Below are 259,909 nucleotides of genomic sequence, written 5' to 3'. Positions count from 1 at the left end.
GAGCCAACAGGCAGGGTTAGGGGATTTACTTTACTCAAAAGTAAATCCCATTGATTTCAACTGCTAAGGTGACCTGCTGCCCCTTGGTCTGTGCTTGGACTCGTAGGGTGGCCAGATGACCGGAAAACCCTGGAGACCTCTGGTAAAAGGAAGCATCTCATCCCTTAGCCCCTCCCTGTACCGATCTGGCCTTCTGTTGGGCCTGTGCGATCATGCCGGCCAAATAAAGGCCTTGATCAGCATAGGGGTGGGGCTAGAAGGACATGTTCTGGAAACAAAACCCAAGCCACTACTGTCTCTTCATCCGGGCTTCTTCTGGGCCATCCCAATGATATTGGCCCAGAAGAAACCTGGGTGTATGATGGGACTGGAGAGGGGCTGGAGAGGCCCGTTTCCAGAAGCGCCAGAATGGGTCTCTCCCAATGCAGGATCAGGCAGCACAGGCAGAGAGAGCAGCCTCTCCTGGGCAGCGTCAGGGAGTGGGGTGAGTGAGAGGCTGATTTCAAACGCTCCTTAGTAGCTTTCTCTTTCTTTTTCCACATCCAACACACAAACACCGTGTCTGTCTCCCCCTTCCCTTTTGCTTTCAGGACTTTTTATTTTGTTTTACTCTTCCTTTGCAACCAAAATAAAATGAAATTTAAACTCCTCGGGAGTTGCTCTCCTCTCTCTCACCTCTTTCTGTCTTTTTCTTCTATTCCCCCCCTCTTTCTCCATTTTCTTCCCTCTCTTTTCTTCTTCTTAAAAACAAACACCATCTCTTCCCCTTCCCAAAAGATAATCTAATCTATTTTTTTGCTTCCTTTATAATGGAAGCCACAAACCTTCTCCCCCTCCTTTCTCCTCTACTGAAATGGAGGTTGATGAGTATACAAGAAACTGCCAATATAGGCATGTGGGGGTTGGGGTTGGGGGGAATGCTGCACCTTAATGGAGAGATTCTCCCCAAACTGCAGAGATCATGACTAATCAATCACTTTCAGGGGGACACACACACAAAGAGTTATCCCAGTTAAAGTACTTTAGCTAGATCTTTCACTTCCTTCCCCCCTCCCTTCACTCCTGCTTCCCTTTTATTATTTTTTTATTTTTATAAAAAGAGGAGGTAGTCAATATGAAGGTAATGCTCTGATCACAATTTTCCTTTTAGACCTGTCCAAAACACACATTCCTATCCCCCTCCCCCTTTGGCAGAAAAGGCAGCTCTTTCCCCCTGTGAGGAACACCTTTGCTGGTAAATCTCATCCATATATTATTATTTTTTCCTGCAGCACACAAAGAGTCTTGAAACGTGATTCCCTGATACCCTCTTAATTCTTTTTACCTCCCCCCCACCCTGCATTACTTTTCCTCCTATTATTTTCTTCAAAATTATGCCATCATCAACAAGGCTCCCCATTTGTGGTTCCCTCTGATAATGCAGTGAAGTGCTGCATCCAAGGGTTCCTATCGAATCATTTGGGAAGCTAAAAGGCTTGTCCTTCCAGAAGCTGGGACAAGGGGGCTGGGCTGGGGGCTGCCCATTAGAGAGATGCTGCTTATCCCACCCCTACCATCCCCCCCCCCAAAGAAGCAAGAAACAATAAGAAAAGAACCCTTTTGATTTAATTTGATTTTTGGGTTTTGTTTTTTTAATTCAAAAGCATTAAGCTGAACATGGATGCTTAAAGGATGAATATATATATATATATATATATATATATATATATATATATATATATTCCCCCCCTCGCTCAAATAGCAGTTTGTCCTTAGGATTTTAACTTTCCTCTTCCTTCCTTAAACTAAGTTTTAGCCAGAGGTAAGGTTCTGAATGCTTGCTCATTTGTGGATCTGTGTATGAGCTGGGACATTTTTGGGTTTTGCTTGTTATTTTTAAATACATATATTTCATTCTTGAAAGATCTCAAAAACTCCCCCTGATGGAAGCAAAAGGGTGGGGGGGTTTTGCTTTGAAAATCTCCCTAAGTTAAGTGTAGTCTTACCAAGTCCCTTACTCCAATCCCATTCAAAAAAGACACAAATTGAATCTTGGCATTCTCTCACTTTATTAATTCATTGAATGTCTCACTTGTTCTTGCCCAAGCACTGGCTGTAAGAAAAATTGTGAGTAAGGGGCACGCCTGTTTTTTTGGGAACAGAAGGAAAGGGGAAACACTTTGAAAAAGAATGTTTGTTTCTGTCTGGAATGGGAGTTATTAATATTCTTTTGCAAATGTAAACTGAGGGTAAATGGTGATAACAATAAGTGGCAGCAATATGTACACATAGTTTGAACCCTTGAATTAAATCTCATTGAACTCTGTGGGACTTAATTCTGAGTAAATATGCATGGCCTGGGCTGCACAACATCACTCCAGGTTCTTTGAAGGGAGGGTGGAATTTTAAGAACATAAGAAGAGCCATGCTGGATCAGACCAAGGGTCCATCTAGTCCAGCACTGTATTCACACAGTGGCCAAGCAGGATATGGTGTAAGAGCATACTTTACAACTGCCTTGCCACAGTAGTTCACTGGCAAGTCTCCCATTAAGGTATTTCCATTGGCATTCTACTGATGAAAATTTTGACCAGCAAAATATCTCAACCTATGCCAATATGAGCAAGATTTCCTAAAACCTTTGCTGGGTCATCATACTTGGGATCAGGAATTTTGAGCCATGAAGGAAACTCTTTCCCAACATTGTTTTTAGCCATCCTCTGTGGTATGTGGTTTGGCTCGCTTGCTTGAGTTATTTGTGCCTACTTGCTCTGTAGGGCAAAGGAAAAAGTGGGTCTCAGCTGGTGCTTTTTTTAAAAAATAATGCTTTTTGACCCATAGACCTTCCTCTTCAATTTGCTTTGATATAATTGGCTTGATGTATATTTTATAACAATTGCTGATAATTGTTCATCCTTCTTAAAAAAATAACACGGTTGTCATTATTATTATAATTATTATTATTATCTGTTTTCTTGCTTGTGGTGGTTTTTCTCAATGAATATGACAGACTTTGCCAAGTCATGCTGTCTTTTACTGATTCATAAATTTCCTGACTATTAAACATGTTTTAAGAATGATTGCTTTCTGGATGTTGGTGTGGATGTATTTTGGTAGGCCTAATTTCTGGAGGTTTTCTGTAAAAAAAATAAAAATGGATGTAATGCTGGTGACTGATGTGACTAATGGAATAATTGTAACTTTTTCCTTTTACCATAGTTCTTTAATTTCCATAGCCAGTGCTGTATATTTGTCTGTCTTTTCCTCTTCCTTTCCTGCAACTTTTTTGTCATTAGGTATTGCAGTGTCAATGAGGTAGATGTGTTTTTTTTGTTTATGACCATTATGTCTGGTTGACTGTAAAGGATTGTCTTGTCCCAGAATTGTTCTGTCCCAGCAAGATAATATATGAGTGCATAGTGTGCCTTGGCTTGACGTGTTTGAGTGTGTCTGGATCTCCTAGGCTCTGAAAGCATCTTTCTGGAGAGCACCTGCCGGTTGCATGATCCACGAGGCCAGGTTCTGGTGAGTGCATAGTTGTTTTTGACAGGAGGGGCTAGCACTTGCTAGAATAAGGTGAACAAATGTGAAGAGGCTGCAATCCTATATTCATTTATCTAGGAGTATGTTTTATTGAAATCAGCGGAAGTTATTTCTGAGGATTCTTTCGGCAGATTTCTTTGGGTCTCTGGTTGGGATTTCTGTTCCCTGCACACTGAGGGAACAGTATAAATTCAGGAGATATTTGGATAAAAGGAGGGAAAGATCCTTGTCTAGCATTGTGATAATGGGCATCCGTTCTGGCCTTTCTTTGTATTGCTACTGACCATGGTCTTGTTTACATGGCTAATGAACCAGGGGTATAATGACAAACTTTAGATTAGTTTCTCATTAATAAACCAGAAGTTGAAACAAGCTAAGTGGTGCTAGTGAGAAAAGCTACAAAAGTAGGCGTGAGTGAAGTTTATTTCAGATACATTGAATGTCTCACTTGTTCTTTATTTCAGTGATTTTAACATTAAGATGTTGTGTAGAACAGGTTTGTCTTAATTGTGTGCTGTAAAATCAGACATGTGACCAAGGCCATGTTCGGGTGGGCATGTTCCCTTGGGGCTGGACATGCTGGTGGGCACACCCCCTTGGGGGCCGACCATGATGTCCTCCTTTTTGGTTTCCAAAATATGGTCACCCTATCTCTGAATCCCTGCTAGAAATGGATGCTCTGATCATAAAGACAACACACTAAGCCATAGTTAGGCTGCTAACCCAGTTGCAGTAAATGGTTAGTGAACACGTTTAAACCATGGTTATGTAGCCACCATGGTTAGGAATGGTTTACATAACACGCTAAGTTCACATGATATGCTGCTTAACCACCATGGCTTAGCGTGTCCATCTGAACCATGTCAAAGAGTCTTAGAGAGTGGCAGTAAAAAAAAGGCTTGAAGTATAGATCATAGAATCATAGAATAGTAGAGTTGGAAGTGTCAGGGCGGAAAATTTATCTCCAGAAAGACAAGCCCTGGAAGAAAACTGGACTTGGCACAGAGTTTCACAGCAGGCATTAGTCATCAGTGCTGGAACGGTAAAGGTGGAAGATAAGGAAAGAATTTCTCGCATCATCACTTAATTGAATTATTGGATGATGAAACTGTGTCATAATACTGTGTGTGAAATGTACATATGAAATGTTTTTCCTGCTGGTCGTTGATGGTCGTGGTGTGTATGTCTTTCATTGTTAAAGGATCTTGTATAGGAACGTTAATATTATATGCCTCAGTAAACTCTATTGCTAAAGAATCCACTTGTGTGTATTTGTTTATGAGGAAGGCACTCAGTCAGCCGTTCAGGGAGCCAAACGCTGGAACGCTGCTGCTTAAGCTCTGCTAAGTACACGACAGGAATGGGCCTATAAGGTCAAGATACGTTTGTGGCAGATTGGGATGGATGAAACTCCCAATTTTAGCTGTTCTCAGTTTCTCACTTTTCCTGTCTTAGGTACAGTTCATCCTGAACTTTGAGAATTTTCCCAATCTTAAATTTGGTTCACCCCAAACATTGAGATTAAAAATAAAATAGAATTGATGAACATTCATTTGCATTTCTTGTGCACAATTCTCCCAGTACAAGCACATTTTCTATGCAGCTTGGCCAAACGTTCACTTTTTTTTTCAAGTAGTTTTCCCAATATAATGGATTTAAAACATTATTTTCAATAATATATGCATTTTTGTGAGCACTTTCTCCTAATATATTCATTTTTGTAGGTGTGTATGAATGAATTTTTGTAGGTGTGTATGAGTGTATTTCAGCCGCAGCCCAGTATAACAAAACAATAAAAACATATCAATAAAATGCATAAAATCCTTGTATTAAACACAACAGTCCCAACCAAAATCTAAAATGCTATTGTTCAATAATACCATTCGAGCATTTTTGAATGCATTGTTTGATTGGGGAACCCCATTGCAAAATCAGGAGAAATGTAAATTTCAAAGGTTAAGTGAGTTTCAGTTTGCATATTGGTTGGAAAGTGTGAAGAAAATTATAACAACAACAAGAATTTATATAGTGCTTTCTAATGCAGTGCTGTATATGAGATAAAATAGGTCAGGACTTTACAAAAATGGAACAACCAGCCAACTCTCTCTATTCGAAAAGAATTCAAACCTTTCTTAAACACCTCCAAATGCTCTGTCAAGTGCTATTTTACTGAAGATAGTCCTCAATTTGAAGGTCCCTCAGAGGACAGTCCTCTATTTAATGTCCCTTCCTCTAGAGGGGCTGCTCAGTCTGGTTTGGGGTCAGCAATTTTCTCCCTCACCCATTTCACCCCTGTATGAATGGAGGTCTGATAACTTCCACCACCTCACAGGATTGTACGTAAGGAAAGTGGGATTACATTGGAGAGAAAACCCAGTGATTAGACTTATTGCAGCTACAAGGGCCTTCCAAAAACTCGCAATCTAAGGGCAAAACTAGCCATGACATCATTCACACAATGAGCAACTGGACGAGTTATGAAGGGTGTTTATTCATTGATTTACAGACTGACCTCACAAAGCAGTTCACATGAAATTATTAAAACAAGAAAATAAAAAAAAATCCAATAAAAAACAAACAAGATAGACCAACAACTGTTTGTGTTGGAGGAGGTCATTCTGTTTCTTCTCCTGTCATGGCAAGAAGGGAGTCTGCATGCCACCCTCCAATGGATCATGGGAACTGGGGCAGGTCTACAGTGCCCACGAAACCCCCTTATAACGACCATCCCCTCTGACGTTCATTCACTGCCGGACCCATCCATGGCCATTCTCTTGCGAGTAAAGTTCTTCTGTGTCTTGATAGAATCAGGAATCATAGCATCGTAAACCAGGAAGGGGCCGTTGAGGCCAACCCCCTGCTTAATGCAGGAATGCGGTTTCAAACATCCATGACAGACAGATGCCCAGTCTCTGCTTGAATACTTTCAGTGACGAAGAGCCCAGAATTGTCCGATGGCTGTGACCATTAAGGATGTTTTCCTGAAGTTCAACTGAAGTCTGCCTTCTTCTAAGTTAAGCCTGTTATTTCTTGTCTTGGATGAGAAAAGGACAGGTTGCAGCCCTCTTCTGCAGTACAACCATTTAGATGCTTAGAAAGTGCCATCATATCCACCTTCAGGAGGCTAAATATTACCTGTTCATTCCATCTTTCCTTGTAGTACTGAGGTTACAGTCCCTGATCCACTTTGTTGTCCTTCTTTGAGCTCATTCCAATTTATCTCAAGCCTTCTTCAAGTGTGGTGTCAAATCTGGACACAGTTACTAAAGTGAAGTCTGACTTGCGCAGAGGAGAATGGAACTTCTATTGATATAATCAAAAATCATTATTGCACTTTTTGCAGAGGATTTGGAATTGCTGGATCACCAGCATCCCGAACTTAAGCACAAACTAGAACGTAGTTTACCACTGAAATCTATACTTTTCCAAAGTTTGTGATGGGTGTACGTGCATCAAAATATGTGTATTTCAAAAATATACAAAAATGTCTTTATTCATTGGAAAGTTGCCTTTTAAAATGCATATATTTGTACAAGAATAAAAATGCACATGTTTTTATGAGCATTAAATAGCATGGGTTTTTTTTAAGGGCATAAAACATACAATTTTTTCATGCAGATTTTTAAAAATCTGATGCAGATATGAGAAGGAACAAACTTAAACATAATAGATAGATACATTTTATTTGTCTATGGCACAAAGGCTGTTACAACCACAACAATAAAACAAGATGTCTCTCTGACAGCCAAAATTCTTACAAACTCAGAGGGAGAGAATTCATTAAAAGAACCAAACTGAGAGAAAAGGCTGCGATTTGGGGCTTTGCTAGACCTGCCGGATAATCCGGCAAGGAGGAGGGGCAATGGCGTGCTACAGCTAGCGCACGCTGTCGCTGTCTTCTACATGTAACATGCAACGGGGCAAGGGGAAGCCCCGTCGCATCGGCCATTTTTTTTGCCTTAAAGGAGCCATGTGCGCCGGAGCACCGCCGGAGTAGGTAAGTGGTTTTTTTTACAAAAATAAAGGGCTCCCCCTGCCCTGATTCCCCCCCGCCTGCTCGCTCGTCCTCCCCCCGTCCGCCAGGCCTGTCCCCATCCCCGATCTTCTCCCCCCCTTGCCAGGCCCGATGCCCGTGTCCGTCCTTCTTCCCCCTTGCCATCCCCGATGCCCGTGTCCGTCCTTCTTTCCCCCCTTGCCATCCCCGATGCCCGTGTCCGTCCTTCTTTCCCCTCCTTGCAAGGCCCAATGCCTGTGTCTGTCCTTCTTTCCCCCCCTTGCCATCCCCGATGCCCGCTCTTCCCCCGCCCGCCCCCATCCGCCGCTTGCCAGGCCCAATGCCCGTCCTTCTCCCCCCCTCTCTCCTGCTGGGTCCGGCCTTCCCCCATGGCCCCTAACTCCTCCCCGGGATCCCCCCCACTGTGCCCAGTCCATGGCTTCTCCCGGCTACTCGTGAGTAAGTGAGCAGCCGCAAAAAGCCACGGACCCTGCTAGACTTTCCGCAGCCCCGAAAACCGGGCCATAAGCGAATCCGCTTATGCTAGGTTAAGGCAGGTTTTAGCGCGGCCTGACCCCGGATTCCCCTGTGCGTCATCTGGATGCACAGGAGGGAAACGGGGTCTCAAACCGCGCTAATGCCTGGTCTAGCAACGGCCTTGAAAAAATGATACAGACCCTAGTAGCAATAAAAACAGAAAATTATAGCAGGTAGTCAGTCCCCTCTGCAGTCTACAACTGATGTCTTTGGGAAATTTTGGTGGATTTTTTGAGCTGCTGCAGCAATCGCTTCTCTATGTTAGTATGTGAGAGTTTATCCCAAAGGCGATTTCTATAAATTAAATCGAATGCAGAGGTAAAGTCCACATACAAGCTTCCTTTTGGTTGGCTCAAACAGTTGTGGATCAGATGTCTGAGCACAAAACATTGGTCAATTGTGCTCCTCCCTTGGAGAAACCCTGCTTGCTCCTTAGCCAGGACAGCATTTTCCTCTGCCCAAGATTGAAGCTTATTCAGTAGGAACCTTTCATACACTTTTGATGCTATGTCCAAAAGGCTTATTGGCCTATAATAAATAGACTAAATAAATAAATAAATAAATAAATAAATAAGAACCCAGCTGACAGGTTCACCCATTCCTGTGCTTCAGTGTCTGCTCACCTGTGCAGGCAATACACAAGGGGAGAGGTGACTGACAGGTGATGAACTGCTAGACTCGACCCATTTAAGACTATCCAATCTAAGGGAAGGACAGAACCTGGGAGGGGCAATTTCGCCCAAGATGACAGTTGAGCTCTAGAGCGGGGGAAGGTATGCTTTAAGGTGAATTCCTGCATTGAGCAGGGGGTTGGATTCGATGGCCTTACAGGCCCCTTCCAACTCTACTATTCTATGATTCTATGGTATGCCTTTCCAAATGTTGTTGGACAGCTACTCCCATCAGCCCTAGTCAGCAAAAGCCAATGGTGAGGGATGATGGGAATTAAAAGTCCTCCAACATCTAGAAAGCCACATGTTCCCCACCCCTGCACTCAAACATCTGTTGTACCCTGTGGGCTCCCAATTATGGTCAGGAGAGGACAGCAACTAACTTGCAAGCAATAGTTGCACCAAAATTCTTTATCTTCCCGTAACATTACACGGGCACATGCACAAGTGAGTAAAAACCCATATTTTATTTATAAAAAGCATTGTTACTATGCCTTTAAGACTCACAAAGGGCTCTCACGGCACCTTGCAATCATAAAAAATATATTATTTTAAAAATTTATTTAAATTTATTTTATTTTTACCCCAACTTTCTACCCCCCCCAAAAAAAACAGCACTCAAGATTGCTAGAATCATAGCTTCTTACTATTTAGTTGCTTTTCCTTTGGAAATTATTGTTGTCTCTTACCGAACTCCATGGATATTAATTTAGTGCTAGTTCATAATTATTATTCTTGGAAAAGAGAGAGACCTTTGTTCTATATCAATTAATGATTGACTTTATATAACAAGAAATCACATTCCATGTAACGTATACATCAGACAATAATGGAATGGCTGTTCTTATTAGCTGTGTAATACTCGGTGAGTCTGCTGCTGAACACGGAAGGAAATATGATGTGAAGAAAGCCAAACTGATGGATGCATGCAAGCCTTGGTTCTTACACAAATAAACTGTGATATGACAACTGGCAATATTGACAGGAACAAGGAATGGGAGAGGCAGGGGAACCTATGTGTCAGAATGACTAATGGCTGACATGAATTTATTAAAAAGAAAGCATGTTGAACTAACTTAGCTTCCTTGGATAAAGTGACTGGTTTAGTAAGCAAGGGAAATACAATGGAAAATGATAGTTTTACTTTTGGTCTAGTTTCACATGAGATTTTCCAAGAAAAGCTTGACCAATGTGAACTAGAAAGAATTATTGTAAGGTAGATTCACAACTGCAAGAAAGCCCAATGAATATTAAAAGGAACTGGTGGAGAGACTGCAGGGGTCACTCCTTGTATGGTGCAGTTCAATACTGCCTGGTTCAAGGCCCCGAGGATCCTAGTCTGAATATATTCAGCCCTGTTCTTGTAAGATGTACCTCTGCTCATTAGTCTTTCATCATAGAGAATGATCCCTGTGGGCAATGAAGAGAAATCCCTCACAGCAACACAATAAAGAATTTAACTCAGTGTGCTTATTCCTGACTGAATTTTTTTATCCTCAGCAGAAAACCTCAGGGAGAGTATCAAGCTATCCCCCTAATGCACCATAACATTTATTTGTCACATACATGTCCCATCCTTTCTCTGAAGAGCTCAGAGTGGGAGGTTTGTCCATTTTTATATTCAACGTTCGTGCTGGTCTAAGACTAGCCCAGAATTATAGCTGAGAGGGTATTTGATCTCAGGCCACCCCAGTCTAAGTCCAACTCTGTCTACTTCGTAATGTTGGTTTTTATATGAGGTCTTTATTATGGACTTGTCATGTCATTAGTAACTATAGGAGCAAACAGAAAAGGCAGACAATCAGAAAACCTGAAAAACCCCTGATCAAATCTCATAAACAAATCTCATTATCAAATCTCTGGTTTAGGTACCAGCACATCACATGCCATCCACCAGCATATTTCCTTTGTCCATCTTAATAAAGAAATGATCAACTATCTGGATGAAAACAAAGACTTTCCCTAGGCACAAAGCCGGGGACTCTCCGTTCTTCTCCTCTTGGGGCTTTTCAAGATCCTAACTTTACATAAAGAGCTTTTCTTTTCCTGCTTTGCCATTACCTGACCTCTAAATGGCAGTTAAAATAGTGGAATAGCACAAATACTCACATAGGAAAATTTTATTTTTTTCGCCATCAGAAATAATACCCCATTTTTCCTGCTTTAAAAAATCTGGGAAAGCCCTCTTAAAAAACAGAAGCGAAACTGGAGGGTCACGATGTCATGTAAAAACAACAGCTGTAAACATCCATGAGCAAGGAATCACCAGTGCACAATAAATGCCTCTTGTAGAAAAGCTCTCAGTTGTTATAGTCAGATTCTTCCCACTTCTAGAGGACAGAGTGGTTGTTTCAGACCAGTATTTTGACTTGCTTACACATCTCCGTTCAGCTAGGAAGATCATTGGGTGGCCTTGGGCAAGTCACTATCTAGCTCAAAGAGAAGTGAGGAGATAAAAAAGGATAGCCAAAGTGTGCTATATTAAAGTCCTTTGAGGGAGAGTTATACAAACACAATCAATCAATAAATAACATCTCTTAGCATCACTGAGAAAGGAAGATAGCGTACATCACAGGGTTTATATGCTTAGTTACTGCTGCAACCAGAGCTACAGCTTTGTCTTTGCTGAATGACCTCTACTTCAAAAATAAAGCCAAAGAATTAGCCGGCAGTACTGTGACAAATGCAGTTCTTCTTTCATAAAAACACTCCCATTTAATATTCTCATATTAAAACATCCCATTCTGTAATACACCATTTGCAGAGAAAAATAATTTACCTTTAATTCACTAGCAAGGCATGAATTACTTAGTTCATCAAGGCCAGGGACACAAATAATTGTTTCAGGAGAGGACTACCCAGGGAGAAGGGTTGATTTTATACAGATTATGAAGAGAGTCTGGCCTCTGTCTATGTCCTTGCCTCAAATTGTGTGATTCCAAAGTACAGAAACAGTACCAAGAAAGCAAATTAGGGTGGCATTTAAAGACAAAATCTTATAAAATCATCCAATTACCACATCAAACAAGTTATCTGAGTCCATGAAGCAAGTAGCTTAATCTATAGAGCTATGGAAACAGATGTGGGAGCTATGATCCTAACATGCTTTGTTTCTTATCTTTCAGAATGCCAGGAAAAAGCAAGAGCAATAAGTCCGTAGAATTCCTGGGTATCACTAGACGTTACCCTTGTTTCTGAAGATGGTTTCAACTGGATGAGAAAACAAAGCAATTGGAGCAGCAATATAAAATATTAACTTTTTTTTTTTTAAGATGAAACAGAGACCAGCTGAAATGTTACATTACTTATTTACTGGAAGTCTAACCAGAATGTTCCCTATTGCCACAATAAAAACTGTGCTGTCCGCTTGCTGAACGTACTTGAGAGGCATCTGTCTCTGAAGGAGCACATTTTTCTCTATTGAAGCTAAATATTTTGTACAAGTACAGTAAATAAAAAAAAAGGCCAGAATGCATCAAAGCTTTAAAGGGTTGCTTCTCCTGAGCTATAATGTTTATTTATTTATTATCCTTTTATAGTAAAGATTAATAATGCAGTTCTTACATCACAACAGAGCACAGGAAATAACAGAAGTCATATGACATGTACTTCATTTCTTATTGTAACCATTGTATTGTTCATGCCAAAAAAAACCAAAAAGTAGACTATATTTTCAACACATATGTCACCTTTTTCTATTCATTTTCTAAGTTTGTGGTAAATGACACACAGGAGATCCTGGGAGCAGGCAGGGACAACCCCGGGATGATCCCTGGATAAACCTTAGGTCTAGCTAAGGCCTTAGTCTTCAAGGTGCCACAGAACTTTGAGCTGTTTTTAATTTCATACAGGTTTCTGTGGCATTAAGGTCTCTCCTGGCACTATTCCTCCCTCCCCATTTGCAGTATTGACAAGATTGGTAGCTAAGATTGGTAGGTGGGGTGGGGGACCAGTTTTTCCACATGCTGGAATTGGAAGAACAAATTGGCTATTTTTTGTTCTCAAAAATCTTGCTAGAGTACCTCAGGCATAGTCTCTCTGAGCATGTGTAAAACACACTTTCTTTGAGCAGAACAAGCTTTTAAACTCATGCAAATATACAAAGACCCAATTATATAGTGTTCTATGTTTTAACCTTCTGAGAGGAAACAGCTTTAAAGAGTGAAGGAGAACATGTGCCTTTGAGCATGGATAACATACCCCCACCCAGCCCTCTTGTACAAAGTAAAAAGAAAGTAAATAACAAACACGCACAAACTTTCCCCAACTGCCTTACACCCTTCTGCTCTGGCTACTGGCCAAGAGAATGAAATTCTGGCTGACATTGCTGCTCTCTCTCTCTCTCTCTCTGCTTTTGATAGGCCAGCCCAATAGTATATGATTTTTATTTTTAAATGTCAATAGGGAGAAAATAAATTCCAAATTTGGCTGATGTATTATGCAATTGAAATTTCCAAATGGCAGAATTTGGAAAGAATGTCATATCCAGATAGATCTGTTATCTTTTCTGGATTCGTTTCCCACTAGAAAAGCTCTAATAACAGGGCTTAACTTAAAGATATGGAAAAGGTGCTCCTTTATTGTGCCACCTCGCACTGTTTTGAGTTTTTATAAATCTTCTTTAGCTTACAGGAAATCAGACATTGTTTTTAAATAATTTCCTTTCCAATTTGTGCTTAATAAATATCTTTTCCATAGCCAGGGAACTGGCTATGGAAAATAGTTCCCTACCTGGGAACTGTTGCCTTATATATCCTTGACCCATATTTAATTAAAAATTATTATTATTATTATTATTATTATTATTATTATTATTATTATTAGTATTAGTAAGCATTGCCTTACATAACATTGTCCACGTGACAAAAGCTTGTTTTAAAAATGTACTGGATTAGCTGCTATGGATTCCCGAAAGATGACACAATGGTAATAAGAAGAGATTATTCTTTGGTAGGAAGGATTTGAGCTGGATTTTAAGAGACCTTTCAGTGGATTTTTAGTACTTGACTTTTAGGACTAAAGCTTGGTGCCTTTAGAAGGCATCTTTACAACCTTAAATGTTGTTTTAGCTGAACAACAGTACGAGAGCCTGAAATTATCTAGTGTACTGGAATCAATATCAAGCAATATTTCTCTTTGAAAGAAATTTAATCTGACAGAAAGGAGTAAGAGCAATGTAAGGAAACTGAGACCCTAGCTAAAGAGCTGGATATAGAAATTTCCTGTAAAGCAGTACAAATTAGTTGATGTCACTAGAGCAAGAAACCCATAGTGACAGAATAAAATGTTATCTAGGTTCCAGAATACTTTATTATCACCACCGTAGGTCACCAAGCTTCACAAGCTATATCCATCAACTTTGATAGCAATTTATAAGCTAACAATGGGAGCTGGAGAGTGAAGTGCTTTAATGCAGTAGCCATTTTTAGAGACACCTGGGTTCAAACATGGTTTAGGACATAAATAAAGCAGAATTGCTGATCTCAGCCTGCTCTCTAGTGGACATTGATACATAAAACTGGCACAGAAACAGGAATATGCAAGCAGAAGAATCCTAAAACTGAATGCCAAACTAGGTTTGAAGAAAGAGCACCTGGGATTTTAAAATCACTTCTAGGCACAGTAATACTTTTTATGATTTGATCCATATTAGTCCACTTCATCTTGGGTTTCAGTCAGAACCAGGCAGTCCTCTAAAGGAGCTGGACCCAACCCCCCAAAAAGAATCCCTTTAGAGTTCTGACTGCTTCTGACTGAAACCCAGAGCGAATTTATAGCCCCACTGATATAGGAGCCACCAGCCTCCACTGGGGAGCAGGGAATGAAGCAATATACCTCAGCCTTAAATAGCTGAAGAGCATTCCAGTGTTATCTAAAAGCAGGCTAGATTTAAAACAATGGCAAGATGATTTGGAAAGCTGCAACCAATGGTTGAATCTCTGTGTCCATAATATTCCAAAACTGGTAGAGGGCCTTTTTAGCCAGATGTTTTTATAATGTCTTACCTGATTTAAATTTCACTTCTGATTTTGAATGGGCTCACAGAGCCCTGGCACCTAGGCAACCAGGCACATCTCACCATTTTGGGACATTTTATTTATTTATTTAGCACTATCAATGTACATGGTGCTGTACAGAGTAAAAGAATAAAACAGCAACACCCTGCCACATAGGCTTACATTCTAATAAAATCATAATAAAACAATAAGAGGGGGAAGAGAACGCACCAAATAGGCACATGGGACAATAAAACTAACAGTGTGAAAGTAAGAACAAAGTCAAGTTCTAACTGCTGTAGAAAAAAGAAAAGTTTTCAATTGAGCTTTAAAAACAGTAATTCAACTGGTGACCTGCAAATGCTCTGGAAGAGAATTCCAGGCATAAGGGGCAGCGAGAGAAAATGAACAAAGCCAAGCAAGAGAAGTAGAGACCCTTGGGCGGGTAAGTAACATAGCATTCCATGAGTGAAGAGCACATAGCAATAGGATTTGCATGCCTCCCAGTTCAAGAAATAATTTTGCATGAATTCTATGCACTGGAGACTTTTGAATATAAGGGCGAGTGGGCCTTGATTTTTCAGGATTTGAACCCCTTCATAGAGAATCTTGATGCGGCAAGAATTAATTATCAATAGAGTTTCGCATTACCAGTAATATCTCAGGATGGAACGACATGCTCCATCATTATACAGTGAGAAGGTAGAAGGTTGCTTTTCTTGCAGTGCAATCCTGCACATGTCTACTCAGAAGTAAGCTTCATTGAGTTCCATGGGACTTACTCTTTGATAAGAGTATGTAGGATTGCAGCCTAAACGGAGTGAGAACTGTAGCAAAATAAGGTTTTGAGTTGAAAGGTGATGAGAACACAACTAGTTATTTGAGTGAGCCATAATAATAATAATAATAATAATAATAATAATAATAATAATAATAATAATAATGATGATGAAAAAAAAATCAAAAAATTATTCCTACTGGGGTCCACCAAGATCTCATCTACATTGTTTATTTATTACATTTGTATACTGCCCATCAGCCAAAGCTCTCTGGGCAGTGCACAATTGAAATCCGTAACTTGCAACATCAAAATAATTAGGCGATATGGCTGTGGGATATTTGTAAGATTACCTCGTGTGTGTTTCTTGTCATTGTTTTCATTCTTGTACCTGTTCACTGTTTACTTTTGAATAACTGTTGTACGCTGTTCAGTTATGCTTTGTATGCAAATTAAGATTAAGCAGCTGTGAAGGGAGCAATCGGAGCTGGAGAGACACTCCCACGCCGTGTTTCACTGGGGCAAGTAGAGGAAGACATTTAGGCTTAGAGTACTTGCTGATGGCTATCTCTATCAGTTGGACACTTTTATGTTATCTGTTTTGTTGTATTGTTTGATTATGATTTGTATTTTCTTTAAACAAATCAGGAGAATATACATCAGAAGGCAGGAAACGGCTTATGTTTATTTATTTGCCTACACTGTGTCTTTTTGGTCCCAGGAGAAGACTTTCTTATTTTCCAGGGCACTTGAATCTTTCAGCTGTTTTTCAATCTGTTATGGTTGTATTTTTAAGTCTTCATACTGCAGTTGTTTTTTACTTTGCTTTTATACTGATGTTTAAAGATTTTTAAAGTTTTATATTATGTTTTATCATGCTGTGTTTTAGGATTTTAATTGTTGTGAACCACCCTGAGAGCTTTGGCTCTTGGGCATAATAGAAATGTAATATGACACTTTCTTAGATAAGCTCAGAGGATTTCAGTTGCATAGATTTCTACATACTATGAATGTAAGCAGATGGAGAACATAACACTATATTCACTAAGATACAATTAAATACATGTCTAAAGGGAGAGAAAATCCTACAACTCCCAGCATTCCCCAGCCAGCTGCCTGGGGGATGCTGGGAGTTGTAGGATTTTTTTTCCTGTCTAAATCTCCATAAGATTGTGCCCTTAAGGTGAGAAGGCTAAGCAATAGTGGTTGTCGAGCACCATTAAAAATAGTCAGCCATCTATAACTCCCAAGCTAGCTCTACTTTCTGTCTTTTATGACACTAATAAGAATTTACTTCCTAAAGAACTGGTTGTGTTTATGCTTGTTGCGGCTAGCCTAGAGATAGCTAGAAAGTGGAAAGACGCTACTGAACTTATTCTGGATTTGTGGAATCAGCAACTTTGGAATATTGCACTTCCAGAGAAACTGACACAGCACATTTACCTGTCTACAGGAAAAGCAGAGGCATGCAACATGGTGTTGTTTTATTTCATTTGCTAACAAAAATAGAACTCGTTTGAGGCCACAAAACACTCAGGGACTGCTGTGGAAAGATTTTAATACTAAACCAACTTTTAGTATTAAAGAGTTAGAAGCTTTGGAGCAAATTCTTAATAAGCTTCGACTATCTAATTACATTGATATTCTATGTCCTCTTTTTATATTAATAAAATATTATTTTGTTTGATTATATATTAAAAGAGAGACATTCCACTGAAAAGCAGAAGCGACAAAATAAAAGCTGGAAAAGTGGGGTGGGTGGGATGGCTGAAATCCACAAAACATAATTACATCTGTGAAGCTATGGACCTCACAACTTTCAATTCTTTCTCTTGTCAAGGGGATAGGGACTCTTGTGCAAGGCCAAACAGACTCCAAAGACCATGGCCAGGTATATATGTTTTGTCACAACTGTACAACCTCTGACATGATCGGCCAATGCGGCTCCACATTCCACTTAATAATGCTACATGGCACAGTGTTCTGGACCAGCTTGTCCCACTGGTATAATGCCACAAATAGTTATATAGTATGGCAATGCTTGGCTCCCCCATGTCAAATACAACTTAAAAAGAATTTGATGCATGCATTTAAATTTCAACCTGCGATATTGGCTGAGGCAATTTACCAAGAAAGTATCAGTTTTTGCAGCTTGTCAGTTTCTGACCTGACGATGAAAGATTATATATCTGGAAACGAGATACAGATTATATGAGAACAACTATGGCTTATGTGAGCTCATGCTTTTAGCCTTGAAGCCTGAAGCTGAAAAGAATATTAATAAAGCCATATGTCTTTTTGCTAATTGTCCAATAAAAAAAGATCTGCTAATGTAAGACAATTTTTGATGGATGTCATGTTCTATTGCCAGCTGGCACCAACCGTAATCCTTAAAAAAAAATATTTTCTTCCTCCTTTCTTTTGAAAATTCCCCAGCAATAATGATCTACAAAAAGAAAGAAGATGGATGTGCTGCTACAAACTGAAATGAATGGGAGAAGGAGAAAGTATTTGATGAGAGTCTTGTGCTTTTCTAAAATGAGTTTTCGCATCAGAATTCTTTAAAAGCCTTATAAAGTAAAAGAAATTGCAGCATATGAAAAAATAAGATACAATGTAATATATATTAATATAAAAGACTTACGAAATTTGAGATATGAAAAAGCAATCTATAGCTTTAAGACAGCAAAACTGTCTAATGACGATGTGAAATAGCAAGCACTTTGGTCATTTTCTATATTTTTGCAGTGTAGGCAACTTTTTGTCTTCTAACAGAGATATAAAGCAGTAGGGCTAATTGTTAATGTCAGGATTAGCTTTTTAATTAAGATTTTTTAAAAAACCTGACCGTTCTCTTCAACAAAAATATCTTGATCACGGAGGCCAGAGAGGAATGGTAAATGGTTATAGACTTAGTATGCATCAACAAATGCAATGCAGCCAAGAGCTGCTATTATTGACTGTGATATGTGGTGAAAGTGGAAAGAAATGGACAGTTCCAGAGGACAAGCAAAGTATCGCAGCATTCTAATGTTAGACATCAGCCTTTCCCAACCCAGTGCCTCTAGAAGTTTTGTGGCTGGACTCCTATCAGTCCCAACTCACATGCTCAAAGGTCAGGATTCAGGAATGCTGGAAGCTGTAGTCCAAAATATCTGGAGGGCACCAGGTTGGGGAAGGCTGATCTACATGAATCACTGAGATTACAGTTCAAGTGAAACATTGTGGGAGTTCTGTAAAACCATGTAATCCATTTTCATCACCGTAGCTAATAGGCAGGCTATAAAGCAAGGTGGACAGGTTGCTGGGTATTATAAAGCGAAAACATCTGGTCAGCATGGGAAAAGATTAAGGAAACTGAAAACCCGGGACCAGGAAAAGAAACAGGATTTCAGGAGAAGCCAAGATGTAACCAATCAACCAGCAAAAAAGTATTCATGAACGTTGCAAAAGTAGTGAAATTTAACTCTGAATCTGCAGTTTGGCTCTTCCGTGTAGCACAGCCTTTCCACTTCAGACTGCGGAGGGGAGGTTGCATACTTTCACGTCTCCCTTCATCACACTGATCGCCCATAGAAAGCTGGCATGTCAGGGTTCTAGCCTGCTAAAATCAGTGGAGGCTGGTGGCTCCAATGTCAGTGGGGTGGTGAATCCGTTATGGGTTTCAGTCAGAAGCACTCAGAACTCTAAAAGAGTTATAGCTCCTTTAGAGGCTGAGTGGTTCTGACTGAAACCCAGAGCGGATTCACCACCCCACTGACAACGGAGCCCCCATTGGCCGAAGTGGATCAAACTGCAATGTCAAAAGTAGCTTACGTAGAATCATAGAATCAAAGAGTTGCAAGGGACCTTGGAGGTTCAGTAGTCCAACCTTCTGCTTAGTGTGGGATGCAAGTACAGCATCCCTGACAAATATCTGATCAGCCTCTGCTTAAATACTTCTAGAAAAGAAGAAGTCATTAATTCCCCAGGCAGTCTTTTACACTTGTCTGTACTTGGACAACAGCGGCCCAAACTAAACATCTGTTAAACATTCTCTACTCTCCTGTAAGCACATGCAGCCCAGATTTACATTGGGATTGTGGTGTTCTGGGAAAGGATGATTTAAGCTTTCCCTCCTCCACCCATTTCCCACAGAATTAAACCATCACTCTATGGGGATGGGTGGGGATGTTTTAAAAAAGTCTCTATTGACACCATTTTTCTTTTTGTACCTTCCACTGCAAGGCGGGTGGAATTTTGTGAAAACAAAATGGGGGGGGGGGAAGCTTAAATCCTCCTCTCCTGGAGTGCCACAGTCCCAATCCACATCAGGGACAGGTGAGTAGGGTTAGCTTGCATGCATAGCTCCGCTATAGGCTTTTCCACATGAAGCTTAACCCACCATTTTATTGAGGCTTCTATTTCCAGATTCTTTGCAGGATTAATATTGGTTCCTTTGCACATTGTTTTTTCTGTGAGGCTTTTCTCTTCCTTTCTTTTGTTCCATTACACAAGCACTAGGTGGTTCAGTGGTATAGCAGAATTGCTTAATTACATTAGGCTTTATCCTGTCATTCATAAATAATACCAGACTTTCATTAGAAAAAAAAGGGTTGCAAACCATGGAAGGGCCCTGGAGGATGACAACGTCGTGTAAAGAATCCACAAACTACCATAAGTGAGGAACCATGAGTACACAATAAATGCCTTGTGTCGAAATGCTTTATATGTGCTTTAATATATGTTTAATTTGGCCCATAGACTATAAAGTATGCGACTGCACTACCATGTATTCCAATGTTGATGCACTGGAAGCCAGAATCATGAAAATTCCAGGTGAATATCTAACAATTAAATCACATTCTAACCTATATGGATGAAAAAGGGTAAGGCCGAGCATAAGAAATGGCCAGTTAAAATATCAGTAGATCATACATATCTATTAGTCTGCTATTAAAGTTGAAAGCTGGCATTTGCTGAGATCTGAGAATAGTTTTGTATATTTGCTGGTTTTACAAATAGTCTGCTTCATGCCCTAAAACCATAATTGTAAAAAAAAAAGTTTCATCTGTGATGCCTGTAATAAAAATGAATACGATTTGAAATAACATCTGACAATATTTTTCTTTTTTCTGTATGGAGAAAAATCAATAATCCTGAGAAGCAATCAACCATTAAAAAACAAATTGCGTATAAAGATACATGCTGTTTCAGTTGGCTATAATGGTACATTGTAATAAGAAAGATCAGAATCTATGTGCAGCCGCCTTAGGCATCCATTGTTGAGACCTAGGGCAAAATTGCAAATCAAATTGTACTAATGTGGTGCTAGAGTGAAAATGTTTAACATGCTTCATCCTCCTGCTGTTCTTCTTACATTGAACTCTGAGGCAGTGGCTAATGGTTCAAACTTTCAAATGATGTATACACTTAACCAATTTTCCATGTTGTCCTTGCACTGATGGACAAATGGTATATTCCATAGACTGCTTCCCATTGGTCTCTTCTATGGGAAGAGAAATTCTCCTGTTTCTGGCAGTCAGTAGAGCTGAACCAGCTCATCGCTGCTGGGTGAGAGAAAATCAGCAAGCAAGGAATACCACTTGACAAGCTGAATTTGGATTTTGAAATACAATTTCCATCACGCATATAAAGCATCATTTTCCCATTTGGTCCACTGAGGTATATACATCAAGAAAACAGAGCCACTACACTTTAGGTAGGCTCAACCTTTTGTCTAGGACAGCCTTCCCTCTCCTGGTGCTTTCCAGATGTGCTGGCCATAGTGGCTGGGGATGATGGGGATTGTAGTTTGACTCATGTGGAGACCACTAGATTGGGGAAGGCTGTTCTAAGCAGATGGTGCTCTGGGTGAGTCCATATTACTAAGGGCCAAAGTAAACATGCCATCAATTGTGCGGCTGCATTTAATTTGAATGTTTTTATTATGTGAACAGCAGCTTCAGGACCATAGGTCCTAGTGTTATGAGGGAGAGAAAAAAACCTCTCTTTATCCGCTTTTTCCACACCATGGATAATGTTACACAACTCTATCATGTCCCCTACACCCCCACCTTATTCAACTTTTTTCTAAGCTAAAGAGCTTTGCATTAATAAGTATAGGTATACTTTGCCCTTCCTCACTTTTCTGACCATCTCCACTCTACCTTTTGTGATTTGCACGATCACGAAGAGGGACAAAAGCCATGGTGGCTTATTTCCTTCATCTCTCACATGCTGGTTGCATGCCAGGGGGATTTGCATAATTACCCATGGGCTATTGTAGGGTTCTGGATGGCAGGTTCACGCAACACATCAAGATGTGCCACAGAAGGTAATTATGCAAATCCCCCCAGCACATGCACGGGGGTGGGGTGGGGAAATAAGCCACCATGGCTTATTTCCCCTCCGAGATAGTGCAAACTGAGCCTTAGCCTCTGCACATTTCTTCAGGAACCTAGTATCCTCTCCCACTTTTCTGCCTCTTTGCCCAAGATAGTGGCAACTATCTTTACCCATGTTGCTGTCATGGTGGGCTAGGATGCTGGAAAGATGGAAGAAGTGCTTACTCTTCATACTCAGTTTTCTTTTCAGCTAATTTTTGGGCAAATAACTGTTACAGATGGGAGTTTTGCACATATCGTGAGATACCTGGAATTTGATACTGCTCTGGAATTTTCATTACAGCTGGAGAGTGTATTCATACTAATTCTAAACTCAGTGTTTCAATGCTTATCTGTGCCCAAGAGGCTAGGCATAGACAAATGAATGAGGGCTCAGGGGAAAGTATGGATTATGGAGATTGGCAAGAAAAAATATATACAGCAGAGTGAGTGCCCAGTAGAATCATAAAATCATAGAATAGTAGAGTTGGAAGGGGCCTATAAGGCCATCGAGTTCAACCCCCTGTTCAGTGCAGGAATCCAGTAACGAATGTGCAATAAAACACTTGTATGATGAAGCTCTAGGAGAAATCCTGTCCCCACCCAATAGGCATTAAGTCCAAGATAGGATTGTGCTATAAGATTTAACATTTTGCTGATATCACATTTTATTATTTTTCTCCCCTCCCCTTCATTTTTAATTAGTAGGACATTTACATAAAAACAGGGTCTTTGTTTCTTAGGAGCTCATCTGTTACTGAACTTGTCAGAAGCAGAATGTTATATTTTCAGGTGAGTAATAAGCAGAAGGAACAGATGTGCTCTTAAGAAACAAAGATCTTTTGAATGCAAATCTCCTTCTAATAAAAGCAGGTGAAGATAAAAAAAAACAATCCAGAAAATACACACTAGAGAAAGTAATGGCAAACTTCTTCATTTTTTAAAAAGACAGTGGTGTCTCACTAGAACAATCACAATTCAGAGTGCTAAAATTTAAAACAGAAAATAAAACATAAAAATGCAATATAAAGAAGAAAGACACATGCGACTCTGGAGAGAGATGAAGTAGGTAAGATGATGGCTTTTATTGGGCCAACTCCCACTGGTGAGAATAAACTTTTTATTAAAAAACAAATAAACCACAAAAACAGACCCTGAAGAAGAGCTCTGTGAAACTTAAAAACTGGTACAGATGCTGGCTCAATAAAATATATTCACTCTAGCGGATTAGATTAAAAGAAGGGAGAAATATGCCAAATATTCTGGGTTGCCAAACTTTTCTAATCCATGACACACTCTCCTTTGATTGTAATCATGCAGATTCTGATAAGACCATTAGAAGTACTGCTAGATCAGACCAAGGGTCCATGTAGTCCAGCATTTGGTTCAAATAGTGGCCAACGAGCTGTTGACCAAGAACACACAAGCAGGACACCTTCATGATGGCAACCATTCTCACGAAGAAGCAGGTTAGAGACTTGCACAAGGAGTCAGGAGATTTGGATTCAAATCCCTTCTCTTCCTGATGCTCAGTGGGGGCCAAAATGGACATTACTTTAGATTTGTATCTATCAGCTACTTAAAAAAACAAAACCCTCTAGAATAGGCACAGGAAGCTGATCTGGATAGAGGAGCTTTTAAGATCTGGATTGAGGGTCCTGCATCTACTCAAGAATAAAAATTAAAGGAGATGTAGCTACTAGATACAAATTTAAAGTAATCTACACCATGCAGGATACGACATTTTGAAAGCAGTTTGAAAACTGTATATGGAGTGCGACTTGGGCGCCACTACTGTTATAAACCCTTTTAAAGCAGTAGCGTAGATCCTGCCTTAGTCACCATCTATAAGGGTGCTTGTGAAGACAAAAGGGGGAGGAGAAGAGGCCTGAACACTTTCATGAGCTCCTTGGAGTAATGATGTGGAAAACTATACTTAACTCTTCATACATAGATCATGACTATTACTTCACATGGCATACGTTTCCTATATGTAAAGCACTTCTTCCTGAACCTGTGTTCCCAGAGATTATATCCAGCTGCTGATTGAGTAAGCTCAAATAAGTAGATAGGCAGCAGGTCAGCTACCATCATAGTCTGAAGGTGCACGATGCAAACCTTGCTGAAGCTAAGCAAGGCAGGATCTACGCTACTGCTTATAACGGTTTATAATGGCTATGAAAACTGTTCAGGCCCAGGACACATTACATATACTGTTTTCATAACATTTTAAAAGTGTTATATCCTGCTTGGTGTAGATCGGGCCCAAGTCTAGATCCAATCAGTACCTGAATGTGAATCCCATGTGCATTGCCTTGAGTTCCATGATAGTAGAAAGGCAAGATATAAATGAAACAAGTCAATGATCAGAAATGAACTGGTGGAGAAGAGCAGAATTCTGGTCCCAGCTGATCAGTTCTGGGTTCTAGTTCACAGGGCTGGCTCCAAGTTTGAGGGGCCCACAGCAAAGTTCCTACCAGGTTGGGCTTCATGTTGTTGGGCCCACCTGGCAAGCTTCCATGGCAGCAGCAGAACTCTGATGAGCACTAAAAAGCTCCCAGTGGGTGTCTGGGAGCTGCTATTTTAATTTCCTACAATGCCCAGTGTAGCATCCCTTCATGGCATTGTAGGGAATTATAAAGGCATCTCCTTCTAGACCCAGACACCTAGCACATTTAAATAATTATCCCTCTTTAAAGGGCAGGCATAATCAGTGGTTTTAAGATGTTTTTAGAATGTTTTTAGGATGTTTTTTTAGGAAGTTTCTAACAATGTTTAATTGTTGTAAACCGCCCAGAGAGCTTCGGCTGTGAGGCGGTATATAAATGTAATAAATAAATAAATAAATAAATAAATGTATATTGTGTTTTGATTCAGCTTTATGTATTTTATAGTTTGTTGTTCTTCCCTGCCTCAATCAGAATGGAGAGGTAGGCAAGAAATATTTTTTGTTATAATTAAATTATTATTATTATTATTATTATTATTATTATTATTATTATTATTATTATTATTATTATTATTTCTGTGCTGGGCCCAGCAGTTGCCTGAGGAAGCCACATGCTGATATTGGGTCTGCTAGACTAGAAGGACCTCACAAAGTGGAACCACTTGGGAGCATCCTGTCATGTCCCCTTGTTCTGAAGATTCACACTACCCTGAGGAGGACTCAGATTCTGATGGGTCACAAGTAACCCCACTTCAGGGGGAGCTCTCAGCACTTCCTTCTATACTTTCTCAGGCAGAGGATGGTGCTCTCCCATGATCTTACTCTGAGGATTACTTCCTTGAAGCTTCTCCTGTCCCTCAGCCATGACATTGCAAAAACTGTCATTGGCCCTTCAAGAATTGCAATCAGCATTCAACAGGGGTGGAGACACTGAAAGACCAAGCTTTGCCAACATTCTTAGGCCTAAGTTGACTGCAGACCTTTGCTGGGACAATAACTCTCTTCATGGGAGAATACTCCAGTCAGCAAATCATGCAGTGTGCTCTCCAAGGTCCTGCCTTGACTCCTGCCTTGCTTAAATGAGACCCACAACTGACAGTGAATGCTGTTGTACCGACCGTTTCCCCTGGGCCTCACACATAGCCAGGACACAGACCTAAGAATGCCCACAACATCCCTCAGTTTCACCTCATTATAGGCAGTAGAAATATCTGAAAGCATCAATAGCACACATTTGCACTTATCTATATCTGACAGAGATAGTTGCCCCAGTGCCACAAGATCAACACAATGGCCACACAGAGAGCCTGACTGACATGTTTGATAGGATCTTAATGCACCTGAAGCTTGAGAGCAATTGCTCAGAATCTCTGTGAGCTGAACACTAGTTGTGTGAATGAACTCATCCCTACAACTTATTCTACTCACATCTTTCAAACTGTTGGTAATATGTAGCTCTTTCTGGGCTTAACTATCAGTTCCCCTGGATGGCACAGGAGCAGACTGAGTATGTGACTCAAAAAGTAAAATTTGTTCACACCTATGAACAGATAATATCAACACTAATAAAAACAGGAAACAGAGTCCCACTTGGCATGGCTTTATTCTGTGGAAAAGACAAACATTTGCACATGGCAAGTCACAAATGGCTAAAAGCTCTAAAGAGAACTTCATAAGCCATCTGCTAGTTGCCTAATGAGGCCAGTAACTATCATTGTTTACAGTCGAACACTGGGGGTCATGGGTTTTTATTGTAATGAAAGAGTCAATGCATCACTGCAGAAGCAAAAAGAGTACTCATTCTTGCAGAAGGCTAATTATAAATACAATAAAAGAACAAATTACCCTCCAAAAAATCTGCTCAGGTCTACAGAGGAATTGAATTTGGAAGGCAAGATGCAAAATCATGAAGCATTATTTTGTTTTCCATTGGTCTCAAGTCTAGTTCTGATGACACAAAGGAAATTACAGTTTTTTCCCCCTATTACAAATTGGCAAGGTTTATTTCCTTCTAAATCTCAGAACCTCTGATGTCATTTAGATATGTTATATTTCTAGGGTTTTCATATGAAAAGGAGGACAAGGCTGCTGTATCTTTAACAGTTGCATAGAAAAGGGAATTTCAGCAGGTGTCATTTGTATATATGGAGAACCTGGTGAAATTCCCTCTTCATCACAACAGTTAAAGCTGCAGGAGCTGTACTAGAGTGAACAGATTTAAAAGAGGGCAGGGCTCGTGCAGCTTTAACTGTTGTGATGAAGAGGAAATTTCACCAGGTTCTCCATATATACAGAGTGCCCCAAAAGTAGGTATACAGTATAGTTTATTTGCATTTTATTACATTGTTTATTACATTTACATTTGTTTAACACTGTTTAATCTCATAAGTGCTCAAAATGTATTCCATCAATGTTGCAACATTCCTCGAACCTGTCCAGAACACTGTGACACACAGTACGACACAAATTCCGGTCCACATCAATGTCCACAAATGCTTCTCTTTTAATTCATTCACTGTCTGGGGATTCCTCTCAAAAACCTTATTCTTTACTACACCCCCAAAAAGAAGTCCATTGGTGTTAAGTCGGGTGAACGTGGCGGCCATTCAATGTTGCCACGTCGTCCAATCCAATACTGTGGGAAGGTGTTGTTAAGATAGTTGCAGCTTTAACTGTTGTGATGAAGAGGGAATTTCACCAGGTGCCGCATGCATACAAATGACACCTGCTGCAATTCCCTTTTCAATACAACTGTTAAAGATACAGGAGCCCTGTCCTCCTTTTCATATGGTCACCATAATATTTCAAATCTAGATTTTTTTGCTTGCACCATAGCTCTGATGTAGACTCAGATCTTCCACCTGCTCAAATCTTTCCCTCTTCACTTCAATGTCAAAGACAGCTCCAGTTATATGATTTGCCCTGAGCATTGTCGCAAATGAGGCTTCGTACTTGCCAGAAGCACCACATGTGCATTAGAGTGCATACAGAGCTCTGCTCTGGGCTATAGATTTGTTATTCTTCCACTTTTCTGTTGCCTACATGTTGTTCTGCAGAAAGAAGTTACTAGAAATAATGAGAAATGTATAATATACAAACTCCATTTTATAAAATGCAAATATTTAATATATACATTTTAATCACCACAAGTTAATAATAATCACCGCACAATTCAAACTCAAAATCTAAAGACCCATAAAAGGAAGTCAATATAACATGGAAAATACAGGATTCTACAGGTTGCCAATTAACTTGGACCATTTCAGGAGATCTTCTTCAAAAGACAATTTGAATTCAGAATTTCAGCAATCTAATACAACATACAAGAACCGTAAAAGTCCTGCAAATTCCCAGTGCTGGCTAATCTGAATTACTTCTCAGAAGTTCACAAAATATATTCTGTGATTAAAACATTTCAAAATCCTGAGAATAGAAAGATTTCACAAGGGACATTATTTTCAGATGTAAATTTACATTGTGAGAGCCAGAATACTGAAGGAAGCAACACTCCATCTCATCAACTGGAACTCATAACATAACATAACAATTGTCACAACATACTGTATTGGGATTGGGAGTTAGTCTGGATTACCTCTTGGGGTTCCTTCCAACTCAGTGATTCTTAATTCTATGACAGCCTTCTCCAAACTGGTGTAATCCAGATATGTCATACTACAACTCCCATCATTCTCAATCAGCATGGCAATTGGCATGCAGGCTGATGATGGGAGTTGTGATCCAACACATCTGGAGGGCAGCAGATTTATGTGAACAGGTTTTCTATCGGTGTAGGTTGCTTTAGGCATATCGGGTCAGAGCCTTGGACTTGTACATAGTCCTGCCAAAGTTGCTGAGTACCATCTTCTGCTTTGGAGATTAGCTGAAGGCATTCAATAGATGACTTTAACAATGGCCAAAGACTATTGTGGAAGTGGGGACCCATTTTGGAGACTAGAACGTCTTTTCTTTCTTCACCTTTCCCCTCCTATGGCTGGGAATAATGTCATCAAGCTGTGTGTGTAAAAGGATAGAAAGCCTGTTTTGAAGGCAGACTAAGGTCTGAGTGAGAGAGGTTTTTTATGTGTGTGTGGGGGAGGGGGCGCACTCTGTAAAGCATCTTAAAGTGCTGGCTTCTTTCCTGAAAAAACTGATGTGGAGAAGTGGATTTGGGGGCATCTGTCAAAGTATTTAGCTGTGAACCTTCACCTATGCTCTACCTGTATATTTGTAAATAAATGCAAATATGATAAAATAGCATAAGACTCCTGTGACCTCATTCCAAAGGAGACTAGTCCTGGGGGCTGTCTAAACACACAGGAAGCCCCGAGGTGGGTGCACGGTGCTGCTGCGTTGATTATACAATGCAGCAGTCACCCCCAAGCTTTCTGGCAAAGTTGCAGAGAAAAAAAGTCAGGAACTTACCCTGACTTTTTTCGGTGGAGCAAAACTACTACAGTGTATCCGCTGTCTATCCTTGCTGTGGAATTGCAGCGGAGGTGTGGCCAGGCAGATGGCAACCCATACAGATCCAATCTAGTTATTATATTACCAAAGTAGAAGCCAATCACCACAACTGGATTCCATTTCTTGTTGCAAATAATGGCTTGTTGTCTCTTTCTTTCTCTCACTCTCCTCCTGCCTATTTAATTGTTTTCTCTATAAAATGCATGAGACAATGCTTATTTACCTAAATTACCAGGAAATGTTCGGGGATGTACTTACTTACCTAAATTATAGGAGTCATTCAAGGATTAATTAGTTAATTAATGTTTACAAACTGTTCTAAACGGGGGGAAATGTAGTCAGTAAGTGTCAATTATTAAATCACAGGTTTATCTGGCTATACAACTGAACCTCTAATAAAGTAAGTTACATAATAGTTACAGGTTTGAAAAGCCACTCTTACTGTCTAAAAGATATAAAGGTTTTAATTAGAACAGTTTGGAAAGTGCTTTGCAGGAGAGAAAAAACACCACTAAATATTATTAAAGGTTTTCCCTAATGAAAACAATAACAAAATATAAACTCTCGGGAAACAACTATTACTTTGGGATCTATTACCTAAGGGGTTATCCAGCAGGAATATTAACTGTATTTGACAAGCTTTTCCTGAAAATAATTATATTTGTCAAATAAATGGTGAAAACCAAAAGCTATATGTACTATAAATGCTATAATTTTAAGCAATGTTCAGAAGCAGCAGCAGATTAAAGAGCCATTCCTATTCAAGAAAAATTAAATCTGGTGCACCTTAAAACATTCTGGATAATGCTATGAAAGGAAATTTTCAACATATATTATTTAGGCATTGTAATATATGTTAATGCCTGAATAGTTAAGCTTGCAGTGGAAATATAATGGAGAATAAAAGAAGGCCTGATACAGTCCACTACAAGCATAGCAACAACACACAGAGGGCTCCATCACACCAGTGTTTCATTGTACTCTCGTCAGGCCTGGTTTGCCATTTTGTAGCATGGTACTCACATGACATCATGCCTGCCTTGCATGATGTCAACCTGCCCCTTCCCCTCCATTTTCTGTGTTTTCTTAGAGCAGGGAAAGTCCAGTTTATTACCTCCATGCAGGATTAAAATGCCCTTCCGCTCCGTTTATTGCTGTCCTTGCACTATTTCCTTTGTTAGGGGGGTGCTTTGAAGGGAGGTCTTGCTGATAAAAGAGGAGGGTGTGGCAGTTCTCCTCCTCCAGCACACCTTGTCAAACAGGCTTGTGCTGACTCAGTTGAACGGACTTTTGCTGCTCCAACCCCACTCTCATTGCCTGCAGAAACGGCACTCAGTCAATGAAACATTAAATCGGTAAAACGCTAGAAAACAAAGCTAGAAACAATGAACTGGAGGGGGAAGGAGAAGGGGCGGGGTGGAGTGGGAAAGCAAACAACTGAAAGGAGATTTCACCATTACAGTGGTGATACCATAAACACATGTGAAAGGGACCATTAGCTTGACGTGCTAATGAAACAGGGGTAGAAATCGCAGAGACAAACTGGGGGAGGGGGGTAAATAGGTGTGATGGAGTCCAAAGGATTCCCTTCCCCCTGTCTATGTGTGCACACAAGTGCAAGAACAGGGAGGACTAAGGCTATCTAGGATGAATGGTAAGCCTGTGCATTCCTCCCATATCCTCTCACCTCAGCCGAAGTGCTGGGCTGGGATATGCGAATCCTGCTCAAACTTCCCATTCAACCTGAAGGCTCATAGTTCAGTGCTCAAATTACCAGGGGTGGGGACTTGTAGATGTGAACTGGCCTGCTTACTTTTTGTGATGACCTCCTTAGCTACTATTTTTAGAAGGATATTGAGGGCCGTGGTTCAGCTAAAATTGGGGGAGTCAGGGAGAGGGCTTTGTGAATTTCACAAGCTCCACTCACCACCCTTTCTCCCATACCACCTCAAATTACAGAGCTGGAAATTAAGAACGCTTGCGATCACCAGGAGTGGATTTTTGTGTGAAAGGTCTGTGCACTCAGCCCAAGTCTGGTATTCAAAACCAATTTCTTGGGTTGTATCCAATAATGCCATTCTTCCAGGGGAAGGGAAATGGCTGGCAGAATGGATTTCCCGTCCCCTCTGCAAACCCCGCCCCCCCCCAATCTGCTCTGGAGGATTGGAGGATCCTCCAGAGCAGATTTGAGGGGCATGCAGGGGGCTGTAGAGAGAGGACAGGATGGATAAGTCCCATTGCGCAAGTGGACATCCCACTTTGTAAGTGCACTTCTGCTTGGGTGACTGTTGGATCCAACTCCTGGGCTCAGAATTCTTTAATTGTAAGTATATGAATTTTGCACCTGGCTCTGGTTGGTGGATCTCAGGGTTCTAATGAAACAACAACAACAACAACAACCTACATACTTTCCTTCCTTTCCTTTCACAGCAAAGCAATCTATTGAAGGTACACCTTGTGAGAAAGTCTAAGAGGCAAACCCCCCACTTTTAAACATTTTTTGAAGACTTTTTGTTTAAAACTGTTTAAAACATTTATTAATTGGCATCTTAATGCTGTATTTAATTGCTGGTTTTTTATATGTTATAAAGATGCTTTGATACTTGTTTTTATCCTTATAGTGATTTATTCTGCTGATATTGTTTAACTGCAGCTGTTATAATATTGTTTTTATATTTTATATGTATTAGGGCTTTATAGATGATGGTTTCATAGATTGTAATGTGTCATAATTACATTTTATCTTTTAATATGTTGTGAGGCACTTTGGGTTAAAGCTGAAAGGAAGAATACAAAAATAAAGAAAATAAACTGGACATTTAAATCTGTGTATGTATACATGTATGTATATGTATGAGCAAGTGAATAAGTAAAGTCCCCTTCTTGCGTTACTCATATGAAGGATGCTCCATGATTGAAGGGGCAGGAGGACTGCACGTCTGGCCCCATCATCACATGGCTTCTTTGTCTCTGATGTCCATGCAATGAGCATTGAACATGGTAATCTGCAAAGGGGAAGCCTTCATGTGTAGACCTCTACTGGTTTGGGAACCCTCTGTGATTGCCATTCCCGATTCCTTGGAGACCTACATGCATTGATGTCAGGGATGGAGGAGCTGCATAATGCGGGGACTGGGGCCAATAGCACAGTCTTTTCAATTTGCACAAGTAAAATGTGTCACTAATATGAGTTGGGTATCACAATTTGAACTATACTTTTCATATAAAATCAACATTACGGTTCAAAGCATCCACTCACTTATACCAAGTTGCATTTTATTTGTCCACGTCTATAAAAGGTGAGGAGAGTTCTTACGTTCTTTTGTAAAAGGTGACGTTGCTCAGGTGGAGATTATATTTTCTTCCAATGCAGTTTTACCACCATGTGGCAGTATAACAAGAAAAGGACAAATGAGTTTGTAAGCGAGTCGCTTGCACTGTTACAAAGTTTCAGTGAACTGTTTCTAAATCAACAATTCATTTAAGAGAATTTGTTATTGAATTTCATAAATATCTGAGGCTTCAAACAAATTACTTTTTGTTGCTTAAATATGCCATTTTTAACAAGCCAGAGGTTGATTGTTTAAGCCAAGTAGAGCCAGACGTTAAGGACAGTGGTATCACAGAAAATATGGAGTGGGGGGAATGCTAGTAGTTCAACAGTAGAGTTCATGTTTGCATGTTGAAGGTCCCTGGTTCAAATCTCTGGCAACTCTGGTTGAAAAAGACCAGGTAGATGGCCTGCAAAAAGACTCCCTCCAACATTTATTATTGTATTGAACCTAGATCCATATATTTCTCCAATTTGGCAAACGGGTCATTAGTAATGACTGGTCTTCATGTGTAAGATTCTGGCTGAGATTTGTGTTTGTATCTGGGCTGATATTTGAAGCTTGAAATCAGAAGTCTACAAACTGGGATGGGGTGAAGATTTTTCATTAAGTCATACCCAATGTTTTTGGGTTGTTGGGCACATTTAGAATTCTGAGAGAGTGTCACGAATGCTCTCACAAAATGTGTGCCAGGGTGGGCATGGCCAATCATAAAACACCTATTACCATGAAGACAAACTGATGGGGATTAAAAAAAATGTAATTTGCTCAAGAACCTGAATACATGACAAAGGTGGGACTGAACTCCAAAACACAAAACCACTCACCTGAACCTATTGGTTTCTGCACCAGTACACATTTCACAGAGGGCAAACTGAAGAAGCTCAAAGACAAGTAACTTGGAGAAGAAATTGAGTACAAGACAGAAATGCCAAATCATATATTTGCTCCCACAGACCACAAGAAAATACCCATTTCATAGAAGGCAAACAAGTGACACTTTTTAGAGAAACACACATAGGCAAAATGCATGTGCGCACACACACACACGCCAAACATACATTTACAAGCCAAAGCATACAAGCCAGCTAACACTCAGCACATAAAACAAAACAAAACAAAATATAGTAACACACACACAGTAAACCATCCCCCTTACTCCCTGCCATTCCTTCTAGCTCCCTCAGGCCCTCCCCAGAAGGATTCCCACCCCAAACCTTTGGGATGCTCCACTAACTTACCTTTTTCTTTTTTGGGGGTGACAGGGCCTGCTTCAATATGAAGTGTCGGAGTAGCACCATTTTCATTTTCTAAGAATGCCGCTGAGGCACACATGAGCTCCAGAGACATTCTTAGAAATAAAAAATGATACTGAAGACTAGTGCATCACTTTGCAGCATGGCAGCCCTCAAGGTTTTTAAAATACATTTAAAAAAAATCAGGAGGGGCAGGGAGGCTGGCAGACACATGGGAGATGTCTGTGGACAACAAAAATGATGAATCTTCCTCTCTCCCAGCATCTGTCTCCTTGGTTCCTTCTGCAGAACCAGATCACAGGACAAATGTATCCGCATCTCCTAGAGATGAACTCAACTGCATCATAATTAGCCTTGTAACTGGTAAGTGGATCTGTCCTAGAGTTTTATTTATTTATTTATTTATTACATTTATATACTGCCCACACAGCTGAAGCTCTCTGGGTGGTTTACAAAAAGGTCCTTTATTATTTTACACCAGCAGTAGGTAGAAGGTAAGTCGCCAGATATTTTGGACTCTCAGCATTCCTAACTATTGGTTATGTTGGCAGGGGCTTATGTGAGTTAAAGTCCAAAAGATCTGGAGATCTACCTTCTACCCACCCCTGTTCTACAAAGGTCAGAACAATGTTTCCTTACTTCAGGAGAGCACCAGCCCTGTGTCCCATGTGTGGAGAAATGTAGTAATCTGCCCATTGTAAAAAAATAAAAATAAATTAATTGCATGTGAGATTATAGATGAGACAAAGAAAAGGTGTCTGCCCCTTCCATGTGTTTATTTGACTGCCTTCTGTGGCCTAGCAACAAGGAAAGGAAAAAGTCTAACAGATGGGTCAGAAAGCCTCACAGTATGGGTCAGGATAATGCCTGTATGTGCTTTAATCCAGTCTGTCTGAGACCCTCACACATGTCTATACATTCTTTCATTGGGTTTCCAAATAGCTAACGTTAAACAGATAAATACAGTCATATGAAGCAATAGTTGTTGTGGTGTTTTTTTTAAAAAATCAATTATAGCGTATAAGACTGTTATAACATTACATAGATAGAAGATAGTAATCCAGTTTGTATTATTACCAGTAATATCTGTGGTAGTTGCAGAGACTTTAAAAGCTATATATTCCACAAAACTACCAATTCATCCATCAATTTGCTTTAGAAATTGTGTTCCTTAGCAATCTTCCAGGCCACTGTAGCCAGGCACCATTTCCCTATTTCTAGTGAACTGTGTGGGGCTGTCTTCCCGGCACTGAGCTGGCGCTGCTCTGCTGCCAAACCCCATGGTTTCGCTGGTGTGGCGTGGTGGCAAGTTATCCAGACAGACGGAGGCAAAGTGGGCTTTCGGGGGCCATTAGGCTTGCTGGGCACACCTCCTCTCCAATTTCATGCATCAACATCAGAAACAAACAAGAGCCAAGACACAGTGAAACAGAAAGAAGAGCAAAAAAAGAGGGGGGGGGGAAGAATCTACTGTAGACCTAACATCACTCCAGCCTGGGGGTTTGGGTGGGTGGGTGGGTGGGGAAAATCAGATGCCTTGCTTGCAAACTTTCAGGGGAGTTTTTAGGGCGGAGATGTGAGGATAGCCCCTCTGGAGCTTCCAGTGGCCAATAGGTGGTCACATTCCACCCAGGAATGTCCCCCGGAGCAGTGCCCGAGTGAGGACAGATGGGGAAGAGCTGACCTCGCTCAAGCAGGAAAAGTTGGGGGTAAATCCCTGACTTTTCTGCTCTGCATCTTCAGCTCTTTGCCCTGGGGTGGCTCCGAATCGGTGGCTGCATCATACAACCCATGCAGTGCAGAGGCGGAACCACCTCGGGGCGAAGACAACATATAGCCAGCCCCTGTGTCACAGTCCTTGCTAATTATAACTCCTTTTTAAAGCTATACCATCAAATTGATGAGGCAAAATTCTCATGCTGAGCAAACATGAGCAAAAATTTACTTTCAACTTTTATTACGCATCCTATACCCTAATTATACACTGGGGAACAGCCACCATAGCCTATACTTCAGGTGTAGGCAACCTGGAGTCCTCCAGATGATCTGGACTTAAATTCCCATTTGCCCCAGCCAGCAGGTCAATGATTAAGAATTATGGGAGTTATAGTCCAAAACATCTCAAAGGCACTGGTCAACTACCACTGCTAATATGGTCAGCTCAGGAGAAGAGGGGCAAAACACACAACCAGAAAATGGAGCAAAAACAACAGAAATACACCCGACATTGGAAACAACATTGGAGCCAATGGATGCTTTTCTGTCTCTCTCATTTTTTAAAAAAAACCCCACTCCACCATAGGAGTAGTGGTGTAGAATTTTGGAATGAAAAAAAAAGGGGGGGCAAAGGTTTAAACTTCCCATCTGGAGAGTTGCAATCCTGATCCACACTGGAGTAAAACACACACCAAAACCCTACCTTGCATAGCTTCACTATACATGATTATGATAAGTCTGGCCCTGAGCTTAGCTAGGAGGAAGAGAGAAATCATCTCACTCACCTTTTGCACTTGTGGCTAAAAAAAGCCATGTGAGGGCAAAAGAGAGGTAGTTCCCAGCCTTCAATGAAAACCCCATAGTGCAGTTTCCTATCTACTGAGCCACAGCATCAGGCAAGAATCAGATACATCACAGGGCATTTGTCTTTTCCTGCTACCCCTTGCCTCAACATTCAGGGCCAAACTAAACATCTGTTAAAGCACACACAGTGGAACTATGTGTGCTAGTTTTCTCTCCTCTCCTCTCCTCTCCTCTCCTCTAAGCACACATGGCCCTGATTCAGATTGGGACCATGGCATTCCAGAGAGGAGGATTTAAGCTTTTACTCACTGCAGGAGGTGCATATGCCTCTGGAACAGCTTATATTTGAAATGCAGGAGATCCCAGATCTGAATCCAGCACACAACCTCACATTGTCCTGTCTGACCAGGATGAGTCCTCCCTGTATGAATATCCCAACATTATGGTCCAAATACCCTGTGGGATCTCCTGATTCCAGTGCTAACCGAGATATCTCAAACCTCTCAGAAGAAGCTATACCAGGCCCATCTGCAGCAGAGGACCTGAAGAGAAGGGTCCTCTTTGCATCTTTCTTCTCTTCTAATGTGTTCTTTCAGAAAGTTTCTTTATTCTATGAACAACTTACAGAGCAATCCTATGGTCCTGGGACAGCATCCCAGGGTCAATAGGATGTGCCGGATTCTCCTGTAGACACTGCTATGACCTGAGGGGCGATCTGAGATTGGGCTGTTTCCCCTCATAGCCCCTGTGGAAAGCACCACAGTCATTGCTCTGCTAAGGTCACAACAGCAACCTTGGAGGACTTCAGAGAGGTCAAAAGGAGGGGTGAACGGTGGGAGGGGAGGGGAAAGGAAAGGTCAGGATCCACAGAAACCTATGCCTATATTGCCATTCCTGCCCACAATTGGAAGATGAAGAAATTGGAAGATGCCCGTGTATGAAATTGATTTATGTAGGGAGATCAGTGCACAACAATCACCACACAAACTTTGACAGAAAAAGGCTTTAATCCAATGGCATGATTGGAAGTCTTTTGTCTGCTGCAGCGTTCATCTGCCTCCACAGCTGTTGTAACATTACACATTGTAATCCTCCGCCTGTTCTGCTGTTGAGGACTTTTCTTTTCTTGGATCATTCTTTGTCTGGTTCCTCCTACTTGACCTCACTGCCATGGGTGACCCTACCAGGAGTACATGACTCCTGATGGCATCTCTCACAGGGCTCATTGGGACATGCAAGCCCACTCACCACTTCAAGGGGTTCAAAGGCCCATCTAGCTGAAAACTGTATTTTAAACAGCAATGTGAGGCTAAGTTGCCCTCCCACCTTGCCTGACTCTTGCCAGCCAGGTATAGGAGAGACAGAGAGCTCTGAGATCTGCTCTCTTAGACAGTCATATGCTTACTAGTACTGGGGAAATCTCTGTATGATAAATTCCAATCCAGAGGGCTTGAGGTTCCATATAGCAAATGTATGTAACAGAAAACTGAAGTACAGACTAAGGGCTCATCTATACCAAGCAGGATATTCCACTATGAAAGCAGTATGAAAGTGGTATATAAAAGGCAGGAGCCACACTACTGCTTTATAGTGGGATTGAAGTGCACTGCAGGATCTACACTACTGCTTTATATTGGTACTGAAGTGCACTGACAACTGTTGGGGTCCATGACACATCTACACCAAGCAGGATATAACACTACAAAAGTGGTATTAAAGCAGTATATGGTATGTGTCATTGGGCCCCAACAGTTGTCAGTGCACTTCAATACTGCTATAAAGCAGTAGTGTGGATCCTGCCTTTTATATACCACTTTCATACCGCTTCCATAGTGGAATATCCTGCTTGGTGAAGTTGAGCCCCAATTACTTGCACTGACTGATTGTCTTTTATGTATGTTGGTGAGAGGTGGTTCTCCAAACACATCTAATGTAGTGCATCCTCCAGTCTGCAGTTATATACAATTAAAAAAGCAAGTCCCTTTCCAGCTTTGCTTTAAGTTCAGCCCTAACAGAAAACCTTGCTAGAAAAGATTTGTTTTAACTTCTATTGGGACAAATGTTTCCTTTGGGGATTCTCAGCCAGACCTATTTTTCATTACAAATACACCAAGTGGGATGAAATATAATTGTGGCCTGTTAGGCTACCTTTCAGTCTGTTACTTTACACATGGATCTTGTTAGTACCGTAATAAGTAACAAAAAGGTTCTTCTTACTCAAATGTGGAAGTTGTTTTGTCTCATAGGACTAGCATAATTAATGACAGGGAAAGAAGCAAAGTAATGTAGATGTACTACATTACTGTAGGTAATGTAGGTATCTGTACTAACGCTGCATTGTAGATTTGGTAGATCATGTCCATAGTTGTAAAGGCTATTTATATTAGAATGTGAATTAGTTGAATAAGAGGCTACTCTCTCTCTAGAATAAATTGCTCCGTTTTTACATTATTAAGTTCTACACTAGAGCCAAATTAATATCTGGCAGCTGGGTTCAGAAGAATTTAATCTTGACTTCTCCCAGTGTACATACTGCTGAATCTTTATAATAAAAAATGATTTGATAAAATTAAAATCAGTTTGTGCAGTTGGGTCCATATGCATTTGGTCACTGCACAAAACCTATGGAATAACATAAGATATGGGTGGAAAATCTCTGGCTTATGGGCCAAATGCAGATCTCCAGATTCTCCATCCAGATCAGTTCTCCTGAAACTGGTGCCCTCCAGATGCATTTGGACCTCAACTCTCATAATTCCCAGCCAGCATGGCCATTGGAGGACACCAGGTTGGGGATTTCAACTAAGGTAATTCAGACACATTTTCCACATAATGTTAAACACATACTGTTCAATGTTTTTATTTTCTTTTTAATAAAAGCACAACCCTGAACACGATCATGCTGTTAATACCTGCTTCACTGGTATTTACTAGGTCTGGTGGTTCCCAACTAGACATAGGGTTCATCTACACCAAGCAGGATATTCCACTATGAAAGCGGTATGAAAGTGGTATATAAAAGGCAGGAGCCACACTACTGCTTTATAGCGGTATTCAAGTGTAATGACAACTGTTTGGGCCCAAGACACATACCACACACCATTTTCATAGTGTTATATCCTGCTTGGTGTAGATGTGTCATGGGGCCCAACAGTTGTCAGTGCATTTCAGTACCACTATAAAGAAGTAGTTTAGATCCTGCCTTTTATATACCACTTTCATACAGCTTTCATAGTGGAATATCCTGCTTGGTGTAGATGAGCCCAGTGACTCCTAGGATGACCAAATGCAGTAGAAGATAGGACTTTGAGGTAGAAGAAAGAATTTTACTAGGTACAGCTTGTCAGGTAATTGGCTGGATTATTATATTTGGTGGGCCCTTATTGCCTGGGACTATTGGCAGACTCGTGGTGCAGACAAGATTTTGTGGAAATATTGATTACAAGAACCAGTGGTTTCAAATGGAGGATATAAACAAAATGCAGAAAATATGGTAATTTTATAAAGAAATTAAAGCCAGCCCCAGTACAAATTGTTAATGGATCCCACTGTTTACTTTATCATTTGTGAAGACTGTTCTTTGCCCAAATGCCAAACTTTGGAGGGAGAGGGTCCCATGCTTATCATTTTGAAAGCATGAAGTCTCTGTTACCACAAAGGTAGCTGATTTCTGCAGTTCTGGTGGACTTTGTGGGTATACATGAATATATTCATTTGTAAATTAAAAGAGAAATAAAAAATTTAAACCAAAAGAAGTCCCCAAAGGACCAGATCTTATGGGACATTGCAGGGAGTTGGTTTATGAAATATTCCTTTTAACTAATCATCGAATTACGTAAGAGCTGTGTTGGTTTAGAAAGGATCAAAGGCCTTTCTGTTCCAGCATTCTGTTCCCATAGTGGCCAACAAGATGCATATAGGAAGCCCACAAGCAGGACATGAGGGCAATAGCACCATTGCACTCTGCTCATGTTCCCCAGCAAGTGGTATTCAGAGCAATGGAGGCTGATGGCTCCGATGTCGGTGAGATGGTTCAGTCAGAACTCTAAAGGAGCTATCCAAGATTATGAATCTTTTGGGGGTTGCGTTCAGCACCTTGGATAGCTCATTTAAACCTTCTGACTGATTCTGACTGAAATCCAGAATGGATTCACCACCCCACTGACACTGGAGCCACCAACCTCCATTGATTGAGAGACATACTGCCTCTGATACTAGAGGTAATACAGAGCCATATCATTGTTTAAAATGACCTCTTTTAAAATTAATTATGGCTGTCTTGGATATTTTGGATATGGACAGTGGATTTGATAAGAATTGAGGGTACCTTTTCCAAAGAATTTCACAATACTTATGTGTTGGACATCACTTTCCACTTACTATCAGCAAATCCATGGTTGAGCAAGTCTATGCTTGTTTACTTGAAAGAAATTCCCATTGTTTTCAGTGGGGCTTACTCCCAGGAAAGTGTGCATAGGATTGCAGCCTCAGGCCTTAGCTAGACCTAAGGTTTATCCCGGGGTCATCCCGGGGTCATCCCTGTGCATCTAAATGACACACAGGGGATCCCGGGAACAGGCAGGGACAACCCTGGGACGACCCCAGGATAAACCTTAGGTCTAGCTAAGGCCTCAGTCTCCAGTACTGAATTCCAGCTGTTTGTTTACAGTGCTATACTAGCTTTATCTCCCATTACAGGTATTAAAATCTGTGCTGGGCAAATTACTTTGTTCTTTTACTACAATACACCTGCAAGTCTCTCCCCCAGGGCTGGCCCAGGACTTTTGGCTGCCTGAGGCAAAGAACAGGATGCCTTCTCTCCTATTCCATGTACCAAAGCCACTGGGCTGGCAGTTGATGGGACAGTGTCCTCCACTATACCTGAAGAGAGCAAGCTAGCTTGGGTTGCACAGGGCAGGCTGCAGAGCACACAGTTCTTCCATGTAATACCTTCTTGCCACCTCCCAGCATCTGCTGCCTGAGGTGACAGCCTCACTCTGCCTAATGGTAGAGGTAGCCATCTAGCCTTGCAGTCCCCTGGCTAAAAACAAAACAAAACAAAACAGAAACACATTGTGAAAAAAAATGGCCTTCACTTTCTGGTCCTGGGAAGTGAGCACAACATTATTGGATGTTGAAGTGATGTCTGAGAGTACTCACATGACTTAAAAGTGGAAAGTGGCAGAATAGTTGTTTTAAAAAGGATAGTGTTGTTTTTATGTTCCTGATAGTTTTAAATTTTGTATACTTGTTTTTAATGTTCACTGTTTTTAATTTCTGTAAACCGCCCAGAAAGCCTTCGGCTATGGGGCGGTATATAAATGTAATAAATAAATAAATAAATAAATAAATAATACTGAAGTTAACTGGAACTACTCTGGAATGCTTCCTTTGTGGATTGTGGTCTTTATACTTCATTTTCAAAAGGTTGCTTTTGCACTTTGGGAATTTTCAGAACTCCCTTTTCCCTTTTGGTGCTGACATAGTTGTTGGTATTTTAAGTCACTTGCCTCCAGTTCTCTTTTCTTCTTTTCCTTTGATATCTTACTCTTCATGCCCACACCCTTTCTTCACTCTCCTGGTCTCTCTCCCCCCCTCCCTCTTTTCTGCCTCTCCCAGAGCGGTCTCCTACGATGATGGCTCTTCCACTCTTTATTTCTCTCCTGCCGCAGCGGTGGCGGCACAGGCAGGGTTAAGGCTCAGGAATGCACCAGCGAGGAATGTGCATGCAGATGAGATGGATGCTAATCTCATGCTAATGAGCGGCGGCTGCTGCTCGGGGCTGAGCCGGGTTCCCCCCGCCCCCCCCGGATCGGAACCTAGACAGCGCCTCGCCTTAGCCTGGACCCCCTGACCTGCCGCCGCCGCCGCCGCCACGGAATAGGGGCAGAAGGCGGAGGCTCTAATTCAGACATGGTGGACTGAAACTCAGGAGAGTTTCCTGGCCGATTGCAAGAGTCTGCCTCCCTCCCTCCACCCACCCAGGGCTCCTGGGGAAGGAGGGGGGGCGTCTTTCGCTCCTTCCCGCTTTCCTCCTTTCTTTCTTGTTTTCTGTCCCCATGGAGGAGCTGCCCCCCGCCCTCAACCATGCCTAGGAAAGTGGGGAATGGGCAGCTGCCCTTACCCGATGGCTGGGAGGAGGCGAGGGATTACGATGGGAAAGTCTTCTACATCGATCACAACACCAAGCAGACCAGCTGGATCGACCCCCGAGACAGGTGGGTAGAGACCCCCAACCACACGAAAACCCTCGGGAGGAAGGGGAGGGGGTGGGGGCCGAAGCATAGAGCCAGGGGGCCACTTGGCATCAGCCACGCTTGTTGTCCTAACTTTAGTAGGAGGTTTTTTTTTCCGCCTCTCTGCACCCCACCCCCAGGGGGGCGTGTAGGGAGAGTCTCTTACAGTTACATAATCATAATCTACAAGGAATAAAGGAGGAATCCCCCCCCCCCCCACACACACACACCAGCATGATCCTGGAAGGAGATGAGGGCACTTTCGAAGTGCACGTTTGTGTATTTCTGGCATGTGTTCTCTGGCGAGGGGTGTGTGTTGGAGACAGAGAGTGAAAGTCACTCTGCAGGCTGGGAAAGGAGAGTTGTGAGGAATAGCAAGAACTCTGGGAATGCATGTTTGTTGTGACCCGAAGCAAAATCCCACCCTCTCCCCGGACTTCAGGCAGGCGGTGGGCTTGGAATTCCCTCCACCCAGATAATGGCTTGCCTTTAGAACTGAAATCGGCTCAGGTTCTCATCTTAAAAAGGAAACGAAGCGTAAACTTCACACGCAACTTTTATAATATTTTTTAGATTAGGCTGCGGGGTTTTGTTTTTTGTTTTTAAAGAATGGTTTAAATTGCAATGGATTTCTGTGGCTTTTAAGGAACTGTGTAAAGTTTTTTTTTTACACCGCTTTCGGTCTAACATCAACGAAGTAAAAAATAAATGCTGGGGGGAACAGGAAGCTTAAAACTACGGGTAAAAAGGGTGAGAGGTTTGGCTAGTTTGTGTTTGACTTCGTTCTCCAAGCGCAAAAACTCTTCCGAACAGTCTCAGGAATGAGCCAAATAAAACAACACCAGGCAGTTTGCTCAAGTCTGTTTTGGGAACTGCAGGTTTGGCATGTAGCAGGTTCGAACTTTTCTTTCTTCTGAAACTTTGAATTATAAAGAAAAAAGGAAACAAACTACTGTGTACCGTCTTGTTCAGAGCCCCAGATTTGTGGTCCCTTTTCCAGCCCACCCTTCTCCAAGGTGGAGCCCTCAGTTCTATTGAGGAGGCTGGGGGAAGTTTCCACAGGCCTCGTACTTGAATTTTTAGAAGTAGGCCTCAACTGAGTGCTTTCATCTCTTCCCAGTTTATAAAATGCTCCCTGCCTTTGGTAGTCCTTTCAACTAGAGATTCTGTAAAATAAAGAGGGGAAAAGGCTAGACCTGTTTAATGAGAAGACATTTCATAACTCATTTTAGGAGACCTGAGTTTCTATTTAATTGGATCCATTGCAATCAAGTAATAATGGTAATCTAAGATGTTAAATTTTTCAAATTAAAATTATATTGGAACAACCGTTTTCTTCCTTTAACTGTATAAATTCTCTCTCTTTCTCTCTCTCTCTCTCTCTCTCTTAGTTCTCAGACTTCAGTGTTTGTCTTTATTAATCCCACCAACAATCCAGTTATCTCAAACTAATAAGAGGCATTATAAATTTATGGCACAAACCGTGCTGAATTATTCATTAAGGGCTTGGCTTATATTTCCTAGCTGAAATAAGAAAGTGTAGCTGTAGCGTCTCCTTTTAGTGTCAGAGCTATGGTGCTTGCATGGTGCTCTGTGTCAGGGGTGCTTCAGTGATAAGCATGTTACTGGAATGTAATTGTATTTAAACTGTTGGTATAACCTTATTTTATTTTATGTGTACTTTGAAATATTTGCCTTAAATAGAATGTAAATGCTGATAAAGTGATGGATTTCACAGGATTCGCTCATTTACTCATTTCTCAATATACTTGGCAATTTAGCTTAAAATGGTAAAAAAATTGAAACTGTTGAAACTGTTTGTTTTCTTTCATTTTAAATTATGTTTACAAATAGATTATTCAAGCACTACATATTTCTGTAAAGAAAATATTAGTGTGTATTGCTGTAGATTCAAATTAAATATTCTTGTTGATTTGCATTTTAGCTACATACTGATTTGTTAGGTTGACTTGTCCAGAAAATGTGGCTAGTATTCATCCTATATATCAGGTTTTTCTCTTCTACTAACCAGAGTTTCAGGTAGAACTTTACAATTAAGTGTTTCTCTATCATATTAAGAAAATGAGCTGCAGTTTGTATCTTGTATCACACGAGATTTGGAGTGACTATTGTCTTTCAGTTTTCATTAATTTTCTAATTTCTGGAGAGAAGACTTGAGACATTTTCAGCCCTGAGCTTGACTGTATTTTCTTTCACAGGAGTTAATGAAGTGAAGTCCTTGTTAAACAGTGTAGGAGACAGTGTTTGGAGTAACTCTATTAATGCTTGTCAATCTCTTTACTTACTGTTACAAAACAAACAGAAAGAGGAATGTTGCACTTGGTACTTGAGATAATCCATAATTAATATATCGGACTCTGATATGAGAAAGAATTATGTGCACAAAGGGGAAAAGGCAGGTAATGCACATCCTGTTAATTCAATTCAATATATATCCAGGATTTGATCCTTACTCTCATACAGTGCATGGTCCATCTTGTAAAAGGTGAGCATCACATCTTGATCCTATGCTTGGAATTAAGTATCTTTCAATTCAATGTGTGGATTACTTCAAGAAAGTGTGCATAGGATTGCAGCATGTAGTTTGATCCTATGGTTGTTTACTCAGAAGTAAGAAACACTGTATTCAGTGGGTCTTACTCATAGGTAAGTATGTATCAGATTGTAGCCCAGTTATTTCAGTGGAGTTTATTTCCTAGTAAATGTGCTTCAGAGTGCAGTTGTATGGTTTGACTTTATGAGCTGTTGTGCTGGCATATCAGCATGAATCAAGCATGACAACACATTATTATTATTATTATTATTGAAATTATTGTTATGCTGTAGCTTTCTGATTCATCTTTAAAATGAGACTTCATAAATTAAAATCCATCCACTAGCTACGGAGATATTAATGTTTTAGTGAATTTTGATGGCATCATCAAAACTACACACCATACCCTGTAGAGTGACACCATGGAAATTATTTATCTAAAAGTAGTTTCTGATCAAATAAAACCAACCACATATTTCTTTCAAAAATTCTGCCACAGCGCATCATTTTTTAAACATATGCTCCTGGACTAATAAGGATGAGAGATGGGGCAATAACTTGGTAGTAGAACACTTACTTTGCATGCAGAAGGATCACATGATACACTGTTCGTACAACACAATAAGCCATGGTACTTAAGCTTTTTGAGCTAAACATGTGTGAACCATTCCTAGCCATGGTGGCTGTATAACCATGTTTTAAACACACTAGCCATTTGCTGCAAAAGGGTTAGCAGCATAATCATGGCTTAGCATGTCATCTGAAGAGGCCCACTAAGTCATGGTTCACACGACACTCTAAGCCATAACGTTTAGCTCAAAATGCTTAACGACTGTGGCTTAGTGTGTTGTCTGAACAGGGTTAGTGTCACACATACTAGGCTAGCTGGACCAATGGTCTGACTCCGTATAAGGCAGCTTCCTATGTTAGGAATAGTCCACCACAAATTCAGGAGCAGTCAACTGTGAGGCAGGTGATGATCCCTTTTGTGAAACACAATGCCTTTTATACTATTGTAACATGTATACAATGCAATTCTCTGCATGCTTATTTGGAGGTCCTATTGTATGCAAGGGAGCTTGCTCTATAGTAAGCATCCTAGCATAGGATGCTACTTTCATTGTCACAGCAGCATAAACCTCTGTTTATGACACTGCAGGTAAAACATGTTAGGATTGAAGTACCTGGACTCTGTGTGCTCTCTTTCATTCTTACACACACACACACACACACCCCAGTGGTAATGGTTAAGATATGCTGTAAGTATGTATAGGCTTTAAAAGAAAGAATTGATGCAATCAATTCTTTGACCTTTTATTCTATTGTTTTTGAATTACCATCTTAAAGATAACAAGTATCATCTCCCTCAGCCAAGGTAGAAAAATGTATGTCATGCTGGATTGTGTAGGGTGAAGTTGTTTTTATTGTTTGGAAATCAGTCCTTGTTAGGAGGCAAGAATTTACACTAAAATTAGAATATGTTATTATTTCCCTGGTATTTCAGATCCCATGAAATTTGACAGAGGAACATACCTATTCCACCCAGATGTTAAGGTCCCCAAGAATGTTCTTGAAACCACATCATGCAATTTGTTATGAAGTTGTGAACCAAATCCTAATAACTTGTGCTAGTAAAGGTACTACCATACTGTGGCTTTGGGGATTTCTTCTGTTTTGAACAGATTATCATATCTACTATGATTTTTGAAGGATATTAATGTAATAAAAATGAGTGTAGTGAACAAAAGGTAATCAGTCTGGTTCCTCCTATGGTGAAGATTCAGTTATTCTCTCTTTCCAATCCTCTCTTTCCCTTCTTTCTATAGAATATGGTTTTAGTACAAATGGAAATTTCAACTGTTGACATGGGATTTGGCTTACTTACCCTTATATGATTCATCATATAAGAGAAACTATTTGCTGGAAGTAAAATATTATGCAAGGTCAACAATAGGTGCTTATGGGCTATTGATGAAATATATATCCACGTTTACCACATGTATACCAATTATGTATCTCAAATAGATTAACTGTCTTGTTTGGCTGTCACAGTGGAACATTGTTCTGACATCTGAGGAAAAGAAAGTGGGCTGTTTTGTTAGACTCATCTTAATTGTAATTTTTTAAAAAGCTTTCTTTAGCAAACATGGACAGTAACAATCAAAACATCATTTAAATGAGGAAGGGTTATAGAAATTAGAGTACATAGACAGGTTTCAAATGTCAATATCTAATGGATGTTTGTATAAACATAAGATTTAAATAGTTAAGAATGGTGTAACTTTATAGTCATCAATGGGGAGCGGTGGTAAAAGTTAGGAATATATTGTAAAGTCTCTGTGTTTGTTTTCTAACAATAGCATGGTACACAGCTGTAAACACCTAATAATGAACAGTGTAAGGCATCTATGGGGACATGTCTCTGTAGTGTTCTTAGCATTGCTCTATGTGGTACAATATTAAACAAAATTGTATCGCATTCTAAGTATGCAGGTCCCATCCTGTAGCTGTTGCCACTCCTATCTGTATATTTTAATCTTTGAAGTATTCCTGTATTCTTCTGTCCATATAGCAATATCAGGGCACTTATTATAACCCACAATGAATAGAGCTTCTAGTTTTACTCCTCACAGTAAATGAGGAGTAAATGGATGAAAGTACATAGTTAAAATTGCAGGGTTAAGTACTAATGCACTATGATAATGTTAGGCAGCATAATTATTAAAATAATAACTGCTGCGTTGCAGTGAAGTTTCCTCTCGGGTATAGTAATGGGTGACTCCTTTTATGTTTAAAACACACGGAAAGATCCAGCCAGTGTTAAACTTCAAAGCACTATTGATTTCAGTGGGAGAGTTAATCACATGCTTAAGTGGCCTATTGAAGAATCATATATTTCATAGAATCATAGAATAGTAGAGTTGGAAGAGAATTATAAGGCCATTGAATCCACACACCCCCTCCTGAATGCAGGGATACACCTTAAAGCATACCTGAAAGATGGCTCTCTAGGTAATTGGTTCCATTGTCATACTGCTCTAACAGTCAGGAAGTTTTTCCTGAAGTCCAGCTGGCATCTGGTTTCCTGTAACTTGAGCCCATTATGCCGTGTCCTGCACTCTGGGAGGATCGAGAAGAGATCCTGGCCCTCCTCTGTGTGACAACCTTTCAAGTACTTAAAGAGTGCTAACATATCTCCCCTCAGTCTTCTCTTCTCCAGGCTAAACATGCCCGGTTCTTTTAGTCTCTCTTCATAGGGCTTTGTTTCCAGACCCCTGTTCATCCTCGTTGCCCTCCTCTGAACACGCTCCAGCTTGTCTGCATCCTTCTTGAAGTGTGGTGCCCAGAACTGGACACAATACTCAAGATGAGGCCTAATCAGTGCCCAATAGAGGGGAACCAGTGCCTTGCACGATTTGGAAGCTATACTTCAATTTCATTGATTTCGCTTCATTAAATAAAATTGCACATTTATTTATTTATTTATTTGCCTTTTATTTAAATTGTTACCCGCTGCATATTCTGAACAATGATAGTGTAACTTCTTCATTGGAACAGAAGTCTGACCAGAATAGGCTGAAAGGAAGGGGGAAAGGAACTTTAAAGAATGTAAAAAGAGTTGAGTTGAGAGACTCTTGGAGAAGATCTGGGGGGTGGGGGAAATCTATTGGATGTGAGGTAGAAGAAATAAAAGCTGAAGAAGAGTCAAGAAAGGCAGGAAACAGGAAGCTTTAAAAACAGGAGAAATTGGTTAATCAGCAGACAACTTGGGACGAACATCTTAAGTATGCTGCAGATTTAACTGAATTAAATAAAAGACAATGTTTTTGTTTTTGGAGTCAAAGAATCTCACATAGGGAAGGCTTGGATGGTAACACTATGTAACTTGTGGAGTTGACAGAAATTTTGTTAATTGTACCAGTTTGATTATAGGCATCAAAAATCCGCTTATTAGCTTGCTAGGGCAAATTCCCCCAGCCCTCCGGTGAACAGTACTGCATGGATCTATATCAGTACCTTGGCGATCTCATTACCATTGCAGTTTTTGAGCATGTAAGGTAGCTTTTCCCATGCAGGCTGTCAAAGATAGGAATTGCAGTCCAACAGAACTGGAAGGCATTAGGTTGAGGAAGGAACAGCAGGAGATTCTTCCAAGTGGCTGAAGAGACTTCCAGTTGTCTTATGCTTCTATATGCTGCACAAATTAGAAATGGCCCTAGTTCTGTCCATGTCAGAAGTCATGGAGGAGGGGATTGATGCTGACTACAAATAATGGGCCAGTTCATACAACTGAGTGCAGCGCATGTGGGCAGCCAATTTCAATATTCATCGCCCGACTGTGGCTTGTCATGTCACGTGACTCTCGAGTCTGAGGGTTATGCAAGGGTTAAACAACCCTTCCATAACTTAACAACAAACCATAGGTTATGGAAAGGTTGTTTAATCCAGTTCCCACAGGTTAAAGAAGCATTGAATATGCAATTACCACCCAGCATGTGCCACAGCCCACCATGGCTTTAATAAGCCATGGTGGCCCATTTTGATCATGTGGGTCAGTGACTAGCTAAGAAGCCAACCAACCTTCATGGATTATTATTTGGTTATTTATAGTACGATAGAATACCTCTAAAAATTATTGTATATTTGTATATAAGAAAATATAATAGTTCTAGTAAACCAGTGTATTCAGATGTCACATTGTGTTCACAGGACATTTGCATTATATTTTATTTATTTATATTTATTTAAGTATTTTTATGCCGCCATTCAGCCAAAAAAGGCTCTCATGGCGGCTTACAAAAGTATTTCTTGACAGTCCCTGCCCACAGGCTTACAATCTAAAAGACATGACACAAAAGGAAAGGGGATTGGGAGGGAGGAGGAGGAGGGGGGAAGGAAAGCAAACTCAGGCACTACAATCTTAGTTGGAAAGTTCAGCAGTTACAGTTGGTAGCAGGAGGGAGGGGGCTCTCAGCTGGAGCTGGAGATATTTTGCATTTTCCTCTTCCCTTTGAAACTGGGTATGAGAGTCATCCTTGTAATTGAACTTGAAATGTAACAAGTGCCACAAATTTCATTCTGATAATTCAGTGTTCAACAGTTATTGCATTAAAAACAAGACAAAGTGCTAAATGGGGTAGCTGAACCAAAGGTCTTGTTTTGCTCAGCCAATAAGCTTAATTTGTTGTGTTTCTTAGGGAGCAATCCTGTGGGCCCTAGACAGCATCTGAGGAGCCATAACATAGTTCAGATCCCCAAATCCAAGGTTGGAGTCAGCACTCTGACCTCAGAGAGAAGGAGAAGAGGGTGTTTTGATGGGTAGGAAAGAGGGGGGACCAGAGAGGTCAGGTTATCACTGTTAGAATCTCTGGTCTGTAGTAACTCTGATGTAGATTTAAATCTGTACATGCAGGTTAACCTGTGCTATACTGCAGATAATAGGCTCCAATGAGGTTCTGTTTTTTATCTGGTTTTGCCTCAACAGAATCAGATACTTGGCTCTGGTGAGTGGACTTCAGACTTCTAATAAACGAAATAGATCCCGTAAGCCTTAAGTTTGACCCTGCTTGATATAAAAGACTGGATACTTTCCCAGGCTATTAAGTTTTCCAACCCTGATATGGTGTATACTGAACATCAGTACAAATACTCCAGGTGTGAGAGACCTACAACACAACACTATGCCAGTTAGTTCCAAATGTATAATAATTAGAGGTACAATTGTGCCAATTGGTTTACAATTATAAACAGTCAGTCAGGATTTCAAAACATCTATGTCAGTTGTGCTGGTCTATTTCAAAACATTTATTTATTTATTTACAATATTTATATACCGCTCAATATCTAAAACAGATTCCGAAGCATTGAACATATGTATAAACAGCAAAAAGAAAGAAGATTAAAAAGCAAATTAAAATTGTTCAATTTAAAACAAAGGAACCAGAAAAACAGTGGCTAGTCAGTTGAGGAAGGCTTCTTGAAATAGCGTTTTCAGGAGATGCTGGAAGCAGCCTACTGTTGGCGCCTACCTGACCTCCAGGGGCAGAGAGTTCCACAGAGAAGGGGCCACTATTCTAAAGGCTCTTCTCCTGGTGGATTCCAATTGGGCTTAAAGTCTACTCCTGTAGACCTAACATTTTTGGTAACAATTTACAATAACTGATAACGTTGCAAAATAATAATTACACTTCATGAATGGACAATTTCTTACAGTGGTATACTGGTCAAGGTAAAGGCAAACTAGCTTAAGGGTGACTGGTCTTGAGAGTATCTACACACTTTGGAAAGGTTGAGGTGAAAAAATCAGAGGGATTACCTCATCCTTAACTTTATAGAGTCGAAACAGACTCAACTGTTTTGAAATAGACTAGCATAACTGATACAGTTGTTTTGAAATCCTGGCTGACTGTTTATAATTGTAAAGCAATTGGCACAATTTTTGTAAATTATTATTATACATTTTATAACTAATTGGCCTAGTGCTGTAGGTTTCTCACACCAGGACTGTTTGTATTAATGTTGTTATTGGGGAACTTGTCATTTTTGCTTTGTATAGTAAACTGAATGTAAACAATATGGTGGATTCCAGGGTACACTATAGAATGTCTGTGTTTTTACCCAGAATGATAAAGAACCCTGGTGTTGCTCATCCATGTTGAAAATCAAAGCAACACTTTAAAATTTGCTGTAGGAATCATGACATTAAGTATAGAATGCACAAGAGGGTCTTATTTTACCTGTGGTTTTAAGCCTGCAATCATTACATTTGCTTAGTAGTAAATCTTGTCAATTTAACCTGGTATTAATTGTGGGTAAACAGGCATGATATCGAGCTGCATATCTTTTGAATATAGTGAGTTATGTTTTCTTAAGCTGTACCTGAAATCCTAGGAGCTAGAAATGTTGTATGTTTATGTTCTAAGGTATCTGAACCACCTAGGAGACAAACAGGTGGATGTTCTCTACATTGAACATCCATGGATTAGGAAATTGTCAAGTTTGACTTCTCTGCCATGCCGAGACTTAAGGTGTCTATTTTTCCCCCAAATAGAGGACTGTTAGCATGTAATAAGTGCTATGGAAGAATAACTTCTTACAATGCAGAGTGGCATGTGTAATAGACTTGACTGGTGTTGAAAAAACAGTGAAGTAGTTTTTATAACTAAGAGGTAACCATAGAACACAGTCTTGAAGAGGGAGTGTACTGTATTTTTCATTTGAGATACTTATGGTATGAAACTTCCTTGTTGAAAGCAAACATGCCATTTAGTACAGTGATTTCAGTCATCCGTCTTTGTTAAAGGGGAAATCCATAATTCTGTATATTGTACATTAATAATTAAGGTTGGGTTAGCTCACATTAAAGACATTTTACTTTACAATGTCATCATGTACTACTTACGTGATTAAAAACCTACAATACCACTATAATGTAATTTAGCTAGCTTTAGTAAAAATTATCTAGTGTATGTTCTTGATATTTCTAGTTCTTAAGACTTAATAGTTTAAAGGCACAATCCTATGCATGTTTAAACACAAAAGGTCCCACAGCTGGCAACATTCCCCAGCCAGCATCAGAAATTCTGGGGAGTTGTAGAACTTCTTTCAGTCTAAACATGCACAGGATTGCCCCCAAAGTGTTGGTCAGTGCCTGTGCCTGGTGAAAATCTCAGAAGTGGGGCTGAATGGAGATTTCTAGTGGTAAAGGAATGGAGCTGCAGTTCCCTGCACAGTTCTTTAACCATTCCCGTGATGAGCAGAACAAAGTACATGAATTAAAATAATGCAAATTTGCATAATCTATGCAAATTTGTAAAAAGAAATCAGTGTTCAGTGGCTCAGAATATCATTTCATCTTAGAATAATTTTGTAGCTCTGATTACATCATGGGATGTTATGAAAATAGGTCTTTGAGAAATTGCCATAAATCTTACGTTGGGGTGATTTTCCCCTTGTTTTGTTGTTTCACAAAATTATATAACTGTCATTTACATTTTATTTCAGTCTGTGAATATTAGTTGTGTGTGCCCTAAACTCTGTACCATTTAAGAATGCCTAAGGCCTCATGTTCTTTTCCAGTGTACTTCATTCCATATTTAGGCATCACAATAACTTATAATGAGATAAGAACCTTAAATTCACTTATGTATGCCTTAATTTGTTTAAATGACCAAGGACTTAATCAGACTGAAATGAATTCACTGTCAGGAAGAGTCCCAGGGTAATTAAGGACGATTTCTTCATCTTGATTTAAATTTCTGGGCAACCTGATGATACCAGGTTTTGTGGAATTGGAAGAATTTGATAATTCACAAGTAACATGCACAAGTTACTTAAGAAGATTAAATAAAATGAGCAAAGATGCATGGCTAACACATCCTTGAATTTCCTGCCAACGTAAATAAGCTTGAGATGAAGCTATTGATTTAGGAACTGTGAATTAACCTCTGGTATTTCTAATCATGTAAACAGGTTGATGGTTGAAAATAGCCATTAAGTCCATTATCAATCTTCTCAGTGCAATTGCCTCTTAATGGAGGTATATTGAGAAGATCTGGATAGCTATATTACTCGCTTAATAATTATTAGTTTGCTTCAAAGAGTAGACCATATGACTTGAGGAAGACCTTTTTCCCTTCTGCATTGGGATCACTGATGTGTACAAAATAAACTGTTAATACAGCCATGGTTGTTAGAGCGAACAAAGGAATGCTATGGAGATTAATAATCATCTGACATGTTTTGTAAAACATTCCTAAAATAGTATTCAGATGATTAGAGGCTTTATGGGGCACAACAAAGAGAAGTGAGGCATTAACCCTTTACAGTTAGGCTTCTGTAGCTTACTGTTGTGGCAACTGAGATAATACTATAGTTGTTGTTGTTATTCAGTAAGGGCATAGTCTTGTGGTTAAGACTGAAAAAAGCCTAACAACTCCTAGCTAGTTGGGGAATGTTGGGAGTTACAGGACTTTTTTTCTGTCTAAACAATAATATGCATAGGATTGCACCCTAAAGTTTTTTTTCTTGGAATGTGTGCTATTGTATTTATCATTTGAAACAATATTTTTACACTCCTTGCTCTCTTTACTTATAATTGGAAGCAGGGAAGTCCTGAAGGTTTTCTGTAGCTGTCACTAAAAATGTATTCATTTAATATTTAATATTTTAAGTTTTATCCTGCCTTCCCTCCAAGGAGCTCAACATCGTTCTTTTTGCTACCCATTTTATCCTTACAATCACCCTGTGAGGTAGGTTAGGCTGAGAGAGAGAGTGACTGTCCTAAGGTCTTCTAGTGAGTTTCCTGGCTGAGTGTAAATTTCAACCTGGGTTTCTCCAGATGTAGTCAAATACTATAACTACAAAATATATATGTGGGCCAGTCATAAATGTGCTTAAATGTGTATTAGATTGTAAGCCTATGCGGCAGGGTCTTGCTATTTACTGTTTTACTCTGTACAGCACCATGTACATTGATGGTGCTATATAAATAAATAATAATAATAATAATAATGTATTGTAAATCAGTTTCTCCATGAATTAATGCTCATATTGTGAAAGTTGGTTTACTTTTTGAGAAGCAGGTTTTTATGGCAGTTTAGATTCAAAGATGCTGCATGTTCCTTAAGACAATGCCCTTTATTTCTTAATACCATGATGCCCTAGAACATACATCTTGATTTTACCTTAACTCTCCAGTTCAATATTGGTCTTAAATCAAGCTTCATAGTTTAAAACATTCTTAATTGTCTGTTATTTGCTCTTTATGTGGAAAGAAACAAATATAATTCAGAACTGTTACTTAAGATGAAGTGAATTTGAGACATTGCGCCACTCATAGTCCTTTATAATTCAACAACTACATTTTAATAGAGAAAAAAATAAAGTGTTTCACTATAAAACTAACACTGGAGTGGTTTCTGGTCAGCCAAGACTAACAGTTGCTAACCCAGTCTAATATTAAAAATTGTAATATTAAAGTCTCTCTTATGAAACCAGGAAGCTGCTAGCCCTATGTTCACTGGGTAGTTTGAGAATTTCTGTAAGAGCTGCCCTTCCAATACTCTGGGAAGAAGTTGAGCTGGTTTCAGGAACTTTAATAGTGGCTACATTTCTACACCTAGACATTTCTACTAGTCATTTCTACATAAGGCAGGCTTCTGGTTCTTTAACAGGAGTTATCCCTGAACTGACAGGAATTGTAAACTTGAGGGCAACTTAAGAACCTTTAAGATTGCTGAAAATTCTAGTTGCTCACTAATCAGATTGCTCTGTTATAAGTCATCTCAGAAGTTGTGCAAAAGGTCTTGTGTTGCTATCCAGAATTACATGTCTCAAATTTTCTCTTCCCATGGCAGCAGTGTTTGATGGCTGAACGTGTTCAGTGTTAGGCTGCAGGCAATAGTCTCTGGACCGGTGTGCATGATCAAGCAGCCCACCGTGGCTTAAATGGTACATTGGGCGCGGGGCATTTTAAATATTCAAGTCACAACCACAACTTGTCATGTTGCCCAAAGCCAGTGCTGTTGTGTTGTTGCCTCATGTGAACCCAACAAGTTGTCATTATACCACCATGCTCAGACTGATGCTCTAACTAAGTCCATGAGCAAGCTATTATCTAGTTTTTCTTCCATGGAAAACCTGTTGAATTATTACTAATGAAAGGAAACATTAAGGACACAATCCTATGCATGTTTAGACAGAAAAGTATCCAAAACTCCTAGCTTTCACCACCATAGCTGGCTGGGAAATGCTGGGATTTGAAGAACTTTTTTCTGTCTAAATGTGCATAGGATTGCTCCTAAAATCATTTAACATTGTTCCCATAAGAGTCAATTTAGCATATAACTTTTTTGTGCTCATTTTGCATTTGCCAAATTGTACTTCAGGGTGGCATATCAGTTGCCCCACTGCAGTTGCATAAGCCACCGTAGCTTATTTTCACGTCCCAGGTGCACACTCCATAATTACCCTCGCTGAGCGGGTTTGTCATGTCATCCAAACTCAGCGAGGGTGGGGGTTGAGTGGGTTTACAAACCATCCAGAACACATGGCTTGTTGTGGGGGTGGTGTGTAACCTAGCCTCACCACCCAGTCTTGCCAAGTTTGGATGACACGACAACGTCCCTAGTGAGTGTAATGACACAGTGCGTGATCAGCATGCATGGGATGGGGCGGGGGGGGGGGGGGACTGCAGTGGCTTATTTTCCTTCCCTGAGTCTGGTCAGAGTGATACTCACCTGCTGCTACACAAAACTTTTGTCTCACTCAGCTCTGACTTTGTCTAGTTGGGGTTGTTATAGATAACTTCTATTTCATATTCTAGTTCACATGTTACAATAATGTGCCAGTGCACATGGCCCTCAGTGGGAGTGGCCTAACAAACCACCAACCTTCCATGCATTGCATGCAAACCAGGAATTCTGGTTTGTCCCCTGAGAATCCAGAGAAAGAAACTGTGGGTTCTTGCAGCAGGAACAATCAGGTAGGATACACCAGCACACTGCCTCAATCATGATAAACCATTAAAAAAAAAATGGGTTAACTATGTGTAGCCATACAGTTAGCTATTACATGCGAGTTTCATGAATAAAGCTTCTACTGAACTGGCAGAGTAGTGAAATGCCATTAACTGAGTGCACATCTGCAATAGAATGTATTAACGGAATTGGATTTGTCTTGATTTTCTAGTTATTAACGTATGCGTTTGTACATGGTTTTATAAGCATGTATTTTTTCCATCTGCCATCTCCTTTATTTCCCCCCAGGTTTGGCTTATTCGGATATATGGAGTTTGTGTGTTTCTATTTGCTACTTGATAGGCTCGTTGGCAGAACTGCTGTGATGGCCATGGTGACAAAAGGGGTTACATCCTGTTTGTTCTGCCCCAGCTGGTGAACATGTTGATTGTTGTATTAACTCTTAGTCTTTCCATCTAGAATTACTTTAATTTTCCCTCTCTAGATCTTACAGCAACTGATCAGGCTTTACAGTCTTCTACCACACATTGATTGCTTGGGCCTATGAAGAATTTTTAATCCTTTATATGCCAGTTTTTCCTCAGAAGTAAAGCCTTTCTTGGGCCTGGTTCTTTGCCATCCTGAGTTATTGTCTGGAAAGCTTGGCCTTTCATTGTCTTTTCACCTTTTCCATACTATTTCTTTTAGGTCAACCAGTTCGTCTTCCACCCATATGTCTTCCACAATTAAGTATTGATCCTCTGCATTTGTTAATTCTAACTCCAGATATTTGTGCTCCCTTCTTCCCCTATATAGCTATAAAATATTTCAGGGTTGGGCCCAGCAAGGAATATACTCAAAAGTGGGTGGAGAAGAAAATCTGCCCTGTATTCCTTTTCCATATTTGAAGCTCGCTCTCCAATTGTCCTGAATGGGTGTCAGCCTGGAATAAGAACACTCCACTTGGGGGTGGGAATACATCGCAACGTTTTGTTGCAGATCCCACTTGTGTTTTATTTTGGACATAAACGAAGCCTTCCATTCATAAGTAATCGATGCCACTGCAGATTGGTAGTGATAATAGTAAGCATCTGACATCCTGATAGAGCCTGCTTCATAAGTCTCCACTTCTAGAGCCAAGGAAGTTGTTCTGAAGCCAAGCATTTCGCACAAGCCCCATGAATTTTAGCTCTTGATGGGAAAACTGCCAGCTAAATTAGTTAAATGCTGGGCTGCAAGTCCAGTTGAATGCAATGGTTTTGTTTCGTTTCTAGACCTTAGACTCCTGACTAACTTTGCTTGTCTTGACTACAGCACTTCTTTTGTCCTTTGGACTGCAGATTTGTACATTGCAAACTTGCTGCCTTTAATAGTCAGTCTTGATTTTTTTTAAGGAATTGAAATGTTTCTTTAATGCGATTATTCAAAAGATCAGTGATCTGAAGGGGATTTTCTTTCTCTGACAGAGGCTTTTAATATATTTTCTCATGAGTCTTGTAACACTTTCTATAGGAAAAAAGATTGATTCAAGGGTGTTCTTTTTTTTTTGAAACTCAGTCCTTTTTTAAAAAAAATGTATGAAAGACTAGCAGTTATGATATGAAGAAATAGTTCTGTGACATTCATTTGTATCTCTTGAGTTTGTATGATAAATTACAAGTTCAGCATAAATTGACTTCCACAGACAGAATATTTCATGCTTCATTTGTACGGAATCTGTCTTGAAACTGGAATGCTTTTCATTGCATTTTTCTGTGGAGATTTTAATTTTTTTTGCAATTAAGAATGATGGAGATTTAAATGTTAAGGGTGCAATGTGTAGCCTAATGATCTGCATTACCATTTCAAGAAAAGTGTTGCTACTATTTTAAAATAACTTGTATAGTCAAATTTCACCTTATGCTCCTCCATATATATCAATTATTGTTTTATATAAGATATTTCAGCCTTCCCCAACCTGGTGCTCTCTAGATGTTTAGGACACAACTCCAAGAATTCCAGACCATTGGCCATGTTGGCTGGGTCTGATGGGAATTGAAATTGAAAACATCTGGAGGTGAGCGGGTTGGAGAAGGCTGATATATTAAGATAATATTTGTTGTATGGCAGAAGACAGAATTCGTGTATAAGCGACATTACTGTGTTGTTTGTACTATGACAACTTCCATGAGTTAATTACCAACCAAATTCTAAAATAATGTAGCTATTTTAGTAGCTACATTAAGGGAATGGGACATGGAAGAGGCATTTCTTCCATGAGACCACATTACGCCAGTCCTTTTCCAGCTTCGTTGGCTGCCAGTCCAGGTCCGGGCCCGATTCAAAGTGCTGGTATTAACATTTAAAGCCCTAAATGGCTTGGGGCCAGGTTATCTGAAGGAACGCCTCCTCCCATATGTACCTGCCCGGACCCTAAGGTCATCCTCAGGGGTCCTTCTCCGTGAGCCCCTGCCAAAGGAAGTGAGGCAGGTGGCTACCAGGAGGAGGGCCTTCTCTGCTGTGGCACCCCGGCTGTGGAATGAGCTCCCTAAGGAGGCTCGCTTGGCACCTACATTATATGCTTTTAGATGACCTTTTTATTCTCCCAGTATTTTAAGTCTATAAATAAATTTTAACTTGGTGTTTTAAATTTGTAATTTTGCATTGCTGCTGTTTTTATGTGGTTGAGTTTTTATATTGTATTTTATATTATGGTTTTATACTGTTGTTTTATACTTCGAATGTTTTTAATTTTTGTGAACCGCCCAGAGAGCTCCGGCTATTGGGCGGTATAGAAATGTAATAAATAAATAAATAAAAAAATAAAATTCCTGGACAGCAAAGAGTCATTTTACCATTCAGTGCTTTGGGGTAGCAGTAGATGGAGGGACTTCCAGCTGAAGAGAGCAACAATGCAAGAGGGTGTCTTGTTCACCTCCCCCCCCCCCCCCAATTTAGGACTATGTCCTCCTCATCGGCAGCAATGCATTGGGCTTTTATTGATTTCCCAATAAGATTTGATTTTTGCGTCCAAAACACAGTGTAAATATAGTATAGCAGATAAAGAGTCTTTTATATACTATTAGAAGTATCACTTACTGTGGTATAAATAACGAAGTGCACTGTGGCACTTTAAAGACAAACAGGTTTCTTATGGTGTAAACTTTTATGGACTTGAGCCAGCTTCTTTCAAAGTGAGGAGATAAATATGAAGCTATAGTGCAATGCAATAGTTCCCTTGAAGAATGAGATATCAGAATGGAAATTGCTGTGCACACTTAGAACAATGTTCTGTACTTTGGGCTTGAGGGTTTAGCATGACTCCCCACACCCATTTTCAATCGTGTAAAATGTGATCTCCATTAAAGACTGAAAGGTGGTATAAAAGTTCATGTGCATGACACCATCTTACATTTCCATTATGAGTCCAGCTCAACCACTATAGCTGTATTCAAGTGAAATTTAGAGATGCGGAACAGACTGTAATGCAATGTCTGAAGTGAGGTTTCTCGAATACTGTGCTTTATAACTAAATCAGATGAGCATATAAGTACAACATTTGATACACATGTTCAGGGGACAATTTTACATTTCATGTTCAAATATCAGCTTTTTCCCTGGACCAGTTTTCAGAATGGGGGGAGGAAAATGCAAAAGTCAGTGCAATGTGATGTCTCCCTTGAAAGACCATGACATTGGAATAAAAGTCAGCATGTACATTCCAAACACCATGTTTCAGATTCAAAACTGCACCTCAGTTCCCACACCTGATTTTGGGAAGACCAAAACCAATGTAAATTCAATACCTACATAGTCCCCACAATCAGTTTTAAAGTGGGGTGAGGATAAGAATGTAAATATAAAATATATTAGATTTAAGTGTATGCTTTCAGTATTGAAAAGGTTGGTGTGCCCGTACAGGACAGAATTATAAATTTTATGTTCATAACCAAGCTCAACTTCCACATCACTTTTCAAGAAAGCCAGGTGGGAGTGAGGCCTCTTCAGTTGTATGGTTTTAGTAATCTATTTGGTATGGGAATTAAACTGGTTGCAAGGGATTGTTGTCCCTCCACAGATATTGCTTCATAAGTGTGTAAACGCCGTGAACATAAGAGTATAGGTTGGAATTAAATGGCACTAGCCATATGATTAGGATGACATGAGATTCTCCTAAATTGGGTTTTATGGTTTGTGAGAGACATGTGTCTAAAACTATCTAGGGGTTGAAAACCTTGTTTTGGTGATGGTTGGGAGAAGAATTGCTAGTTCCTGGCAGCAGGAGAAGGTCCTACCCCCTGCCATTCCTACCGTTACTGTGCTTAATCTGCATTGGCAGGCAAACTTTACCAAGATCACCCTCCTGCAGAGCATTTCTGAGAAAAATGCCAACATTTTGAACTTTTATTGGGCTCAATTAATTTGTCTGTCAGAATGCCAGCTCTGGGCAAGGATTGTTTTATAATTTGTGGGGAGGGGTTATTTCCCCTTCTGTTCTGCTTCCTGTCTGAGATGCATCTGCAGTTTGTTTCATGCAGTTTGCGTGGAAAGAACAATCCCTTGTTAAGTTGAAGTTCTGCCTTTTTGTAGAGTAGAATGAAACATTCCTTGGATAGACCAAACAATATTTTCCTCAAACTTTTCTTTCCACAGGCAGGCAGGATGACATAAAAAGGAAGAAAGTGTAAAAGAAAATGTGGTGTCTAGTATGATGGAAGGCTCAACCTAGTGAATCATAGCGGTTTGATTAAAAGGAAAAGAGCTATTGAAATGTAGGGGTCTCTAACTCAGAAACCTGTCTTCTGGCCAGACCTGCTAAGACAGATGGTGGTGAGTGGCTCTTAAAGCAATAGTGATCTGGTGAGCAGTACATATACAAATTCTCCCACTTCTGGCTTCTTCAGACAAATCATGGAAGAGGCTATTTAGACCATTGAGTCTAACCTCTTGCTCAGTGCAGGAATCCAGGTTAAAGCATTCCTGACAGATGGCTGTCCAATCTTTGCCTTCCTGTAACATAAGCCCATAATTTCGGATTTTACAGTATTGGGTGATAGGAACACATTGTGGACCTCTTCTGTGTGACAACCTGTAGGTATGACAAAAGTGCTGTCATATCCCCCCCATCAGTCCTCTCTTCTAAAGGCTAAGCATATCCATTTCTTTTGATCTTTCCTCCTAGGACTTAGTTTCTAGTCCCCTTATAATTTTTGTTGTCTTTCTCTGAACTCATTCCAATTTAAGTGAATTCTTCATGTATAGCATCCAGAACTATTTTCTTCAAATAGAAAATATTATAGACATCTTATTGTAAACAAAGTATTGAAGAGTATTTTCTTTAGATAATTTATTAATTACTTCTAAGTTGTGACTAACACCCTAAGCCCATGCATGCTACAAATACTCGCCATGGGGCTTCCTCCCCAGTAAGTGTGTGTATAATGGCAATGTTAGTCTCAGTAAATGTAACCAACTGCTCTTTGTGAACATGTTTTTGAGAAGATTCTGTATTTTGACCTTGATTGCAGCTAAACTGTAATTTAGGTAGCAATCCTAGACCCATTTACTTGGACGTACATCTCACTGAATTCTACAACAGCTTTTCTTTTTAAAAAATCATAGAAACATAGAATCATAGAATAGTAGAGTTGGAAGGGGCCCACAAGGCCATCGAGTCCAACCCCCTGCTCAATGCAGGAATCCACCCAAAAGCATACCTGATAGATGTTTGTCAAGCTGCCTCTTGAATGCCTCTAGTGTGGGAGAGCCCACAACCTCTCTAAGTAACTGGTTCTATTGTCGTACTGCTCTAACAGTCAGGAAGTTTTTCCTGATGTCCAGCTGGTGTCTGGCTTCCTGTAACTTGAGCCCGTTATTCCGTGTCCTGCACTCTGGGATGATCGAGAAGAGATCCTGGCCCTCCTCTGTGTGACAACCTTTTAAGTATTTGAAGAGTGCTATCATGTCTCCCCTCAATCTTCTTTTCTCCAGGCTAAACATGCCCAGTTGTTTCAGTCTCTCTTCATAGGGCTTTGTTTCCAGACCCCTGATTATCCTGGTTGCCCTCCTCTGAACACGCTCCAGCTTGTCTGCATCTTTCTTGAAATGTGGTGCCCAGAACTGGGTGCAATACTCTAGATGAGGCCTAACCAGGGCCGGATAGAGAGGAACCAGTACCTCGTGTGATTTGGAAGCTATACTTCTATTAATGTAGCCCAAAATAGCATTTGCCTTTCTTGCAGCCATATCGCACTGTTGGCTTCAGCTTGTGATCTACAACAATTCCAAGATCCTTCTCGTTTGAAGTATTGCTGAGCCAAGTATCCCCCATCTTGTAACTGTGCCTTTGGTTTCTATTTCCTAAATGTAGAACTTGGCATTTATCCCTATTAAATTTCATTCTGTTGTTTTCAGACCAGTACTCCAGCCTATCAAGATCACTTTGAAGTTTGTTTCTGTCTTCCAGGGTATTAGCCATCCCACCAAATTTTGTGTCATCTGCAAATTTGATCAGCGTTCCCTGCACCTCCTTGTCCAAATCATTAATAAAAATGTTGAAGAGCACTGGGCCCAGGACTGAGCCCTGCGGTACCCCACTCGTTGCCTCTCCCCAGTTTGAGAAGGTTCCATTGATAAGTACTCTTTGAGTCCGATTCTGTAGCCAACTCTGAATCCACCTAATAGTTGTTCCATCTAGCCCACTTTTAGCTAGTTTGTTAATCAGAATATCATGGGGCACTTTGTTAAAAGCTTTGCTGATGTCAAGATATATGTTGTCCACAGCATTCCCACAGTCCACAAGGGAGGTTACCCAATCAAAAAATGAGATCAAATTAGTCTGGCAGGATTTGTTCCTTACAAATCCATGTTGGCTTCTAGTAATCACTGCATTGATTTCAAGGTGTTTACAGATTGACTTCTTTATCATCTGCTCCAAAATTTTCCCAGGGATGGATGTCAGACTGACTGGTCTGTAGTTCCCAGGTTCCTACTTTTTGCCCTTTTTGAAAATAGGGACAACGTTAGCCCTCCTCCAGTCATCCGGCACCTCACCCGTCTTCCATGATTTTGCAAAGATAATAGATAGTGGTTCTGAGAGTTCTTCTGTTAGCTCCTTCATTACTCTAGGATGTAGTTCATTGGGCCCTGGAGATTTGAACTCATTCAAAGAAATTAGGTGTTCCTTGACCATTTGTTTATTAATCTCAAACTGCAATCCTGCCCCGTCAACTTGTGCTTTGCTTTTTGTAGGGTGTGTGTGTCATATGCTTTTGGGAGAAGACTGAGCCAAAGTAGGAATTGAGCACTTCAGCTTTTTCTTTGTCATCTGTTATCAATTTGCCATCTTCATTAAGCAGTTCAACCACCATTTCTTTCCTGTCTTTTACTACTCACGTATTTGAAGAAAGCCTTTTTATTGCTTTTAGCATCCCTCGCTAATCTCAGCTCATTCACATTTTTAGCCTTCCTGATGCCATTTCGGCACTTCTGTGCTACCTGTCTGTACTCTTCTTTTGTAGCCTGACCTTCCTTCCACTTCCTATACATATCCTTTTTAGTTTTCAGGTCATTTCTAAGCTTTTTGTGGAGCCACATTAGTTTCTTCTGTGTCTTCTATCTTTTTTCCTTGTTGGAATTTTTGTAATTATGCCTTAAAAATTCCTTTTTTAAATACTCCCACCCATCTTGCACTCCTTTCCTCATTAGGGTCACTTGCCATGGGACCTTACTTCTCATAGTTCTGAGTTTATTAAAACCAGCTTTCCTAAAATCCAGAGTATGTATATGGCTACATTCAGCTTTTGCTTCCTTTATAATCAAGAATTCAAGTATGGCGTAGTCACTTTCCCCCAGAGTTCCTGTAACTGCAACTAAGTCATCCCTATTGGTCAATATCAAGTCAAGGATTGCTGATCCTCTAGTTCCTTCCTCTACTTTCTGTAGGAGGAAGTTATCACCCACACATGTCAGGAATTTCTTGGAAGAGCCGCTATCTACACTTTTAAATAAATTAAATTCAGGGGACCTTGCCAGAGTCACAGCCTTGTGTGGGGCAGAGCGGTAAAGCAGCAGTTTCTGCAGCTGAAACTCTCCCCATGGCCTGAGTTCGATCCCAGCGGAAGCTGGTTTCAGGCAGCCAGCTTGGGTTGACTCAGTCTTCCATCCTCCCGAGGTCGGTAAAATGAGTACCCCCAGGTAATAATGGCCAGGGAAGGCAACGGCAAACTACCCCGCTATAAGGTCTGCTAAGAAAACGTCAGTGAAAGCTGGCGTCCCTCCAAGAGTAAGTAATGACTCAGTGCTTGCACATTCCTTTCTTTCCTTGCCAGAGTCACCCCCACTCCCCCAAATTTGGCAAGGCTAACTTTCTGAGTGTTGTAAACATTTTGAGCAATAATCTTAGTCTTAATGTTTGAAATGACTTGGGTTATTTTTTCTGACTTTCCTGTGTTACCAAGAAAAATCTAGAAATAAGTAGTTGGGAGGCATACAACAGCTCTCTTTAGAGTTATTAAGGGAATGCATATGTTTCAGTTAATCACATTTTGAGTACACACAGGGTAATATTTTGATATTTACTTACACAAAATATACAGGAATTCTATTCCTAAGTGTATATATAATCTGCTCTGTCCGTATCAAAGAATCTGTTGCTTTTATGTTAAGTAACAGAAGAAATGCTAGTAGTTAATGACTGGGTTCGGACGACATGATAACCCACCATTAAATAGTCAATGGTGGGTTAATGTGTCATGTGTTGGGACTTTTTCACACCACTGTTAGTTATTGGGCCAAAATAAACAGTGCAAAAAACCAATGCTGTGCAGAGTTGATTAGTTGAACAACCGTTGGTTATCGTGTCATGTGTCAGGTACCATTGACTATTTCGTTGCACACAGTTTGTTATTTTTGGTGACTACAGAGTCTCCTGGCAAGAACGACAAAAGTGGTGGCTGTCTCTGTAGTCCAACCGACAGAACTCACAATGGCTGATGGGATACCGGTGGGAGGACCGAGTGGAGGAGAGAGGGAGGGGGATGTGTCAGTCAAACACATCATTGATTAATAGTCAACTTCAAGTTGGCTTTATCCACAGCACGGTTGCTTATAATAGTGTGGGGACTACCCCCTCGATAATCAACCAAGGAGTTGACTATTAACCCATCATTGACTATTGTGTTGTCCGAACACAGCTAATGTAACTGAATTCTTATTCTCTTATTATATGAAACCCACCCTTTCTTAACTCGTCACAAACATAAGGGAGCTTATTAAGAAGGTTAAAATACATTTGTATTAACTTTTTATTACTGAATCTCTAGCAAGTTATAATTTCCTGGAAAGAGTAGGTGTGTTTGTATGTAGGCATTTTTCTCTTATCAGTTCAGACCATAACACTGAAACTTGGTTTTGTTTTAAATTAGTTATATTTGCTAAGCACAGCTACTGTAGTGCAAATATATAACCAAACCTGTTTCTCCATTACTAACATAGGTATGCCCTGCTGCTGTGGCGTTGTTTATCCTGACCATTCTGAGAGTTCCTGGATGTTATGCCAAACAATTTTGTCCTTCTCTTTTCAACAAGTTGTTTCCTCAAATTATTTATTAATTATATTTACATTTTCTTTTTTCATGGGGATCAACCTTGCCCACTCCCCCTAGCTTCAGCATTGTTGCAGTAACAAGTGTTCCTAGATTACTCACTGGTCTCCTCACCACCTGAATACTTCATTAACTGCTAACTCAATGCAGTCATTCACAAAGTATCACCATTGGAAATTACATGGATTTACCCTTTGCCTTTAGGATCCTACATAATCCCAGCACCGCAAGGTAGATTTTCTACTGATAGGAGCAAAAAAAAACCCCAGTAATACATTTTATTACTGACCTGCGGAAATGAGATTTAATTCCATTCAGAGTTATTGACAAATAATAATAATAATAATAATAATAATAATAATAATAATAATAATAATAATTTACATTTGTATAAATTTTAAACCACAAAAACATACAGAAACAAACCCAGGCTAATTACATATTGCTAAATGCCTGGGAGAATTGAAAAGTCTTAAAAGAGAATAGCAGTAACTGGGTCATTCTTTCGCTAGTGATCTGTTGTTACAATGCTAGCTTTGTTAAATTTGTTGAAGTGTTTGACAGGGATTTTCTGAGGGTGTGAAGGAAGGAAATGGCCACAGAACATTTAGATGTTTCCTGTTACATAAATGCTACATGCTTCTAGGTCTTTAAGCCTCATTGTGCTTGAGGACTGAATTAATATTGCAGCTCAAATGCCCCTGCTGAAGAGCTCTACAATCAACCATTTAAAACACGATAATATAGTGCTACATAAAAAAAATAAGACAATTTAGTTAATCTTTCCTTTTGTTCTGGAAATTTTAAACATGATTTTTCAGTGAATTCTTTAGATCAGTATTTCCATTAGTGGAAAACTTGATCCCATAGGAGTGTGTAGGTATCTGGTAAGTTACATGTGGAATTTCGCATAGCTTGGCCTTCAAATGTGAGAAAATTGACAAATGTTGATAAATGCTAATAATTCTTCACAGTTTGGGAGTTCAGTGGGAAAATTCTGAGACTTACTGATAAATTTCAACACGTGAAATGCCTTTAGCTAATGGGCAGTTTTACCCTGATTCCCATGACTTATTGGGAGACGTTGGTATTTACAAAATATAGACGTGGATAAATACAACAACATGCTTCAGTTTTACACATCAGTTTCAGATTTACTAGAGAATTTTAAGAATTTCCAAAAGTCTTCAGTTATTGTGCACATCTTCCTAAATTATTGATCGCTCATAGTAGTAGTTCTTAGTTTTATCAGTAAATTCCATCCAGGTCCCCCCATCATCTTCTCCCCAAAGGATTAAAAAAAAAGAAGAAAAGGAACACTTGCCCAGATTACATAAGACTAGAGGAGAAACAAGCCTGGACTTAATCCTGAGGGTAACCCAGAAACCACAGTCATTTACCATCCAAATAGCCACTGCTGCTATAAAGGGGAAAAGTCATTTTTGGAAAGAAAGAACATGGAGAAAGTTGCAGGGGGAAAGAATTTTGTCAGCAAGAGCCTCAATATTAAAGCCCCCCTAACAAAGGCCAACTAATGAACTGGAAGGGAGATGGCAAGGAGTGAGCTGCAGCAGCACAAGACGATAACCCCTCTCTTTCCCCCTTTACTCTGGATTACAGTATCAACGCCAGGTTTGGGGAGGCCTTAAATAAGTTCCCTTCAATACCTCCCTCAAGTGGGCCCACCTCCTTTTGGCAAATGACACAACAGCCAATTTGCTTGCTGTCTTTCTCTGGGTAATTTGTAACCACTGTGATATAAGAAGAGTCCTAAAAAATCAGACTAAAGAAAACCTAACTCAGCATTTTCTTTCCAACAGTGTGTCCCTAGTTCTTTTTCTAAAAAAGGAGAAAGCCTATGTGTTTGGGCTTTAAAGACAGGAGTAATAGTGAATGGGAGAAATCAACAAGTTTTGATCCCCATTAAAACTGGAAGCCTAAGCATGAGCTACAGAGGAGGCTTGGTCCTAAACCCAGGAAGAGCTAAGACAGCAAATCAGGAAGAAAGACAAGACAATATATACATTAAGCCTGCCACTACTTTCTTAAACTAGGATGAGAAGGTCTATTCTTCAAGCTCTGATTCATGTTGGGCTAGACTCTTCTGAACTACAAGCCAAAGTGCAACAGCCCAAGAAGAAGGCAATGCAGAGAAGGAAAAAATCTGTTTCCCCCAGGATCAATTTGGGTTCAACGGGGAATTAATTCCTTCTTGGCTCCAATTCAGACAAACAGTTAAGACTAATCTGGCTGGTTCACGCATAGCAAGAAACAGGTCACTGTTAATTTAAATAGAGGCTAGGGCATTCCTTCAACTAGATTTGACAAGATCCAGTGGAAAGGGAGATTGTCTTGTTTTCATTGAATTAAGCCCATCTGTTTGGAGGTTAAGCAACTTATTCCATACATACACCAATTACTATTATATGAATGGAATCTTAAAAGATTAAGGAGAGGAGAAATGATCACAGATCTCCATTGCCTCATCTAATTTGGCCCTAAGGGTGCAACCAGAAATACACGTCTGTGATTCTTTCTTTGTTCATTTAAAGAGATTTCAATTTGTAAAGAGAAACATTTGCATGGGAGCAAGGGACTTCTTAACCTTTACAGTAAAGCACCTTTTCTACCCCCCTCCTCAAAAATCCCCCTATCAACCTGGTTGTTTTCTTCATGCAGGAGAAAGTTTGATTTCATAAAATATATTTTTTTAATCTACAAATGGAATAGATTGTCCCTTAGGACTGCACTCCCCTTAGAAGGAAGCCTTCCATCTTGGAGGCTTTAGTGTATCCAATGCCCTACCAGACTCCTGCAGGCAGGTAGAGAAGAGTGACAGAGGCAATCCTATTACAATATTTTCCTCTAGATAGACCTCTGAGCCCTTCTAGAGATGGCGCGCTGCCAGGGCTGAAGAGGCATAGAATTTCTTGTATCCTGGCCTCTCTACTCATCCCCACCCACCAGAAGCCCCCTTATCTCTCCTGAGGAGCAATCTTGGGAGGCATCCGGTGCAGTTCTTTCCATGGTGGCTACAAAGGGACGGGATTGTGTCTACGACATTGAGAGGGTGATTCTGAACGATCCTATGTTCCCTGGGATGCTCTACCAGGCTCTCTCTGTGTCTGTCAGTTATTCTCAAGCTGAACATCCAGGGAAGGGCCTGGATTATTTTAGAAGGGGCAGATCCAACAGGCACCCTTTGTAGCTATGGTAAGGAATCAACTTGTTGAACAGCATTCTGGAGAAAGCAATATGAGAGGTCATGACCATTCCTTCCTGTTGCACTATATCCCCACCAGCCCATTCATACACACTAACAGTTTGCAACTGGCCCCTGGGTCATTTTTGCACATATCTCACCTCCTTCCCCATCTCACCTTCCTGCCCTCACCTGGTGACCAGAGCTTGGAGGTGTGCAAATTAATTTATCAGTGGAGATTCTGATGGTCCCAGAGGAAATGGGGACTACTAGACTGGATTTTTCTCACCTCCCAAACGCTAGCAACCCAGGTTGAATGGCCAGGGAGGGGAATATTTCTGCTCACCATCCACCAGAATGGTGTCTTCCTCCATACCTGGGACTAGGAAATTGGGTGCTTCTCCATGAGAACATCTCCTCTTGAGATGCAGCAAGCCAAGCTCATGTTGGCAACACAGTCTTCCTCCATGTCCAGCAAGGTTTTCAGCCAGCTCTGTCTAGCCTTCAGACAACCAAAGGCAGTGCAGTCTCCAGGTTTTGAGGGCCCTTGGGCAAGACACCCTCAATGGGCGTGCTCCTTTGGTGAATCTACCTCTCCTACACCGTTTTCACCAGCTGCTATTGCTCCTCATCCTCTTTCTCATAATTGCCACTACTTGCTTTGTTGCTTGACAAACAGGGAAACCAGGGTGCAAGTAGGCAGTAGCATCCACTGCTACTTCTCAGCACCACTGTTGTCTGGGCCTGCGTGAGAGGCAGGTGAACAAACAGGTTGCAGTGGTGAAAAGGAGAAGCAGTTCCAGGGGACTTTTGTTAGCGGGGTCTTGCTGGGGTGTGGGCCCTTGGTGCCCAGCCACATCTGGACAGGCTGGTCCTCTCCAAAGGCCCTCTTTAACAGAAGCCAACTACTGGGTACTCTGGATGATTCTCCCGTCTTTTCCATCTTTTTTTTTTAATTGGGAATTCTGCTTTAAACTGATTCACAATACAGACTATATGAGTTGTCTCAAAAGTAAGTCCCATTGAGTTCAGTGAGACTTACTCCCCTGATAAGTGTGTATAGAATTGCAGCCTAACTAATAAATAAAAATGAATATTACCCTATATCAGCGAATGTGTTTTAAGAACACTGAGAAGTATAGGCAAATAATTTCATAGTTTAGAAAATCATCTTAAAAATAGTACTTTGCACAAAATGACTGCAGGCCTGAGCATGTACAAATGTTTTATTAAAATCTATGGAATTGATAATACTGTAAGAAACAGCATTTCAGTAACTTAAAATGCCTCCCAGCATAATGGCCTCTTTATAATTCTGCTACTTCAGAGTTGGAAAGCTCAAAGGTCACATCATTTGGTTTATAGCTGCAGAATGATCCCTACACAGGGTATGGCTATCAGAAATTCCTAGCATTCCATTTGTCTAATATTTAGGCCTTGTGTGCTCATACAGAGCAGAGTACAATGCCAAAAGAACATGCAGTAAAACTGTCATGGCAAGAACTAAAAAAAAAGTGTGATTCCCAGCAAAATACTTTTCCCCCACTTTGAACCAAGTGCTATAGTTTAACCACTTTTGTGGTTTAGTAGTCTCAGATGTGAGTTTGACTTTTGTATGTATGTGTCTAATTAACTTTCAGTTATGCCAACTGGCAGAAATATGTAGCAGAACGTTTAGTTAAACTCAGGAGCGTATTTTCTCAAGGGGAGATGGCTACAGACAAATGGAACAGAAGTCAAAATCTGAGTCTGAGTCCCATGCTACCCAACCCCCAAAAGTAACCTTGCTTGCTTTCAGTAGCCAGTATTTACATCTGCTTAGCACCTGTGTAAGGACAGAGATAGATGCTGATTTAATGGCCTCCCAGCACTCTTTCATTTTTATGATTGAAATAAGAAATACAAAGCAGTAATATTGTAACTCAACTTCAGAGGTCGAAAGAGTTGACCCCTTTTTAATTTGGGACTTGCAAAATAATGTGCAAGTAAAGAATTGTAATTCGTATTTATTGAACAAATTTGGCAAACTGTAATGAAAAACCTGACTTGGATCATACTGACAGATGTAAATGTAAAATTAAAATATTGAAGATTTAACTTCATGAGACGAACTTAATATCTCTGCCCCCGTCTATACGGAGGCACTTTGGTGCCAGGAGGCGCCTTGCACCTGCATTTGCCTTTCTTCCCAGCAACTGCACGGGAAGGAAGGCAAGTGCGAATTTTCCTGCCTGGCGCCTCTGGTAAGTTCTTTTTAAAAAGAACCGGGAGGGGGGGAGGAAAGGAACAGGGCTATCCCTCCCCTTTTTTTAAATTTAAACAGCCCAATCTGTGGAGCTCCGCATATTCAGATAGGCGATTGCCTGGTCCTCCCAAATTTATATTTGTTTCTGCGGAGCTCCACAGTTTTAGAACATAAATAAAAAAGGGGGGGGAGGAATGGCACTGTTCCTCTCCTCCCCCACCGGCAGTTTTTATGGTTGTTGTTTTTAAATGCTTTTTTACAGCTGTGGAGCTGCCTCTGCTGCCAAAAAATCGGGATAAATACCCGACTTTTTTGGAGTGGATTTTCCAGGGTTTACTCCTGGATGGCTTCATATTTGCGGCTGCGTCATCTGTCTGAAAATTCTGAAGTGCGCATTTACGGTGGTGTAAACCGCCATATGGAGAACCCCTCTGTCTTTATGTTCTTTTCCCTGCTCCTCCCTCATTATGCCTCTCTTTTCCCCTCCTGTTTCCGAAAACTGGGAGCAACCCACAGATACTTTCTCTATGCCACATCTATACAGGTTAAAGATGGAAGAAGCTTAATTTCTGCCAATGCCTCATCAGAACTCAGTCAAAGCAACTGTGAGCTTGTGCAGAGGGCTCTCCTCTAACCGCTGAATAACTGCAGTCTCCTGCTTGCCCCGTCCACTTAGGAGCAGGTTTATTTATTTATTTATTGCATTTCTATACCGCCCAATAGCCGAAGCTCTCTGGGCGGTTGCCACTGAATACCTGCTTAGGAAGGATTTTCAGAATTATTGATTTATTTGTGATAGTTATATACCACTAAATATAATAAAATCCCTAAGTAGTTCGAAGAGTTGAGTCACAATTCTTTACCTTTACCCAAACCGCGCCCCCTCCCCACGCACATCCTTCTGGTTTCCTCTCCTCCTCTTCTTCCTTTACCTCACTCTAGCAGCACAAAAGAATCCCCTTTCAAACTTATCAGCACAGTAGAGTGAGGCACTGTTTGAATATTGAAAAATTGGATTTACCCTATGGCTTGTGTAACATTAATTGTGCCTTTGATATTTTTCAGGAGAGTTATTCATTTTGCTTATGTTCACCAATAAAAGGGAAGTAACTGCTAGGGCCAGCGGAAGCCACAAATGTAGTTATTTCACTGCAGGGTGGGAATGAGCAATAAATTCTCCAAACTATTGTTGCTTTTAATGAATAACCTTCTTTTCCCATGAGAAATGCATTGTCTGAAATACCTTGCTGCGTAATGAATTATGATATTTACTTAGTAGCCAATTCTATATAATGTTGGGAAAACGCATTAAGGATAACCCCATGTTGACATGCATAGTTAACCTTAAAAATCAAATTATAGAGTTTCTTTTTTTTTCTTAGGCAAAGGATGATTTCTGAAATTAAGCAAGAATGGTAGCAAAGAATGTTTTCATTAACGAGGTTGAAATACTTTGTCTTGACTGAGTGTCCTCCATGTAAATTGGTCCTTTGGGGCCAATTTGCTGCAAAATGTTTTGATCAATTGGGTCACATTTTTCTCACTAGGTCTAAAATATGATTCTGATGTTAATCAGAACTGTCCTCCTTGGCTTATAAACTGTGGATAGGGAACTAAGGCCTTGCCTCTTTATGCCTCTTAACCTGACCCCTGCAATTCCAATCAGACACCTATTAATTGCCCATCTTTTCATTGTCTGTCACCAACCATATTTTACTTTACAGTGTTAGCTGGTTGTATGGCTTAAGAAGTGAGCGAGGTGGAAAAAGTAGCATTAGAATTAAGGAATGTCTCTTTTTTCCCCTGTCCCCCATAGCAGCTTCCTTTTATGAACTAATTTGTGCAGGTTCCGACCAAGGTTGTGCTGATGCAGAAGATGGGAAAGATTTATATTATTGAACACACATGTAGTATGTAGTATTGAATGGGCCAATTCAATACTACATGTACAACAACATGATAACCAATGATGGGCTAAATAACCTACTCTGCAGACTGTGGGCTATTTTAGTCAAATAAGTCATCATGGGTTAAAAAAACCTCTGCACAGATGACACAATAACCCATGATGGGTTAAACAAGCCACCATGGCTTATTTAACCCATCATCGGTTATCGTGACATCTGAACCCAGTCACCCGTAGGCTTTTTTTCAAGCTGAATTGCCAAGCGTGGGAGACGTTCAGGGCATCATAGCACACAAGAACGCCCACTTCACCCTCCTGCATGTGGCACCAATGGAAGCTTTAAAAAACAGCCTAATTGCTGTCTGGGCATGGGACAAGGAAGGCAGGCTGTGGGCCAGGTAGGGAGGTCACGTCGGCCACATTTGATCAGTGAGCTGGAGGTTCCCCACTGGTTCAAAGAACTCAGGGCAGCCTACGTGGTTTCTTCTTTTATTCTTGCCACATCCCTGTGAGGTAGGTTAAGTTGAGACATTATGATTGACTCCAAATCACCCAAAAGCTTTGTTGTAGGGTAGGAATCTCTTTGGCACTTCTCAAATGAAACCTGTCCATTGCGCCATACCTGGTGGTTATGCCTTAACTCTTAAAGAGATTAGGAGTATGCACTCCTGCTTTGTAAGTGTAAAATGGATTGGTGGACCACAAACATACCAGTCAAAAATAATAATTCACCATATGCCTCTCCTTATACTATTAAAGGTAGGTGGTTTGAATTACCTCCAAAAATGTTGTTGTCCAGCTTTGCCCATCTAGCAAAGTCTCCCCTTCATCTGCCCTGTGTCTTACCACAAGTTCTACCCAGCTAGGCAGTTCTGGTCTGTCTCACACAGTGTCCCTGCTCCCTCTATGATTCCTGAATCTAAGAATGGTTAGCAAATTTAATTGCAAGTAAATTAAATGTGTGTTTGTTTCGTTCAAAGAAATCTTCTCTGTTCACTTGTGTCAAAATCCTCAACTTTAAAATCATCCATGGAAGTATGCCTACTTATACCTAACTGGCTCCACAGAGAGGAATGACTACATTAATCCCTAGGTTGTAAAGCTTCAGCGGGAGATTGTGTTCCGTAATAATGCATAAGTAAGCCTGATATCCTGGCTGAAGCTATTCAAGCATTCCGAAAATTGGTTCTTGTACAAATCAAAGATCCATCTTGACCCATATTTTCGGTATAAGAACCAGCCTCCAGAAAGACTCCTTCAGAGACTAGCAATTGCTTTCTCTACCCTGTGACCCATAACTCAGGGTGACCTAGTTGTGCACAACTAATTGCTCAGAGTGTTTGTAAAGCTTCTTTCAGAGACTGGACCTTATTGCACTTTAGAGGGAATTCAAACCCTAAGAGAGAATGCAGCAGGATAGCAAAGAAGAATTCTGCTTGCCAGAGGTGTTCAGTCATATTCTCCATTCTTAGACATCTATCCCAAGGCAACCCATCTACTTAGATAAACAAGTGTGCTTGCATTGTACTTCCGTAGTGATGATGTATGCAGATTTTATCTCTACTTAGGAAGAAGCATAATGTGTGTCTAGCTCTGATTTGAGAATATTGTGGGGCAATCCTAGATGGTGAGAGCTCTATATAATACATGAGGATTTGTAGGGACATCAGTGATGTCTCTACCTTGAGCAATAATTGATATTTCTGACAAATATTCAAATGGAATATCAAACAGAAAGGAGCAATGGTATTGCTAAATAGTGGGGTAGAAACCAATGGGATGATCATACACCCTTTCTGCTTTGGAGAGATAGGATGACTCTGAACAAATAGGCCATACTTCTGATTAACAGGCTTGTGCGTACTCTGCCATAACAATTTTACATTCTGTATACATTTTGCCCCCTGTTGTAGATGATGCAAATTTAAGTCCTCCTATCTGCTTTGAAATCTTCACAAGTTATAACTCACACACCTGTATACTTATATTCAAAGCCATGACGGCTGGAAAGGTACTTTTTAAAAAAGCCATGAGATTCTCAGGATATTGAATTTATGTCAAGTATAAAATGTGATACTTTCTCCATCTTATTTCCTCATGTATCATTTGAAGTACTGATAACTTACCCAGGTGTGGATGTACAGCCTGCACTGGATGAGGTTGCACTTCACTTGAAGAACCAGATTTGTAGCTTGACCCAGCTTTGCACCTGTATTCTTAGGTAGTGGCTGTGGCTTTGTGCTATTTCAGGTAGTGTTCCAGCTACACCCTTTTCTGGAGAAAAGATGGCCACAGTTATGCAGCCACACACTCAGTGTTTGCATGCTGTAGTCACACTTCAGCTTGCGTAAAATTTAGCTGCTGATATTATCTGGCTTTAAGTTTGTGGATCATTATTCCCATGTTGTTTGAGTTGCACTGGCTTCCGTTTGGTTTCCAGGCATAACTTGAGGCTCATCTACAGCAAGCAGGGTAGTCTATTATGAAAGCGGTATATAAAAGGCAGGAGCCACACTACTACTTTATAGCAGTATTGAAGTGCTTTGACAACTGTTGGGACCCATGACACATACCATATACTGCTTTCATACCACTTTCATAGTGTAATATCCTGCTTGGTGTAGATGAGCCCTTAGTGTGCTGGTTTTCTAGAAAGCCCTAAGTGGCTTGCAACCAAGCTGTTTGAAGGGCCATTTTCCCCACCCACCACGTTCATTGTCATATGCTTTGGTTCGTATCCCTTTGCCGTTGGAGGCTCAGTTGGCTGGGACAGTAGGAAGTCTTCTCAGTAGCAATGCCAAAGATAGTGGAAAGTTCTCTCTCAGGAAGCCCTGTTGGCTCCTCTCTCTTCTTGGCTTCAGATGGATAGCTCAGATACTCCTGTTTGCCAGGTGTTTGGGTTGTCTTAATTATTTTAGTTTTTCTTCGGTTAATATGGATTGTGTTACTGTTGGTTCAATTTTTGCTGTTATTCATTGTGTTTTATTTGCATGTTGTTTTTGTTTGTTGAAAGGTACTTGAGATTAAAAAAAAAAAGAAGAAGAATTTTCCCTTTCAATTTTCCAGTTGTATGGTTGGTGATACAGGCTCACTATTTCTCATTATTCCCTCCCCAGCCTGAATGACAGCTATTAAATTCTGTGTTGTGAGTTAAATGACATGTGTTAAGTTTGACCCTGTGTCTCTAAACACTTTTAGCCCTCACGAGTTCAGGTGAATGCCTGAGCAGGGATATATAGAGGATCTCTACCCCAGGGCTTGTTGTGGGACTATTATTCATCATGTAAGGTATTTTACGGGAACTTCAGAAAACGTTGTGGGCCTCCAGTCATGTTCCCACACCTTCCCCCTGCTTCTCCCGTGTTATTTCTGAATAGGGAAGATGTGTTCTTGTTGTTTGTTTTTGTTTTAATTTGAGCCATGCCATTAAACCACCATTGCCTTTTCGTGTAGTTCTGTCATTGTGCAACAATCCATTTTGTGTGGGCGATTCTTGGGGGCGTGTTTATGATGATGTTACCAGTGACAATGACTGGGTGGGAGTGGCCCCTCACCCTGCTGCACCTGCGCCCTTTTGCCTCTTCACCATTGTTCTACTAGTTGGCCTGCAGAACACAACACGGGGCCCTCCATAAGCGCGGTATAGCGGCATTGCAGTAATACAGCATGGCTGAGACTGCTGAGACCACAGTGAGCCACCAGAATTACCCAAGTCCTGCACCAAACAGAACGACCGGCATGACAGTATTCTGGAGGCCTACAGACCACCATTACCTGAGTAGCCCTATAATGAGAGCTAAAGTTTCTGGGGTGGTTGGGTTCCAGACTGTCTGTATTGTGTTGCTCTGGCGATAACAAAGCAGCAAAAGGGACAGGTACTACGGAGGTAATTCTGTGATTAATTCTGTGATGCCAGATGTAAAGGTTTTTCGTACTACATTATTGAACATTATGAAAGGCGCCCCCCAGCCATTGAAAGACACAACGTGGAAAATAGCAAGATAAAACCTTACTGTGTACAGAGACCATGCTTGAACAGGAATAAGAAACAACAGAAACAGTGATGTGATAAACTAGTTGTGTGGAGAAGCCCATAGTTAGACAAATGATGTGATAGGCAAAAATATTTTTAAAAAACCTTTAAAGGACCTTTATGAACAGCTCTGTCTGTTTCCTATGATCATAGCTCTGTTAAGTCTCTGGCATAAATAATGCAAATTATGCAAACTGACATGCAATTGTTGTAAAGATCCAGAAGTGCTGTTACATCTAATGTTCATATTCTCAAGGCTCAAATCAAGTTGACTGAAAAGGCAATTCAAGCTTAAAGGGATTAAAAATTGGGAAAAACAATGTCCATCCACTCTGTTTTGTTTTTAACACTGGCCAGTTATATATCTTTGAAAATGCAAAACAGGGAATTAAGGTGATGACTGCCCCCTGTTACCTGTTCCCATCATGTGATATTCAGAGCCATATGAGCTCCATACGTGGAATTTTCATTTATCTGTCATGGCTAATGTCTATTAATTGACAAATTAATGGAGGACAGGCCTAATCCTTTTAAAAAGCCATTTAAATCATTGGCTATCATCCCACCTTGTAATAATGAATTCCATAAGATAATTATACACTGTGTATTTTTGTCAGTCTTGAATCTACTGTTAATCTGTTTGGGTGATTCCAAGGGCTAATGTTATATGGGAAGAGGAGAACAAAATCTGCCTTTCCCACCCCCACTAAGTCTGCTGGAAAATCATCACTCACTGTAATGTCTTTGATTTCCAATTAAAACAACTTGAAATTTTGTGTTTCTTTTCTAATGCTTGAGCCCTGCTATTTGGTAGTTCCTTTTCTTTTGTACCTTGCTCTGGTGATGCCTTAATAGAATATTTTGGTGTCAAACAAGAGAAGGGCATACAATTGCTGATCTAAAGTTTCATTTTAAAAGCATATACCGGAGCCTTGCTTAAATTGCCAGCATATGTTTTCCTGTTTGCTTTTTACGTTACTGCATTTTTAAACCCACATGGGTTTTATGATTGGAGAGCAACTGGGCATTAGATGATTGTTAACTTCATATTTTGTTCATTTGTTCTTCCCAATTAATAGGGCCAAACCTCAACCAAATAGACTTTTATCCTGCTTGGGCTATTAGCCATGCTGTTCCCTGACCTGTTTGGACTATCAGGCATGCTGTTCTTTGACCTCCTAACTGTAGTAATAATTGGGAACAAAGGAAGGATTTAACATTTTAGAGCTTCCTTGTGCAAAACAAGGTGAGAAAATGCTGAAGCTGATCATACGCTTCTTCTCGGAGTGTTCATCCTAATTAAAGTTGCTTCACACTGTTACAGAGAACCCTAGGAGGTAAAACAAAAGTATAGTACCACTGCTTGCTTTCATTCAGAAGACTTTTGAATGTCAGAGAAGCTTCTCTGCAATCTTATCCTATAATCTTTATCTAGCCTTCTCATAAGGGAGAACATACTCAAATGATTAAAATCCCACCTAGGTGGGCTTGTGCACATATTTTGTTGTTGTATATGTTCTGATAATGAGCATTATTTACTTGCTTATTTTATTTCATTCCCATAGGGCCCCCCCTTCAACTTGTTTCCACCTATTTATTTATTTTAGTCTCATCAGTTAACATGAGACTTTGCAGAGTAATGTAAGGAAAACCACAGGTTCCTTTTTGGATGAACTTGCAACCTGCGTTTCAACACTTCAGAGTTACAAGAAGATAACATAGACCCAGTTCAAATGGCAAGCTCACCGAGTAATTTATTTTGTTTAACTATGGATTGCTTGGTTGTCTGTAGTAAGGAATGCACAATGAAGGGCTTTTTCTTTTTTCTTTTCCTGTAATGGATTTTATTGTGTGGTAAAATTTGGGGGCCTTATCAAGTGGTAAGGTTTTTCCAGATTAGGGCACAATCCTATGCATGATTAGACAGAAAAAAGTCCTACAACTCGCAACATTCCTCAGCCAGCCAAGCAAGAGGGAATCTACACGTCGGTGTGAGGGCGCTTGCATGCGCCCCCACAACGACTGTGTAGACGGAGAAAGAAGAGACAGAGGAGGAGGCGGTGGCTGGGGAACCGGCCGCGTCCTTGCCGCTGCCTCCTCCCCGCCGGCCTCCTGCTGCCGGGGTAAGAGCCACCTGGGTCAGAGAGCTCGGCTTCCGCTTCCGCCGAGCTCTCCAACCTGGGTGGCTCTTACCCCGGCAGCAGGAGGCCAGCGGGGAGGCGGCGGCAAGGACGTGGCTGGTTCCCCAACCGCCTCCTCCTCCGCCTCTTCCTCTGTCTCTTCTTTCTCTGTCTACACAGTAGTTGTGGGGGCGCACTGGGGGCGCATGCAAGCACCCTCACAATGACGTGTAGATTCCCTCCTAGAGAGTCTCACAGCTAGAATTGTCTTTCAAGGACTAGATGGGCTACAAGGCCCCTTCCAACTATGATTCTAAGTGATTCTAAACATATTGTGGGTACTTCCCCTTTATTACTAAACATGTGTACAGGGGAGCAATATAGCTTGGAGTAGCTGGATTTTCAATATCAGTACTGAAAGATGATTATCTGAGTGAAAAGTTAATAGCTCACAGTATTACTGATGTGACAGACCAACTCCGCAGGAATTCTCAGCGTGTTAAGTTGCAAGTGGAGAAGGAAGCATGGAATAAAGACATGAACACCAGAGTTTGGGGTAAACTAGGGTCTCTTTATTTAAACAACAAGGGATATTCAACCTCTCCTGGATCTGCATGTGAAAAGTGTGGGAATCTATATGTCCTTACCTCAGGCGACTTGCCTGGTATTGTGGGCGAGCCACTCTCATAAGCCAGGAGTCAGGTAAACCTGACCCCTCTCTTATATGATGCTTTGAGAGTGTGGGGAGACCACCTCATGTCATCCCCACTCAAAGCCATAGAACTCTGAGTAGTTGAGGCAGGAGGATCTCTAAAAGCATACCATATCCTGGCACAGGAGCCATAAAACTCGTGAGGAGCAGGAGCTCCGGACATGCCTATCACTGAAAGGTGCCAGAGTGGTCACCATCCCTTCTGCTATATCAAATTCCTGCACATCCTGCCACCAGAGGGCACCAAGTCTACCCCCACCAATTCTAGAAAAAATCCAGCAAACCCACATCCAAATCCTGCAGGAAAATATTGATCCCTGCATCAGAGAGGTGAACTCCATCTGCCCTATAAAGATCTCCTCTGGAAGGCAAAATGTCTGGGTGTGGAATGGCCCAACCTTGTAGAGCCTGCCGAATCTGCCTGCTCACTTTCGTGACGGCCCTATTTAAGCTACGGACATCCCATCCTTTGCGCCACTGGTGCCGAGGCAGTATGTTTGACCATACAATCTAGTACCCGGCCAATGTCTCCATATTGTTTCAAAGTTTGCCCTAGCCTGCATAATTAGGGCCTTCCCTTTCAGAAGCCCAAGATCATTGCCCCCCAGGTGAAGAACTAGAACCTGCAGCAGGCCAAGAACCACGTCAGTGTAAAACAATGCCTGGAGGAGACCACCCCAGTGCATTGCTCTCCAACCAGCCCACTGGACAGAGGCACCACCTCCAAACTTCCCCAAATTTTGGTCACCAGAAGTTGTTGGATTAGAATCCCCATCATTACCAGCCAGTAACCAAGATGTGAGCTGTAGTCCAAGATTAGCTCAGGTCCCTAAGTTGGTAAAGGCTGTGGTAAGGAAAGGTGTCTGGTGAGGGGCCCCAAGAGTTCATTTGGCAGGAGGAATAAAGGGAAGACTCATGTGCATTAATTACTAGAAACCATTTTATTATCTGGCATCTAATTCTCAAACCAAGCAGTATTCCACAAGGGAGGCTATTTAAACAGGAGCTTTTATGGCAAAGTTTGAAGAATGAAGTTGTGTTTTACCTTTGGCTCTGTTCACTCATTTAATTTCTGGAGAGACGCCTCAAGGTTGAAAGACAGTTGTGCTTCTCCCCTGTTCCCTTTCCAGACACAAAAGGTATCAAACCAACTGTGCTGTAGTGTATTCCTTTGAACACGGGATCTGTGCATGCCATCCCCAGATTGAAAAGGGAGACAGACTGTGCGGTCAGGGAGGGCAGCATCCAGGTAAACACGGTACAATGTTGTTAATTGTCTTTTCCCCTACGTGGTAAAGAGGAAGGAGAGAAGTGTAAAAGCTCAAGACTCTTACTGGGTTGAGATTTCTTCCTGGAAAGTAATAAGTGAATCTTTTGTCTGTTTTTGTTACATTCCCCTTGTATGACTTGCTTCTAGTTACCTTATCTTTCTAATGTCAAAAAAACAGATAACCATTGAAATAATAAATTGTGCCCAAAGGCAATTTACACTCAATATTTTCTGGATGCTTTCAACTCTACTTCCTACACACAGCAGAATCAAATTGAAATTCCAATAGTCGGCTGTGGATAAAATACATGCCTCCGCAATGTAAAGCCTTTTCTTTTTTATTTGAAACAAGCATCCTTATTATTTGGCAGTGTGCTTTAGGAACCAGAGTACTTACGTCAACAGCAAAAACACCTCCTAAAGGCAGTTACTTTACAGTCTCATTTGCCACTCTTGCCTCCTTTTTTCAGCAGATGAATATATTGGGTGGCATATTCCCTTCTCATGTCAAAACATTTGCACCAGTGTAACTCATAACCTGCAAAGAATAGCTGTGCTATATAACTGGTATGCAATAGTAATTCTTGAGTGTGTGGCTGGGGGGGGGGCTTGAAAAACAAGAGTTAACATCAGTGGCAGGGACCCTTGCTTTAACCTTGGTCTGTCTTCATCTGCAAACAATTTTTAAGCATTAGTGTGTGTGTGTGTGTGTTTGTGTTTGTGGGGAGGGATGTTTGAACATTTAAAAGTGCAACCAGTGTACATGGAAGCCAATGGCACATGAGGCTTCTGCATGTAATTCGGTGTTTAATTTAGTCTTGACCCATCATGGTAATGCTTGCTATATCCCTCTTGCTCATGTATACCTCATAGGACATGCAATGGCATTTGCTGTGGTATTTTGGAGACTGTGGAATAAAAAGCAGGAAAGCAGTATATGGAATGTATAGCGTGCCCCAATAATTATCACTACTTCAATACTGTTATAAAGCAGTGGTGTAGATCTAGCTGAGATCTGTGGAGTCACTTTTTGCTGCAAAAGGAGGTTGCAGTGGGGTTGACTGGAAATCCAGACCAGCCTTGGCTCTACCTCTGGTCGAGAGTATTAACAATGGACTACATTGCAGGGCTGCTGTAAGCTACTTTCTCCCAGCACAATCCTCCAACCAGGGCATAACAGTGAGTTGTTATATACTACTCCTCTTAGACCATCCTGCAATGATAACTTTGCAGGGTTGATGTTACCTATTTTCTTAGCTTCAGCCGAACCTACAATAGGGGTCTCATACATCTAGACAGACAATGAGATGGTTCCCTCTATCCTTTTAATATCTGTGTCACTTCCTCCACCCTTCTTTCCAGGACACTGATTCTATTCCTCCTCCTCCCCTCTGCTTTTCTGTCCCTCCACTCTGAATAGTAAGTCAGTATTCCATGTCCATTGAGCATGCTCAGCTGTCATTGGTCTACTTGGTACTTCTGAAAACCTTGGAGTTACCCATAATCTGCCAATACACACCCACCCCTTGTGCATTAGTTCAAGTGCTCTCAGTTGAAGATTGTTTTTGTTGTTGTTAATTACATTTCTATACCACCCCATAGCCAAAACTCTCTGGGCAGTTTACAAAAGATGAGAAGAGGGACTTACTCCTAGGTAAACATGCATAGACCTGTAAATCTCCAATCCTAATCTGATTTAGAAGTAAGATCCACTGAAATCAGTTAAACCTCTTAGTCAGTATAATAAGGAGCCTGAGAATTGCCCTACCGGATTGGAACAAGGGCAGTTTAATCCAGAAATTCTGTTTCAACTAGCATCCAGCGGGATGCTTCTAGAAGTTTATAAACAGATTAAGGAATTGGTGGATATTCTGTTGTTTCCCTTCAGAATCTAGAAGGTTTAATTTAACTACCATCACTAACTGCCATGGACCAACCTATATTCTACAAACATTTCTTCTACTGCTGCTCCTGCTGACCGTTGCGACTTAACATACTTGAATTCCATAAAAATCTTCCTTTTGTCAGACTTCAATCCAAATGTCAGTGCAGAATCACACTGTGAAACTAAGGCCATGGCTAGACCAGGCCTATTATTTATTATTATTATATCCCGGGATTATCCAAATGACACACAGGGGATCCTGGGAGCAGGCAGGGATGACACCTCTATTTGCCTGGGATAATCCTTAGGTCTAGCTAAGGCCTAAATGTTTGGATTTCAGATACTGGCACTTAATTTTTTTGCGAGTGCTGGTGGTAACCCACAAATATACTTAATTAGACTCATTTGACTAATTAGACTAAGCACGTGAGGCATCCCTTATATGTTCCTAGAGTTGAGCATGTTTGTACAGAGCTTTACTGAATCAGAAATACTGCTCCTGTTTGCACACAGTCAAACGTGCTTCCTAAATAATTTGTGTTTATTGATATATCTACGAAACTTTGTAGCAGTCTTTTAGGATTTGGCTCCAGCTTGCTCATGAATCTGAAGTACACAATCCAGCTTGCATTTCTATCTTGAACTTCATTCAGTGATCCAAAGCAAGCATGTTACTTATTAATTGAGACTGCTTAAATTAGTTCCCTTCTGCAAGATCTGATAACAAGTACTATGCAAGTGTATAAAAATAGAGTTGGGACAGATTGAATGTTGAATACTTCATAAAGTTGGTTAAAGAGATGAATTCCTTTAAAGCTCCCCTGTCAAGAATTGGTTATATATTAAATTGTGATCAGACTCTTCCTTCTATGACTTTTCTACATGAGGCTTTTAACCCGCCACTTAACCAAGGCTTCTGCTTCTGGATTCTTTGTGATATTAAGATTGGTTCCTTTACAGATATTTTTTTTGTCAGGGAGGGTTCTTTCTCTGCCTTTTTATATGTTCCATTAAACAACCATTAGGTGGCAGTGTGGTATATGGAATTGCAGAAATGCAATAGGGTTTCATGGCACCATTTCTTGTTAGGAAAACAACCATTCTTGTTAGGAAAAGAAATGTGTGCAAAGAATGGGAGTGGCTTTGGAAGATGGCAACGTCATGGAAAGGACCCGTGAACTACCTTGACTGAGAGATCACAAACACACAATAAATGCCTCATTTAGAAAGGCTCTTAGATGATGTGTGGATTCTGTCTCTAAATTAATGGCTTTCTATACTGGAAATGCTTAATTTTTTCCAATGACAGTTGAACATTGTCAATTGATTGGCTTCCCCACTTTTGCTTACCTAATCAGCTCCATTCTGTTTTTCAACTGAAAGGTCACCTCACACAGTATAAAATTCTTGCATGGAATACACTTGTGTTTAGAAATTAAGAGTAAGTGTTGAGAGAAGTGTTCAGACCAGTTCACTATTTTATCTACGTACTGATATCATATAATGGTCTCCATTGCATCACATTGTGCACTTTAGAATATCGCTGTTGTAAAGAGTCCAGTAATAAATTTTGACATGAATAATGCTCAAAACCGCTATCACAATCACTAGCCTAAGTGCCTTCTGAATGTAAAGTCCTGATCTGAAGTCTGATTTCTTTTTAAGAGAACTGATTTTGAACTATGTTTGCTGAACTATCTTTGAGAAAATTTGGCTCAGGAAACCATTATTTCCTTCTACAAGAATAAGATATGGCATCCTGAGCCTAATTTTGGTATAGTGACACTTCCCTCTCCTCTTTTACGCTCAGGAGGAAGAAATCAAAATTTTCTGCTTTTGTTAAACTAACCATCATGACCGAACTTTGAGTTTTGGAAGCAGGAATAGATCCCAAAGGGTGAAGGGGAGCAATTGTATTGTATTGTGTTGTTTGATTATGAATATTGATAAATTACAAATGTTAACAGTTGAGCAAATTTATGTAATTTTTCTTTCTTCTTGATTGATTGTTTTAACGTGAAGTTGATGTATTTTAATTTGTGTTAATAAAAAAAAACTTTAAAAACAAAACAAAACCTGGCCCCAAGTGCTTTAGGGCTTTAACTTGTTAATATTAGCACTTTGAATTGGGCCTGTATCTGGACTGGCAGCCAGTGAAACTGGAAAAGTACTGGCATAATGTGGTCTCATTGGCCAGTCCTCTTTAACAATCTTGTTGCTCTGTTTTGGACCAGCTGAAGTTTCTGGACCGTTTCAAAGGCAACCCCATGTTTAATGCATTGCAGTAATCCAGATGAGAGGTTACCAGAGCATGGATAACTGTAGCTAGGTTATCTCTGTCCAAATAAGGGCATAGTTGATATATCAGCCTAAGCTGATAAAAGATACTCCTTGCCACCAAGTCCACCTGTGCCTCAAGTGACAGTTTTGGATCCAAGAGCACCCTCAAACTATGAACCTAATCCTTTAGGGGGAGTGCAACCCCCTCCAGAACAGGTTGAGCATCACCTAGACGGACAGACGAACCAACCACTAGCAATACCTATCTCTTGTCTGCATTGAGTCTGTTTGTTGGCCCCCATCCAGACCATTTCCAAGTCCAGACACTGATTCAGAACAGCCTCTACCTCACCTGGGTTTGATGAAAAGGAGCGGTAGAACTGGGTATTATCCGCATATTGGTGACATCTCAGTCCACATCTCCGGATAACCTCTCATGTAGATGTTGAACAGCATAGGGGATAAAATAGAGCCCTGTGGAACTCCATAACCTAGGTGCCACGGCACAGAGCAATAATTCCGCTTCTGGAATCAGCCATCCAAGTAGGAGCAGAACCACTGTAATGCAGTGCCTCCAACTCCCAGCGCAGGCAAATTATCTGGAAGGATACTGTGGTCTATGATATTGAAAGCCGCTGAGAGATCCAGGAGAAACAACAGGGTTACGCTCCCTCTGTCCCTCACTCAGCAAAGCTCATCCCACACGGTGACCAAGGCAGTTTCCATTCCAAAACTAGGCCTGAAGCCTGATTGGAATGGATCTAGATTAATCCATTTCATTCAAGAGTGCCTGGAGTTGTCCTGCAACCACCTGCTCAAACACCTTGCCCAGGAAAGAGATATTAGCCACCAGCCTATAATTGTTAACATCCTCTAGGTCTAGGTTAAGCTTTTTCAAGAGTGGCCTGATTACTACCTCTTTCAAAGGGCACCACTTCCTCTCTCAGGGAGTAATTTAAAATCTCCTGGACCCAGCCAGGATTTTAAATACCCTCTTTATTTGATGTAAGGCCCAGAGAGGAAACTGAGAGGCTTATGTCCTCACTGCTAGCTCCTCTTCCTGGTCATCTGGGTCATTGGTTGCAGCTGGATCTCCTCTGACTTCTTCTTCCTCCCAAGTAGACCCTTCTTCCTGAGGAGAGTCCATGCAGCCAAAAGTGTGCTCCTATGCTGACTCTGGGCTTCCCACTAGGTCTCATGTTGTACTTGAGACTTGGGCAGCAGGCAACTAACTTTTGTGGACTTATTTACAAGGCTTCAGTGTATATCTCTGAAACATGACTGGGGTGGTTGGGTAGAGAGTAGCATTTCTATGGAAGTCACTCTTCGAAATAAAATAAATCTATCTGTCAACATGTAGTGTTTATATCCAAGGTTATCTAGAATGAATTCTGCAAATAGGCCCTGTGCTTCAGAGTCACAATGCTTATTTCTTTGGGAGAGCTGCCCGTGTGGCTCTCTGGAACCTGATTCCTAAATATATGCACTGAGTTTAGTGACACAGTACTGGCATAGTAGCCAGTGTGCTCTGTATCAGTGGTTTGCCAGCATAACCCTGAGCCCTTTCTAATGTGTTATTGGTCGGAGCAAGGGACCAAGGATCAACTCACTAACTGTCCTATCTCAGTCAGTGCACTGTGAAAGATGATGTGCCTTTCCTTTCGTGGTGTATTGTCTGTGCTGGATTATCAGTAAGGCAGCTCTTCTACTTTTCCCTAGAATTTTTTTCATAATTTATTTTATTTATTACATTTCTAATCTCTATTCAATAACTAATGTTCTCTGGGTGGATTACAAACAGTTAAAAGACTAAAATGCCATCGAAACACACTACAAATATTATCAGAATAAAGCATCAACATCCATTTCCCACACTCCTCCTGCTCTAAAACAACAAACAGCACAGGAATCGATAAAGTGGCCATAGAAACCTGTGGTGAAAAACCCTCATGTGCTCTCACTCCGCATTAAATCAGCGGTGTATATTGTGCCCTGGATACAGCATCCATTTGGCCTTTGCCAAGTGGCAAGGTAGCGACTCTTGGTGGAAAAAACTGATCTAATAATTAATTTTGCTGTAGGACACAGTATGATTTACATTTCTCAGAGCAAATGTAAAAACGGACTATTTAGTTTAGAAGAAAAATGCATGAAGAATATTCATGCATTAGTATTAACCTAAATGGCATAGAAACTATCTGCTGAAGGAGAAAGGGAAGTCCTGTTTCACATACTAGTGAGTGAGGGGAAAAATATTTTCCTCCAACTCTGCATACTGGTTATCACTGTATAGTCCTCTCTCTTTTGTGTCCCTGCAAACTATATTTTGTTGTCAACTAAGAAACCCATCCTATTAATTTATTATTTATTGCATTTTCGCCAAATTTTTGTTCAAGTTCATGGTGGCGTATATGATTCCTCTGCCACCGATTTTATCCTCAGAACAATGCTATGAGGTAGGTTAGGCTGAGAGTTGATAACAAGGTCACCTCATGGCTGAATGGGGATTGAATTTCAGGACCTGCCTACTCTCTAGCCTAGCACTCTAATTCCTACACCGCCCTGGCTCTACTTTAACAGCATTCTGTTCACACAATGGCCAACCAGATGTCGACCAGGAATCCACAAGCAGGATACGGGTGCAACAGCATCCTCCTGCCCATGTTCCCTAGCAGCTGGTATGTATATAGGCTTATTCCCTCTGATACTGGCCAGAGCTTAGTAGTAGGGGAAGGGCTGAATCCTATTTGATATGGCTCAGTCTCCAGTTGTGGGTCCATATCATGACAGATCATGGAATTTGATGCTAGACATTCTATCAGCCAGGGGAACATATAGCTGCAAGTATTTATTGGATGTTTGGGGTAATTTACCACTGCAGTCGATTGTCAAGAATGCTAAAATAGGGTAATCTTGGAGTTTGTCATCTTGGTTGTAAAGGCTCAAGCTAGATGTAACTGGTGGCAGACCGATTTGTTCAAACCTGGCTCTGCCCTAATCTCACATAAAATGGGGAGGGGTCCAATTTTTAGAGCAAAAGAGGTGAAACATCCTTCTCTTCCCACCACTTCCCTTCCCATGGCCGAGCCTTCCCTAACATGGTGCCCTCCAGATGTGTTGCACTGCAATTCCAAGCCGTGCCAGATCCAGGTTTTGGAAGGCCCTTGGGAAAGACACCCTCAATGGGCACTCTTCCTCAGTAAGCCTACCTTCTCACTGCCATTGTCACCAGCTGCCATTGCTCCTCATCCTTCTTCATGGCTACTACTTGCTTGCTTGAAAGACAGAGAGCTAATAAATAGGGAGGCAGTGGCACTTACTACTCCTTCTTTTCACCACCGCTGTTGTCTGGGTGAGAGTGAGGGGCAGGTGAACAAGCTGGCTGTAAATGTGAAGAGCAGCAACAACTCCAGGGAGCTGTCACCAGTAGGCCCCCCTGCTAGGATTAGTGTCCCTGGCAGATGTCCAACCATGCTTACCCTCGAAGCTGGCCCTGACTACCATAATTCCCAGTCAGCAGGGCCAGTACACCTGGGGGCAACACATTGGGGAAGGTTGCCAAAGCTTCTTCCCCAGGTGCTTTTCTCACAGCAGAGTTGTGAGAACTCTGGTTTTGGAACTCAGCAGAAGATAAAAGTGCTGGAGGAGGGGGCAGGTAGGCAGACTGCGGAGAGGTGAGCTGCAGGTAAAGGGAATGTTTAGCACCCATTTCCCATACTCCACTTACTATAAAAATGGGACACACCTAACTCCACTTTATATATGTTAGGGACAGATCTGGGATTGAACAAATGGGTCTGCCTCCATCACATCTAGTTTGGCCATAATTAAAAACATATATTGAAGATTTCCTTAATTCTGATGGGAAATATTAGCCTTTTTTTTAACCATCTCATCCTTGTCAATGTTTCTTAGCTATTTCTCACTTACTCTTTGAAAGCAGAGATATTGAACAGGCTTAAAGTGACACTTCTGAATTAATTTGCTTAATTTTCTGGATGTGTATGTCTACAAAAAATTCCATAATCTTAATTCAATTACTTTCTGATTTTGTTTTTAGGTTAACAAAGCCATTATCCTTTGCAGACTGTGTTGGAGATGAGCTACCATGGGGATGGGAAGCCGCATATGATCCTCAGATTGGTGTCTACTATATCGACCACATAAACCGTAAGTGTTTTCTTTAAGTGCTGTATTGATTATATAAGAAGGCTTAGCCAGATTAGATGCTGTTGTTAGACTTTTAACAAGGACTCAAAGAGGAAAGATTTCTTATGAGACAGTTGCAGCTCCCCACAGCAATTCTCTTAGTTTATTTTCTTAGGAAAAGTACTAATGTCTACCACTACTACTCCCCGCCTGCTCCCCAGGGAACACACTTCATTTTTTATATTGCTCTCACATCCTGTCTGTCAAGGAGACTTGAAATGAGGTTCTCAAAATGGAGTCCATCATTTTACAGGATTGTCTATTAACCTTAAATCTGCATGTTACTAATTCCAAACATTAGGTTTTTCGGTATAAGCAAACTTAAGGAATAACCGCCCCCAACTTTGCCAAAAGTTAACATTCCAGTTTGTCTCAACAATCTGCTGTTTTATCAGACTGTTGAAAGCCAGAGCCAAAAGTCCAGGAGATGCTGAAACACACACCAATTAATATATCCATAAGAAACTGCATTTAAATTCAATATCATTCCCTCTATTTCCAATGCTTAGGCTGTGAGTGCTGTTGCATACAGAGCCAAAGCAGCAGCAATCACACAAAAGAGGGAAGGCAGTGGCAAATATGGGGGAACCCCAGGATTTATAGAATTAGGGGGGAAATATTTAGGTAAAAAATCCTAAAAATAGTCCAGTGAGGATTGAATGTGCTTTGTGGCGATGGAATACTGATAGAATGTTGGGGGGGGGGGAATGTGGGGGGAGGAGGAATGGAATTCAGTTGCTGGAAACAATTGAACAGCAGCACTCAACACACCAATATTTTGTTGTGTGGTCTGCTTGCTATCATATATTCATAATTGCTTTGATGTTTGGTTTCCAAATCAGGGGATCTTCAAAGAGAAGGTGAGTAAGGGCAGACAGGCTTCCTTGAAAACTGGTTTCTTCACAGCTTTCAGTCTTCCTCTGCAATGTACAGCCACAGGAGAATATTGGGAATGTTCTAGGATGGATACTCCGTTTACAGGGGACTGTGATCAGACTCAGTAGGTTCAGTCAGCACTCCTTGTGACTTGTCTGTCTGACCTAGAACATCACCCAGAATCCTTTGTAATTAGGAGGGGTTTCTCAATTGATCAGTTGAGAGCTTCAAATCCAGATGTGGTACACTCAAATTAAGCCATTTCTGACTGTAGAAAAGGTCCTCTGAATGTAAGACCTCTGGAAAGCCCCTGATTTAATGACAGACAAGGGTTCAGTAAAGAATAGAAAACTCAGCCAATCCCTTCTAAAGGAGGGAATACAACCTGGGATCAAACAGATGCTGCCATTTAAGTGAAAAACAGTATGTAATATAATTTAAAGCAATTCAGAAATAAAAATGTAATGCTTCAGATCGCAACAACTAGACAGAGTGTTTAATTATGATCAAGTGTATCCCTTCTAACTTGAGACATACAAGTACACTCAAGCATTGTAAAGTTGAGGCAATTGCTTACTACTTCCCCATCAATTTAAGCATTTCTATTATATATTACTTATTAAAATATTGTGATCAGCTCAATCTTGGATTGTGATCAACTCAAACTTTTAAAGAGCAAGCCCATGTTCTCTCCTATGCCGTGTCAGCTCTTGCTGGCAGGGCCAAAGTTGATAAGGAGATGTGTAGGTGGAAGAAAAACAATTGCCTCCGATTGCTGGCAACAAGGGGGAAATTTTAGTATGTCTGAGTGTTTTCCTAGATCAATGGGGTGGTTGGGAGCTGCTGGGCTTAGGACTCCTTGGATCCTTGGCCTCTCCTTCCCCCCCCATCAGAATGCCCCCGACATGCCCATTTCCAACTTAGTAGAGAGAGCCACCACAGCAACCTCTGTGGTCCCCAGGAAGAGTCAAATGAGGGCTCTGTTGTGGGAACACTTTTCAGAGGCTGGAGCTCTATCTACAGCCTTTGACGGCTTTTCCCATACAATCTTGTGGTCCCTGGGATCCTGGCTATGGACCACAGGATAAAGTTATTTAGGCTGCATTCAGATGACACAGTAGTCAACCCTGTGTTAATCGTCCACTCCACAGATGACTATTAGTTGTCCATGGAGTAGACTATTAACACAGGGTTGACCATTGCTCTCCCCAGTGCCCCGCTTTCCATATTGGGATGCCACGGAGAAAGATTTAGGAGAGCCACCCGCCCCTTCAGCACAAAAAATGTTTCAGGGAAATAACCAACCATGGCGTGGAAAAGGCTCAACAGACGATGCAATAGTCAACAGTTGACTATTTAATCAACCGTTGACTATTGTGTCATCTGAACCCAGTCTCAGAGTCATTTAATGCTGTAAATTTTGGGAGAGTAGCTCTATAAGGTTTTAAGTAGCAAAAAAGCAAAAGGAAAAAGGAAAGTGTGTGTGTGTGTGTGTGTGTGTGTAGGAAGATGTGAGGATTGTGTATGTTTCATTGGTGTACATTTACCCTGGCTATAGAGGGAGCAAAACCATCCCCCCCCCAAAAACACACTATTCTGCATAGTTTGTGAAATGGTTTGCACATGTATTTGTATAGGATTTTCCACAAATTTTGATTGCATATAGGAAGATTACATCTGATGGCATGAGCACCATTTTTCTTATATGCACATTGACTAAACTAATGCAAAGTATGTTTAGCACGGGCTATCTGCTAACAGTAGGGTCTCGCCTATGAAAGCTCATATCAAAATGAAATTGGTCTCCAAGGGACCACAACAATTTTTGTCTGTTTAAAAGAATGCACCAGCAGAAAAAGGCTAATTACTTGCGTGAGTTATGGTAAAAATATTTCTAATCTAATTGACCCTGATAAATATTGGAAGGTGGCTTACTAAGCAGTAATGGTTCATTTAAAGAGGATGCTGTGGATGAAAGGTGCTGCAAAGCAGCTAGAGATTATTGCCCCATGGATCAGAGCTGACCCTAGAAATAAGATTAAAATGGTATTAAACCAGAGTGCATAAAAACATCCTATTTTGTATAGTACTAAAAGTCTTTACAGGACCAAAATTACAGATTTCAAGTTTCAAACAAGATATAGGCTACGCCTATAGCAAAGATATAGTAAACAGCTTGTTATGAATTTGGTTGCACTGCAAGATTTTTCAGAACACAAGAAAATACCAATATTTGTAGTGAACCTCACCTGCTGTGGGTTTTTGAGGGGGGAGGCGTAAATGTGTTTTGTGGAGGGTTGTGGAATTGGGTGTGCTTTTGTTTAGTTAAACTGGTTTTTCCTCATTGTTTGAGACTGAGGAATGAGGCACTTAATGCTCTCTTGGTGGTATAGTAATCCTTGTTGACGTAGCAATATTGGTGAAACTTTTCAGGAGGGCAGTAGACATCAGGTATGTTGGGTATAAGAGCTGGTGTTCTGAAGAGAGCTTTCTTTGTTTGAATTACTGGAAGGTAAGCTGCCTGTGATAAGGGTCAGAGGCAGGTCATTTGTCTTACATGCTAAAGTTGAGATTATAACTTTTAATTCACCTGACTGGAATGCAGCAGTCGGATAATTGTGAACTGCAGCCACAGGAGTTTACCAAAAGTTTCATTAACTTTCAACTGTAGAAATGGTAATTTGAGGGTGGGGCTGTTTGTATACATTATCAGCTTTGCAGAAATGTAGATGATGTATTAACAAACTGCATGACCTGACTTTGTACAGTTTCAAATAAAGTTTCCTCCTTCTGCTTGTGAGGTTATTTGGTTGGTTGGTTTTTGGACATCGGCATTTTGCTTTGTAACACAAATTAAATGTCTTGCAAGGCCGTCGTGCCAAGTGTTGTTTTATGGACTATGAGAGGATAATGTTGCACATCAAGCTCTTCTGTGTGACCTGCATTCTTTTGCGAGAGGTGGTGTGGTACAGTGGCTAAGGCTGTGAGCTTTGAACCGTAACATCTCTTGCTCAAATGTTGCCTCAGCTATTAATTCACTAGGAAGTCTTAATCAAGTTACTATTAGATTCAGCCGCAGTCTTCAACTGTGGATGATAACACTGACTTGCCTCACAGGCCAATATTTAAAAGCTGGATTTTATATTTTCAAAAATGAAGGCTCTAATTGTCTTCTATTTCCTTCTTCTGCCAAACAGTTTTTTGTAACATTTTACCTGATGAAGGTATCTCGATACCTAGCATATTTTTGGCATCTTTATATTAGCCTAAAAAAGGTGTTAACACCACTATTCCCCAATCTGGTACCCCCCCAGATGTTTTGGACTACAATTCCCAGCATTCTTGACCATTGGCCATGCTGGCTGGGGCCCAGGTTGAGGGAGGCTGTATTATTACACCGTATGGATTTTGGAATTTTTCTTATGGCCAACATGGCTGCCTTTGTTTTCTGCCTCACAAGGTGCTTGTAAGGATTTCTGGGATAGTCTCTGAGAGTTCAACAGCCTAAAATACTATATCTATATCAATATCTATATAGGCTAAGTATTACTGATACAGTCATAAGGATCTCAAACTATGGTTTTAAAATCTTATTTTTCTAGCCCTCCTGCAGAGCTGATTTTCAAGATGTGATGACAGCTGGGCTTGATCTGCTACCTCCTTTTTTCTTTTTGGTATATAGCTTGATTGTCACAGTTCAGTGAATAGGAGTTGCATATCAGCACTACTGCTTCTGTAGTGCCCAATCTGCATTGCGGACTCAGGATCAGAAAGTAACACCAATTAGGAACCAGCAGCCTTGGTTTGTTTTTGCTTTTAAAATGCTCAAAATATGAAAGTTTTTGAAAAGTTTGACGTTAATTATTCCAGAATGATAATACTACTATAGAAAGAAGGTGGCGTGTCTTCCAACAATATATTCTTCGCACAACAGAAGCAATTGCTGTTATTTTGCTGAGATCTTTTATCCGGACTATTGACAAAAATGGTGGGGAGCATTCTCTCTGTGTGTAAACATAGGTGTGCATATGTGTGTGTGTGTGTGTGTGTACTGTTGATATTCTCGAACTTGTGAAAAAAGTGGCACAGTCACTGTCCATTATTAATTAATTAATATTTGTGCTTCACTTCTGGTTCTAGAAGTGAGTTCATTTGAAGTGAATATTGACAGTTAATATCTTGCATCTTATCTAGTATACAAGAAGGGCTTTGATAAGCTGTTTGTGCAATCAAAACTTAGTGTCCCATTTCAGCTAGGTGAGGAACTATTAAGCTAAGCAAGGTCTACCCCTTGGAGCTATTGTATTACCACTGACCAGTCAGGGACTGGTGTTTTTTTTTATAGAGGGCCTATGGCTCCCCCTCTTCCTGGAGCTGTTCAGGGGCCAGGAACCAGAGCACATGTGAGGCTTGCCTACCCTTCTTCCAGAGTAGACTCAGTGGATAGGAGGCCTACAGCTGTTAGGTGCTGTGTCGCCAAACCTGTGTTGGGCCAGTGCCCATTATCAACATTACTTCTGAGGTTTCAGAGGGAATGATGAGAGGGTGAGTCTCTATCTAAAATTATTTCTAGGTCACCTTTAAGGTAGAACCCTCTCAAGGTGTCAAGCACCCTCTCAAGTCTAGAGCTGCTTTGAGTGTCCTAACAAAGGGAAGTGGGAGGCCCAAAATTAGAGCCCCCTTGGGTGGGGTGTCTTTGGAGGAAGCAGCCCCTGGTTGTGCTTCAAGGGGTATGGAATCCCAGGGGACCACCACAGCATCTTTTTCAGCGGAAGCCCCATCAGGATTCAGGGCTGAGTCTTGGTGAGTCCTGGCACTACAGAATCCAATGCTAGATTTGTACTTTGAGGATCCTTTTTTAAACACAAAAATGAGCTGGACCAAATCCCAAGACTTACCTAAACAAAGCAGTCATGTTACTCTTAGAAACTATACAGAGTTTATCCTAGTAGGCAAAAGCTGGTTTTGATTACTCAAAGAAAAGAGACTCCTAAAAATCTGACACAAGGATAAATACAGTTGTTCAAGAGCAAGTAAAAACATAGGGTTGTCCTAAAATGTATCAGTCCTCTTAGAAAAAGATATCTTCTTATAACAGCATGATTTGGAATCTGATAAAAATCTTCTATGGTTCTTACAAACTTCAGTGTTGGAATGTTTATGTATATGAAATATTGGCTACAATCTAGAACTGGTAGCTGATGTAAGCTAGGGTGACCATATGAAAAGGAGGACAGGGCTCCTGTATCTTTAACAGTTGCATAGAAAAGGGAATTTCAGCAGGTGTCATTTGTACATATGGAGAACCTGGTGAAATTCTCTCTTCTTCTCAGCAGTTAAAGGTGCAGGAGCTATACTAGAGTGACCAGATTTAAAAGAGGGCTGGGCACCTGCAGCTTTAACTGTTGTGATGAAGAGGAAATTTCCCCAGGTTCCCCATATATACAAATGACTCCTGCTGAAATTTCCTTTTCAGTACAACTGTTAAAGATACAAGAGCCCTGTCCTCCTTTTCATACAGTCACCCTACGTAAGCATCTTGCCAATTATGTTCTGAAAAGTTGTGTAATTGCATCATTTGCGGCTATTTCAGCCATATGTTAACATATTTGTTATCCATACCTACCATTATTTTTATTTATTTATTTATTACATTTATTAGGGTGACCATATGAAAAGGAGGACAAGGTTCCTGTATCTTTAACAGCTGAATAACAAAGCGAATTTCAGCAGGTGTTATTTGTATGCATGCAGCACCTGGTGAAATTCCCTTTTTATCACAACAGTTAAAGATACAGGAGCAGTGCCCTCTTTTGTATCTGGTCAAGAGGGCAAGGCTCCTGCAGCTTTAACTGTTGTGATGGAGAGGGAATTTTACTAGGTGCAACATGCATACAAATGACACCTGCTGAAATTTGCTTTATTACTCAACTGTTAAAGATACAGGAACCCTGTCCTCCTTTTCATATGGTCACCCTACATTTATATCCCACCTTTTTTCCTCCAAGGAACCCAAGGCAGCATACATAATCCTCCTCTTCTCCATTTTATCCTCACAACAACAACCCTGTGAGGTAGGCTGGGAGTCTGTGACTGACCCAAAGTCACCCAGTGAGTTTCCATGTTCAAGTGGGGACTAGAATCCGAATCTCCCGGCTCCCAGTCCAACACTTTAGCCACCATGCCACACTGTGTTGCTCCTTCAGGTTTCTGGCAAAATTTCAGTCCTGCTTCAAGAGTATGGAGGGCAGATGATAGATGGAAATAGTATTGTGCATATACAAGTCTTGGCTTGAGATCTTGGCACATAAATGGTTCTTTTCCTAAAATGTTCACATCATGTTGGCAATTTGTATGTTTCTGTCAATTGTTATTGTTGATTACTTCCTTTTACTTATGAATTGTTCCCTCATAGGGTTCTCAAAGGCAATAGAAAAAATAGATATGTCTCATGTCTTGCTCCGAGTCAAGGGAACAGACTGTTCTCTGGTACCTGGGAGATTCAGGTGACATTTAATTTGGTGGTACATGCTGACAAGGACAGGGTTATTTGCCCATGGGCCCATATCTCCTTGATGTGTATCAGTGCTGGCTGTACTGTTGATGGTACAAGTCCTGGTAGCATTGGGACTGGAGTTGTATGGAGCACTGGAATAGGAAGCATTTGCTGCTGGAAACATTTAGGCCAGGTAATGAAGAATCAATCGGTTGCCTGGAGGAGGAGAAAGATGCAGTCATGCTGATGCCTGAAAAAGTAATTCTGTTGTTTTATCCTCTCATTTTGAAGCTTCAAGGAGCACCAATGTGATGACCAGGTAGCTTCTAATTCAATTTTTGATAGATCCTGAAATTGTCTCAGAAAGGGCAGGCTGTGTTTTGGGGATTCACGTGTTGTTCTTGAATATATCAGTGTTGTAGTGTGGAAAAGCCAAAACCCCTAAAGGAATCTGCATTGACAATCCCTATGCATGTTTAGACAGGAAAAACTCCCACAACTCTCAGCATTCCAAGGACTTTTTCTGTCTAAATATGCATAAGATTGCGCCCTTAGTCTTTATTCAACTGAAGGTTAATAGTTCCTTTGTACAGGATGTTGACAAATACACACACACACACACACACACACACACACACACACATACACCTCACATCGCCCTCAGAATCAGTCAGCCTCAGGAAGGGACACCACCTGAGGAGATCAACTGCTTTCAGAAATGCCAAATTCACTGACCTGATGACCTGAAGAGCACTTGGCATATGGCACAATCATTTCCTGATGTTGTCAAAATTTGGGTGAAATTTAATGTCCTGATCCTGTGGCACCATTCTTGGTTAAGTAAGTAACCTTGCAAGGCCATTTGCTACATTCTCACCTAGCAAGGCCTACTCTAAAATACAACAGCAAGTATACTAAATTTAGAAATCTTCCTTTGCATGCTGCTGGCAATATGGAAGGTAAATAACAGATTGCTAACCAGAGCTTCAGGAGGTGGTGTAAAATTATGGTGCCCTAGTCTTTACAGTGTGAATTGTAATGATTTGCAATCAAAAATATGTTGTTGAAAGGATGCATGGCTCTAATCTTTAGTGTTGATGAAAGCATGCCACCTTTTATAAGATGTTGATTAGGTGGCAGAACATGCTATCGATAATCCTGTAAATCCCTTTTGGCTAGACTGAGATTCAACCCTACACTCTTGGTTTTGGATTTGATCTTGATTTTATGGAAGTATAGTCATAGGAGGAGGAGGTACTAGCTTTCCTCCTTAAGTAGACAGCTTTTTAAAAGAGGAAACCATAAGTGCAGTTTCCACATATTTGACAATAAGGTAGACAATTCTAAATGAAAGTCTTATTAAATAAAATCGCCTGCTGACTTAAGAACCCTTGAATTTTGCATCAAACATGTAGCACAGGCTTTGATTATATTTATTATCAGTAGTAGTAGTACATTTTATTTTCTCACAGAATAGCCTAAAACTTGGAAAATCCCGTGGTTTGCTAACATTTATTGTTTTGTTCAAACATAACACAAATTAAGTCACTAGTTCCTGTGTTCTCTAACTTTGGAGAAAACCCCATTAAATGTAGTGCCACTTAGTTGTAAGTAAATATCCAAGGGATTGTAAGTCCATTCCTGTGACCATCATAGAAGAGGGAAAACTTCATGCTGTTTACTAGGGGTTACCAACTCATGATAATTGGTAGAATAATAAGCTATCCTTTTCAGACTTGGCCTCCGATCCAGAATTCACTCTTTGATTTCCTTTTATTTTCTGACCTCAATAATGAAACTCACCCTCATGCAACAGCAGCCATTGGCCCCTGCTGTTCTCCCCTCCTTCACAAGTCCTAATGGTATAGAGTGTTGTGAGTAAAACAAACAAACAAACAAACAAAGTAAGCTAATGTGCAGCAAGGAAGGAAGATGAGGCTTAATCATCCCCATCGAGAGTCCTAAATCAAAAGACTTGCAATAAAAAAAAGATGTTGTTGAACGGATGCCTGGCTCTAATCTTTAGTGCGGATGAAAGCATGTCACCTTCTATAAGATGAGAGAGGCCTAAATCCTGATGCATGGCAATTCTAGCAAATTTGTATCATGAAGAACATTAAGACATGCTTTTTTTCTCCCTCTCTCAAAATACTAGAACCCGGGGTCATCCCATAAAGCTGATTGGTGGGAGATTCAGGACAAATAAAAGGAAGTACTTCTTCACATAGCACATAGTTAAAATATGGAACTCACTACCACAAGATGTAGTGATGGCCACCAATTTGGATGGCTTTAAAAGGGGGCTAGATAAATTCCTGGAGGCAAAGGCTATCACTGGCTACTAGCCCTGATGGTTGTGTGCTATCTCCAGTATTCAAGGCAATAAGCCTGTGTGCACCAGTTGCTGGGGAACATGGTTGGAAGGGTGCTGTTGCACCATGTCCTGCTTGTTCATCCCTGGCCGAAGGCTGTGTGAACAGAGTGCTGGACTAGATAGACCCTTGGTCTGATCCAGCATCAGGGCACTTCTTATGTTCTTATGTTTTGTACTTGACTCTGAATTCAAGAAAAGAGTAGTTTCTTTTTCAGATTATTGTTGTTAATATTTATACCACACTGGCCTCAGTTTTCTCTAAAATCCCTAGTCTGTGATGCTAAACTTTGGAGAAGAATTGCTCTATTCTGAATTGTTAAGTGTTGGGGCTTGCTGGTACTATCTTGCATTCCGTTATTACACTTGTGAGAAAGACCACAAACATTCAGAGAAGAGCAACAGCACTCTGCTTGAAGAACTGAGGTGTAGTCTGCACATGCCTCAGAATGACGTGGGGGAATAGATGTCAGACCATAGGTGGGGATGTCATATACCAGGAGGGTGCTGTTGCACTTATGTCCTCCTTGTGGCCTTCTCACACTGGTTGGCAACTGTGTGAACCACATGCTGGACCTACAGTAGATAGGCCTTTGGTCTGATTCATCATGGCTCTTCTTATGTTCTTATAATTCCATTTCTGAATGCCCCCTTTATGCAAAAGCATAAATAGAAAGCTAGAACAGCAGGGAGTGGACTAGGCGATATGCTAGTTTGTTAGTTTTTACTTGTGAGGAAGGTAAAAAAAAAAAAATTGTGGGGGAATATTTTTTTTTAATGTCTGACTTACTGGCATAGGCCATTCTACCATCTTATTCACTTGCTTCCACACACTAGGCATTTACTGTGGAATAATCATGATGGCTGGTGGGGCAAAGAGTAGGACAGCTAACAGTAGGTGGAGCCAAAAGGGTCACTGTAGGCGGAGACTTCTAAATCTAGTTTTCTCCCCATACTCCTCCCTTGTAAAGACCTTAAGTACACTTAAGCAATGCGTTGCAATGACATCATCTCACTAAACTGAATATTGTCTTACCGTTGTTCAGAAGGGTTGGGTGCTGTCGCACATGGGTTTGTATGGGAGAACAGCTGTGTAGCCTCCACCATTGAGCCATTCAGATCTTCCAGTTAGACATCCCACTCCTTGGACAAGAAGTTTTGCCCCATTGCCTTCAGAAGCATAGCTTGCCAGTGTTTGAGACACAGCTTGTCTGCAAAACTCGTTCTTTGAAAAAGGTGTTTGGAGCAGCACACTGAGTTCTATCCTGAGAGAAAAGCTGTGTGCCCCCCCACCGCCCCTTACAGCCAGCCCGATCCTTACAGCCATATTGCACTCCAAGGCTGCAATCCTGTGCTCATTCACATGAGCGTATTTGAACAAAGTGAGATATACTGTATTTCTGAGTGAAACAGATAGGATTGCTATTTATTTATTGCATTTTATATCACCCAATAGCTGAAGCTTTGGGGGACCCCCCAAAATCTTTGGGGGACTCCCCAAAACAGCCCAGTGAGGACTGAGGATGTGCAGTAGGCATGGAATATTATGTTGGTTGGTTGTTGGGGCAGTGGGAGGGGAAGCCAGGGGTTGGGAGAGGGGATGGAATATGTTAACCTGGAAAAGGGCGTGCCTGACTTGCTAAAACATCCTCAGGTATTTGGATTCCAAAGTCAGTCAAGTCACAGTCTCTGAGCTAGTTTGCACATAAGGAGGAGCCACTGTGGATGAATTTCCTCATGGGGCTTCTCATTGCGGCGGTGGCTGCCATTTTAAATATTTATGCCACGAGGGTGTATGTTGCCATGTCTTCTTATTTCATGTGAACCCAGTGAGGGTGGGTTGTTGGGGTGGTTGACAAGCTACCCAGAACCCATGGGGTGTTTTAGGGTTTGGGTGGCTTGTTAACCACTCGCAACAACCCACCCTTACTGGGTTTGCAAGAAAAAAGAAGCTACAGTGCATCCCCACAAATATTCAAAATGGCAGCCACCACTGTGATAAGAAGCCCCACAGGGAAGTTCACCTACAGTGGCTTCTCATGATGTGCAAACCAGGCATCAGACTCACACACACTCACTGATTCCCTTTTTGTACTCAGTCCTTATGGATGCTCACTTTCACTCTTTAAAGGGCTGTGTCCTGATTGGCTCCAGGACGAATATAAAACCACACTTATCAATCTAGCAAAGAGGTTCTAATTTCTTCCCCACAAACAATACAGAAGCAACTGTGTATGCTCATGTCAATTGGACAAACACCCTCTCCATCCATAGTGATGGTCCGATCCTAAATAGCCATATTATTTTCACTCACTTTTATGGGACATCTTTATTATATCATGAGCAAAGCACTGTCCTTCCATCTTTCCCCTTATGTGTTTTCTTCAAAAATTCTTGACTGTTTAAAAATGAGTCTCCTCAGATGTAAACCCATTGTGCAGCTGCTCAATATTTTTATTTATTTATTTTTTGCTGCTTATGGCCTGTATGGACAGCTCTAGACTAGACATATCATTCGCTGTGGTCTGTTCCTCCTCTCTACGAATTAACTATTTGTTTAACCCTTCCTTTCCAAATTGCATTGCCTTTACATGAGTTTCTTCTTTTTCCTCCCTGAATTGCAGCTATGGGGTGGGGGCAGTGCTGTGTGTGTGTGTGGAATTACAATAAAGAGGACAGCAACCTTCCCTTCCGTAATATGGCTCTGATGAAAATTCCCACCCAACATTTGAGGCTGTGGAAAGGAGTGCTGCCCACCTGACTATAGAATGTTGTTTGGATTGCAGGGGTCTGGTAGCCAAGTTGCTTTTCTGCTTGAAGGCAAGCAACAATAATTGGTTGCTACTAAATTAGGGTGACCAACTGTCAGGATTTCCCCGGATTTGTCCTGGTTTTTGTTCTTTCCATGGTGTCAGGGGGGATTTTCTATAATTTTCAATAATGTCCTGGAATGACACACCTTCCTCTTTAAGGCTGCCATTAGCATGGCAGGAGGGAATGACATGCTTTCTTGAGGCACATCATTCCCCCAACCCGAGCTCCAATTGAGGTCTTAAAGGGGAAAGTGGGTCATTCGTGGACATTATAGAAAAAGCCCCAATTGGAGTGGATGGTGGTGGTGCAGAATTAAATCCTTTCCCCTCCTCCACTCCAATCGGGTTCTTTAAGGTGGCGGGGGGAATAACGTACTTTCTGCAGGACTCAGAAAGCTGCTTCCCCACACACACACTAGGTGTCCTCTTTTTTGGTTTCCCAAATATGGTCATCCTAACTAAATCACTCACATCTTCAACTAGCCCAGGCCTTAAGCATGTGATTCGCTGTTATTTTAGACCTTTTCCTTACAATCTTAGGAACTGTAAGCCAGGGTTCCTAACTTTTAATATCCTCTAATAAAAGTTGTAAAAAGCAGTGTGTGACAACAGAGCTACAGGTTTTTCTGCATGGCACAAAGTCTCATCACTGTCATTCTTGTTTTTTAAAAAGGTGAGAAACTGGGTTGTCTACAGCCTATATTTTTAGAAGAAGGAAAACTGTATGTCCTTCACTGTTTGCTTTATCTGAGCCAGAAGCTTTTAGGTTTTAAGATCCTCCACCCCCAGCACATTGAATTGACAACCCAGCCAGAAATTGCTTGTTGTTCTCCACCATTGGAGAACAAGCACACAAAATGTTCATGACCCTTGGGAAGACCATATGCATTACACAAAAGGGCAGTTAACTCAAAGAATAGATATCAATTCCATGGTATGACATTTCCATCAAGCCTGACAGAGTTAAGAGAAATACTCTTTGTCATGGAGTCACAATTGCACTGAAATTTATCCAGGTAGGTTGCAGCACTTTGTTGGACTGTGTGGACCAGATCTTCACATCTGCAAGCACATTTCTCTCTGAGAAAATGTGCTATTTAATGGGGGAAAGGGTATGTGTTGTTCTAATCCATAGATCTATTTTCAATTGGTCTGTTTAAAAACAAAACTGCAGAATATCCTTCATCTCGGTGTGGTCCAAGTAACAGCAGTTCCAGAACAGCCTATCCACAGCGTTCTCTTATTGCCCTGTTACCTAAGGAAGACCTGAATTATATCTGACCTATTCCAATTGCTCTTATTTGAGGAAAGCAAGGTTGCAGAAAACGTTCTGCAGATGCTCACAGTTCGGTGTATCCAGCTTTGACTTCGCTACCTTGAAGTGGAAGTATAACCTTTTTCTTTAATATAAGCAGGACTGGCTCTCAACCTGCTGCTTTGTGGATGTAAAAGTACATTAGCCTGCTGTTACGAATAGATGGCCTGTGAAATCTCCAGTAGGCTGAAATTCACCCACGTAGCCTTAATTTATATATCTGTTGGCCACCTCTCAGACAGTGAATCTTTTATGCCGTTTCGCTTAACAGCCATAGAGTGAAAGCCATCTTTTGACAATGTATGTTTTAGAAATCATTCATCGGAAAAACCTTAATTTTTCCTACAATAATATATTTCAAAGACTATATACTAGCTTTTCAAGATTCAGATGGTCATACTTGATTTTGTTTTGTTCATATTCAAAACAAATATTGTAGCTAAATGAGGTTTCTTTGAGAGGCAGAAATAAAATCACTTGATTTTTGAGTCTGTAAGTGCTAAAAACACACACCACACCACTCCACACACACCTTGCATTGAAACAGCATTGCCCTTGTCCTGCAGTCACAAGGACACCGTTGCTGTGGGCCATGTTTTAGGACTCTGCAGGCTACTCCTGCAGTTTGGGCCACACATTGAGCAATCCTGACTTAAACCTACTGAGCAATTACCTGAAATGTGTTTGCAGATACGGTTTTCCTCTCTTGTGGGATTATTTTCCACTACAACTAGTGCTGCTCTTAAAGTACAACCCTAACCATTACATCCATCCCCTGCCTTTATCCTATTTGATTGTTGGCTCATTATGAAATCTGTTGCGATTGCCTTTGTGACTGCTTCATCTAAAAAAAAAAATTTTTTTTACTTCTGCATAAGTAAGTGCATATGCAAAGGTACATCAAAAAGAAAAGGGCCATTCCTGGTTTGACTAGAATTTGTCCAGGCTTTTGAGTTTTAATCTCTTTCTCGGGATATCCAATAGAAGGACTTAAACTCCAGGTTATCACATCAGATTAAACAATGGTGGGTGTCAAGCTACGCTGGGTAGGTGGTTATGCAAACAACCTACTGTGTTTCCATCAAACAATTAGGCAAACAAATTACACAGAGTAGTTTCACACACCCCTTTACCTGTCCTTCTCCTGTGGTCCTCCCACCTAGCTGGGCAGGTATCCCAGACACCTTTGCGATGGGAATCGAGATCACTTGAGATAAGCAAAGCGGGGGCAGCGTTTTTGCCCAGTCTTGCTGAGCAGCTCTGTGGGCTACCTCTGTATCCCATGGTGCTCAACAGACAACACGCTAACCCACCGTAAGTAAAATAACCCTTACTGCAGACCGTGAGTTTTCAGGTTGACTTATTTTGGGGACACAGACAACACCCTAACTCATCATGGGTTGTTCTGGAAAATAAACCATCATAGGTTAGCATATTGTATGAACCCAGTCCCTTAGAGCAAGGAATTAGAAGAAAGGGAGCAACCTGTTTTCCATAGAGCTGTTCCCTACCTTCTCTCCCTTTCTAAATTTGAAACCATCTCCCTTTCCAGTACACTCATCTAATTTCCAAGGGTCTAAAGCCTCATTTCAGGGTTTTAGCTGCTGCCTCAGAATTTGCCTCAGGGTGTGGAGCCAGAAGCTATGGAGATGAAGCTATTTTTTATAGAACCCATACCCAGCTTTTCCTCCCAAAGTTTAACCTGCCAACACCCCTCTTCCAATATCATCTTCCAGATTCAGTATCTCTGTGCTAGATAGTGAAAGAGAGGTGGACACCCATGGGTATTGCTAAGTTCTTAAAAGATCCGGGGCACAGGTCCATAACGCAAATTTGCATCTGCTTATCAAGTTGAACCAGGGAGATGGGGAAATGCACATCTCTAATATATGTATGTATGTATGTATGTATGTATGTATATGTAGAGAGAGATACGTACAAACATACATACATATATTAGATGTGGGCATTGACTCCCCCTGCCCCACTTCAACTCAGACCCCGATTCAGTAGTTTGGAAACCATCCCACTTCTGCTCGGGCCAATTTGGAGTCTCAGTATGAAATCTGAGTCAAGGTTCAGAAAATAGTCTTTATGCTCCATGTTGACTATCATGGGAAATTAAACAAACAAGCATTTTTCTCCCTCTTGGTCAGAATTGGATGATAATTGTGGCCATAGTAACCTCTCAGGAGGGGATTACACCTGCCCCATATCAGGGAGGGGGAGTGCAGTTTTTTTTGTGTGATACATGCCTTTATATTTTGATTTTCTTACAAAAAGAACTGCCAATAGTACTTTTATAGTACTTTTATTCTTTGGAAGAATTGGATGCAAATTTCAGGATTCATTGCCCCATCATAGATCTTGTCTGCCAAATTGCATAATGATAGTCACAGTGGTTAGCGACTGCATGCACAGAATGCAAGACTAGGTGGACCTTGGTATGATGCAGCACTGCTCTTCTTACCTTATGTTCTTAAATACAGAGTGCCTGTGATCCTATGCAGGATTATTATTATTATTTATTTATATAGCACCATCAGTGTACATGGATGCTTTTCTTTCACCACTGAGCACTTATTTATTTATTTATTACATTTTTATACTGCCCAATAGCCGAAGCTCTCTTAGCCTTATAGTTTATAGCTAAGAACATACTATAAATACATTTTTATAGTATCTTCTTAGCTATAAACTACAAGACCCACTGCAGTGCTGAAACCTGGCCGGCACCCTTCTAGGGCTCAGCTACACCAAACTGGATATTCCACTATGAAAGCAGTATATAAAAGGCAGGAGCCACACTACTGCTTTCTAGCTGTATTGAAGTACACTGCAGCATCTACACTACTGCTTTATAATGGTACTGAAGTGCACTGACAGCTGTTGGGCCCCATGACACATCTACACCAAGCAGGGTATAACACTGAAAGCGGTAGATGGTATGTGTCATGGGCCCCAACAGTTGTCTGTGCACTTCAATACCCCGGCCTGGGCCCACCGCTGCTGCCGCACAAACTGCGGCAGCAGTGGCAGCCCCAGACAGCCCCCCCACTCCCCCCCAACCCCAACCCCCCCAACGTCACTTACCTCCTCCGGCCGGCCCAGGTTTAAATCGAGCCCCTGGCTTCACCGGAAGTTAGGCCAAGGCCTAACTTCTGGTGAAGCCGGGGACTCCATTTCAACCCGGGCCGGCCGGAGGACGAGGAGGTAAGTCGCCGCTCCCACCCCCGGCCTGGGCCCACCTCTGCCGCTGCACAAACTGCGGCGGCGGCAGCGGTCCCAGGCAAACCCAACCCCCCACAGACCTCACTTACCTGGTCCGTCGGCGGCGGGCAATTGCGGCCTTGCTTCTGGGTGGAGCCGGGGGCTCAATTGAAACCCGGGCCTGCCGCCGACAGACCAGGTAAGTCACGCCCCCCCAGTCCCCCCCGCCATGCCTGGGCCCGCCGCTGCACGAATGCAGCGGTGGCTCCAGGCAAGCCCCCCCCCAACTTACCTCATCCCTTCAGGGATGAGCGCAGACCGCGCTCTCCCTTCTCTCCCCTTCCCTCTGGGGAATCTGAAGCTGACGCGCATGCGTTAGCTTATCAGATTCCCCATAGGGAAACATGGGGATTTTTTAAAAAGGTTTAAAAATTGATGGAATGGTCTTTTGAAAAAAGAAAGGCCATTCTATCAATGGGCTGGATAGGGCAATGCAATCCTACTAATGGAGTGCATGGGGAGGCTTCCAATTTAGCGCTATAAGTGCTAAAAAAAAATGGTCGCCAACCCAGAAGCATGTCTGATCACTTTGAAACAGACATGCTTCCCCCCCTTTTTCTGCTTTAAACTCCCATCCAGCCCTCAATAGTTCACCAATCTTCCTGAAACGCGCAGGGTATGTAAAGCCAGCATTTCTTTCTGGCAGTACTGCGTTTCAGAAAGATTGCTGAAATATTTTTTTATTTTAGGCTGCTAGGTTGACCCCCCCCCCCAGTAACTCCATTTAACATGGCGGAATGCTCGTTTTTCTCACGGTCCTTAACTACAGGGAACACGACTGTGTTCCCTGTAATAGTATGCCATCCTCCATTTTATCCTCACAAGAACTCAGTGAGGTAGGTTAAGCTGGAAGATAACTGCAGTGGCTCAAGGGCCCTTTCTACACTTGAGGATTATCCCAGGAAAATGGAGAAATCGTCCCTGCCTGCTCCCAGGATCCCCTGTGTGTTATTTGGATGCACAGGGATGATCCCCTGGTGATCCTGGGGAAAAAGCAGGTGTAGAAACGACCAAGGTCGCCCAGTGAGCTTCATAGCTGAGTGGGGAATTTGATCCTGGGTTTCCCCAGTCTGAGTCTAACACTCAAACAACTTCACCACGCTGGCACACAGTATGTAAGAAAATGTGGGAAAGAAGACACTAATCCTGCACTTCTCATCTCACTTCCTTGCCTCCAATATTCACCAGATTTGAGCTCCCAGGCTTCACCTCCAGAGGGCCATGCTAGGCCGCATAATGGAGATGTTCAAATCTTATTATTAAAAATCTTTTTGCAATACCAGCCATGCAGGGGTAGGATAAAGTTGGGGAGATTTGGAGTAGATCTTGGGGGGGGGGGAATACTCCACCCTATCCCCACCTTTTTCACAGTGAATAGCCAAAGCTATTTGCCCTATTGCATGTGTGTTTGCCTAATAGAGAAAATAGTTTCAGAGGTGTGGGAGAACAACTTTCATTGGGAGAACAGTGCAAGAAGGAAATCATTAAACATTTCTACCCCTGCGCTATGGTTCCAATCCAGATCAATCATCCTGGATTAGCTACTATTTCGAGAAGTTTAAAGAGACCAGAATATATCTGCAAATCTCCATCACATCTAGGATCTGAAAGTCATAATACCCTGAAACCCTAGTGTTGACATATACCTAGTGGGTAAAGAGCACTGATTACCCCCCCCCCCCGCCCTTTTTGTGTTGTGGACTTCACCTTGGAGCAAAACAGGTAACAGTGTAAATGAGTTTTTATGTTTATATGAAGCTATTTGTATGCAGAGAAGCATCCCATTGAGCACCAACAGTATAAATTTGATGGGGCTCATTTTTCTTCTATGTACTTCTGTATAACCAAGTACTATCATTCTCTATATTCTTGTTTGGAAGCAACTTTCTGCAGAAATGTGCATACCTAAAATGTATTTGAATTTATGGGGGCACACGGGAGGCATTCTGATTCCCTCTCTTTTTAGAGCTACTTTCTCATTTTCACTTTACTCTTGAATTCACATCAAAATGTAGCACTAGAAAGATTAAATGTGTAGGGCTATCAAGCATTATTGGCAATTGCTACCACTAGGGACCTTCCTCTGCTAGAGCAGAAGCTAACCAAACATATGTTTAAAGTCTCTATTGTGGCACATTTGAGTTACTGTTTGCTCTGGATAATTTAAGTAGGCAAAAGCAGAGAAAAGTGTCTTAGTGAGGGATATGTAACTAATGTTGTTGGAGCGAGGAGAACTTAAATCAGTAGCTTGGATTAATGCTTTCCTAGAGAGCTTTGAAGATGTAAAACATTGTATAAGAGCTATACGCTGTAGCACCTTTCATCAACTTAAATTGAAGTCATTGACTGAAATCTTCTGCAAATCTAAATCTTTCTCTGAAATTCCCCAAGAGTTTAAACACTCTTCTGGCTTTTTAAATAGAACTACAGAGTTAGAAGAGCCTGTTGATGTGCTGCCTTGTATTTATAATGACACAGTGATACCAGAGAAATCTATATAGTTTTTTGTGCAACACATGGGTAATTCAGGTTACAATGAATAAGTTTGCCATTTTGGATAGCATTCATTTTTAATCTAACGGTGGGAAATGTTTATTGTGCTATTTTAAAGTTTAATAATGTCTTTTGCAATGCTGAATATCTAAACATGTTAAGTGTGACCTTAAAACTTGCAGAGTTTCAACCCAGTTTAGGCTTTCTGGCTGTATTTTCACCACAGTCAATTTATGCAGGGATTGGAGAGGGAAATTCTGTTGTCTCCTCCATCTATTTTCATTTAAAATGCCAGTGAGTGGAAGTAACAGATGGGATACAGAAAATTGCTAGAGTTCCCCCAATGCCACCTGCTGCACTGACCCTTTTAACAAAACAAAACTGGTTGCTGGATTTACTGTGGTGTGGTTCCTCCCAAGTATGCCCCCAGTCTTTTGTCCTTCCATGTCACTTGAGCAACAGCTACAATATACAGACATACTGTATATCAGTGCTGGTGAAAGCACCTTGGATTGGCGCAGGTGTGCCCTTATACAGACAACTTAAATCAAGGGACTGAGAATGCTCACAGACATGCTTCGCTCATAATAAGAAGCTACCATTGTTGGATTTCCCTGCGGGGCTTCTCATTACAGTGGCAGCTGCCATTTTGAATATTCCAGCTATGGCAAGTGTGTGCTGTCGCTTGTCGTTACCTGCGAACCTGGCAAGGGTTGGTTGTTGGGTGGTTGACAAGCCACCCAGAAACCATGGGCTGTTTTAGGGTTGTGAGTGGCTTGTCAACACCTCAACAACCCACTCTTGCTGGGTTTGGATGTAACAAGAAGCTATGGTGTGCTCCTGCCACAGCCCAAATGTTCAAAATGGTGGTAGTCACAGGGAAATTCACCCATGGTGGCTTCTTTTTACATGTGAACTGGGCATCTTTCTTTCTTCTGGGCATCTTTCTTTATGTCGTGCCAAGCCACCCTGAGAATAAATCATAGTGAGTGTGTGGCTTGTCCCTTATTCCCAGCAGATGATCACCTACTTGGTGGCTTGCCATGGCTTGTTCCCCTCCCTCCCCAGTCAATCTCAGAATTTCTGGCTGCTGCCAATACATAACCAAAGGGCCTTTGGGGGCAGAAGTCTTTATTTACTCATTCCCAAGTAAGCACTCTTTCTGAAATTGGTCCACTGGGGTTGCTGGCTAATGAGAGAAACTCCCCCACCCCTGCATCAGATCGCCAAAAGGATTTAAGTTCCTGAGTTTGCAAACTTAAAAAAAGAAAAGTAGGGGTCTTGTGTAGGACCACAGTACCGGCTGTCCGCTATTCAGCCCAGCATAGCCATTGTAAATTTCATTCTGCACTTCCTGAACAACACTCCACACACACACTCCACATCAGATCACAAAAAGGAAATAATTTTCTGAGATCTTACAAACACGGAAATGTGTTTGCATTTTTTGCTTGGGGTCTCATCAAGACTCCCTGTCTGCTATTTAGCAAGCATACCAATATCCTTCTCTTCTCAGTGGCTTGGTCAATTTATCTTCCAGTTTGGCACTTCCCTTGCTAGTGAACAACTTTTTTCTTTACAAAAAGAAAGGGTGAAATAACACCAGCCGCTAAAACTCTTTCTCTTCTGCAGCTGCCTGCCACTTTTGGCTACTTCTACCCCTCTTTGTGCTTGTTGCTTCCCTCTACTGGGCAGGATCTACACTACTGTTTTAAAGCGCTTTATAACAGTTTTGACAACTGTTGGGGCCTAGGACACACTCCATATACAGTTGTCAAAACTGTTATAAAGCGCTTTAAAGCAGTAGTGTAGATCTGGCCCTGGTCTCTGTTGCTAGGTGTCAGATGTACATGAGGGTTACAGAGCACTGAGCAGGTTAGCTGAACATTTACAAATTTTAAGGCAGACAAGTGATGTGGATCAGTATGCAAACTTCAAGGCAGACAAATTAGGCAGATCACTAAAAATTGTAAATTCATAGCAGAGCAATAAAATGGGAGGGGGAAATTGTGCAGATTTTAAGGCAGAACAATAAAACTGAGTGGAATTGATGCAAAATTCCTAGCAGCTGACATTCAGTCCTGCACATTTGTGTAGGCCTGAAAAAAAACTGTGAATGTGTTCGGGATTGTGAAAGTTTGAGACCTGCTGAGGCAAGGTAACAAAGTCAGGTCTTAGAGGCCTGGAGTTCTTCTGTTGGGAGGGGGTATCCCTGAGAGGAGGAGTATCATTTCTCCAGTTAAGAATCATTCTCTGGTTAAGTTTCACTTCTCCAGTTAAATTTCATTTATTTGAAGTGAGAACAGTACTTTCTGTTTTATGGGGAAAGGGAAAGAGTGAGTGAGCAAGCCAGGGGAGAGCCAGAGAAAGACCAGACCATAAGAAAGGAGCAGAAAGATGCAGCTTGAAGAAGTCTAGGTGCAGCTTAGGGTATACAAACTTGTGTTTTTGCAACTTTTATTTTCTTTTAATTTCTTTTGTATCACTCTGCTCTATTGATTAAACACCTTTATTGTAATTTGGTTGTTTTAATTCACTAATAAACTGTTGTGTTAAGCTACAAGTGTCTGGAGTGCCGCTCACCCCACTTCTACAGCCTAAACACCACTTATTGGGAAAGGGGAGGTAAAACAAAGAAGGTGGGACTCTTAAGGAGGCAGAGATCCTTAAGGAGTTGCTCAGAGGGTCCAGGTCATAGAAGGAACTCTGACAGAGATACTATCCAATGTCCTTTCTTCAAGATTCTATGAAAAAATCTATCCTGAGGCAAAGGGTGCTGAGATCAGATGAGGGAGAATAGTGGTGGCTCTAGTGAGATCGTGAGGAGTGGCAGAGGTTTTTGCTGCTTTTGCTGGGTGGCTTCTAACTATTCCCAACAGCCCATGATACAATCACCCTGCCACGTTCAAATGTCAGAACACGTCACCCTGAGAACCAGGCACTTTAAACAACCCTAGTACAAACCATGGGTTCCTTGGGTAGCTTGTTTGCAAAAAACAATCCATGATGGAAAAACTACTCCAGGTTTGGAAGTCATACTAAGCCACCCTGTATCTACCTATGATAACCCATTGTGTCTTTACCTGGGGGGTGGCACTTGCATTTCTCACCTCTGTTATGCAGTGGTACTTCACTCTACACCTTCCTTTTTTTGTTGAGGAGGGATTATAATGGGTGAAGTCAAGAAAAACAGTGGATTATCAAGGAAGTTGGGCTGTGAAATTGCATAAAGAGAAGAGGTAGTTATAGGAGTGGTACATTTGCAATGTGTACAGTTAAAAATGTACTGGCTGAATGTGTTCTTGAGAATATGCAGCATAGCATGCACTCGTTAAAACATGTATGTGAAAATTGCTTTTTCTCAAAGATATTTTCATGTCTTTTCATAAGATGCTTTAGGAGTACTTACAGCATGGTAGATACATATATGTTTGTGGGACAAAAATGTTATAGAATGTATGTGTGTGTTGCTTGTTCCTCAGCAAAAGTGGGGAAATGATTTTGGGGGTTCATAATGCAACTGCATGATGCTATCACTTAAAACTAGCAAGTTAATAAAAACAAAGTAAAAACAACAATCATATTGACAGTAGTGTAGTACATCCAGGGCTCACAGGGACCCAGGGCCGGCACTTTTCTATTAGCACCCCCCAGAATTTCTGCCACCCCCCAGAATTTCCTGTTAAGGTGCATTAGCTTTCCAAAAGAACTGCTCCTTGTGGAAATGAAAACTGCTAGAACTGGTTTGTTAATGTGGATCAAGACAGCTGCCTGAATTTTTGGACTCTCCTTGGGGTATAGAGACAGTCACGAAGACTACCTGGACGTCAACATTTACCGCTACTCCACTGAACGTGGACATTATCACTGACTTGTGCATTGTTAAGACTGACATGTTTTATTTAACTAAATGCAAGCTTTTCCAACTGTATTTCTACAGAAACCACACAGATAGAAGATCCAAGAAAACAATGGAGGCAAGAACAAGAGAAAATGCTAAAAGATTATCTCACTGTGGCACAAGATGCACTCAGCACTCAAAAAGAACTATACCATGTGAAAGAACAGAGACTGGCACTTGCCTTGGATGAATATGTGAGGCTGAATGATGCTTACAAGGAGAAATCAAGCTCTCGTACGAGTTGTATGTATCTGAAAACTAGGGTATATGTATCATAATGCCCTTCCTCCTTTTGGTATCTCTTTTCAGTCTTAAATTTGACAGACAGACAGAGAGTGGTGGGGGGACCTCGGTGGTTTGCCAGAAACAGTTGCAACCTGTCCTAACTAAGCTGAGCCTTCTTCAGATTCTGTGAGCTATAGAAAGTGGTTCTGGAATCTGGTAGTGCAAGTGGCAGCCACAATGCTAAAGCAGGATTTAGTACTATAAACCAGAGATGGAACAGACTTGAGCAAAGCCTTGGACTTGCATGCTCCCCTCTCCTCTCTACATGGCTGGGAAGAAAAGTCCTACCAAGTTAAGTTTCACTTTACACAAAAGCTTACACTCAAATGAAAGACTGTGGTTTAACACAAAGTTCCCGTTTCCATGTAATGGCAGCAAATTGTGGGTTAATTAACCCACACTTTGTCGTGTACATGCTGCTGCTTTGAATATGCAACCTCTGATTGGCCCAATCATAGAGTGCTTCGTGATGTATGAATCCGGACACTATGAGTTGTTCATGGGTTAAACAACCCAGAGTTAACCTATGATTAGTTCTTAGGTTGCTTTTGAGTTGTTTAACTCATGAATAACCCATAGTGTCTGGGTTCGCACATCATGAAGAAACCTACAATCAGGCTGGTTAGAAGTGGCATGTTCATATCGGAAGCAGCTCACACACAGCACCCAACTCAGCTAATTAACCCACAATTTGCCACTGTTATGTCTGAATGGGCATCTGGCTAGTTCTAAAACAAGCTAACTTCAAAACCTGGATTGTTTTACTAGTTTGGTAATTACCCAGAATTTTTTTAAAAACTACAATTTCTGATTCAACAAACCAACTTTCATGGAAAGTGTAATTAAACCAGTGGAATCCTCCCCACTGATTTCATGGGAGGAAGGGGGGCTGCACACGTTGGTAGCTTTGCTATGTGTCATTTCAGCTTGTGTATGTATTGCTAAAGCCTGGCTTAGTGTTATGTGCAAATCAGGCCTAATCTACACCAAGCAGGATATTCCACTGTGTAAGCAGTATATAAAAGGCAGGAGCCACACTACCATATTGAAGGGCACTGACAACTGTTGGGGCCCATTGACACATAGCATATACTGCTTTCATATCACTATATCCTGCTTGGTGTGGCTCCTGCATTTTATATACCACTTTCATACCACTTTCATAGTGCAATAGCCTGCTTGGTGTAGATTAGGCCGCAATCTCAAAAGGTGATAAGCACTTAATTTATTCAGAATAGCACTGGTTTGTCTTTACAAATGTAATGTTGATAGAAACAGTGATCTCAGCATCTTTTGAAAATGTGACAAACTACTGAATATGGGTTCCTTTCCTATCCCCTGAATTTCCCTTCTAGAAATCATTATTTGCTCTGCTACACTGTGTACTGTACACGAGTAGCTTTTTGTGAGCAACCAGTGCTTTACAGGATGAGGAATAAGTATTACCACTGGAAGAAAATAATGTTGGAGGCAGCATGAATACAGAAGAAAAGCAGCTTGTAGGGCAAGAGAATGCTTCCCCATTTGTGGAGTTTTATGTGGGGGGGTCCAGACATTGCCACCTTCTACAGTATGTGCCTGCCCTTCTATGTATTCCTACCACTTCCTATTGCAGAAAATCTGTTAAGGACAAAAAGATGGAATAGCTGTGCAATGTCTTCTGATTGCTAGCACTATCAACCCTCCATCTGGAACCACCTTTAACAAGTGAATGTGCAACAATTTGAGACTATGGGTGTATCAATTTAATTATAATCTGAGGCAATACAGAGCCCTAAAAAGGAGATTGGAGTAAGGAAAAAAGCAAGTTGCTCACTCACTTGTGAAACTTTCATTCACATATCTTAAGTTTAATATTCCAGTACTATCCAAATGAAAGAAACAAAAAGTATTTTGAATAATTGTTATATTCATGCTGCAGCTTTGACTATATTGCACTAAAGAGATGCTTTAAAATGTAATTATATCTAAAATTATGTTATACTAGCAGGTCTAGAACAATGTTTTGAGGATAGAAAGATAGAATGCTTTCCTAACTGGTAAAAATTCTTTTTCCAATCTCTCTGTCTTTTTTTTTAAAAAAAATCTTAATAAGTATTCTCAAGCTCCTCTTCCAGCACTAAGTATGATCCTGATATTCTGAAGGCGGAAATCTCTACTACAAGATTAAGGGCAAGTATGCTTAATTTGAGAGTTGCTGGAAAATGTGTTTCACCTATTACGTTCCCTTTTAGATATTTTCTACCTAGGCACTGAAATCCCCAAGAATCCAAATTAAACGTTTGCTAGCAATGCATACATCTCAACACATGTGAACCCCCATCTCCATCTCACTTTCAAACTGGCTTTGGGAATCCTCCCCCACTTCACGTATGTTCATTCTCTCTCTCTCTCTCTCTCTCTCTCTCTCTCTCTCTCTCTCTCTCTCTCTCTCTCTCTCTCTCTGTGTGTGTGTGTGTGTGTCAGTAGGTGCTATCCCTCTCGAATAAGAACAGGTGGCATGCATGCACAGCCAATGACAAATTAACTTAGCAAGTAAATGTGGATTTCAAGTTTAATTACTATAACGAGGTTATCCAAATAAAGAGGTGTCTCTTAATCTGGCATGTCTCTTACATTAGTTGCTTGTTCATGAACATCAAGAGGAAGATAGAATTCCTTTGTGTTCAACAAATACTAACGAGGGCTTATTTATATGTGATAGCAAGGCTGGTAGTGTTGAAAATGAGAGATTCTGTTAGCAGACTTAGCAGTACACTGGCACACACACACACACACACACACACTGTACTCTTTTCAGAGCAGTTAGTCCTTTTATGAACAGTTAGTTCACACCACATTAGTAAGCATTAGCGTATCCAAGAGTGGAAATTGCCTGTTTCTCTTGTAGAAGCTAATTGATTTATATAGTATATGAACACTAATAAGGACTAACAATTCTAGAGAAAGGATACAACATTCAGGCCTGATGTTGTCATGGGGAAGTCCTGTGAAAAACATTCCATTTGTCTCTACCATCATGTTTATTATATAGTTATGTGCACTAGCCTAAATGTATGTTGCTGTCTGACCAGGATCTGCTGATTGCTGGTATGTTAACACAGCACATGCATGGACTGGCACCTTTGTTAACTGCATTTGAATGTAATGTAACACATATGATGTGTTTATGCAGCCAAGTTCTTTATATATCAGGCCTCAAAAAGAGGGACTTTGCCTCCTAAAAATGCATTGTGTTGGTGGTGGAGGACAGTCATCCAATCATACGTTTGACACTGTGGAAGAAAGGCCCTTTCTCTATGACCAGTATGGAAATGCCAAAGGCTAGCAAAGGAGGGATGGCCAGTCCATCTCGCTTCTGCCTTCCGTTAAGTAGAAAGTTTTTTGGTTTTTTTACAAACTAGCTGAAAAGAGGCTAGAAGCCTGTGTTTCCATGTAGGTCATGGAGGTCAGAGCTTCTCCTCTTCCATAGCCAGCATGGAATCCCCAGCTACTAGCCTCACAGCAAGGTAATAAACATTTCAGTAGTCTAGTATTATTTTTTCAGTTCATTTCTTGAGATTAACCTGATCACTGGGAGCTTGGAGAAAAGTTAACTACTGGTGGTCCGAAAAGCCTCTGCTTGACATGAGAACACACGTAGCACAGCAACAGTGCCCAGAAAGAAGGTGACTTGTATGGGAGGGAGGGGCTAGGCGAAAGCTCTCTGGGAATTGCTCCACATTATGCTTTATGGATGTGCAGAGTTGTGCCTGTAGCTTCTCCCAGCCCCACATGCACAGAAACCAAGTGGGCTGTTGGAGGAAGGCTGAAGCAATTCTTCCCTCATCAACTAATCATCATATAATTTATGAACCTATTTTGAAAAATAAGGTCAAGCAGAAAGGTGTTTTCAGTGGTTGCTCCCCAGTGGCTGCAGCAGTGACTGTTGCTGCTTCTGCTTTTTGGACCTTCCCCAAGGCCTGAGCATCATCTAGAAGCAATGTGTGATCTTTTCTTGCTTGGGTTTTCAGGGGTCAAAAATACAGGGAACTGACCATTTTAAAACTATATTTCTTACCTACCTTGAGATTTTGTGATAGGGTACAGACTGCAGTAAACAAAGTAATTGATTAGAAGGTGTCCAGGAGGTGTTCCTTTGGGGTTGCTGAGGGAGTCTAGCTAAAGGAGCCTTGGGCTTTTGAGCACCCCTTCCCTTCATCTATTGCATTGCAGCAATGAAATTTGCTTTTGTTTTTAACAAGCCACGATTTATTGTTATGTCCAAACAGATACAAACTATGGTTAATTTCAACTATGGTTTAGGGTAACAAGCTAACTACAAACCATAGTTTACTATCCTGACTTTAGTGTTATATCCAAACAAGATCAATGTGGAGCTTCAGGAAGGGAGGCATTTTACACACAAAATAGAACAAGGCAATCCCCAGTGATAATGTATCATATGGTTGTAATATCTGAAAAGTAAGAACAAGGATTATTTCAGATTCCAGAACTAGCCAAGAATGAAAGTTATTGTTTTGGTAACATGTAGAAGTGCTAATTATTCTAAACTATGTGTTCCACTGTCTCAAAAGGGATGTCTGAACCTTTTATTTTTGTATCAAAGGTTAAAAAGCTGAAGAGGGAACTCTTGCAGATGAAGCAAGAATTACTATATAAGGAGCAAGGCTATGAAACATTGCAACAGTGAGTATAAGAAAATAATTGAAATTGACTTAAATAATCCAGTCTGCTGGTTAGGACCAAATCAAATAGAATTATTGCATCCGTTTACAGAAAAAAGCTTTGGAATAAGGAAACAGTTGAGAAAAATCTACTGCCTATAGGAAAATCTAACCTCTTTTTTAAAAATAAGTATCTTTTTTTAAAACCTAGGTTTCTGAAAAGTTCAGGAAAAAAACATAAAGCTGTTTCAGAGATTTAAAAAGCAAGAGAATTGAATGATTCCCTTTGCCATGTGTATGACAGATAGCAAAAAACAGCTGAAAAAAGACAAGAGCAGCAGTGTTTCTGATACATGTGCCCTTAAAGGAGGGCTGGGCACCTTCGAGAGATCCAGTGGGCATTTTTGCCCTCTTTCCCCCAGCTGCAGGCCACAATGTTGGGTGACCTGAAAATTTATTTTTCAACAATTTTTTAACTAAAAAGAATGTCTGAAGCTTTATGGAGCACTAAAGCATGTAACTCCTCTGCTGAGGGAACTGCACTGGCTGCCTATTGGCTAACGGGCCAGGTTTAAGGTTCTTGTACTTGTGTACAAAGCCCTAAACAACTTGGGGCTTCTCACCTACCAACCTGTCCGGTCACTGAGGTCATCTGAGGGTCTGCTCCTGGTGGTCCCACATAGATCCATCCTCCAATTGGAGTCCACCAGGGGAAGAGCCTTCAGCGTGGTGGCTCCCCTCCTGTGGAATTTCCTGTCTCTGGAGGTCGGACAGGCGCTAACTTTGTACTCCTTTCGGCACCTCCTGAAAACATCATTATTCCAGGGAGCCTTTCCTTAATGTCCAGCCATGAGTCACTGCATTTGCTTCTTTTAAAATTTGTTTTAAGTGTTTTATTCTGTTTATATTTTCATTTTATCTTGTACACCGCTCCGAAATTTTCAATGGGGAGTGGTATATAAATATTGTAAATAATAATAATAATGAGATCAAATTTAGCTTGCAAAGAAGCTCAGTTTCACATTTGGGGCACTCTGTAGTGCTCCAGTCACCATTTTGTTTCATAACACTTTGTTTGTTTGTTTGTTTTCTAGGGAGGGGGCACAGTGGTTGGGTAGCAGAAGTTACATGTGGGCCATGTGTTGCCCACCCCTGCCTTAAAGTGTGGTTAGGCCTTTACTGCATATGCAGCTGTCATGGAAAAAGACATGTTCTAGTGAGAAAGTTTAAACACTCAAGGCAGAAGTTGACATTTATTTTTCTTTCTTTTCTATGCTGCCCAATAGCCAAAGCTCTCTCTATATTTTCATACCACTCAAAAGCCACAACAAGTTGCAGATTGGAGAAATCGCATGAGGTTTTGTCCCACCTATCCCCAAATGTGAATTCTTACAGTGCCCTGTACTGAGTAAACTGTGGACAGACACAGTGTGAACACCTATTTGGCCACCGTCCCTGTCCTGAAGAGGAAGAGTCAGCAGTCTAAATTGGCGAGGAGGCAAAATAATATTAATAATGAAATCATATTTACTATAAACAGATAGTAAATCTGTACAGCCCACCATTAAATATGTTTACTTGGAAGTAAGTTGAAGAGATTCCTTGCAACCTAATAGGCTGAGAATTCAGTTCATTTGTTGATGAACTGGCAATCAGAACTGGTTGAGAATTTAGACCTGTCTGTGATTCATTGCTGTCAGGGTGCTGGAAAGACATACCATGTGCCCCTGTGAAGTTGAAAAGAATTAAAGTTTATGCACTGTTCACAGTAGCAAGCCTTTTAAATGTAAATAAAGTCCAGGGAGAGGGTGGAAAAATTAACTTGTACTTCTTTAACCATAATTTAGTTTTCACTTAAAGCATACTTTTTAAAAACCAAAACCCTAATTCTGAAGCTTAGAAACTTCTGCTACTATTCCAAGATTAAAGGTTAGCCAAACACACTGGTTATATTACATTAATGTAACAATGAAGTATTGTTTTAAAGCAACTTGCTTGCAAGCAATTTTGATAGGAATCTAAAACATGTTTGGGAAACTTTCAGTGGCATACCACAAGCAAACAATGGACATTTGTTTTTTTAAAAAAATCAGTTGGCTAGTTTTTGGCTAGCACTAATTCCATTTATTGAAAACAGGGAGTCGGAATATCTAGTATCCTGGAGAGCTTTTTATTATTTTTCATTTCTGCCTTACACATGATAAAAACAGTTGCAGCTTAAAATGTGAAACATCATACTCTGAAGCAGCAGGCAAGACCTCTCATTCGTATCACTTGTTTTTGTACGCAGTTACTCTATTTGGGTGATAGGGTGGCTAAAATAAAAATTGAGCAGGGAGTAATTTTCTGCTGTCCATAGAACTGGGATCTTCGCTGGGTTCAGACACAATACTTCACTATAGTGAAGACTAACTACAGTTTGGCCAAGTTCAGACATAACGACAAACTGCAGTTAGTTGAAAATGGGAAGCCAAAGCTTCCGATCTCCTCCTTGCAGACACATTAGGAAATTCACAATGTTGAGGCTCTTTTAAATAACACTAAACTGCGATTAGCGTTACATCTGAACCCAGCCTTTGTAAGCTTAAAGGTAGTAGTAAGGGAAAACGTTTTACTACTGATGTTGTTTCCTTCACTTCTGGCTGAAGTCTCTCTCATGCCATACTGCCTTAGCACCTATATCAAGATGAAACAGATATGCATTTCTACTCCGCTGATATGCATATAGTTCATTTTCAAGATGGGGAATGTGATAATACTGTTACCTTGAGCCAAAACACACACACCAAGCAAACAAGCAGGTGGTACACTTTTCACACTGTTTATTCAAATAGGCTTCTGAGTTGCTGTCAACTCTGCTGTGTAAAACTGTAATGTAACAAAATAGATACTGCAACGAAGAAAAACAAATCTGAAGTAGTGCAAGCAAAAGATTGTAATAAAAACATCACGATGTGTTTTGAGTACAAACTCTTTTTCAGGGAAATCGTTTAAAAATTATAAATAGTCAAACTCAGTTCTCCAGGTTCTGGGTTTCCTTGTGTTATATGTCAGTGCTACCTTTTTCTCATACTACTACAGCATATGTCCAGGTTTGGATGATCAGCAAGGGAATCAATGCAGCGTCAGTCATGCAACTGGTATTACCCTAATTACCCATGCCAGATCGTAGATTGCAATATCATCCAAACGCAGTGTGCAGCATAGCGTAGTACATTTGCACCCACTCCACAACCCATGGCTTGCAGTACGAGTTGTAGTGTGGGTGAAACTGTACTATGCTTGTGCCATGCTCCAGCTTCAGATGACACAGCAATCTGTGACGCAGTGCAGGTAATTGGGGTAAACCTGGCCATGTGACTGGGCACGTACAAGGGCAAAGGAAACAACTGATACTGTATTATTTTCCCTGCTGATCATCCGAACACACCCAAAATAGACACATCAATCTTGGATCCCACAGCATGGGAACATTCCATACTCAAATTCTGGCTTTTATTAGAAGCTGGAATGGTCGAAGGTATCCTTTGAGAAATAGGAATGTCTTGACCTGGGAAAACTCCCTGACAACATTGCTCTGGTTCCTCTCTAGATTGCTTCCTAAGCTCTGCCTCTGTTCATAACTTTCCCCCTGAGCTAACATCCCTGTCTGCCATGTACATGGGTCAGGAACTGTTGTGGACTGTAGAGAGTGCGTGTATATTGGCTGCATACCCAACTAGAAATAGCACACTCTTTTCTCTGAGATGAGTATATGTATTTTGGTTCTCATATATCTTGAGACACCGGTTGACTAGCACAAATGCACCTATATCCTTACAAATAACCTAAGAAGCTGCTCTGGGGTGGTGTGTATGTAATTAATAGTATGTAGATATAAATTTGAGTTTTCTCATTAACTGAAAACTGATCGTGAAAAATTATGCTAAACTTTAATAAATTCTTTTAAATAGATGCACCACTTTCTTTTGCTTTACAGATATGCCACATATTTGCATGTATGGTTTTACCACACAGGAACCACGGTTATCTGTAATGGACTAATGGATTTTGTTGTGGTGATAAAGCCTATGCCAGTTAATTCCCTTGGTCAAAACGGACTCTGGTAGTGATGTTGTTTTGTTGTTTATTCGTTCAGTCATTTCCGACTCTTCGTGACTTCATGGACCAGCCCACGCCAGAGCTTTCTGTCGGCTGTCGCCACCCCCAGCTTCCCCAAGGTCAAGTCTGTCACCTCCAGAATATCATCCATCCATCTTGCCCTTGGTCGGCCCCTCTTCCTTTTGCCTTCCACTTTCCCTAGCATCAGCCTCTTCTCCAGGGTATCCTGTCTTCTCATTATGTGGCCAAAGTACTTCAGTTTTGCCTTTAATACCATTCCCTCAAGTGAGCAGTCTGGCTTTATTTCCTGGAGTATGGACTGGTTTGATCTTCTTGCAGTCCACGGCACTCTCAGAATTTTCCTCCAACACCACAGTTCAAAAGCATCTATCTTCCTTCGCTCAGCCTTCCTTATGGTCCAGCTCTCGCAGCCATAGGTTACTACGGGGAATACCATTGCTTTAACTATGCGGACCTTTGTTGTCAGTGTGGTGTCTCTGCTCTTAACTATTTTATCAAGATTTGTCATTGCTCTCCTCCCAAGAAGTAAACGTCTTCTGATTTCCTGGCTGCAGTCAGCGTCTGCAGTAATCTTTGCGCCCAGAAATACAAAGTCTGTCACTGCCTCCACGTTTTCTCCCTCTATTTGCTAGTTATCAATCAAGCTAGTTGCCATAATCTTGGTTTTTTTGAGGTTTAACTGCAACCCAGCTTTTGCACTTTCTTCTTTCACCTTTGTCATAAGGCTCCTCAGCTCCTCCTCGCTTTCAGCCATCAAAGTGGTGTCATCTGCATATCTGAGGTTGTTAATGTTTCTTCCTGCAATTTTAACTCCAGCCTTGGATTCGTCAAGCCCAGCACGTCGCATGATGTGTTCTGCATACAAGTTGAATAGATAAGGTGAGAGTATACAACCCTGCCGTACTCCTTTCCCAATCTTAAACCAGTCCGTTGTTCCGTGGTCTGTTCTTACCATTGCTACTTGTTTGTTATACAGATTCCTCAGGAGGCAGACAAGATGACTTGGTATCCCCATACCACCAAGAACTTGCCACAGTTTGTTATGATCCACAGTCAAAGGCTTTAGAATAGTCAATAAAACAGAAATAGATGTTTTTCTGGAACTCCCTGGCTTTCTCCATTATCCAGCGGATATTGGCAATTTGGTCTCTAGTTCCTCTGCCTTTTCTAAACCCAGCTTGTACATCTGGCAATTCTCGCTCCATGAATTGCTGGAGTCTACCTTGCAGGATCTTGAGCATTACCTTGCTGGCATGTGAAATAAGTGCCACTGTACGATAGTTGGAACATTCTTTAGTGTTTCCCTTTTTAGGTATGGGGATATAAGTTGATTTTTTCCAGTCTGATGGCCATTCTTGTGTTTTCCAAATTTGCTGGCATATGGCATGCATCACCTTGACAGCATCATCTTGCAATATTTTAAACAGTTCAGCTGGGATACCGTCGTCTCCTGCTGCCTTGTTATTAGCAATGCTTCTTAAGGCCCATTCGACCTCACTCTTCAGGATGTCTGGCTCTAACTCACTGACCACACCGTCTGAGCTATCCCTGATATTATTATCCTTCCTATACAGATCTTCCGTATATTCTTGCCACCTTTTCTTGATCTCTTCTGTTTCTGTTAGGTCCTTGCCATCTTTGTTTTTGATCATACCCATTTTTGCCTGGAATTTACCTCTGATGTTTCTAATTTTCTGGAAGAGGTCTCTTGTCCTTCCTATTCTATTGTCTTCTTCCACTTCCGCACATGGCTTGTTTAAAAATAATTCCTTATCTCTTCTGGCTAACCTCTGGAATTTTGCATTTAATTGGTCATATCTCCCCCTATCACTGTTGCCTTTTGCTTTCCTTCTTTCTTGGGCTACTTCCAGTGTCTCAGCAGACAGCCATCTTGCCTTCTTGGTTTTTTCTTTGGGATGTTTTTTGTTGCCACCTCTTGGACAATGTTGCGAATTTCTGTCCATAGTTCTTCCGGGACCCTATCTACTAAATCTAGTCCCTTAAATCTGTTCTTCACTTCCACTGCATATTCATTAGGAATATTAGTGAGCTCATGGTAGTGATAGAGTACTTTTAATCCTACTTGTTTGGAAGGTAGAATAGAAGATAATAGGAGATGAGCAATAAAAGAAGCAGAGACCTATAAAAACAACTGTGGTAAAGGCAGTGCTCCAGGGGAATGAGAGAATTAAAGAAGTCAAGAGACTGGAATCATGGAGGAAAAGGAAAACTAGGAGAAAGAATGGGCAGAGAGGAAAGGCACACATGTGAAAGTATAACATGAGAACCAAAATACATATACTCATCTCAGATAGAAGAGTGTGTTGCTTCTTCTAGTTGGGTATGCAGCCAACATAAAAGCAATCTCTACATTAAAATCAGTGGGAGTTTTGCCATGGATTCCTATAGGAGCAGCTTGTCACCCCCCTCTGTATGAACTTGGATCCACCTTTTTTGAAATTTGGCTTCCTGTCATCTCAGTTAATGTTTAACTTTCAGCTCATATATAAGGTCGTCATCTGTCTATCTTCCTGTATTGCTGGGGCAGAGGGGATTTCTTTCCAAGAATTCTAAAGCATGACAAATTATGTTCATAATTTTAGAGTCCTTTTTTTAATTGGGAGCTTAATGTCTCAAAGTCAAGAAAACGCAATGTCCTCGGTGCACGTATTCTGTGTAAGGTACCATATGTACACTTGGTGTTGAAGATTAAGTCTTACTTTGAAAGTGTTCGTGCATCTTTATCTTGGAAAACATAAGTTTGCAACTAATAGAAAATGATAGATTAAAAAAGGAGGGGAAAGGATTTTATTTATTTACAATACTTATATACCACACCATATCTAAAACAGGTTCTGGAGCAGTGAACATGAGAAGTAAAAAGAACTAAAACACCATTGTTAAAATTGTTCTTTTAAAAACAGAATACCAAAAAAAAAAAAAAAAAAAAACCACCTGTGGCTGGTTAGTTAAGGAATGCTTCCTGGAAGAGAGCTGTTTTCAGGAGGCACTAAAAGCAGCATAGTGTTGGAGCCTGCCTGATCTCTGTGGCAGGGAGTTCCAAAGAAAAGGGGCCACCACTGTGACGCCCACGCTTCACTGGGTTTACTCTGGATCACTCTTCTTTGTTCTAGAACCCAAAGTACCCAGCTCAGGGGCCTTCGTCAGGGGTTTGGGATGCTAAAGCCATCCCTGTGGTGCTCCTACTTTTGTTTAGGCCCCACAGCTATAAAGATCTGCACCCTTGCCCCAAACTTTTCCCGTCCACTGCCACCATAGATCGACCTGTACTCTAATGACCACACCAGGTGTAAATGAATGTAATTTATTAACAAGACATCAATGTAGGTTCAAAAGCTTAATGGTTTCTCTCAGTTCACAAGCATATGGTTTCAAAGTATAACTGCATAACGGTTTCAGATGATAATTTCACTTAAGCGTTTCAAATATAACTTTATAAGTACTCCTACCTTCTCTCTCCCACACTCTAATCCACCAGAACAACAAAGCACGCAGACCCTTCCTATCTATATTCCACACCCTCACTCTCATCTCATATCATTCCTCTCTTCAGCAGCAGCATATATATCACACAGTCGTCTGACTCCTCCCCTTCTCACAGCCAATCCAGACACTTCACACAAACATCCAATCAGCACTCTCCTTCCATCCAGCACTCACTCCCCCCTCTATGGCTTCATACTTACCATTCTGCTATAAACACACAGCGAGTACCTTCTTTAAACTCTGCAAACCTTAAAAAACTTTCATATTAAACCTAACAACATAGCTACATGCAGTAAAACATCACAACCACATTGAAGATTCTTCTCTTGGTGGACCCCAATTGGGCCATATGTCCATGTAGAACCAACAGGAGCATGCCCTCTGATGACTTCAGGGACAGGGCAGTTTGGTAAGGCTCTCTCTTGGGTGTCCTGGTCCCAAGTTGTTTAGGGCTTTGTACACTAGTGCCAAAACCTTAAACCTGGTGCAGTAGAGAATAGGTAGCCAGTGCAGTTTCCTCAGCAAAGGAGTTGCATGTTGAAAAGGGCAGCTCAATAGCTCCAGCTAGTGCAGCCCTACATAGAACGCATTGCAGTAATCCAGTCTTGGGGATATTAACTCCTGTACCACTGACCAAACTATCCTTGTCCCAGAGAGCCCGGAGTTGGCAAAACAGCCAAAACTGGTAAAAGGCACTCTGAGCTGTCATGGCCACTTGGGCCTCCAGCAACAATAATGGATCTAGGAGTAACCCCAGAATACAACCCCATCCTGAACAGGCAATGAGCCTATCTCCTGGGCTCATACTTTTTAGTTTGTTGCTTGTATAGAGTGCTACGTTTCTTGCTTTAGTTGTTTGTAGCTTTTATATGGTAGCTTTAATTCTGATCTTTAGATATTATGGTTGTGTTTACCTTTTTATGCGAACTTATTTGAGAGTATTCTTGCTGAATGGTGGGAGGTATTTATTGTAGATAAATAACTCATTTTCTTAACTTCTATGGTTTTCTTAAATTGTTCCTTCGGAAAGTATGCACTGTAGCTAGAGATGAATAAAAATAATTTGTCTAGCATTTGTAATGTGCAAAGTGTTTTGTAATCCATTGCATTACTCTCTAGGGGACAAAACCAACATTACTTTAAATGTGTATTTAGCAGCTGCCTCCCCATTTTTACTCTAGAGTAGGTGCAGATCTTAAAAGCCCCCTTACTCTCCTACTAGAGTCCTGATCCAGATTGGGTCCTCTGCTCCTACTCTAGAGTAAAAATCAAATGGATATAACTGTTAGATACAGATTTAAAGTAATGCCTGTGGTAAATGGGACCCAGATCTATATGATTGAGGACAGATTAGAAGCCAGGTTACTCACACTCAGGTTCAGCACTAGATCCATCTTAGGTCCAATGGCTTCCATCTACATCGTCCAAGAAATGTTTCATTCTTTAAAGAATTGCTGTGTACTTTAGAAAGTGTTTATTATGTATATAGTTCTTCCATGATATGCTATGGTACTTGCCCTGGTAGTTGTTTTGGGATCAGGTGGGATCTCATCGACTCACATGTGGAAGCAGAACAGCTGTTATGTCTAGGGAAGCGTAGAACTAGAAGAATGAGAATGCAAATTAACTTTTGTTCATATTTTCTCTGCAAGACTTTTAGTTCAGAATATCTTCTTAATTTGTGAAAAGTCATGTAGTTTTGAATACAGATGAGCCCAAAGAAGAAAAATCTAAAGAGTGAACAATAATAGAAGTCCTTTCTTCGTTAGATATGATGAACAGCAGTAAAAATACGAACTGATGCTGCAATATGATTATCCTTTTGCACCTCTGAAAATTAATGCAATCCTATGCATCTTTACTCATAAGTAAGTTTCACTGTGTTCAGTGGGGTTTATTTCCACATGAGTGTGCATAGGATTACAGCTTTAATTTCCATGTGATTAGAGTCTTTCGCATGTCAGTGAGAATTTCTTAAGGATCTCAGTAGTGCTGTTGAATTCCTGAAGCAGACTCTGTAGGAATTTCCCTTTAAAACTTTACTGGTTTGTTTTTTTGTGGGGAAGTAATTGAAGAAATAGAAGTGGGTTAAAGGTTAAAGAACTTCCATCTTTTCTGTTTTAATTGTAGCTAGGAGAGATAATATTTTTAGAACTATCCATTATTTTCTTTCCCCAGTATGATTTCCCTCTGAATACCAAGCACAACCTTCTTTTTCTACAGTTAATACCAATATCTCTGTTTTACAGAATTGACCAAAAAATGTCTGGAGGCCACAGTGGATATGAACTAAGTGAAGCCAAAGCCATTGTAAATGAACTGAAGTCTATAAGAAAGGCTATAAGCTCTGGTGAGAAAGAGAAGCAAGATTTAATGCAGGTATTTTGTTTCCTAAATTTTGATACCATTTGTGTCACGAATGGTAAGGTAGATGTGTGTGTGTGTGTGTGTATTTATTTAGCTAATCATGGTTTCTCACCTGGACGTCTTGAAATAGCTTATTTTTGTGATATGTATACATTGTGCAAAGATGACTTGAATTGGGTTTACTTTCTAAGTGGTTATGGGAAAGCAACCTTCCCCAACCTAGTTCCCTTTAGACGTGTTGGCCTACAACTCCCACCATCCTTGATCAGGCTGGCTGGAGCACATGGGGCTTGTAGTTCAAAACATCTGGAGAGCACCAGGCATGTGGTATTGATGAACATCTTTGGGTGTCTCTTTGGGTGTCTGTACACTCCTCCTGCCTGTGTACTTTTTGTTGTGTGGTATAGAGCCAGTGTGGCTTAGTGGCTAACGTGTCAGACTGAGAGTTGGGAGATCTGGGTTCTAGTCCCCACTCGGCCATGAAAAAAAACACTGGGTGACTTTGGGCCAGTCACAGACTCTCAGCCCAACCCACTTCACAGGGTTGTTGTTGTGAGGATAAAATGGAGACGAGGAGGAGAATTATGTACACCGCCTTGGATTCCTTGGAGGAAAAAAGGCAGGATATAAATGCAATAATAAATAAATAAATAAATTGTGTGTTGATCTTTTATAATGCAGTAGTGAAACATTTTTGCCTTTTTTTCAGAGTCTTGCAAAACTGAGAGAGAGGTTTCTCCTCGACCAAACTATTGGCAGATCAGAATCAGATTTGAGGTGCAGCCCAGCACACTCCCAGCTGTCTCTCTCTAGGCAGACTTTGGATGCGGGGTCTCAGACAGACATTTCTGGTGATGTAAGTTTTTCAGACAACAGTTTTACCCTGCAATTGCTCAGCCTTATTCGCAGGATTTTACAGGAGTCCTGATGAAGACATCTTCTACTCATAACCCTTCCACTATTTTCCCATTGATTTTTCCATCTTTATTTATTCATTTATATACTGCCCCACACCTGAAGCTCCCTGGGTGGTTCACAAAAGTTAAAACAGTAAACATTAAAAAGTATACAAAATTTAAAAACCATCAGAAACATAAAAACAACAGTATAAAAACAAGAGCATCCATTTAAAAAACAACAGTTCTGGGGTCCGTTAAAAAACAAACTTAGCGTTGTTAAATGCTGTTAAATGCCTGGGAGAAGAGAAAAGTCTTGACCTGGCGCCTGAAAGATAACAGTGTTGGCGCCAGGCGAGCCTCATCAGGGAGATCATTCCACAGTCGGGGGGCAACCACTGAGAAGGCCCTCTCCCTTGTTGCCATCCTCCGAGCTTCCCTCGGAGTAGGCACTCGGAGGAGGACCTTAGATGTTGAGCGTAGTGTACGGGTAGGTTCATGTCGGGAGAGGCGTTCCGTCAGGTATTGCGGTCCCAAGCCATGTAGGGCTTTATAGGTTAAAACAACACCTTGAATTGGGCTCGGAAACATATAGGCAGCCAATGCAAGCGGGCCAGAATCAGTGTTATATGCTCAAACCTCCCTGTTCCAGGTATCAATCTGGCCACTGCATTCTGCACAAGCTGCAGCTTCCGAACCGTCTTCAGAGGCTGCCCCATGTACAGGGCATTGCAGTAATCTAATTTGGAGGTTACCAGAATATGGACAACTGAAGCTAGTTATCCCGGTCCAGATAGGGGCGTAGCTGGGCCACCTGTGCCACCGAGGCCACCTGAGCTTCAAGTGACAGAGATGGTTCTAGGAGAACCCCCAAGCTACGAACCTGCTTCTTCAGGGGGAGTGCAACCCCATCCAGAACCGGTTGAACACCCCCCATCCGGTCAGAAGAACCACCCACCAGCAGCATCTCAGTCTTGTCTGGATTGAGTTTCAGTTTATTAGCCCTCATCCATTCCATTGTCACGGCCAGGCACATCCACAGCCTCACCTGATAAAGATGAAAAGGAGAATTAGAGCTGTGTGTTATCAGCGTACTTTTCTTTCCACTGACAATCCATTGAAGGAAATAGTTGCACAGTCCTCCTGACTGTTAGTGTTAGATCCCCTCCCTTTGGAAGCACCCTATAATGTGGGGGGAAGAGAAGAAATAGCTGTAGAACATTCTTGAAGGGATTTGAGTCATATGGCTGGCTCTTGCTCTTGCTATGCTTATCGCTAGTCAAGATGGCTAGAACATTCCAGACAGAAATATTTCTCAAGTATGGCCGAAGCCATGCTCTTCTGTGATATATGTGGAAGTGCGAAGGCTGTATTTCACAGGAATATCTTTTAAATGATAGAAACAGGGCTTCCTCCTGCAACTTTCTTACAGTCATCTGATTGCCTAGAGGCTGAGGTGAGGTGGAAGCAGCAGAAAATACAATAAGCTAAGTTGAGAGGGAGCCAAATTTTCTAGTGGGAATAGTTAGTGTGGCATATTTAATTTATGGAGATAAATTAAATAGTGTGGCATATTTAATTTATGGAGAAAATGGTTTTTAAATACCTATAATAAAGATGATATTTTCCTCTGAAATGTAAACAATTTCTCAGGTAAACAATTTAAAAATCATGGCAGTAAGCACAGTTTTTCATAATCTACTTTGTTTAAAAGGTTCCTTTATTAAGAATGAAAGTTCAGTGGAGTTGCTATGGTCCCTAGCAGCTGTTTGAAATATTTGTAAAACTTTTTGAAACCTGAAACTTCATACTCCGTACTCTTCAATATTATGAGGTCGCTTGTCCTATGGTATTTCACCTTCTCTAACTTTAAATGTTAAAAAAATAATGCAGTTAACTTACTAAACTATCAAGGCAATTGAATGAGAAAGTGAAGCTACCAAACACCTATGCTAATTGGAGTCCATTCTATCCTTAGCAAGCATAGGGAATTTCTCCTGTTTAATAAATTCTGTTTTGTCTTTATCATAATTTTTGCCCTTTTGTGTTATATAACCAATTTTCTTTTGTTTTTGTTTCCTCTCCCTGAATATTCCTGTGTGTACACTGCAACAACTCCCTCAATACAAATCACTGCAAAGTTCCATTGGATCCCAGGAGTAAACTTTACCTAAGGGGTTTAATTCTGCTCCAAATTGGATTTAATTTGACAAACACTCTCACTCTCATAGTGAAAATGTGCATCACTGTTCTTGGGGGGAAATGTTTTGTCTTATTAGTTACTGGTGTATACTGGACATTTTTGGATTTGCATTTGCTTTCTTTTCTGGCTTCTCCTACAAAACTTTTGGGTATCCCAGTGAGGAATTTAAGTTAACATTGTTATGTTATATTCTATTGGTATAACATTTCAAAAGAGTGTCTATTTTTTATGTTAAACTGAAGTAACTTTAAAATCAATAATTAATTTAATTTCCAGTAAGGACTTAAAGGAGTCCATTGGACCCACTAGCAGGTTGATGCTGCCTAAAAGACATTGTATTAAAGGATTAAAAAAATCTCATATTTCATAGACTTCATTTCTCCCAAAAGGGAAAATACTCATGGAAAAGTCAAGTTTAAAGCTTCCTAGTTTCAAATTCTGGTGAGGAAAGATCCCATCCTAAATTTATTTTGTACATCTGAAACTGACTGATGGAATTAACGTTTTGAGCAACTTTGGGTTCTCATTGAAGGCTCTGCCAGCCATAGGGTTACATCCACAAATATTTTCCAAATGCTGGTATATTTCTTTAAGGTACCATGATGAAAGGATGTGGAAGTGATTGTACTAGGATTTTCTGAGAAGAAGCCCAAACTTGAATGTCTTTTTTAGCAATCTCAATTTCATTGAAGTCCTACTTTGAACTTCATTGATCTCCACCAAAGTTCTGAGTTCAAAGTAGTAAGTAACAACTTGGGACGTATTAAATGCTGCTTCAAAGTAGGCCTTAAAAACAGAATTGTACCTACTTCTATTGAATTCTGTCCTGAGGTTATTTAACAGTAGAAAATGTTAATTTCTTTTAGAAATATTTGAGTAAGTGTGAGCGTTTGTGCTGGGAAAAAAGTGGTTACTGTCTTGAAACGTGTTTCTATTTATTTAGATAATTTTAGGTAATTAAATTGCTTTCTGAGTTTGTTTTAATTGATTTGTGCAATAAGGTTAGTGGTTCTCTCAACAGGTTGGTGTCAGAAATATGACCAATTTAGCTGAAAAGGTCAGATTAAGTCTCCAGTATGAAGAAGCCAAAAGAAGGTAATGACAGAGTTTATTTCTTTGTTAAAATGTGGATTTGTATCTGAGTTTATGAAACCTTGCAGCCAATCTAATGCTTGCAGTGACATCTACTGGATGCATTTACAGGAAACATTACCTAACATTGTTAGCAGGATCACTTATTTGTATTCTTTCTAGTCGGCACAAACATTAAATGTTAGACTATTAGTGGGTGTTGAAAGAATGTAATCATACACAGATCTACAAATTATGAGAATAGCAGAAACAAATTACTACTACTACTACTGCTTGTAAGCAAGAGAGTGTGGACCAAACTAAAATAGAAGTTCAGGAGAGCATGATATTAGTTGCAAGTTCTGTCCAGTTTTCTGGCCTCTGTATTCATAGCAAAATAAACCCTACCGCTACACTTCAGAAGTGACTATAGATGTGAGATTCTCTTGCAGCAAAAATGTAATGTGTAAATTAGTCGCCTGAAGATCAGAATCTTAACGGTAATTTTTTAGAACATTTGCAGCTCAGTCCACAAACTATTGAAAGTGGAAATTGATTCATTCCCAAACCAGGAACATCTCCTGAAGTGTACTGAAGGACCAGGGCAGAAGGTACAAAGTGTGTCTGCCTAAATGTAGTATGGAAAGCTCAATTCAAGACCAAGTCAATGCTGAATGAAGAATTAATTCTATATAGCCAGCAGGCTCCTTGACATCGAAAACTTCCCACATGGCATAGGAAGCCACTTTTAAAACCTGGGGAATTTCAGAAATTGTATTCAGTGTAGGCTAGGAGTGGATGTGGAAGCTTCTGTTTAAAATAAAGAAATAGCAGACATTCTATTGGACATCCCATAATTCTTGGCTACATTTAAAAGAGTTCTCAGCATTGGTAGCCTGTGGACAGAAGGCAGTTCTACATTTAACAGATTCTCGCTGCCTATGCCTAAATAACAGAGTTATATTCAATCAAAATATGGGTAACAGAGAAAATAAAGGTATAGGAAGAGAACTGTGCTTTATTAGAGCATTCCTTCTAGAGAAGGAATGCAAGTTTAGGTTAGGAAAGAGTGATATAACAGCAGAATGGGCAGAAAATGTCAGGTTGTGATGGTCCAAGAAAGGATTTAAAAAATAAGTGGGATTTAGAGAGAAAGAAATAGACCAAGACCCATAACAGACCTTGTAGAAGGTCTGGTTTCAATTAACCAACCTCCTTGCTCCCTCATAATTCTAACAAGTTTGGAGTATAGATTCTAGAAATCTTCAGCAGGCCTCAGACAAACATATATAAGAGTAGTACTGGTGTCAAACACACAAAAATCTCTCTTAAAAATGAAAGTTGGTGTTGACACACTGTACCGGGCAGGATCTACACTACTGCTTTAAAATGGTTTATGACAGTAGTGACAACTGTTGGGGTCCAGGACACACTACATATACAGTTTTCAAACCATATTCAAAGTGTCATACCCTGCTTAGTGTAGATCTGGGCCCGGTTAACGGGTCTGAAACCTTAATACCCAGAAAGCAAGTATAGTATTAGATGGGGATATTGCAGGGTGTATAAAGTGCCTTGACACAGATCAAAAGATGTTGCCTCAAAGGCTAAGAGGGCATTTTAGTGTTCATGTCCTTGTTATCCTGGGCCCCTTCTATGAGACAGCTAACAAGGGTGCCAATTACGCTAGCGGATAACTGTCAGCATTGAGGAGAGGAAAAAAGGCCCTGTGAGACTGCCACCTCATCTTGTAAGTCATTGAACAACTGTCAAAACAGCTACTTTCAGATATTGCCAAGGTTAGCTAGATTTGAACTGGTGACCCAGAAAATAAAGCTGCTGCATTCTATTATCAATCTTGGGCTGCTAGACTGGCTTCTCTTCAAAATGCTCCATATACATATTCCACATGGACTTCATTGCTTAAAAAAATGAATTTGCACTCTCAAAAAATCTTTTGAATGTAAATTCATTTTCTCTCTCTCCAAAAGTATTTTATCACCAGTTTCAGTGAATAATGGGTTAGTCTCAAATCTACCCCTTGGGGCGTGGAGATTCAATACTAATGGTATAAGCTAGTGTTTTATTACACATCAAGCTCAAAGCAGACATTGACTACCTTTCATTTTGTGCTGCATTATTGCAAGGTATTTATTGCAAGATATTTAATGACAAAGGGGTGCAACAGATTATATGGATCTGATTGATCCCCTACATGGAGTAGGGAGTGGGAGTGAGAGCTCACGTTCTCTCCCTAGCCACCCAGTATGCCTGACCTCCATCTGACACCATCAGCCGTCCATCTGGTACATTACAGTTGTTCAGTATCTGTGTGCAGTATCTGTGTGCATAGATTCTGATTTTGTGATCGACAGATAAAATTTGGGAATCGTTTGCATCATTTCAGCTTACGTGTGTAGGTCCTACTCTCGTGTTGTGCCCTTGAGTAAGCAGTGGAATAGGGGCATCAAGTCAAGTGGGAGGGGAGGTACGGTGTGCTCTTGCTCTTGCTTCCTACCATGTGTAGCTGAGTTATCGGGTCTGTGTCATGTGATCTGACCAAGGCCTACTGCTTCCTTTGAAAGCCGGTGGCCCTGTTCAGACAACACACTAAACCATGCTGCTTAACCACAAAATGGTGGTTAAGCAGCATGGTTTAGCGTGTTGTCTGAATGGGGCCAGTATGATATACTTGCTGCTAAGCAGGGCTGGGCAACTTGTGGCCCCTCCAGATGTTTTGGCCTACAAGTCTCACCAGCCCTAGGCAACATAGCCAATGGTGGGACACAATTGGAGTTGTAGGCCAGAACATCCACAAGTTGCCTACTCCTGGGCTAAGTCTTCTTAGTTCAAGAGGTGTGATTCCTTTGATCTCAATACTTACATCCCATTGACTTGCCATGTCTAAATATATGTTTCTGTTATACCTGAGGTTCTTTAGCATACTTGCATACTTGGACGTCTAATGCTCATCTTCTCTCTCTTTCTGTCTCTCAATGTGTGTGCGTATTAGAATGGCAAACCTAAAGATTGAACTGTCTAAGTTAGAAAGTGAAGCTTGGCCAGGAGCGCTGGATATTGAGAAAGAGAAGTTGATGCTGATTAATGAAAAGGAAGAGCTTCTGAAAGAGCTTCAATTTGTCACCCCATGTAAACGCACTCAAGATGAATTGGAGCATCTAGAAACAGAAAGGAAGAGGCTGGAAGAGGAGCTATCTGTGAAAAGCACACCTAGTGATGAACTTTCAGAGAGGTATTTTCCCTCCTTCTCTCTATCATTAAGTACTTCCTTTTTCAATGTAACCTTTACGCTCATTGTAGAATCTGTGTGGTGCCCTGATGGGCCATTTTCCTTCAGTAGCTTTTCTGTGTATTTTTATTTATTTATTATTTATTTATTGCATTTTTATATCGCCCAACATCCGAAGCTCCCGAAGTTTTTAATTAAATTTATTATTAGTCCACTGGGCAGTAACATAAGGAGACCTTCACATCATGACAGAATTCACAGAGTTTGTATTATTCCAAGCTCTCTCTGTTGTTCTATTTGTGACCAGCATGAAGATACCTAGACCTGATGTTAAATAGCTGAAGAAACCCAGCAAAGCGCTATACATCATGCAGGTTTTGTGATAATAGCTGTGGTCTGTGTGAACTCTGCATTGCAAGTGTTACCTTTGTTGCTTCAGCACTGGAACCTTTTATACTTGATAGAGATATAATTGCAGACATGCCCTTGCATGCAAAAGATAATTTTTAAGAAGTATTGTATTAAGTTCAGAAGGGGAGGCCTGTGACTGCCAGGCTCTGCTCGATGGCACTACAGTCCACACCACGACTTATCAGCCTTCCAAGCATACTTAGAAAGAGAAATCTATGGTGTGAAAAATAGAATTTATATAAGAATTGCAACATAATTTTATTTATGGTGACTTAACAGTGTGTGAGAGCTTAAGTATAGAAAATATTGACTTCAGCAGATCATTTCTGAAGACTGCAAAAATGACTGCAGTCCTCTTTATTAATTGATTTTATTTGATTTGTACCCCACCTTTCTACCAAGAAAATGGCACTCAAGACAGTTTACAACAACAGATAACTAAAACTTGATTTAAAAAATTAAAACTTTTTTTAAAAAACATGACAATAACAGAATAAAACCGGTACCCAACTCAAAAGACCCACTTATCTGCTTGAATAAAACATCTTCGCCTGCCAGTGAAAAGATAGGAAAAAGGAAGCCAACCTAGCCCCACTTGGCAGGGAATTCCATAACTGCTGTGAAAAATAACCCCCTCTCACACAGAGTGGGTGTATTTGCATATATCAATAAGCCAGGAATCCTGGATTATTAAACTACAGTAGCAGGATCATCCACACAAACTGTTCACTACCACTTTGCACAAGTGGCTAAACAAAGCAAGCAAGGATAGTTTAGTGTGATGTTTGGAAACAAGTTCATGAATTATTGCACCCAAATAAGCCGGGATTCGTAAGTCAAAAACAAACCCTGGCTTATGATCCTAGTTTGTTTCGGCACAAGAAACCATCATTCTAGGTTTGGACTTCACACTAATCTATACCTGGCTGGTTTGTTTACCTGCTTGTTCAAAGAGAGGAGTGAATACATTGCATGCATCTGCATTCAACTCACTGACATTATGATTTATTTAGCTAAGGTTATTGGCTTATCGCTATATGCAAATATGGCCAATTATAAGAAGGGACATTTCCACAGTAATCACTAATTTTGTCCTGCAAGTAAAAAAAAACACCTATGTCTTGGTGACTCACCATCTGATCATCAAACAACCAGATTATCATGTGATAATTGTAACCATCGAATGAATAACTGGGTAGTCTAAATCCATTTTCAATAAAAGATCCAGTTCTTAAGGTGACACATGATAACAGCATAAGCTAGCATTTAGTACACATGAACTGAAAGTAAAAATGGTCAAGCTTTCTTTTTCTCTGTCGGTGACTTAGGGTGGAGTCATATGCATGTTTATACATGCATGCTAGGAGTTGTGGAACTTTTTTTCTGTCTAAACGTACATAGGATTGGACACTTAGACTATTAATAAATAAGCTAGAATAGATTTCCCAGAGGGGGAAGTATTGTGAGCTTCCCTTACAGGACTCTGTTTTACGAAGATGCAGTTCCCTGCAACCATTAAACATGTTCAGAAAAATCTTTGTTAACCTCAAAGAGAAGAGGATTGAGTGAGCCCTAAATCATTGTTGAAAACAAAGTTATTGAGCTTAAGTAAGTTTCTGTTGTACTTTTTGTTTGCTAGACCTTCTGAATTTTTAAGTGTAAAGATTCTGGTGTATTCAAGTATCCACAGGTATAAATGTACAGATTCTTTCCCTTAAGAACTTCTTTTTTTTATTAAGTGTGTGACTTTTCCCCTGAAGTGCATGTCTGCTTTTAAGCCTCGTGTGGCGCAGAGCAGTAAAGCAGCAGTTTCTGCAGCTGAAACTCTCCCCATGGCCTGAGTTCGATCCCAGCGGAAGCTGGTTTCAGGCAGCCGGCTCGGGTCGACTCAGCCTTCCATCCTCCCGAGGTCCAGTACCCAGTTAGCTGGGGGAAAGGGAATAACGGCCAGGGAAGGCAACGGCAAATCACCCTGCTATAAGGCCTGCCAAGAAAACGTCAGCGAAAGCTGGTGTCCCTCCAAGAGTCAGTAATAACTCAATGCTTGCACGAGAGGTTCCTTTCCTTCTTCCTTTTAATTTAATGCTTTTCAAATAGAAATCTTCTGTCTGCTTTGTGCAATTCTGCCTCTGGCAATGTATTGTCCTAGGCATGGAGGAACAAAAAGCCAGCTTTTAAAGTAAATACTATTAGGTTTTCCACAAGCTTTCTCTACATAATGTTGTAGTAGAAGGCAGGCATGACTTCTAGATGAGGAAGATGATAAAAAAATTACATATTGGCACAAAACTGCCCAAATTAGGGTACTGAGAAATTGTGTAAATTGAGGCTGCCATAATGCAATAGTTCTGGTAACCCCAGGACAGTTTGGAAATTGTTAGAAGAACTGGCATATTTTTAAAGATTCCTCCCCATGTCCTCACATTGTTTCTCCTAAGACTGTTTCAAAGTTAAGAACCTTCAGGATAGGAGAAGAGGAGGAAGTGATTGTCCCAGCTGTCTGGTCAAACCCAGATAGATATCATTATTGTTTTCCTACTCTTAATCTTCTGGATTTTAATATTTATATTGACTCAGATTCTGAATCTTCTGGTTTACCATCTTCACTTTTTAAAAAAAATTTCTTGCTCCAATCCCTTGTCTTAAACTCCCATTTGTTCTGCTGGCCACATCTCTGTCCTGTTTATCTTTCCATAACACTTTGCCTGTAATCATGATTCTTAAAGTGCTTCTAAATGGAGGGCTACAATCAAAAGGCATTGTGCAGCCATTTCATCTTTTCCTTCTCAAAGGATCTCATTCTGGGAAGTAAGAAGATGAAAGAAACAATGGGAAAACACAGGAGGGTTACAAATTGAAGACAGCGCAATCCGGACCCTGTGTAAAATTCTGTGCACCAAGCAGGTCAGAATAAACACCCTTAGGGAGCAATATTTTGGTTTCTGGGGTCCGAGGTCTGAAACAGGGCTTCGACCTTGAAGCCAGGAAACTGTACTCCCCACCCCCTCTCCCCCTCAAAAGTTGGCCCTGGGAGAACCATGCTACCTATCTCTCTGAGCTCGGAAAATGGAGTGCAAAGACCCTGAAGCCTCTGCTAGATGGGCGAAAATGCCCTTCTAGCTTAAATGCAGAGCAGGAGGCACAATATGCCTCGCTTTCAGCAATGAATACCCATAAGCATCCAAGTTCAGAGGCTTACAAGTACCGATAGGGCATAATATAATGCTTGTTTAGGCAGCATGCTGGCTGGTGCATGCTAGCAGTTGTAGGACTTTTTTCTGTCTAAACATGCATAGGGTTGCGCCCTTATTCTCTTTGACTTCTTTGATACAATTTATCATTATTTGATTCTTAGTTCTCTTTACAGTTTAAGATTTGGTGTTCCTGTTCTGTCTTGTTTTCACTCGTACCTCACAAATAGTTCTTTTAAAATCTGTCAGTGGGATGGGTCCAGTCATAGGGCTTTTAACTCACCTCTTTAGCGAAGCTTCTGCTTCTAGATTCTTTGTAGAATTAAGTTCAGCTCCTTTACACATGTTTTTTCTCCCAGGTTTTTGCTTTCTCTGCCTTTCTATATGTTTCATTACACAACCAGTAGGTGGTAATGTTGGTATAGCAGAATGCGCAAATACACATGGTTTCATTCTGCCATTCACACAGATACCAGCATTTCCTCATTAGAAAAACACCCAGACGCTATAATGGTGTTTTTATATTGTATTTCGTATTTGTGCTTTTAACCTGTTGGTTGTCTTATTATGGTTTTAATTTTTGTGAACCGCCCAGAGAGCTTTGGCTATTGGACGGTATAGAAATGTAATAAATAAATAAATAAATAAAATAAAATAAATTAATGGTTGCAAAGCACAGAAGTGGCCTTGGAGGATGACAACATTATGTAAAGCACCCGCAAAGTACCCTGAGTGAGGAATCACAAACACACAATAAATACCTTGTGTGGAAAGTTTCTCAGTCATACTTAAAACAGTTCAAACAACATGCTAAGCCATGGTTAGACTGCTAATACTTTTGCAGAAAATGGTTAGTGAGCATGTTTAAATCATGGTTATATAGCCACCATGATTAGGAATGGTTCACACGACATGCTAAGCTGTATTATTTAGCTTAACATGCTTAACAACCATGGCTTAGTGTGTCGTCTGGACTTAAGTTAGTCATGACTAACTTAAATCATATTGATTTCAGTGGGTTTACTCTAAGTATGACTAAGTCTGTATCCAACCCAATAGCTTCCCTGTTCTCCGTTTCCTTTTTCAGTTGGGGTCCCTTAGTGCTCTGTTCTTGGCTTCCTTGGCTTCACTCTTACATGCTTTCTCTTGGCAACCTGAGTTCTTCTTTTGGCTTGCAACGTTTCTGTTCTCCTGTTCTTAATATTTCATTGTTCTTACTATTTCAAACAGTGCAACCCTATGCATATCTACTTGGAAGTAAGTCCCACTGAGCTCAGTAGGGATTGCCCCCAGGTAAGTGTGCATAGAATTGCAACCTAATTGTTTTAAAGTTAAATCTACCCAGATCTCAGAACATTATCTCCAATTTAATATGTAGGACAGAGTTTGTGTTTCTCCCCTTAACATTTGTGGTTACTTTCTTTTTCACTTTCATTTGGCAACATCACTCTTCAGTCTCCTCAGTAAGTTACAAATTAGTGTATTATCTTTTGATCTTTCTCTTTATTTATCTCAGCTTGCATAACTGTGCTAGCTAACGTTTCTCGGTTGTCTCTAATATTTCTAACGTTTGTTCTTTTATCTACTGATTCTACTAAAAACCCTTATTCAAACCTAAATTCTATCTTGTGTTAATTATTGAAATGTGGTGTGTTCATCACATTTCCTGTTTCTCATCTTAAACAATTAACTTTGTTCTCAGCTGCTCTTCTCATTTTTCTTTCTTTGCACTTCAATCATACTGCAGAGGGGTGTGTGTGTATGTGTGTGTGTGTATTTCCATTCACCGACTTCCTCTACTGTTTTGCTTTAAGTTTAAAAGTCTTAAGTATTCTGCTACTTAGTCTCTCAATTCATCAAACTCTAGGCTTCTTCTTAATCTTCTACTCCGTTTTTCTATTTCTCGCTTCCATATTTGTCTCCCTCTAAATATTCAGCTGGCCTCTTCATTACATTTTAAGACATTATTAAATTTACATTTTCTCTCATGCATTTCCCACTTGATGACCTATGTTACCTTTAAAAAAAAATCTTACCCATTCCTAGGTTAATTCTTGTATTCTTTAATTTTTTCCTTCATTTACTCTCTCGCCCTGCTAGGGCAAAAAAAATCCTTCCATCTCTATTCTCCTTTTGTCTTACATCTTTCTTTCTTTTTACACTGTGAGCCTGCAGACAGGGGTTGATTTCCCCCCCTGTTTTCATAAAGTGCACACTGCATTTTAGGCACTTTCATATTGCTAGGGAAATTTCCCCTAACCTGATGGGGAAGGACCAACTCCAACAGCCGGTCCAGATGCAGAGGTTCTTTATTTTACTATATACGTAGGAGAACAGCCCACCCTCAGCAAACCGAAGGCGGAACTCTCTCCCCAGCATCCACATCAGCATACTTTTATACTCATCAGAGTTGCTCTGATGAAGTCATACTTTTCCCTCCTCCCTCCCGTGACTGATCACAAGTCCCATACATGTTCCATAAACAGAAACCCATTTTTACATAAACAATGCCATATTTTGGCAGCCTATGACCATACAAAATGTTGCATTCTATTCTTTGATAAGCACCTCAAGAAGAAATAGGAAGTCCAGAGTATACCCTGACCCTTCAGAAATGCCTAGTCAGGGGGCTTAAGATGATAAATAGATGCCACGATGCGCCTCCAAGTCTGTGTTCTCAGCCTGGTTCCTAAACACAAAGCAGTCATGTTCTAGGAAAAAGTAACACGTGGCCATAGCAGATAAGGAGCCAAGAGATCAGGACAGCCTTGAGGCTTTCTGTGTCTCTTTGTTTTTAGATGCACAAAGGTGGGGGCTAGAGGGAAAGTGTCAGGAGTGTGTTTGAAACATTCTTGAGCAATTTATTCACATCAAATTGAGGGGTTTCAAAGGGGTGCTTTCAGATTTCCTTGTCAATATGATGAAGTATCAGTAGGAGGGAGGGAATAGGAGCTGAGGTCACATTGATTGGAAAGATGCAAGGGAAAGGAGGGGAATTTGGGACACATGGGAACAAGATATATACAAGGAAAATAGAATTGGCTGGGACATTGAGGCTTGTTGGGACAAATTATTGGGTTGATTCAGGATTGGTTGAGGCTTGTTGGGACAGATTATTGGGTTGAGTTGGTATTGGTAAAATGCTTTGGTATCTACATACCACGGTGTTGACAAGTTCGGGGTCTTGATCCCTAGAGTCCAAAGAAATGAAGGATTATATAACTGTGTGAAGGATCTACCTGTTATTTCTGACAGCTGTTCTGTCAGTGGCCTGTGAATAGCATCAATGTCAGCAAAAAACCTCATTGGTTTACAAAGAACCAGCAGTGGATGAAGTGAAAAGGGGGATGACAGGGAAACAGTTAGATTTTAACTTGTACCAAAACAGAAAGGAAACTGTCTGAATACAGCTTTCTTCTGTGGGTTTCAGGGCAGGGGGGGGGAGTTAAAGCATTCCCTATGTAATATTCAATGTACGTCAGGACTTGTTAGTAAAATTCAGTTCGTTTGGTTCAGAATATTTTCTCAACCATAAAGCCGTAACGATCAGCACAATACAGCTTACATGTACAAAATGAGACAACTGTCCGAACTATAAACATCCAACTTAAAGCACTCACAATATGTTCCAAAGCAATCGTGAATCGTATTTTAAAACTTTAGGAGAAATACAGGTGTTCAATAATAACGTATAGAAAACTAGCCAGACAGTAAAGAAACGTAGTTTGCAAAATGATTACTTAATTCCACTAAAGTAGTCCAGGCCTTTTAGAATACCTGAGACCTAGAAAGCAAAAGGTCTCAAACCTTTTGCTTTCTACCACACCAGTCTCTTGGGGTGGAGAAGAAGAGAGCCAGAAAATGGGTCATCTGTGGACCACTTCAGAGAACAGGCGTCCTTGTTTGTTAATAGTGTGTGTTTGGTTTCTATAAATCTCATAAAATAGCATCTTTAATCAAATACAGTTCCAAAAAAAATACATAATTTACGTTTTGTGCCATGTGTTTGAAGAGGCTAACCTACGAAAATGAAATAATTAACATATGAATCATGAGTCATCTTCCACACTGCTGAATCCTGCAAATGTATAGCAGTTGATCTTCCAACCTCAAGGAAGTTGAAGCTTCTTTCCCCTATTAAACAAAGACTTTATATTTTCAGATTTCAGATCAAGCATCATCCTGAGCTGAACTGGGGAAGTAAGCACTTATTTTCATTTGCTTTCAGCTTCCTAAAATGTTGCCCCGTTAAAACCATTGCAATTATAAAGCAGGTTTCTTCAGACAAATCAAATAAGCAAAATCCTACTCAAACTGCTTATCAAATCTATTTATTCAAGTTTCTGCTCTGCGATATCCAAATGGCAGAGCAGGAACTTCTAAGCTAACAAACTCCTCTGTTCCCCAAAACCTTTGAAGTTAAGCCTGCTGAAATATTTTATTTCTTCAAGGGCTTTGGTGCACCAATCTAAAAAGGCAAAACAGAAAACATCAGGTTAGTAAAATACAGCACAATTCCCCTCCCCTTCTAAAATACTGTTGTACAAAGATTACTTACATAGGCGCTGATGGGACAAACCCAGTGGCAAACTGGAATGTTCAACCCAGCAAACACAACAGCACAAACTCTTCTCCCACTCCTATTCAATTCTGTCTAAAGGACAGTTTCACTTTGGGTTAATTTAAAACTGTTTACAGATCTCAAAAAATGTTGTACTATATCAGGTAAGCCCACAGTTGAAAGCATGAAATCATTCATTTTGAAAACAGTGGGCATGTCTACACCAGGCATATATCCCGGGGTTGTCTCTAGTTCCTCCCTGTGCATCCCAATGATGCACAGGGGATCCCGGGATCAAGCAGAGACAACCAGAGAGTTTCCCTGGGATAACTGGGACTGCAGATTAGCCAGTTTTTCCCCGGTCCCAAGACACCCCCAAGGACTGCAGCCACTGTGGCATGCGATCATGGGTCATCTCTTCTTCCTCGCGAGTAGCGGGGCTCTGGAAACAGAAATGGAGCTGTGCAGGGGCAGTCCATCAGGGGTGGAGAGGGAGCAGTTTCAAGGTGTGTATTTTTGTTTTGTTTTTTAAAAAACTTCCTTGAGGTGGAGCGCAGTTTCACTCCGTTTCCAAGGGGAAATGGTGCCTGCAACGTCCCTCTTGATTTCCAGGATGACGCACAGGCATGTGCACACGGGGACAATCCTGGAAGCTGTAATTCCAAGGATCCTCCCACCTCCCTCCCAGAAGGCTCGTAGGTGTAGATGAGTCCTAAGTTTTTGTTAAGTTGTACAGTGTTTGTATAATTTAGTTATGATTTGGATTAAATGAAAGCAAGCTAACCATTAACGGATTGTTACGAGTAGGACCAGCAATAAAACATTGCAATGTGGAGTGCGCCTACTCTGGATACTTCTTTCCATTTCCCCCTCACCCTGTCTTCCACCTCCACCCCACTCCCACCCACCCCTACAGACAGCATTCTGTGGCCACTGACCATGCTCTTTCCTCAGTAGGTCTATATCCTCAGGGCTGGAACTAGGTATCTTGGGGCCCAAGGGCAAAAAATGTGAAATGTAGCCCTAAGCCAACTTCATATTTTATGACATAAAATGATAAACAAGTACATATCATTGAAATATTTATTTCATTTGGAATAACTCAGGGCCTGTTTAGAAGACACCATAAACCATGGCTTTAACCACGGTAAATAAGGCTTTTTGCTTTATTCACTATGGTTAAAGCCGTGGTTTAAGGTGTCTTCTGAACACAGTCCAGCTTTCTGGCTTAACCAACGTGGTTAAAGCGATGGTTTAAAGTGTCTTCTGAACAGGGCCGTTAAAATAGCAATTAAATTAAGAACATGAAAAAATCATAATTATTCTAATTCTCATTATACCAGTTTAAAATACAGTGTATACTATCTAATAACACAATAGTATTTATAGAATAAATTATAAAATGGTAAATGGAACAAAAGCCATAGATTATACTTACTGGATCACACAGAACGCTAGAAAAATAGTAAAAATCATGAAAGTATAAAGATCTTTCAAATCAGGACATCTTCAAGCATTAACTTATGCCTCTCATAAGTTAATGACATCAGGGATAGCAGTGTTGGGGAGCATTGGGACTCATCCATGCCAATGAAAGCCACTGGTCTTCCCCATGTGGGTGAATCCGGCCACCCTTCATCCCTGCCACTATCTCAGGTCAGAGATTTATTTTATTTATTTATTTATTTATCACATTTCTATACCGCCCAATAGCCGGAGCTCTCTAAGCAGTTCAAAATTTTTTATAGCTGTGGGAGCTGGGCGGCAGGCATTGGGATTCACCCATGCTGGAGAGAGTGGCCTGCATGGGCAACTCCTAGCACCCCTCATTCCCGCTACTGTCTCTGAGGATGCAGGCCGGCTTGGGTCTGGGTCCCTTTATCCATGCTAGGAGGAGGCACAGTTCCATGCTTCCTTCTGGCGCAAAGAAAAAAATGGGGTGATGTCAAGCAGCGGAGCCATGCCCCCTGGCTTGGCAGGGGGTAATTCCCTAAACAGTTCTGCACCCCTGGCCTATGGCCTTGAAACTGAGAGCTTTTCTACATGAGGTATTTATTGTGTACTTGTGATTCCTTACTCATGATTGTTTACAGAGTCTTTAGACAATGTCGTGATCCTCCAGTTTTGCTTCTGTTTTTTTCAGAGCACTTTCCGTTTTTGATTAGAAAGAGGAAAATAGGGTATTATTTCTGAAAGCGGTGTTTTAGTTGGGTATTTGAGCTATTCTGCTAAAGCTCAGCTCCACCTAGAGGTTATCTAGCAGAACAGTAGGAAAGAAAAAGCTCTGTGTAGAGGTTAGATCTCAATTCTGCAACGAAGCCAAAAGTAGATACAGTGATTAACAATTTATGTTTAATTGGGCTTTTGAGCCTTCCTAGTTTTTTTGGTGTGTGGTTTTTGTTTTGTTTTCTGTTGCTTGTTTATATTGTGTTACTGTTTTTCATGTACACTGCTATGATCTCCTTAGGGAGGAAGAGCGGAATAGTAATGATTTTAAATAAATGATTACTATTCCAGGGGTTTGGACTCGATGGCCTTATAGGCCCCTTCCAACTCTACTATTCTATGATTCTATGAAATAAATAAATTAATTAGAGCCTTTTGCTCCATAAGAAACAAGTACCGCCAAGAGAAGATTGTCTATTGCTAATGCATTTGGACCACTTAAGGTTGTTCAAAGAAGCCATATTCAAATCCCAACATTTGCAGGAAAAATCAAAGGTCCAAATTTCTCTGAAAATGCTATCTTGAAAACACCATAGTAAATGTCATCACTTATCTATAACTTAGCTGCCTCACAGGACAGACCAGTGTTCTATGCTGTTTACAGCTATATCGCCTTTGTGATATAGACATCACAACCGAGGAGAAAAGGCCCCATCAGTACAACATATTGAAATCTTCTGTTCTTCTTCAGAAGAGTATTTACAGACCCATCTCTGCAGGTTTCCCTGTAATCCATAATGCTCCAAGAATATTTCTTGATTTTAGGATAAGAAAATAGTATTTTCAGATGTTACTAATCATAAATAAGATTAATCACAGCTTGTCCATGTTCAGATGACACAACAAGCTGTTGTTAATCTTAAAGAGAAACGAAAGCTTCCAAACTCCTCCTCACGGCTATCCTGGAAGGGGGAGAGGGGAGCGCATGATCCTTGGGAGAAACTAGGCTTATATTCATAATCCTATGCTATGGTTCTAGCATTATGTCCACGTGAGCCCAGTGTTTTCCAATTATTAACATTTATTTAATGCCACCAAAGCAGGTGTCAGGGTAACTATAGGGAGGTAAGCCACATCCAGACTCCCATGTCTGTGATGCATGCATACATGTTTGTTCTCTCTCACGCTTCTGGTTCATTAGCGTTTATACTGTAATGTAAGTGTATTTGCAAAATGAGAGCTCTACTCGTGCTCACTGGGCCAAAATCCAGAGGACGTCAGAAAATTCCAGTTCATCCATTTTGCCTATTGGCTAGCTGAAATGAATCTCATAATTTTAGGAGATCTGAACCTGAATATCTAAAGGGTATCTGGACTAAAGGCTTCTGGTATCTGTTCTAGAATGTAAGAACTCTATAAAACCTAGTAAATCGTTCTGATTTACTAGGTTTTATAGGGTTGTTACATTCTAGAACAGGTGCAGAGCCTTCTGCCCACGAGGGACCCCAATTTGGCTCATAGAGCCTCTTGAAATTCTTGCAGAGGGCAAGCCTTAGCTCTAAGCCCTGCTCCCAGAGAAATCCCTTCAGAGGGAATCCGCTGCTGTTAACTCTGATAGTGGGGAGATGGGGTGGCAGCACGTGCTAGTGCAAGAAAGAGTGAGCACTTCTCTCGGTGTGGGCTGAGTGGGGGTTTCCCTTGGTGCCTGTCACGACTCTCCCTTTGGGTCTCCTTTTTTCTTCTTTCTATAAAAGGATCCCAACCATGGACCCAGTCGGCATACTGCTGCTCACTGGTTCTGTGTTTCACTGACTCTTCCTGGCCCCACAGTAACCAGCCCAGCACTCTATTCAACCTTTTCCTTCACCGCTCCCACCATAATATTTCAGTACCTTACCTCAGGTACTTTAAGAATCCAACCCAGTTTATGAAACAAAGTAACTTTTATTGAACAATAAGAAAGTTCATGCAGTTTATTACTCTTGTGGTTTCATTTCTAATCTGAGATCAGAGAGGGTTCCCCCTTAAAGGTGGTCTGGAAATAATTTTATATAAATAGAGATAACAGCGGGGATGCAAAGTGGACTGACTCAGCCCAAGTTGGAAAAAGTGGCCCCTCTCCCTGGTGCAGGCCAAATATCTTTACACAGCACCAAGCATCCAGGGATAGTCCAGGAGCTGCACAAAGCCAGAGGCTTTGCCAGTGGCAGGAGGAGGAGCTGCTGACTGAGTCCCTTTCTCTGTGCTGGGAGGAGACTTGTAGCTTCATCACACCAGGGTTATACTGTGAAATCACTGCGAATTGCGTGCAAAGGACTCTGAAGTTTTCCAGTTTATAATCTGCTTTGACTGTGAACTACTCCCATGCATCCTGCTTTAATTGTGCTTCATATATAAAAGAACCGACCTATTTCAATACCTCTTTAGGAGCGAATCTTTTGTTGTTCTCCGAGTGGCCACTGGGGGCGCAGGAGGAGGATTTGATATGTTTAAAGTACAAATTAAACAAATGTTTACATCTGCGTAAGTTTTAAAGATAAAGACATCAAAATTGGCACAGTGATAGATATTAAGGAGGGCTTTAAGCATACCAAATTTGAACCAGATCGGGTCATCTGTTGATTTTTAATGATTTTTTTACATTTCTCCCCCTTAAACCTTTTCCTGGTATGCAAAGGATCTCAGGAGCGCTGCTGCCTGGGGTGTGATTTAGCTAAACAGCTTTATGCTATGGGGATAATTCAAGGGAAACGGGTATGTGGGATGAAGCCCTTGCATCTCCATGCCTCGTTCCAGCATGGAAAGAAAAAAGGAGGGATGATGTCAGCAGGTAGGGCTATGGCCCACTGAGTCATCTGGCCTGCAATGTACCTGTGTGGGTGGGTGGGGGGGACGGTAACCCACTATGAAACAGTTCTGCAGCCCTTACGGTAAAGATCCTTAATTTAATGAACATTGCATAATATAAGAGCCCAAACTACACGCTTCGCTAACAGATCTGTGATTTAATCTCTCAACTTGTTTTTCCTAAATGCAGTTATGAAAAAATTATAATTTTCTTGATAAATGTATAAATTTGATCAGGGAAGTGGTGCAGGGGCTTAGGAGGATTTAATTCTCACCCCCTGCACTGATTTCCCAATTGAAACTCTTCCCTCTGCTGCTATTTGAGCCACAAAGGGTGAAAAATGTACTGGGGGTACAATTGAGATGGGGAAAATAGTTTGAGGAAAAAGGATTAGTTATCCCACTGCACCACTTCTGCAATCAAATTAGTAGCCACACCAATAATAAGTCACAGTGGGCTGCAGAAAGGGGAAAAACATAAACCTATTCTTTTAAGGATCGTCAAAGCTTTCCACTTCAAGCATTTCCTCCTTTCGTTTGTGGGCCTGTACTAATGGAATATTTTGAGCATTATGTTGAACAGGAATAGACTTCAAGATGTATTTAAATGCTATGCTAAATGGGGGCCTTTACCCCCTTTTCTTAAGATGTCTACATCACAAAAGAAATAAACCTTAATGCTAACCCCCTCTAGAGCTCATAGGTCTGTTTTGCATGCAGAAGAGAACCTTTGATAGGGTCTGTGCATTTCTTGTCCCGGTTATTTCAGAGACCAGACTCCCAAAGGAAAAGTTTCTAAAACAAGTTTAAAACTTTTTTGTTTTTGGAGGCTGACATGATTTTTATTCAGACAATATGAATATTCTATGGTGAAGGAGCAGCTGAAGAAGAAGAGAATAGTTCAGATAAATTCGGCAGCTGTTAAAAACAGCACTGGAAAAAGAATTTGTTTAATGTGGCGTGGGATTTATATAAGAGCACTATTAAAAAACAAACTGTGAAACCTTTAGACTAGATTTTATCATACTTAACAAAACCTCATATTTAACTTGTATATATGTCTTTAATACATGCATAGAAATGTTTGGATAAAAAGCTGAGTTCTGTGTGGTGCATAGTGAATCAGAATTTGAAAACTGCTGGCATCATGTTTTTGGCTATATACCATCTGAATCTTAAAGCCCATATCATATCCAATGGATTTTACTAACCATCAATGAATTTCACTTGGGTGCCCTGCTTGCACTTTTTACCATTGTCTCTAAATTTCTTGCACTTTTCAAGTAGTAAAAATGTGTAGTAGTTGCTTCTTTCATTAGTAATGAAATGCTGAACAAAGAGTAAAATATGTTCTGTTTTTAAAGTCAAAATAGATGTATTTCGTATAGTCTTATTTTCCTCTTCTTTATGCCCTTCTTTCACAACCATTTCCTTTGTTAAAGTTTATCTTCTTTTCTTACTTTAATCTTTGCTTTCCGAACTAATGGAAGCTAAACTCATTATTGTGGGAGGAAGGGCCAGCAGTTGATTCTTCTGTTAAAAACAACAGCAGCAGATTTTAGGTGCAGATCTTTATTCTTTATTTAAAGTTTCCATTAAATTTATATAACAGGTAGACGTTCTGCCAAAGTTTTTTCCCCCAGAATTTAGAATTTTTCTTTTAAACTATTAGAAACTGGGGGAAGTTTTGAAAAACGCGATGGAAAATGAAGAGAAGCCGACAGAGAACTAGCCCTGCACATTTTTAAAATAGTTGCCCTATTCACTGTTTACTGAAAACTACACTAAGCCCACCTCTAGCTCCCAAGGTCCAATGCTGTACATAGTTAGAACTGCTTAAAGCCCAACAAAGTCAATGGGATTTGAGCAGCCTAATTTAACAAGATCACATGCTTAGCCTTTAGCAGAAGCCAATACATTTTCAGGGTCATCTCAGCAATCATTTGGTCAGAGACTATTAAAAACTGGAAAAAGAAAGACCAGTTATCTTGAGGATTTGTATAATGCATACAGAAACCGGAAAAGCTATGTGCCCTCTTGCTGAAGTTGCTCATTAGTGTTAAGTTGCTCTTATACCAATATGATACAGCAGGCCACACAAATTGCAATGCCATGAAAATATTTTTTTACATTGCTGATTAACAGAAGCTGCTCGATCAGGTACTATTTGTAATGGCGCAGTCCTTCAGTTCCTTTGATTCTTGGACTAGCAAGTTGGAAGAAGCTGAGAATTTTGTCCTTGCTGTTTGCTACCTTGCATTTAAATTGTGTTAATGATCAGGAATCTTTTAAGGCTGTCTTTTATCGGGTATATGTGCGTGCGTGTGTTTATGCACAGAATTGTGAATTCCAGAGGGTTTTTAAATGTAATTATGGTTCTTGTATCTTATAGGTTAAAATTGGAAGAGAGAAGAAATAAATTGGTTAAAAAACTTGAAGAAACGAGTAAGCTAACTACTCATTTGCATTTGCAGCTTAAAAGGTGAGATTACCATGTTTATACTGTATATTTTTTGACAAGAGAAAAATAAACATTTGTTCAATAGAACTGTAAATTTATCCAGTTTTAAATAGCATAATTTTGTTTTGGGTGGAATTTTTGTTAGTTTGGAAGCTTTACACCACAAAAATGTGATGTAGTTCCTATTAAAAATTTGGCTTCCTGCAGCCTAAGTCCCAAACCACAGCAGAGGTTATGCATCAGCTGTTACAGCTTCCCATGCTCCTCCGCATGCTCAGGCTGCATGGGAGGGAGCAGGGGAAAAGGGAAAACAGATGGGAAGATATGTTTTATCATGAACATGTTCTTCTGCATATAAAAGTTGTCACAACAGCAACTTAGTAGAGATACCAATTGCATCACTGCATCTAATCTTAGATGTGAGATACTATCTAATAGCTTCTGACTGGCTTCACACAACATGACAACCCACCACGGCCAGCCAGCCATGGTGGATTGTCATGTTGTCCAAATCCAGTGCATTTTCCATAGGGTGGATTATTTTTTGCAAACAAGCCACCCTGTGAACCCAGGGTTTGTTGTAAGGTTGTTCATACCCATGGTGGCTTGTCATATTGTCCGAACCCAGGAGAGCAACAATAGGGTGCCCCAAATAGTAAATTGCGGACCAACTGATACAATGTGAAAGTACATATTGTGAATAAAAATGACAATCCTTGAAATAAAAGCATCCAGAAATGTTCTGAAATTCTTGTAATTTCTTTACGATTGCTATGTCCTCATGAGACTGTATTGCAGATCTGCTAGAGTTAATAAACTGGCCTCCAAAACGTTATACAGCACTTACTGATAGGCTCTACTCAAGGGGGACATCTACACAGCGTTCTGAAGGCGCCCCGAAGCCCCTTGAGGGCACCCCGAAAACGCTCGTGTAGTACGTACCTTAATCGTCCCCAGAAGAGGCGGAGGAGGAGGCGTGCTTCGGCAGCGCAGACTGCAGGCGGGCTGCTCCAGGCTCCGTTTCCCTTTAGCCAACAGGCCCTGCGAGAGCTCCCAGCAGCGGGGCTGGGTCGTGGGAGGGAAGAGAGTGGACGGGCGAGGAAAGCGGCGGCGGTGGCCCCTGTGCAGTCCCAGGGGCGTGGGAGGCGCCCTCCCCTTTCCTCACCCGTCCACTCTCTTCCCTCCCACGACCCAGCCCTGCTGCTGGGAGCTCTCGCAGGGCCTGCTGGCTAAAGGGAAACGGAGCCTGGAGCAGCCCGCCTGCAGTCTGCACTGCCGAAGGACGCCTCCTCCTCCGCCTCTTTTGGGGACGATTAAGGTACGTACTACACGAGTGTTTTCGGGGCGCCCTCAAGGGGCTTCGGGGCGCCTTCGGAACGCTGTGTAGACATGGCCCAGGAGTCCCAAACCTTTTTGGTTTGGGACACATTTGGGAAATTGAGAAACTACTGTGGATGCGATCACAAAATAACTTCCACCACATAATGGCAGCTGTGGGGACCTGGCTACTCAAAGGTGAACTAAAGAGGTTTTATGGAGGCGGGGAGAGAAACAGTGACACTAAAAGCTGGGAGGGAGGGGAATTAGCAAGGCAAAGGCATAAAGGGGTGAAAAAGAGCAAGGCTAGAGGCTAGAAAGGGAGAGAAAGAACATGACTAGGGAAGGGAGAGAAATAGCGAGGAAAAGGGTTGTGAGGCTGAAGACTGGGAGTGGAGAGAGTGAGAGAGAGAGAAAAGGGGAAAGTTCTGTGTGGGTGGAAGATTGGGTGGGATGACAAACCAGTTCTTTTCTTCTCTACCTGCCCATTAACAAGTGATCAGCAGGTGCAGGAACAGGAAGGAGAACTTGGTGCCCTAATATTTTTCAAAATTTGTATTAAAAAATACTTTTTTTGAAGTGGGCAGGGAGTGGAGAGCTTCGTGGGCACCAATGGACGTCCCTGCGGGTGCCACAATCCATGCTTGCCAGGTTTGCATGACCCAACAGGGGTTGCATCTTCAACCCAGTGCCCATGGGTGCCGTGGCATGTCAGGGGTTAAATAACCCATGACGAGCTATGGTGTGTTGACCGAATCTAGCTGATTGTGCTTGTCAGCTTTATGATTATGATGACGATGATGATGATGATGATGATGATGATGATGATGATGATTTATATAGCACCATCAATGTACATGGTGCTGTACAGATCAGATTGGAGTGTGCTGTAATATTTTTTTACCTCAGATATAATTGGATAAACAGTAGATTGAGCTGAATGATGTGTGTTTTCCTAATTTTTGCAGTCTCTCTGCCAGTACGTTATCTATGTCTTCAGGGAGCAGCCTGGGGTCCCTGGCATCCAGTCGGGGATCACTGAACACGTCCAGCAGGGGATCACTGAATTCCCTTAGCTCTACGGAGCTGTATTATAACCAAGGTGATCAACCTACAGACTTGGACTATCAGTATAAGCTGGACTTCATATTGCAAGAAAAATGTGGTTACATTCCTTCGGGCCCTATCACCACAATTCACGAGAATGAAGTGGTCAGTTCCCATGGGAGAATGGGATATAGTGATTCTTCCGGCTCTTCGGCAGCAAGTCATGTACCCAAATCAACGGAACCTCCAAAATCTGTGACATCATTGTCTTCAAGATCCTCCCTTTCCTCCTTGTCCCCTCCTGGATCACCTTTGGTTTTAGAAGGTGCATTCTCAGTGCCTCCTCAAGACTCTCCATTGCATCACCTCACCACAGACTTTGAGGACTGTGATTTACCCAGTGACTTTGCAGCCATTAGCCTTTGTGGGAACCAAATGTTGTTGGACTCTGAAACCAGAGTATCTTCTCAATCGCTTATGCATGATAAAGACCTCAATGAAAGTGTTAGACAGACCATGTCACCTTCAAGAAATGCAGGTAAAAATGTGGAAGAATCAAACTTACATATAAAATATGGGCATGCCTTGCGATTCAAACTTAAATATGCCTCTTTTATGTCTCTCTGGATAGAGTTTACTTCTGAAATACTGGAAACAAATGTATATGTGCTCAGAACATCCAGTCTTTTAATATAGGATTATGTGTCACTGTCAGCCCAGGTCTGTAGGCAGCTGAGCTTACAGAGGCTATATGTATGAATTCTGGCAGGATTGGAAGTGGAGCTGGGATGGATTGCTGAGGCAAACCATAGGGGAATTAGGCAGAATTTAGGAAGTAGGATGCATTTTAAAAAGTCTCAGTAGGAAGAATGTATCCTTAAGAGGCTGGAAAAGGATTATCAGGCAGCCACAAACAGAAAGACAAAGGTGGACGCTGGAAGACTGGAAAGGACAGGTGGGTAGGCTGACCAGCAGAGGCACCTATAGAGTGAGTACAGAACTATACAGGCAGGGCCAGAATCTGACTGTTGCCCAGGCAAAAACCCAGGCCTAAACTGGAAGCATTTATAGCCAAACCACGTCAACCAAACTAGTGGGCTGCTATTCGCTGAATACAACTATGCTGGGATCTGAGTTGATGGTGATAAGGAGCACTAGGACCACAGATAGGGTGACTTATGGCCCAACGCTAGACTGATCTTGAAAGGCACCATGGTTGGTGTCCTTACTGTTCTGAAGGTCTGTATAAAGTTATCTCCTTAGCCATAGTTTTCTCACACTTCTGTAATCTGCTTGTTTTTTCTTAGCTAATATAGGTGGCATTTCCAGAACTATCTTAGCTCTGGTACTACATTCTCTGGATCAGTGAAATTTCAGGAAAAATTAATTCCTTGCAGTGCCATTGAAAGTTTCCCCTGCCCTCCACCCCCATTCCTGCATACAGTATTGCTGCCACCTTCTGGTTAAGGTGTTCAATGTCACAATCATTTTATCTTTGGTTAGAGAGAATCGTAATATTTATATATAAATACCTTTATATACTACCCTTCAACCAAACAGTTCCAAGACAGTTCATGATAGGATAAAAATCAAATCAAACATATACCAAACAATAAGGCCCAGTGATTAAGCTGGTTAAGGGTGCAACGCTATGCATCTTTAGACAGAAAAAAGTCTTACAACTTCCAACATTTCCCAGCCAGCCATGGGTTATAGTACCAGAGCTAAGACCATGCTGGCTGGGGAATGCTGGTAGTTGTAGGACTTCTTTTCTGTCTAAACATGCATAGGCTTGCATCCTAAAACACCTAATAATCGGAACTTAAAAGGCCTGAGAGAACTAAAAGTTATTTGTCTGGTGCTGAAGAGGTAGCAAAGGAGGCCCCAGGCAAGCCTCTACGAGGAGATAATTCCATAAATGAGGTGCCCCCACCAAGAACACCATGAATTTATCTAATTCCCCCCTTTAAAGCTGGCATCCACTGCTTGCGTATTTAGATAGCTCTCAAAGAGGTTGATTTGGTCAAGTATTGTGTTCATGTGGTAACTTAAGCATGCTTCCTTCATGGCATAGACTATTTGTAATGAAGATGGCCGGTTGCAGCCAAAGTGGACTCATGACATACAGTATCGATAGCCAGCTGTCATTGTCCATGCTGGGCTTCCAGAGCTGACAGCTTACCATCTGCTCAGGTGCCTGAATAAAGGATAAAAAATCTATTTGCAATATGAATGACAGTATTTTGTTGCTTAACTCAGGCTTAACACACTTGGCTGAGCTTACATGATATGAAATAGTACATTCTGTAGCTTATCACAAACTTGCCAAAAGTATAAGGACTGCAGATGGCCAAAGGGAGATACTTTCCAGATATAGTGAGAAGCTTTTCTTTTCATTTAACTTAGGGGAGGAGGGGTCATAGGCATCTGCTATGGGCAGTATGAGACTTTCATTGGAAAGCACTAGTCTTCCACAGTTCTGTACCAGTGCTACAACTAGTAAATAATCCTAATTTATGACACCATACATGTATGTATGTGTAGGGAAGTTAGAAATCTGCACAGCTTCAGTCTCGCCTCAAAGGGTAGTAATCTGATGTATCTACCAGAACCCTAATGATATTTTCTGTTTTATATCTTAAACAATATGAAGGGTTCTATCCCTTACTTGGTAATGGAAGAAATCTTTTAAAAATAAAGGTAGTGTCTAGGTTCATGACTGGGAGGCTTCGTGGCTGGAGGGAGCTTCTTCATTCTGGATATCCTCCTCCTTCTACTTCAATATTGCTCATCTGCATTCCAAAATTCCATTTATTCCCCTTTACTTGCCCCATTCCCAGGCAAAAATATATATCCCTTTTTATGCAAATATTCAAACAAAATGAAGGACACACATTATGTATCCTGCTAATTTCTTTCATTTGTTCATTTTACACGATAAGAGTAAGAAATAATTGTGCCCTCATTCACTCTGACCTTGGGTACTGTGGAAGTGAAAATTATGTTCCATATTTCTATACATACATTTACCCCCTCATCCAAATACTGAAAATCTTTGGGGGCCTGTGGATACTTAATAATATTTTCCAAATTGGTTCAGCTTGTGGCAGGTTAATAGAATCTGGCATTCCTCGTTGGCAGGATTTTGCATCTAACAAGTGTTGTCATTTGCACGGTGTGCAATCGCTAAAAATATGTTAATGGCAATTTGGATGATCCTTTATCTCCTGAATATTCAAGGTCCAATTTGATGCAATTTGAATATTAATTAAGATTATAAAGAAGTTATTTGTGAGTTTGTAGTCCTGTATTTATAATGGACATTCTCAGTTTCATAAACCAACACTTTATTACCTATTAGCTAAACAGAAACATGATAAAATGCTTCTCTCAGCCAGAGGAAATACCAGAATACAAAGTGCTAATGAGTTAAAAAGGAGCAAGTTAAAATATTTTGTAATCCTAGGCAACATTTGCTAGCATGTTATATTATATTGACCAGCTTAGTCTTTTATGGCAACCAATGACTTCCATTTCTCGAGAGCCCGTTTGACAAATTTGCAAATCCTATATGACATACAGCAATCTGTGCCGGCCAATAGTGATAGAGTTATGCTTAGAGAGTTGTCCCTGAGCCTGATTATTAAGCATTCAAGATATTGCTTCTTCAACTCAGGAAGAAAACGATTTACACAACTATATATTCAACTCCCTTTTCAACCCACCATTTGCTGTGAAGAGCAATGTTACTTTTGCTGGACTAACAACAGTTGCTTATCTCTGTTCTTTAGTCCGTGGTTGCCTGTCTGTGTGGGGAGGTTCACTCTTCGTTGAGCTGCGGACGGTCTCCTTCTCTACCATATTGCTGGTTTCTCTGTCCTTTCTTCCCTTTTCTCCTCCTTCATTCCCCTTTCTGCCTCTTCTCTTCTCTCCTCCAGCTCAACTCCCTTCTTCAACCACTGTTTTGCTCTCCCCTTACTCCATTCCATGTCCCTCCCACTTTACTTAGCCAAAATGTCAAGGCCCTTATAGACAGGCATTACAGTCGCACATCATAAAAATAACCCCTTACTGCATCTCTCTTGATTCAAAATTCATTGAAGTCTCTGAAATTCCTGTAAATAACTGGATTGTGCCCAATTTCAATGTTAGGTACTTTTAGTCCTATTGATTTCAACAAGAAATTTAAGCATGTGCTTAATTTTAAATCAATGGGACCTAAAGGTGCTAGACTTTGGGTTTGGAGATTTGGGGGGTGGGGGTAATGTACAATTCCATGTTCTCCTGCATCTTTACTTGGAGGGCGGGAAGGAGAGGAGGTGGTTTTGTCCCTGGACATAGGTTTTCCTGTGCAGAATATCTTTCGGAATAATAGAGTTAGGATAACCGTGAAGTTCTTCCACAGACAGTCTCTGTCATTGTCAAAGTCGATTTCAGACTGCTGCAGTTATTCCTGGGGGTAATCAATAAATCATGTCATCACCTTCACCCCTCTCAAAGTGGTGGAAGAAAAAGCACTTCATCATCAAGGAAAAAGCATCCCCACTGCTACAAATGAAAGGAGAAATGCAGCAATCAATCCTCTAATCTGAAGCCTTAAAATTTAAACATCTTAACAAGATGTAAAGTCATGACTCAGGAGGGGGGCGTAATGCATACCAATACACTTGGCTCCTTGGCAGATGAAAGGACTCCACAGGCTTGCAACTTATTACATTACAGGATGCTGCTTACAGTGAATGTTGCTTGCTCTTTGCAGGAAAATCTAGCACATGAATATGAATTGAAGATTAAGTGATGGTTGGCCCTGAAGATTCTCTTAAATTTTGATGGTAGTGGCCACAGAACACATAAAATTAGTATTTATTTCTTACAGGGATTTCGGAAGGGATAGTGTTACTTGATGTCCTAATTGGTAGATATGGGGACTAATTTATGTGTTGGCAAAGCTGAGTGAGGCCTTTGGTTTAGCTTCCCCCTTTGGTATTCCATTTGAAGGCCTCTCACGCACTGTACTTTATAGTGTTTCTCAAATATGATTGAGGTTGCAGACTTGAAAGGTGGGGAAAATAACTTTGAGGCTAAGGATGAACATAGGATAATAGTGATGAGAAACAGTTTGGGGGAAAGCATTTAACTGTGTGTGCTAGGCGCCAGAGCTCATTAGTTGTGTACAAAAGCCCTGATGAAAATATGTAGTATATTGGTCTTCCACCAGTGGATTGGGACCCACAAATGGAAAGAGCTCTGACCTGAGATGGGCTGTGCCAGGGCCAGCCCAAGTTATTTTGCTCCCTGAGGCAAGGCACAAGATGGCACCCTCATCTAGTCCATGTAGAAAAGCTAAACAGACTGACACTTGAATCTTATTTCTGTGCTGGCAATGGGACAGCATGCACCACCATACCTGAAGGCAGCAGGCTAGCTTAAGGGATGCAGGGCAAACTGTGGGTCCCACACAGCTCTGCCCTCCAACACCTTGCCACTGTGCCCCACCCCACCATTTTCATGGTTTAGGGAGCCAGGACGGGTGCAGATACTTCATTTTATACTTGAGACAGGAATAAGCCAGTATTTAAGAAAATAAATACTGTCAAAATCATGTAGACCTTGAATACTTGAGAGATACAGGATAATCCAAATTACCATAAATGTACATATGGCAACACTTGTTAGTTGAAAAAGTCTGCCAATGAGGAATGCAAATATTACTAAGTCACATAGGCCCCCCAAAGATTTTTAGTATTTGACAGAGGGGTAAAAGTACATAGAGGACTTTAAATCCACAGTACCCAAGCTTGGAGTGAATGGAGACAGAGATATTTCTCACTCTTCTCATGTAAAATGAGAAAATGTAGGAAATTAAGAGAACACATAATTGTTTGGGTTTTATTCTGAAAAGGATGGAAAAGGGAGATGGTGATGAGAAGCAAAGGAGGATAGGCCTCCTTTATCTTTAATGGCTGTGCAAAGGGGAATTTTAGCAGCTGCACCTTTTCTTAACCCTACACAACAAGCTGTACTTAATTGATTCTCTCTTCTATATAATTGTTGGGTGGAGTTAAAGGTGGGTCCTCCTGAATGTAAAAAAGGATGAATACTATAGTAATAATACAGCCTGTCATTCTAAAACATTGCAATACAATTAGTTGCTCCCTTTGATGCCAAGAAACTTCCTTTTCAACTTGATTGTGACTTAAGAGCTTGCCATATATCCTATTCTGATCAATGTAATCTAACACAAAGATTCTCTTCCTCTTTCTTTACTTAGGTGTTGACTTACCAAGAAGAACAGCAAGTCACCTGCTTGAGGAAAAGGCAGGGTGTGTATCTGCTGCAGTATCTGATGAGTCCGTGGCTGGAGACAGTGGCGTATATGAAGCTTCTTTAAAACAGTAGGTTTAAGGCCAAATTGATTCCACTTATCCAAAAACAACATTCAAGCATCTGGTAACATGTCTAGACATATGCAGCAATTTGAAAATTAGCATGTATAGCTGAGAAGCTAATTACCTCATTTTACCTTCTTTTTTCATAAGTATCACTTCCATTTTCTGTGGTTTGGAAAGTTGTGAACATAAGGTCACTGTGTTGAAGATGGTCTTCCCTTTCTGTTCCTTTGCCCTCACAGTTCTCAGCCTCATTTGTCTATCTTTATTTATTTATTTATTTATTTATTGCATTTATATCCCGCCTTTTTCCTCTAAGGAACCCAATTCGGCATACATAATCCTCCTCCTCTCCATTTTATCCTCACAAGAACAACCCTGTGAGGTAGGTTGGGCTGAGAGTGTGTGACTGGCCCAAAGTCACCCAGTGGGTTTCCATAGCCGAGTGAGGACTAAAACCCGGATCTCCCAATTCCCAGTCCAACACTTCAGCCACTACAGTACACTATACTGTCAATTGCACTGCCTTCTTTCTTGGTTGTGATCCGTGGCATTACATGGGTGGTCAGGTGGTTTGAAAGTGAATACTTACTGCTCCATGTGTTGGTGAGACAGCCCCATCAGTTATACAGTGTATAACTGTACAGTTATACACTGTACAGTTATACAGTTATACAGTTGCCTAATTATAGTGCAACAACACAGAGTTTACATGCTGGGAGATGATGCGATTTCCCTGATATTCCCATAATATCTCTGGGTTTTTAAATCCGCAAAAAACCTACCAGATATTCCAAGGGAGAGCAAAGAAAAGCCCTGGATGCTGACGACATCGTGAAATCAACCTGCAAACTTCTTTGAGTGGCCAGTCATGAGTGTGCTATAAATCATTCGTTTAGAGAAGCTCTTAATCTTATTGGCTATGGTAGCCCATGTGATTTGTAAATAATATCGCAGTGCTGCATCTAATGTGATGATGTCACATCAATGCTCCTAAACAAATCATGTGGGCTGCCACACAGCCAATCATAGTAAACAGCAATGTCGACAAATGAGGCTGTGGATTAAAAGGACAAGAAATAAGAAAAATGGCACAGAAAAAGAGCAGCTACCAGGGGAGCAATGGGGCATCCAAAAGCTGTAGAACAAAACAGATGTTAAAACAGATAAGATTAGTGGAGTTTTTGATAATCTGTTTGGATGACTTGGATGTGCTATTTTTTTGAAGTGAATATCAACACTGGAAAACATTCAACATGGCCCTAATTTAAATTAGGAGACTGTATTTAATGAAGATATGCAGTTGATGTGAAAAGGGCAAATTCCATGCTGGACACCGTCAGAAAAGGATTCAAAAATAAAACTACCAATATTAAGGTGCCTTTACACAAATCTATGGTGTGACCACACTTAGAATGTGATGTGCCATGGTGATCACCTTGCCTCAAAAAGGATATTGTAGAGCTGGAAAAGATGCCAAAAAGGCCAACCAAACATACCAAAGGGCTGGAGCAGCTATCCTAGGAGGAAAGCTTACAGTGGACCCATTCAGAAGACACCTTAAACCATGGCTTTAACCATGGTGGTTAAGCCAGAAAGCCAGGCTGTGTTGAGAAGACACCTTAAATCATGGCTTTAACCATGGTGAATAAGGTTTTATGCTTCACCATGGTTAAAGCTGTGGTTTAAGGTGTCTTCTGAACACAGCCTGGCTTTCTGGCTTGACCACCATGGTTAAAGCCATGGTTTAAGGTGTCTTCGGAACACAACCTGGCTTTCTGGTTTAACCACCATGTTTAAAGCCATGGTTTAAGGTGTCTTCTGAATGGGGCCAGTGTTTGGGGCTGTTTAGTTTAGAAAAAAGGCAAGTAAGATACATGACAGAGCTGTATCTAACTATGGAGAAAGTATTCTCCTTGAAATATTAGAACTCAGGGTTATTCCGTGAAAGAGAAGGGTGGGAGATTCAGCACAGATAAAAGGAAGGACTTCTTCACATAGTGCATATTTAAACGATGAAATTTGCTACACAACATAGTGATGGATGCCAGCTTTAAAGGGGGGAATTAGATAAATTCATGGAGGTTAAGGCTGTCAATGGATGCTAGTCATGATGTCTATACAGTGTATTATCTCCAGTATTTAAGGCTGTGTGCCAGTTGCTGGGGAACACAAGCAGGAGGGTGCTGTTGTGTTCATGTCCTGCTCGTGGGCTTCCTGTGGGCATCTGGTTGGCCACTGTGCAAACAGAATGCTGGACCAGATAAGCCTCTGAGCTGATTCAGTGTGGCTCTTTTTATGTTTTTACTGTTGAAAAACCTGTGATGACCAAACTGGAGAATAGAAAATTTCTATAAGTTTTAGAAAATATTCAGGTGTTGCTGCTGCATTTTTTAAAAAGGCTTAATTATGCACACATTTAACATAGGGTGGGAAGGTGGGAGATTTTGCATGCTGCCCTTAGAGCATTCAAAGGATGATAAGATAGGAATATAAACAATAACACATGATAATGATAACTGATACAGTTAGCCTTTGAGTCATTAATTTTAGCAAACAAAAAGGAGAGGAGAAAGGAGATTGTCCCAATATTACTTGTTGGCGATGGATGTTGGGTTTAATGTTGGGGTGAAAATCTGCCTGGGCCTGCAAGACCAGTGGATGCCCCTGCATCCAGCCCTCATGGGCCCAGGTGGACGTGCCTGGTGGATTTTCTCCCCAACATCAAGGGTGCAGGTCCCCCGCTGTGTTAATGGGGCCCTTAAAGGTCCTGTTAAAAGGGCCTTTAAATCCCCCATTGGCACGCGGGGGGGTGGGGGGTGAGAAATGCAATTTCTCCAAGTCTAGGGAAATTGTGTATTTTCTCCTCCACTCGAATAGCAGCAGCTGCCATTAGAATGAAGGGGAAATAATGTCCCTCCTCCCCACACCAATCATGGCTTTAAAGGCCCTATTAAAACCTTGGATTAAGCAGGCCTTAAGACCCTGATTGGCAGGGGGGAAGGCAAATCACACTTTGGGAGGCCTTTGGAAAGTGCGCAATTCTCCCCGCACGCCAGTAGCATGACTGGGGGAATTGCACACTTTTTGGAGGTCCCGGAAAGTGTGCTTTGCCTTCCTCCCCCCATGCGCCAACTGGAGCTTTAAAGGCCCTCTTAATCCAAAGTTTTAAGAGAGCCTTTAAGGCCACAACTGGCATGGGGGAGGCAAAACTTTTCGGGGCCTCTTGAAAGTATGACGTTCCCCCAACCATGTTAAAGTTGGGGGAACTTCACCCCCAAAAGTGTGCATCGCTGAGCACTCATCTGAGCTAGCTCCTGGAACAGGGCCGGCTGAGCAGCGCTTGGCGAACTCATGGGGTTCTCAAGTCCCTAGTTGGGTTACATGCAAATGTAATCTTATATCACAATGTAGCAATTTCAAGGAGTTTTTACGATAGATATGTAGTTAATAAATGAGCCTCTTGCACTCCTCGGAGCACATTTGTTTATAATAAACAAAATAAATAACCTAGTAAATAAGGAAGGGGGCAACATAATTTTATAACATTTGAAGCAAAGTGTGAAAAAGGGAGAGTTTCTAGTCCCAATATCGATTTGTTCTCTTTCCTTGTGCAGGCAATTCTAAATAATGATGACCCTTCAAGGGTGGATCTTGAAATAACTAGCCATTAGTGAGATAAACCTTAGCATTATTTCTTAAATCCTTAAAGTAGTTGTTTTCTGCCATCCTATTTTGACAGCTTCAGTACACATGAGAACACTAAAAATTCTTCAAACTGGACTGAATCTCTGTTCACATCAGTCTTGTGGGTTTGGGATAGTGCAAGTCAAGTATATTAGTGTTCAAAGGTTTAAATGCAAGTCTCTTTGAGCCTTTCCCAACCTAAGTTCCCCAGATATTGTTGGACTACAATTCCATTCATGCCTAGTCAGCATGGTCAAGGATGATGTGAGTTGTAGTACAACAACTTAGGACCCTATGCTGGGAAAGGCTGCTTATCATTACCAAAAACTATCTTCAGCTCTTTATCTTTGTTCTCTAGACCAAATGATAGTGAAGAGGTTGCATATAGTGAAGATGATACCACAGTTCTAGAGACAGCTCAAGTGGAAATAGGACTCAGGTAAGTCACCCCAGGTAAAAAGAAAGGCTGTCTAATTACAATTGTCAATGTCTTACATGTGTCTGATGTTGGTTCCCCCCCCCATTTTTTTTTCTTAACAGATATGATGCAAACAGCTCGAGTTTTGTGATAATTGTGGTGCAGTTACAAAATCTTCATGCCCTTTCTATATCCCCTGGCTCCAAAGTGTAAGTAAAATACTCCCTAGATAATGGTAGACTGGAAATTTAACAATAAATATCATGAAATCAAAGTGCATTTATAACCTTTGGTTGGAGAGAATACAGATGTTCAGACTGAATCTCTGTAATCAGGGAAATTGCTCTCAAACTGTTGCAAATGTTGGTTGCTTGTAAAACACAGCGCGTCCTTCACCCATCCTCCTCTGGAATTACCAGTGCTCTTGTGAGCTATTGTCATGGGCACCTGCTTGATAGTAGGAGCATGATATACAATTCTCCTTCCTCAGACAGGAAGGCATTCAATACTGGAATGCCCTCCTGTCAATGAAATTCACCAAGTTAAAAAAAAAAATTCTCCCTCTTCATACACACAAAGCTTTTGTACTTTTTTTATTTTTTTGAAGTCTGTCTTTGCTTTGTTTTTTTATTCTGCAAAGTGTGATCACTTATCTCTGAACTGCATGAATACTCACTCATGTAGTCCTTACGGAGGGGGAAAACCCAGCAAATGCAAGACCACACTCTTCCCTTACACTGCAAAGCCCTGCCACATGAACACTTTCTTATTTTCTATATCATGTTCTTTTGAAAGAGCTTTGCTTCTTCTCTTGCTGAGATGCAGTAAATAGCCCTCCTCCCTTACACATAAACAATGGAGTTCTTCTCTCTCTCTCCACTATAGCAGAAGGTATTTAAGTCATAGGGTTTCAAACAGTGCTCCGTGTCTCTACAAAGTGATCTTTCAAAAGGCAGTCAGGGAAGTATGAGTGAATTGAGCCAGGTTGAACAGAACAACAACAAAATCACTCCAGTTTTGTGAGCTTTTAAATTCATTTACTCAGAAGTCTTTGTTGGCCTTACCTAAAATGGACACAGATTCATATACTGCAACAAAGGGTACATCTGGATTTGTCTAAGGATCTGTGTGAAAGGTAGGCAACACAGCCCCCTTTTGGTGCAGCAGTAGCACACAAAAAATAGTGAAATTTTGTCAGCAAACCGCTACGGAGGCTTAAAAGAAGCAAATTTAGCTTTAAAACACACTAAATTGTTTCCTTTTAAGCCTCCATGTAATATGGGTCAAAGCCATTGCTTTACAACCACTTTGCCATATTTCAGCAGCATTGACGGTGATAGGAATGCAGGCCCTGGGGAGGGTTGGAAACTGCCCCCCCAGCCCCCTGACATTGCCCATCCCTGATCTTTATGATAGTGGGCAGAAAGTCTCCAGATGGAGCTGACTTTAATCAGCATACCTTTCAGTTGTCTCTGAGATTCATACGCTACCTTGAGAGTTTTAAACATTTACTGTATGTGTGAGATGTATTTGCATTTCAAAGTCAATGCAGTTTCACTTTTTCATTTGATCAGGAAAGCAGTGCCTTTTTACAAGCACATGAAATGCCTCTTACTGGGAGCACTTGTTTCAATGTGGTTTCATTTGTGGAAATATTTATATACTTTAAGGGCTGCTTTCTACATCACAATATGATATGGGAGTGCTCCCACAAGCCATCCATGTTAGAAAAAGTAGGATGGGCACACAGCAAGAGGGAGAGATTGCTGAACCATCTTTATTCTCTGGCATGATTCCCCCCCCCCACACACACACTCTTCCAGCTTTATTTTCAGACGTAGTAGTAACGCGTGAGCAAAACTCCTATGTCTTTCACCGTAATGTGGGAAGAAGCATTTGTTTAGGAGGGGGATGTGGCATATCTGTGTCATCATGGCAGTTCTAACAAAGCAGCTACTTGGGAAGAGTAACACTGTCTTCTGTGCAGTAGAGATGGACAAGGCTGAAAACAATAAAAAATGATACCCAAATAAAAATGGGTTGTGATGATGATATAAGCTGGAGAGGGATGGGGAAAGTCTTGGAATATTACCCATAACATAAGTAATAAAGTGTCTGCTAGGGAGGCAGCGGTCATTAAAATTTTATGACACGAACACTAGGATTATTTCAGAGGTCTGCAATATATTTTGTATCATATAAGAGATATAAAGTGAAGGTGGCCTGTGAAATAGGTCATTGACCTATAGGATTCTGATTACCATCATGGAACAAGATCTACTGTAGAAACATTAGTGGGAATTGCAGAACTGTAAATGCAGCGTGGCGGAATCATTGAAGGCTATTTGTGGCGCCTGGGGAAAGGGGCTGCTGTTGTTGTGGATTGTGCTGGAGTTACACTTACATTTCCCTGGTAGTCCTGTCCATAGAAATGGTTAAAAGGAGTTGTATGGAGAGAGAAATGACAGTTTGCATCTGTTAAACATTCTTAAACAGCCCAATATTTCTCTCTTAACACCTCCCTTTGCTGTTGTGCTGGGCGCCTGTGGGCACCATTTTTACATGGTGACTGCAGGCACCCATCTTGCTATGCAAACCCAGTTGGCAGAAATTGTTTGAGGGTTAGGCAACCTTCAAGTAACCATAAAACAGCCCATGGACTGTTTGAGGGTTATCTAACCATCAACCAATCCCTGCAACTTGGCCTTTCACGAAATGACAAGGCACAGGAAGCCAGGCACCCACGAGCAACATCCCCCCATGGGTAGATTGAGGCATGATCAGCAGTTGTGTTGTGCAAATTATGTCACTGTATTCTTAGAACTCTGCTTTATTTTTATAACACTTTTTACTTTTCCAAAAGATTATTCCCACTTCCTGGAACATCCATTAGGATTATATGCCTCTTTGCCCATGCATATGGCGGCACATCCTAATTACCCACTTGTTTAGTTTTTAATCGGTTTTTAATGCTTTATGTGTGTATGTTCTGTGTTTTAGAGTTTTAAATTTTGTATACTTGTTTTTACCTCAATTTTAGAATTTCTGTAAACCGCCCAGAGAGCCCTGGCTATGGGAGCGGTATATAAGTTTAATAAATAAATAAATAAATAAATAAATAAAATATTCAGCATCTTAATGTATCCTCTAGTATTTCTATTAAGATAGCAAACTCCACTTTCCATGAAATAATGTTAACAACAGAATAATAATATCAGTATCTTTCATTATGTTCCCAAGTAACAAAAATATTTAAAGTGCGCGGCAAAAGTCTGAGGATAGCAATTGGAGGTTAAATTTAAGAGCTATTCGTTTGCTCCTGCTTACTCCACTGTTTGAGCATTTCCATTTTCTTATCCTACCAGTTTTTGTGTTGTTTTTAAATCTAAGGTTGGTGACACACATTTACTATGGGCTAGGGTGAACATATGAAAAGGAGGATAGGGCTCCTGTAGCTTTAACAGTTGCACTGAAAAGGAATTTCAGCTGGTGTCATTTTGTATGCATGCGGCACCTAGTGGAATTCCCTCTTCATCACAACATTTAAAGTTGTAGGAGTCTGGCCCTCTTCTGTATCTGGTCACTCTAGTTAAAGGGAGCAGGGCTCCTGCAGCTTTAACTGTTGTGATGAAGATGGAATTTCACCAGGTGTTGCATGCATGCAAATGGCACCTGCTGAAACTCCCTTTTCAATACAACTGTTAAAGATACAGGAGCCCTGTCCTCCTTTCATATGGTCACCCTACTATTGGCAGCTGTAATGCAGTTAGTATTGAAGCCTCCGTAGCTGATCATAAGAATTATGTAGGAAAGGGCTTTTATTTTAAGTATATATCATTGTATAATGCAACATGCATGGGTACTTCATGATGCATATTTAAATAATATTTTTAAAAAAAATTCTTCCCAACTCTAGGTATTTTAGAATTGCTGTTCTCCCATCTTCAGCTGATATCAGCTGCCTATTCCGCACAAAAGTGCATTCTGCTGCTGAAACTCTTTTATTTAGTGAGATGTTCAGAGTAGTCATTTCCCAGGCATCTTTGCATCAGAAGACTTTGAGAGTGGATGTCTGCTCTGTCAGTAAAACTCATCGGGAAGAATGCCTAGTAAGTATTCTTTATTATTGGCTTTGTTTGATGTTCTTTTGTTTTCTTTCTTTCTCTTACTGATGGATAGGAGATTTCTGGGCCGTGCATTAGCAACCTCCACAGGACTGAATATATTCATCTCTGATATTAGATGATTGCAGAATTTAGACTCTCTTTTGATCCCAGTATTACAGCAGTAGACAATTTGTTCAGCACTGAGGGCTTCATTGAAAATGCATCATGAGCCTGAGGGCTGCAGCTAATATGCATATCTTAGATGCATGTAATAAGCGTAATTTGCATACACTTTTAATGGATGTGGTGAATGGTAAGTTGCAATGTATGCTTCACATGCTTTGTGACAAAATAGTGTACTCTTTAGTGTGGAAGACTTTGGTTCAGTCCTTCAACCCTGCTTTTTATATACCAGCTTAGAAGTTGAAAAATATACGCATTTTTTGCTTCTGATCTATTTGCATTTATTCATCACGTTCCTCTATATCTCTGTACAGTAATGATAATGAACATTTAATGAAAGCTAAAAGTTCCAGGCTTCTGGCATTGGTCTTATTACATGCAAGCAACACAGAGTGCCCAGTTTGCTTTCCTCTAAGGTATTACATAACCATTCTTTTGGCACTATAATAAATTATATAACTTCATCCTTGTAGATAGATGTGCAAGGTTTGGCCAGGGGCATTTGGTTTTTTTGACTTCTTGACACTTATATAGTAAATGAAGTAATATTAGAATTGCACCAATTAAACATTTAAATATCAAACAGCTGGTGCAAATAGTATGTTTGCAGGAAACATTTATCTAGCAGACAGAGTTTTTATTCTGCTTCAGAGATAGCAAAATGACACCCACACACACCCACACACCCTTTTCATTAATTTGAGAAGTTGGAAGCTCTGAAAAGTCTCTCAATTGTCTTGGAAGGCATGTGTTTTACTCCACCACATTACAAACTGCCTTGGTGTGGCTCTTCCAAACTCCATTGAAATGAATATGGCTCACATGAGAAATGCTCTTAAATGCAGTTTCTGTGATGATGCAATTTCCTGGGCTACCTTTTGTCGTGTTGAATATTGTCAGATCGCAACGTAGAATTGATATGCAATCCAGAGGAATGTAAAGCTAATAGCTTCCTTCCATTCACCCCGGTAGTGAATAGATGAAGCTGTCTTATACCAAGGTGGTAGCTAGACCTAAGGTTTATCCCAGGACCATCCCGGGTTCGTCCCTGCCTGAGCACTGGATGCCCTGTGTGGCACTTAGATGAACAGGTTTGACCCCAGGACAATCCTGGGATAAACCTTAGGTCTAGCTACGGCCATAGTGGAGTCCAGGGTTGCCTGCTTTGAGTGAAGCTCTTTCTCCCAGGTGTCAGGCAGAAGACTTCCCCAGCCCATGCTGGAAATTTCCCAGGCCAGAGATCTGGACCTGGGTCCTCATGCAAGCAAAGCATGTATCCTGCTATTGAGCTATTATGTGGTTCTTCTTCTAACTCAGTGGCAAAGATACATCAGGCAACGCTGTCAAATTTCTCCTGTATAATAGTTTCATGGTAAGAGGCTGATTGCTTTATTTTTCTTGATATTTTTTAATCCATTATTGCTCCGGTAGCTGTCCAGTAGATGATAGTATAACGGAAGCATATTGATTAATAATCATGGACACTGCCAGAGTGTAAAGTGATGGTGCCTGGGGCATGTTGCGCAATAGGGCTCTGAAACCCTCCAGATATGAGCTTGAATTTTCTTTTCTTGCATATAAAACCACTTTCTTTCTCATGAAGAAGATGGACTGAGGCCAACTGTATTTTGCCCCAGGCATCAACTTAGCCAGTACTCTCTCTTGCATGGATCTATTACACTTGATTAGATTTACAGAATATAAATGACTTTTTATCCTTGTGGGTATGCATTGTCTATCTGAATGTTTCCAGATTATCTACTTATATTTAAAAATATACTTCTTAAATAATGTTGTCGTTATACTGAGGAATAAAGAACAAAATGCTGTTATCAACCAGTTAAACCAGAATACTAAGATTATAAATATCTACTTCTCTCAATCCTCTTTGGGGTTTTTTTGCCACTCCTACTTTTTAAGCCTTCTTCCGTGCCAATTTGTGCCTTTAATTCCTTTGTCCTTTCCAACCCTATAAGCCAAGGGGTTATTACAGGTGTTCCCAGCCCTTTTGGACCCATGGGCATATTGGAGAATTTGAGAAACTGCTGTGAGCACTAATACAAAATGCTTAATCAGTGGATTGCCGCTTTGGTGTCTACCTGTCATGACTATGTGTCTTTTTCAGCAAAAAATGTCTGTTTCATAAGGGATTACTAATTCAGCTAATTGCTAGCGATGCAATACAGCTAATGCTTCTTTTAAACATACGTTTTGGCAATGATCAGTAGTTGCTTCATTTTGGGAGGAGGTTACTATACAACTAAAATTTGTACTGGAACAGTCTTTAATATTCACTGATGTACATACCCACTCTTAAAAATAATTTACCTGCTTCACGGAAATTAACAAATGATCAGTGTAAATGGGATTATCTGCATCCTTTTGACAGCTAAAAGACTGATATTACAACATTGGAAGGATAAACACTTACCTCCTATAATGCAATTGATTGAGGACCTTACAACACTTTCAATATTTAAATGGGAAGCATTCAGATGCCACCCTCAAATAGATACTTATTTGGATATGTTGTTCACTTCTGTTGAGGCCTATGTATAATTTCTAGAAGGTTGCATGGATTTCATATGTATTCATTGCTGTAGATATATAGAAATCCATGTATGTAAATTTAATAATAATAATAATAATAACAACAACAACAACAACAACAACAATAATAATAATAATAATAACAATAATTTTAAAAGGTTTTTCAGGTTCCTGCAGGCACCAAATTGGGGACCCCTCCACTACTATTGTTCTTTAGATCCCTCAATGGCTGTGTTCAGACCACATGATAGTCAACCGTGGGGTAATAATCAACTTGACAATTGTTTATCTAGGTGGTGTTCCCCACACAACATGATAATAAACAAACATGGCAGAGTTGAGTTGACTATTAGTCCACGCTGAGTTGACTCACTCATCCTCCTGCTTGTATCCCATCTGCCATTGCTGCTGAAAATCTATCCTGCGGGCTGGGCTAGAGTGGCAGCCACTACTTTGATTACTCTTGCCTTATGACTCAGTAGCTGCCAAAATAACCAACAGTGCAACTAACAGTTGTCTGAATAGGCAACTCTGCATAGCATTGATTACTTGCGTTGGTTATTTTGGCCAAATATCCAACCATTGGTTAAAAAACTCCTGTCACACAACACAATAACCCACAGTGGGTTAAATAACCAATTGTCGACTATTTCAACCACCATTGGTTATTGTGTTGTCTGAATCCAGTCACTGTCTATCCTGAACTATGAAAAACCAAAGGGAGGAAAGTTTCCAAGTCGAATCGAAAGAAGAGAGAAACAAGTCCGCAGGATGCAAAAAGATGCATATGTATGAAGCCCGACACGTTTCGGCCTGGATCCTATTAAAGGCCTTCTTCAGGGGGGTTGTAAGCATTAAAATACATTTTAAAATATTATGGAACAACACATGGAATCAAAATATTAGGGCTGTGCAGTGCCTCGGACGAATGTCTGAATCCGAGACAAGGGATGCTGATTCGACCTGCTTCATCTCGGTTCCAAGGCAGTTCTGATTCAGCCTGAGGCACCCCGAAGCCAAAGCTGATTGGCTTCGGAGCACCTCGGGCCGCTTCAGAGCAACACTGGGCTGCTTACCTGCTGCCATTGCCACTGCCGCCGCCTCGCTCCTATCAGCTGCCATCACTGACAACGACGCATCTGAGAAGAACCAGGCTGTGATTTTAAGTTTAGTACCTCTATGGCCACAAAGTACGGTGGCCAAAGAGGTACCAATCAGAGCCCCTGTGATATCTTAAAATTGCAGCTTGGTTCTTCTCGGTGGTGGCATCAGCGGAAGGAGTGAGGAGGAGGCACCCAGAAAAGGCTGAATTGCCTCGAAGGGCCCGAATCTCTCCTCGGCTTCAGCACTGAGGTGAGGCGGGCAACCCCTGAAGCACCCCAAGGTGAATTGGGGCTGTTTCGGCTCCAAATCGGCCTCCAAGCTGAATTGGGGGGTCACTGCACAGCCCTACAAAATACGTTCATGATGTAAAGTAAATTAGACATATTGCCACAGGGGCCTATGTACATATATAGGTTTTAAAAGTTATACATATTTCATGGGGCTACTAGAGCCTGTATACATGTGTCCAATTAAAACATAAAATCAGAATAAATTAGAAATATAATATATCATTCCTTACTTGTTAGAAGATGTCTGCAGATTTCCCTCTAGCAATAAGCTGCCTCCTCTTATAATGATTGGCAACTGAGAACTATGACCATCTGGAGAAGAGCCTTCAGTGTGGTGGCCCCCTTTCTTTGGAAGTCTCTGCCCCTGGAGGTCAGGCAGGCACTAACACTGTGTTAATTCCAGTGCCTCTTGAAAACTGTCCTATTCCAGGAAGCATTTCTTGATTAACCAGCTACAGTTTTTATTAGTATTTATTGGTATTCCGTTTTAAAAATAACAATTTTAATAAGGTATTTTAATCTTTTTAATGTTTTACCCTTATGTTCACCACTCTGAAATCTACCTTAGAGGTGGAGCAGTATAGAAATGTTGTAAATAAATAAACTAGCATTACTTCACCATTTCTGTGCAACTGCTCCAGATGATAAATTGTACCCCATCCTCACTCAATGGCCTGGTTCAAACAACAGGCTAAACCATGCTGCTTAACCACAAAATGCATTCCCTTAACCGTTTTGTGGTTAAGCAGCATGGTTTAGCGTGTTGTCTGAACCAGGCCTTTGTAAGGTCTCTGCTTCCCCTTCTACCTTCCTATTCACTATACTGAGGCCGGTTTGTATGATTAGTGGGTTAATGGTATCTTTGGGGGGCTCTTCTTCTCCACCATGCAAATAATGTCATGAGTGCCACACAGAGGCCTCTATATATGTAAATCTAATTCGTGCAACCGAGGTGCCAGAGTCATGCAGATTGGGCCTCCACGTGGGAGTGCCCACCACACATGTTACGTTACATGCATAATGGAATGGAGTGGATTGCTTGACCACTCTTCTACTACATGAAGAGATTTGCTGGCCTGGTAAGTATATGGACTTGGCTTTAGTGTTTATTTCTCTTCAGTTTGAATACTGGTTCTGAGTATAACTGCTATACCTTAACTTCAGAGGTTAATTCATGTATTTGATCCTTATGGGGTGAGAGACATTTGAGGAACCAATGTGTAAAACAACTTTTGTGTGACAAAACCACTCTGAAATTTTTGGATCGTTTCATCAGTTTTTATATTAAGTATTAAAGTGACCATACACATTATCCTTTCCTATTTCTGTGCAGGCTGGAACTCAGATAAGCTTAGCAGACATGTTGTTTTCAAATGAGACTTCTACTCTGTGGTATAACTTGCTGGCTTGCAAACAGATTCCTGGCAGAAAGAATAAAGAGCAAAAGGAGGATTCTATATTTGTACCAAACAATCAGTCTTCTGGCTCCTTGGACTTGGTGAGGAATGTATGATTACTTCTGAAGAGGATACTAGAAATAGTAGTGGTACCAGGGACGCAATTGTCCTATCTAATTAAGTGTTCCCTCCTATGCTTTTACTATCTGACTGCCAAATGGCCTGAATGGAGATGTGTAATTTGGCTTCTAAAAACTCATTTACATGGTAAGGGGAAAGCACATGTACACTGCGTGTTATTTATTTTTTCTTGCTTTATTTATTCAATTTATGAATCACCCTATAGCTGAAGTCCTCAAGACGACATACATAAGAAAAGCAAACAATAAAACCAATGTAAAGTCAATGACAAAACACATTAAGGGTGCAATGCTATGTTTGTTTAGACAGTAAAAAGTCTCACACCTCCCATGTTGCTAAGTAATGCTGGGAGTTGTAGGACTTTTTTCTGTCTCAACATGCAGAGGATGGTCCCCTAAAATCATTTTTGTAGAAGCCACAACAATAAATCAGAATAATTTAAGAGGGATAATAACTAAGTAGCTAAAACATGGTGAAAGATGATTTTAAAGTGCAGCATTAAACATTTCATTGAAAGGAAAGAAACCACATTAAAATGCTCTGTGCATAATCAACACTATCTCACACCAGAGAAGGCTAGGTTATAACCATTCTTCTAAAGTTGCTGGCTTTCCACAGGCAGGGAAGTTAATTCGGATTTTGTGCATGCGTCCCTTTAAGAACATTATTCCCATATGTGAAAGTCCAAATATACTGAAGGTGGGACTTGTGTACCAGCTAGGATGGAAGGGGTATTCTTTCTCCTCACTATGTTTCAGCAAACTGAGCTGAGTAAAGTTATCGTTTAATCTGGCCTAGATTCATTTTATGCAGCATGTGGTTAGTGAGCTTATTTAAACAATGGTTATGTAGCCACCATGGTTAGTCATGGTTCTCATGACACACTAAATCAAGGTTCACGCAACATGCTAAGCCATAATGTTTAGCTCAAAACAATTAACGATCATGTTTTAGTGTCATATCTGAACAAGACCTATGTGTGTTTCATGGTGTTGCCCTTCTTATATAAATGTGCCTCTGCAGATATTTTCATACTCACTAAATTTAATCTGAAAGGTAGGTGCAGGTGTAGAGTTAATAGACAGTGTCTTGTTGTTGTACCCAGGCTTTGTCCATATCCACAACAATTGATGGGGCAGGCTTTATTTATAGTATCACTTAGAATCATAGAATAGCAGAGTTGGAAGGGGCCTACAAGGCCATCGAGTCCAACCCCCTGCTCAATGCAGGAATCCACCCTAAAGCATACCTGACAGATGGTTGTCCAGCTGCCTCTTGAATGCCTCTAGTGTGGGAGAGCCCACAACCTCCCTAGATAACTGGTTCCATTGTCGTACTGCTCTAACAGTCAAGAAGTTTTTCCTGATGTCCAGCCGGAATCTGGCTTCCTGTAACTTGAGCCCATTATTCCGTGTCCTTCACTCTGGGATGATCAAGAAGAGATCCTGGCTCCCCTCTGTGTGACAACCTTTTAAGTATTTGAAGAGTGCTATCATATCTCCCCTCAATCTTCTCTTCTCCAGGCTAAACATGCCCAGTTCTTTCAGTCTCTCTTCATAGGGCTTTGTTTCCAGACCCCTGATCATCCTGGTTGCCCTCCTCTGAACATGCTCCAGCTTGTCTGCACCTCCCCAATTATGGAATGAACTTCTTACAACTCAGTACATTATAATATGTAGTTCTACTTCCAATGTCTCCATTAGGATGCTGTGTCAGCATTACTAGAAAGGACATCAGCCGAGCTGCAAGCAGTTGAACAAGAGTTGGCAGAGGAGGAGGAAGAGGAGGAAGAGGAAGAAGACAAGGATGTACAAGAGCCATTGAATGCTGAGGAAGATTGGTAAGCTGAAGTGTGTGTGTGTGTGTGTGTGTGTGTGTGTGTGTGTATGTATGTAAAACAGCTTTTAAAACTATAAAGCATAAAACAAAGCAGACCACTGAAAGAAACTTTGTTCACCATCTGCTATGCCTCAAAACAGAAAGAACTTTTTATCCCTTTGAAGACTTTGGGGAAGAATCACACATACTTCACTTGGTGTTTTCCCTGCAGCACTTTCCCCGCTGCTGAAGGTTTGTTTCCAGAATGTGCCTCCTGCAAACGGAAGCGCTCCTCTCAGGAAGGCTCCTCCTCCTGGTTGTTGACGATTCCCTCTCCCCACTCCAAGCCACAGCTTACCCCATTCAGCAGTCTCCTGAATCTCTGTATAGCATTTTCAGGGGGCTGGGGAGACTGTTATGGGAAGGAGTGGGTGCGGAAGTCCACTTGCACCAGCGCAGTTGATCCAACATAAATTTGTATCTAACCTGAAGAGAAAAGTAGTATTATTTTTTTAAAAAATGGAAATAGCTATTTGCTTCTTCGGTGGGAACTGCAGCAAGGGGAATAATCAACAATACATCATCTGCACACACAACTTCCCTTCAGTCATTAGTCCCACCTGATTAAGGTCACATAGCTAGAGGGCAGGGCTGCTCCTGCTGGCCCCACCCTCAGTGTCTCGACACTGCCTACATAACTGTCCACGTGTTGGGGGAAGGTCTGTAATGAAGAAGTCTGCTAAACTACCTGTGAACTGGAACCATGCACAAACCCTAGGCATGTTCAGCAGAGTTCCCCATTTTAGACATGCTCCCAAAATGTAGATAGCATGGGAGAGTGAATACAGGGACAGAGCCCCCCCCCTTTCTCCCCATATGATTTTAACTATGAGGAGATTAATGACTGAGGGAGGCTCAAAAGGTGGCAACAAGGGAGAGGGCCTTCTCGGCAGTGCCCCCCCAATTATGGAATGAAGTCCCCAGTGATGCCCACCTGGTGCCAACATTATTATCTTTATAGGCCTTCCTCTACTCCCAGGCATATGGCAGCATGTGATAGGTTTTTAATCAGGTCATGGGGTAATGCTGGGATATATGTGTGTATGTGCATCTGCTCTGTTTATGTTTGTAACTAAACTATATTTATATCATGCAAAATACTGTATTTTAAAAGGTTTTAATCTTTGTAAGCTGCCCAGAGAGCTTTGGCTCTTGTGCAGTATAGAAATGAAATGAATTGAAATGAAATGAAAGGGGCTACAGTTCTCCCTCTCCCATACATAAGAACCCTGCTGCATCAGATCAAAGGTCCATCTGGTTTTGCATCCTATTTTCTACAATGGTCAATCAGATGCCTCTGGGTGTGAAAGCAATTGCCTTTCCCAACAGCAGGGTGTGAAAGCTGGTGACTTTTCCTAACTATTTATCCCCCAGCATCTGCTATTACATGGTATATTGTCTCTGAGCCTGCAGTGCACGTCTGTGGATCTTGCCCTGCATTGCCCACAGTAGATGGAGAAGATGGGCAATTAATGTTACATTAAAGATGTAGGGCTTCTTTACACAAGGGTTTTATTGTGTGTTTGTGATTGGTAACTCGCATTTTTGTGTGGACCCTTTACACAACGTCATCAACCTCCAGGGTCTCTCCCATGCTTTCTGACCGTTATAACCACTTTATTCTTAATGAGGAAAATGAGATAATAAATATTGATTGCGCTTTGAAGCATTCCAATGGCTGGTGAATTTTCAGAATCCCGCTATATCATAGCTATACTACAGCATCATCTAGTGGCTGTATAATTAAATATATATAACTCGCAGAAAGAAAGAAAAACCTCTGCAAGAAATCCAGAAGCAGAAGCCCTGGTAAAGGCACAGGATAAATGCCTCGTGTACAGAAGCCCATAATCTAAAATGAGTTAACTGCGTTGTGTTCAGATCCCATATAAATCTTGATGGTGACAGAGTAGCGTTCCCCAACCTGGCAGTGCTGGCTGGGGATGATAGGAGCTGTAGCCCAACACGTCTAGAAGGTGTCAGGTAGGGGAAGATTGAGATAGAGTACAGTATTTTTCCCATTCATCATATTGGGTGCAAATAATCGTTTATCTACTGAGAACACAAAATGAATTAGCCTATATGCGTTAATAGAGGTTAATAATCTGGAAGGCACCATGTATACCCTTTTTTCATTCATATGAAATGATATATTGGGGTTTATTTCAGAAGAAAATTATTATTTTTGTTTGATTTGCATTTCTTATAATAAATGTTAGAATAAATTTATGTTTAAAATAGTAACACCAACAACCACCTAAAAGGGAAGATATATCTTCTCTCTCTCCAGTGTACTATATCAAGTGTACTTGTTTTTACTGTGTTTTAGGGGAGTCTATTTGTAACAGACTGTTCTGCTTTTTCTTGGAGCAGATGACTAATACAATGCATTCACATGTCAGATCATGAAAGCATTTTAGTGAAATTCTAATCTACTTCTGGCAAAGATAATGTGTTGATAATAATACATCTTTTGTACAGGATTTAGGTCTAAAGCATGCCAGCATTTTCCTCTCTGCAGGCCTTGTCAGTTCAAGGGTAAATGTGGGTTATTTTGTTCTCACAGGCTAGGAATACTGGCAGAGGCAGAGGCATCCAGTGAGATTGTGACAGAAGAAGAGGACAATGTTAAAGGGACAGAGGAAGGTGGATATAGAGATGACAACAGATTCTGCTCTACATTGGTAGAGGCAGATGAAATCAAGGATGGAGAAGATAGCAACTGTACAGATGTGTGTTACAATGAGCAAACAACTGTATCACCCACACTGGTGAATATTTTAGATTACATTTCTAATGAAGTAGGCTCTGGCATTCGTGGCTGTTCCCAACTCATTAGGGTGGTGTGTATAAGTTTTAAAAACAGAAGTTTGTCATGATGAATCTCCTTACAGTTTTCATTGCTGTTTTAAATATATACAATCAGTTCTGCATTTAAAACCTCCACTGATTTCTAACAGATTCTTTACTGCCTTGTATAGTGATACTTTTTGTTTTGATATACAGTAAAGGAGAGAAGCAGAAAAAAGACCCTTAAGTCCACAAGAGGAGCATTCAGCATGCTAGTTAACATTTAATGTTTATTTGGTAGATTATTCATGTTTAATAATGAATGTATTAAATATTTAATAGGTTATTTAATGTTTACGCTACACTTGCACACTCAGATGGCTTAATATTTTTGTCTTTGCATTTGTTATGACGTTTTAATGATACTGGCTAAGATCTTCAGAGCAATGAAGGAAGTGTGTGTGTGTTTTAGGGATGGAGATGTCAGTTTGTTTCCAGTCCTGGCAAGTTTTGCATCTGTTCATTGTTATAAATGTGTGTACACATTCAGAGATTCTCTCGTCTAAGGAATTTTTTGAACTTTGGTTGTAGTGTGACTTCGTAACAGGGGGGATTTTATTGAACACAAAAAAGAATAAAAAATATAGACAGTAATTACTCTTGGGAATAGACACTATATGAATTCTAGAATGGACTCAGTTAGTTCATATATTACAAACAAACCTACACATATTTAGCAAATCAAGCAAAAGGTCAAATGAATAGCATAGACATCGATGCACCAGGTTCAATTGGTGGGCAAATTAACTCAAAGGCCTGCTTAGCAGCTAAAATGACTGCAGTATGTGGGAAGATTAGGCTGCAGACATGCATAGAGTGTCCAGATTGGACTGCGGTCCTGAGGGAGTTATGGACTATAGCTCAGTGGTGGAGCACATGTTTTGCATGCAAAAGGTCCCAGGTAGGGGTGCAAAAGACTCCTATCTGAATCCCTGAAGAGCCCCTGCCACTCAGTATAGGCCATCCTGAGCAAGATGGAACAATAGTTTTATAGTCTATTATTTATTTATTTTATTTATTTTATTTAAATAAAATAAATTATAGTCTATTAGGCATCTTCCAGTATTTTTGTGCTTGTTTTACATTTTCAAGTATGCCTTTTCTTCATGCCTTACCGCTAGATAAGACAGTGGCATTCCTGGAAGCACCAGAGTAAGCAGTAGGCCTAACTAGAAAGTTTACTATTAAATAGACAAGGGGATTTGCTTTGCTTAAAATGAACTCCAGCTTTCAACATCCTGCAAGATATTTTTCCCCATCACCCAAACCAGAAACTTCGAGCTTGAGGTCAACCTCTTGTTGTTCGTTTCAGTTTGGTTCACAAGCCTTTATTCTCAAATCTTATATGGATATGGCAAATTGTTATTAATTAGTATCCTTATCCTCTTCCAGCTAACAACTGTGTGGTGCTTTGTCTAGTAAGATGTATGGAGGTCCCAAGTTAAAAGTTTGAGGAGAACATAACGACTATTGTCTTTGGATTCTTGTCTTTGGTTTGATCTTAACTAATTTGTGCCAAGATAGGATGAAAAATAAGCTTGATGATGAGTTTGGTTTAAAGTCTTAAAATGATGTGTTTGTCAGGTGGATAAGGAAACTAACACAGAAGACAGAACCGAGAATGTGGCTGTACGACCCAAGGACAGACCCAGCCTGAAGTCTCAACAGAATCCCTTTGTCAGGAACAGCATGATCGTGCGCTCACAAACCTTCTCTCCAGGCGAGCGGAACCAGTACATCTGTAGGGTAAGATAAAGAGTGTACTCCATGAGGTCCTATTAACTAAAGACACATTTAACTTAGTTGGCAATGGCACGTTGCTGGCAATGAGCCATAGCCTGAGAACCTGGTGTCCATCTGTTAGCTGCTGTGGGAAATTGTCTCTTTCACCTGTGGAATACATGTGGAAACTCTCAATCCCTTCACAAAATATTGTTTGGACATTAGAATTTACGTCTCTACCTGCCTGCCTGTCTCTCACTCAGATTTGACAATATAAGCAAAGCTATCATTTAAACACACTTTAGAGTAACTTCTGGATTCAGTAAGACTTATTTCTGAGTAGACATGTATAGAACTGCACTGTATTTCCCTTAAATAATCTAGTCGGTTTGACTGTTGAAACTTTTTCTAAAAATGTTTTTTTTTAAGTAAAAACATATGCAACATGCTGCTTCTGTGAGATTTCCAGCAGTATGTAATTTTAGAATTAATATAGTCAATATGAAAACAGCATTAACTGTGAGGATACTTTGTCAGAAGTATCTTTCTGGAAGAAGCTTTAGCAAAGCAGTTTCCATTGAGTTCCTTTAGTTCCAAGGGAAACATTTACAAGAAACATATATATTTTCACGCTGGGGTTCTTTCAAATAAACTACCTGTGCACATGTGAAATCTGAGGCCGTATACTCACATAAGAGGGTTACAAACTGTCAGAGACTGAATATATGAATAATTGATCAATCTGCCTTCCAGTATTTTGAACATCGGTTCTTGTCTTGCTCTCCAGTAGGAAATGACTGAGCAATTATTTTCTATCTTATTTCTGGCATCTTTTAGAAATCTGGATGCTAAATTTTGCAGTAAACAAAACCTGGTTCCTTTGGCCTTCAGAAGATACTATTCTCATAGCTTTTCTCTAAAACTTTGTGTGTTGACATCCTTCTTGAATTGGGTTGTGTAGAACGAGAATCCTACACTTGAGCTCTGTCTTGGTGCTATGAGTTCTCCGTCTTGGATAAGATGCTTTGGTTAAAATAATTCAAAGCAGCATTGATCTTCACCCCACAGCATTGCATTGTTCACTTGTGTTTATTTTTGTAATGCTTTATTAATATCATGCCTGTTATTAGGATGGGCATGAGCATGTAGTTTTGACAAGCAGGTTCCATTCTCATTCTGCTCAGGGCTAAACTAGATGATATGTTAAATGCATTGCATCTAGCTGAGCCTACTGATTTTTCGTTTGCTTTTTAAGAAAACATTACTGTAAGTGAGTTGGGGCCCAATGCATATTGGGACCACTGTGCATGGGTAGGGGAGGGTTAAATTTTCCCACTCAGCAAGTTTCCCCTCCCCTAAATTCTCCTTTCCCCACCTGCTATAGAAAGGGATGGGGAAACCCCATTGGTTCCATAGGAATTCATGTTTCCTTGCCATACATCTCCTTACCAACCTGGCCTATCACTGAGGTCGTCGGAGAGCATGCGCCTGGCGGTTCCACGTAGACCTGTGGCCCGATTGGAACCCACCAGGAGAAGAGCCTTTAGTGTAGTGGCCCTTTCTCTGTGGAACTCTCTGCCCTTGGAGGTCAGGCAGGTGCCAACACTAGGCTGCTTCTGGCGCCTCCTGAAAACATGGCTCCTTTGTTTTTAAACTGAACCATTTTAATTTGCTTTTTAAATCTTCTTTCTTTTACTCTTCATATCTATGTTCATCGCTCTGGAATCTGTGTTAGATCATTGAGCTGTATATAAATGTGGTAAATAAATAATAAACAAGCCCTGTGGCAGTCCATCAGCAGGCCCACTGTGGGTGAGCGAATAGATTGAGGTGGATCCAGAGAACTTTGCCTCATCACAAAGGGGCATTAGGCTTTGTGTGTGCGTTTGTGCACAGATATGCACACACTGACAAACTGTAAATCCATCTTATTTATTTATTTATTTATTTATTTAATTACATTTATATACCGCCCCACAGCCGAAGCTCTCTGGGCGGTTTACAACAGACTCTGCATAATCCCACTAGGTATCTAATTCAGATTATTAACCTTTGCATGGGTTTGTCACCAAATCATATACCTTCCTTACTAGATTTCTCTTTCTAATCTAATACCTCTTTTAGAGCTTTCTAAGGAGGATATAATTTGAGACTTGGGGCATGTCTACACCAGCCTGGATTTCCCCTGTGCATCCACTTGATGCACAGGGGATCCTGGGGGCAACCAGGAGCAACCCCTCAATTTTCCTGGGAGAACTGGTTCCCCTGCTATCCCGATATTGCCTGCGATCCCAGGAGCATCCCAAGACCGTGGGAGGTGTGGGTGCCTGTGCCGCCTGGTGCTCGCTTACTCACGAGTAAGCGCTGCACCAGAAATGGGCACAGAACCACACGGTGTAGCTCCATGTCCATCAGGGGAGGGGATGGTAGTAATTTCGCCACCCCTGGGATGGCAGGGAGAGGGTTTGGGGGGGGATAGCTTTGGCAGGAAGTTTATTTTTTATTTCTCTTACTTTTCACTGGAGCGGGACCTCGCTCTTGCGGGAGTGGCCCCTCTGCTTCCCAAAAAAATGGCAGCCGCAACATCTTGTTTCCTCCCTGGATGCCACTTGTGAAGCCAGGGGGAGGATCTTGCAATCAGCATATCACCAGATCCTCTCCCTTCCCTCCCTAGGTGTTGACATGCCCTAGGTCAAAAACCCTTCTCTACTAAATGAGTTATTTCACCAAACTAGAAAACAAGGTTGATCTGGCATAATTCATTTTTAATAAATTTATGTGTGCTGCTGCTAATCACATCATTTGCTACTATCTAATTTCAGATTGTTTTAATATTCTTTTTATTATTTATTATCTCTTATCTTTTTCTCTGCAATAGTGTAATGGGAAGCCGAGTTTGTTTCCATTTGTACCTATTCAAATGCATAAGTGACATTTAAGCATTAACATCTGCCCATTACCATCAATGATCTCTTAACAGCTCACTTCCTATGTAGGAACACTAATGCCTCTTTGGGGAAAGAGAAACCTAGATCACACAGCTATTTTTCAAAAGCTAGCTACATCAGCATATTTTAGGGCTCAGAGCTCGTTAATTATTGAAAATTCTATGAAATAATTCTTCTAAATAATGTTTAATCTCTCTTCCAGAAGAACTGAAAAACATTCTTAGGTAGTTTCCTTTTTTAAAATTAAAGTTCTTAATGTTGCATTTTTGGTTTATAAACCAACAAAACAGTCCCTCAACACAACACCTTTAGCAACATCCCACCCTCTCCCACAACCCATTCAGAAGATACAACAGAAAAAGGGAGAGTCTTCAAAAGGGGTGGGTGGGGGCTGGATGAAGGTGAGGCAAGCAGCAATTATTTAACGGTAGTAGAGAGAGTTATGATTCAAAGAGCCCCAGAAACATGGAACAGATGCTGTTAAATTAATCATTGTTGTTATTCTGCAATAGCAATACCACTTTACAGAATTGCACAGGCAGAACAGACAGGTCCCTCTTCCCAAGGAATTTACATTATAAAAACAACAGATGAACAATTTTCTGATGAATTGACTATAATCTTAGTTCTAAAGAAGATATTGGCTGTAATCACACAACACTAGTAGCACACGCACGAGCAGTCTTGACTATGAGGTTCATGTGCTTCCTTCCCTCTTCATGTGTAAAGGGAGGAGCTTAGAAGCTTCCAACCCTGGTTTGCATTCAACCAGTCTGCCATTTTGTCTGAACCCAACAAACTAGGGTTTGCAAATAAAACAAACAAAGGTTACTGGGTTCAAACAAAACACCAGACTACGGTTTGCTACCAAACTAAGAACAGAAGCTTTCAATCACTGCACAGAAGGAGGTAATGAGGAGTGCTCAAGACTGAGGCTTATATTCGTAATAGTGTGCTTATTTATTTATTTATTTATTTATTACATTTTTATACTGCCCAATAGCCGAAGCTCTCTGGGCGGTTCACAAAAATTAAAACCATAATAAAACAACCAACAGGTTAAAAACACAAATACAAAATACAGTATAAAAAGCACAACCAGGATAAAACCACGCAACAAAATTGATATAAGGTTAAAATACAGAGTTAAAACAGTATAATTTAAATTTAAGTTAAAATTAAGTGTTAAAATACTGAGTGAATAAAAAGGTCTTCAGCTGGCGACGAAAGGAGTACAGTGTAGGCGCCAGGCAGACCTCTCTGGGGAGCTCATTCCACAACCGGGGTGCCACAGCGGAGAAAGCCCTCCTCCTAGTAGCCACCTGTCTCACTTCCTTTGGCAGTGCTATGGTTTAGTGTTACGTCTAAATAGGGCCATTGTAGGATAAGAGTTCCATGGTAATGGCTGCAGATGAAGTGCTGTGTCAGTGTTCTGTTTAAGCAGTGGTTCATCAAGTGAAGCTCCCAAATTGGTGCAAAGAGAGGAGCCTACTATTCTGTACTGCTGTGCAAGCTTTTCTACTGATCTTCGGTATTCAGTTTCTTAATCTGCTTACAGTTTTCTTCTACAAAATCTTGTTCTGGCTCTTTGGTTCTGCCTCAGTCTGTGAAAGATGTTGTTTCACATTAACAGACATCAATAATTGTTATTTGGTGAGCCAGTGATAAAAACAGGACATCCTTTGGCAGCTCAGACAAGGTTTGCCTTAGGCAAGTAACAGATGCTCATGTTTTGAAATAAGAAAGCAAACAAGGCCGTTGGTGTCTTCTGTGCAAAGATTGTTAACTTAATTGGAATCACAATGCATTTTTTCCTGTTGAATAAATTATTGGTAATTGATTTGTGGCTTTTTAACAACCCTGCATTAATGATTGTCACTGATGGGCCATCTCCAACAGCACATGTAGTTGTTACTCTTCGTAAGGTTAACACTAGGAGGTCTTCCATTTTAAATCCAACTACTTTAAGTAGTTTAATTTATAAATCTTGCCATTTCCTTGTTTTGGCAGTTGAATCGAAGTGATAGTGACAGCTCAACATTGGCCAAAAAGTCTCTCTTTGTGAGAAATGCCACAGAGCGGCGGAGCTTGAGAGTTAAAAGGGTACGTGCTCTTTGACTGTTTGTTACTTGCTTTTCCAATTCATTTTAAACACTTGGCTGTGTTGAAGAGTTTCATATACAAATTTGTGCAAGTATTGTGTTAATACAAATGCATATGAAGGACCCACGTCCTTCCTTGTTCTACAGGAGATAAAAGTCAGAACCAAACTACACACCTAGAAATTCCCTGGATCTTTCTCTCTGAGATGCCAGACTTCCAAGTGTAGGAACATCTGTATGAAAGGGAACATTCAGTTTCCCATATGCATTCTGAAACGGTATGATCTAAGACCATTGCTTCTACAGTATTTCTAAATATGAAAACCAGTTCTCAGTAACTTGATCTTTTATTTGTATTATGCATACACACACAAAACCCTAGAACTTTTTGAAAAATAGGATCTTTACCCAGTCTCCACTTCCCTCTACTACTTCAAAGCTTAGTTCAGGTATAACAGTAAACACTGTTTTCCTGTTATAAAGGAAGCTGCAGCAAACCTCTGACTTGTACACTCCACCTTCCTCTCTCTTCTTCATTTATATACCAGAAGAGGAGATAGAAAGCTTTTCATTGTTAAAATTACCTCAGTTCCCCATGACATTTATTCAGTTAGAATATTTGTAGATCACCCCTCCACTCCGTAAACGCTCGAAGCCATGTAGAATAAAAATACAAAGAATAAAATACAAAAACCTAAAGCATATTTCAAACCTAAAGCACATTTTAAGTTCAGATGTCAGTTTAAACGCAACAACAGAAGCTTTCAATTTCCTCTGGAATAAAAAGGATGAGCAGAAAGAAGGGGAGAACACGCAAATATGAGACTCACTGTGACTCTTTATTGTTTGCAGGAAGCCACGATTTCCTTTGTCTGAAGCAGGCCCAAGAGGAGTTTTTGCAATTTAGTTTTTTTGTTTCTTTTTACCCGTTCTAAAACCATGGATGGTATAAGCTTTTATGAGGCAGGCATGGGTGGAGAAATCCCAGCTGCCACCACAAATCTGTGTAGTGGGAGGGCACCATTTGCTGTGCAGTAGTGTGTGGAGGACATTTTAGTCCTTTCCCTACCTCCTTTTTTTGCCTGCAGTCACCCCATCCAGGCCCAGGGCTACCATAAAGCACACTCCAGATAGCTGCACTTGCCCAAACAACCCCCACACTGCTCCCCCATTTCTAAAATTCATAGAAGCTCCTTTTTTTAATGTGTTGTCTGGCTCTCCACTTGGAAGCATTTCCAAGCTATTAAGACTGATCTCTTCCGGCAGGCCTACCCAGTGGAATTTTAGAATGTTTTTAGGATGTTTTAATAATGTGTACTACGTTTTTAAATAATTTTTATGTATTTATACTTATTGTTCCCTGCCTCGATCCAAATGGAGAGGCAGGTAAGAAATACATCATCATCATCATTATTATTATTCCAGATACGATCTTGCATTTGATCCCAATGCCCATGGGGTTATGTTACTCCAGAGCATTGTGGGAAGATGTCCACTGCCCCAAAAACAATTTCCAGGCATTGGGGGCAGATCCCAATGGTTGATGAAAACTGCTTGTTGCTGGAATACTGGTTTAATAGTATTTTAAAAAGGAGGCCGAGGCAAAGCAGGGTGGATTGGGTCCTACAGGGTGATACTTCACCACAGACCACCTCAGCTGTACACACAATTCTGACCTCATCCCTCTGTATGCCGCTTTTCCCCTCAGTGTAGCAAATACGCCAGCTGTGCCCCTTCCTAGAGTTAGAAGACCTAAAGATGGTAGTGCCTGCGCTGGTAACTTTGGGGCTCAACTTCTGCAATGCACAGTTCATAGGGCTGGAAACTTCAGTTAGTTCAAATTATGGCAGCCAGGTTGGTCTAGGGGTGACCATATTACACCAACTCTAAAATCACTTCACTGGCTGCCGATTAGTTTCCAGGCAAAGTATAAAGTGTTGGTTATTACCTTAAAAGCCCTACATGTTTTGGGTCCAGGTTACCTGCAGGATCGCCTTCTCCCATACAATCCGCCCTGCACACTCAGGTTCTCTGGGAAGAATTTACTACAGTCAGCCAAAACTGTTACCCAGAGGACCTTTTCTTCTGCTGCTTCCAGACTGTGGAATGGCCTGCTGGGAGAGATTCGTCAACTTAATAGTCTTCTCGAATTCAAGAAGGCTATGAAGACTGATCTCTTCCGGCAGGCCTACCCAGTCGAATTTTAAGATATTTGACTGTTATTTTCATATTGTATTAGTTTTATATGTCTTAATCAGGTTTATGTATTTTATGGTATTTGTACCTAATGTTGTTCCCCACCTCGATCCAGACAGAGAGGCGGGTAAGAAATTATTATTATTATTATTATTATTATTATTATTATTATTATTATTATTATTATTTGTCTGGGAACCGTAGATGAGGTGGAAGTTGCAGGGTACACCTAGTTCTGTTCAGCATCTCATTACAAATGAATTGTACTTTAAAAAGGACATTGAGGTTCTTCAACAATGAAAGATCTCTTAAAATGACAGATTTTTGTGTGTACATATTCAATATGCTATTCTGGAGGAGATTATTGGTGGGAAAAACTTTTGCAGTCGATATGTACAATAGAATTTAAAAAAAACAAAAACAAAATTGTGGAATCTCTTCCTAATAAATGACCTTTGGCTAAAGAAAGCCCTCATTAACACATTTATCTCGTGAAGCTTTAAAAATAGTCTTGTTCCAGAAAGACAAGTGCAGATCAGTAGCATTTAGTCTGATCACAGTTTTACATGTGTAGATATAAACTTGACATGCTTTACATAACTGAGATGTTTTCATTCATACATGGTTTGTAGTTATACTATAGTTCTTCTTGTTTTCTGACATTCCTGAATACTGTAGCCTGCCTGCCAGCCTAACATGCGAAGGGCAGCACAGGAGCGCCCTGTCCGCACTTCTCTTGACTTGGAGCTGGATCTCCAGGCTTCTCGAACACGACAGAGTCGCCTGAATGATGAACTGCAGACGCTCCGTGATCTTAAGCAGAAGCTGGAGGAGATGAAAGCAAGAGGGGAGACAGAGCTTCCTGCATGTGTGCTGGAGGATGAAAGATTCCAAAAGCTCTTGAAACAAGCTGAGAAGCAGGTACAAAGTTCAAATCAGACTTCTCTAAATGAAAGAGAAGTGCACACATAAAGTTACAATGTCTACATAATTACAAATTCTTGAAACTCCACATATTCATACTAGATTGAAAAACTGAGCATCCAGACTTCAGAGATATAATATGCCTAGAAGTGTTTTCTTCTTCTGACTTATTATCGCCAATCGACTGATCATGCATGTACTTTTCTATTTAGTGTTTGTTTGTTTATATATACACACAACATTTGTATGCTGCCCCGTAACAGTTTACAATAAACAAACATAAAAATAATTTAAATACAAAATAGAACATAAGATCAAAAGAAACATAAAATGCAACGACAAAACAAAACCCACAGGACCCTCAAATTAAACGTAGAGATTTTAAAATGGAGAGACCCAAACTACAGGAATTATTTAAAGGGACACTGAAAAGACCCACCGGATGGCGCCAGTCAAACCTCTCTGGGAAAGCAGTTCCATAACTGGTCCCACTACTGTTTGCAATTGCAACATACTCTGACAATTCCTTCAATTGACTATTTGCTATGTGAAAAAAATCAGTTTGTTTCATCCTGCCTATAAATTTCATCGAACACTTCATAGTTGTTGCATTCGAGAGTTAATCATTTTTCTTTATTCACTTTCTCCACCACCTCTTTCCACATTATTTCCCCCCCCCCCAATGTGTAAAGACTCAAGAATGTCAGCCTTTCTCAGTAAGCAAGATGCTTCGTCCCTATAATTGTTTTAGAGACAAATCCATATTATAAGCAGTGGCAATAGGGGATTGATAAGTCATTTGCACATAATATTTACATGCATCATGCAAAAGGGGAATGTGCGTGCTTCCCTTATGGGAAATAAGTGTGTGAAATGTAAGTACAGCACTTCCACAAAAAGGATGTGCAAGTTGTTTGTGTACTCTCTTATCATTGCTTTCTCCTAATGTACGAAGCAGCCCTCAGTTGTCCTTTATCTAGGTGGGTGACCAGAAATTCACACAGTGTTCCTAAACCATTTTTTCATGGTTACGACACATAGACCTTTCTGCTTCCCATGCATCTATCACTTCTGCTTTTACTCAACAACCTATGATTAGCCTTTTCATGGATTGTTGAGCGTGAGGTATAAACCCAGAGTGCTGAGTTGTTTAGGGCTAAACAATCCAGTGGTTAATACTACACACACAAAAAAGAGTTAAAAGCAGAAAGGGTTGGCGCACTCTCTCCTACTCATGCGCTATTGACCCATGGGCTGTCATTACATGGAAACCATGTCATAGTTAATGCTCTCAACTTTTCAACATTTTCTGAGTTACATCTAATTCATAATTGGTGCGCCAGAATTTTTTATTTATTTATTTATTTATTACATTTATATACCGCCCCATAGCCGAAGCTCTCTGGGCGGTTTACAAAAGTTAAAAACAGTAAACATTAAAAAAAAGTATACGAAATTTAAAAACCATCAGAACCATAAAAACAACAGTGTAAAAACAACAGTATCCATTTAAAAACAAGAGTTCTGGGGTCTGTTAGAAAGCAAACTTAGCATTGTTAAATGCTGTTAAATGCCTGGGAGAAGAGAAAAGTCTTAACTTGGTGCCTGAAAGATAACAATCTTGGCGCCAAGCGAGCCTCATCAGGGAGACCATTCCACGGTCGGGGGGGGTGCCGCCACCGAAAAGGCCCTCTCCCTTGTTGCCAATGGGTTTATCCCAATGTGCATGGTGATGCTCTAATTCGGTTCAGTGATTCTTGTTGTACCTGTCACCAAACACAGAGTGGCTTTAGGAAAATTGTCTTTAGATATAAAATGAAGCCAGAGCACTTCTGATTTTTACCAAGAAGCCTTTTAAGTATTCACTTCTATTCTACAATTTAGAAACAATATATTGGTTATTATTTTTTTGTGTTAGATTGTAAACAAGAACTTGACAAGGCTGTTTATAAGATTACTTGGAACAACTAGATGTAGAGAGAAATCATTTTGGGCCAAATCTTCGAAAAACAAAATAGTTAAGGTGATTTCTTTTACTTGAACAGCTTTCTGCTGGTATAGATTCTTACAAGCCTTCAAAGCTCACAGCGCTATCAATGGCCTTTGCAATCTATTCCATGAAATCCAAACTTATATCCTCCGATAAAAGGGATGCACAACTTGTGACCCTTCAGACGTTGTTGGATTTCAACTCTCATCAGCCCTAGTCAGCATAGCTGACTAGGACTGATGAGAGGATGATGGGAGTTGCAGTACAACAACATCTGAAGGGAAACACCTTCCCCATTCCTATTGATATAACAACCAAAACTTGCTTAATTAAGGATTTAACTTTCATTGAAAAAATGGGATAAATCCAACATTACACAAGAAGATTTCCACTTGATACAATGGAAATTTCCCTTCACTTCGTCCCTGTAACCACACCCCCAAATCTGCTCCAGGGGGTATCCCAAGCCTCTGGAGCAGATTTGAGACTGTGGGGGCAGGGACTGGATCCTCACATGGTGTCCATTCCACTAGCAGAAGGACACTGTTGGGATGCAACCCGTTACAGATAAACATAAATTTTGCTGAATTTAGTGGCCATTTTTCATCTACTTAATTGTCACACTGGCCGTGTTCAAACAACTCGCTAAGCCACAGTGGTTAAGGATTTTGAGTTACACTTTATAGCTTACCGTGTCATGTGAACCATTCCTAACCATGGAGGATACCTAACCATTGATTAAACAAGCTCACTAATCACTGGCTGCAAAAGGGTTAGTGGCTTAACCATGCCTTTTAGTGTGTTGTCTGAACAGGCCCACAGAAGAACTTCAGAATAATTCTCTTTGTCCCTATTATCTCTCATGTAAGAAAAAACACACCTTGTGGGTGTTTTATTTTCCCTCCTCCCCACCCCACCCCCTCCTTCCCTTGCATCTTTAAAATCTATTATAACTATTGAAGTTCTGGGTATTTTGTTCTTATACAACTGAGAACAATTTGTACAACTTTGAAGGAACGCCTCCTCCCATATGTACCTGCCCGGACCTTAAGATCATCTACAGGGGCCCTTCTCTGTGAGCCCCTGCCAAAGGGAGTGAGGCAGGTGGCTACTAGGATGAGGGCTTTCTCCGCTGTGGCACCCCGGTTGTGGAATGAGCTCCCCAGAGAGGTCCGCCTGGTGCCTACACTGTACTCCTTTCGTCGCCAGCTGAAGACCTTTTTATTCTCTCATTATTTTAACATTTAATTTTAACTTAAATTTAAATCTTACTGTTTTAACTTTGTATTTTAATCTTATATCAATTTTGCTGCGTGGTTTTATCCTGGTTGTGCTTTTTATATTGTATTTTGTATTTGTGCTTTTAACCTGTTGGTTGTTTTATTATGGTTTTATTTTTTGTGAACCGCCCAGAGAGCTTCGGCTATTGGGCGGTATAAAAATGTAATAAATAAATAAATAAACAAACAAACATGTCAGTTGAAGAGCTAGAATTGTGAACCTATAAGTCTATAAAGTCACAATACTATACTAACATTACTGGGAGTTAATCCCATTGAATTCAGGGGAGCAGTCTTCTGAACAGGCATGCATGGGATTGTGCTGTAATATAATTTTTTAAAAAAAAATTACAGCCAGTGAACTGCTCTAAATCTTCTTCAAAAGCTTGCATGTGTTCTTCACTGCAGTGGCCATGTGGTTACTCCACAGGGCAAAACTATGGAAATACTCTTCCCATTAAAATGCAAACGTCGATAGGCACTTTAGAGCTTTTAGTGTACTAATGAAAAAAAGTTAAGACAGGCACTAAGATAGCAGAATGCTTTATTAACACAACGGGAAGGCTTTTAATAAAACTAATCAACATCACAGGAAGTAGATAAATGAAAGATAATTTAGGTTGTTTGGGATATTAGACACTCTTAATTGCCACAAGGGTTTTCAAACACTGGGCTGAACGTTGTCTGATTATAAAATTCAGGCCATACCTGTTTGTTAACTCATCCTAAAGACAGATTAAATGAGATACTGGGTGTGCAAAAAGTGCTTGGGCATGCAGGGTTCCATGTGGCCTGGCATCTCACTTAAAAGAATGCTTAATCCATCTCCCAGCCACGGGCACATGGTATTTGCATTCCAATAGAGCTTCCTCCTGGGCTACACGTTTCTGGTGTGCATACACTTGGGCATGGATTAAAATCCTTTCAAAGGGCATGACAGGCATCATGGAGCCCTTTTCACGCACCAAGCATTAAACAAGCCCTAAGTTGTTTTAGTTGCTGGGCCAATACATCTCTTTCCTTATTTGAGCTGAAGGCATTTTGCAAGGTGCTCTTTCTCAGCCTCCTTGACTCCTCGATCATATTGTCAATTGCTTCACGTTAGCTGTAATTTTGTTCCCTCACCAGGCTGAACAATCAACGGAGGAAAAGAAGCGGGGTTTAAGTGCGGAAAAATTGATGAGGAAAGCTTCAAAGGATGTGTGTCGGTTGCGAGAGCAGAGTCAGAAAGTGCCGCTCCAGGTGCAGTCATTCAGGTAAAGAGAATTCAGTTCTCTTGGACTTTTATAAAAACACACACACACACAAAACCTGTGACAATTCCTCAATTCGATTTTTTTTCCTTTAAGTGTACATCTTTCTATAGTCAATGCTGTAGGATTTAATACTCAGTAACTAGAAACCAGTGTGTGGCAAATCCTTTAAAAAAATACATTCAGGGTGTGTTTTATAATTTAATAGCTTTGGAGAATTAGAATCAGAAAGGAGGTGAAGCAATTGAACGTAATCACCAATGTAGTCCAGGTCGTAGCAAAAGACATTAACGGTCTGCAGTAAATCCTCACCCCGGTTTCAGCCATTTACAAGACACATTATTTCAAATTGTCTGGAGGAAACAAGTTCAAGATTTGGCTCTGTGATTTCCTTTGACAGAAAGCAAGTAGAGATGTATCAGTAAAAGCTTCCCATCAGAAGATAAGGTTGTTTTTCTAATGTCCCATAAAAATGGAGCCACTGTGATTTTCCTTAAATAGTTGTAGGGCAGGGGCAGGGGTGGAGGCAGGATCACAGCAAATCTGTTCTATGATTGTGAGTAGCCAAGATATTTTATTCAGAATCAGTCTAAAGAACTGTGATTTCTCCCTATACTCTGTACAAATAGTAGATAAGGACACAATCCTATATATGTTTAGACATTAAAAAAAACCCATCCTACATCTTCCAGTATTCTCTAGCTAGTGTGGCTGGCTGGAGAATGCTGGGAGTTCTAGGACTTCTTTCTGTCAAAACTTACATAGGATGGCATCCTAATTTGATCATATCTAGGGTAAACATGAGAGATCTTTTTGATTTGTGTCCAGTTATCAATATGAAAAAGTGTCTTCTTCTACCTAGATTTTAGTTATGGTTACAAAGATAGCTTTGATGAGACAGCTTTCAAGCTAATGTATTCTTGTTTTTGTGTATCAATAATATGCATGAGAGAGATATACTGTAAAACACACATACACACACTTGCATATAAAACAAAATTAGTATTGCTGGAAATTATTTTCCTGGTCACTCTAAGAACCTCAGAAGAGCCATGCTGAATCAAATTAAGGACTGTTTACACAGCAGGCGGCTAGCTGCTGACCAGGAACCCACAAGCAGGACACAGGTGCAACAGCACCCTCCTGTGCATGTTCCGCAGCCATTGGTGTACATAGTCATACTGCCTCTGAGACTGGAGGTAGCAGATAACCATCAGGACCATAAGGGATCAATAATACCCCACAAAAGCTTAAACAGTATGTGGGATCCAATTGACCTCACCGTTTTTAAAACTTAAAAAATATATGCCATTAACATACTTATAACTTAATTATAACAGTTGCACAAGTATAACAGTGCAGCAATCATGAGTTATTAATTACTAGTATCAGCAACAAATCTCATGGATCTTTCACCCGTAACATGCCAATGCACAGAGGAAAGAGGTGACAGAGGCCTTAGCTAGACTTAAGGTTTATCCCGGGGTCGTCCCTGCCTGCTCCCAGGAGATCCTGTGTGTTATTTACTTGAACAGGGATGACCCTGGGATGATCCCGGGATAAACCTTATCCTAGCTAAGGCCTAAGTCACCAGCACACTTGGTGGACCTAAGAGATGCAATAAAAAATATGGAAATAATAAGTTGTCCATTTCAAGGATGGCCTTTTTTTAAAAAAAAAAAACACCTGAAAGTTGTTAGCTCCAATTCTGTACTCTACAGATAAATTTCAGGGGTGTGCATCTCCATCCACTAGAAGAAACTCATCCAGCCAGTTTAATGGAGTCTGGATGAGCATTGTGCCATGGATGTAAATGCACATTCCAGCTCAAACCTGCATCCTATTTGCTTAACAAGTTGAAGCATTTTTTCGCACTTTGTTTTCTCTTGTCTGATTGCGGCGATTAACATTAGGGGCCGTTCAGTGGCTGCCTCTAGTGCATAACTGGAATTATAGGTGAGGCAGGTAAGGTAGAGGGACCCATAATGTAGTCTACAAGTCTCCCCTCATCACAGCCATTCCAGTTTTAGCCCATCATGCCTTCTAAACACCAGCCAAGGGAGCTGTTACATAAGTTAAGGGAGCGGGCTTCTTCTGCGTCCCCTTGCCCCCGGTAAATTGAGCACTGCAACAGGGCCTACAGCAGCAGAAACAAAGAATCCACAGCTTCTCTGTATGGCGCTTCATGGCTGCTTGAGTTAGAGTCCCCACAACCCTTTCAAGAATGTGCTTGGAGCCAGGGTTCCTGGCATTGCCCCTATTATAAAGTTAGTTTTAATGCAGTTAGTGAAGCTTTTCCAATTGGCTGGAAAGTCCCCTCAGCCAATGTACATAGGCTTTAAGGCAGCTGGGGCTTGGCAGGAGATTCAAAATTGTGGCTGAACCAAGTGCATGGCGTAGCAGACAATCAGCTAGTTAAAAAGTGATCCTAAAGAGCAATGTAGAGCTGGAGATGAGACTTCCCTCCTCAGCCAAACACTCAGCTACACAGAAACGTGAAGAGATCCAAGCAGGGGAGCTATGGGAGAAGGGGCTTGGATAGAGATAAGGGGGATGTCTATACGGTTTCTTTACCCTGATCTAAATGTGCAGATTTGCATTTCAGGACACATGATGCAGCCACCCATTCGCCACAGCACTGGGTTTTTAACATGATAATGTGCATATTCGTAGTTACAATTTACCTTGACTTTTGGATCAACATCCGAGTTTGCACTGTATTAGAGTTATGTGTCCCTAAGGGAGTTAAATCGCATTTTGACATGTGAACGTAGCTTTGAGGGCAAGACAAAGTGATTGGCTGATTTCCCGCCTTCCACCTATCACATCTTCCTCTGGTTCCCTCGTGCCCTTTGCAACGCACTGCTTTCCTCCCCTCTCACGTCCTCTTCTGCTGCCTTGTTCCTTTCCCCCGCCCAGAGCTCCGTAGAAAAAATGTATAGCTTTTCCCGTCTATACTCCATAGCATCATATGTGCATATGTGCACATGTGTGCATTAATAACTGCACTACCCCAAAAAAAATCTCAGGAGATAAATCTCGCTGTTGCTGCTGCAGTGTGACGCTCTTTGCCTAGATTCGAATCAACAAAAATCTTTATATTCGGCTTTATATTCAATGAGGCTTTGAGGAGCAATCCCGTTGTCGTATAGATGGGGGCAGGGAGGGCCAAATCAGGCACCGTCCCCTTATAACTGTATAGAATAGTAGGTGGGGGGGAGGCATCACACAAGGTAGGGGGCCTGGAAAACCCTCCCCTCGCGCGGTTCGGGAGGCGGAAAATGTAATAACTTTTAAACGCCTCCCAAAAACATATCTTTTTAAACAAGCCTTCCCTGGACTGTAATTTATCCTGGTTTTATGTGATTTTAAAGTTTTAATCTGGATTTTATGATTTTAGTTGTAAACTGCCCAGAGAGCTTAGGCTGTTCGGCAGTATAAATACGTAATAAATAAATAAATAAATAAATGGCTTCCAATAGTCCATTTATTTTAAAACCTAAGGAATCACCTATACAGAGATTTGTTTGTTTGGATGGAAATGTCACTCTTTCTTCATTCTTTTATCTTCAGTTATGCATGTTGGCATTCACAATGATATTTTGTGCTATAACCATTTCAAATACATTTCCTCTTCCCTCCCCCACCTTTTTTCTTTTCTTTTCTTTTTTTGTAAGGGAGAAGATTGCGTACTTTACAAGAGCAAAGATCAGCATACCGTCTCTGCCAGCTGACGATGTCTAACTGTACAAGGTGTTTTCTACTTGTTCATCTTTTTTTTTTAAGATGACATTTTTGTAGTATAGTTCCACGGTTTTAAAATCTTCTGTTTTACATCCAACTTTAGATATTATTTGTTAAAAACACACAGTACATTATGCTCTGGTATATAATATTGGTTGTTTTTTAAAGGCTAGAAAAAAGCACTCTCCCCTCCTCTACTCTGCCCAAATCTTCCACACCAGAAAACCAAAGTAGAATACTTCCAGAACACTGATGCTAATTTTGTACAGTTTGTATGTATTACAGATGTGCTACTATTTTGTAAAGATGGATCTAAGGAACAGAGGCAGTACCTAGTGTGTATATCCTGTTGAACTGCACTGTGTCGAGAAATATTATGTTCAACAGGAGGTTTTGTTTCACTGCGGTTTTTTCCACAAAAGCAGACTGTGAAGATGGCTCTTAGGCCATGCAATATTTTTGTACAAAGTGTGATTTTTTTTTAGTAGCTAGCAACAAAAGCAAATCCTCTTCCAAAACCGCAAGGCTGCCTCATGCAAACAGGTGCTGTTTAGATTTCTGTCACCTACATTGGAACTTACAACTCTGAACCCATTTTTCCTTTTTATCTTTCTTGGTAAGAAGGAAGAGGCATGGGATACTGAATTGCAGGAGTATAATTTCATGAATGTATTGGACTTTGAGCTGTATTAGGATGTTCAAGTTTCCTTGCAAATCTCTGAAAACCGAGAGAGATAATATGGGCAAGGCTGTAACCCTGCAATGTGTTTAAACTGAAACTACCCAAAGGGCAGCTGTTTTCTAAAACTGGACTCAGGTTCATGCAAAAAGTATTTAAACCTGAGTCATCAAATACTGGAAGGTAAAGCTAACACTTAAAAATAACATTGTAGCCAGTAGCCTGTAGGACTAGTCAAGTTTATAGAGCCCAAACAGACCCGTGCAATTTTCTTACTGGTTCTTAGGAAATTCATTGAACTAAGTACCAATATATATTATTGTTGGTATAGAAATTTCTTCTAAGAAAACCCCATAATATGGAGCACTTAAAATGATGTATTAGTAGGATAAAGATTAAATATACCACATAGGCTGATTCCTAAATTAATCGTGGCACAATAAGGAATAAGCATGATCTAGGTATCTATATAATTAGAAACTTAGCTTGTTTAAACAGGAGTTTCTATTGATAAAAGGTAAAAGACGATATGAATGTGTTTGTCAGAATTAGAATTGGAAACAATTTTCTGTTACTCTTCAAAGCAGTATATATTTGCAAGGGTGCATATATATGTATACTTAGCATGTTCATAGCAGTGGTCAATCTGAGTGTCATCTAGCATCAGTTGGCTGACTAAGTTTGATGTCATCACCATTTGCAGACAAAAATGTCATCATTCTGCCTGCCTTTAGTTTGTCTACTGCTGTGATGTCACAGGAGGAGCTGAGCAGCCCAGAACAAGGCACATGGTTGCTAAGAGGGGCTGGGAAACGTAGCAGTAATAAGCAACATTTACTAAATTAAGGCTGCCCAATTAGGCCTTAGCTAGACCTAAGGTTTATCCTGGGATCATCCCGGGTTCATCCCTGTTCATGTAGATGACACACAGGGGATCCCTGGAGCAAGCAGGGATGACCCCAGGATAAACCTTAGGTCTAGCTAAGGCCTGAGTCAGGTGTAAACTCCACTAAACTCAATAGGACTTTTGAGTATACATTTATAGGCTCAGGCTCTAAGCCCCATAAATACTGCTTACAGACCATGGAATTTCAGATGATGGTGTGCAAGTTGATTGAATAGTTTTAGAGCCCTTTGATGAGCACAAATAAATGACAGTTTCTTCTTATGTATGTCATACATACATACACTATATATGAAATCCACTAAGGAAACAAAAGGGCTTAGGCTGTTTCAATACTGTCCATTTTGCAACACATTGTATATTGACATGTTGTATTTAATTTTCCCAGAATGTAATAGTCTTGCGTAAAGATTAGGAGAACAGAATTACAATATGTTTGTTGCCATCTTTAAAATTACTGGTAAAAAAATGTGCCTTAATTTATGTTTGTAAATCTCCCCAAGGGTTCTCTTATTTTGCAGAGGTCTTTGTAACTATTCAGATTCTTTAAAAAGTCCTTCAAAACTGGAAGTAGTCAGTATCAGTAAACTAACTCTACCTGAGTCTTCATGGATGCCCCCTTTTTGTTTTACCTATGTTTTAGAAGTAATCTAAACACATACATGCCATTCATTCTGCTGAGGTCAATCTCTAAAAACTAAAGTTTCAAAATTATTTAATATAGAAATGAAGGTTGACTGTTTCAGTTTCTCAGTTTGACAATATAATATGTTTGTAGAATGATGTATAGAGTTGTATCTTGTGATTTATTTATTTTCAGTCTTATTTATGTACTGCTTAATATAGTTCAGTTCTGGCCATTTAAAATTAGCGGGTTAAAAATGCTACTGTGAGAAATGTATACAGCTTTCTAGATACTTATCAGGCAAGCTGTTTACACACACACACTGAATTTCAGAAAGAACCAAAAAGGATTCTCTCTGATAAATCATTAATATTAGCAAGAATATTTTTTTCGCTGTTTGCAAATCTTATTCATTTATAACATAAGAGAGATCTACCATGCATTAATACATTCTCTCACGTCCTAAGATCTTAGTAATACCAACTCATTTTTACGAATTCATTTTGAACAGTTCTGGGTTTTTCTATACTAATCTAGTTTATTTACAGTAATGAAGCAACAAGCAGTGATGGAACAATTTTGAAAAACATGGACATGGACAAATATCAATCAAGTTTCATACTATACAAATATTGCATTTATCATAGGATTTACCTTCACAGGCTAGAACAAACAATCTTCATACTCCCATTATCAGTATGTTAGTACATTTCTGTATATCAAATTATTAGTATTACAGGTATAAGACAATAATTATTGTTTAGCCAAATGAATCAAATTTCAACTTTTTACCTTATTGTTACACTTAAGTATAAAATGCTCAGGACTGAACTAAATATTTAATCAGGTTATATTGCAAATGTCTTTCTGTCCTAATATTGTCTGTAAATGTACACACGTACATCACCTAGATTAACTTTCGTCTCTGCACTTTCCATAAGTTTCAGTGATTTGGAAAAAAAATACAGTTTTTTTAACAAAGTTTTCTTGCTCACTAGTGTTCTGATGTGTGTGTTTTTTACTAAATTATTAGCCAAATCATGTCTCTGTGATTTGTGTAAAGGTTTGTAAATACAAAAGACTTAACTTTGTTTGTATAGCAATTAGACCATGTAATATTGGTGGATTAATTGGTCAGCATTCTCATTAATTGTTTAAATTGTATCTGATCAGCTTGGTTCTTTTTAAAATGCCTGATCAGACAATAATATCAGGCAGCATTTGCATGATTCTTTTCTGGTAGCCACAACTGAAAACGGGGATGTAATATCAAAAGTGCACTTGACCCTGAAATCCAGGAAAGCACTATTTCATGTTCATATCCCTCTTCCTTAGTACATAGTTAAACAGAGAAACCTAGAACTAGTTTTGAACACACCTTTTTAAATGGGAGTAAGGGAGATCCTTGCCTGTTTCCAGAATGGGAAACTTTGTTTAGTCCTCTGAATGCTGGCTACCTTTATGAATGGATCGGTCAAAGAGGAACCCTTTGATATATCATTTTTGGCCCTTGGCAGGTAAGCCAGTTGAAACAGGAATTTATTTTGTGACAGACAATGTGATGTTTTGCATTTAGTTTGATTATGTAATACCTCAAAACCTGTGTAAAGAGTAGACATCTTATTTTACAAATCAAATGATCATAGAAACATAGATACCCCCCAAAAGTAACATATGGAGACAATTAAGTATCAGGTTAATTTCCACTCAAAAGTTGAACAAACGTTTAGATATGGCAGAACGTATTTCAATTTTAAAATGTTTTAGTGAATGAAGTATGCATTTTAAGAGTCCATGTATGTGGACATCTCTCTGTCATCCCCATAACGTATATTTGCCCATGACTAATGTCAGTTTCAAGGTGGTGATGGTATCTTGCATTTATGCCATGGACTAATGAATTGAAGAATTATGATGAATGAACAGACTGGGCAGAGAAGCAGGAATCTACTGGAGTAACCAATAAACAGTATATTCTCATATTCCAATCTTTTCAGTAGCCTCTTATCAAATACCACCAATATAAGTATCCTAAGGAAACCAGAACAAGACAAATCTTAATGTCAGACACAATGACATTTTTGTTGCTTTTGTTCTTTTGGTGACCCAACATTAGGCATAGGGGCTAAATTCCCTAAATGTTGACCTCCTCAGACAGAGCTAGAGGAAAAAGATAAACATTCTTACATAACTCTCAGTTTTCTTTTGGAATACTCATGCACATGGGTCCCTTTTTTCATTTCATGAAAAAAAAATGCAGTCAGGCTATTCCAGCCTTGCAAATTATAAACATGTTAACTATAATTTCCTAATAAATATGGTAACTTTTCCATTTGCTATATCAGAAATGTAAAATATTAATTTGAGCATTAATTTTTGAACTTGCTATTAGATAAATACTTTGTTGGGGGTGCAGGGTTGTGCTAGGATTGCCTGTAAACAGCTACTTACATTCCCCCACTGAAATTCTATTTTATTTTTCTGAAGAACAAGTAATTTTTCATATTTGCTGGTTCCATTTAGAAATAGTTTGCATATAGAGAAACACTACCATTCTCCACTGAAATTAAAGCACAAACTTTAATATTTTCTCTCTATACAGGTAACAATATTCAGACCTTTACTTGGTTTGCTCTTAATAGCACAATTCATATATATATATATATATATATATATATATATATATATATATATATACACACTCAGAAGTAATTCCCATTGAATTCAGTGAGGCTTCCTCCAGATAAGTGGGTATAGAATTGCAGCCTTAGAGTCTAGTTTACACAGCAGTTTAATAAAAGACATTATAGATTGCATATTCAAGAGACACAAACAAGATAACTACAGTTGCTTCAACCTGTAAATTAAAAAGGATGGTGCCTTCACAGATTAAAACAAATGCCATACTTCTCAGATTTTAGGAAATATATTTTGATTTTGCATGCTTAAAACTTAAGTATTTGCATATAGAAACACTGATTCTCTACAATAATAATATTTTACATGCATTTTATAAGATGTTTTTTGCTTGCTACTATAGTAGGCAGACACTAGAGCCTCCAGATGAAAAAAGTTAACCTGGCATTTTCCATATGTTGAATTATCGGTTTTTCCATGGGCAAATCTTTATACCAATGTTGGAGGGTACTTGATAGCTGATATTCAAAGTGGGGACTTTTTTTTTTTTGCACTAAGTAGAATTGTTTCTTGTAGCAAAGACCTAAAGCCAGGATACTCCCCGTACTTTTACACTGTTGAAGAAATTGAAGACCAATGGGCCATGGAAATCAATTACTAGTTTTAGTATTGTGTAGTTGTGTAATATGAGGGCTCATATTACATTTTCTGATATCTTATTTGAATTTTGGATATTTTTATTTTGTTTTTACATTCTAGTTGAAGTAGACAAAACTACATGGTAGTGATTTTCTACACAGTCAGGCATCCTAATCTCCTGTTGTGAAGCCAGCATTTTCAGCTTTGTGGTAAGGAGGGTAAAAAGCTGCTGTTGAAATAAAAGGTACAGGAAGAAAGATTTAGAAGCCCAAGTGTAATGAATCGGCTAAGGAACAAAGAGTCCTTTGAATCTTAATTGAAACAAGGTTCTGCTTGGTGTGTTTAAGTGTCTGAAAAGAAAAAGAAGCCTCTCTGTCTCTCTCAGACTCTTAGGCTTTTGGGTCTGTTGTCACTTTCCAAGTGTTGACAGGTATCTTGCACTTCTGCCGCTGAATAATGGACTGAGGATGATTGAGCATCAGTAGAACAGACAGTGCAATTTAGCAGCGAGCCTCCTAAGATGAGACAGAATCCAGCAAACCAGCCTATAAACAGCGCTTCCCCAAAGTCCCACCTGGGAACGATGTCTGGAATATTTTCATCCCAGAATTCCTGCACAATGATGTGAGCAACCCAAGACACTGGAACTATGGCTGTAACTCCAGATATCCAGAAGAATATTCCTCCCAAAAGCAGTAACCTCTTCTTTAGATCCTGCTGTTGTTCACCAATCTTCAAGCAGTCCAATCCAAAACCTGAAAACAGGAGGCCAGAAAGTCCTAATCCATTGGATACGAACATCAGAATCCTAGAAATTTTGAGCTCAGGGGGTAAAGCCAAAAAAGAATCAAATTCTTTGCATTGCATTCCCCCTTCTTCCTGGACTACACAGGCTTGCCAGAGTCCCATTGTCCAGATTTCCAATTCATTCAATTCTAAGTTGAGATTTTTCCACTGAGGTAAATAGGTAGTCAGACAGGATAACACCCATCCCAACAAACAAAATAAAATTCCAGCTAACTGCATCATGGTTCGGTATACCAAAGCCATTCTACAGGATGAAATCGTCTGACTGGAAAGTCTTTTGGCCAACTCTATAAGAATTGCTACCTTATATGGCAGCTGCAGCTCTGATGATCTTTAGCTCTTTGCTGACCTCAATATAAGCGTTGGATATTAACCCTTTCAGAGCTCTGAAATGTGTTTTTGTTCTTCCTGAATATAATGTTTCTTGTAAAGGACGAAGGACTCTGCTTAACCATGAGTTAGGTTTTGTGATAAGGATTTGATCTGTTACCTTCCAATTTGCTTGGTAAAATTATATCCCAATGCCTGATGATTACAAGTCTGAGGGTGAACAAAGAACGCTCTATGACCCCTCACCCTAAAAAAACAACAGAAATCTTTGTGCTTCAATACGGATTAATTAGATTTTAAGTGGTGATAAAAAAAACCCAGCTCTGTCTGCAACAGGACTTCATTGTAATAGCTAAATTTGAGATTTCAGGGTTGCAAATCAAGGCCTTGTAAAGAAAGGTATACTGTTTTCCTATAATCTGTATTATTAGACTTCCTCAATATATGTATATGTACACCCAAAGGCTTATCCTTCATTCTCTCTGTCTTTCATCACTACACGGTAGATTGCAAAAGATCTTTTTAATGTGTTCTATATAAAATTAGTTTTAAATAGGCTTTGTTGTATGTTTGACCCTTTTGGAGTACAATGGAGAAAGAGTGATACAGTACTTTGATCCAGCAGTCAGTTATGGCTACAGTCCTGAATTATCCACCATTGATGACAAGACATTATCATTAAGTTTAAATAGTTAATTTTTATTCATATTTTGTTTGATATCAGAGTATGCTTCACTTGTCACATATATAGTTCTATGACTATTTGGGGACCGATGTCTATAGAGGCTCTGATTACAGCCACATTCCATAGGTTGCATGCATCCTTCTCTGTGCCTGGCACTTGTATAATATGAAGAGTGTAAAGGAGGAATTAGCTATGCAGCCTAGCTTGTACATGTGGAACAGATTCTTTGAATACAATTTGATTTACTTTGGTGAGAAATGTATACAATCTGCTAGCACAAAAGGAACATAGCTCCTTCACAATCAGGGGTCACTTTCCAATCCAGAAAATGTTATTTGGGTTAAGAATGTTATAACTGCCTTGCTGGATCAGACTAGCCAGCATTCTGTTCCCAACGATGACTAGAAAATAGTATCTTTCAGCCCAAAGATATTAATTACAACATATATCTATTATACAGTGTAAGAATTCACACCAAAGCAATGAGTATTATATAAAAGTGTATTATAATATTATTGATATATTCAAAACACTTAACAAATATTCTTCAATTCAAACCCCGAATCCAAAATAATCACAGATATCAGCTAGAAACTTATATTCACACAGACATGCACATGGTTCATCAAATACATATTTAAAGAAATACATCAATTTCAGCCCCAAAGGCAGGATCCTGAATAATATTTTTTTCTGGCTTACTAAATTTATTTATTTATTTATTTATTTATTTATTTATTTATTTTATTACATTTCTATACCGCCCAATAGCTGGAGCTCTCTGGGCGGTTTGTTGCTGAAAGCTGGCAATCCTGGCAATTGGACCATTATTATGACAGAAGGGTTTAGAAGCCTGCACCTAGAAAGCCCAATGGGCCCTCATGGATGCCTCCTACCCACTGGGACCATGAAGCTGCTTAGGTGACGCATCTGTCAAAAGCGCCACCTAAATCCCTTTCCTGCTTGGCTCTGCCTTTGTCCGGAAAGGGTGATGATGTACAGGCTTCATAGTTGTCCAGTTGTGCATCGTCTACATAGGGCTGTGTATGTACTAGGTTGGGTGGTGTCAGCAGGGAGGCAGGGCCATTCAGCTGTTGCCCTGCATCTGTTGGTGCTTTCCAACCATAGGTAATATGAGTGCTGCTGGCATGATTGGTGGGTAGCAAGCGAGTAGCTAGATATGATAATATTGTGGGCTACATGTGTATGGATTTCTGCAGCTATTGTGATGATGTTGCTTTTGTTCCTGGTTGAACATAGGATTACAATTACATTACCTTAGTTTGAGCCCTGTTATAGTGGCCAGCAATGTAGTAGAACTATAGGAGTGTCCTACTTGCCTTTAAATGAAAAGGACCATTCAAGCAGGAATAAAAGATTTAAATGCACACACACACACACACACCGTGATGGTGTTTTATAGTGTATTATGCGCCTCTGAAATCCTGTAACAAAATCCAGTAGAGTCTAATAAGGAACAAAGGACCCAGGAAAGTAAAGATTAATGAATATTTGAAGTGATGAAAGGTTAAACCTCTAATAATTTTAGGAATGTTGGTTGTGCTTTGCATTAACTTCAGTACATATTCATCAGGTTTCCCCTTCACAAGTAGACTAGTACGTGTCGAAAGTTGCTTCCTCAAAAATCTTCCGTTATATAGAATACAAAATAGGATTTCACTTCAGATGACCACAAGCCTAAAAATAGTTATCTTCGTGAAAGATGTCTTTGAAATCCTGTGTGCACACCTACCATGGAGGTTAATTTAAGCAGCTGGATATCAAAGTTTATGGTAAGTACAAAATATCCCAAAGGACGCTCAAGTGAATGCCTTCATTGATACATGGTGGAAGCTTAACTGTATTTGGGACGATTGTGATCAATGCCTCCTTCCCCCTTTCTCCATAGTTCAGGGGCAGCAGATCTTTTTCAGCCAGGGATGAGTTCTAAGGTGAGAAAGTGTTGTGAGCCGCATTCCAGTGGAGAGCAAGGCCAAAAGTAAAGTTGACAGAACCGGGCAGCAACAATCCAGGCAAAGGTCAATAAAGACAACCAATAATCACCCCGCTGACAGCTACAAAAACAGCATGTTCTATGCATCCTATGATCCAGCAATGATACTGCAGCCGCTGCCCCCCACCTCCCATAACTACCCACCAACGTTCTTAGCAGGCTGCTGCCCCAGAATTCCAGAGAAACACCAAAATAGTTTAGCCATGACTGAGCGACCCCTCAGAGAGTGGACAACAGAGTTTAGCCAGTAAATGGGTGGAGAAGAAGCAAAGAAGACCAAAGAGCTCCAAAGAAGAGTAAAGAGCCTGGAAGAGTTCTAGTGAAGAGATTGGGCCTCAGAAATATGGCAGAATGATTTCTTTTTTCTTCTGGACTTCAAAGCTAGAGCAAGTGGGGAAGGAGTCCACACCCATCATAATGTTACAACCAATGAACTGGAAGCGCAAGGGACGGGGTGGAGAGGAAGAGCAAACAACCGAATGGGAGGTTTCATCGGTATAGCACAATCCCACATACCTACGTGAAAGGGGCCATTAGCTTGATGCGCTAATGAAATGGAGCTAGAAATTGCGGAGACAAACCAGGGTGAAAAAGTAGGTGTGATGGAGCCCATTATGTGCATCACCAGGGAGCCAAAAAAAGAGCACATGATGGATTTTGCTTCAGTGGAGCTGTCCTTCCCCACTGCTCTTCCAACATGTTTCAACTCCCTTTCTTAACAGAGCATGGAGGGAAAGAGTTAACCCCTTCTCTCTGCCAAAAATATATTGAAGAGGAGGTGCGCTCAGGCATCTTGAATTAAGGTTGCCACCTTGCTCTTGACTTCTCTGTAACTGCTTGTTCTCAAGCTAAATTTGACCATTTTAGCTTTCCATAGCACAAATTCACGCTGCTACTGAATTTGGCAGTGCAATGGGCGGTGAGGGAGGAAGTTGCAAGGGACGTGTTACTCACCCCTGATGTAAAAACATCACTTGATGGCACCATCATGCACGTGTGAACTCCCTCTTTAATACAGAGAAGTATTTTCTGCTTTATTAGTAAAACAAGGGCTAGAGTCAAGAATAAATTTCTAGTTCATTGCTTACATGTGACCTGCAGTCTGTTGTATTAGTTTGATTACACCACACAACATCATGAATGGAAATACGAAGTCCATGGAAAGAGTCCAACAAGTTTCCCCAAGTGTAGAGAGAGAGGAAGGCATGGTAGCATTTGAAGCTTGATGAAAGGAAAACATGAAAGGCTTAGTGGCAGGACTGACATCGCTAAGCTCTTCATTGTAACTAAGATTATTTGAAGAATTCAAAAGACAGAAGCCAATTGAAATTTTCAGGAGAGAGAGAGAAAAGGGAAGCCATATTGGATGCGAGCAAGGAAGTACTTTTGAGATTTCTGCCATAGGTCAGTAAAAAGGGGGGGTGTTAAAAGATAACACTGAAAGAGACCTGCTCAAAGTCCAGCAGCAGGAGCAATAAATAAATAAATAAACCCCCACTTTGCTATCTGTAGGGCAAGTGAAAGACAGAATAAGGGTGATTTCTTTGAGGAAGTGCCTTTCAGAAATGTTGCAAATTGAAAGACACAAAAGATCCTTTGAAACACTAGCTACAGTATGTATTAGATAATTAATATTGTATCCTTGAGACACTGTATGGCCGTGGGCATCGGGTAATAGAAAATATCTAATTTATAAAGACAGTGAAAATCTTTAAGAGAAAAAGGAAAAAAGAGAATTTCTGATCACAAAGGAAAGATGAACTCTATTGTCTTAAGACTTTTCATAAGCGGCACCATAGGAACATTATGGGAATAAAAGTTTGACTTTGCAGAATTTCTAAACACATCTTGATCTTTGAGTATTTTATTCTGACTGGGGCATTTTCTTGTCCTTTTCTCCTTCAGAGGTGGTAAGTGGAAAGCTATCCTAGCAAAACTACAATGGATGCTACTGAAATGTATTTTTGAACAACGCTCCTTGTTCAACTTTCTTTTCATCAGGTAACGGACAAGCAAATTTGATGTGGCCCATTTGGAAAAATGCTGAGTTTTGTATTACTCTTTAGTCTTAAAAAGAAGCCCTTGTTTCAGGCCAAATTGATGGCCTGCACTTCAGCCTGATCCATTCCATTATGTACACTGATATTAAATGGTAATAACATAAAATTAACAAGCCATATCACAGAGGTACATTTATAGGCATCCAAGAACTCTATAGACTGGAGGTTTAGAAAATGATAGCTCTTACCAACAAACTGTTCACTTTGTGGCACAAGAAAGATCAGGATAGAGAAAGCTATAAATAAATAAATAAATGATAATTTAAACCTTCCACAATAAGCTTCTATTGATGTTCCAGTCAGTCAATCAAATATATTTCCTAAAAACATGAGTCATCAAAAACATAAAGCATAATCAAACATAGAGATAAATTTTAGCATAGATATTACCCAGCACCATGAACACCATTTTATGTAATAAATGTATATCTAACCTGTTGGGTTATTAGGGCAAACAAACCATATATATTCTATGTATTTGTTGCTATTACCCAATAAGTAATAATTTTTCTCCCTACTGTTCAGAAAAGAAAGTAAAAAAATGTATCCCAAGGGAAATGATACAGAAGAACAATGCAATACATAATTAACATGGGGTCCAACCTAAGTCATACTTAGAGGAGACCCATCGAAATGAATGGGACTGCAGTTAGCCATGACTAACTTAAATCCTATTCATTTCAGTGGATCTACTCTAAATAGAACTTACATTGGATTTTACCCAATACATTCCACTGCTCTTTGACCACAAATGTGTTACCACTTTACAGATATTTCAGTGTACCTTCTCACTAAATATGCTGTAGGCATAGTTTGGAATCTCAAATCTGTAAATGCTTTTTTCATCGCACCAGCAGATTATTTTTAAACAGAAACTTTGCCATAAAACTGATTATTCAGTTTTAACGGAATAAAAAATTGTGAAAATTGCATAGTTTGAAGTTAATGCTTCGTTAACAAAAAAAGTCCCACTCTTTAACTTTATTTTTAATACACTGTTTTACAGCTATAGGAGTAACAACCCTAAGGGCATCAGGAGTGGCATACTTTCACATTTATTTGCCCAATTTTGTACAGATCTATTAGAAATTTGCTCCATATAGCAGGGGGGGGGGGAGCCTAGCATCTGCCCTAAGCTGTTTCATCCAGAATGAAAGCAAATCTGGATGAGTTCTAGAAAATATGGAATCTCATCAAGGCAATAGGAGTGCCACATGGTAGATTCAAGAGCAATCTCAAAAGATATTTTGAATAATTTCCAATATCACATTTGCCCATTTGTAGGAGAATGTTCTCCAAGAGGATCCTAATTGTTGGGGATACTAAATTAACTCCTTGATCGTAAGTAAACTTTAATACAGCCCCAGGAAATGATCCTATGGCTTGTAGACAGGGTCCAATTCCCAGTTTGGATTCCCAGATCCGAGATCGGAGACAGCGCTCTGACCTCGGATCTGGAAAATGGAGCTCTTCCCCCACTCCCCTCACAGCTAGCATTGAAAGAACTGTGCTGACTGACTCTTTGAGGTTGGAACGCAACCTCAGGGGGGGGGGAAGGGGTTGTTTTAGTGGGTGGGAAAAGGAGAAGATTGGAGAGGTCAGAGTAGGAGCTATCCTGAGGCCTCGTCAGCCTCCCTCCCTCCTGCTCTGAGCCCATATAGCATAAATGGAGGGCAGGAGGTTGGGGAGGCAAAGATCCTCTCTGAATAGGATGAGCATAAACCTCTGGTTTCAGAGGCTTGCAATCATTGCAATAGGATTGCAATCTTACAGAGCAATCCTATGGCTCCAAGACAGCATTGGGGGGGATAAGATTATTTGGTTTCCTGGCTATATGGTCAGACATTGAGCTCCAACCTGGAAGCCAGGAGTTTGTGTTCCCCAACCTCTCCCCCACCATCTCATAGCTGCCATGGAGAGAACTGCACTGGCTTCCTCTCAGCACTTGAATAATGGAGCACAGAGACAGGGAAAAGGGATGTTCCTGGAAGTGGGGAGGGGAGGAAATGGGGTGTCTGTGATACGTTGCTTCCTATGGCTGCCCCAGCCTCCTTCCCTCCCACTCTGAGGTTCTGCTGCTAGATGGGCAAAATTGCCCAACTAGCAGAAAAGCAGGGTGGCAGAAGCACAGAGCCTCTGCTCTCCTTCTACCCAGCATTGGATACTTGATGGCCTCCAAGTTTGGAAGCTGTGGACTATCTAGAAAGGATTGTACCCATAGTCACTTGAAGGGTTATAAGTCTTGTAGATTGCAGGTGCCCTACCAAAGTCTAGTTGTGACTGAACTGAATTCCAAATATTTAGAGATCTGAGGTCTCTAAGAAGATGCCTCATACCTATAATTGTAGTAGAAACAAGAGCCATGTCATCTGCATACAATAGTATACAGAGCTTACTATCAAAAAGTATGGGACAGAAATACTGAGAACCTTGAAGATCTTGAACAATATTAATCACATAAAAACTAAACCAAAAAATGCTCTAGCAGATGCTCCTGTCTTACATCCCACAAAGTCAGGATTGTATTAGAAAGGTAGCCATTTAGACCTATTTTAAGTTCAACATAACAATAGAAGTTTTAAATTAAAATCAATAATTTCTTGCAAATATTTGTATTAAACCATTCAAATCAAGGTCTTTATCTACCAAATAAAAATCTGAAGATCTATGAATGCCACATAAAGTTGTTGACCCTTTCTAGGTGCATATTTAGCAACCAAGATAAAACGTTGGCTTTCCTATCCAAAAATCTAGCTTGTTCATCCCCTACAATATTCTGCTTACCCAACGAAACCTCTAATTGCAAGAGCAAGTAGCATCTATAAATTTTAAATATTACATTCAACAACCTACTTTGCTTCTCCCTGGGCCATGGGGGTTACTTGGAATCCATGCCACCTTTCCAGATTAGCCTCAGAAGCTTGGGAGCCCTATGTGGGCTTTGTCTGTGCCAAGCTTATGGTAGTCTAATAAGTTTGTAGGGCGTTTTGATTTGTTTTAGTGCTTGGTGCATTTTCCCTTCCACCATTTTGCTGTATCTTGTTTTATTTGTAATAAATGCTGTTTCGTAATTTAAATTTTTGAGGCTGATTCCAAGCCAAATACTGGGGGTGTGGGGCTAGATACCAAAACCACTCACAAAGATGTAATCTTGAAATAGATCAGTAACTCTTTCTTGAACTGTATCAGGTCAATGTACACACTTAGAGTTTGGGATGATATAATTAGACATTATACTGAGTATGCCCCCACAGTCTTGTATGAGCAGTAAAAAGCAAGCCTACCTGAAAAATGGTCACTTTCTGATCTATCAACCACTTTATAATTATTAAACAATGGAGCTACTGCACCAGAGAGAAACAAACAGTCAATAACACTCTTTCCCAGGCAGACAAAAAACTGTAATGACTTTGGGGATTTTCTTCTCTTCCATTACAAGTAATCATAGAATCATAGAATAGTAGAGTTGGAAGGGGCCTAAAGGCCATCGAGTCCAACCCCCTGCTCAATGCAGGAATCCACCCTAAAGCATCCCTGACAGATGGTTGGTGTTTAATTAACAACTTAAATGTGGAAAGTCTAGCTTTGTTAAAAGCTGAATCCTGCAAAACTCTTTTGGGACTGAGGAAGTAAATTTGAAGGCCCAATTTCTTACAAATAATCAAATCATCCTGTCCCATTCTGGCATTAAAATTGCCAGCAATATTTATATAATTGCCTACAATCATAGCATAGGTATTAAATAACTCTTAATCCAGATTTTCCCATATTTTTTTTCTCTAATTTTTTGATACCTGAAGAAGAATGTAAACATGAATACAAATCATCATCATCATCAGAACAACAAAAACAACTAAATCCTAAGGCCAGAAAAATCTAAAAAGCTCAAACGCAGGAGAGAGAGAGAGAGAAAAAATGATCAGCCCAAGTCAAGCCTGACCTTTATTTCTAACATTGAGGGTAGAATTAAGAAACCCTGAAAAACTTTATCTGCCACCTTATTCTGCCATCTGGCTATATTCCAAAAAATGAGATGAATAAGCTTTCATTTTCATTTCGTTCCCCATCTGGATTTTCTAGTTCGTGTTTCAATATACCTTCACTTCCAGGGACAAAGCTCATAACAGATGATTCTGAAGGAATAGGTTATAAATATATCTTCCTCAAATTTATCCAAGAAAGCAAATGGATTGTGTTTGGATAAGTGAGAAAGGAAACATCACTCTGACATAAATGTTTAAAAGAGATTTAACTGCAATCCATGATAGGTATTTATTTATTTATTTATTTATTACATTTCTATACCGCCCAATAGCCGGAGCTCTCTGGGCGGTTCACAAAAATTAAAACCATTCAAAGTATAAAACAACAGTATAAAACCATAATATAAAATACAATATAAAAGCTCAACCAGATAAAAACAAGGTAAATTGGCAAAAGTTAGAATTCAATACCTGGGTAGATTTTGGGAGAACAGGGTTTAGGCTTTAAACTTCTATAGAGCCAAACTCCTAAAACAGCACTGCATTTTCCAGCTTCCTTTCAAAATTCAAGATTAACATAGGCAACTTTGGCCACAGCTAGACCTAAGGTTTATCCTGGGATCATCCAGGGTTCGCCCCTGCCTGAGCACTGGATCCCCTGTGTGTCACCTAGATGAACAGGTTTGACCCCTGGACGATCCAGGGATAAACCTTAGGTCTAGCTATAGCCTTTGATTCTCTAAAGCCAAACGTCACACTGCCTCTGAAACCCTGCGAAGGAAAAATGGGAATATAAGTTAAGCATGAGAGTGGCATTTCAAGACTGATCCAGTTGATAGAATGCATTTCTTCCAGAGACCTAGGCAACCTCTTATGAGTCCTAATCCAGACATAATGGAACTACAATGAAGCACCTTCAAATATATGTGTTGACACATCTCCTTTTAAAGTGTTTTTCTTCTTTTAGGAAGGGGAGATACTTCTATCGCAGAATCAATAGGATCAGGTGTGGTAAGAAAGTTGGTCTCCACATGTTTTGAACTTCATCTCCCAGCATTCCTGACCATTGGCCATGCTGGCAGGAGTTTCTGGGAGATGAAGGCCAAAACATCTGGACATGTCCCTTCTGCTCACCCCTGTACTAGATTACCTTGAGTTGTTTGCAAAGATGTCTATACCCAAATTTTTGGTGATCTGGATCATTCTCCAGATCACCAAAAAAGAAGCCTTCCTCTGTGAGAAAACTGTGTGACCAAGGCTGGTCATATATATATATATATATATATATATATATATATATATATATATATATATACACACACACACACACACACACACACACACACACACACACACACACTATTTCTTCCGTTAACCCTAGGGCCCAAATCTTCCATATCATCAGCCTTAGGGCCTTGCTAGACCTGCCGGGATAAGCCGGCAGAGAGGCGGGGCGACAGCGCGCTAACTTTAACGTGCGCCGCCCAGCCTCCTAGATGCACGACGCGCAGGGACGATGGAAGCCCTGCAGCGTCGGCCATTTTTTTTTAAGTTTAAAGGGGCCACGTGCGGCCCGAAGACTGCGGAGAAGGTAAGGGGTTTTTCTTAGTTACCCCCCCATCCGCTCCTGATCCCTTCCTGATCTTTCTCTCCCTCCGTGTCCTGTGTGTCGTCTCTCCTCCTTCTCCCTCCGTGTGTGTGTGTCCTGTGTCGTCTCTCCTCCTTCTCCCTCCGTGTGTGTGTGTGTCCTGTGTCGTCTTCCCTCCGTGTGTGTGTGTCCTGTGTCGTCTCTCCTCCTTCTCCCTCCCGGGATCTCCCCCGGCCGATGGGCACAGTGCTCAGCGCTGTGCCCAGTCCGCGGCTTTTCGCAGCTACTCGCGAGTAAGTGAGTAGCCGCAAAAAGCCACGGAAGTAGCTAGACGTTCCCCAGCCTCGGCCTCAGGCCGGGGCTGGGGAAAAGGCACGCCATAAGCGACTTCGCTTATGGCGTGTTAGAGGAGGCTTCAGTGCGGCCTGGGCCCGGATTCCCCTGTGCGTCATGTGGAAGCACAGCAGGGAAACCGGCTCTCAAGGAGCGCTAAGGCCTCGTCTAGCAAGGCCCTTAGTGTCAGCAATTGAGCCAACCTCTAAAAATAACCTCTTTCTGGTTAGAACATCTTCTGAGTTCCCAAAGAGCCATCCATTTTCCTGGCAAAATTGCTGCAAAAAAAAATGTTATCTATATTCCAAGTAACCTCAACCTCCCATAAACTTCCATGAGAACTAGAAGATCAAGATACTGTTAAAATTCCAATTTCAACCAAAGCACAATCAATAGCAAAGATTTTTTTCCAGCATCTGTCTAATTTATGCAATTTTAGTAAACACTTTATTGACAAGTTGACTTGTCAGAAAAACATTGCTTATCCAACAGCTGATTGGAGAGAATATTATCAGCATTGTTAGAAGTATTGGGAATTTGGAAATTAATCCCAGGAGGATGTTACAAATATTTTCAGATTTAAAATTGTTGGTTAAGAATTACTGCTGTTTTGTTTGGATAGCTTGGGTCCTGTTCATTATTAGGGTGTACAGACCCACACGCAAACACTGGGCCGGTTCTCACATCACACTAAGTCACACTGAGAATAAGACAAGATGGGTTGATTTTTCAGTTGCCAGCCCATGTTACTTCTGACAGATGATTGGGTTCTCTATGGCTTGCCATGCCATGTTAGTCCTCCTGACCACTCCCAGCATGCATCCCATGGACCATTGCAGGACAACCCCACTGGTATCCTCATTCTTAAAGCAGGAAACATTTCTGGCTTCCCGCCCTGCTCCAATCACTACTCCTTTTCAGCACAATTTTCCTGTTCACAACTTCTTTCCCCTTGCTGCTTCGGAACTATGCAAAGGGTTTGGGTCCATTCCCCCTGTCATTCACAAGTGTGCAATTGTGCAAAATTTGCCTGTCTACTATTTACTTTCTTCAGCAATACAGATCAATATCCCCTCTGCAGGTGTTGAGAGATCTCACTGGTCAATTTCATCCTCACAGCCTATTACATCTTGAATGGACAAGTTTCTGTGCAGGGAGTTTTAGGTACCTTTCCCCCAAAAGAAGAGTCCTTCCATGCTACAGTAAAGGTTGCAGAACTTCTGATCCAAATGGCTCTGTCTGTTCTGGAAGAGACAAGCTATTTACATGGATAGCCACAGCACTTTTCCTAATCCCTTTTCTTTGAGCACTTCAAACACAGTATTCTCCCTCTCCCTCTCTCCCTTTTTTAGATAACTGGATTCAGTTTCTTTAAGCATTTCAAGGACATCATAATAGCCAGACCTTCTGTGTTCAATAACAGGTCCACTGGAGTCACACTTCTTCTGTGAACTGCTTTGCCTCCTGTGGTGCTGCATAACAAACTGCTTTGACAAACTGGGCATTTTTCCATCTGAACATTAATGTTTGTTTTAATGAATCCCTTATTACTGGAACAAAAGTTCTTCTTTTTCTTTTTTCTTTTGAAAAAAAAAATCATCTGAAAACAGCCATAAAATTACAAACAACGGCTAGTGTTTTTTTTTTCAAAATCAATGAGTGGAAGAGATTGAATACATGAAGCCCTTAGTGTTGATTCTTTTAAAAGGGGGACATAACACATTTCATTTGACAGAAGTGCATTTTACATTTCTCTCATTTCAGGAGCATAACATTGTTTGCATTTCCAAAAGCATAGCTTGCCTAGATTAATTCAGACAGCATGCTATAAAAACAAGCTTAACAATGTCTACTACTGAGCACACCTGGAACTGGAATCCAGTTTCGTAGGCAAGTGACTGCCCTTGTAGGATACAATATGCTCCATTTATGCCATGTCCATCAGTGCAAATGAGTTTTGTCCAATATAAGGGCATATCAAGATGGCAGCTGACTATATTCCCAATTAATTAAGTTTGTGTCAAGCTGGATTTACAAGCACACCCCTGCAAAGGAAGGTAAGGAAGGGACATAGCTTGGTAAAATCTCCAGTTAAAGATCAATGTGCCTGAGATTAATTTTAAAAATAAGATACATGTGGTTACTGATGCCAGGTTTAGTATCATATCTAGTTTGGCCCAAAGATTAAAGTGATGCTGCAATCTCATCTCATCTCCCACACTCAGCATCACAGTTAATTGGCTTAGGACACTTTCTTTCCCTGTTTGTTGCTTACTGCTAGGAAGTAAAATGCCACCGTTGTGGCCACCCTTGTCTCTACCTCAGAGGAAGCACTCGGAGGAAGATTCCAGGCATTGATCATAATGTCTGGATAGCTTCATGTCAGGTATTGGGGCCTCATATACCACTGTTTGATTCACTGATACGCAACAGTTATTCATCCATTCAAAGTAGAGCTCAAAGCATGGGTGCTTCATTTTAATGCTTAACTGCACACCCTCTAAGACAGCTCCTTAATTGTGCAAAACCTATTGTTTATAATAGCAAAAAATAGGACTTCTATGTTTAGATGCAGCTTGTTTCTGATAACCAGATGCTGGGAACAAATAATGGGGGGTGAGCACCTTCCTATCCTGCTGGTGAGCTTCTGTGAGGCGTCTGCTCAGCCTCTGATGGAGGAAGAACGCTGAAGTAAGTAGACTTTTGGTGTGATCCAACAATGCAATTATTCTACAGGTACTCTACCCCAAGAAGACTGCATGTCGAGAGCATAACATTGGTGCAATGCATGTCTGTTCTGTGAGGAGAGTCATTTGTCTGGATAGACAACCAGCCCATGGGCTGCAATTTCTAGCACATGTAGAATCTGGATTTGGCTGAGCTGCACGAGAGTATCCTCCCCCTCCCGCAAGTAAGGGCTATGTGGACGTAAATAACAAGTATGGGACTGGGACCCTGGCATGGCAGTAGGGGAGTTTTAACCCTTTTACAGCTGGTATAGAAGCTCCCAGCCTGCTCTTTACTTATAAAAAGCCATCCCTGCAATTACTTCTGGCATCTCATTTAGTTTGGCCTGTAGCATTTTCAGAAGTCTGGTTTCCCAGCAGAAATGGAAGCAGGTTTAGAGATTGAAATTGGCTTTTATTTATATACTTAAGACTTCCTGCCTGCCTTTCTACTATAAAAAGCCCTCAAGACAGTTTATAAATCCATTATAATGTAACAATAAATACTTTTTAAAACACAGAACAAAGGCAAGTGGTAATATAGGCTGACCATATGAAAAGGAGGACAGGGCTCCTGTATCTTTAACAGTTGTATTGAAAAGGGAATTTCAGCAGGTGTCCTTTGTATATATGGAGAACCTGGAGAAATTTCCTCTTCATCTCAACAGTTAAAGCTGCAGGTGCCCTGCCCTCCTTTAAATCTGGTCACTCTAGTATAGCTCCTGCCCTTTAACTGTTGTGATGAAGAGGGAATTTCACCAGGTTCTCCATATATACAAATGACACCTTCTGAAATTCCCTTTTCTATTCAACTGTTAAAGGTACAGGAGCCCTGTCCTGTATGTTCATATGGTCACCCTAGGTAATATGAATAAGCAGCTAGAGCCAATAATGACCGCTAAAAGCTGGAGCCAAGTGTGTATATTTAAAAGAGAGTAATGACACTGGATGGTGATTTTGTCTACGGAAGGAGTCCCACAACTGGGGGACCAAGATAGAAAAGCACTGCTCTCCAGTAGCCACTTTCCTAATGTCCAAAGGTGACTACAACCAAAGAAGAGACTCAGATGGATTGACAAACATATTATTATGAAGGAAACATTCCTTCAGACATCTAGGTCCAAGACTGTTTCAGGGATTGGGAACCTCTCTCTCCCTCTCACTAGGGCTGCATCCCTTTGGGGAGCTACTTATCAGTGGTGGGTGAGGCCAGAGCCAAAACAGGAGGAGGGCCACCCCTTTTCTCCTCCTCCTCCTCCCCTCTCTCTCTCTGGCTGTCTATACTCTTTAAAAGCCCCATGGTGGCTGCATGGTGCAGCTGTGCCGGTTATACAGTGCAGCAGCCACCTCGCAGCCACTGTGGGACTTTCCCATGAAGCTGTGAATAAAAAGTTGGGAACTCATCCCAACTTTTTTGGCTGAAGCGAGGCGAATACAGCCCTCCCACCATCTAACCTTGCTCCAGCTTCCCTGAGTAGGCATTCCCTGGCTGAAGGCAGCCTCCGATTGGACACTGGGAAGTGGGGGGCAGCTCCAGTACCCAATGACCACTGAAAACCCTACGCGCTCTCCTGGTGTGGGGTTTACCCAGCACTACCCTGTAGGAGTGAAACCATGGGGTTTAGGGGGAGTGTGGCACTAACGCCACGCCACAAGTCAGCCCCTTCAATCCAAGGGAGACACAGAACACACTTCCCAATGCAAGCCTACTTGCTTGCATTAGGCTTCTGAAGTTATGCCATAGGCTGCATGTGACCCTAGGGCTGTCGGTTTGTTTAATCGGGTACAAAGTCATTATTTGGACATTTCCATCCTCCTAGTATTCCAATAGAAGTAAGCTCAAAATCAGGAGCTTGAGGAAGCAAAGCTGGGAGGGGTGTGTGTGATGTGAGGAGTTGAAGAATGGACGACCTAAGGAAAATCTTCCCAGAGTTCCTAGAGGTGAACAAGGGCTATGTCAACTGGAAGCTTAAAACCTGTGAAACAGGCAGTGGTGCAAACTAAGAGCTCCTTGAAACAGGGAGGGAATCACGTTCCCTTACCATTGGTTCTGAAGTTGCATCTCTTCCACTTCTGTAACAAGTTGCACAGAGGGAGAGAGCTTTACAGCTTCAATGTAGTTTAATGGGACAGCGCCCTCTACTGGCCATTTTATAGTGGACCTTCACCTGCACACAGCAGGAAATAGTGACGTATATCAGAAGAGTCGGCTTTTCTGAGCCTTTTTTTCAAAAATCGCTAAAACTGGAAAATGGAGCAGGAGATGCACAGGAGGATCACTGCGCCGTGAAAATGACTTGCGAAAATCCATGAGTGGCCAGTTGTGAGCGTGCGATAAAACACTCGTCTGAAGAAGCTCTAAGTAATTTTAGACACTGGACTTAAAGGACTTATGGGGGGCAGGTCTTGTGTAATACTTCAGTTGTGAAGCACACCACTAACATTTCTCTTCCCCACCCTGCAACCATGATTCAATGCTTTACAACTGTTTCTATATTCCCTATTTGTTGAAATGTTTACCAACCCTGATTAAAAAAAATACTCTGAGCATCTGCAGTTTTGCATTTAAGCTCACTTAAGTCATATCACTTCCATAACTATGGGAATAAAATGAAGCTTTCCCCCCCTCCTACCCTGATGCCCCCATCCCCTGCCACTCTCTGGGTGATCATTTGGGCCCCTGGGCTTTGAGCCCAAGGCATAGCCCTAGCTGCACCGCAGGAAACAGAAAATCAAGATGGCACAAGTTAGAGACCGGAGAGGTCTCTCATACTTCTCAAAGTTCTATAAAGGGGGAACTTCATCCAGACGCAGTTTTAACCCATCACCACAGCAATGCAATAGAAAAAAATTCATACCTCAAAAATTCTCCCCTTGACACAGCAGCCTTTTTTGGAAGCTGGAGCTAGGAGGTCTAAAAGACTATGTGAGGGCTGAATTTCCTAATTGATTTAAACTGCTCTTTGGCTGTAAGTTTCTAGTAATGTCTACGATGAACTGTGAATACAAACCATATTTTCAGACTTAGCTTGTGTATGTGATAAAGGAGTGTAATTAATCTATTGCTTCCAGAATGTATGAGAAATGCAAATTAGAAGTTGGAGAGAGACTAATGCCCCATCCATCCTGAAAAACGCAAGGTTCCCCCCATCCTGATTTTTTTTTAGTTTTTCATATTTATAAGACACTTGTTTTACTTTGAAAGGAAAAAAAGAAAACAAACTGGGTGTTCTTCATTCAAGTATGTTTAGAAATCATGAATCTGGCAAAGTTAGTATTCTGGTGGGGAATGGAGTCCTGAGGGTTAATACGTCCCATGACTCTGGAAGAACTGATAGCAGAAAAATGTCCTTTGATGTTTTATTTAAAATTTTTGCTCAATAATTCAGTAAAGAGATCCATTATAATCATGAAACAGTAAAAAATGTGCCATGAATACAATAAAAATAAAAAGTAAAAGGAACTAGTACCCATTTAATAAACATTTACACTTCAGGTGCCATCATCTGTGCTCATTTGCAATGAACATGACCAGACTTACATCTACAATTATATGGGTAGCGTTTGCAGGCGAAAAGGGGAAGTAATGAGATGAGACTATATATGGTATAAAATTCAGTTCACATTTATTAAAGATCTGCAAAGGGAACTGGGCGGACCCTGAACTACGCCAGCCACTAGCTATTCTGGGACGGCATCTCCCAGCCCCCGCCTCCTCCCAGGGTCGATCTATCCCTTCACCGGGGCAATCAGTAAATCGACCCTGGGGGAAGGTGGGGGGGCTGGGAGACGCCATCCTGGAAGTCCCGGGACTGCGTCCTCCAGCTCCTCCTCCCAGGGCCGATCGCAGCCTTCTGCTGCGCTGACACAATTGCGTCAGCGCAGCAGAAGGGATAGATTGGCCCTGGGGGGAGGCGGGGGCTGGAAGACGCCATCCCGGAAGTCCCAGGATGTGTCTTCCAGTCCCCGCCCTGCAGCACCAATCTAGCCTTCTGCTGCGCTAGATCGGCACTGGGGGAGGGCTGGAAGGACCCGTTCCTGAAAGTCCGGGAACGGATCATCCAGCCCTTTTCCCTGGTGAATTGGGGGCCAGTCCCGGTTGCCCTGGTGACCTCCATTTCTCCGGAGGTCTCTGGGGTTTCCCGGTGCATCTAGTCACCCTACGCATGACCCTTAGTGGAAGGCGTAGTCACCAAACAACAGTGCCACAGAATGATCACCTTCCCTTTCTTCTAAGTGTGCCCACCCTACCAGCCTGAGCCAAATGCAACCAAATTAACCAGAATCAGAATATTAATTCCTAAGACAGTCTCTCCCCACTTACAATGTGAAGTAGGCAAAAAGACACATAGCCCAGACCAATCAGACTATGTGCCAAAAATTCCTACTCGGCCCCCAAAAGGGCAATCAGGTAAAATCCACACTGCATACAGGGAGGGAGCTGTGCTTCGAAGAGCCTGACGGGCGGGGTGCCATTGCCCTATATAAGTGTGGTTGCCCAGCCCCCAGCCCAGTGGCACCAAATATCCCCCAATGGGAAGGGAGCATGTCTCTTTCCCCCCCGCCCCCAACTACCTACCCATGGCTAGTGCCAGGACGCAGTGGAAGGGCATATCTATTTGGCCCAATTTCTTATCTCTGGAGCAAATCCAAAAGGCAAAAGAAACATGATTTGGGGTGTGTGTGTTTGTATATTTTTATTAATAAACCAACAATACATACAGAGACTGAGGAATCACAATACAGGTAAGTATGAAGCCAAGTAAAAGGAATTGTTGAAATACATATTACATCTAACAAATGTTTAGAATGTCTCTCCAGAATTTGAGTTAAACAGATGGTAGATTCCCCCTTTGATTATTCTCATGGATATAAGTGATGACAGGTAGGGTGACCATATATTGGAAACCAAACAGGAGGATAACAAGGAGGTGTGCCCACCATGACATGCCCAGCCCCCATCTGCCCCCCAAGGGGGCATGTCCTTGGTCACATGTCTGATTCTACAGCTCACAATTAAGACAAACCTGTTCTACGTAGTATGTTAATGTTAAAATCACTGAAATACAGAACAAGTGAGACATTCAATGTATCTGAAATTAACATATGCTTTTAGTTCCTGTACAAATTTCTTTGTGGTAGTTCTTTTCGCTGTCCTCATACAAGATCAGTAGAATAGAAAAATCTGTTATTTTCCATTTTTTGAAAGAAAACAGATCCTGGATTTGGCGGGGGGGGGAGCTAAAGAACACTGTGGTTAGGAGGGGGTACACCAGTGCTAGACCAACAGAAAAAGGGAAATATGCAGTAAAGAAAGATTTAGTAAAGAAAGATTAGAAAGAGAGGCTAAAGGTGCCATCCTTTAGCCAAAAAAAGTCCTACAACTCCCAGCATTCTGCAGCCAGCATGCATAGGATTGTGCCCTAACCAGAATCAAGCCTCACTGAGTTTAATAGGACTTATTCCCAGGTAAAATTTACACATGTGAAATATGTCATTTCATTCTGTGTAGAATTCAGGGAGTTGAAAGGAGAGAGAAAGAATGATTGGGTCACTCTAGCAATCTTTTCTCATCTAGTCCAGCACTCTGTTTAAACAGTGTCCAAACAGCTGTTGACCAGGGACCCACAAGTAGGACATGGTGCAACAGCACCCTCCCACCGTGTTCCTCAGCAACTGGTGTATATAGGCTTACTGCCTCTGACGTAGCACATATCGATTTGCTTTCATGTGTACAATACATATAATTATGTTCAAATAGAAGATATGTACATACGCTTTGCACCCTGTCTGAATTACACTCTGTCATTAATAAAATAGCTGAATTATGCCCTTGAATGGACAGCATGACCAAATGTATATATTCCACTTGCCAGGATTTGATTTATGACTTGCTAGCTTGTTTGCTCATGATTTGACAAATGCACCCTGGAAGTTAGGTTAGGATTGGATTCACCCATCTTGATTTATAAACATACAAAGACATCATTTTACCTATATAGATTTGGCATGGTGTATTCTTGCCCTAAGTGTTGGGAGAAAAATTGTGCCCTGGGTTTTTGGGATTCTATCTCTATCATAACATGCGAAAATAGAGGGGCTTGTTGGTTGCTAGAAATAAAATGTTTTTCGGCCCTCCTACCCAACCAACATAGCAAACATGACTGTCTCCCAGAATTATGGTCTTTCAAAATGCATTTCTATATTTCCCATTATGCTCCTTTCTAGAGGCAGGAATTCTTTATTCTTCCCTCCCCAAACTGCCATCGTATGACTTCACAGCTGCTTCTCAGAAAGTAGCAGTATTGAGTCATTAGAAAGCACAGCTGGGCATTACACCGGGGCCATTTACATGAAAAGAGGATCTTACTTTAATTAATCTCCTGCTGCTGTACCCTCCTGATCTGGAGTCAAGTGCCAGTGGGTGGATGGGTCACCGGTGGAAATTTATGCTTTCAGGTGCAGAATAAGAAGCCCTTATTTCATTATTATCCTAACAGAGCTGTGAGAAATCAATCATGTTATATTAAAAAGTCATTTTTACTGAAAGAAAATGTTGGCTATGAACAGGATCTGAGAATTGCACACAATTGCCTTTTATAGTCTGAATTCAGGCAGAACAATTGAGAAATGACAAGAACCGGAGCAATGAGGCAGCCCACCTCTGTTTCAAATGTTAATTTTGAGGGGAGAAATATGGGGAAAGAAGTCTTGTCAAAAGAAAAGCAGTAGGCTCTGGCAGGTTCTCTGAAAACAAGACCTCTTTCCCTGGGGCCATTCTTCGCTTCGTTTCTCATCTTTAAAAAACCGTTCTAGAATGCCATCGCTTTAGTGATTCCTGCAATAGGTAATAAATATTCAAATGTTTAAAAAGTTTGTCTAAAAACAACAACACAGATCTGAAGCATCCTGCTTTTACCCATACATTGACAGCAAACAGAGAGAAATTTGATCCCTGTTGACATTATTGATCTGGTGACTGAAATGATAGATCTGGAAACAACGTAATGTTAAAGAATGTTTGGCAATGGAAATTTCTTATACAGTCGGCTTTATCATGTATTAATCCACAAACATTTTTTCCCCATTAATAGTTACTGTTTACTATAACTTTATTAGATTGTAAGCCTATGCGGCAGGGTCTTGCTATTTACTGTGTAATCTGTACAGCACCATGTACATTGATGGTGCTATATTAATAAATAATAATAATAATAATAATAATAATAATAATAATAATAATAATAATAATAATACATATTATTGGTGCTTCCTGAAAATTAAAATAGGCAATTTATCAAGATATTTCTACTGAAATGGTTGGATATACTGTACTGCCATTAATATTTTTGAATTCTGTCGTCCCTTAGGTTTCCAGGTCCAGATCCAGAATGGGTCTTTGTACTTTATTTAATTTTCATATTTACTTATTAACTACATGTTTTATCCCAATCCCACCCTTCACCCAAGGGGCTCAAAGTAGTGATGTCATTTCTGTCCCCCTCCTAGTTTTATCTTCACAACATTCCTGGGAGGTAGGTTAGATTACGAGAGATTAACTAGCAAAAGGTCACCCATTGAATTTCCTGGGTAGGGATTCGAACTGGATCTTCCAAGTCCTACGAGTCCAATACGCTATTCACTTCACCACAATGGCTTGCTCTTTATTACATTTATATGCCATGTCTACTCAAGATAGTATACATGGGGTTCCCAGGCAATCCAGTTCTGTTTAGTTTCCACAATGTTGTTGTGTTGTGTGTCTTCAGACAATGCACTTGGCTTTGAAGCACTGCACAGAATTGATAATTTCACCAGGTATGGCTTTTCCCACCATAGTGGTGACTGACAAAAGTAGCTGTATCCAGCATCATTTTTTATATATGCAATTTTTAAAGATAGTAAACAACGCAATCCTAAAAATGTTTACTCAGAAATAAACTCCATTAACTTCAGTGAGATTTAATAATAATAATAATAATAATAATAATAATAATAATAATAATAATTTATTTCTTACCCACCTCTTCATTCTGATCGAGGTGGGGAACAACAGTAAATATAAAATACATAAAACTGAATTAAAACATAATATACATTGTTAAAATATCCTAAAATCATTTTTAAAACATCCTAAAATTACACTGGATAGGCCTACAGGAAGAGATCAGTCTTAATAGCTTTCTTAAATGTTGATGAGTCTCCTCCGGCAGGCCATTCCAGAGTCTGGGAGCAGCAGAAGAGAAGGTCCTCTGGGTAATACCTGTCAGCCTAACTTTGACTGACTAAAGTAGATTCTTCCCAGAGGACCTGAGTGTGTGGGGTGGATTGTACGGGAGAAGGCGATCCCGCAGGTAGTCTGGACCCAAACCATATAGGGCTTTAAAGGTGATAACCAACACTTTATACTTCACCCGGAAACTAATTGGCAGCCAGAGAAGAGATTTTAAAACTGGTGTAATGTGGTCACCCCTAGGTGCATACTCCCTAGTGAGTATGTTTAAGATTGTGGCCAAAATCCTCATGTGAAATGGACGTGTCAATCCCAATCCTACACACACTTTAGAGAGATGTGGGTAATAGGATTAAGTTTTGTTGAACAGAATGGAGTTTACACAGATTGGAGCATCAAGGGCAATGCAGACATCCCAAGCCAAATATCTGCATCTGATTTGTCTATTTTAATGTTTATATTGGACTACATCTGGTGAAGGTTATGAATCACTATTCCGATGTGTGATTTCTTGAATGAGATTAGAAGTGGTAGTGGAATTAAAACTGTGGTTTAAACTGATTAAATTTTATCAGTGAAAATGCTTGCTTAACATATGTGTATGAACCAAGTATGCATATATTTAAAAGCTGTTCCTTTACTGCTGTATGGTACAGAAGAGAAGCATAGGCATTGCTCACTTCAGCACAAAGAAGTAAGCACACAATCTTTAAAAATTGTAAGTCCTTTTTTGAATTCAAGTCTATTGTTGTAGTTTAGAATCTCAGTTTTCATATCCTTTATGTATCAGTAGATTGCACACATGCTGCTATGTACATAGATTTCTGCACGTACACACATATACCTGTCAAATAGATTGTTGGTTCTCTCAGGTCACCTGTTGAGAAAAGTGGGGATCTAGAATCAGGCATTCCATCATCCAAATAGTTGATCGCTGCAATTAGGCCTGATAACACATGTGGTTATAAGCTGTTTTAAATTGCACAGCACCTCTTTGATCCCACACTATTTCTATCCCAGAGGGCAGGGATAGAACCAATGGGTGGAAATTGCAGAGAAAGGCAGGTGTGTGTTTTTTAATTCTTTGAGCAGTCATCTCTGCAATCACAGCTATAAGTTCTGCATTTTAGAACTGCTGTCAGCCATATGGAGGTCTTAATTTGCTTTTTGGCCTAACGGGAGGCTTCATGCTGGAATACATGAGTAAGTTCCCATTTGTCATCTGGCAAGTGCTCAAAGAACAACGCAGCTTTTTCCCATTAAAAACATTGATGCTGGGACATGAGACAAGTGGCAGTGGAATAGATCCTTCAATCCAAGATAATGAGTCTATGGCCTTAGCTAGACCTAAGGATTATCCCAGGAAATGGAGGGGTCGTCCCTGCCTGCTCCCGGAATCCCCTGTGTGTCATTTGAATGCACAGGGATGATCCCGGGACAATCCTGGGATATAGGCCTGGTCTAGCCATGGCCTGTGTCCTTCCTTATGCTTGCTATCTGACTCTGACTTCCTTGCATCTACAATAATGGAGGTTGGTGTAGGATGTTGGAAAAGAAATTCAACATATCCAGTACAGAGTTTTAATCCTCCTTGATGTTAGTGGTACAGAGGACAATTTAGCCCAGGAGTTCTTCATACCTGTAGTAATGATGGCAGCATGGCAATGGAAGCTGGTACCAACATATATAAGCTCAAACACAAGGTCTTGAATAGGGGTAAATTATGCTACAATTCTAAGCCTAGGGATTGGGGGGGGGGGATTTAGAATATCTACAGTGTTTTTTTGTTTTTGTCAATGATATCATAGAATCATAGAATGGCGCCTACACTGTACTGCTTTCGCCGCCAGCTGAAGACCTTTTTATTCTCTCAGTATTTTAACACTTAATTTTAACTTAAATTTAAATTTTACTGTTTTAACTCTGTATTTTAATCTTATATCAATTTTGCTGCGTGGTTTTATCCTGGTTGTGCTTTTTATACTGTATTTTGTAATTGTGCTTTTAACCTGTTGGTTGTTTTATTGTGGTTTTAATTTTTGTGAACCGCCCAGAGAGCTTCGGCTATTGGGCGGTATAAAAATGTAATAAATAAATAAATAAATAAATAAATCATAGAATAGCAGAGTTGGAAGGGGCCTACAAGGCCATCGAGTCCAACCCCCTGCTCAATGCAGGAATCCACCCTAAAGCATCCCTGACAGATGGTTGTCCAGCTGCCTCTTGAAGGCCTCTAGTGTGGGAGAGGCCCCAACCTCCCTAGGTAACTGATTCCATTGTCGTACTGCTCTAACAATCAGGAAGTTTTTCCTGATGTCCAGCTGGAATCTGGCTTCCTTTAACTTGAGCCTGTTATTCCGTGTCCTGCACTCTGGGAGGATCGAGAAGAGATCCTGGCCCTCCTCTGTGTGACAACCTTTTAAGTATTTGAAGAGTGCTATCATATCTCCCCTCAATCTTCTCTTCTCCAGGCTAAACATGCCCAGTTCTTTCAGTCTCTCTTCATAGGGCTTTGTTTCCAGACCCCTGATCATCCTGGTTGCCCTCCTCTGAACACGCTCCAGCTTGTCTGCATCCTTCTTGAAGTGTGGAGCCCAGAACTGGATGCAATACTCTAGATGAGGCCTAACCAGGGCCGAATAGAGAGGAACCAGTACCTCACGTGATTTGGAAACTATACTTCTATTAATGCAGCCCAAAATAGCATTTGCCTTTCTTGCAGCCATATCGCACTGTTGGCTCATATTCAGCTTGTGATCTACAACAATTCCAAGATCCTTCTCGTTTGAAGTATTGCTGAGCCAAGTATCCCCCATCTTGTAACTGTGCCTTTGGTTTCTATTTCCTAAATGTAGAACTTGGCATTTATCCCTATTAAATTTCATCCTGTTGTTTTCAGCCCAGCACTCCAGCCTATCAAGATCACTTTGAAGTTTGTTTCTGTCTTCCAGGGTATTAGCTATCCCACCCAATTTTGTGTCATCTGCAAATTTGATAAGCGTTCCCTGCACCTCCTCATCCAAATCATTAATAAAAATGTTGAAGAGCACTGGGCCCAGGACTGAGCCCTGCGGTACCTCACTCGTTGCCTCTCCCCAGTTTGAGAAGGTTCCATTGATAAGCACTCTTTGAGTCCGATTCTGTAGCCAACTGTGAATCCATCTAATAGTTGTTCCATCTAGCCCACTTTTAGCTAGTTTGTTAATCAGAATATCATGGGGCACTTTGTCAAAAGCTTTGCTGAAGTCAAGATATATGACATCCACAGCATTTCCACAGTCCACAAGGGAGGTTACCCAATCAAAAAATGAGATCAAATTAGTCTGACAGGACTTTTTCCTGACAAATCCATGTTGGCTTCTAGTGATCACCGCATTGATTTCAAGGTGTTTACAGATTGACTTCTTCATAATCTGCTCCAGAATTTTCCCAGGGATGGATGTCAGACTGACTGGTCTGTAGTTCCCAGGTTCCTCCTTTTCGCCCTTTTTGAAGATAGGGACAACGTTAGCCCTCCTCCAGTCGTCCGGCACCTCACCCGTCTTCCATGATTTTGAAAAGATAATAGACAAAGGTTCTGAGAGTTCTTCCGCTAGCTCCTTCATTACTCTAGGATGCAGTTCATCAGGCCCTGGAGATTTGAACTCATTCAAGGAAATTAGGTGTTCTTTGACCATTTGTTTATCAATCTCAAATTGCAATCCTGCCCCCTCAACTTCTGCTTCACTTTCTCCAGGGGGGTCATAGACCCGCTTTTGGGAGAAGACTGAGGCAAAGTAGGAATTGAGCACTTCAGCCTTTTCTTTGTCATCTGTTATCAATTTGCCATCCACATTAAGCAGTTGAACCACCATTTCTTTCCTCTGTCTTTTACTACTCACATATCTGAAGAAAGCCTTTTTATTGCTTTTAGCATCCCTCGCTAACCTCAGCTCATTCTCATCTTTAGCCTTCCTGACGCCATTTCGGCACTTCTGCGCCACCTGTCTGTACTCTTCTTTTGTAGCCTGGCCTTCTTTCCACTTCCTATATGTATCCTTTTTTGTTTTCAGGTCATCTCTAAGCTTTTTGTGGAGCCACATTGGTTTCCTCTGTTGTCTTCTATCTTTTCTCCTTGTTGGAATTGTTTGTAACTGTGCCTTTAAAATTTCCTTTTTTAAATACTCCCACCCATCCTGCACTCCTTTTCTCATTAGGCTCACTTGCCACGGGACCTTACTTATCATAGTTCTGAATTTATTAAAATCAGTTTTCCTAAAATGGGGGTTTAGTCCCCAACATTTTAATCTGGTGACACAATGAAAGGAGCTATAGAAGAGGAAGACCCAGAATCAAACAGAAACTCCTCATGCAGATGACAAGCAGCTCTATCTCTCCATTTCATCTTCATCAGATGTGGCTGTGGATGTGCTAAATCAGTGCCTGGCTGCAACAATGAACTAGTTGAGGGCTACTAAACTAAAGCTTAATCCAGACAAGACTGAGATGTGGCCAGTGGGTGGTTTTCTGACTAGATTGAGGGTATTCAATCTGTTCTGGATGGGGATGCCCTCCCCCTAAAGGAACAGCGTCATAGCTTGGGGGTTCTCCTGGAGTCACCATTGTCACTCGAGGCTCAGGTGGCCTCAGTGGCATGGAGTACTTTCTACCAGTTTTGGTTGGTGGCCCAAATATGCTGCTATCTGGATAGGGATAACCTGGCTTTGGTAGTTTATGCTCTGGTAACTTCCAAGTTAAATTGCTGCAATATGTTCTACGTGGGGATGCCCTTGAAGACAGTTCAGAAGCTGCAGCTTGTGAAAAATTCAGCAGCCAAATAGTAGGAATCAGAAGATCTGGACATATAACACCAATTCTGGCCAACTTGCACTGTGTTTCTACGCCAATTCAAGGTGCTGATTTTGACCTATAAAGCCTTACATGGCTCAGGACCACAATATCTGAGGGAGCAGCTCTGTATACTATTCTCATCATCTGAGTCCCTCATCCAAGTACCTCCTCTGAGAGAGGCTCAGAGGATGGCAGCAAGGCAGAAGGCCTTCTCAGTGGTGGTCCCTTAATTATGAAATGGTCTCCCCAGTGAAGACTGTCTGGTGCCAACATTGCCATATTTTCGGCACCAGATGAAGACTTTTCTCTATACTCAAGCATTTGACTGCATATAATTCTTTTTAATATGTGTCCTGGGATTTACTGTTGGTTGCTTTAAAATTGATTTACTTTGGTATATAGGTTTTAAATTATGTATTTTTAGGGTTTTACCCCCAGAAAGCTTTGACTATTGGACAGTATAGAAGCGTCAGAAATGAAATGAAGCTGAAAGGCACTAAGTTCTAAATTCTTTAATAGATGAGTGTATATTTTTGAAAGAAATAACACAAAGAAAACAAAGCTATGTATCTGGTAATATCCTGTTTTACTGAACTTCATCAGGTGTTGCTGCCATTGAATAACCAAGGGCTCATCTACACCATGCAAGATATTCCACTATGAAATCAGTATATAAAAGGCAGGAGCCACACTACTGCTTTATAGCGGTATTGAAGTGCACTGACAACTGTTGGGGCCTACAACGCATACCATATACTGCTTTCATGCCACTTTCGTCATTTTATATCCTGCTTGGTGTAGATATGTCAATGGGCCCCAACAGTTGTCAGTGCACTTCAGTACCACTATAAAGCAGGAGTGTAGATCCTGCAGTACACTTCAAGACTGCTAGAAAGCAGTAGTGTGGCTCCTGCCTTTAATATATTGGTTTCATATTACTTTCATCATGGAATATCCTGCATGGTGTAGATGAGCCCCAAGATTCTTGATCTGTACACACACCACTTCCAGTTCTTTCCTCAAAAGGACCACAAGCTGCCTAAAAGCCAAGGTCTTCTTAAAATGCCTCTCAAATGTTTGTTTATTCTCTCCAATAACTTAAAGTCTGTAGATAACCAACTAAAGTCAGTTGGCATCAGTCTAAAGCAGCCTCTCAAAGATTTTGATTATTATTATTATTATTATTTATTTATTTATTTATTTATTTATTTATTTATTTATTTCTTACCCACCTCTCTGATTGGATCGAGGCAGGGAACAACAGCAAGCATGAAATACATAAAATACTGATTAAAAACACAGTATACACTGTTAAAAAATAACAAACCTGTAAATTGTAACCATGTGCACAAAAGTAACTCTTTGTGTGAACATAGAACATGAGATTATTTCCCACTCTTTCCTCTCCAAACCTCCTGCACTGGCTTCCTGAAATGTATGTGCTCCCCAGCCTTGTTTTTGCCAATTCCTTCATATATATGTTTCAATTCTACCACCAGCAGATGGTGCAGTTTTATAGCACATTTCCCATTTATTATTGCATTTTCAGGGTTTTATAAAAATGAGAAATTCCCACTTGAAAATAGTGGGAGGGGCATCAAAGGCTGAAAAGGACCTGCAAACTTCCTTGAATGCTCAAACATCATGAAAAGGACCTGCAAACTTCCATGAGTGTCCAATCACAAGCATGCAATAAATCACTCATGTGGAGAAACGCTAAGGATTTCTTTGGAAAAGGGAAAATGTAGATATTGAGAAAGTCACTAACAAAACCTAGTGCTGATTTTGTGGTTGTGACAGAAGAGATATATAACAATTGGCATAGATTCTTCAACTTTGTGGCTCCTAGAAGGAGATGCCAAACAAGCCATGAGTCCTAATTGTCTTGTTTCTGTTGGGCATGCCCTTGGAAAAGACAGCATGGATATCTTGGGTCCCCAGCCAATTACACCCTGAGGAAAATATATGACCTGATAGAGCAGATTATTCCTCAAAATGGGCAGAGGCATCCCACCTTCCTGATCAAGAGAGGCTCAGAATGTGGCAGCCGACACAATCAAAAGTGCAATTTTCTATTGCCTCCTTCAATAGTCCTTTGGCTTGGCAGATCCTAATAATCTGTAAATTGTAACCATGTGCACAAAAGTAACTCTTTGTGTGAACATAGAACATGAGAGTATTTCCCACCCTTTCCTCTCCAAACTTGGTAATGGAAGAGGAGAGGTGTTACATATTCTGCTTCATAATCGCAAATCCAAAAGAGAAAAAAGTGAGATTATAGTTAATAAAATAACTAAGGAAGATAGTGTCCATTTATTTATTGAATCACTATACTGCTGTTCTATAGAAATTATCAGGGTGGTTTACGATAAAAAAAAAACATTATCTAACATATAAGACACACAATGCAACAGCTGAGTTGATACGATATGTTGCCTTTTCCACATCTAAAAAAAGGGGGTTCTTTTCCTTACTTTCCCCCTGCATTTCTTTCAGCAGTGGGGGGATACTGAGTAAAGATGAAGTGCCTGGTTGCATGCAAGAGGGAATCGGTTAGGATGCCATTCTTGGATATCATGTTAAATCAGTGGGTGTGCAATTTAAGATGCATTAGAACCTGACTGTGTCAAGAGAATAAAGTCTCCTTGCTGATTACAGAAATGGAAGTGTCTCACCACATGGGGTTACCACAGTTGATATTAGATCAAGCAGCGTTCAAAGTGAATAAAACAGTTCAGTCTAACTATATATTGAGGAATACAGTCACGCGGAGCTTTGAAGTCACGCGGAGCTTTGAAGTGTGTCATCGTCAAAAAGTACAGTTTTCCATTACTTCTTTTGCTAGCTTTCCTGCTCCTACATGCAGGCAGGAACCAATTTGTAAACTGTGGCCATGTGCACCAAACACATTATCCCATGCTGAAGTCCTTCTCTATCTTAGATGCAAAGACAGGTTGAAGTAATGGAAGGATCAGAGAGAGATCACCAGATGCAGCATCAGTCAAGAAACTGGTAGACCAAGGCAACAAGTCAATTTCCAGGTGACAGACGTTTCCCAATATCTTTCTGCTTCTAATCCAGGGAAGAAAAACGACCCTATTCTCAGATTAGCCATATAGCTCACTATAAAAGAGGCTAGCGTTTTCTACACATGCAATACATTTAACAAAAATATCACCTTAAGAGTTGAAGTACTCCTGTTTGCAACACAGATGTGAATGTTCAAACAAGGAGATCAGGAATAAACCTAGATACATGAATTGTCATTGTCTAAGGCCATGACTAGACGAGGACTTATCCTGGGGATCGTCCTGGGATCATCCTTGTGCATCCAAGTGTGTGCCTCAGCATCAGTCTGGTTGGTATCATCCACATTAGGACTTGGGGAAGGGCCATAACTCAGTATAGAGTGCATGTTTTGCTTACGGAAGGGCCTACGCCCCAGCCCCAGCCTCTCCAGGTAAGACTGGGAAAGATTCTTCATTCAAACTCTGGACAGCTGCTGCCAGTCTGTGTTAGGATGTATGAGAACTTTGTTTTTGCTCACAAGACATGCGAGCGTGCCCTTTTCAAAGGCCTGAACGAAATCACGAGCATTGCACAACTTAGGAAATTTGCACCAATTTCACACTAAATTGCTGCTCCATTTGCGTAATTTCCCCATTTGTGCAGAACGAGCAGCAATCACAAATGAAAACAGAAATGACACAAGTGGTGAGACGATGTTTGGAGAATCCTGGCAATCTCCAACATCACTCATCCACCCTTCCCTAGTCTGTGAAGACAATATGGAGACAGATGGTCTGACATGATACAAGGCGCTCTAAAAACTCCCTTACCAATAAGAATCCTCAGAGCCGATTTAGCATCTGTGCACTCTACAAGAGGGCAAAACATCTCCCACCTTAGCTTGGGGAGGGCAAACTCATCAGAAGTCAAAGCATACACTATATAGAACTACTAGCCACCTTTACAGTTTTATGCCACACTAAGGATAAACAGAAAGCTTGATTCTATCATTGGCTCACATTCTTCATAGCATTCATAGTTCTATTGTTCAGAATGCTTTTAATTTCAAGATGCCACCATTTGTCAAATTATTCCAGGTTCTGTAAAACTGTTCTGATCTACTTTTACAAGAATTGCAGTACCTATTCTTACCTAGCTGTGCTAAAATGTGTGGGAAATGTATTAATCCATTTGTTTTTGAAAACAGCTGCATGACATGAATGCTTATGGAAGGGGGAGGGAAACGAAATGCTTCCTTGAAATGTAATAAACTGGAAAGCATGATAACACACATGCTTAGAGATAACGCACAGAAAAAAACCCTCTTATAAATACAGCTTTGTTATTGTTGGAGTAGTAAGGGGAAGTAATCGAGCACTAGGCATCAACTTGTTTAATTTCCAAAGCCCATGACCAAGAAGGTAAACCAATACACACTGCCTATCTGTAGGAAATGTAATCTCTTCCTCTTCAAAATAACAGCCCTCGTTAATTGCACCCAGAAGAGAGCAGCCTTTTCTCTTTAATGCTTTCCTCTTGAGGGGAAAAATGTCTGTCTGAATCATTAGAGATTAGATCAGCAAGATGAAATTCAGTAACGTGTCCCTGTCTTGGAATAAGCCTCCATAGCTTTGGCTTCTCCTCTGACAGACACATTGTAAAGGTGCGAACATCACTTCCTCCTCTTGATGTGGAAAAATAAATAGCAGATGGGTTCAAGTGGTGATTCCAACTGCCATAGGAATAAAAATAGGACCCACAAATCCATTCAGTGTGATTTTTCTTTTTTGATTAATAAATTGTTTCATGCACTTTGCATGAAATATAAATAGCACAATCCTACTTCCAGTCAAGGGGCGTTATCCAATGCTGCCCCTGCATTGATAGTGCTGCATCAGCAGGAACCACCACCGATGGCATAACAGGAAGATAGCACTTCCGAGAGCAAGCTGGGAAATGAACCCAAACACTTGTTTCTAGAACAGGGTAGGTTCCTTTCTATGAGCTCTGCTCCATTCTGGAAGTGAGCATTTCTGGTTGCTTTAGGAAGGGCTAGTTTCTCATTGTACCAGCGCATTGGATACTGCCCAATGTGCAATTTACAGTGCTGCCTGTGCTAAATGTGCACATTGGAGAGGATTGTGTCTTTGTGCCCTTTATGCTGGCAAAAAATCATTAGTCCCTACCTTGAGTAGTGCAGCTAGATAACTCTTGACATTTGAAAGGGACAGAAGCTCTGTGCCTGCAACATTAGAGCTGCACCAGTACAATAGTACAACACAAGTCCTAGCACATTTCATATCAGGGAAGAGAAGGAGTGGAGTGTGGTAGAGATGTTGGAGTAACAATGTCAGTGCACTATCTACACTATCTACAGTGCCGAGATGTCCTTGAGCTCTTGGAATACTGTGCTCCAATACCAAAAATGATAACCAAAATGAAGGGCAAAGAGCTCGTGCTCACCAGAGTTTATATCTAAGCTGTCTGTGTATGCAGGCATACACAATTAATTATTATTATTATTATTATTATTATTATTATTATTATTATTATTATTATTAATTTATATAGCACCATCAATGTACATGGTGCTGTACAGAGTAAAACAGTAAATAGCAAGACTCACAGGAGCCTTAACTGGCTATAAAACAGACAACTTTATTTGATTTTAACTGAAAAGTTACAGTGGACCCATTCAGAAGACACCTTAAACCATGGCTTTAACCATGGTGGTTAACCCAGAAAGCCTTATTCATCTTGGTTATAGCCATGGTTTAAGGTCCCTTCTGAATACAGCCTGGCTTTCTGGCTTAACCATCGTGGTTAAAGCTGTGGTTTAAGGTGTCTTCTGAACGGGGCCAGTGAATACAATTTATATGTCCACAAATGTCCTGCGAGGTGGACCTAATTGCCTGGTACATGTGGAAGAAGATCATAGAGTAAGAAGAAGAAAATGTTATATTGCATGAAATCTGTTTTATTGTCATCGGTCAGAACATTTTATTTTCTTGAAAGTCTGTTTTTGGCTTTCCCACAAAAAGAACAGGGCTTTGATAGAATCCCTCTTTCTTCTGACTTTATTAAACTTGATGTCTGTGTTTGACAACCATAAATTAACATGGTGTATTCTATACAACAAAATTAAATGTATTTAACTTAAACCATTTACTTGCTTATAATCAAGTGCCTAAGAAAGAAAACAGGTCTCATTGTGTTTATTATTAATAATCATGAAAATGTAGCAGTTCAAGGTTTTTTTTAGACATGTTCATTCAATTAGTGTTATCTGTAGTATCATAGATTTAAAACAGAAGATGCCACTATGAAAGCTTTTAAAGAATAGAATACTGGCTTTATAGTCTCCATGCAGTGATTGTATATCCTTTGATATCCTTTCTGTCTGCAGTGGCTCTTCTAAGCTTACTGGCTTTCTGATCCAGCACCTGACATCAACAGATGTTCCTGCTTCTAGTTCTCCACCCCTTCATCTTTGTCCTTTGAACAGCTGTGGATTTGCATAGACTTAATGGCTGCCTCCTGAATTTTCCAGAAACAGTTGCCTTCTAAAGCAAGCTAGATAGCTGTGGGGTGCTTCCAGATGAGGCTTTTACCCTGCAATTACCCTGCCTCATTCACGGAATTTTATGGACGGGTCCAGGTAATGTCCCACTTGTAACGCTCATGTGTTTTCCCATTGCTTCCCATTTTTCTATCCACAAACACATCGTTAAGAAGGAAAAGATAGAATAGCTGCACAATGCCTTTGATTTGTGGTGCTAGAATCTGTCCGTCTGGAAGAAGTCTAAGGGCATGGCTAGACAGGGAGATATCCTGGGGATTGCCCCAGGATCATCCCTGTGCATCCACATGATGCACAGGGGATCCCAGGAAACAGGGAGGGATGATCCCTCCCTTTCCCCGGAATATCACCCTACCCTTCTATCCCAACTTTTCCTGTGGTCCCGGGATGATCCCAAGAACATGGGATGTGTGGCCGGGCATTCCGTTTTCGTCCTGGCTCCTCGCGAGTCACCATGAGCCAGGAATCGGGCATGGGGCACAGAGCTCCTCAGGAGCTCTATGCCCGTCAGAGAGCGGGACTATTTTATTATTAAAAAATCTTACCTTTGCGCAGGAGCGCTCCTGCGCTCTTTTTCAATAAACAAAATGGCGGGTGCAACGTCCTCCATTCTCCCAGGCCATCACGCGCTGCGTGTAGACAGAGGGTGACGATCCCGGAAGTAGGTAAGTCCAGGATCACCCCCTCTCTGGCCCTCTACACCCATATGTGTAGACATGCCCTAAGTGTTATGTGATCATGTCCTAAGTTTAAGTTTGGAGGCAGTCATCTGCTTGCATGCCAGAGAATACCATATTGAAATGAATCCCAATTAGAGGTTCTTCTACCTAGACACATTCTGGTCCTTCAGAAGATCTGGAGGAGACACCCACTGGAAGCAGCTTATGCAATAATGATAACAACATCATATATTAGGTATATTTTTTATATAGAGGAGTCACATTCATAAATGTTTGTGTACGTGTGAAATGATAGATCTATTATTAGTGATTTCATTCAGAATTATCCAGAGATACTTTGAAACTATTCTGTAGTGGCCATTTGTTTGATGAGAAAAGGAGTTTGCCACAAATATTATTTGATGCATGAACCCAATTTGATTTTAAAACATGACATGCTTTGGTGGTACTTTAAATATGGCAATACAAAATGTGTTCTGAAGGGAAATTAGTAATACTTATGTCCAAATACGTCAGAATAACAAATAGCTATTTTATGCCTCTATTCAGAAGATAATTTACTGGAATACACCCTTTTGCAACATGTAGCTCTGATTAACGGACGTAATAGAACCTTCCTTCATGATGTAGTTTCTGAACTAACTTTTCTATGTACCATTTCTCTCAAATAGTTAGGTTTAATTTGCTCCTTTCTCTCACTCACTCATATGTATGTGAGTACTACAACCTTGTGGGCAGGGAAGATCATGTAGGTCTTTCCCACCAGAGCAGTACACCCCCTCTCTTCACTATAGCATGTTAATTGGTTGAGAAACTCCCATGCAATGAAAAATCTCTCAAAGTGAGTGTCTGTACACTGTCTAGTGCTTGAAGGGGAAACACACACACACACACACACACACCATCTAGTCTTTTATAAGCAGTCCCTTATATAGCAAATTGTGTTGTAAACCAATGAGAGAGCTTCAGCTGATGAGCAGTAGAGAAATGCAATAAAATACATAAAAAATAAAAAGTCACTAGAGTTAGCTTGACATAATAAAGCAGCAATGAACTGTTTACCTTTTTTGTGGTACGGCCCTGACCTTTCTGCTTTCTGATCATTTCTTGGACTGTTAATCAATCATAAGTCCTTGAATATGTTCAGCTTTTATAGTGAATGGCCTTGTGTACACAATGAAGATGTTTTCCTCACACAAGATCCAATGGAAGTTCCACAAAAAAATGGATGTAATGTTAGTTTCTTTCGTCATTGCACAAGTTATGCACATTTCTTTTTTTCTTTTTCTTTTTAAAGGGAATACTTTTAAAAATGATTTTTGAAATGTCATGGTTAATTTCTTAGCAACAGAAGTTCCTCTTGCTAATCATGTCATTTTTACAGAGTGTGAGGGATGAAATTGCCTTAGGTACTCAACGTGTCGGTTTTCAGAGGTACTCATAGGCAATTTCTTTATCAGGATTTGTTTTGAATTGTGTATTGAATATTAGGGATGTGCTCCGCTTCTAATCGGACCGGAGAAGCAGGAGCGGAGCGGGGGACTTTGCTTGCCCTTAAGGCGGAGGCGAAGAGGATTGGGGGGCCGGCAGAGTATGGCGAAGAGGATCGAGGTGAAGGCGGATCCTTCGCCTCGATCCGGAGCTCCGCCGGAAAGGTAAGTGGGGTTTACTGGGCCCTGCCGCTGTCACTGTCGCCCATACGGCGACGGCGGCAGAGCCCGGTAACCCCCCTCCCCGCCCTCCTCTCCCTTACCTGCCTCCGTCCGTGGTCCGTCGGCATCTTCAATTGAGCCCGCGGTTCCACCAGGAACTTCCACCAGACTTCCTGGTGGAACCGCGGGCTCAACTGAAGACGGCAACGGACCACGGACGGAGGCAGGTAAGGTCCCCCTCTCCTTTGGTCCTTTACCGGGCTCTGCTGCTGGGACTGCCTTGAGTCTTGGCGTGCGTATGTATCCCTGGACAAGCTATCATGGTGGCGAGTTTGAGGTTTCTAAAGTGCAAATTGCTATGGAAAGGGGTGTGAATGGGGTGCCCGGTTTTCATAAATTCCCCAAAAATCAGGGGATGATGGGACTGCCTTGAGTCTTGGCGTGCGTGTGTATACCTCCATGAGGTGTCATGGTGCCAAACTTGAGGTTTCTAACTTTAACAGAAAAAAAGTTGTATACTTTTTTAGCTTAATGCAAGCCTATGGGGGGGGGGGTAACGGAGCTCCGATCCGGATCCGGAGCTCCGAGTGGAGCGGAGTGGACACAGGCGGGGCGGGGCGGAGCGGCCCAATCCGCAAATCGCGGATCTGGAAGTGAAGCGGAGCGTGGGGTCCGTGCACACCCCTATTGAATATACAGTACAGTTTGTATCATTCTACCGTCTGCTGTGCACACAGGAATAAGAAGTGTTTCTCTTTCCAAATCAGCAGCATTTTCAAATTAACAAACCAACGTGTATATGTGAAGAATCTTTTCTGTTGCAAAAAGCAGTGCTTATCATTCTTTCCATAGCACTGTTTACATAGTAGAAATGACATTCAAATTTGCCTTTCCTGTGTTTGTTTATATAAATGCATAAAACCAAACCTACTCTCTAAACCTCTAGAATCTGGATGTTATTCGGGTTTTGCAGCACTGTTGCAGTTTGAGGGTTTTTTCTGCAGTAATTAATTATCTACATGGCTTCCAGGCCTTTTCTGTATAACTATTTTCTAAAAACAGTGTCCCATTTTTGTATCAGTGATGATTATTTTTTCCCAGGTGTATTACCTTACATTTATCTATATTAAATCTTATTTCATTTACTTCCATCCATCTCGCTCAAAGGTTGCCCTTAGCTGTATTCTTCAGAAAACAAGAGATTGCCATGCAGAACTGGCTTGTTTGGAGGGGTACATTGCTGAGAGGAAAGTTAACAGCTAAATTAATTGTTTTGTTGTTTAATATATTTTTGCTCCCATTTTTTAAAAAAGAAGTAACATGTAGATTCCAATTCTCTTCCCTTTGAGTTTGCCAAGGCCTTTGCTTGTATAGATAGGCATCTACTGAACTTTCCCAGATTCTGTCCATGGCCATTGTACCATAGACGTCACATTTGCTAAGCCATTGTTTGGATTAAATGCCACATTCTTCTCCCCAAACAGGTGAAAGGTGGAGATAAGGGAATAATCTGTGTCATCCCAAACTTGCAAAGGGACTTTTTGCAGAGTCCTCAGTATCTTCAAGCAGATTGTATAATTGCATGTCAGGGTTTCCTGCCTGCTCCACTTGGATCCATTTCATTTTGAATCAGACTAAATCTTTTGTTTAAATGCCTTTTACTGCATTTATTGGCAAACCTACTTCAGTGCTATAGATCATCAATTTAATACACTGATTCGTCTAATCAAGGAAGGAGGCCATTATTATTTCCTTTGTTTCCCCCCAATATGTTAACAAAATAGTGCATAAAGCAGAAGGATTTTATACGTTTGGATTTTAGAAAACTATTCGGAGACTTGTCTGGAATCCAGTATTGGCAGTCAGTTCTAAAGAAACTGGCATGTGTTTTGTTTGGGGAAAGATGCTTTACCATTTATTGTTTTAGCATTTATTCTTCCTTAAAATTATAGTGTTGTCACAGATTTGCCTGTGTATATCTCTTAGGCTTTCTGTGTAGCCATACCAGGTAGGGTGACCATATGAAAAGAAGGAGAGGGCTGCTGTATCTTTAACAGTTGTATTGAAAAGGGAATTTCACCTGAATCAGGTGTCATTTGTATATATGGAGAACCTGGTGAAATTTCCTCTTCATCACAACAGTTAAAGCTGCAGGTGCCCTGCCCTCTTTTAAATCTGGTCACAGCATAGCTGCAGTATAGCTCCTGCAGCTTTAACTTTTGTGATGAAGAGGAAATTTCACCAGGTGCGACATGCATACAAATGGCACCTGCTGAAATTCCCTTTTCTATGCAACTATTAAAGATACAGGGGCCCTGTCCTCCTTTTCATATGGTCACCCTACCATACCAATGACTGCCTCCTCACAGCCACAACTGGGACCAATGTCTAGCAAAGACCAAAAGCTGGCCAAACAGGTTGTTAAGAGAAATTTCTAGCAAGCGGGACAAAGGGAAAACTTTGCAATTATTTTGAAAATTTCTAATGAGCATTGGGTAGAAATAATTGATGAATTTCAAGACATCAGCAGAGCTATGACCATTTTTGTTTAATATGTTTACTAAAGAGCTGGCAACAAAGGAGATGATCGACAGGTGGTGGAGAGATGTGGCAATCAATTTCTGCCTGGCTCTCCTGAAGGCTCTGGAAGGGATACAACGTATCTAAACCACAAGCAACAAGAAAATGTTGAAATATGCTACATAGAAAAGCTCAAAATATACCTAGTAAAATTCAGCATTAAAATTCCTTGCACATATAATCATATTATCAATTTAGATTGTTTTCACGTCATTTTGGGGCTCAAAAGTACAGAAAATGCCTTTGAGTGTTTGTGCCGTTAATGCAAGACAGAATGCAGAAATGAAATCTAGTGCACATTTTAGGAAATGTAAGCTTTGCATTCACACTACAGACCAATTTAAACACAGATCATGAGTGAAAATATACATAATCTTAACTGCTAAAAGTCTAAATAGAAATGTATTATAGCGCTTCCAAGAGTTTATGGGTTGAGCCAGGAACGCCACAATTGCAGAACAACACCAAAACCACCATTTTAGCAGGCTTTGCAACAGGGGCGTAAACTATGAGTAGTGGGGGGGGGGGCTCAAGGCCCAACCGGGATTTCCCAGAGGGGGCAATGCCCAGCCAGGTAACACCAGTAAGCTCACAGCCTGGCCGGCAGATTCCTCAGTCAGTCTCCACATGTCTGTATTGTTATGTGTTTGGGGGTCAGTCTAAATGACCTCCAAGCAAACCCTGCTTCGTCCTCAGCTGCCCAGCAGATCTCTTTGCCAGCCGCTTTTCCTTTGTGTCAGGTTCAGCCTTTCCCAGATGCATTTCCTCCTATCCCTCAGGCCTTGTAGGACAAAAGGTAGCCCATTTAGGAATTACGGGGGACGGAGGGAGGGAGGGTTGCCTTTTAAATATGTCTAAACAATATAATTTATTGCTTTACTATGTACAACACCGTGTGCATAGATGGTGCAATAATAATTATTATTATACACATAATGGCACAATCCAGCTACTATTAAACATTTTTAGGTACCTAAATTTATGCATGTTTACTTAGAAATAATTCCCAGAGAGTTCACTGGGACTTACTTAATTATTTAAAAAATCTCCTTAAATTAATACAGTACATCTTGACTAATGAGTCAAAAGCATATTACATGTCAGATCTTTTCAGACTAAGCACAAGAAAAGGACCTTGAGGGTATGTGATATTATTGCACTGGGTCATGGTGTGATGGAGCTCAACAACAACAACAACAACAACAACAATGGTATGGGATAATTGAGGGAGAACCAGAACAAAAGTGTAAATGGGATGAAGCTTTTAGTGCAGACCCACTGAAATCAAGGGTACTTAAATTTGGCATGACTATCTTGGATTTCAATGGGTCTACTTTAAGTATGACTAATTCTGGATCCAACCCCACAAATAGAAAGCAAGTGTAATGAAGAACGTCATCCACTAAGGAAATAGTTCTATATAAGTCAGGCATCCATGATTTAACACATCCAGAAGTGGGTTGGAGCAAGAAATCTGAGTACCTTCTAGACACACGCTGGACCATTTTCAAGTCCAAGGCTGGCAGAAGATAATAACTGTCAGTATAATAGCAGTGGTATGAAACAAGCATCATTGCTTCAGATGCAGTTCTCCAGCTCCGTTTCAATATGCCAAAATGAGCAGACTCCATGGATATAATGGTGGTTGTTTGTTAATAATTTCTAAGTATGTCTCTTTAAAGTTTATAATACATTAATTTTAATTAGAGGTAACACACACACACACAATGTGTTTACGGCTGTCTTTTAAAATCCCTTTTATAAAGGCTAGGACTTGTGCATGTATAAATTTTCCTGGCAGATGTAGTGGAAAATTACTAACTGAAGATACTATCAAAAGGACTAAAGAAAATAGATGCAAAATAAACTTCAGATTCTTTGCTGTGCAATTCTTACTTTAAAAACAACAACACACACACCACAGGAACACTTCTGTTGTGCATTATTTCTGACATACACAGAGTAGACAATTTACAGAACATGAGAAGCAAACACCTCAATACCAGGAAGCTATTAATTTTCATTATTTTCATAATTTCACAGGTGTCAAGCCTTAATCTGCTATGCTCAAGCATATTATGTTGCACAGCTCTACGCTGACTTGCCACCAGCTAATTATCGACGGTTCACTTCATTCTAATAAAATCTCTATCTCATCTGCCCATCAAACGGAAGTGAAGGGTTGGAGAAAAACGCCAGAAGGGCTACTTGAGTTCCTTTCAAAAATAATAAAGAAGAAATTGTGTTGTTGTCCTCACCCCTACAACACAGTTCGTGCTGCCAGTAAACTCTCAGGGGAAGCGACAGCAGAAGGACGTTGGTTGAAGTGGCAGGGGGAGGGTGGGGAAGAAAAGTCACCTTCTGTAGGGTGACCATATGGAAAGGAGGACAGGGCTCCTGTATCTTTAACAGTTATATTGAAAAGAGAATTTCAGCAGGTGTCCTTAGTATGCATGCAGCACCTGGTGAAGTTCCTTCTTCATCACAACAGTTAAAGCTGCAGGAGCTTTAGAGTGACCAGATACAGAAGAGGGCAGGGCTTCTAGAATATATATTTTTAAAACCAAAAGCATTGGTGGGGTGGGGGGTGCTGGATTTAAAGGAACGGAGCTTACCCCATAGCAGGTGCAAATTCCAGCTCCTTTAGATGTATGGTACTTACCCAAAGAAAGTAGGATGTGGTCAATGGCTATGCATGTGCTGTGGGCATCCTAGGACTGCTGAAATAGCAGCAGTTTACAGGGAAACTCCTAATATAGACATGACATCAAGCTAAAAGAAACAATGTCAAAGGAATGAACAGAGGTGGGTGTCTGTGTGAGTTTACTGGGCAGCCCCACCCTAATCTAGTGACAGCCTCCCCTCATCTCAATCCCACAGTAGATTGCTACATTAATACACTGCAAATGTGGAGTTGTGTAATTGCAAAGGGAAGAGTAAAAGCTCCCTGTTTGCAACTCTGAAAATGTGCCCATTCAGAAATGGGTAAACAAAGTAAAAAAGAAAAACATTGAAAAGAACAGAGGTAACTGCTGAATAGCGATGGGGGGTGAATTTCCATGAAGAAGGAAAACACGCACACACACACACAAATAGGCCAGGACAGGATTGGAAGGCTCCCTATGAGAGCACACCACCACCACAATTTTACCCCATGCCAACCCTTTTCTCCATTATGCCCACTTTTCCATGACGAAGGAAAAAAAACCCGATGATCCTGGGCAGAATCTGAAGGCTCCCTATGAGGGCACCCCACTACAGCAATTTTGGACCATTTTGGCAAACTGTTAGAGTTATAGCTTCCTACCTGTTTTCAGTCCAAACATCAGAGAAGCAAAATAATGCAAAAATCAGAGAAGCTAAGTAAAGCAAACATCAGAGAAGCCGCATAACAAGCATCACAGAAAAGAAGTAACACAGCAATTAGAAAGCGCATAATCACAGCTCTCAACGGGAATGGGCTGTGAAAAGGAGTGAATGAGGGGTGAGAGAGAAAGGGTAGGTCCACCCTTTGATGATGTCACAGCAGCACACCCAGGATTTAATTCAGAGGAACTGCGCACATTGCAGAGGGAGCACCTGGGAGCCACTTTAACTAAAAAGAATAGAGTAAAACAACTCTCCGATGCTATGGTTTTCAATTCAGAAGTGGCTGGATGGGAGTGCACTGGCCACAATGTCATGTACTGCAAATGACCTCACAATGCACCCAAGCTGCAGGAAATTGCCCAAGAAGACAACCCATGAGAGTCCTCTTTCAAGCTGTGGAGTCTCACAAAGAGAGACAAACAGAGACACTTGTGTTGGTTTTGCTTGTATACATTTAAGTTACTTCTCCTCTCTTTATATATGTCATGCCTGTGCAGAGGACGTAATCCTTTCTAGCAGTTGCCACTTCCAGTCACCTACCATTGGTAGAGATAGATGAGATTTGGAGGGGGGGGGGTCATTCTTTGATAAGAACTTACCAAAATTTGCATGTGTCTTCATAAATAAGATGGGAAGAACTTCAGATTTAAAAATATTGAATGTGGGGGAAAGCAAAACTTAATCCCTAGTGGACGCTTTGCTCCTATGTTGTCTTTGCTTCATCATTTGTGGTCCAAGAGCTTGGGAGCATCATATAGCAAGGCTGAGGAGAGTTAAGAGTCCCAATCTCATAACTATATTCGGGATTCAGTCTGGGCCAAGGCTTCAATTTATCTAGGAACTGAGGAGAACTTCACTGGGAATTCTGCAGTGCCTCCAACTATTATGGTCAAGAAAGCTAAATGGGTAACAGGAAGAATAAGAAGAGGAGCAAGGCTGTACAAGACGCACATGATTGGCCCACAGAGGCCTTTCCTAGGGTAACAGAACAACACCATCAAAGCACAGAGCTTTTGACTCTTTCTGTATTTCCAGCCTCATGCTGCTTCTGCAGCAGAAGCAATCTGCAATAGTGAATTTATTGACAATTTAGCCATAGGCCATTTCACAGTGAGAAGAAGGGAGGTGGAAGGAGAAGAAGAAGCAAATAGCAGAGGAAATTATTTCCAGTAGGCACTAATATGATCTCAATACACAGGTGTATAATTATTTGTTGTGGTTAACATGTTATTTCTTTAATATTATCCATAAACTGTAAAACAATTAAAATATTTTTCAGAAGTAAAAAAGAAAGAAAAAGAGCAAGCAAGCTTCTGGATATCAAACAATTATTTCTCAAAAACCAGGTGAAAGGTTTACTTCAGGTCACATGGCCACACCCACCGGAGAAGTCTGGACTCCACCGGGAAATGAAGACCAGCCGGACCAACCAGAGTTGAGGGCAAACTCATTGGTAAAATGGGGGTGCCCGGCCCTGTGGTTCGTGTAGGCCTTCTTTTCCCCATCAGCCCGAGCTTCTTCACCAGGAAATAGGAAGTCTCGCGAGATTTCCGGTGAGACTTCCCAGGCCCAACTGAGATCTCGCGTGAATTAGCACGCACTAGAAACCCAGCTGCCTGGCATTCTGCGCAGAAGCAGCAGCCAGCGCGGGAGCAGAGGGGGCAGTGGCAGCAGCGGGTGGCAGACAACAACCACCAGCAGCACTGGAAAGGTAGGTGGCCAGGAGCGCGGCCATCCCGCCTCATCTGATCTTCAGCCGTGTGGCGCAGGCGGCTGGGGCCTGGGGCTGAGACCGTGAGAAGAGGCAGCAGGAGGCAGCTATGGGACGGCTGGGCCTGTGTCTGCCAGGGGTGGCCAGGGGCAGGCGTTTCCTCTGGAGCAATGGGGAGGAGGGCAACTGGGGACATGCCCGGGGCTGAGTAGGGCATTGGCCTGGGGCAGCTGCAGTGCGGCCACCCTCCACCACCCCATCCGCATCCGCAAGGTCTGGCAGCTTGGATTTCGCTGGGTCAGCAGCCCAGGGTTCCAGCCAGCCAGCCCATCCCTTACCTCAGCTGCATGGTGCACGAGGCTTGATTTTGGGACCTGCCCGGGCCTGCAGCTTAGCCCTTTGTTGATGTCCAATGACAGCTGTTTGCTTGGTGGGTGGTGATAATGATGATGATTTTGTAATGATGTTGATGGTAATTTGATAATGGATAATGATGATAAGATTCATTTATTTTGTTTTACTGTTGTTTTTATGGTTTTCAGTGATGGTGGATTTGTGATCTATATGTATTTTTCATCATCATCAACTTTATTACGGTCACTGACCAGACATTACACATGCACAAGAGTAGGGCAAAATTACATACAGATTTGAAAAGTATGCAGCACAATCAATTCTGGAGAGACCTTATTCTTATAGCATTCAAAAAGAATTTTGCAAATGCCTCAATTGTGTCTCTGTTCTCTGTGGTCCTGAAGCAATGAAGCAGTGCATTAATTTCTAAACTGTCAAATAATAATTTCTCTCTAATCTTTGTATAAAAACAACAGCAGAGTAAAACATGGAAAACCAATTCAATTTCATTGCTTCCACATGGGCACGAGCGATCATGAAAAGTATTATTTATTTATTTTATTTATTATTATTTATTTATATAGCACCATCAATGTACATGGTGCTGTACAGAGTAAAACAGTAAATAGCAAGACCCTGCCGCATAGGCTTACATTCTAATAAAACCATAATAGAACAATAAGGTACTGAAAATTTTCTGAAACCTCTCCTGCAACAGAGTAGATGGCAGGACATTAAATCTTGCCAGAGTTAGTGCGCGCCGATATTTGCATATACTAAGCATTGAAAAATATTTCTCTTTTGCCATTCCGAATCTTGGATTACTACCTAAGAACAGAGGGGAGCAGGTTCTATCTGCTACGGATCTTAGAACTTGTGTATCACAGTTTCTTACCCTTTGAGATAAAAGGGCCTTGGCCTGTTTTGCTTCCATCATTAATAGAGACTCAGGGCAGAAGCCCAGAGAGTTGATCTTATTCCAGGGTAGTTTCATCCACTCAGTGACCAATGGGTCATTTCGTATCTTGTAATGGTAGCCCGAAGAACCAGGGCCATACAAACGAATCCAGAATTTTAGTGCACTCAACAAAGCTCCTGAGGTGATAGACTGTAAACTAGTCTCCAGCAGGAAAGCTGGTGTTGCTACACACTTTGGGAGACCCAGGATAGAGTGTACAAAGACAGCTCGTACAGATTCAATTGAAGGGTTAACCGCTTTGATCCAGATTGAAATTCCGTAAGTTTATTGCATAAGGGGTTTGGCCTTGAAAACTTTAAGTGCAGTTGGTACAAATTGACCCCCACTGGTGTAATAGAACCTTCTAATTGCAGCAGCTGTATTGTTGGCTGTTGCTTTAGCCCTATCTCTCTGCAAGGACCAACTAAGTGATTTGTGAAAGTATATACCCAAATATTTGTAGCCAGAGACTTGTTCTATATGATTACCATTCATGGACCACCTATAGGTCTGCTTGCGTCTTGAGAAAATCAGCACTTTAGATTTGTCAAAATTAATTATTAATTGGTTGTTATCGCAATAGCTGGTAAACGCTGCCAATAGACGCAAGAGGCCAACCCTGGTTTGTGAAAGTAGTGCAGCATCGTCTGCATAAAGTAAAATGGGAATCCTTGAGTTAGCCAATTTTGGAGGATGAGAGTCAATAATGTTCAAAACAGATGGTAAATCACTCAGAAAAATATTAAATAAAAATGGGGCTAAAACACAGCCTTGTCTTACACCTCTAGTTGACACTATTGGTTTAGACAAACTGCCAGAGGGCCCGCATCTAATTTGAATTTCGGTTTGATAATAGATGTTTTGAATTAAATATAGGAGTCTTTTGTCAATACCCAACACTTTCAATTTAGCCCATAGCTTGCTCCTTGAGATTGAATCGAAAGCAGTTTTCAGATCTATGAATGCAGAAAATAGTTGGCCCCCTTTTGGTTTTGAATACTTTTCAACCAGGAGTGCCAAAACAAAACCGTGATCTAAAGTTGAGCACCCTGAGCTAAAGCCAATTTGTTCATCTCCTATCACTTTGGAATTTTCCATCCATTCCAGGAGACGCTTACAGAGCAGCTTGGTATAAATCTTCCCTATTATAAAGGGCTAATGGGGTGGTAATTATTGGGGTCCTACCTCTCACCCTTCTTATATATGGGAACTAAAATTGCCTTACGCCAGATATGTGGGAGACAGCCTGTCCTATTGCACAGTGTTAAGAAAGGGGCTAAGAGAGAGGCCCACCAACTCATATTGCATTTTAATACATTTGATGGAATACTGTCAGGTCCAGGGGCTTTATTGCTTTTGAGCTGGCTAATTAGTTCCATTATCTCTTTTGGCTGGACATTGGGCCACTCTGGAAGATTGTCTGTCATTTCGATAGGGGCTGCATTTACACAATTAGGATAGACAGGTTGCTTACCTGTAACTGTAGTTCTTCGAGTGGTCATCTGTGCATTCACACATATGGGCTCTGTGCCTGCACGAAGCTCATTTCGGAAATTTCTATAGCTGAGGCAAACAGTTTTGGCGGGAACCCTTCCCCCCTCCATCAACTGACTCTGGGTCCCCGCCCTTCTCCTCAGTTCCTTGAGACCGAATTGCTAGCCTCTTAACCAGGAGAGAAAACACTTGGTATCGACAGCACATTAATATCGACACCAAAGTGGGGACGGTGGGTGGGTTGTGTGAATGCACAGATGACCACTTGAAGAACTACAGTTACAGGTAAGCAACCTGTCTTTCTTCTTCGTGGTCTCTGTGCATCACACATATGGGCGATTAACAAGCTTATTCCCTGGTGGAGGGTAGGTGCAGATCAATGTGCCATCTCAAGATGGAAGACAGAATTGCTTGCCTGAAATTGTCCTGGTAGAGACATCCAGACAGTAGTGTAGCCACTCTGCATAAGTCCAGAATTGACAGTCACTTGCCTCAAACTGTCATGTTGAGGCAGTGAGTACCGAATGGGGTGTTACAAGACGATTGAGTTGTAAGCCCTCCAACTCATAGGGCACTTTAATAGCATTCACAATCCATACCACAAATGTCTGTGGCAATAGTGATTGTCCTCATTTAATGACAACGTAACAGGAAAATAGTATTTTAGTCTTACAAAATTTGTCCGATGCAGCCTTACAAAACAAGAGCTTGCCTTACATCAGGTGAGTGTAATGCAACTTCCACTGGAGTAGAAGGAAACAGGCAGAAGGTAGTAATTGAAAAAGAACCTTTCAAAAATGTAACCTGAAATCCAGGGTTGCCATTGGCTCAGATGGATTTGATGTCAAGAGGGTGTAGCAAGACAGAAACTGCATGCTGGAATGAAACTCAGGCTCAGATAAAGCATCCAATACAGACGTATCGACGACTATTTCTGCCCTAGCATATAAGGAGTGTAAAGGTAAGTACATCCTTCAGGGAGGCTGAACGAGGTTGGAAGTCCTGAAGATACAAGTATTTAGGGAAAAATTCCATTTCATGGTAGATTATTTTTCTGTTGCCAGCTTACAGGCTGGGTGTAATATAGAATTGACCTCATGTCAAAATTAGTCATGGTGTCGAGATTCTTCATGCGATGAGTCTTAGCGTTTGTCAATCAAGATGTAAGGAAAAGAGGCTCAGTACTGATGGGAGTCGGAGGACCCTACTCTGTGATATCTTCAGAAGAAGAGTGAGGCATGGTTGTCTTAGCCACCGAGGGCTGACTATGATGTAGTCTATGTGGACCAGATGATTTTTATTTATTTAATTAATTAATTTTAAAAATATATATTATTTATTTATAGCGGTACTCATGAATTGAGGGGGAAAATGAGAGGAACACGTAAATAGAGTCCTGGTCCACTCAATCTGGAATGCATCTCCTAGGGATTTTTTCTGATCTCTGCTCTTGAACAAAACAGGAGACCAATCGTATTGTGAGGTGTCATCAGAAGTCTATCTCTGGAGTCCCATATTCCTGAAAAAACCTGAAATAGAACCAACAAATTTGACTGCCACCTGTGTGTGTCCTTCTGAAGTCTGTTGAATGATTCTGCTAGACACTTGCCTCGTTCAGCCAAGTGTAGGACCGAAGCGAGATTCCCCTGCCAATGGTCCCATCGGAATCTTCATTGTCATTAGGGTAGATCCAGAAGAGTGGGTTATTCCTTCCTTGTTTATATACCACAACACACTGTGTTGTCTGTAAAAACTCACACTTTGTGGCCCATCAGGTAGTTCTTAAAGGACTGGAGTGCCTTTTTTTTTAACCATGCAATATGGAATAGTTATAGTCAGAGTGAGTCTGGATTGCTCTGTGGTTACTATGAGGTCCAGAGAGCTCAATAAATTGAGGATTAGTCCCACTGCCTTCGATAACATCTTCTAAGATGCTACTAGAAGCCAGTTGTCTAAATACAGGTAGACTTTCACCCTGTGCAGGCAAATATTTTGCAAATATCTGGGGGGCTGTGTTTAGGTTCAATGGAAGCACCCAAATTGGAACATATTGGTACCTACCTATGATAAACCCAAGGTACCTCTGGTGAGTATTCTGAATGCATATATGGAAGTATGCATACTTTATGTGTATGGGGCAAAACATACTCCCTTCTGAGGAGCAGCATTAAGAAGGACAGTGCGTCATCTGTAATTTGCTGGTTCTGATGCAGGAAACGAGATGAGTGATGAGATTGAACAATCCTTCACCATCGAATGATAGGTCCTCAATCTAGTTCACAGAGTGAGGCCTACTAATCATAGGTATGCATGCGAAGCGCCAGAGTGCGCACTGTTGCTCTTGACTCACAGTGAAGTGACAGGTCATGTTAAGTTGCTGATGAGAGGAAAAGTTGTTATCTGGACATCATAACTATAGTGTATGACTCTGGGGTCCAAAGCAGATGAATATGTTCGGTGGCCTGGTAGGTCCAACGTATATGTTCTGAAAACTCCCCTTGGGGATAACTGAACTAATATAGAATTTGAACATGGGTGCGTAAAGAAAAAACCCAATGTCCATTACTGGACCTTATGTAAAGATTCTGCACTTTCCAATGTCAGAGCCATCAAAGAAGGGGCCTTCCAGGAATTTTTAACTGTCAGAAGCAGTGTTGGGAGGAAAAATATCGACACTGGAGTTGGCTTCTCAGTACATACAGCATGAGATACAAAATCCTGCACTTTATTTACAGAGTTATGTGTCTTGATACCGAGCCTGGTCATCCTCAATGACGGGGAAGTGGTATAAGTCCTCCGAAGGAGGTTCTGCCCTGTGTAGGTGATGCAGAAGAGAGCAATGTTGAGACCGACTGATAGTCCTCAAAGGATTGAGGGGAATCAGGTCTATTCTTATGCTCTAACTCATTTTCCCCAAGTTGATCTCCTGATGCCCCATGAAATGGGGGTGGAATGGGGAAGAGCTAAGTAATTCTACTGACACATTGTGGCTGTAACAGCTGAGCCCTGTGTATAGGTTGCAATGACAGCGACCTCGGTTGTACGTGTCCCCATCATGGTACTGATGCCAGTATCCATGCTTGTATGGTATTCTCAGGAGACGTAGCCCATTTGACATTATGTCCCCTCCTCTCACAAGGGAGGGGCAAAAATGATGACATCAGACATCATGGTAATAAAACTCTCTCCATTGAATGCAGAGCACTCAGAATGTAGAGACTTTGCAGGGAGACCTTGAAATTGGTGGTTAGCCTGCAAGAGATATACTGCCTGATGTGGTGGACAGATGTCCATTGGCTTTAGAGGGGAGAGATATCACATCTCACCCTCTGACATTGAAGCTGCATGCGAGATGCCACTCTTGGTATCAAGAGTCCCAGCCTCTGTACCAAAGAAGCTATTAATGTTATTGCCAATCTCGGTATCAAGGGTTCCAGCCTTGGTACCAAAGAAGCCAGTTATGTTACTGTCAGTCTCAGTACCAAGAGTTCCAGCCTCGGTACCAAAGAAGCCAGTTATGCTATTGCCAGCCTTGGTACCAAAGAAGCCAGTTGTGTTATTGCCACTTTTGGTATCAAGAGTTCCAGCCCCTGTACCGAAGGAGCTAGTTAAGTTATTGCCAGTCTCGGTATTGAGAGTTCTAGCCTTGGTACTGAAAAAAACAGTCATGTTATTGGCACTCTTGGTATCAAGAGTTCCAGCCTTGGTACCAAAGAAGCCAGTTATGTTATTGCCACTGAGGAGGCCACCCGTGGGGACTCTAACAGTAGTGGTTAGATCTGGCTTCCATACCGTAGCCTCGGCATGAGGCTTTTGTTGTAGTTGTATGTCCCAAAGGCTTAAGTGACCTGGCCTTTCTAGATATCTCTTTTGCTGCATAAGCAGCTAGAGAGTGTTCAGATTTCTGAAAGATCAGAACGACACATGGATAAAGTTGGGGTCCGAGGATGCTGAGGGGACCTAAGGGGCCTCTGCCACAATCGGCTGCATAAAGCACATCAGAGAATCCATGGCTTCTAGAGCTTTTCTCTGCAGAAATGCCCCAAGCAATCAGTCCCAGAAGGCTTAAGTGATCCGACCTTCTTAGATATCTCTTTTGCTGCAGATACAGCTAGAGAGCGTCCAGTATTTGAAGATTAGAATGACCCATGGTTAGAGTCAGGGTCCGAGGACGCTGAGGGGACATAGGTTGAGGAGCCTCTGCCATGAGTAGCTACATCGATTGCTCTGAAGAATCCGTGGCTTCTAGAGCATTTCTCCTCAGAATTGCCCCAAGCAATCATTCCCAGAAGGCTTAAGTGATCCGGCCTTCTTAGATATCTCTTTTGCTGCAGATACAGCTAGAGAGCATCCAGTATTTGAAGATTAGAATGACCCATGGTTAGAGTCAGGGTCCGAGGACGCTGAGGGGACATAGGTTGAGGAGCCTCTGCCATGAGTAGCTGCATCGATTGCTCTGAAGAATCCGTGGCTTCTAGAGCATTTCTCCTCAGAATTGCCCCAAGCAATCAGTCCCAGAAGGCTTAAGTGATCCGGCCTTCTTAGATATCTCTTTTGCTGCAGATACAGCTAGAGAGCATCCAGTATTTGAAGATCGGAATGACCCATGGTTAGAGTCAGGGTCCGAGGATGCTGAGGGGACATAGGTTGAGGATCCTCTGCCATGAGTGGCTGTATTGATTGCTTTGGAGAATCCGTGGCTTCTAGGGCATTTTTCCTCAGAATCACCATTACGTGTTTAACCCTCAGAAGGCTTAAGCGACAGGTCTTGATAATGCGAGTGTCTCCCAAACAAATCAGAGAAAATATCTGTCTGTTTGGGAAGTTTGCTGACACATCTTCAGGAAAACAAAAGTGAAAGAAAAAAGGCCTTAACAGCCATGCGAGCCATCCCTGATGCGATCCCAGATTGCTGAAGGGTAAAATAGCAAACGATACTAACAATAATAAATTAGACTTACCAAAAACTGAAAACAAACTAAAAAGAACTAAAAACCTCAGCACTCTAAAGCTTTCTCCTACGAGAAAGACAGAAGTTCCCAACGAGACATCCTTTCAGCAAGGCAGTTGAAAGAGAACTGAGGAGAAGGGCGGGGACCCAGAGTCAGTTGATGGTGGGGGGAGGGGTTCCCACCAAAACTGTTTGCCTCAGATATAGAAGTTTTGAAATGAGGTCCGTGCAAGCACAGAGCCCATATGTGTGATGCACAGAGACCACGAAGAAGAACAAGGAAGATTTCAGCAAAGTGGCTCTCCCATACTGTAGTCAAGATACAACAGTCAGGCACCTTCTTATCAGATAAAGCTTTAGATACCATATTCCAAAAGCACCTTGTGTCCTTATTCAAAGCAGCTTATGAATTTTCAATTGAGAAATAGAAATATTGCATATAAATATAGTGTCAGTTTGTGTGCATGTGTATGTAAATACAATACCTTTACTTGCATACATAATGTGTGTGCGCAAGGGGTGGCCTTGGGCACTAGTCTCCATCTCCCACCCTACCTCACAGGGTTGTTGTAAGGAGAAAATAATGGGGGGCATTTATGCTTCCTTGACCTCCTTAGAAATATACTTACAACCATTATTATTATTATTATTATTATTATTATTATTATTATTATTCTAATAATATAATGTAGAACACTTTTGTCTTAATTGTAAGGTATAGAATTAGACATGTGACCAAGGCCACACCCCCTTGGTGAATTGGCCCCACCTTGGGGTGGGCATGTTGGGGTGGTCACGCCTCCTTAGGGTGGCCATATTGTCCTCCTTTTGGGTTTCCAAAACATGGTCACCCTAACTTCAGGTGCCCTCACGATGGTTTGGACTATACGGACTATAAAATCACAAGCATCTTCTGATTTTATCTGGATTTTCATGAAATGACTTTGGTCCATCAGTGACACACAAAGTAGGAAAAATGGAGTATATACTATCTAAAAACCCACTTTCACGGATCAAACGGCACTTAAAACCTCCTTACTTTTGGATTGGTTGGGTGGTGTCCTGCCAGAAGAACTGAAAGTCATCAAAGTCATGCTACTCAGTGAATGAGAGAGGCTTGTTACCCCCGCACCCCGGTCCATGCTCCCCTGCTCTGGGAAGTTTAATGGAAGAGATTAATTCTATCCCTGTTGTTTACTACACCTCCCTTCCTGACGTACCGAAGCAGCCCTACTGCAATATAGTGACAAGTGAGACTAAACAGAGGAGCAGCAACTAGGACCAGGAGCGAGCTTGAAACAGCGCTATTGTGAAATAGTGCTACTATAATATAATGCAAAGTAAAACTAAATAAAGGAGCAGCAAAGGGGAGCGTCAGTAGCCTGTACTACAGAGGAATTTGTGAGACATTTTAAAGACAGACCAGCAGCCATGTTGAAGTAGAAAATTGAAGTGTCTTTCCCAGAGGAGCCTGCTATTTATTGGCTCAAAGGCCAGAAGCATTCACAATCTTTCCCAAGAGCTGAGCTTTCTCTGTACTAAGGTGAAACTCAAATCTCCCAGAAAGCCCAATTTCCCCACTACCTAATGACAGCTTTTCCAGTCACCTTTTTTATTTTTGTAGGTAGATCACGTCATTCATGGGTGATCCTTGCGTCTCACAAATAAGTTTGAAGTTTCTCTTTAAGAGTGCCTTCCTTAGATGATTTAGAGTAAACTGTTTTGTTGCTTTCCTGCTACTTGTACCTTTTCCCTCTTCCCTTAAACTTGCCCTCCAGCCTTGAACTTCATAAAGTTTCTTAATTTAGAACCTGAGGTTTGACTGCATATTTTGACAAGCAAAGCTCTTTCCCTACATGTCAGACAGTGGTGCCAGAAAGGCCAGGCAGAGGTCCGGGACTGCAAATACAGTCTCTTCCCACCCACCCCACTCAATACTCCCTCTCCTCCTGTGCCATCTCCTCCCTTACCCCCCCCCATTATTTTTTTAAACTCTCTTTTAACTTGTAAAACAGGTTGGGGCACGTTGCCACATGGGCAGAGGTACACGGCACAACTGCAACTGTGCTCTGCAGTGCCCAAACTCTTCTAAAAGTTAAAAGAGAGAAAAGATGTGCTGCCTGATAAGGAGGTAGTGTGTGTGGGAGAAAGACTAGACAGAGAGCTATGCTGGGGGGCGGCGGGGGGGACATGGTGGGGGAAGAGAATACTGCCCATGAGTATGTGTGGGACCTCCCCCTGACATGAGTGTCTTTTTTGGGGGGCGTTCAAGCCAGGCGGCAACACCCATGTTGGACCCTGACTGCTTTCCCATGCTCCCGATGTCAACCCAGGAAAGATCAGGAGAAAACAGGCCAAACTCACACACCAGTGAACAGGGAGTTAGTTGGTTGCCCCCAGTCCCAGAATGAAAATCCACTTCTGTTGCTTTGACTTCCTCTTGCTAACAGGATCTGGTGAACTGAATTGAGAGCAGGGTTGCCAGAGGCCAAGAAGGATAGGGCTCCTGTACCTTTGAGAGCTGCGAAGAGGGTGAATGCGTGAGAAGCAGCACTTGGGGAAATGCCCTTTTCCACACACCTGTGAAAAGCATAGCAGCCCAGTCCTCTTTGGTATCTGGTCACCCTGAGATGGGGATAGAAAAAGTAAAGTATGGTGCTGCAGACAGATTGCATCCTCCAGCAACACAGCACAGCAGGATAGAAGTTCTTCTGCAATGGCATCACTTCTGGTCAGGATGGTGGAGAGCTCTTAGGGTGGCCTTTTCCCACGAACCAAGGACACTGGCATGGTAGGGAGGGTTAAGACCGTGAGAACCATATAAACCCAACACACACGCATACACATGCGGCGTTATTATTTATCATCATTTATTTATTGTTATTGCTTACTCTACCCTGTTGACTGAAGAGGGCATTTTTGCTAGTTAAATTGTTGTTCGGATTAATTCACTCAAAATTATTGAAAGTCAGGTATGTGCAGGAAATGCACGTAGGACTATGGTAAGTGAGCAACTTGAGGGTGATAAGCAACTGGCGATGACAGTGGGACCTCTTAGAAGAAGACACACTGCTTTTCAGACTAAGTCGACACAACTGCTCAGAGTTTTGGGGCCCCAACACTAAGGAAAGCCTCCCTATCCACCTAGAAAACAGGGAAGTGAAAACATAGAAAACATAAAGTGAACGCCAAACCTCATACAGCACAAGAACCCAAATTAAAATTCAGAGTAGCTCTAGTAAGCCAGGTTCCAGTAGAGAGTGGGGATGAAGGAAAAAAGCAGATGTTTATATCTTTATACATTTTCTTAAAAACATTTCCCGGCCACGTTAAAAAGCAAAAGTTCACAGACAGAGGCTTACAATAATAAAATACACATTTTCATTGGGGAAATGCATTAAGCCAATTGAAAATGAAGACTTTACTGCTCTCCCCATGAAGAGGAGTCTAGACAGTAAAGTGTGAAGGCCGGCAACAACTGAAGGCAGTGCTTTGCAGGAGAACTACCAGGCATCCCTTCTTCAGCAGTTGCATTCACTTTCCAGTCAATCCATCCAGGAGGTGGAAAGCAGAGAAATGTCCAGGGAAGTCTTCAACATGGCCTGCCAAGGGGGATGCTTGATTTCAGAAGTGCACAAACAATTAACCTGGGACAGAGGAGTGAAAATCTACAATCAATGAACAAAAAGGAAATAAAACACAAAAACAAGTGCAATCAAAGCCATTGTAATATATTGCTTAGAGTATTGGACTGACCTACCTTGTAGGGCTGTTTCGAGGATAAGATGGAGAGGAAGATGACGATGTAAACTGCCTTGGTTTCCTTGTAAGAGGAAAAAAGCAAAGCCCACACCATGAAGGGGAGACAGGGGAGGGGACACTGGCCACTAGAGCCTGAATGCTGAAAAAAGGCACTGCTCTCCCCTTGAAGGGGAATCTGGCAAGAACAGTGTAAGGGCAAGCAGTAAGCACTTCTCTCTCCTTGAAGTGATGTCTGGCCACTGAAGTGTGAAGGCCAACAATAAGCAGTGTTCTCCCCCTGAAGGGGAATCTGGCCAGAACAATGTGAAGGCTGGCAGTAAGCAGTGCTCTCCCCTTGAAGGGGAATCCAGCCAGAACAGTGTGAGGGCTGCCAATAACCACTGATCTGCCCTTGAAGGGGAGTCTCACCACTAAAGTGTGAAGGCCGCCAATAAGCACTGATCTGCCCTTGAGGGGGAATCTGGCTAGAACAGTGTGAAGGCCAGCAGTAAGCAGTCTTTTCCCCTTGAAGGGGAATCAAGCCAGAACAGTGTGAAGGCGGGTAGTAAGCAGTGCTCTCCCCTTGTAGGGGAATCTGGCCAGAACAGTGTGAGGGCTGGCTGTAAGCAGTGTTCTCGCCCTGAAGTGGAGTCTCCTTGAAGTGACGTCTGGCCACTGAAGTGAAGGCTGGCATTAAGCAGTGCACTCCACTTGAAGGGGAGTCTGGCCACTAAAGTTTGAAGGCCCACAATAAGCAGTGTTCTCCCCCTGAAGGGGAGTCTTGCCACCCAAGTGTGAAGGCTACCAATAACTACTGCTCTGCCCTTGAAGGGCACTCTGGTCACTAAAGTGTGAACGCCGACAATAACCACTAATGTGCTCTTGAAAGGCCGTGAGGCCACAAAAGTGTGAAGGCTGGCAAAAAGTACTGATCTATCCTTGAAGGGGAGTCTTGCTACAAAAGTGTGAAGGTCGACAATAAGCACAGCTCTCCCCAAGAAGGGGAGTCCTGCCACTAAAGTGTGAAGACTGAAAATAAGCACTGCACTCCCCATGAAGGGGAGTCTTGCCACTAAAGTGTGAAGGCCAGAAATGAGCACTGCTCTCCCCTTTATGGGGAGTCTTGCCACTAAAGTGTGAAGGCCGCCAAGAACCACTGATCTGCCTTTGAAGGGCAGTCTGGCCACTAAAGTGTGAAGGCCAACAATAAGCACTGCTCTCCCCATGAAGGGGAGTCTTGCCACTAAAGTGTAAAGGCTTCCAATAACTACTGCTTTGCTCTTGAATGTCTTTTTGGCCCCTAAAGTGTGAAGGCTGCCAATAACTACTGCTCTGCTCTTGAAGAGCGGTGTGGCCACTAAAGTGTGAAGGCTGCCAATAACTACTGCTCTGCTCTTGAAGGGCAGTCTGGCCACTAAAGTGTGAAGGCCGGCAATGAGCTCTGCTCTGCCCATGAAGGGGAGTATGGTCAGTAAAGTGTGTGAAGGCCAGCAATAAGGTGTGCCCTCCCTCTGAAGGCAGTGCTTTCCTCTCACGTCTTTGCAGCAGAACTTTCAGGCATCCCCTCTTCAGCAATTGCATTCACTTTCCAGTCAATCCAACCAGAAGGTGGAAAGCAGAGAAATGTCCAGGGAAGTCTTCAACATGGCCTGCCAAGGGAGATGCTGGATTTCAGAAGTGCACAGACAATCAACCAGTGATGGAGGAGTGAAAATCTACAATCAGTGAACAAGAAGGAAATAAAACACAAAAACAAGCGCAATCGAAGCCAGTTTAATATATTGCTTAGAGTATTGGACTGACCTACCTTGTAGGGTTGTTTAGAAGATAAGATGGAGAGAAAGATGACGATGTAAGCTGCCTTGGTTTCCTTGTAAGAGGAAAAAAGCAAAGCCAACCCCATGAAGGAGAGACAGGGGAAGGGACACTGGCCACTAGAGTCTGAATGCTGACAAAAGGCACTGCTCTCCCCTTGAAGGGGCGTCTGGCCTGAACACTGTGAAGGCTGGCAGTAAGCAGTGCTCTCCCCTTGAAGGGGAGTCTGGCCACTAAAGTGTGAAGGCCGACAAAAAGCAGTGTTCTCTCCTTCAAGGGGAATGTGGCAATAACAGTGTGAAGGCCA

At 40.9% G+C, this 259,909-nt stretch overlaps 2 protein-coding genes across 2 annotated transcripts; one reads left to right on the top strand and one right to left on the bottom strand.

Annotated features, from left to right (window-relative positions):
* The first annotated feature begins 41,686 nt into the window (after positions 1–41,686).
* On the top strand, positions 41,687–199,824 carry WWC2 (WW and C2 domain containing 2). Its single transcript, XM_063136031.1, has 23 exons — positions 41,687–42,102; positions 89,431–89,540; positions 113,154–113,357; positions 115,495–115,571; positions 118,009–118,088; positions 127,945–128,074; positions 128,772–128,918; positions 132,183–132,256; positions 135,246–135,485; positions 151,051–151,140; positions 153,405–154,021; positions 159,755–159,878; positions 163,918–163,998; positions 164,100–164,186; positions 167,894–168,086; positions 173,544–173,708; positions 175,452–175,588; positions 178,193–178,397; positions 180,061–180,222; positions 185,157–185,249; positions 188,123–188,365; positions 192,767–192,894; positions 196,569–199,824. Exons 1-23 carry the CDS (start codon positions 41,972–41,974, stop codon positions 196,633–196,635), a joined length of 3,585 nt encoding a protein of 1,194 aa, XP_062992101.1. The 5' UTR covers positions 41,687–41,971; the 3' UTR covers positions 196,636–199,824.
* A 2,608-nt stretch (positions 199,825–202,432) lies between these two features.
* Positions 202,433–203,287, bottom strand: CLDN22 (claudin 22). Its single transcript, XM_063135591.1, has one exon. The coding sequence runs from the start codon at positions 203,167–203,169 to the stop codon at positions 202,501–202,503; it is 669 nt and encodes a 222-aa protein (XP_062991661.1). The 5' UTR covers positions 203,170–203,287; the 3' UTR covers positions 202,433–202,500.
* Positions 203,288–259,909: the final 56,622 nt, after the last annotated feature.

Source organism: Elgaria multicarinata, chromosome 10 (assembly GCF_023053635.1).
Source record: "Elgaria multicarinata webbii isolate HBS135686 ecotype San Diego chromosome 10, rElgMul1.1.pri, whole genome shotgun sequence".
In the NCBI taxonomy this organism is placed as follows: domain Eukaryota; kingdom Metazoa; phylum Chordata; class Lepidosauria; order Squamata; family Anguidae; genus Elgaria; species Elgaria multicarinata.
The sequence above is the reverse complement of the archived record's forward strand: the minus strand, read 5'-3'. Positions and strand labels throughout refer to the sequence as shown.

Excerpts from the sequence above, each read along its gene's own strand:
- CLDN22 (XM_063135591.1), bottom strand. The coding sequence starts at position 203,169 with ATGGCTTTGGTATACCGAACCATGATGCAGTTAGCTGGAATTTTATTT.
- WWC2 (XM_063136031.1), top strand. The coding sequence starts at position 41,972 with ATGCCTAGGAAAGTGGGGAATGGGCAGCTGCCCTTACCCGATGGCTGG. Across the intron at positions 175,589-178,192 it reads TTGAATGCTGAGGAAGATTG|GCTAGGAATACTGGCAGAGG; the intron begins GTAAGCTGAAGT and ends TTGTTCTCACAG. Across the intron at positions 185,250-188,122 it reads GGAGCTTGAGAGTTAAAAGG|CCTGCCTGCCAGCCTAACAT; the intron begins GTACGTGCTCTT and ends TGAATACTGTAG.